Source organism: Melanotaenia boesemani, chromosome 15 (assembly GCF_017639745.1).
Source record: "Melanotaenia boesemani isolate fMelBoe1 chromosome 15, fMelBoe1.pri, whole genome shotgun sequence".
NCBI classification, from domain to species: Eukaryota; Metazoa; Chordata; class Actinopteri; order Atheriniformes; family Melanotaeniidae; genus Melanotaenia; species Melanotaenia boesemani.
The window spans coordinates 7,940-255,096 of record NC_055696.1 but is presented as its reverse complement, the minus strand read 5'-3'; the positions used below and the strand labels follow the sequence as shown (position 1 = coordinate 255,096).

General features: G+C 42.4%; 8 protein-coding genes and 1 pseudogene across 18 annotated transcripts; 2 read left to right on the top strand and 7 right to left on the bottom strand.

Annotated features, from left to right (window-relative positions):
- Window positions 1-8,564: 8,564 nt before the first annotated feature.
- On the bottom strand, window positions 8,565-11,646 carry zgc:153990 (uncharacterized protein LOC768125 homolog). Of its 2 annotated transcripts, none has more exons than XM_042009268.1 (5): window positions 11,509-11,646; window positions 10,652-10,842; window positions 10,083-10,520; window positions 9,878-9,931; window positions 8,565-9,787 (listed from the first exon to the last, which is right to left on the bottom strand). In XM_042009268.1, exons 2-5 carry the CDS (start codon window positions 10,776-10,778, stop codon window positions 9,345-9,347), a joined length of 1,062 nt encoding a protein of 353 aa, XP_041865202.1. In that variant the 5' UTR covers window positions 10,779-10,842; window positions 11,509-11,646; the 3' UTR covers window positions 8,565-9,344. The 2 variants fall into 2 exon arrangements, with proteins under 2 accessions (XP_041865202.1, XP_041865201.1); XM_042009267.1 differs by having other exon boundaries at window positions 11,493-11,645.
- Window positions 11,647-12,752: 1,106 nt separating this feature from the next.
- capns1a (calpain, small subunit 1 a) lies at window positions 12,753-17,304 on the bottom strand. Of its 2 annotated transcripts, none has more exons than XM_042007624.1 (11): window positions 17,155-17,304; window positions 16,178-16,232; window positions 16,048-16,084; window positions 15,852-15,944; window positions 15,664-15,721; window positions 15,447-15,511; window positions 15,200-15,268; window positions 14,798-14,876; window positions 14,425-14,541; window positions 14,271-14,329; window positions 12,753-14,169 (listed from the first exon to the last, which is right to left on the bottom strand). In XM_042007624.1, exons 2-11 carry the CDS (start codon window positions 16,222-16,224, stop codon window positions 14,143-14,145), a joined length of 651 nt encoding a protein of 216 aa, XP_041863558.1. In that variant the 5' UTR covers window positions 16,225-16,232; window positions 17,155-17,304; the 3' UTR covers window positions 12,753-14,142. The 2 variants fall into 2 exon arrangements, with proteins under 2 accessions (XP_041863558.1, XP_041863559.1); XM_042007625.1 differs by having other exon boundaries at window positions 17,128-17,241.
- An 8,315-nt stretch (window positions 17,305-25,619) lies between these two features.
- On the bottom strand, window positions 25,620-67,960 carry nova1 (NOVA alternative splicing regulator 1). Of its 2 annotated transcripts, none has more exons than XM_042007621.1 (4): window positions 66,747-67,960; window positions 59,786-59,929; window positions 34,623-34,789; window positions 25,620-33,479 (listed from the first exon to the last, which is right to left on the bottom strand). In XM_042007621.1, exons 1-4 carry the CDS (start codon window positions 66,922-66,924, stop codon window positions 32,460-32,462), a joined length of 1,509 nt encoding a protein of 502 aa, XP_041863555.1. In that variant the 5' UTR covers window positions 66,925-67,960; the 3' UTR covers window positions 25,620-32,459. The 2 variants fall into 2 exon arrangements, with proteins under 2 accessions (XP_041863555.1, XP_041863556.1); XM_042007622.1 differs by lacking the exon at window positions 66,747-67,960 and adding an exon at window positions 62,326-62,638.
- Window positions 67,961-68,085: 125 nt separating this feature from the next.
- kptn (kaptin (actin binding protein)) lies at window positions 68,086-75,093 on the bottom strand. The gene is made up of 12 exons (XM_042007623.1): window positions 74,612-75,093; window positions 74,454-74,536; window positions 74,295-74,379; window positions 74,155-74,209; window positions 73,332-73,410; window positions 71,934-72,007; window positions 71,655-71,761; window positions 69,848-69,952; window positions 69,701-69,764; window positions 69,492-69,627; window positions 68,828-69,001; window positions 68,086-68,446 (listed from the first exon to the last, which is right to left on the bottom strand). The coding sequence occupies exons 1-12, from the start codon at window positions 74,811-74,813 to the stop codon at window positions 68,288-68,290; spliced, it is 1,323 nt and encodes a 440-aa protein (XP_041863557.1). The 5' UTR covers window positions 74,814-75,093; the 3' UTR covers window positions 68,086-68,287.
- Window positions 75,094-81,841: 6,748 nt separating this feature from the next.
- crx (cone-rod homeobox) lies at window positions 81,842-84,885 on the top strand. Its single transcript, XM_042008488.1, has 3 exons — window positions 81,842-82,288; window positions 83,248-83,399; window positions 83,637-84,885. The coding sequence occupies exons 1-3, from the start codon at window positions 82,192-82,194 to the stop codon at window positions 84,270-84,272; spliced, it is 885 nt and encodes a 294-aa protein (XP_041864422.1). The 5' UTR covers window positions 81,842-82,191; the 3' UTR covers window positions 84,273-84,885.
- Window positions 84,886-89,687: 4,802 nt separating this feature from the next.
- h3f3c (H3 histone, family 3C) lies at window positions 89,688-94,948 on the bottom strand. 2 transcript variants are annotated; one of them, XM_042008211.1, is made up of 4 exons: window positions 94,835-94,948; window positions 91,808-91,951; window positions 90,991-91,144; window positions 89,688-90,901 (listed from the first exon to the last, which is right to left on the bottom strand). In XM_042008211.1, exons 2-4 carry the CDS (start codon window positions 91,933-91,935, stop codon window positions 90,773-90,775), a joined length of 411 nt encoding a protein of 136 aa, XP_041864145.1. In that variant the 5' UTR covers window positions 91,936-91,951; window positions 94,835-94,948; the 3' UTR covers window positions 89,688-90,772. The 2 variants fall into 2 exon arrangements, with proteins under 2 accessions (XP_041864145.1, XP_041864146.1); XM_042008212.1 differs by lacking the exon at window positions 94,835-94,948 and adding an exon at window positions 92,147-92,187.
- Window positions 94,949-98,929: 3,981 nt separating this feature from the next.
- arhgap32b (Rho GTPase activating protein 32b) lies at window positions 98,930-239,981 on the bottom strand. 7 transcript variants are annotated; one of them, XM_042007851.1, is made up of 26 exons: window positions 239,477-239,981; window positions 183,439-183,721; window positions 174,300-174,405; window positions 168,488-168,582; window positions 168,198-168,282; window positions 140,468-140,554; window positions 135,074-135,211; window positions 134,104-134,196; window positions 133,586-133,708; window positions 132,553-132,630; window positions 127,874-127,955; window positions 126,015-126,065; window positions 125,588-125,662; window positions 112,668-112,817; window positions 110,071-110,173; window positions 107,953-108,097; window positions 107,400-107,482; window positions 107,027-107,134; window positions 106,628-106,773; window positions 106,344-106,545; window positions 105,520-105,665; window positions 105,355-105,429; window positions 104,810-105,241; window positions 104,420-104,683; window positions 103,523-104,190; window positions 98,930-102,853 (listed from the first exon to the last, which is right to left on the bottom strand). In XM_042007851.1, exons 2-26 carry the CDS (start codon window positions 183,531-183,533, stop codon window positions 100,679-100,681), a joined length of 5,805 nt encoding a protein of 1,934 aa, XP_041863785.1. In that variant the 5' UTR covers window positions 183,534-183,721; window positions 239,477-239,981; the 3' UTR covers window positions 98,930-100,678. The 7 variants fall into 7 exon arrangements, with proteins under 7 accessions (XP_041863785.1, XP_041863782.1, XP_041863781.1 ...); XM_042007848.1 differs by having other exon boundaries at window positions 104,420-105,241; window positions 183,439-183,559; window positions 183,671-183,721; XM_042007847.1 differs by having other exon boundaries at window positions 104,420-105,241.
- LOC121654567 (zinc finger BED domain-containing protein 4-like) lies at window positions 186,649-190,145 on the top strand. The gene is made up of 3 exons (XM_042008772.1): window positions 186,649-187,701; window positions 187,888-188,191; window positions 189,901-190,145. The coding sequence occupies exons 1-3, from the start codon at window positions 186,649-186,651 to the stop codon at window positions 190,143-190,145; spliced, it is 1,602 nt and encodes a 533-aa protein (XP_041864706.1).
- Window positions 191,257-192,985, bottom strand: LOC121654566 (annotated as a pseudogene).
- Window positions 239,982-247,157: the final 7,176 nt, after the last annotated feature.

Below are 247,157 nucleotides of genomic sequence, written 5' to 3'. Positions count from 1 at the left end.
GTTGATTGGGTGAAGGTTTCTTCAAAACAAAGGAAAGCATTTTAATCATCATTTTTACTGGAAGAAAACTGGCTGGAAGGGTTTAGTTGCTGATTTTCTGATTCAAAACAAAGATGAGAAGAATTGCAGGCAGACTTTCTGTTACATCCAACACTTAATTGCTCTGACGCGTGTGAGGTGACAGAGACTGGGCAGGTCCCGGATAAGACCTATTGTGCGTCTAGCGGTTATTCGGGCCTCTTCTGTTGTGCTCCTCAGTCTGGAGAGGTGGGGGCTGAGGAGTGGGTTGCTTGTGTGCATGTGTGTGCGCGCTTCTGGAGGAGGGGGGTCCGTGAGGGTTTGGACTATCATGTTGCCTTTGTCTGGACCTCCTGCGAACAGCTGTATGGTAATCAACGGCACATGGTCGACCTTGCGGGGCTCCAAACCCGGCTATTGTCTCACTCGAAGCGTCTCCTCGTTGCACAAACACACACAAACTGCTGACCCCTTATTGATTTAGGAAGAGCTGTAGTCAATGTGGGGCGCAGCACCTGTCGCTGGCAGGGATGTGATGGAGGGCAAACACACCTAAACTGTTTGCTTACTCCTACAGTGGAGCTAATCCAACCAGTCCTCATCACCAGTATCCAGCAGCACCAGTTTAAAAAAACATCAGCCTCAAAGTTAATATTTGATAATAGAATAATCATTAACTGGCTACACTGTGTTATTATCTATGTTTCATCAAATTGTCTGACATTGACATGATGAAAAGCATTTAAACGTAAAGATTTAATATGATACTTTATACTAAACCAAGTAAAAGCTTTCAAAATGTCCTATTTATTCAAGCTGCACTAAAAAACATGTCAGTTTGTGCGTGTGGTGAGTGGAGCCTGGGATGGATTGGGGATCCATTGATATTAAAATTAGAAAAAGGGGACGCGTGCCTGAAGTGGCCCCCTGAATATCCCAGCACGCTTCTCTGCAGAACAATACGAGGAGGAAGCACAGCCTCCTTCAATGTGCACGTAAAGTAATTAGAGTAAAAACGGCTATGGTACAGGTGGCCCAGAGACATTTAACTCTGAATCAGGTGGAAATGCGTATGTTCTTCTTTTCTCTTTGATATTTGTTTTGCAGGTGGGATCAAATGTCAGAGGTGCTTTTAACTTTGTGTTAAAGGGCACTTTGTTAAAATAATCCAGAGGAGAATGTTAAATCTGGAAATATGTGTAAAAGAGGAGTAAATGTTGCATAAGAGAGATGTCATGTGAGTTTAATCATAGGCTTGGTGCTCTGTACACTTATCAGAGTTTATACAACTAAATCCTAAGACGTCCCTCCTGGATGACATCATTCATCTTCATTCATGTTCATTCACAGCTATACAGAAATATTTCATGCAACAGCTGGAAATTCTGTCTTTTTAAACAAACCATCAAAAAATGGAATTAAATTTCAGTCATTTTTGTTTTTATTCTCTTTGTTTTTATTGCACACCACAAATTTTTTGGACTAAGCAGCGTTAAAGGAAATTTTTTAAACTTTTGCTCAGGATAAAGGTGTCGGCTCACAGCCAGCCAGCAGACGGCCAAGATCTTAATGTGAGATCAGATTTATGAACCTGTTTAAAGTGAAGTTAAACGTCCATAATGAGGCTCCATCCTTCAGAGTTGAGAGCTGCTAAACTAGAAACCTGCAACCTCAATGATGAAGAATGACTGAAGTCCATGGCTTAACCAGGGTTCTTCAGCTGCGGCCACTGCCCTGCAGATTCTAGTTGTTTCCCTTCAACACCTGATTAAAATGAAGCAGATCTCCTTAATGAGCCCGGCCAGTGCAAGACGGAAAACAGCTAAAGCCTGCAGGGGCCAGCAGTTCCATGTCCCATAAAAGCTAGTTTTTGGTTTGTTTTGTTTTGTTTAGTTTTTGTCAGATTGTCGTTTTTTTCTTAATTATTCCACCATTTTTATTTAATTTATCTCAAAATAATTAGCTAAAAATGACAAACCAATGATCATTTTGATGCACATTTAATGAATTCAAAATGTTCAGCTGTCAAAATATGTATTTAGTTAGTTAGTTAGTTAGTTAGTTAGTTAGTTAGTTGCAAACAAAACACAACAGAAAAAACATCTTTCAAGAGTGATGATTTTGAGGGTTAGAGTAATTTTCTAACGATTCCCACAGAAAGAAAAGAAATAAAACCTTAAAATGTATGAAAAGAGAACAGATCCACCATCTTAAATATTCATCTCCACGTTGTTGCTTTTAGTAAAAAACAGGTGTAAACGTCTTTCTAAAAGCCACCGATAATAACAGTTTAACTATTTGATTTTTATTTTACAAACTGGTGTGTGCGGCTCATTTTGTCATATACCTCATGTCACACACGAAGCATCATCTGCCCCTTCCAGCCCGGAAGGAAGTCCAGCGTGTGCACTGACAGCATCTCTAATATCCGCTGCATCTCTCCACAGAGGAGGATGCGCGTGGCTTTGTGAGAGGAGCAGATGGACCCTGCGCCTTCTCTGCTGTTATCATCTGTATTAGTTGCAGTGTGACACAAGCGTGCCACGGGGCATGGGAACGTAAGACGAGTCGTGTCATCCCCCGCTCTCCAGACCTCCCATTACTTTGAGTGGCCAGCATCTGCCGCATCGCCAGCCCCACAGCAGCTTGCAGGTCCTTCTCCCTGAGGACGGAGGTAGAAAGAGACGGGGGATCTGCAGCACGCAGGCCCGCGGGGGAGAAGTCAGCCTGCCGTGGCCACTGCTGCAGCCTTGGCCTGCTGTCCGCCTGCAGGACAAAAGGAGGCGTGGGATGGGTGTCTGGTGGGCTGTGGTGTTCTATTTCTGTACGTGCACATGCAGCCTTAAATGTATGCATGTCATTTGGTTAATTGGTTGATCTCATTAAGATTCAGGATGCTGAAGCACACCCTGCTTTTACCTTTACAGTGAGAAAATTTGTGGTTTTAGTCAAAGTGGACTTTAGTTGACTGGACATTCATTATGAGGCCAATCACCGGCTAACACTTCTGGCAGACTTACAGCATCTTAAAGAGTTTTCTCGCTGTCCATAACCATAAAATCAGTGTTTTGAAATGTTTTTTTTGTTGTTGTTTGTTTCTTCTGGCCATCTGGCTTTCTTTCTGGAAAACAGTGACTTTAAGTTAATACAGGGAGCATTTTCCCCCTTCAGACAGTATTACAGCTGACTCACGGTGATGCAGACAGAAGTAATCTATCTCTAGTCAACACTGCCCTGTTCCCAAAAAACAATTGTGAATGAGTAGTCCATGTTTTTACTTCTTCCTCGTTTCTTTTTTTCAGGTTTGGGCATGTTTGTTGTGGTTTTAGGTCATTTATTTACTTTCTTGTCAGCATTAAATTAGTTTGCTATTTAAAACAATGTAGTGCTGCAACTTACAGAAAAAAACACACAAAGAAACAACCGGCCCCAGAAGCCGCTGCTCAGAACTTATGACTCAACATTTTGTAAAGGAAAAGTTTCTGGGGGAAAGGACAGAGCCATGTCACACCCTAAACAACAACATACTGATGTTTTGGTCCTATCAACAGACAAACATTTCATGATTGGAGAATGCATCTTCAAGCAGGAGCTAACGCAGCTTTGTGGTATCCTTCCAGTTTTAAACAATGTTTAACAGTTTTAGAAGTTTCAGCGTCTCCTTAGATGTTTTCTTTGCTTCATGTGAATGATTGACCCTGAAACAGATTAACACGTTTTCCACTTCTGACATGTTTGAGAAGCTGCTCACGACACCTGTTAGGGTTAAAGAACTGCTTGACAGCTGAACCATAACAGTCCAATGGGAGACTCCTACCTGTGTGCTTAGCTAAATCCAGGTGGTGACTTTGTTTTGGACGGGCAGTGCAAACACATGAAGCCCAACGTATCTCCCAAAGGAGCGAGTTTTGTTTTTGATGTGAACAAAGCTTCTCCTTCTGTTTATGTGGAAGCAATGAAAGTCTAACCCACTGACTCATAAGAGGAACACGTTTCAGTTTCTCCAGCTGCTCTCAAACTGGTTTCATCAGATTGCAGAACTGCAAAGTTTCTCCATGTTGTAGCAGAGCATGGTCATGGAGTTGTGTTTTTTAATCACGTAGTGACAAAACAGTCACTTTCTTTAGGGACTGCGTGTAAAATGTAAATACAACAGATGCAATCATTCGCTCATCTCATAACCCCATATTCTATTCACACTGGAATAAAGAAAGAAAATATGAAAAGTGATGCATTTTCCTGTTCTATGAAAATATTTGCACATTTAAAATTTGGTGGCAGCAACAGGTCTCCTTACATTTTTCCTTGAGATGTGGACAATAAAAGCCTGGAAAAGTTAGCAGCACTTAGAAGAAGCAGCTGGAGGAAGAAGCTGCAACTAATTAGGTATGATTGGGCTTAAAATCAGCACCTGAGAAGCCGAACTCAGGAATGAAGATGTGCTCGAGTTCAGCAATCTGCAAAAACACTGCGGCTGACCAATTTCAGAAAAATGTTCTACTGTTTGGAACTGCAAAGATTTTTAACTTTCCATTAAGAGAACATGACATCATCTAAAGATTTAGAGAGCGATGGACTGGCGGCCTGTCCAGGTGTACCTGTCTTTCACCTGTTCATTGCTGGGATAGGCTCCAGCTTCCCCGCGACCCTGAATTGGGCTAAGCGGGTTAGAGCATGGGTGCCTAAGTCCGGTCCTCGAGAGCCATGATCTGCAACTTTTAGATGCAGCTCTTCTCCAACATACCTGAATGAAATAAATGGCCCGTTAGCAGGTCGTTGCAGAGCTGGATGACATGCAGAATTCAGCCATTTGATTCAAGTGTGTTTTAAAACGTGGATGATTCTTTACTGGAAATCATAGCATCATCTCCGGAAATCTTCCAGAAATCCCTAAACACAGTTCACACTGAAATCCACAGAAACGGATTAAAGCTCTGTCATGCAAAGAAAAAGCCGGGCGAGAACATGAAACGCGGTTGTCTTCTTTAAGCCAAAGCAATTTTAAAATGAACTGAGGTAAAATGAAAAACTGTTTTGCGGTCAAATGAAATTATTTTAACAAATTTTGGGTCCTCTGGACAAAAGAGGAGAGCGACTATCCAGCGAGTTCCCATCCTGTATCTCTGGTGGTGAGATGATGCTGTACGGTGCCTCTGGAACCGGCAGCTTGCAGTCCTTCACTCAGATTCCCTGCAGACTGCGTCTTGTCCAGGGAAGGCCTTGCATATTTCAGCTAGATAATGCTAAACCGCATTCTGCAGCTATTACAGGATATGGCTTTCGTGATAGATGTAACACAGTCCAAGGGCTGAACTGACCTGTGGGCACTTCAGAACATTCACCATCTGAAAAGATTTTGCCACATCATCAAACACAAAGATGACAAAGATTTGGGATTGCTGAGTCATGTCAGATAAGAACCGGTCAACTTTCCTCTCCCAAGGAAATGCTCCCAGAGTTCAGAACAGTTCCCAGATGTCTTCAGACTGCTGTTAAAAGAAGATTTAATGCCACAGCAGCAAACATGGATCTGTTCCAACTATTTTTTTAAGCATGTTGCTGACATTAAATTTAAAATGAGCTATTTTTCATTGAACAGTAAAACCATTTGCTTATTAGATTTGCAAACCAATGCATTCCGTTTTATTTCCATTTTATACAATGTCCAAACTTTTTTGGCAGTGGGGTTGTTGCTTTCTGCTAAAGTTACACCATTTGTGCAAGATATTGTGATTTTCTAAAGAAAAAATATAGTTTAGATCTATGGAACAAAGAAATCTGTTTCTCTGAGTCTCTGATCTAGTCGCCAATCCTCTCTGAACCAATGCAAACGATGAAGTAAATAAAACTGAACTCTTTGTTCGTGGCAGCGGCTGCGTAATAAGTCTTTTGTCCTGCACAAAAGGGCTCATAATAATAGTTTAATCCACTCCAAGTCGATTTGCCTTCCTTCAAGCCTACCTTTCTTTAGGCTCGGCCCTCCAGCAGCCTCAGTGACAGATGGGAGATGAAAGGGGGAGCTGGGAGGAACGAGAGCAGGTGGGGGTGAAAACTGGAGAAAAAGAAAGGCCACCAGGGTCAATGGGGCAGCAGGAAGGGGGATGAAACTTACATAAAGACTTGTGGAGAGATAGATCGATGGAAAGATTTTTTCACTTTTTATTGTGTCCTTCTAAATCCACCTCCTCATGCCATATGTCCAGCAACTCTGTCAAAACAAGAATGCTCTTGTATGGTAAGATTTTTGAGAAACAGAAAGATTTGTGAAAGTAAAACTACTATGCAGGCTTTGTTTTGATGCTACATCCACATTTCTGTGGATGAACGGACCAGAGAAGTGCAGCCTATGAAGGTATTCCATAATTAAAAGCATTCACTCACAAAGTAAGGAAGAAAATGTTGCATCCTTTTCTGAACAGTGGACGGGTTTAAATAGAGCAGAATACAGTTTTACAGGCGCTCAATAAAGCCTTTTCAGGTGGGCTTAAGTCTCAGGTTGAAGGGGCTCCGTAAAGAATTAAAGGTAAAAGAGCTGCTCACAGTGTGAATACAGCTGCCCATAAAGAGCCCACACATTAACACCCCCTGAATTTCAGCTACACAGGAAACCAGCAGATTGTTGAACTTCTGCTGGATCCCCCCCCCCCCAGCCCAACCCCACCCCACCACCACCACCCCCCAGCCCAACCCCACCCCACCACCACCACCCCAGCCCAACCCCAGCAGCTGTTTAACTGAGTGAGGCAGAAGGGGCTGCAAGGGAACAATGCGATTCGATTCAACCATCCCGACTTGTGTGTGTGTGTGTGCACATGCATATTTTACAACGCTGTCATTAAGAAGGGAGCTGTACAGAAAAGGCCATCCCACCCCAACATCTTTCACTGCTGATCATTACAGTCATACCACACCACATATTTAGGTTCCCTCTTATCAATCAAATGGGACTTTTTCCTTTTTGCTCAGCAGAGAACAGAAAATAATAGAAGTCCAGCAGCAAAGCTGTAGCTCCATCTAGAAACCCAAAACAACACCGCTGGACATCATTATTTTATACTCAGAGACGCTCACGGAGACGAGAGCTTGATGCCGGATAGTGTTGAACTGGCAGCCACATTTCTTCAATACAATACGAAACAATATACAATAAGATGTTTATACAGTGACATATAGTTTTAGCTACAGGACATGACTGTTTCAGGACAATAATAATGATATAACATGATCAAGTCAGTTTAGTTGCAAAGCACATTAAAAATACAGATTTAAAAAATGACAAAGCAGCATAATACATAAAATAAAAGGTTAACTAATTACCATCTTTTAAAAATATATATTCAATCGTATATTTTAATCCCTGCAGACATAACGATAAAAATAATGAATGAAAACTTCTGTTAGAAGATGCTTCTGAGGAGGACACCCAGATTTTGATTTGGAAGCTGTTACAGAGTGCTGGAGCTACAACTAAAACGACACGGTCAACTGGGAAAATAATTTTATATTCAAACTTTAAAAGCTGCAGAGCCAAAGATCCAAAAGTACAACTTGGAGCAAAAGGTAGCAGCAGGTCAGACAAATAAGTTTGTAACAGACTGTTCATGCATTTACACAGGATGCAATCAGCAGGATTTTATTATTGATCCTGTAATTGACGGGTAGCTGGAATTTAATGAGGCAAAAGTAAATTAAATGTTTATGTTTCCGTGTCTCAGAGGGAAGATTGGCTGCAGCATCCTTCAGCTTCAGCTGGGATATAATCACCTGATCCATTCCATCATATTATTTGGTATAGATCCCATATATGTATATAACATAATTGATGAATTTACCTGTTTATGTTCTTTCCAATATCAGAATTTATTCCATAACTGACCAGATATTATTTCTCGTGCATTCAATCAGATTTTGGCCTTTTTTTCTTCAGTCTCCTTCCTTGTTGTAATAATTCCCTAAACTTCCAAAAGAGGGGAACTTAAAAAAAGACATAATGCATCATAATCAAGTGATATTCCACGTTAGTTATGCGACATTCCTCAAACTGCCTGTTTTTGGTGGATACAGTTTGCTGCATGTCTGCTTATTCAGCTCAGCTTCCCATCAGCCTGTGCAACTGCGCCCCCTGCTGTCAGTTCTATGACACTGCAATTTCTTCTACATCCAGCAAACCGCCATTGGATAAAATAAAACAACGAAAATGTTTCTTCAATGTGGAAGTACACCTTACAAATACATGGTTTTAATACTATATATATGGATTTTTGCACACCCTGGTTGATCTTCATGAGCGCATTAATGCACACCTGATTATTTTCTTTGAATCAGGTTCTATTTGCCAATTCTGTTCCGACGTAAACTTGTTAAAGAGGGCTAAAACGTGACTCATTTATACAGTTTGGGGTAAAAATATTAAACTGACAGCAGGGGTTGGAATGACGGATTTAATAGTAATACTTTGCTAGTGCTTCTTGATACCTAATCTACAATAACCCTTCTCCATGATGCCAGAGACAAACAATGCCAAACAACTTCTGTCTCATAAGTGCTGCTGTTGTTTTTATTGCGTTTAACCATCGCTGGTGTTTTAAGTTTCCCCACATTTTCTTGTAATTAAAACATTTAACCTATCAAGCAAAACATATTTAACATGTTTAAAATGCAGCATGTGCAGCCGCAGTGTGTCCACCAGGGCTCACAGCAGGAAAATGAGCTTCACTTCACTTCGCGATGGCTTATTCCACATTGAAAACTCAGTGAAACGTTTATATTCAAGTGTTCATATTTATCATATAAAAAACAAAGATCAGACACAACTTCTTCACATACAGTTATTTTCAATGGATCTGACACACCTTGTTCAGTTTAGACATAAGGACCATATGATGGTCAGGTGCAGACGTCCACTCAACCGTTACAGTACACGTGGTAATCTCCAGACACTGATGCAAGGGAAACAAAAACACATTTCAAGACATTCCCAAATTTAAAACTCATTCTTTACAATGTCAACATTAAAAGACTGTAAAGGCTTAAAAGATGTTTGCAAAAAAAGTAAGTGGTAGGAGTCCCACTTTCAGTAGCAAAGAAATTAAAAACACGCCACATTCTTTATGGCTAGCATTGTTATTTCTCCACCTCACTCTGATGTGACCACACAGACAGCAATTCCACCTAGCAATAAAGTTTTAAAAACACAACCACATTAAATTTGTTTAGTACTATCAAAAAGTACAGTAAGCAGAGGCGTTGTCCACCAGAACTGACGTGTTCCAGCTCGCAAGGACCATATACAAAGTCAGTGATGCAACTATCGGCGGGGCCTGCCGTTATAACGCCGGCCGGCCGTTCAGTTTGTCATGCATGAGCGCGATGGCTCCGCCTGTGAAGTCTCTGAGAACCTGCACTGTCTCACGCTGCAGCTGCAGCGACTCGCGCACGAACTCCTGCTGAGTCTCTGCCAGCTGCTGGACGGACTCGGACAGAAGCTCCAGGGAGCGGGAAACAGTCTCCAGCAGAATGTTGGTGGCGTGCTGCTCCTGGAGGCTCAGCGATGCGTTTTGCAGTAAGCCGTCTCTGGTGCTCTGCGGGGGCTGACCTGGCGCTGGAAGCACGGGGCTGGAAGCTGATGGTCCAGAAGACGTCTGACATTGTGCTTGTTTTGGGGGGCCGTTGTTAATTTGATGGTATTCTGTTGGCCTTGTTGTCTGAGTTGAAGAGAGGGCATCTTCTCTTTGTTCATCATCTGAATCTCCAAAAGCCGTTTCGGTATCTTGACACAGAAAAAATGTAAATGCAAGTTACTGTTTAAAACTGAAGTAACTAAACTTAGTTGAATTCTGTAAGAACATTATCAAATCACCTTCTGTCGTAGGTAGTTCATATTGCATATCGAAAGCAGGCTGTGACGAGTCCCCTGCAACATTAGATGTGGTGCATGTGCTCATGAAGCTCAAACAAAACCAAAAAAATGTCACATAAAAGAAAAAGAGGGAACAAAGATGCGCTGAGAGGAAGGCGGTGTGTTGCAGTAACTTCATATTTTGAGAACAAGACAGAAGTGTTACCTGACTGTGCAAGTCCGCTCACGCTGTAGGAAGTTGGGGGAGGCATCGATGCCAATACTATCCCACCATTGGGAGAACTTTGCATTCCAATCATCTCCTCCTCTTCCATTTCTTCTTCCTCTTCTGGGACATCATCATCATCCCCCAGCGGACTGAAATCGCCGGTGCTCTGGTCCTCGTCGTCCATCTCCAGAATCTGGAGTACTATTTTCTCTGTTGGATTAAGGTCTCGGGAAAGGCGCGAGTTAAGGCCTCTGTTGGGCACTGTCCCTGACCGCATCGCAGCCACTTTTCGCTTAGTGTCACACTTTAAATCGGACCATTTCTTGATGACCTCAATGATTTCGCGTTGGCATTCCCCGATCTCATTGACTCGTGCAGTAATTTCTGCCCATGTACGCTTCTTCGTGTCTGTTGGCACTCCACGGTTAAATTTGCCTTAGAGAGGAAAAAAAAGAAGAATTTATGCAACCTTTTATTAAATTCTCAGAGCCAAAAACGCAATATTTTCCTTTTAAGAAGAGTCACATTGCTGAAATGTCAGAAGCAACTGGTAAGCAAACACATACCCACAACAACCATTCTATGCTTCCTCACTTCATCCAGCAATATGTGGACTTCACTGAATGAAAATCGAGCCTTTCTTTTCTTGAAGCGGGTTACACTGTCCTGGTTGTAGTATAATGGTGACGACATCCTCCACACAAAAGATATCCAGCTGCTTTGTGTTTCTCCAGCTATGCGTCAGGAGGTCAACAGTCTGCTTGACAGCAAAATAACAGAAAATGCAAGCATGCATGCTAAGTGTTCTGGTCTGCCACTGATTTAGTGTTACATGAACTAAAAATTGCCTGATCTTTAGACTAATCTTATTGTCTAAGCTAATTCTGTTGAGTTGATAAATGTCCGAGTTGGCGACAATGGTACAGTGATGCGTTCAAGCACAACAGCTGAGTATGTCTGACTAGAAATTGGCCAAGATGAGAATACAATTAAATACTATTTTAATTCCAATATAACTACAAGTATGGCTCTCATAGTTAAACAGGAAAACGGAAAATTGTTGCTACGACAATACTGACAGCACTCACAAGAGTGAATGAACAATGGTCACTTTACACACGCTTTAGCGTACCTAGCAGGCTAATGCAGATTCCGCTCTTAACTATTTTCAGATGATGCCTCTACCTACACAGTTTTATTATTTGAACGAAATAAGGACGTTTTCGTTTTTTCTACTTAGAAGAACATAGTTGGTTAGCATTCGTCTGTTACACATCACTTATTAGTAAGCTAGCTTTCTATACCAAGGCTACAGTAGCTAACGCTATGTTGACAAATGGCTAATGAAGCGTTTCAGTCACGCAACCAAACTTGAAAAGGTGCACATGAATGACAAAAATAACTCACAAGACGGTAAACATACCCCTACTTTAAAAAAGCTACAGAAACGTAAAGAAAAACTTCTTCATCGAAAAGACAGCAACTGTATAGCCAGCCTATGTGATGCTAATACAGCACCATTTATATCCGGTTAAGGTTAGCTCGCTAAGAAAAGCAATAGCTTCACATAATTTACGTATACATTCGCATTATTATGACAATGCTACGCTGACTTTCAGTAATGGTTTACAAATAATCTATATTTTAATATGTAACCAATAGTTTTTATTGATATTCTTTTCTGTTTAATAATATAAAGAGTTCAGAAATATTTAAGCTTCAAAGTGACTTTATTTTGAAGGTGAACAACAACTTCCGGTGTAGAGTCGAGGCCGCGACATCCGTTTCTCCTCAGATGCCGAAGCTTTCCGAAGCCTCGTCCGACCTACGTGGGAAAGGAGTGCATTCTCGGAAAAATAAAAAATATAAATAAATAAAAAAGTAAAAACTGTCTTTATGTTTTTATTCTCAACAAACTTACGTTGCTAACAGTAACAAATACTATAAAGCACAAAAACCTGAAAATGATTTAAGAGGTGAATCGTTTTTTTTTAGTTAAAACTGATTGCTCCATAAATTACATGTTAATGTTAAAATAAAATGTGGCTAATATTTTGCTAACCTTTTAAGAAATAAATGCTGAACGCTCAATGAAGAGATGGACGCTAAATTAGCCTGGTTAGGGGTCCCTGCACAGGAAATCTGTCCAAGTTCAGACGTGTGGCTGCAAGTCAGTCTGGCAGGTTTAATTTCCAACAACTATTCATGTTTTTACGTGTTGCTTTAGTTCTTCTCAGTATTGCCTCTCACGGTGCTGGTTTTGTTTTCCTAAAGGCTATGGGATGTATTCTGTTAAGGTCCTTTAAAGTCTGGCAGCTGGTTGTCTCATTTCTGTCGTTTTCTATTTTCTCTCTTCTGCTTACTGTCTTTTCCTCCTGTCAGGTAAAGCATTAATTCGTTTGTGATACAGCAATAGACAAATTAATACAGAATAATAGTTTAATATCAAGGGGAGCCATTTGCCCTTTGGCAAAATAAACTTGCTCAGCACACCCAGCTGCAGGACCATCCTGCCATGATGCTGGACAGGAAAAGATAAAAAAAAGGAAGCTAAAATGAAAAACGTGCCAAATGTGAATGATCTAGGGCCTCAGAATAGCTTAAGTGAGAAATACTAAGTAAGCTCAAATGAATTCACAGTTAATCATAAATCAGACGGATACTAAATTTTCAATACATCACTTTTATTTCAAACATGGCACAAGAATTTATTTGACATCAGCATGTTCAGTAATGTGTTAACAGTTAAGTACGTGCGTTATTGGCATCCATATATATGATTCATTTACACGTGCCGACATGGTCTTGTTCAGAAAATTTACCTGCAGTAAATACAGAGACAAGTCATCATCACGAGTACTGAACATTAAACTGTATAACAATAAACGTTCTAAACTTGGGAAGTTAACATACTCTTGCATTCAGTATGGTAAACATATGCTGCGTATCTACATCAAAATATATGATAGTATGTCACTTTAGAGAAATTTTAGCATTTTTATGCCGTTTCGCCTTTTTGTGACAGCTAATAAGTACAGCTTTAATGCTAAATGTCATCATATATTAAAATGTGCTCTACTGTGTTCAGACTGTGCCTTACGTAATACATTTATCCTCATTTTCCTTTTAGCTTTAATCAAAATTGCTTGGCCAGATCACGTTTTATCGACGGGTTCACAAAGTCTCCAAATGAAACTGAAGTCTAAAAATACTGCAAACCAGACGGAGAAATTCTGCTCTAGAGGTTTGAAAGCTGAGGCTGGGCCAAAGTTTTCTAGGAATCTGCTGGTAAATAACGTTCAGAAAATAGGCTGTGCCGCCACAACAGGTCTAGCAACAAGAAATGGTGCTCTGGACACACCCACGCCATTCATGACATCTAAACATGGGAAACAGGTGTAGGTGTGCCAACCCTAACCCTCCACAACGCAACCAACCATGCTGTCATTTCACACCTGACTTCTGTTAACTCTGACAGATAGTATTTGCCTTATGGAAGATATTTTGGCAGTGACGTCTTAAAGGTGAGACCGAGTTGTCAGAAGCTCTGAATATTCCCTCAAGCTTCACTTTTAGGGTGACATGGGAATTTTTCTCTAACAGGACACGCCTTTGTGGAACCAGCCCCAGAGCCTGAAGCAAAGCTGCTTTCTTCAGGTTTTTCACAAATGCTCAGATGATGGGCAAACAGGTTGCTCTGTGTCCTCGTGCTATTTTTGACTTCAGGGTAAATGCCAAACTAGCTAACCAAATCACACCTGTTCAACACACAATGATATTTACACACCTCATTCATGTGGGCTTCATTCTTCTGACCTTTTAAGAAGCATTTATTTCTGACTTTTTAGTTTTGAGCAGCATTGCACATGCAAGTTTGGGATCTTTAATTTAAATTCTGACTTGCAGAGCCTCCCATCAACACTTCCATTGCACTGATTATCGATTATAAAATGGCACACACAAATGAAACAAAGAAAACTGTATGGATAAAATATTTTGTTCTATGTAGTCAAACAAAGTGGTTTAATAAAACAAGCAGGAAAGGCATCACAGGTACTCAAGAGTACATGGTTAGCTGAAGCCACTGCAAAGACAAGAGCAGAGATGACGCCATGAAATGCTGACCCACACAAATGATCCAAGCTCTAAATTCAAGGCAAAAATAAACTATTTCAACTACTTTACCTCTTGAACATTGACTTTGATTGTTCCATTGTTATCCTTATCCAGGGTTTTAAAGGCACCTGAATCAGATCAGATATTAAACCTTTAAGACAATTATTCTTGCTCTAAATCAATGGAGAGCCAGTTAAGTTCAAGACTGGTCTCTGAAACTCACGGCACATGGCATCAAGTCGCACAAGGCAGCCAATGTAGTTGTCAAAGTCCATGTTTCCGTTTTCGTCGCTGTACCTGCGAATGATCATCTGGAAGAGCTGATCATTTAGAGGGAACCCTGCAGAAGAGACATAAAGATGAAACCGATGTGTGCTACCATTAACCAGCACTTAGACACACAGAGGTTACATGCATGCTAAGTTCAGATTTAATTTTCAAGTTCAGAGTTAGCATGCCACAATAATCCAGCATCTTCAGTTTTACAAGCATGCAGAGCCACACAACGGCGGACAGTAAGCCAAGGCCTTTTTTTCTCAGCAACGGATGTAGCTTTACCTGTACAGATGTATATGGGAGATTAAATAAATCCTCACCAGCAGCTCTGAAAGCATTAGGCAGTTCATCAGCACCAATAACACCGGACCCATCTGCGTCGTAAGTCTTGTACACGCCCTAAACAGCAACAATACAGTTCATGTAAAGCAGGTATGCCACCTCAAACTGCCTGGTATCTCATTTACAAACTAGATACAAAACATTTCCTTTCACAACCTGGATAACGCCAAACACTTGAGAGGCAACAGCTTTAGGCTGTATGCCTATAAAAAAAGAGATAATAAGATAAAGCAGTAAACTTTGACATGCTACATATTTAAATGAGCTGAGACTGTACATGCGCTCAGGGACAATCGCGAATGTGTTCACTTTTTTATGTCATTAGCACTGAAATCACAGAAGTAGAAGCACGGGACAAAAGATAAACCTGCAGTACTTACCTGCCATCTTTTTATGTTGTTCCAGAGATGTTTGAATTCATGGAAGCCGAGTTTTCCAGTGCTGTCACTCTGAAACAGTATTAAGGACAACACCCAGAAAGTCCTTTTCTCCAGTTCAAGCTGGAGAACAGCTGCCCTACTCATACATACCTTGTATTTTCCAAAGGTGTGGCACATTTAGCTCAATATTCTACACTGTCACATGGGTTGCAGAACACACCAAGAAAACAAAAGACAGAAAGGATACGTCCATGACTGCCACCATGCTCCTGCAAGACTCAATGGAGAAACCATCTGTCTTCAGATCTCCGCCTACAACACAAGTCAGTCACTACGAATGCACATCTTCAAAGATGCACTGACAGCAGAAATACAGTTAAGACCCGAGTCAAAGCTGAAGGAAACAGAACAGGCTAAAGAATTATGCAGAGGTTGGTTAATGATCAAGTGCAAACAATTCTTACGTTTTGCAATGATTCTGTTCAGGATGTTCATCAGTTCAGAGGGGCTGACTTCCATGTCCTGTGTGACAAGTATAAATGAGAAAAGACTGAAAAAGCAGCACAGAAAGACATAAACGGTTTAAATTAAACACATTTAAGTGCCACCACTAAAACCCCAGAGTCAAAGATGAGTCCAGGTAGACACTCACATCTCCAGCTAGCTGCTGGAAGACTCGACGGAACTGTTTCTCCTCCTCGCTTTCATGCTGCTCTGCATATGCAACCGGCCTGCGTGGTGGAGGCTGTGGGACGGAGGCATGAGCATACATCAGAAACCCGGCCACCACGGCTACGTGACAACAACAACCAGCAGACACAGATGCTCGGGTAAAGTTCAGCACTTACAGGCTCAGAGGGCACAAACTGCTGGGGGTCGATGTTGCTACAAAGACAGAATCCGACATGAAACGGTGAGATTAAACCACAAAGCAGATTTATTTTGCCATATATTAGGATCATTTCTGCAGATTCTCACCTGACAACATCGATGATGCCGCTGATGAATTTTTTGGCAAAGAACATCCTCTCAACTGTGAATAAAATCAGTCAGTTCATGGATTTATTTTCATCACGATGAATGAGCTCATCTTTATGGGAACACTACAGTTTGTTTCTGGTTTAACGTATTGCTAAAAGAAAATCCACGTGAAAATATAACGATGGCTAAATTTCGGACAACCGCAAAAACAACCTTGTGGTCTGGTTTTCAGACGGTAAAAACGTAGACATGTAATGTTTTCTAATCTTTATTAATTTAATCTCAGTTAAAGTCGTTATTTAAAAAAAATAACTAAATAAATAAAGCTGGATCCGGACTTTTTTCGTGTGCACAATGTAATTAGAGAAAGGCACTCCCCTCTTAAATATTTCCTGTTGTGGATAACAACTCACACCACACCCAAATGCAAAAGATTTACCAGCTTTTTATTTAAAAAAAAAAGAAAAAAAGACATATAATCGGTTTGTATAGCCATCTCCGCACTAAATGAAGTTAAGTAACATCAACAAAGCTGTTAGACAAACTTAGAAATCTAAGCTTCGCGTCATGTTAGCTAGTTTTTGACAACTTTAGCATCATGTTAGCTTGTTTTTGACAACTTTAGCATCATGTTAGCTTATTTTTGACAACTTTAGCATCATGTTAGCTTGTTTTTGACAACTTTAGCATCATGTTAGCTAGTTTTTGACAACTTTAGCATCATGTTAGCTTGTGTTTTTGACAACTTGAGCTATTTAACAGCTTGAAAAGTCCTGTTCAACTCTTTAGTAGAAACCTTCAACTATGACAGACTGCGCTAGCACTAGCGTTAGCTAACCCGACGTTAACTTAGCTGTTATCTTTTAATTTAGCATAACTGGCCGAATACAACAACAATCAAATCTCGCTCCACTTCTGATATTAAAAAAAAACGACCCTCATCTTACAGTTATGGAAGCTGAAGCAGGAGTTACCGTGTGGCAGCAGCGCTTGTAGGGTTAGAAGCAGGATGTGTCCCAGCCTGCAGGAGCTCCACTGAACGCGGTCGGTGGGAGGGTCCGTGAACACACCCCAGCCCCCGCTGCGGCGGAGAGCAGGAGGAGGAGCGTTAACTCCGGTTTCCGTCTTTGCTTTGGTCACAAATAATGAACAGCACCGCTTAGTGAGCTGCGACACAGATGATTGTTTTTAATGTCCAGGTCTGCTGACAGTAAACTCCTCTAGAAAAGATAAATGTTGTGATGGGGGTTTGCTGTCGGTAGGGTCAGTGTGACCTCAACAAAAAACAAACATTTGGATTCCTAACTACTGAAGAATATTAAGTAGCTTATTAAGAACATAATAAACTAATGAATATTTAATACATCATACCAAATAACATTTCTTTTGCTATACAGCATTTAAAACATCCATCCAGCTTCCTGCTGGGACACTGAAAAGTTCCTTAAGGTTTTAGCTTTGTGATGGGAGATGTCCATGTCTGTGAACCACCACAGTGTGGCAAAAGCTTCCATTATTTTTGTTCCAAACCAATGTTAAAATGTCACATGCACGTGTAATTTTGGCAGCATTAATGGCCTCCAGCCTTTTAGTTTATCCTTGCACCTATCTGGTGGTCTGGTCTAATGCTGCGATTAACCTGTATTTAATTAGCAGGGGTCCTTTTTACAGATCTAATCAGACCTCAGTTCTCCTTAATGTTTTTCACTCAGGTCTAGTCTCAATGCCGGTAGTATAACCCATTCAGACTTTCAAACCTAGTGCAATGTGACCTTTGTCGAGCCTTTTTAGGTGACAAAACAATGATTTGACAAGAAAAAAAGCACAAGTGCAGTATTTATAAAAATGAAATAAATAAAAAAACATTCCACGTTGTTTCCTAAACACTTTTGTTTCACCTTAGTGTAAAAATTATGTAGGTATAGAGACATTAAACAAAAGAATCATGACTTGCACAGGAAAACGGAAACAGCTCTGCTTATGTCCTCTTCTGCTTGCTGCATTTCATAGTTATGTCCAATAACCAAACCAACTCAGTGACAATGATACTGTACGTTCTAATACTACCATTTAAAAACGTTTTCAATTTTTAATTAAAATGTTTTTGCATAAAATAATAAGCCAAAATCTCAACTAAAATGAACTTCCAAATATTTGGATGCAATGATTTTGTTGTAAAAGTAGAACATATATGTCTAGAGGGATTGCGGAGGATGGAAAGTATTCAGATCTTATAAGGTCAGTGATATCTTGGACCTGAACTAGAAAAAGAAAACCAGAGTCGAGCTCTTGAGCCGCTGACAGGCAAGTTTCCACTAACACTTTCCACAGGATTCCTCAATTCATTCAATTTCACCATTCCTTAATTTTACTTTGATTAATAAACAAAATATTTATTCTCAGACGTGTTTTTAGCATGCCTGTTAGATGAGGCTTGCCCGTGGACTTTAAAGATGCCAGAATGACAGCACCCAAACGGAATAATTAAACACAGCTTAACGAGAAGGGACACACTGGTGTTTTTTTTATTCACTTCAGCAAAACCCAATTTTGTGATAATTAGATCAAACAAGTAGCAATTTATCTATACTTGTAAAGAAGTTTTAACTTTTTTCTTTTGTTCTGCAAGACAATGTAAGATATTCTTCTTTTTTTTTTTTTTAACTTGTCCTGTTCAGCATCGTAGCAGCAAAATGATAATCTGGTTTCTGTATCGTGCTGAACAAATTTGCTCTGCCAAGGGGAGGCCATGGGTAAGGCTCCTCTTGATAATCTGATTCATTTATTTATTTACTTTGACTCATGGAATCTATGTAATCTTGCTGGACCTGACCGGAGGAGAGCCCCAGCAAGAGCCCCCCACGGTCTTGGGGCACATAACCCACCCACCATGCCCCGTGGGGGACACCCCAGGCGGACCAGAGGACAGCGAGGAAATGGACATCCAGATTGTTATCGGTAAAAAAGCTCGTTTTCTATTTGATATTTTTCACGTTGTTTATTTGTGATGTATGTTTTATGTGTCTATAGATAGTTGTTGCTTTTCTTGGCCATGACCCACCTGCTAAAGAGGTGGAAATGTCAGTGTGACTTTTCCCTGGTTAAATAAAGGTTGTAACACTGGCAAAGCTTGCATACATTACTGTGACAGCAGCTTCAATGCAGCCGAAACTAAACATCTGCTGCCTTCAGGACCATCCACACATTCTACATTCTGTACACATTACAGAGGAAGAGGGAACTTTTACCGGACTGGCCCACCGGCTCTGCCCAGAACAGAAAATGTGTGGAGGATAATAAAGTGAAAAATAAAACAACAACCCTGTGGAGAGGAATGATCAAATCTGAAAGAAGTAAAAGTTTTTCTTTCCCAACTTTTTTTTAATGCATTGCAAACCTGAAACAAAAATATAAATGTATATTTTAAAAAATACATGAAATTCCTTAAGTTCCTACTTTTAATTTAATTTAATTTAATTTAATTTAATTTAATTTAATTTAATTTAATTTAATTTAATTTAATTCCAACATTTTTTCTGGTTTGGGATGAATAAACTAGTGATAACCGGTGTGGTCTGTGTGTAATCTCTACAGCACTAAAAAGCTGTGCTTTGTCTTTCCATTTCACAAAAGTTATAAACGTCTCAACCAACCACTCAGGTTCAGCTCAACTTCACACTCTGAGTTTATGCCTTATCAGTGTTGTTTGTGCTGCCTTCAAAATTTCATAACAACTCCCCAAGAATGTCTGGTGTGCGCGTCCCACAGGATAAAACCAGTAGGTGGAGCCAGAGAGCATAAGGCTAACTTACTGCAAATATGTTTCCTCTGTATCCACCATACAAGTATTCTGGGTGCAAGCCATTTGTAGATCTGCCTCTAATTATCTAAATAACACCAGTTTTGCTCGGTTGAGATCACTCTTCTCACTTGCTGATATTAACATGAACCACAATATGCCATTTAGGCTCGTAAAACTCAGTATAAATCTTTCATAAGTGGATGTTTGGCTGCAGAATTTCAATTTAAATGACAACATGAGAAAAGGTTATGTTCTTTTTCATAATAAATGCATTAAAAAGAAGATTTCCTAAACATAATGGGTCAGCAAACTGCTAATTTTGTGCGGTGGCATTGCTTAAATGTCACTCCGAGCCTTTTGACGTACAGTATGAAAACATAGTGCCTTCTCCATTAGGATTAAATAAATGATCTTGGCTGCATTTATTTTATGTACATATGTAGAGAAGTGTCCTGACTTTCAGACTCACAGGTCTTGTAAAGAGCTCCAGTGTTTTACTGTAACTACTCCTCTTAACCACCCATCCAGCCTGTCGCAGACGCTTCGCCTGCTGCCTCCACAGCTGATCTGTCCGGGTCCTCCCATCCGCTGCACAAACACAACACAGAATCAAGGTTTTATCATACGGATGCAGTATGAGAAATCTTCCATTCACGACTGCTTAATCCCTTTTTTTGCTCCTCATAACCTCTTGCTGTGCAAAAATCTTTTCATTTAAAAAAAGGTGCAGAAATAGTTTCCAAATCTACCTGCTTGTTTCTCTCAGCTGCTCCTTACTTGTCACTAAATTATATATACATTATGGCAGGGTGTTGCATCACTGCCTCACTTTGGTTCCTGCAAACAAAACATCCCATATGTAAGTGTTTGTGCGCAACGTTGGGACTTATTATCACCTCACACTGTACAGTGCCAGAGCATTTGAAGATAGAACATTAACTGTGATACATTCATGGTGCATGCAAAGTGAATCCCGATATTTAAGATTTGATATGTGGAGTGCTGGAACAGTGATATGTTTCTTTCAGATCCCACTCCAGCTAAAATTACTCCATCCATGAAATAGAGGTATCCATGGTTACTTCAGGAGCCATGTTAAAGGGTGCCTCAGCGTACTCCACACTACAGCACTTTCCACCTTTTTCCCTCATTCATCACTTGAAAGAAATCACTGTGCCACCTCAAGGTTTCCGACAGCCACAATTTGGTTTTTGCAAATGAGATTTGTGGTGAATAATCTAAATTATACTGATGAGGACAGACTGGCTATTAAATATTTCTGAATTATGAATGCAAAGCACATTACATCTGCAGCTACCTGATGACTCTTCAAGAGTGAAATGCAGAGCTTACGTAGTTCAACGCTACAAAAACTGCAGGGTGACATATTGTATGGGAGCATCACTGGTACAGCATTCGCAGTCCTCAGAGCAACCTGTTACCTTGACAACACAATTTTATCATTCAAGTCCATTGCTACCTTCTCTCACAGCAGGAATCAAATGTGTCTTAAATGTATACGGCTGCAAGGTTTTATTCCTTATTTCAAGGTAGGAAGGAGACATCCGCTGCGTTGAGATGTGCAGAAAATCCTAAAATCTGATTTCATTCAATTTCTGCACAGTTGAACATACAGGATTATTTTCCTGCTTTTACAATGTTTAGAATCTGCTTTTCATTCAAAGTGATACAAAAAAACTAAAACAAAAGCAGCCTGGAATGTACAAGATTAAAGCTGGAGGATGAGGTGATTATTAAGACTGAAAATGTTGAAAACCACTGGATGAATATTATCAGTAAACAGCATATTTTTTCTTATTACATGACATCATGGGGGACAACCTGACGAGCATTAATATGAACAAACACTGACCACAATTTACTGTTTCTGACGACTTATTTGTGCAGGTTTATGCAAGTTTAAGGCCATATTTGCAATTTAATCAGGTGCTCTGATAATGTTTTTGTAGGCTGCATTCAAACTTTACGTGAGGCCCCGGGAGGAATTCTAAGATTTCCCAGATGCATAAAATAAAATAAAATAAAATAAAATAAAAACTTTAATCACTCTGGAAACTCAGAGCCGTTAGAAGAGAAGGGACATACAATAACATCTAATTAGAATTAGAGACGTTTCTTTATATGTTTAAATTTAGTTTGGTTTTATACAAACAGATTTATTCTGAACAAATTTAAACAATGAAAAGATTTTAAATGATTTTAACAAAACATTATAGCTGAATTTCAAATTCATATTTTTTAATGCCTTAGTTATAATTTATGTTCAATAGTCAATTTATTTTAATATCCTGCAAATAGCAAAGAATAACTTTCAACAGGAAAATAAAGTTTCATTACTTTGAAAATGGGACATTTTTAAAAAAGCTACTTAAAAAATTCAGCAGCCTGCAGCATGTTGCTTCATCTAGAGGAAAAAGACCACGGCCACCCTCTGTAAGCGCAGCGCTGCATGTAGACGTGTGCGATGCCGCTTCCAAAAGCATTTGCTTGATAATGAACAAGGTCAAACAGCGTAGGAGGAATAGCTGTGTTGGATGGCTCATGGCTGTCAGTACATAAAAATCATGAAGCAGAATTTGAACTGTACTCAAATCTGAGCTCAAACTTCCCACGTACAAGCATGCTCGTGTTAAAAACAAGCAGAAGAGGCTGCCAGCACGGTAAGTGGATTTTACTGGGTAGCGTAACAGGCTGTCATTATAGAACATAAAATCATGAAATGAGATCAAAAACAGTCATTTTAAGATGCTAAAAATAACTCCAATGGGGAGAAAATTGCCACATGCAAGACAAGTGACAGCTGACTCAAATTAAGTGAAGGAGCTCTAAATAATCAATTCCCACTAAAAACAAGCCTCTGTAGAATTTAAAATCTCAACATGAGACTTAGATCTGCTTGTGTGCCTTCATAGCTCTGCACAAGTGAGTATTTCAAACTTGTATGGACTTTGAAATATGAAACAGGAGTGCTTTACTTGAAAATACGTTCATTTATTTGTGCAACAATGAGCCTGCATAGTCCTGGTTATCATCCAGTTAGAGACAGTTGGCAAAGCTTACCCTCTGAATATTTTGTGATTGATTTACTGTATTTAGGGTTAGATTTAGGGTCAGTTTGCATCCACTGACTGCTTATTAGCTGCCTGACAGTGAGGGTTCCTCCTCGATCCGCTAGATTAAAGGAAAAAGGTCTATCGGTTCCAGAGTTGACGTTTTACTGTGTAACCCTGTCATAAAGAGCCTTTATCACTGGCAGGGTTCATTCCTCTGCAGGATGCCTGCTCAGAGGTTTCTGCATTGCAGAGGTAATTACTGGATGTCCCATGTTTGCACCGTGTCTGTGTGATGGCGTCATCGGTCTGTTCACCACTTTGGTCCAAACTGGAAATACTCATTCTGCTGCCCTCTGATGACGGAGTAGGAGCAGCTGGAGCAGCTGGAGCTCAGGAGCTCTTTTTCATCAAACATCACTGGTTGAGCCCCAACTTCATCAGTCAGTGCAAGTCTTTGGACAAGATATTCCACCTCAGTATTCCTCACTTGTAAGTTGCTTTGGGTAAAAACATCTGATAAATAAATGTTGTAGAGACTTCCACCCACCTTGGTGATACCTCACTGTTCCACTGAAGGTTGACATTTTATCTTTGTTCATTTTAGATGATGTCTTGACATTTATCTGCCGCAATGAGCTTGACATTTGTGGTTGAATGTGTTAGAATAAACTGTGGTTCAGACATTCCTGCAACCCTAATGTGAAAAATGTAATCATTCAGTTGATCCTCTGACCTATCACCTACTGCTTCCATCACAAAATGTCTCAAATATTTTGGTTTATGCCCAAGCATCCGCTAAACTAAGAACATTCCTGTCAGCCTTGGCAGTACTTATGGTTATGAAATGCTATCATGCTGAACTCAGATGATAAGGTGCATCCCATTTGATCAAGGAAATCAGATTTTCTGAGATTCTAAAGGAAAAAAATAGTAATGTCCTGATGTTCGACTGATTAAGTTGGAGCAGTCTAACCTGCCCCAACATGGCTACCCCTCCAGAATAAAGTGCCACATATCTTACTGTTCAGCATCTGTTGTTGAAGGCTATGCCATTTGTATTTTTACCAACATGTCTTCTAATGATGGCCAGCAAACAGTCCAACCTGGTGGGACATCATTCCCAGCTCAGAGTGTTGAGTCCCAAGGAAAACTGGGATGCAGATTGTCTTTGTCCCTGTTAGGACGGTTGTCTTATAGTTTACATCTGAGCGTTGTGGCCCATTTGAATCCCTACTCACACACCTAACCCCCCACCCTACCTAACCTCATCTGTGTCATTAGCATGACCTTAACCATCATATCTGAAAGCCTAACCCCAACATTTAACCCTCAGCCATATAGGAAGCTTTTCTGATTTCTCCCATAGCAGGTCCTGGAAACATATATACAGATTCAGAACAAAAGAAAAAACAAAAAGACCACATAGGTCATTTTTCCACACCGTTAAATATAACTAATGAACACCCTGTAAACACCTCCCCTACAAGCCTGGAAGGAAACACTACTCGTACGAGTGCTCCCACATCAGAGCAAGATTTCCCTTAACAGGCAACAAATGTAGAACAAAATGCTAAATCTGGCTTATGTTTGGATAATAACACAACGCTGTACTAAGACACTTTTGTCCCTTCCTGGTTAGGTTTAGGCTACAGCATCATTTGGTTGGAATTGAGCTCTGGTTGGGGTAAAAAATATAACAACTGGGCTTGAATACATTCTTTCTACAATGGCCACTGTTACCTTTATGGATACCTGCAGTTCTTCTCACCGCCACTAGAGGCTGCGAATTCTCCACATATACAGTAATTATTATTTATTATCATTTTGTCCTGCGTGTGCAAAGATATTTTACTTGAGATTATTATTTTCTATACATTTGTGAGGAATCAGTTGAAAATGCAATTGATGAGAAGAATCTGATTAGATCTGCTAATTTTCAAAGCATTCCCATTCCTAAAGGACGTCAACACATATTCACCCTAAATACAAACTTATATTAAGTTATGACATTGTGTTAAATTAAATAATATGTTAAATTATTAGATCTGTTTCCAGGATGAATATCTAAGTGGGGTGAGCATGTAGGTGTTAAAATAATTTAACACCCTTCACCAATAAAGTGCCAGTTTGTTTAGCGGAAACTGCTTGTGATTAAAAGAAAAAGTGTGATCACTGGTGAAGGAAACGTTAACGTTTGACTTTTAAATATGCAGATTGGCTATGGCTGCAGTTAAAACATGAATCAACAGCATAGTGAGGTACTGAACAGAGTATCTATTATCTTACACCCTGCCCTCAGCAAAGCCATCTACATCCACATAAACCTGGCATGGCATTAACGTCACCTTTTATTACATAATTGCTGCACCTTAATCTCATCCCCATTATGTGGACATTGTGTAGATATATAAACATTTCATCATTCACATTTAATATGAGCTCAGATCCAGCTATTCAGACACTGAATAGTTCATAACCGGTGTTGCTTGTGGATTAACACGTGACCTTTCGCTCACGTAAGACAGAACAGACGAGGCGGAGAATAAAAGCAACCAAAGACAAGTGGTGTTAAAATGAACATTTATAATGACTCTTTGTTGCCGTCGCAAAAATAATCTTTAAAAAACAATTCAATTATTAACACTGAAATGCTGACTTCACTGGTAGTCCACGAGTCATAAAACACAACTCACTGAATTTCTTTTACAAACACATTACTACATTTTACATTAAATAGTCATTACCGTTAAATCTATTAATGAATAATGTTCAAAGAAACTAATAAAAACAATGACACTTAAATTCCTCTCATTCCCTCACCACAGAGGCTGTTGTCTTTCTTTTTAAGTCAACAGTGTATCGTGTAGAAAATATACTGCTTCTGGGATGTTTCTGACAAAAGCAGAAAACAGACTGGCAGCATAACAAAGACGGCATGAGCTCAAACTTCGTACGGTTAGAGTGATGTGTTCCAGGGGGGTGGAAATGGGACGTGGCCATCCCAGCGATCTAACAGCGATGCAGGCTGGCTGCCTTTTGGCTCAGTATGGAATTATTTGGCACGCTTGCTGACAAATATTTGCCACAAAAAGCTTTCACACTTTTGTCTAGAATGGCACAAGAAGGCATTTTTCTTTCTAAATATCTCCAAATGACTTTTTTTCTGTTTTCCATTTTAAAAGACATAAATGCTCTCACAGAAAGCCCTTTAGCTAGTTTACACTGCGGACTTTCACAGATTCTCCCCACTTTTCACACAAGAAAGACAGAAACGCTGTCATAAATGTCAAAGAGAAATAGACCCAATCAACTAAACATCACTTGGATTAAGTTGGAAATATTTCATCTTATGCTGTCAGTCCATTTTTTCCTGAAATGGGACAAACAGAGGTTAAACAACATAAAACCAAACCAAGAACGAACACAACATGAAAATATTTGCAAGGTACTGGCATGCTTTCCTCAGTGTACACTTTAACGCAGGCGTTCAACCTTGCAGGATAGTCCAGAAAACCAGAAAACAAAAGAACAGTCTTCCAGAGTTTGACAGTAGAATCTCCAACACATGTATGAGTTCTCAGAGATGAAGAAGGTCAACAAAGTTCATGGGAGGTTCAGAGAGTCACAGACATAAAAAACAAGAAAATGGCCTCATGTGGTTGGCAAACAATCCCGTAATTTCCCAGACGAAAGGGGCCGAGAAAAACCTTAACCCGTTTAAAGGGAGGACACAGTAGCAGGCGCTCGCTGTAGTGAAACACAAACTGTGATATTGTGTAGGCTGAGAGAGTGAGACTCAGGTAGAATTGGTTTAAAAAGAGGAGCGAGCAGCCTCAGCCAGTTTGTAGCGTTTCAAACCAGTCCTTCAGGTGAAAGGGCTCCGTGGTGGTGGATGAATGTCCAGGAGTGAAAATCAAAACAAACATGACAACTTTTGGAATGATCCTCTGGCATTTGGGTGGGAGTAACTGCAAAGACAAGGGGTTTTAAACACATGGTGTAGGAAACCAAGCCGTCTTCGTTCAGAGGTTTCCTCGTGACGAGGTGGCTGAGGCATTCTTCAATTTGCTGGTGCCGATCACGTCTTTCATGTCCAATTGTAACATCAGCCAGACTTTACCCTTCATCCCTCAGTGCTTAAATCCCAGTTTGCTGGCAAAATACAAACAATTTACAATTTCTCATTTCAAAACAACATTGGCAAAGGGGTACAGATCCATCGCGGCTTCACAACAGACCACTCAGTGACTGACACAGACCTCTGCTGCAGGGAATGTGACGGAGAACCCTTTGAGAGGGGAAACAGATGCTACTTTTTCTTGTTTTATCTGAGACTCCAGCCCTTTCCACCATTCTTCAGACCCAACAGGTTCAGGGAATAAATAAATACAAGTAACATCAGAACAACAGTAAAGGATGGTAATAAAATCAGAAGAAATCAGCTGCGGAAAGCCAACACGGTTTGCTTCATTTCACACCCATTATGACCCACTGATCGGTAAAGTGCATTTATGCAACACCAAACAAACAAGATAATGTTGACAGCAAATCGGAAGTTGTGTTAACATATCTGGTTCATGACTCTGGCCGTGGGAGGCCTACCTGACTATAGCTGAAGTATGTTAGTGACATAGATATTAACTCTACATGTATTTGACATTCCTGCCCTGAATTTACATTAAAGACAGATAAACATTTGACAGAGAAAAAGAAAAAAGGGAAATGGGTACATTCATAGATTAGATCTGGGCTTTCAAGCTGCAACGTAGAAAATATTATGTGACAGGTTAGGTGAGGTTCAACCTGCCTATAAAAGAAATGCATGATATCCTAAAACACACAAGGAGCCAACGCACAACATTTTCACATTTACTTCGTTCACATTTGTTAAACTCCTCGCTGTAAAAACACTGCGAATCTTGTCTGATGGTGGCTCGAGAGATGAACTGTGCCGATGACAAATTTTGATCTCAGGTGTGTGTTCGTACGCGTCTGTGTCTTTTTTATGGTTTTTTTTTTTTTTTTTTTTTTTTCGGGCCAACATGACAATAATGAGCTTCCTCCCAACTCACAAAAAAAGAAAAAAAAACAAGAGAAAAAAACGCAAAGAATCCAACATTTTTAACATGAGGCGAGTAAACTTAGGAGCTTTACATCTGACCGCATGCAGTGTTATGTCCTTGAATGCTGCGAGACACCTCGCAAATTTTTATAACTTTTTTTCCTCCATAATTTACTTTGATACCATGCAATAGAAGACGTGCAAAAAGATAACACCTAACTCCACAAACACATTTTTGATTGTTAATGGCTATGTTATGAATGCTTATAACATGTTATGCTTAGTCCATGCTGGCCTATAGAGACATCTGTGAGAAAACAGCAGTACTTAAGCCACAGGTCAAACGAACACACAAGGGATGCATGGAGTGTAAAACAACAAGGATCCATAAAAATCACAATCATTAACTCTTACTCTATGTACCTATGGGATAAAACAATGCACAAAAAGTTCTTTGTCCTTTGTTTTCTTAAGTAATGTATTTGATTATCTTTTCTTAACTTAAAAGACAATGTTTGATTGGCACTTGATCAGCACTTCTAAACAAGTTATTGATATCTAACATTTGATCGCACATCTACAATTTCAGAAGCTGCGGAGGTCTAGTTTGGCACAGGTCGTACTATGGAGTCTATTATTACTTTTACTAGCTTACCAATACTGTATAGTATTCTATACACCTCGTTTTATGCTCCATCCTTTAAGAGCATGTCTCTAATCAACAGACCAGACATCTTTTCAACTAAAATATTTTGTATAGTTTACTTATCAAATAGCAGCATTTTCATAACTTACAAAAAGTACATGTAAACCTATTCATTCAAAATCTTAGTAATTTCAAAGGTTCATACAACAGACATAAAACACAAAACAGGACAACATGCTACTATATTGCTTCCAATATTCTTTACATTTTCTTACTGTCAAACTAAATTATCAATGACAGAAATATGGACACCACCGGCTGATGATGAGTCATCATAATGCACAAACAAATCGCGAAGCTAATCTTAATCAGGCTTAGTTGGCACTCTCATCATCCACACAAGTATAACATAGTTTCACATTGTATCGACAACGCTGGACTGCATTTGGACTACAAACTAGAATAGCTACAATAAAGTACATATAGATCATATGACATGACATATTGTATTCCACAGAAATGATTTCTAGTCATTTTCAGATAACAGGATATGCATAAAGGATGTCGTTGTTTCGGCTTGAGGTCACAAACAAGTTCCCACGTTTCTCTCTCGCAATCTTATGCAATCTGTCCGAGCCGTGCGTCATTTAGAGGCCGAAACTTGAGCTCAGCCATAATATGTATATTCTTTAAACCAAGATTTGCCCTCTTTTAAAAGAAGGAACCACAAAAAAAAAAAAAAAAAACAGACTTTCTCTTCATTTAAAAAGGCTAAACCAGTCTAAATCCTACTTGTTCTTTTTCTACTTGTTCTAGAGGGAAATTTTTGAGCTAACGTTGCTGGTTGGTCTTGGTGGGTGTCACAGTTTTGGAGGCAGGTGTTTTTCTGTGCATTTTAGCCTTTGTGACCTCTGCGGCCTGGGAAAATATTTTCGTACCCCTATGACCTATAGTGCATAACTCCCACCCACGGCACATCCAACACACCGCCCATGAGACAAGACAGGAGGAAGGAGAAAGAGGGGGAGAGCACAGTGTAAGAAGAAGCATGGACAGGGATTAGGACACAGAAGGAATCCCAGAACAGAGAGAGCATGCAGGGGAATAAAATGTTGAGAGAAAGAGGAAAGTTAATGAGGGGCAGAGAGAAACAGTATTTGGCACAACGAATCAACCAGAGAGCTTTGAAGGGAGAGCTCTCTGGAGTCAAGCAGTCCAGTTGCATTGATAAACATCCCTTTGTTTTGTGCTTGTATCTCATTATATGCTAAAATACTGGGCAGTAAAAGGTTATCTTACGCTATGATTTCACTGGTGGCCAGATTGGAAGTTATGGGTGATTGCGAAGCCTTCCAAACACATAGTGAGAGGAGAGATTTCAGCTCGGAGGAAAGGCTGATGGCTGCAGTCGCCAGCCGTAATGTTCAGACACAAGCAGCTGTTTGAACACTTTATATGAATTTTGAAACGTGAATCATGAAAATGAAAATGGCTGTTCGTTCAATTTCCCTTAAAAATCGTGAGTGTTTCTGATTCTGTTGGGCGCTGCTCAGCACCAACCCTCACAGCTTTGCTTTAACGAAGCTGATCATAGAGCTTGGGTTGATGGGGGACAACTAGAGATGTGACATGGGGCAAAGATGAGAACTGATCTGAAAAATATTCTCAAATTTCAGAGATTAAACATGAACATCACAAGATGCTGCAGTGTAAATGCTCTAGTGGAGATATCCCCTCTGTCAGTATTGATAGGTTCTGTGTATGCGACATGGATGGCACATTAAAGAATACTCATCCCCAACGGGACAGACAAGCTTTACATTGTGATCTAAATGTCTCACAGTGCAGTCTTAGAGACCCAGTGTACTCAGGATGAACGCTATGGATAGCAGCACAGAGGGGAGGCAAGCTAATCTTTGAGTGCTTGGAAATGCTCTAGACATTTATTCTGCCTGCATTAGACAATTACCTATAAAAAACAACATGCCAAAACATTTTATGCTTTATTACACGCTTTGAGCTTGAACGTGGTTTGGGGAAGAGTATCAACCTGCCTGGACGAGCTGCAGAATCGCCCTTTTTTATGCAAATTGGGAAGAACGGCTCACAGAAAAGTGACTCCAAACCTTCTTTTCAAGTGTCATTCTATTCCCCTTTCATCATTAGTATATGTCTCTTGACTATTTGGTAACCTTAATGTAAAGGCGATAGTTTCTTTATTCACAGATATTGGTTCATACAGCTTTTCTTATCAAAATGCTTTTGTAGTGCTTTGTGAACTGAACTATTTCGACACTGCTTCAAGGTAGGCTGAGCCTGAAGTTAAGCATTGGGAGTTCCAGATGTCTGGCTAATAAGGCAAAAATGATGTCAGGTGATGTTTATTACAGGATGTCCAGTTTTTATCAGGAAAAAACAAGAAATAAAATAAAAGGATCGCACTGGGAATGAAAATGGACTTGAATTCTGTGTGGATTGCTTTTCATCACGAAACGCTGAAATCATTTGTCATTAGGTGAGAGGCTGGGTCAGATCCAGCAGGCTAAGAAAGACCGGTTGACACGTCAGCTACTTTAAATCAAGTAAGAAGTGAAGTCGCTGGAGAGATTCTGATTTCATGTCAAAGGAGATATAAACCTAATCATATAGCACCAAGAAAGGGTTAGACAACGTATTTCTTTGTGTTTGTAGCTGTGACTGAATATGCAAATATGTCTCAGTGTTTGTGCGCTTATGGGAGCGTATCTATGTGTGTTCATGTAAAATATATTCATACATTCCTGTGTGTCTCCTCTATCCTCTCACATTGATTATTTAACCCCTGAACTGTACTTGCAGACAGCAACAGTGAAGTTCAGACTGGGTTTGAGTTCTACATTTCTTTCACTGCAACACAATATTTGATCCCTGTAAATAAAAAATAGCAATAGGCTAATATTGTTTTTACATTCAGATCAACCTGCATTCACAGGTTTAAATAATCTATTTGTGTTTGAATGAGACTGTGTCAATAAATAAAGGATGAAAGTATAAAATATCCAAATTTCGAAACTTCAATTATGATATGAGCCAGAATTTGACATACGTCAACATAGATATGCTTTTTTTTCTTCCCATTTTTTGTCTTTAAATGAAATTATACTCAGATTGCTTCCCGACCAACTGAGATGAGCTCAGGTGCTTGACGCAAAACCTCTCCCTTGTTAACAATGCCTGCTGCATTGTACGCAAAGAGCAAGGTTTGTAAAACAGCCCTGTTGGCTGGCTGGATCTTCACCTGACACCTCCAGCTCACCGGGAGCTGAGGCGTAAAACTGAAACTAAAACCAAGAAAACCAAAGAAAAAACAGAAGTGAAAGAAATCAGTAATGAGGTTTTGGAGGAGGGTGAAACCCTGCGGCCTCACTCTTGAATCTGCAACTTGGCAGTGGACCAGTTCAGCTTACTCTGATCACCATTGTCAAAAAGACTTGACACAAACTTTTAAAAAACATCAGGACATCAGTCCTAAAAACACACTCACATATCACACACACTTATCTTGACTGTCTCCCCCACCTCCTCCTTTGTTATTCTCTCATTTGATACTGAAATATTGAACAGATATTTGGACTTTTTTTTCTACTCATTAGGACTCTTTCAATTTCCTTCTATTTCTGTCTTCATCCTTTCCTTCTTTTCCCTTCTTTTTCGTTTTAGCCCACCTTTTGTGGGTTGGTAGCGCGCACGCCCTGCTCGTAAGTGATCCGCTGGCTGATCAGATACTGCGCTGCTTGTGTAGCGGCTGGCGACCCTGTTATGGTAACTTTACGGTTCCGAGTACCAGGAATGAATTCTCCTTTTTTGGAGATCTGGATGCGGGCTCCTGTCAGCTCCTGGTACTCTACCAGCGTTTTCCCTCCTTTCCCCAAAATGGCGCCCACCAGATTCTCGGGTACAGCAATTTCAACCACGTCCTTGGCCCCATCTGCCAGCTTCTCTGTTGCCAAGAGGGATGAGGCCATCAATGGAGATGAAGCATTTAGGTAACCATTGGAAGCCCCAGTAGCAGCTGCTAGTGAACCGAGGGAGAACCCACCGAGGCCTGTAGCAGGGTGGCCAGCACTGCTGGAGGCATCGTTAGCATAGGAGGCTAATAGGTTAGCTGCAGCAGCAGCAGCTGGGTTAGCACTAGCTGCAACTGCAGCGAGGACTCCGGAGGCAGCTGCAGGGTTGAGACCCAGGCCAAGGGTGTTAGTGTTGTAACCGTAGCTGGCCAGCGTATTTAGAGCTGAGGTGATGGCGAGCAGATCATTGCCAGAGAAACTGGACATGGCGGCAGGGAAGGCACCCATTCCTGTCAGTCCAGCCTGACCCAGAAGGCTGGAGGCAGTGGCAGCTGCTGCAGCCGCGTTGGGCAGCACCTCAGCTGTATTGGCGTAGGGTGAGCCCGTGGGGTTGGAGTTGGCCACTGGGCCAGAGACATTGGAATAGCTAATATTGAGGCAGCTGCTGCTCTGAGGGTCCTCCTGGATTTTCTGCACTATGATTTCCACAGCCTTACGGTTCTGTTCAGGTTCCCCGCTGATGGTTACCACTCGCTCCTGCAGGTTGATGCCTTCTGGCTTCTGGGAGAGCTGCACCCAAGCCCCTGACTGCTCCATCACTGCTTTCACTGTGGCTCCACCTTTGCCAATGATCAGCCCTGCTGTGCTATTGGGCACGATCAGTTTGGCCTGCAGAGAAAAAAGGAAGACTTTAGTAGCAAAAACAGGAAACATAACAAAAAAAAAAAATCTAACAGCATAAATGGTCAAGAGATGAGTCAGAGTACTATACCAGCCCCCACTTTACTCAGCGATTTGTTAATCCCAGGGGTTTAGGCTGCAGCTGCCACATGGCTCTGTCTAGCTATTAAAGACTGTAGGTAAAAATAACCTCATACACTCACATTTTCCTGAGCCTACCAGACTGCAGGTTGTGGCCCACAGAACAAGTGAGACTGGCAAGTAACAAACAAAGTGGAAGTAAACCGCACACTGAAACACTACAGTTTATCACACAACCATTCGGAAAGTCTTATTTAGAAGTCGGTTGGAAAGGTTTGGCAGTTGTTTTCAAGAAATACTCGTGTGATTGGATGAGCCATCTGTCCATCACTGTCTGTCACAGGCTACCTTCAGCCAATGAATAGAGTGACGCTTGCGGGCAAGAACTAAAGCATACTCTTCAACCATAAAGCTTTCAGTGTTACTCTTCATCCTTTCAATGAAGGAATAGTCTCTAGCTGTGGTAGAGGGTCACATACTCGAACATATTTACAAGTGCCAAGCTCCAAATGACATGCACACCGCCGCTGCCAACTTAGCAATGTTCTCACCATATTTAACGAATATTCAGACCCTCTAGCAACTCCTTCTCAAAGAAGCGACTAGTGACTTTTTTGGGTGTTTTTGGAGACTTTTGGAGACTGATGTGAAATGTCGTTAGCAGCAGTGCTAACCCCTGCTCATCAAGGCGCTCACCCCACCCTGGCTGGCAGTCGACATAAACATGTAGTTAAAATGTTCATGTTCACTGTGACATACTGATTAAAAAACCTGTACATGAAGCAACGCCGGCCCTGGCTTATGCGTTATGTCCTGGGTGAATCATAAATTGTGATTTCAATGTTGACCAAGAAGAACTGTGGTTATGATTTTTTCTATGATCGAGCAGCCCTACATGCTTGACTGTCCTCACACCTAAAACCTACTAATATCAGATTGGCCAGCTTTAACTTGCCACTGCCCCCACACTCATCAAAGTGGATTTATTGTGATTGTGAACTTGATATCTCACAGTTCTCCAGCTGCTCTGCCGGGACTGTGGAACCTCACCTGTTTGACGCGATCCGGGTTCACCGTGGTTTGTGGCTGCAGTATGCTGACTGGTTCTGGTTTCTGGGCGCTCTGGGGCATCTCGCGTACTTTCTCCGCGATGAAGTTGTGGACACCATTGAGGGCTTCGACAGTACCCTGTATCAGACAGACTCTTTCTGTTGTTCCTGTGACAAGAGAGGATAAGGGATGGGTTACTCTAATGAGCTCTGACTGGATACTTGGCAAACAGATTTGAGGGATTTGCTTGGGTCTGGGCTAAGATCTACATCTGCATTAAGGTATTTTGACAATGAAACTGCTCCATGACATTTGCCAAACTTACTCCTCACCTCCTCCAGAAAAGATAGAAACAGCTGAAAGAGTAAACACTGTTTAGTTAGTGAGCCACAGGGGGAGAAGGATTCCTCCTCGGTGATGTAACAGTTACAGTGCAGTAATGCTCAGCCTGTCCTTGCCTTGCAGCTCTAATAGACTAAACACACATTTGTTCTTCCTCTGGGCTTCTTTCTACGCCCACAGTGACAACCCAACTGGCATTACGTTGCCATGGCAAAAGGGTCGAACCATGGAAACAGGTGATGCAACAGTAAGCTCTTTATACTGGCTTGCATGATTTTTAAAACACTCTCCCATTTGTATCAACCTTCCTGCCTTGGTAGGAACATTTACTTTAACTTTGTTTGAATGTAAAAATGCTCTGTTTTTTTTTGTCAGCCTAAATCTCAGAGTTGACTGAAAGAAAAAAAAAGTCTGATTTCCTTCACTTATTGGATTAAATTTGTGAATGGGAAGACCACCTGATGAGAGGATCCTGAACGATTCTGGTTTGCACACCTGAAAATACCCCCAAGCAATTTAGCACCACTTAAGAAATGCTAAAATTAATTCAGTAAAAACAGTACTTGTCTGATTGGCACTGATATGTTGAATAATGGATTCAGATAGTTACTTTAGTTTAAACGTATCAGTAAAAGACACTGAGAAAATCAGAGATGCGGAGTCCTGACATAAAGTACTAAATCTTGCCATAAAACACATACACTGAAAACTGTTAATCGTTTCAGCATTTTCTTTCTTTTTATTGTCACGTTATTGCCTATAAATTGTACATGATCCAAAATAATGGAAAACATCTATATCCAAGTCTGTGAACCGAATCTTCTGGAACTTCTGAGAACATTTGGTGTCTTTTAGTGTGATTTAGTGATTTACTTTATCTGCCCCTACCTGGAGCACCCAATGTGACAAACTGAAAGACCAAAGCGTGCACGTACAAGTCTGTAATCTGTCAGATTTCACACATTCAGCCATCATACAAATTATTATATTTCAAACTGATAACAGGTAACAATATGCTCTAAAAAACATGCATAAAGCTCTAAGTATAGTTTCTCTACAAAAAAATATCCAAAATGTCCAGGGTCAGTCACTGGAAAATGATTCAGACAAGATAGTATGTATATTATTTTCTTTGAAGTCTAATCCCTGTTATTTTCTACCTTGCCAACTAATGGAGGAAAAAAGAAAGAGGAGGATTTTCGTATTTATGAACTTCTCCTTTATATCCAGCAAGGAAACAACACAAACCGAAGACAGAGTCATGGGAAAAAGACAAGAACTCTTTACAAACTAAAGTTTTACAAATCAGTTCATTGAGGTTTGCAGCGTTTGTTTCTGCACAGCATTTCAATCAGAGTGAAGTCTGACTTTAACTGGACAGTTTGAACACTGTCATTCGTTTCTTTTCCAGTTATTCTCTTGTAGATTTGCTGCTGTGTTTGGGATCATCGTCCGCTGTTATGGCCCCGTTTTAACCAAGCTTCAGCATGTTTGACTCTCAGGGCCTGGAAGGGGTCCAGGCCCTGTGGCTGCAGAACAAGCCCAAATCGTCAGTCCTCCATTGCAGTGCTCTACAGTTGAAATGAGGGGTTTGTGCTTTGGTTTTTCACCAAACAGCATGCTGTGCATTCTGACCAAACATCTCTTTTTTCACCTAATTTCTCTGCTTCAGAGAGGAGCTTGTAAACCTAAGCAGTGCTGCTATGTTCTTTTGCCATGGCTTTCCTACACCTTTCAAAACAAGTTATATTTTAGGTATGTATGTAACAACATTGTAGATATTTATTCATTTACTGTGATGAACTTTAACACTGTAGAGTCTGTACAGCAGGGGTGCCCAAGTTCGGCCCTCGTGATCAACCATCCTGCAACTTTTAGATGCAACCCTTCTCCAACACACTTGAATCAGATGTCATCTGCATGTCATTCAGCTCTGCAGAGGCCTGGTAACAAGCCAGTCATTTGATTCAGGTGTGTTAGAGAAGGGTTGCATCTAAAAGTTGCAGGATGGTTGATCACGAGGGCCGAACTTGGGCACCCCTGCTGTACAGTCTGAGATTTGGCTCTTTGGTTTCTTTGCCATGTCTAAGCATCGCTTGGTCTGACCTTGGGATGAACTTGCTGGGACATCTACATCTGTCTTCAGTATATCCCTCTTGTAAATAATGGTTCTCACGGTAGGGTGATGGACTCCACATTGTTTGGAAACAACCTGATAGCCCTTTCCAGACTGATGTCCAGCAAAAATTGCTTTTGTCAGACCACTGCAGCTAAATTTCCTCCTTGGCATCGTGTTAACACACCCGAATGCTCCAGACCAGCAAACTGCCAATGCTTCAGTTTTTATAGAGGCGCTGAAACTTGCTGATGATCAATTAATCAAGTGCACCTGATTAGCAGCACCTGGCTGCTAAATACCCCTGTTAATTCCTTTGTAAGCAGTTGTGATATACTTAGCTTTTAAATAAATATTTCTGCTTTTTTGTTTGGTTTAAGGTGTGATCGATCATGTGTTGTGATTTATTTGAGGTTATACTTGCCTAATTTGAAGAGCTGGTAAGAATCATATGAGATATTAACGTGTCCTGATTCGTACAAATTTAGAGTTGTTTCTTTTTTTTTTCTTTTTTTTTTTTTCTAGTAATCATGACAGTAAAATCTCTAAATGTTTTATTTCTTTTCACGTGACTGCATGCATTTTATAAATGAGAGAGAGGTTGGAACCAGCAGATGTATAAAGCCTGATGTCAGCACTGTACAGATTGTTTTAAAGTGACTTTCAGTCTCTTCAGCCGAGCAGTCTCTTTCACCACATATATGCAAAGCTAGAGACTAGGTAATTTCAAGTAACGCGACATGCACATAAATAAATCCTTTCCATTTAAACATCTAAACAACAAAAAATGTGTTCAAAGATTGACTTCATTACCCTCCTGACAGCATGACAGTTTACTCCAAAGTAAAAATCAGGACAAAAATCTCTGCTGTTGATGACGACACAAAGAGGACTTGAAACTGGCTGTTAGCCCTTACTTCCTGAAATGCCCACATCCATTTTGCCTTCCACATCTAATAGTAATGAATGTCAAAAATACAGATCCTTGCTCTGTGTAACAGTCAGACTTTGCACGTTCTCTCGTTGCCATGAGGGGAGAAAAATGTGTCAGTTCCCCAGAGAGCAGACGTCTCAGCCTCCAGCTTTCCCCAAAAGACCCCAGACATCTTCTATCTTGATCCCAAAGTACAGAAGTTTCCACACTTTCCTGCAGTTGACAGAGCTCTTCTGTGATGAAAATCAACCTCTGAATTAGCCTGTCCAAGTCTTATGTGTGATTTATTAAGACTGCAAGCGTTCCACACATGAAGCATCACCTATAATTACTGTCAACACATCAACAGCTTTGCAAAGATACAGTATTATCCACACGACAAACGGAGCTGGAGCCTGTTTGTTGGAAATCCTGAATGTATTTGTTATGTCATAATGTTTCCATATGGCACGCCTCTCTAAAAGGCAAATGCTAATTTTGTATGTGGGATCTGTCATAGAGCCACCTGCATCCAGAAAAATAGAAAACAATCCCATGGAGATCTTATATCACGGAAGTTTGCATAAATCCCTGTGGCTATCTGGAAAACGTAAACCCGTTAAACTTATAATAGTCAATATCATAGGCAATATTCCAAATCCATATTTCACAATTAAATTAAGTTAAATTAAATTAAATTGACTTCTCCCTGACCTGCCACCTTACCGTGGTGGAGGAGTTTGCATGTCCTGATGATCCTAGTAGCTATGTTGTCGGGTGTTTTATGCCCCTGGTAGCAGTGGTGTAGTCTAATTTATTCTCGTGGGTATATTCTGATTTTTTGCCTCTCACCCTCATACATCACGTCCTGGTGTAACATCTGTCCTGCAGCACTTTTCCCAAAGCAGCAACTGCTCTTAAATGTATACTAAATGTAAACAGAAGATGTATAACAATCATTCCTTTCCTTATGGGGAGGAGCTTTGCCTGCTTGGACTGGGGGTTGTTGCCGTGGTGATCGCCCTTGTCCCAGTAGCTGGGGGTCCTGCACTGCCGTCCTACAGCTGTGATGTGGACTCTGGTCTGCCCTGATCTGGGTGGTTGCTGTGCTGGCCTCTGTAGAAATGGGTGGGCTGGCTCTTGGTGTGATCGGATCCCCAAGGTATTGTTTCCTCACAGCGGCGTCAAGACAGATGTTTATTACTTTTATTATTTTTGTACTAAGAAACAAAAACTATGGAGTTCTTGTTTGTGTATAATGAAGGGAGGGGGGGACAGCTCTGTTTGTGTATATATGTGGACGTCTGTGTGACTGTGAGAGACAATGATGGGTGTGTTTTTAAACTGCTATGTCATATAGTGTGTGAAGGCTTGTTTTACTTTAATATGCATACATTTGTTTCATCATGTAAAGTACTTTGTGTTGCCTTTGGCAAGAAAAGCGCTTTATAAATAAGGTTTGATGTGCATTAACAGCTGCACTTTAATTAACCACTGAACAGCCACTGACAGAACAAGACAAATTCATTTTCAGTAAATAAAAATTCATGAAAAAATAAAGAGGCAAATATTCAAGTACACATAACACACACGTAAGTTATTTATTTGATGGTGTACAAGGTGTCCTTATTAATCGACATTTAAGATGACTATGGGTTTTCTTCATTTTTATTTAACTATAATAACATGCAAATACAGCATTAACTCTGTACATTTAAATAGTTTCTACCAGCTTTAAATGTTGTCCAACATTTACCTATAACTTTCCGTTTCTCCTCTCTAACCAAGAATGCCTGTTTTTAAATTCCTCCCCACCATCAGGAGAAGCTGCGGCAGCCTCTTTGCGGTCATCAGGCTCCTTTCTGAACTGTCAGCGGTAACTGTAAAGTCCCCCGAATCGACAGGAAACAGCACAAGTAGCAGCAGCTTACTGAAACACTGAAACTGTGTGATATGACTTTGTTTTCGTTTTCATGTATTTTTCTTCGCATTCTCTCTCCACTAATTACTCGTACCGCCAAAAAAATTCTTCTTTTTCTGCTGCTGCTGCTTCCTCTCATGCGCTACTCTTTGATTCACGGTTGTCTAGCAACCAGCCACCAGCTGATGGGAACACAGCTTAGGATCAGGACAGACGGCCAAGCTGCTTTCCCTCTGTGGCTCAACGTCACATTTGACGGAATTCCTCATGGTCTAAACGGGCCGGCTTCGGGGCTAATTTATAATCAGGAAAGTAAAAGTTGTGTCACAAAACCATGTTGATACGTATCGTATCATATTTTTGTGGCTATATGGAAATTTGGGATTTTTTCTAGTTGGTATACGGCGTATACCTGCGTATCACGTAGACTACACCACTGCCTGGTAGGGTCACCCATAGCAAACAGGTATCAAGGGGAGGGACCGGACAAAGCGTGGCTCAAATCACCCCTATGACGACGACAAATCATGGACCAAGGTTTCCCTTGCCTGGACATGGGTCACCGGGGCCCCCCTCTGGAGCCAGGCCCGGAGGTGGGGCACGGAGGTGAGCGCTTGGTGGCCGGTCCTTTGCCCATGGGGCTCGGTCTGGCTCAGCCCGAAAGGGTGACATAAGCCCCCCCTCCCGTGGGCTCACCACCTGCAGGAGGGGCCATAGGGGTCGGGTGCAGTGTGAGCTGGTCGGCTGCCAGAGGGGGGGACCCTGGCGGTATGATCCTCGGCTGCATTAGCTAGCTCTAGGTACGTGGAATGTCACCTCTCTGGCGGGGAAGGAGCCTGAGCTGGAGCACGAGGTTGAGCGTTCCTGCTAGATATAGTTGGATTCACCTCGACACACGGCTTGGGCTCTGGAACCACTGTCCTTGAGAGGGGCTGGACCCTCTTCCATTCTGGAGTTGCTCCCGGTGAGAGGCACCGAGCAGGTGTAGGCATGCTCATTGCCCCCCAACTTGGCGCCTGTACATTGGGGTTTACCCCGGTGGACGAAAGTGTAGTCTCCCTCCACCTTCGGGTGAGGGGATGGGTCCTGACTGTTGTTTGTGCTTATGCACCAAACAGCAACTCAGAGTACCCACCTTTTTTGGAGTCCTTGGAGGGAGTGTTGGTGAGCACTCATTCCGGGGACTCCCTTGTTCTGCTGGGGGACTTCAATGCTCATATGGGCAATGACAGCAAGACCTGGAGGGACTTGATTGGGAGGAACAGCCCCCCTGATCTGTAGTCGTGTCGTCGGACTTTCGGCCGCATATCCTGGACACTCGGGTGAAGAGAGGGGCGGAGCTGTCAACGGATCACCACCTGGTGGTGAGTTGGCTCAGATGGTGGTGGAGGATGCGGGTCAGGCCTGGCAGACCCAAGTGTGTTGTGAGGGTCTGCTGGGAACACCTTGGGATCCCCCCAGATGAGCTGGTGAATGTGGCCGGGGAGAAGGAAGTCTGGGTTTCCCTGCTCAGGCAGCTGCCCCCGCGACCCGACTCCAGATAAGCAGCAGACAATGGATGTATGAATGGATGGATAAATTTTAATGATTGATTTACTTTTTCTACCTACTTCAAAACAGTGTTGCATCTCAATGAAAAATTCTAACTGCATGGACAGACTGGAAATTTTTGAGAACTTTTAGGATGCAGGTGTTTTTCTAAAATAAACCAAGAATTACTCTGTTACACATTAAAGACGGTAAAATCCCGTCAATCAGGATGAGGATTTGCGAGATTTAAGAATGTGGCCTAAAACTGTAAATATAAGGTAAAAGAGCGATCCTAATTCTGCAGGTTGGGGATGTGTTGTGTTGCAAATCCTCGTGAAAATTAGTCAAAATTACAAAGTTACATTGAAAAAAATCTCCTTAAAACACAGTCTCAATTAAATGTTTTGAAAATAAATATTGAAATTTGGAGACGCACATAAGTTATGAAGTTATCAAGAAATTCTTTAAGGTGGTTTGTATCTGCATAAAACTATTACAATTTTAGAACTAACCACTAGGTGGCAGCAATTGTAGGTCTGATACACTGGGTTTTTTTTTTTTTTTTGTTTGTTTGGTTTTTTTTTAGCTAATCAAAGTCTGTTATGATCAGTATCCATAGCAACGGAAAAGCTGTTTACCAGCAGGACCCACTGATTTAACTGTCCAAACCTAACCTATGGGTGAAGTAACACACATTCCCACAGAGTTGAAGAGGAAATGAAGAGGATGTAGGGCAGGAACGAGGAAATTCAGAACATATTTCCCAACTGCCCTGATGGGAAATGTGATGCAATTACCTCACAAAATGGACAAGCTCTTAGCGCTAACAAGTACACAGAAGGAATACATAGGAAGAAGTACTATGTGTTTTAACGAGACAAGGCTGCAGGAACATCCTCTAACATGTTTATACCCTGCTTTAAAGATGCATTCTGTAACTTTCTGACTTTAAACTCAGCATTGTGAAGTTGTATGATGGCAGAGCAGCATCTATTATGAGCATTTGTGAAGTCATCACTCTCCAGCACCATCCCAAGGCTGAGAATCCACACCATACAATTTTTGCATCTGGGACCTCGCGTGACTTTGCAACCGAGTTTGGCTTTATGCACCATGTCACAAGCTAGCAAGCGGATAAAAACACACCGGCCGTTTTAAACTGCACCGCGGCTGAATCAGCAAAGAAACAAGAAGACGTTGGAAAAGAAGAGCAAAAGGAAGAGAGAAGGAGACAGAGCAAGAGATAAGACAAAACTTCTACTCGCTGGAGAGAGCCACAGTAGCTGTGGATAGAGGCCATGTCACAGGATAAATGGCAAAAGTTCTGTGTCTTTAAGACTGATTAGATCCAACAAAAAAGTTAGTGGAAAGCTAAAAGGACGATGTCCTGTGGTGCTTGTTAATTTGGACATGTCCCAGAAAAGAAAAAGAATCAAGCTCAAGAAGGCTCACTGGAGCTGCTGAGCATCATAGACTTCACCCCTATACACCAAGGTTTTCATCGCTTTCCTGCAGGTTTTTGTTGTTTCCACATCTGATTCATATAATCCAAATAGATCCAACAGGTTCTTGACAAGTTCTTAACAACGGTCCATTGATTTCAGTCAGGTGTGTTGGAGCAGGAAAAACATAAACCTGCAAGATAGCGACTGGAGTTTGATATCTGGGTTCTACACAACACAGTAAGGAAACAACAGTGTGTTCAGTCAGAGGCTTCTTCAGATAGCTGCAAGACAGAAAGCTACAAGATCATTCCTGCAAGAGTTATCATCCTCAGGAACAATGCAAACAGGTTTTTCTTTTTTAAAAAATGACCTGAAATGACTTTTCAACTTTCAGTGGATCTACTGTCAAGTTACACAACAATTACACAATCACCATGCAAAGGTTTACTCCACTGACGAGGAACAGCTTTCTTTTCTGGATTGTTATTTCTCTGAATGTCAAATGGGCCTCAGAAACTTTTCTGGGATATTTCTGTGTTTTGTTGTAGTCTGTTCCATCTTCCTGATTCCAGCGGTGGCAAACTGTCTTTGCTGGTTGATGTAAAATTCCCACCACTGAGCCAGGATAGACGAGTCATCACAGACAGCAGCCTGAAATCTCTGCTCGGCCCTGTGACTCAGCGAAGAAGTCGACACCTCTCAGTCTGCCATTTTCAAGCCTGAAGTCTTTTGTTGGCCATCGCTATCTTTTCAGGTTAAACGACCATAAAAAGAGACAAAAGTGGCTGAAATCTAATTTCACACAAATATTTAACTTTGCCTCTTTTTACTGGTTTGATATGGATTTATTTTCAAAATGAAAAACCAGTGGCCTTTTCTACAGAATTAAATCTGACTTACACCATGAAGACTTGTAGGATATATAAACTGATTCTGTATTTCATGAGAATTTTACATTTCTGTATAAAATGTAATAAAAATGCTTTAATTTATGTATTTATTTATTTTTTTAGGTACCAGCATCACGAAACTGTAGAATTGCACTATTACTAACTTCCTGTTATTTCTCAGGTGAGGCAGCCATGTTCATTTATTACACACCGCCTATGTCCCTGCACGCCAGTCTAACCACCAATCACAGCAGAGCAGGTGTGTTGATAATCCAGCATCAGCCATTTAAAATGAAGCAGACATGAAAATCGTTTATATGCCTCCTACATACTCCAACCTCTGGCATGAAGCAGACCACGATGTTTCAGCGGGCTGTGTCAGTGCGGTACAGCAGTCGCTCTGCACAGGCTGAATCAAAGCTGCTGCTTCTGGTGTGCCATGAAAGCGACGGGGAGGACTGAAACCCTCTCTGTGCTCAGACAGCCAGCCAGCTTTTTCAGAGCCGTCCTACATCCTCACCTCGAGTCATTACCTCCTAGGAGACGGTATAAAGCCTCAAAATGAAAACTGAACCATTTTGATGTTAATTTTAAATCATTTTGAATGATGTCTTTCATGGCTGCATGGATTCTGAATATCCCTCCTGGGGCATCGTGCTTTTTATTCTTTCTCATTTTTGAAGTTTTTTCTTTCTAAATGGGTATTGTCCAGTACACGTACGTATTCTGCTGTGAGGTTGGATGGTACTATTGCAGTGTAATGTCTGTTTTGTCTCCTTACTGACTTTGTAAAGGCAGCTAATATAACAGCACACAAGTCCAAAACAAATTAGGGAACAATACTGTGTATTGTATAGTATCATATTTAATCGTATCGTGCTGAATCGTATGGTATTGGAATCCTAACCACCTACTACAGCCGAGCATCACTGCTGATGATCCAATCCAGCATCACCCGCTTAACAAGCATCATTTAAAATGCATCAAAATTGACATGGCTTTGAGGTGGTTATGTCTATCTTTTCTATACAGCCTAGACTCCAGTCCCTGACAGTCTACCACAGGAGTGCATCCCCCCGATGATCCGACTGATGCTGCTATATTACAACATAATGCAAATCATGTAGAGAGCTTCCAGTCAGTTTTCAAAGGTTGTTTTCATCTCAAGAGACAACGTATGATTTCAGAGATGTCTGCAGATTTACTGTACCAAAGGCCAAGAAAGAAATTCAAGGGAGATGTTTATTTGTTGTAATATAAATTTAAGAACCTGTGGTTTTTTGGTTTTCAAAGGAATGGCTTACAAGGTGATTTTTGACGGATATTAAAGTCATAACTTATGAAGGATTTTGTTATTTATCTTATTCTGCTTCGTTATTCTTCTACTTCGACTGTCAGTTCATTAGCGACTTTTCTCTTCTGTTTTTTTTCCTTTTTTCTTCTTTATTTCTTCATATACATGCTGACAGGTAGCGTCAAAAGGACAGGTTTAAATATAAGCACTATGCTTTAGCTTTCAGTCACTTTTATGTTTGTACTGAACACATTTGTTGTTTATTATGGGACTGAATAAAACATGAACTAAATTGAATTGAATTGAATTGAATTGAATTGAATTGACTTGAATTGAAAACCACAATATAATCTGCAATACATCTAAATGTACCTGGCTCTATAGGCTTAGTCAGTATTGTGTAAATTTGTTTAACAGGGATTTAAAAGAAATTAACTTTTATTGCTTTTATGAATATTTTGCAAAAAAAAAAAAAAAAAGACAAATGAAAAATATCACATATTTGGCTAGAAGTCGCAGGACTGATCCTCATTGGCACAATTTTATTTTCTGCTTCAGCAAACTGGTATTGGAAATTCCTCTAAGTAAATGCCCTGTCAGCATTAGAGTCCATGTAAATTTGGTGGTAGCTGCAGTATAAAATGTGGATTTGCAATGCAGCTTGCTGTAATTAAAAGTCAATCAGCCATTTGGTTTCTTTGCAAAGAGGAAGCCAGTGTGAGCAGAAAAATTGGGTTTAAATTGAACTCTCATGCTAACTTTACTCAAATGACATTACCACAAAAAGATTAGAAGAAACTAGAATTATAACATGGTGACTGTTTATTCAGTGGATAACAGAAGAATTTAAATGCAAAATAAGCACTAATATTTTATGTAATTAGAAATCATTGAGGAATGCTGAATAAAATCTTTGTATTATTGCATGTATTTCAGTCTCTGGAGGTGTGACCACTAAAACTGACTAGCACTTGGGAGTGGGTGGTATGGCCACTAAAAGATCTCCTTCCAAGGGAGAATCATCATCCACAATCTGAGTCACAACTCCCTCTTCAAGTTTATTTGAAGTTATATGACCATGAGATTAGTTGTGCACCGTTGCTAAGATACAAATTCTCCAACTTCAGCTCACGGCTAAAAGCTTAACCCTGTGTTAGCTAATCGTAAAAGTCTGAGTGAACGGGGCCGAAGCATCTCTGATACGTCTTTGAGGATGTTGTTGAGCTCTTTGCTTTCATGCATCTAGTGAGTGTGGTCTAAATTGTTGAATGACAAATTAAGCTTATATGCAGCCTATGCAGAGCAATAAAGACTGGACAGTCATGTCATTTAAATAATTATTATTCAGAAATTATTGTTCAGAAAAGTCCAGAAAGCAGATCATATTCGGAACAGAATAAAACGAAAGCATCACAGTTTAGATGTTAAGGTGTAACAACACATCGATTTACACTGATTCATTGATTTGATGAAGCACAGGATAATTGCATCAATCCAAACTAAAAACATTGAGCAAACATTAATGCAGTGATCATTTTAGACAAGGCAGTTTATTTCCACAGCACATTTCATGTACAGGACAATACAAAGTGCTTTAAAACATTAAAAGCATCACAGATGGTGCAAAGAAAGCCTTCAGAAGTAGAAGCAACAAAGTAAAAATCACGATAAAATCACTAAAGTTACATTAACATGATTGAAAGAAAGATTAGTTAAAAGTTACCATGCAGATTTCATGCATAGACACACAAGAAAATAAATAAATTTAACCTTGATTTAAAAGCTTCATCTCCACTGGCAGTTTGTTCCATTTGTTTGCAGCATAACAGCTAAATGCTGCTTCTCCTCGTTTAGTCTGGACTCTGGTCTGGCTTCTGGTCTAGACTCTGGCTTGGCTTCTGGCTTGGACTATGGTCTGGACTCTGGCCTGGACCCCGGCCTGGCTTCTGGTCTGGACTCTGGTCTTGACTCTGGCCTGGATTCTGGCCTGGCTTCTGGCTTGGACTCTGGTCTGGACTCTGGCCTGTACTCTGCCCTGGACTCTGGCCTGGCTTTTGGCCTGGACTCTAGCCTGGCTTCTGGCCTGGACTCTGGGCTGGACCCTGGTCTGGCTTTTGGTCTGGACTCTAGCCTGGCTTCTGGCCTGGACCCTGGTCTGGCTTTTGGTCTGGACTCTAGCCTGGCTTCTGGCCTGGAATCTGGTCTGGCTTCTGGTCTGGATTCTGGTCTGGTTTCTAGTCTGGACTCTGGCCTGGCTTCTGGTCTGGACTCTGGTCTGGACTCTGGCCTAGCTTTTAGTCTGGAGTCTGGCCTGGCTTCTGGCCTGGAATCTGGTCTGGCTTCTGGTCTGGATTCTGGTCTGGAATCTGGTCTGGCTTCTGGTCTGGATTCTGGTCTGGACTCTGGCCTGGCTTCTGGTCTGGACTCTGGTCTGGACTCTGGCCTAGCTTTTAGTCTGGACTCTGGCCTGGCTTCTGGCCTGGACTCTGGTCTGGACTCTGGCCTGGCTCCTGGCTTGGACTCTGGCCTGTACTCTGGCCTGGACTCTGGTCTGGATTCTGGTCTGGACTCTGGCCTGGCTTCTGGTCTGGACTCTGGCCTGGCTTCTGGCTTGGACTATGGTCTGGACTCTGGCCTGGCTTTTGGGTCTGGACTCTGGTCTGGACTCTGGCCTGGACTCTGGCCTGGCTTTCGGTCTGGACTCTGGTCTGGACTCTGGCCTGGATTCTGGCCTGGCTTCTGGCTTGGACTCTGGTCTGGACTGTGGCCTGTACTCTGCCCTGGACTCTGGTCTGGACTCTGGCCTGGACTCTGGCCTGGCTTCTGGTCTGGAATCTGGTCTGGACTCTGGCCTAGCTTTTAGTCTGGACTCTGGCCTGGCTTCTGGCCTGGACTCTGGTCTGGACTCTGGCCTGGCTTCTGGCTTGGACTCTGGCCTGTACTCTGGCCTGGACTCTGGTCTGGATTCTGGTCTGGACTCTGGCCTGGCTTCTGGCTTGGACTATGGTCTGGACTCTGGCCTGGCTTTTGGGTCTGGACTCTGGTCTGGACTCTGGCCTGGACTCTGGCCTGGCTTTCGGTCTGGACTCTGGTCTGGACTCTGGCCTGTACTCTGCCCTGGACTCTGGCCTGGCTTCTGGCTTGGACTCTGGTCTGGACTCTGGCCTAGCTTTTAGTCTGGACTCTGGCCTGGCTTCTGGCTTGGACTCTGGCCTGTACTCTGGCCTGGACTCTGGTCTGGATTCTGGTCTGGACTCTGGCCTGGCTTCTGGCTTGGACTATGGTCTGGACTCTGGCCTGGCTTTTGGGTCTGGACTCTGGTCTGGACTCTGGCCTGGACTCGGGCCAGGCTTTCGGACTGGACTCTGGTCTGGACTCTGGCCTGGATTCTGGCCTGGCTTCTGGCTTGGACTCTGGTCTGGACTCTGGCCTGTACTCTGCCCTAGACTCTGGCCTGGCTTCTGGCTTGGACTCTGGCCTGGCTTTTGGTTTGGACTCTGGCCTGGCTTCTGGGCTGAACTCTGGTCTGGACTCTGGCCTGGACTCTGGCCTGGCTTTTGGTCTGGACTCTGGCCTGGATTCTGGTCTGGACTCTGGTCTGGACTCTGGCCTGGCTTTTGGTCTGGACTCTGGCCTGGACTCTGGCCTGGCTTTTGGTCTGGACTCTGGTCTGGACTCTGGCCTGGCTTTTGGTCTGGACTCTAGCCTGGCTTCTGGCCTGGACTCTAGTCTGCACTCTGGTCTGGCTTTTGGTCTGGACTCTAGCCTGGCTTCTGGCCTGGACTCTGGCCTGGACTCTGGTCTGGACTCTGGCCTGGCTTCTGGTCTGGATTCTGGTCTGGATTTTGGTCTGGACTCTGGCCTGGCTTCTGGTCTGGACTCTGGCCTAGCTTTTGGTCTGGACTCTGGCCTGGACTCTGGTCTAGACTCTGGTCTAGACCCTGTCTTGGCTTCTGGCTTGGACTCTGGTCTGGACTCTGGCCTGGCTTCTGGTGTGGATTCTGGTCTGGATTCTGGTCTGGACTCTGGCCTGGATTCTGGTTCTGGACTCTGGTCTGGACTCTGGACTGGGTTTTGGTCTGGACTCTGGCCTGGACTCTGGCTTGGACTCTGGCCTGGACTCTGGTCTGGACTCTGGTCTGGACTCTGGCTTGGCTTCTGGCTTAAACTATGGTCTGGACTCTGGCCTGGACTCTGGCCTGGACTCTGGCCTGGACTCTGGTCTGGACTCTGGCCTGGATTCTGGTCTGGACTCTGGCCTGGCTTCTGGTCTGGACTCTGGACTGGACTCTGGCCTGGACTCTGGTCTGGACTCTGGTCTAGACTCTGGCTTGGCTTCTGGCTTGGACTATGGTCTGGACTCTGGCCTGGACTCTGGTCTGGACTCTGGTCTGGACTCTGGCCTGGATTCTGGTCTGGACTCTGGCCTGGCTTTTGGTCTGGACTCTGGACTGGACTCTGGCCTGAACTCTGGCCTGGCTTCTGGCTTCAATGTCCAGATCGATATCTCAGTCGGTAGAACATCCGTCTGCCATACAGTAGATCGAAGTTCGATTCCCACAGGGGTGAATTGCTTTGGAGTAAAGCGTCTGCTAAATGGATGGATTTTAAAACATGGAGGTTTTGTTTCACAATGACAGAACATATTTTAGTGGTTGAGCTTCTTATCAATGTTGGGGTAGTTACTCTAAAAAGGTAATTAGTTACTAGTTACTCATTACTTCTGTAAATTGTAATAAAATTACTTTACTCGTTACTGCATTTGAAAAGCAACGCCACTACTTATTACTTTACCATTTCTTAATTCAGCGTGTAGACATGGACAAACATCATAGCCGGATCATCACTGCCTGTCTTTGTTACCCAAAAAAGTAATATCGTTTCTGTAAAGCGTTACTTTGTAACGCGTTGCTCCCAACAATAGTTCTTATTAATATCATCTCTCTTTTTCCTGGACATTCTGTTTTTCCCAGAGCATGGCTCTAGGAGAATTAATATGGAATGTGTCTTTATTCATTTCTGCAAACAGCTTTAATATCTAACATGTGGTGTCAAAGGTAATAGTGGATTGTGCACAAATGTCTCACATTTAACGTCATTTCCTTGATTTTATTCTGGACCATTGGTGTCGCCGTTTCCCATTTATCTAGATTTTGTGCGTACGCCTGGGTCAGAGTTGCCATGGAGGCAGGAACATTTTCCCGTCATGTTTGGTTTTCATAAATCCCAAAAGTTGACTATATTTGCCGTACCCCGGTTTTTGTTCCTATGCCAGCTTTAGAAATAGGGCTCCAGGTGTTTACCAATGCTGACCCTCTTCTCTTTGCTACCAAACAGAATAATCTCAGTTTTATCTTCATGTAATTGTAGAAAATTCTCCCTCATCCAAGTGTTTACTTGCTCCAGTCTCTGTCACAGTAAGTCTGCTGGGCTGCAGTCGTCTGGTAACAGAGACACATAAAGTTGTGTATCATCTGCATAATTGTGATAATTAATGCTATAGTTCTGTAATATTTGACCCAAAGGGAAAGCTACATTTGTTCAAATTCCCAAAGGAAACAATGGTTAGACAGAAATGGCTGGAGTTTGTTTTTGGGGACCAGACACAGAGTTGCACTAACATTTGTATCTGTGACCGGCACTTCACCGACGACTGCTGGATGAATAAGGGCCGGTACAACGAGGGATTTGCGACCAGGCTTTAGCTGAAAGGAGGGTCTGTTGCTACAATGAAGGACCACATTTCTGATCCTGAGCCACAAGCTGTAATTAAAACCGAATAAGTTGTCTGTTTAGTTTTGATAGTGTGTGAGCAACGGTCCAACTACAGGAATAAACCCAAACTTACTTTACCTGATCGCTACCAGCAGGTAACACATGATGACCAGAAAGTTAGCGATCAACACTGTAGATGGAAAAGCTGCAAACGTAGTAACCAGGCTAAAAACATCCAGCTGATTATCCATGTGGAAAAACAGATGTACATGGAGTGGCTAGAAATGCAGCTAGCTATAGTGTAACATGCATGAAAGTGTTAGCAAAGAGCATCATTAGCTTATCTATTTCTTGCTGGTTGTTTTGTGAATTGCCACGGGTTGCCGAGTCGCTGCTGGTTCCCAAAGCGCTGATACCTGTTGCCGAGTCGCTGCTGGTTCCCAAGGCGCTGATAGTTGCAGAGTCTCTGCAGGTTGCTGAGTCGCTGTGGGTTGCAGAGTCACTGCGGGTTGCACATGTGCTGCGGGTTGATGAGTCACCACTGCTTGCTGAGTCGCCGCAGGTTTGCCACAGGTTGATGAGTCACTGCGGGTTGATGAGTTGCTGCGGGTTGCAGAGTCACCACAAGTTGATGAGTTGCTGCGGGTTGCCGTGTCGCTGCGGGCTGATGAGTCACTGCAGGTTGATGAGTCGCCGCAGGTTGATGAGTCGCCACAGGTTGATGTGTCACTGCGGGTTGATGAGTTGCTGCGGGTTGCAGAGTCACCGCGGGTTGCCGTATCGCTGCGGGCTGATGAGTCGCTGCAGATTGATGAGTCACTGCAGGTTGATGAGTCGCTGCAGGTTGATGAGTTGTTTTCGGGGTCTGATTCAGGCTCAAACGTGTACAACTGTAGTTTTTTGTGTTAACATTGTTTACTGGATATTTATATTACTTTGGTTTGTTTACAAGTTCTGCCGGTGTTTCTATGATGAAAACAACCACATCAGCGGGAGGCGGGGCTCAGGGCTGAAGAGTCTCATTCTACTGGTTTCTGGCAGAGGCTGATCCGAAGGCCTACAGAGAGGATCCATATAAATAAATAAAGGGCTTTGTGAAAAATGCTGGACTGATTCCTGTCCTTTTGGACTCACATTAAAATAAGTTAGCCTGTACAAGCATAATAGAGCCCTTTTTAGTCCAATGCCAGCCACAAATTAGATATATGGTGTTAGTAAGTGGTTCTTTATTTTATATTATTATTTTTATATTCTAGTTGCTTCTAGTGTGTTTTCCTGATCCTTCCCTTCTTCCTTTATTTTTTACTTGAAAAGTCCAACCAGGAAGAAATGAGCAAATTAGCTTAATGCTATATACTTTATAATGAAAACTTCAGGGTTTCTATATGACCTCTATGTCTCTTTGCATTGTTATTGATAAATGAACTAAAAAAAAAAAAAAAAAAAACATAAAATAAAAAAAGAGAATAGATTGCTTTTCATGTAAATGACTGATTGAGCCCTGGAATAAAACATTATTTTTATATTCTAGTTGCCTTTTGTAATTTGATATAAATGGAAGTGATTGTGTTAAATCCGCATGTGATATTGTCTCATATCAATTCCTGGCTCTGAAATTGTATCATGGCGGAAGATGTGACAATTGCAAACATCTAATTATTATCTATTTAATCAATTTAATACAGTATCTTAAACAAACTTGTAATTTACACCCCTACTACATATCATTAGCATCACTGCATTGTCATATATTGGCTAAGTTGTGATATCTGTCTAACTGTACTCCCCTAATGTTGCTAACTGAATGTGCATTCATTCCCTATAAAACCTTAAAATATGACTTAAGCAGTTATGCTACAAGGTTAACAATATTCAAACTTTTAATGTGGACTGACAACTAACAGATATGATACAACAGAATACAATAAGATACAACATGGTAAATGGTCTGTATTTTATAAAGCACTTTACTGTACCTGAAACGATACCCAAAGCACTTTACATATACGTCACATTCACACACACATTCACACACTAATGGTGGAAGCTACCATGCAAGGCACTAACCACGACCCATCAGCAATTTGAGGTTCGGTGTCTTGCCCAAGGACACCTCGACATGAACTCGACTTGGTCGAGGGTTACAAGATGACCACTCTACCCACTGAGCCATGCTGCCCCTCTACTGTACTATAATACAGTAAGCTATGCTTGATTGTCTTGAAGTCAAATACTGTAAATATTAGAAGCTTTCATAGTCATAGTTAAATCAAATTAATCACGAGAAGAAACTGCATGTAGTTCCTAATGTCCATGCAATCTTGCATAGCCAATACAAATAAATGCATACTCCAAATGCTCACTGTTAAAACACAATCAAAATATTTCAGTCTGTTTAGCTTCACACATATTTGCTTAAATGTTTAATAGAAATAGGAAACAATGACAGGAAGCAAAAGCTTATAGTCTGCATAGAGGATATGTGGTGGGTCAGTCAATATCCTGAGCTTGTCTCGGAACAGACTGCTCATAAACTGACTGGAGGGGTCGAGCTCGCCAACTTTTTAGTTAAACAGTGAGATTGGCAAACCACACTGACATCCCTTATCTGACTAAGCTCTCTAACAAAGCCCATTTTACAGCCTAGTTAAACAAAATTATAATCCTTTGATCCACACCATACACCCACTATAGGCTCTTTCCGACTGTAGGAACCTTTTGTAGTTCCTATAACCTTTTCAGGAACCAGGCCGTTTTTTCTTGCATTCCGACATATAGGAACTAGGGACCAAACCCCCCAGTTCCTATAACCATTTTAGCTCCTGTTCCGAGGCAGGGTCTGAGCGGGGTTCTATAGGAACCCTCATGACGTAGGTGTTTGGTGACTGGTAGCTCCGCCCCTTGCCAGATTTCCGCATTTTGTGTCCCCGCCACATTTAAAAAACACAGTTGCACATACGGACAAAAACAACAACAGAGCAAGCGATAAATGGACCGACGAGGAGGTCAAAGCTCTTCTGACCGTCTACACCACAGAGGATTTTCAGAGAGGTTTTGAAGGTTCGCAGCGAAATATAAAAATATTCCTGACGATCAGCTCTCAGTCAGAGAACGCGGGATAACGTGAAGCAGCGCACGTAGAAAACTCACACAAGACTACAAATAAATTAAGGATCATGACAACCGGAGCGGGACGAACCGAAAAAACAGTAAATTGGACAGCTTGTACCACCGACATGTTTACTCGGGCAACGCCGCAGCAAATGACTCCTGCGTGCGGCAGGAAAAGCCAGTGTGATATGCAGCATACACACACATGTACATAGTTATTTTTGCTCTGCTGTATTCACTATAAAAAAATAAATGACTTTGTAAAGAGTCTGAAGTTTTCAGTTTGTGTCTGTTAGATGTGCTTTGGCCACATCTATAAAATATTAGCTAATAAAAATATTGAGTAGTTATTAACTTATCACAGCTATGAAATATTAAATAATCCATCTTTGGCCGCTACATTTTAAGTCTTATCCTGGGTGTAAATTACGTTAGTTTATCAACTTTATAATATGCTCCATGTCACAGAACGAAGTTTATCATGTTTAACCAAGATCTGACACAAATTACACACCTGTAAACATTTCACCACCCTTTTTATATTTTTACCTTCATCTACGCTAAATCTGTGTATGTCCTCATAATTCTAAACCATAAGTCAGTCACAACCAACCCTTCAGTGACGGATTACTCCTCCACCTTTCTACTAAAACACACAAATCTTAATAGCAGATGATGAGATCTTTATTTTGCACATAACACAAAAAAAATGAAAAAAAAAAAATGAAATGATGCATTTTCTATGGAACATTTTCTCTTTAAATGTGTACATCATGTATACATGTATGTTCTGTCTGTCAAACTTCCAGAACATGATGCTTATTATGAAGAGGTGTGTAGTGATTAGCTGGAAGGCAGGAGGTAAAGCATCCAGGCTGCTCTCCATCTCCTTCAGTATCTGCAGCAGGTGGTTGTGTCCATCCTCTCCAGTGCAGCTTCAGGCGGCCACAGATGTATTGAAATGTCTCCCTGGACATACAGAAATTCTCTATCCACTGCTCATCGGTAAAATTGAGAACAACCTTTTCCCACTAGTTATCAGCGTTGCTGCCGCTGGATTCTTCATCTTCTGACTTTCAGGAGCCTTCCAGCCTCGACCTTGAGAAGCCTGGTTGTATTGTCCATCAGTAACATCTCCATCAAGCAGAGCATGAACACGACGATCTCTTCGTTCTCCATATTAGCTTGCCGTGTTGTTTTGTTTTTAGCGGGTTACGTGACGTATGCGTCACATCGGTCCCGCTACCGCCCCCAACTAATGTGCGAATGCAACATGAAACAGTTCCCCTGGAGAAGGTAGTTCTTAGAACTAGGGCAGTTATTAGAACTGCGTTCTTAGAACTTCTCTGTCCAAATGCGCCTAATGTGAAAACGTTCCCTCTGTTGTAGGCAGGACCACAAACCTTTAACATGAACCCTCCAGCTGAAGGTGTCGAAATATCTCTGTATCTAAATGGGTACTGAAATATTTAGAACAATACACCTAATCGATGTATGCACCACTGATGTAGTATCTAAAACCATCTCCTTAGTTTAGTTTACAGTGAAGATGACATCACACTACTGCACAAAGTTTTCTATCAGAGAAATTAAGAAAGGTAGAGAAATTTTCTTTTGTTTTTTGTTTGTTTTTTTCTTTTGTTTTGTTTTTGTTTTTGTTTTTGTTTTTTTGCGGTAGGCTCAAGATAGCAATGTCAGCAGATAAATTAAAAACAAAATTCCTGGGAGACTGTGCACTGGTTCGTGTTTAGTGTCAGTTTAGTGTCGTACAGTGTTATAGAAACGAACTGGAGACCTGACAGAACCCTGTGAAGTGCCCATACTGACAGATCTGGATTCTGAGAAAGCAGAACTTACTCTAATGCGATCCCTTCAACTGGATCTTTCTGTCTAAAATTGGTGGCATATCCCTTTAATCAACTGACCTTTGCCAATCCCACACAAAGAAAAAGAAAACCTGCAGCAGCATTTTACTTGCACTGTATTCCAAGAAATGTGCCTGCAGATCAGGTCAGCAGAGTCTACCTACAACACATTAGCATGACAAAGCAGAGCGGTACAAGAGAACAACTCTGAAACAACTGTTTCTGATCAAAGTTGGACTATTCACTAGAGACACAGATGCAATGTGGGAAAGTAAAAGCTCTTGTTTCAGTCAGTTTGAAATCCCAGTCTATGATGTCATCCCAGGCAGAGGTGATCCAGAAGGGAGCAGCAGTGTCTGCTACATACGGCAGTTCAGTTTGAGTAGAGTTTTCCATTTGTCTTTAAAAGGATATACCTCACTACTGTGGATTGGTCGTGTTTGCTAACTTAACGTCATTGTTACGGTTGATATCTTATGAGCAGATCATGGAAAACTTACACCCTGTGTTTCTATGACATTGCAACAACTTCATCTGTTTGTGATGTACTTTGTAACCCAATACAAGTATCTGGCTGGTGGCAAGCTGCACAAAGCAAAGCATTTGAGGTTTTGTTTCTAAGTTTAAGTTGAAATCATGAAGTCTCGCGGCTCTCTTTGTAGCTGCTTAAGTATTCAGATGTGTGTAAGTAGGTGTATGTAGGCGTTATATGTGCTAAATGCACAGTGCAAGTGGGTGAATGCATAGTGTGCTGTGTTTGTAGGATCTCCAGTAACTTAGCAATACAAAGATTAAGACAGGCTCAAGCAAGATAATAAAACCAAATCAAAGGCAGCGGCTATGTGTAGGAAGCAAACTTGAAAAAATTTTTAGCGGTATGATGTCATAGTTTCTGGCTCTTACTCTCCTAACTACCAGGAATCAAATCTGAGCAAAACAGAGTGCAGAGAAGGAAAGAGGAAACTTGGCTTGTGCTAGAGCAGCTTGAGTACAGCTGGGAGAGGGGTCATGTCCACAGAGAGCGACTGAAACAGGCTATTTCTGGGCCTGCCCCCCTGTCCCCTCATTCTCATACAATCATGCATCATCCACACCCTTCACTATCACTCATCCATCTCAGTCACAGCAGGACTCAGTTGTGCAGTTCCCCCAATTAAATTCATGCTTTCATTTGTGCCCCTGTCAGATGGGTGACGGGAGGAGGGTGGAAGTCTCACACTGAGACGTCACAGAGAAGAAAATGGCTGCATTGGTTGTTGTTCCTTGATTTTTCTAGTGGGCATACCTGAGTGTGCTCAGCCAGCAGCAAGATGAGAAATGCAAGAATGATTTGTGTTGTGTTAGCATGTTAGCCCAAATTTCAGCTAATCCAGGACAAGCATTTTTTTCATAACTTGATTAACTTCCCCAAAAGCAGCACTCTTACATATTGTGTAACGTACGATGGCAGTTGTTTCCTTTAACTTGTGTGGGCCAGAACAACTGCCCAATCAAATTCTTGCCAGCACCCTTTCCCTGAACTACTCTTCTCACTCATCACAGTAATGGCTAGGGGGATGGGCAGAGCAGGTGGTAGCCCAGGAACACATCCACAGTCTAAAGTAAGAAATTAGGGTACATATTGTGCCTCTCCTTTACTCACTAGAAACAACTCATTTCCTGAAACATTGCAGGCCTCCTGTGTGCAAAATCTAGAGCTGAGCCCTTTGAATACGCTTCTCCTCATCAGGGTCAAAAGAAACATGGTGGAAGACAAAGTACAGGAAAAATATTTGCTTGCACATCCTTCTTCTCCTCTCCCTGTGCTCCTAGTAAATCTTTACCACGGTTCAGTCGCTCCAATATATCACACGTAGAGGCCAAATTTAAAATGCAAAGTGTGTTTTTCCTTGTAAGTAATATTCTTTTCTTTTACAGCAGATGCAGCAGAGATCACAGGACAGATTCACTATGCAAAGCTGCTGATTACAAAGGTAACTGATTTCTTGAGAACAATGTTTTTGGTCTTTGCAGCATTGTGGTATTAAGTACTAAAAACAATCATGAAACTCTGTCATTTGAAACCATCTGGAGTATATCTCACATTCATATCCAGCCCTTTTAATTACTCTTACCTAATTCTTATCTTTAGAGGCACTTTTCTAAAGTGTACAAAGTCTACCACACAGGGGTTATTTGCCAGCATCAGTTATCACAGCAAACATCTGGACATAATAATCAGCGAAACGTTCAGCACCTGTTATTTTCAGCAAGTTGGAGCTTCCTCTGAGGCATGAAGGACAAACAGCCAGGCTCCTCCACAACTCAGCCGGCTTGTGTTTTAAGGATAAGAGGGTTCAGCTAGGACCTCTATATGAGCCAGGTTTGAGCGACACTCTTGCGCAATTATTGCTTCGGATATATGCCTGTAAGTCCTCTGCATTATACAACTTGCATGAGGGTATAAAATGGCCACCCAGCACCTTTTATTCTCAGTAATGTGAAGTGAACGTGTGAAGTTTTTGTACTGGCATCCTGTATATACCTTGAAGTGAAAATGCTGGATGTCTTGGAAACCTGCTGATTGTCATATAGCAACATCCACAATGTCACATCTCTCTTATAGGCTGCAAATACCTTCTGTTTGTGTTTTGGTCGAATTACCAAGAGAGAAAAGGCAAACAAGAATCTTAAAGACTTGAATGCAACATCTGACAGCTGCAGCATCTAGCATATTAGGATGGTTAAGTACACAGTCTTCATGATTACTGTCTGATTAATATGGACTACCATTGTTTCTAAGCAGCAGAATTAGGACAAAATAAATGTCAAATGTCTTCTACTGAAGCACTGTTCCTTCAGCTGGCAAACTTACTTCTGTGATGTACAGTACTGGGGAATAGGCACTCCTCATTTCTTTCTACATTATCAAGGAAACAGGAAATAAGTGAAGCCATTAACTAAAATATGTGCAAACATGGATGAAAATACAGGACATAAGTACTACATAGTTTTGAGGAGTATTTGAGTCAGTATTTGGTCAGAGCAGCTTTATTGTTCAACACAGTCTGAACCCTCTTAGTCTACAAGAAAAGTTCTCCAGACTTCCTGATGGACTTTCCAAAGATCTTTTGTTGATGTCGGCTGCCTTTTTCTCTGTCAAGATAATCCCACACTGCTTTGGTAATATCAAGGACTCTGAGGAAGATTCATCCCTCCATCAGACCTGTTGCCACTAATTTTCAGTCCAGTTCTTTTGTCATTATGCATACCTCAGTCTTTTCTCCCTGTTTCCATTTCTTAAGAATGGTTTCTTGACAACCATCCTTCCATGGACACCATTTCTGATGAGGCTTCAGTCAAGAGTATGAACAAACTGAAGGGCCAGATCCTTCTCTTAGGTCATGTGTCAGGTAATTAGTGGATTTTCCCCAATTTCTAAGGACATCACTTTCACTTTGTCATTTATGTGTGACGCTTGTTTTGTCCTCCACTCGTCAGGTCTCTTCATTTATTTTAATGACTCACTGCCTATCATGCACATACATGCCAAGTTTTAAGCTAACAACTCTGGGAATCAGCTTGTTAAGCAAAAATACATTTATTCTGTCTGTAAACTATCTTATTTTTGGCATTTTTCTCAGATATGACTAAAGACATGGAGACAAAATATATTTACAAAAGGCTGCCAATAAAAAATTAATGAGGAATTTGAAATGCGTTCTTTGCTAAATTGTGTGTTATGTGTAGTTAAAATGATTTTCCCCTTGAGTTAGGTCCTTTTTTCGTGCTTGAATGGCTCATAATTCCTCTTAAAATGGGTCAAAAGCAACCAATTTCCAAGAATGTCAATAAAAAACTATGACCTATGCAAGACCTACAGAAGGCCTGGAGAACTGTCGCTCAAGATCATTTTAAAAGATCACAAGAAAGTCTGACTGCTTGAAAGGGACATAAAAATGAGGAGTGTCAACACTTTTATACAGTGCAGTTTTTACGTCTTTCAAACATTAAATTTAATTTACCAAGGGCTCATTCTTACCTGGGTAAAAGTCTTTGGATTTGGACAGCTTAATGGTGGCACCCGTCTCTTTCTGCAGTTGTACGATGGTCTGGCCACCCTTACCAATTATAGAGCCGGCTGCATAGCTGGGGATCAGCACCTTCAGGAAGTACTCACCCTCCTCTGGGGAAGAGACACACAAGGTGGGAAAAGGCCACATCATGTACAGCAGCTCCACACATTGTCATGTAGTTCATACAAGTACCCAACCCCCATTAACCTCAACAGGCAAAAAAAAAACAAAAAAAAAAAAAAACAAATGGAAATGCTTTGACATGCATCTATATTCCTCTGGTGAAGGGAAGGTGTTTGTTTGAGCTGGAGTTTGTGGAGCTCTCAGTGCATTCACATTCTGTGGCATGTTCTGTGTCCTGTCCCAGATTTCGCATGGAGTAAATGATGACCTCCTTTCCAGTTTGCTGAGGTCTAATTTTAACCATTTCAAGGAGTTTTGGCAACCTCTGAATAAAAACCCAGCCAAGCTCAACGTTAGTAATCCTCCTTTACTCATAAATCAAAGGAAAGTAAAATACATCCGAGTGTAAAAACTTATCCTGGTGAGCAAAGTTACACTTGGAGGACGAAACGCAAACACTTGAACTTACAATCCAAGCAGTTCATGAATGCTAATGCTGAATTATCCTTTGTAATTAACCAACATGTGGAGAACATATGTGAACCAATCCTGCAGATTTGCTCAAAGGGTATACTGCCAAAATGGTCTAATTTTGGAAGAGGCTTTCGTGGTTTAAAGTGGCTTGTTACAGTCAGTTATTGATGGGAGAGTTTGAAGAATTTGCAGCTCAACATTGTTCCTTCTCATACAATCTCAATTAGAAATTAGTCAACACCAAAGTGGGTAAAGAATCTGTCTGAGAAAACCCTGATCACGCTAAGTGCGTAGTCTAAGAAAAAGCAATCAACCACACACAGAGCTTGAACCAAGAAGTAATTAAATTACCCGTCAACAGCACATGAAAATCTTATATTTATGGATATGTGGCAGAAGGGGGTCACCCAATGAATCAATGAATTCCAAATATCATCTTGATGAAGTCGTGGTAAACGCTTCATACAGGTGTGTACTTGTACTGAAGCACTGGTACAAATAATGTCTGCATGCTGATTTGGATGCAATGACGTCATGTTCGATCCCTTTCAGCTGCCAAAAGGGTGACGTCAGTGGAGCGGGCCGAGATGTAACAAGCCACTGTCCACCTTTAGATGACGAGATTTCTTTCGCGGTTTCTCACTTGCAGCATGAAACTGATTTTTGATGTCAGGTGCTGCAGCTGCAGGGGTCTGTCACCTTGTCACCACGTTTTTATGCCTTGTAGAGGATGTCAAGTGCTTGACCGGTGCAATGGAGGGATGGAGGTGGGCTGAGACCAACCTGTTGCCTCCTCAGAAATTCACTCATTAGATTCAGATGTGAATGAACATGGCACTGTGACCTAAGGGAATTTCACAGCACACATGTTGGCTTATTTGCTTACTGCATTAATATGCCTCTCATGTTTCACTCAGACACAGGCATGTTTTTTTGTGCATATCACCCATAACCAATGGCTCTGATAAATACACACCTATTCAATGACATGACTGTTGATGCAATTTCACTTTGGAGATGGAATAACTTGCTGAGATAATCCTAAGTCCCAGAGAGTTTTATAATATAATATTTACAAGAATTCGTCTTATTTCCCGCTTTTGTCATTTGTAGATATTCAGGTTTTTGTTCAATGCTGCAGTCAGCTCTCTGCTTTTCTCACAATGTAAAAACATAAAATGACCTTGGTGGAAGAAGCAGCAATCATTCACGGTCGCAGAAAACGCTTTTGTGCCCTCACTTCTTTCGCCATGTATCTGATACCGTACACACACACACAATGAAATTCATTTGATGCAGATTACAGGATCCCAATAAGCCAACGACCTGTTGTTGGCAGACAAACCCACTGCGTAACTTTCTGCTCATCTTCAGCCAGAGTAAAGCCAGCAGGGGAGGAAGCCACTAAGATTCCCTCCGTTGCCCTCACAGCCACGTTTTCTGTCATTAGTCAATAATTAATTCCGTCCTAGTGTCTGAGATCACAGTAACAGGTTTTAATGGCGTCATGTGGTAGAGTAAACATGGCAATCTGTCGCCAGGGAACGAGAGCAGTGGGGCTCATTGGGAAGCTGAGCCAGTGGGGTGTTAGTTCAAACCCTTGCTTCCAATACTGGAAGGATGGCTTGGAGGAGAGACTTGGTCTCTGAGCCAAATGTGTTTAGTTAAGTCACTCGAGGGGGGTGGGTCAGGAGGAAATGCCTTGTGACCGTCCTCCCTCCTTCTCACAACCCTTCCAAGTACCCATTCTGCATTTCAATGGACTAACCTGCTCCTGTCAGGGAGCAAGGACGATGGAATGAAAATGAGCAATAATGAACCAACGGCCTTCAGCTGTATGAAACTATGCATAGGTCTAGCATGATGGATAAATTCAACAAGTCCAGACAAAAAGAGTTTTGAAGCTTACCCATTCTGAGATCTGCTGCTTCTCAAGTCCTCTGTCAGATCGCCATCAATGCCGGGGCGCAATCTCTAAAAGGGATCTTAACATTAGCCTAGGCATAGGTGCAATGGTAGTGTTGAGGAATGCGGCCAGTCGACCTTTTTCACCGAGGTCTTATTCATCAGTGAGTGCAGAAAAAGAGATTTCACCGCAGCATCCGAGCCATGCCTGCAGCTGGCCAGAGCCTCAATTGTCTGAGAAAATGCTAATGCAGGCTCTCAGTGTTTTCAGTGAAAGACGGCACGCATTGTTCAAGCCTGCATCGGTTTGAAGGGGGGGGGGGTCTTCCCTGCCGCATCACCCTTTTCACTGCTCTCATCCATATTCATCGAGTGGCCTGTCCGTCTGCAGCAGTGCGCAGGACTGACACCTCTCTGGGCCAATGGGTGGCCGCCTCTCTCCGGCACGTCATGTCCCCACCCCCTTGAAGCCGGTCCCAAAAAATTGAATTTTTTCCCCTACTCCGCCTCTTTTGACGCAGCACTATAAAGTACGGCAGGCCATTCACTCACTCTTTTTAGTGAAAAGTGACAAAGGTGAAGTGGTTGAGGGGAGCGGGCTCGGGCGTTGAATAAGAAAGCTTGTGGAATGACCTTCAACAGTGGCTGAAGAGGTGCACGGATAACACAAGCAGATGATGAAGGAGGTGGAGGAGGAGTGATCTGAGACAGCGTGCCTTACGCCACCCATCCTCCTTTCCTCCTCCTCTCCCCACACCCCCAGTCCCTTAGACGGCCATGTTTGAGAGGGTGGAGGGGCTCATCAACCATTGCAAATGGCAGTGCCGCAGAATGGTGGAGGGGGGTGATGAAGCCAATCACTACGCCTATAAATCTTACACCGAGAGGTATCTTAAGTGACTGAATGTGTGTAAAAACTGCAAAGTACTTGGACGTTAAGTGTGGACGCTGGAGGGGGAGCAGTGGGTCCAGATTTAATAGAGCTTTCCAGGAAACCTGTAAAAAAATAACTCCCTTTTTCCCAGATCCTGATTAGTTTCATCCACAAATCAAACCTTAACATCACGCCACCAATTTGGTTTTTGAAGCAACGCCTTCCAGAAAATTCTAACAGTCTGATTCAAGTGAGAAGTGCTCTACTATATAGACACAGCTTCCCTGTGGACTCTTCCTCTCTCTCTCTCTCAGGGTCTATCTATCGCTCCTTTCTCTTCGCTTTGCTCTGTCTTCATTTCTATCGCTCTCTCTTTCTCTCTTTCACTGCCACCTGGCAAATTCACAGTCCACTCACGTCACATAGCTCTGCAAGGGCACCTGTGTCCTTTCCACCAAAAATCGGAAAAAAAAATTAAAAAACACAGCTCACATTCCTGTGCCAGCTTTTCCATTAGCAACATAACAAGATCATAACTAATCCCTGAGAACACAACCTTTTTTGGAAGCAACATGCGCTCAGTGTATGGGTAACTAGAAAGAAAAAAGAAAGGAAATGAAAGATGTTCATTTTGTGGAGAGAAGGGCAGCGCTGATAAAAGAGGAATAATTTCCCTCATTCAGTGTCCGCGGCTCCTAATGCACATCGAGGGGCTCAGCTTCTGAAAGAGCACAGGCTTTCTTCTCTTTGTTGTAACTGCCAGTCATGTTAATGATCAGTTTGGTAGGAATAACGTGATCAATATCAGACGTAGTCAAGGGGCTGGTGATTACAGGGATGGCTGACGATTATCAGGCTGTCTAACACTACTGCCAGACAGGCTGTAGGCTAATGTGGCTGCATGAATTATAAGAAAACACTGGGACAAAATACTGTTTAATTAATTTGATATAGGCTATGGTGAATGGTATAACTGAGGTATGTATATTTTAATATATTATTTTAAACAAAAACCTAGACAATAAAAAGCCTTCAGGCAACTTTTACTGGTGTCAGTGACCGCGTCTGAATGCAACTCGGTTGTGCTGTTAAGATCCAGCTAAATGTTAAAGGCTCAAACACGTTTAACCCTCCTCACTGTAGGATTTCAATGTGTAAGGCCAGTACTTCAAGATTTCTCAGGGAGCCACTTTAAGTCAATTTGAACATTTTGAAATGCCTTAAACAGCTAAACACAAGATCTATCCATCTATTTTCTCTCTCCTGCCCCAGTGGTCACTGGGCAAGTGGTGGAATGCATCCCAGGCAAGCTGCTGGAAAAAGCAATATTTTTCATAGTAAATTAAGAGAGTGCATCTTCTTTTTCTTGAGAAGAAATCAGGGACTGTTCAGGGAAATATTAGCAATCATAACTAGATATTTTCTCATGGAAGGCAACATTGTCCCTGACTGATTGGTGCTGCTGTTTCTGGGTCAAACGTATTGGCTTTATGGAGCTGGCGTGTTCCTGCATGGGTCCCTGTATGCTCTGCTTTTCTTTCCACAATACAAAGACATGCATGCTCAGCTGAGGGACAATCCTAAATAGTAAGTGTGAACATGCATGGTGGCCTGTCTTCAGGTGTGTTTGCCCTGTGACTGACTAGAAGACAGTTCAGGGAGTACATGGCTCTCCGCTCATACCCCCCCAGGCTCAGGCAGACTTCTCTGAACATGATGAAGAGGTTAGAACTTAAAGGTCCATTAATCTCCTCGCTGTTTTCCTTGATTAAATAATTAGCTATTTGGTGGATAAGATTATGTTTAGGAAGCAATTTGCTGAAAACAAGGCATTCTCTTCAGAAATCAGCACTGTCAGTGTTGCAGCTGTATTTTGAAATTATGATCGAAATAAGATGCCGTCTGACAGAAAGTCAGAGTTTTCTGTTTGAATTTTGTTTTTCAGCATTTGTGAAGTTGCTCCAAATATAATCTCACACCATCTAAGATTAAATATCTCCCTGGATATTGGATGGGAAAATCCCAGTGATTCGTCTGTGTAACAGATAAGTGGTGAAAACTCTCCAATAGACAAGAACACCATGTGATCTTCCAGTTCTGTAGGGGTTTTAGAGGTGTTAATGGAAGACATATGGGGTTTGAGCATGTTCTAAAATACTGTCTGGTGGTACGAGGATCCCTTTGTGCCTTACAGAAAATTCATTTCTGAGGCGCAGTGAGGTGCAGCGGAGAATCACTCATGCTGTCAGAAACGGATATAACGCTGCTGTCACTGAATGGGTGGCTGTCTGAGACAGAGACAGAAATTTCAGCAACATCTGGTGAAGGAACTGCCTATTCTCTGCAGACGTCTAATTAACACTAAGTTGTTGAGAGACTGTTCCCCGTGAGCTGCAGACCATAACAGTCAAAGCTGAAATAAGACGTACAGGAGCTGGAATCAGCCATCATCCTGCTGCTGTCCGACATCTTACTGACAAATATTGAAGCTTTGATTCACGCAGCTGCTGCACGTCTTTTCTCTACTCATATGCACCTCCATTCTCACTCTTACTTCATGTTAAAAGAAGACATTTTCCTTCTGTAATTACACTTCTAAAAAAATCCAAACAGCACATTGAGTACATTTTAAAAACCTATAACAGCTCCACAGGTTTTTAACTGGGATTCTGGTGTTTCAGAATTGTAATTCTAGCATAACACTGAGGTGATGAGAAACATAACAGCCATGTAGAAAACACCAAACAGATGCTGAGATTTGCCTCACTATGCAACCTATAAATAACCTGAGTTGGATAAGGATCTAGGCTACAAGTGGAGATGATTGTGCACCCTTAAGGGTTGTGTGAATTTTTACCTGTTGGTTCTCCTGCTAAGCTTACCTTAGAACGTGTACTTTAAAGTTAACTGTGTAAGAATCTCAGCATCAGAATTATGCTGCAAACAACTCTTAGATTCTTCACACAAACATCTTTTACAATTATACATACAAGCTTCACTCCCACCCCAGCTTGAAAAATTCAAATATAAGCTTATTTTGAGATTAAATTGAATAAAGCTGAAGGATACTGTTTCAGTGGGGAATTTGAGCCTTGAAAGTGATATGATTCACACCTTGAGCAAGATGTTTTGATCCATATGACTCACTATAAGGTGATGGGGGAATGGTTAAAGACTCCCTGTTACTCAATCATGAATTTGGCCAAAGCGCAATCAAGGATGTGTCTGCACGAGTAAAAAACTCTGATTAACAATGCAAAGCACCACTTTCTCTTCTTCACAGCATCCCTTCAGCTCCAGATGTGGAGCAGAGAGGTAGTCGGGTTCAAATTCAAAGCTGACCTGAGGAGGCCGTTCGCTCCGGCTGCCTGCCCATCCTGCTGGGATGCAGCATGTGAAGTAACCAGCCATAAACACGCAGCCAAGCGGACAGGACTCGGTTTTATCTTCCTTCTGCTGCTTTGATTGAGGACACTGAGCGTCCACGCAGACTTTTGCGCTCATGTGGAGAAGACGCAGCGGATGAGCTGCTTCTTGTGTTGCACTCTTACCTCCAGTGTTGGTGCGTTTGGTACAGCCGGCCTCTTCTGCCGGAGTTTCCAGTGGTCTCTTGCGGGAGTCCGGGTTATCAGTCTCCATGTGGGCCTGCTGCAGGCTGTGGAGGTCAGGATTGGAGTACATCCCGTTAAGGTCCACGGCTGCTCCGCCACCACCACCGGCCATCATCATTTTTTCCGCCGGAGATAAATTTGCGCCTCTTCTCTGACACAGAAACCACCCGCAGCGCCTTCACCACCACATAGCCTGGAAACCAGTACCGCGAGTTCTGGGCTCTGAGGACGGTCTCAGGGATCAAATGGTTAGACAACACCGGGGAGCAGGGTCTCCTCTCTCCGCTGCTGCTGTCTCACGGAACTAAATATAAAAGCCCATTGAGAGAAAAGCGCTCTACCTCTCCAGCACCATGCGGCTGTTGTTGACGCGCAGAAACAAATAAAGAGGCAGCGCGCGGTGAGCAGATCTGCCTCGCAGGGGCAACACGCCGAGAACAGGCTTCCCTAACTTATCTTCACGCCATCTTTCCGCGTTAAGTCCGGTGCGATGAGTGCAGCTGTTATTATTGTCGCCTTTGTGTGCAGAAGGGGGTGAAAATAGTTTGGGGCTCCAGAGAGGACCACAGTGCCACTGACCGGCCAAACCACGGGACCAACAATAGAGAGGTCCTGATTCATTTGTTGCGTTTCTTCTTTTAACCATGCCTATAAATAGGCATTTTTGTGACCCCCCCCCCAAATTTTATTTCACATTTTCTGAAGTTAAATTATCGAAATATCAAATCTAATTTTTTTTGGTCGTTTTTGTTAAAATCTGGAGCCATTCTTTTACAAGATGTTCCAATAATTTCCTTTGCGGTCCACTTTGAAAGAAATGTTTTCTTTACTCCCTGCAGCGCCTGACAAACACGCAGAAGCCCGAATGGCTTTATTTTCTACAAATAACTACATATTTAACATTGTCTACATCATCAGCATATCGTTTAAATAAACTCATTATTAGGCTTTTTGTTTTTCCATGTTTATTTGAAATTAGATGAAAATGATTTACTGATGTTCTATGGGGGAATTACAATGATGGACCAGAAAATAACACGCCACCTTTTTAGATTTCTACCATCTGCTGAAGAATCAGCATATAAACAGTCCTGGATGTGTTCCTGCAGCCATGTCTCCATGAAACACAGAATACTGCATTCCTTCTGTGTCCTTCTCAGTGTTCAGTCCTGTCCATCACCGTATCCTGGACACTCATAATAAATCTGGAAAAATTAAAAAATATATATTTCTACTATAAACTAGCTTCAGTGAAGGAACTCAAAGCTGAGGAGTCAACTGAGTGGGAAAAAGTCAGTTTATTGATCTTTGTGAGGGCAACTAATGTCACATCTCCTGAGTCCAAACCAAAAATTGCCAAGGGGACAAAATATCACATGTTATCATATTTCTAATCAGAAAACTGTCTAACTTGGAGACAATCCTTCACAATGAACCTTTGTTTACACTTGACTAAAACATACAAACAAAATGAAATATCTTTAAGATGGTGTCGGAGTGACGTCTTCCTGGATCTGATTGGCTTTGCTCTCCTCCGTCTCTGAAGCTGTGGTTGGCTGTAGCTCAGGCCCTGCCGTCAACGCCGACACCCTCTGGCCGAGCCTCTCCAGGACTAAATCAGCAGTGCAGGTAAGACTATGCTGAAAACACAGAGGAGTAAAATGAGCCAATATTTCAGATGCAGAGTATGTAGAGCAGCAGGTGTGTAGAGTTATGCTGTGAGGGAGATAAAAGGAAAAATCTGCCAGAATAGGCTATTTGTTCAAGGTTGGATGCTTTTTTATTCAGGTGGAGGAAGCGGAGTTGCACAAGCACAGATTTAAATATTTTCCTCTCTTTTTGAAAAGATGCAGTAAAACCTGCAAAATCAGTTATGCTGCCATTTCTCCTAGTGGCCAGTAGAGGTCAGTAAGTTACCTGAGCTTAATTATTCACTTTTTCTGTTACATGAGTTTTAAAAGGAGTTATCACGCTAATTTGCAGACCAGCTGTGATACCTTCACAGATTTACTCCCACCCACCTGTAGAATGTGCAAACCCTTCAGTGTGAGCACTGCCAGCTCTCTTAAACCGTCCCCGGTCAAGTCTAAGTAGATGATGGACAGCAAAGGACTCTTGAAGCTCCGCCTCCACTGCAGCTGAAACTGTCCATCTTGCCCACAACCTTCAGGTTGAAATTTGTAGCAAAGAAGCTCCTGCATGACAGAAAGGTAAATAACCACCTCTTCGGATAACTACAGCAACATGAAGCATGCCCTGAGCTGCCTGCCCCGACTGTTGCTGTAATTTAATTCAGGAGAAGACTTGTTTTTTGTTTTATTCTGGTCTTATTGCCAAAAACAGTCACATTAATTCACCCACTGGTGCTGTGAATGTATTGTGTTGACAATGTTTGATTTATTCCTCAGTGCCTGAGGGCTCTGCTGTTGGCCAAGGTGAGCCAGTGTTTTAGTAGCTGATGTGGTCCTTCATTGTCATATGCACAATCATTTATTCTGATCCAATCGCACTTACAGTCCTGATGTACAGCCACAAACATGGATTTATCTGCATTATAAAAACTCCCCAACTACTGCACTATTTCTAAGCAGAGTTTGTCAAAAACTAACTCATTTAGCCTTTTTAACTGATTAAATCACAGGAAATAATGGGTTAGGGGCTGACATCAGTAACGGGGTGTCTAACCTGTCCATATGTTCCCAGCAGCACCTCCTTCTGCCCGTCGAAGTCCAGGTCAATGACCAGTGCGCAGAGCACTGCATCCCACTGATCACTTTCCGAGAGACACGTCGACCAGGACAACCCTCGCTCCTGGACGTCTCTGAGCAGACACAAACGTCACAGCACAACAACACAATCCCTTTAGAACCGCCACGAGGCTGTCCGATACGAACCTGTAAACAACCGCCATCTCTATAGTGCTGGTTATCAGGAGGCTGTAGCTCTCCACTTCCTCACCTGGGCAGGACAAAAGGTAGACAGCTGAGGTACTCTGTACATAATGACAGTACGAGTCAAACCTAAACCAGTCTGTGGCTTACTTGTCTCTCTCCTGGGCTGGCTGGACTTGGTTTGGCATCTCAAAGGAAACAGCAGCACTGCAGAGATCGGACTGTCGAACTGGACCCGCCAGCTCTGCAGAACCTCTAATCAAATCACACATAGAAACACGGCTACCGCACATTACTGATAACCCAACCCTGTAGCAGCACATGGAGAACATGAGGAAAACAAAGCACATTTTATGTTAAATGATCACACAGAGGAGATTCAGTCTGCCCTCTGATTCAAGCGGCACCGACGTATCAAAGTAAACAAATTCCTGCAGCTGAGCCATGAAGACATGAAGCCTGATCTTCATAATGAAGCCTGGCAGAAACACACACCACCACAGAACTGACGCTTCCTGAATGAGAATTAGTTATCTTAAAGGTCTTCACAACAACAAAATAATCACTAATATGATTTAAATGAGTCATTTAAAAAAGGAGGCACATCTTTTTATTCTATGGTTTTATATAACAGGCATAAAAAATCAGATCTATGTTTTAAAATGAAGTAAATACAGCTTCAAGTGAACATAATATATTACTCTCTCATTTAACCAAAACTAACCAAAACCCAGAGTGTGTGTGAAAACCAACTCCCACTCCACAACTCGGTAGCTTTTAGGAAACCGTTGGCAGAAATAACATGAAGTTATTTTCTGTCATCAGGCACATCATGGTGGAACAATTCTGGCTCATTTTCCTTCTCAAAGTTGCTTCGGTTCATTGAAGTTTGCAGAAATGTGTTCTGCACATTTGTCTTCAGTCCCAATGCAGCATTTCAGTCAGGTTGAGGTCTGGACTTGGACTCGATGCTGCACCTCCATTCTTTCCTTTTTCCGGCATTCTGCTGCTGTCCTGTTGCATGAGCCACTTCAGCCAAGCTTCAGCTGTCAGGCAGATGCCTCATGTTTGACTCTTAAATACTTTGGTATCTAGACGAGTTCATGGTCGACTCAATGATGGCAGCATGTCCAGGTCGTGTGGCTGCAGAACAAGCCCAGATCATCATCCCTCCACCACCGTGCCTGACAGTTTGTATGAAGTGTTTGTGCTGATATGATAGGTTTGGTTTTTTTGTGCATTCTTACCCAAAATCTTCACTTAGGTCTGGTCTGTCAAAGAACATTGTTCCAGAAGTTTTGTGGTTTCTTGAGATGCAGCTTTGCAGAGCTAAGCCCTGCTGCCATGTTCTGTTTTAGGAGAAGAAGCTTTCTTCTTCAGTCTTCTTCCTGCTTGCACTAAACATTTAACATGCTAACTGAGCATCTGAAATGCAGCTCCTGGGTTTGGGAATGAACTCGCTGGGACGGCCGCTCCTCAGGAGTTTGGCAGTGGTCTTGAATGTACTTGGAAATATGTTAGAGGAATATTGGTGTTAACATTCCAGTTGGGTCTAGAAATCTATTAATACAAACTCGAGTCTCGGGTCTCCCGAATGGGAGACGGATGCCTCGCCAACTGAGCTAACCAGCCCCTGTATCCCACGTTTTAAAAAACCCTCCTTCAGTGTAGAACAATGGGCTCCATTTTATTTGGAAATAGAGTTAAAACCCTGCCCAGACTGATGAGAAACAACAGCTGCTTCTCTGAGATCACTGCTGATGTCTTTCCCCCTTGGCATTGTGTTAACACACGCCTGAATGCTCAAGAACAACAAAATGCCAAAACGTCGGCTTCTATAGAGGCGCTTGCTGGTAGTTAATAAAGTATAAATGCATTATCCATCCCAAAAGCTCTGCTCATAGCGGAGACCCGGGATTTATTTTTATAAGGAGTTGATCCTATAAGGATCCCTTACCTGGTCCCTTCTCATTGACCAAAGCCAGTTCAACACAGCCGTTCTGACAACCGAATGCTGAGAGCCGCCGGCCTCCAGATATGCTGAGCGTATCCAACCATAACACACTGTATGAAGAGAGGGGGGGGGGATAACCATCACCAGCTGTTATGGACGATACACACATGTAAGTGAGGATGTGCTGACTAGGCCTTAATTACTGCCACTCAGACCCACTGCAGCACACACGGTCAAACTACCATAAACAGCTAAATGACTGAGAGGCTGTGAATAACTAACTTGCTGGGCAGCTGTTGTAGCTCAGGGAACAGTCTCTCCACTGGCTGCTCCTCAAACTGGTGCAGGGAGGCGTTCTGTTGGAGACCAGAGACCAGGCTGAACCAAGGACTGCCACAACTCATCCCATCATGTGAAAGTTAGTGTCGACATGGGTAACCTACTAAATTTTGAGCTGCTTTTCTAAGATATGGAAACTCAAAACATCTATATTTACACTGACATTGGGCCAGTTTTGACCTGCTGATGAAGATCAGACCCCTAATGTCAAGTACTAACCTTTAATGTATGTATATGCTACTGGATGCTTGAATTTCCCTCGGGATCAATAAAGTATCTATCTATCTATCTATCTATCTATCATGGGACATGAGGACAAGCTCCAAATGTTGTAAACATGTTTAGCACAAAAAGTACGGAATTTAGTGTTTGGATGATTATTTCCCCCCTTTGATAATACCAATGAGTATACGGCACTGGAAAGCCAAAATCAACTGCATTATCCTCCTGTTGGTGTCCTGGCTGCATGGGGGAGACTGTTTTCAATCTGGAGGATGGAATTAGATCCCAGATTCTGGAGATATATGCCACTGGCTCCAGAATCTCATTCTTATGTCTGCCTATCAGTTAGTAACCAGGTAAATCTCCAAAGGAGTAAATATCAACAGGAGAACAGTGCAGGAGGTTTTAGAACATTTCTGGGGGGCTCTGCCCACACATTCCACAGAAAGATGAACTTTAATACCTCGTTGTGAAAGTGGCTCATCAGGCCTTCGTGCCACACGTATGATGATGCTGTAATTTGCTCTTTGTCGGCTTCAGAGGCTCCAGGACATTCAGAACAGCGCTGCTGGCTCCCATGAAATGTGAGGATGGACATTAAAATCTGCATCATTAATTCTAATGCCAACGTGGCAATGCACCAGAATATTTACAGGAACTCCTCCAATCCTCCACAGCTCCTCACCATCTCATTCCCCCAGAACTAGGCTACACACTATGGGAGACAGCCTTTCAGGCAGCAGCTCCACAGCTTTTAAAACCTTTTTAAAACTTGTTCTATTTCCAAAAGCCTGCCAAGAGTTAAATATGTCTGTATTTTAATGTGTTATATGTCTGCCTGTTATTGTTTGGTTTATCTTTTTACTGCTTTTTTTCGTAAAATGCATTACTAAACTTATTCTGATTATTATTATTATACAACATCTAAATGGGTGTTATTAAAGGGGAGAAATAATTCTTCAAACACAATTTCCGCGCTTTTTGTGCAAAGTTTAGACAGAACTGAGAAAATAACCAACAGGATTCATTAAATAAAACAAAGGAATGACTTCACATAATTAACACGGTCATAAAGCGTTAAGGCAACATGTTCGTGGTCTGCTGGTGACCACACCTCACCTCCTTGTACAGGTGAATCCTCTGGTCATGGCCACTGAGCAGGAACACCGTCTCACTGCCTCCATCAGCACACTGCACTCTGACGGAGGGAGAGAAGCTCTCTGACATTTACCATCCACACACATCCGTCTGTACGCCGCACACACGGGACAAACAAGCCTGAAAGCTACCTGGAAAAACCACGCCTGCACATGCGTGTATAATCTGGTAGCTCTGTGCTTTGCAAAGGTCTCACACAGAATCCCTGTTATGTTATTGATGAATGATGCAGCGAATCCGAGACGTCCAGACTTACACACCGGCTTTCTGCATTTCACTTCCTTCACTTGAATTTAAATGTTTAAGTATAATTTGCCCTGTAGAGGAAGAAACGTGCTAATCTCTTCTGTTTTTCTTTCTGGTACACTGTCTAAATATCTGGGTGACCCTAACTCTGGACATCCTTCGCCCATCTTTGCTTCTAAAGGTCTACACCGTTGGCCTGAAATTACATTTCAATGAATTGTTTTTAATCTCATTACTAGCCCTAAACTTTTAATGGAATATTTTCAAGTCTTTTATGCTGAAATGGATGTAAATGAACAAATGAAATTAAGCTGATGAGAAAGAAAATCTTTAGAATCTTGTTATTACATGAAACTGCACTGAAAAGACACGTTCATTTTCCCAACCAGATCAGACTCCAATTAAAAGTCCGTCTTCTGTTAGTGAGGATGAGGTACTTTTATCTGCTTCATTGACTCAACCTCTTGCAATGTGACCTGTAAGGTTAGTTGCCATGGTAACCAAGCTCAGCATTTACTCAGGTAATGGCGTAACTTACTCTGTATGGTAGAGCTGAAAGGGGGTGAACTGCAGCTCCAGATTCAGACAGCTTTCTGTTCGGAAAAACATGATGCCCATCAGCAGGTTCATCACAGAGTTAAAAGTGATCACGTGCACGTTCCACGCTGCCTTACTCACGTGCAATAGACTCCAGGTTGAACTCGGAGCCGGGCTCATAGTCACAGTAGATATTCAGGAAAGGAGTGGCTTTGTCACCAGAGTCCTGCAGCAGATTAGCCATGAGCACCACTACATCCACCTTTATCCTATGGCTCATAAATGTTAGACGTGAATTACCTTTATGAAGGTGATTCCCACCACCAGACCTCTTTTGGGTGGAGACTTGTTGAAGGCATCAATTGATACAATCTCTGCATCAACTGGATAAAGTTTTCAGAGTTGAATTTTGCAGCATCAACCATACAGACATACCTAAAAGGACTCAAACTGAGTACCTGGTATGTATGTAAACTGAACCTCCTTGGCCACAGGTCGGACTTTCTGCTGCAGCTCCTGGTACCTAAAACACACCACTTTACCTTTGAGAGTGGCCGCTAACAGCTCCTGTTCCCCGGCCTGACACAGCCCATAAATGTTACTCTGAGATGGTAAACGGCTAAAGCTATCCTCCACAAAGGGATACGGCTCTCGAAGCATCCTCCACGACACAACTAAGCAGGCTAATTTCAAAAGAAATCTCACTAATTTTGCTTGTCTATGTTTCTTTAATAGCGCCTTGTTGTATCAACTCCATTCGGAATAATTTCAAATTATATTTGAGCTTCCTCATTTATTTCTAAATATAACACTGTTGTCAAATAACAGAGTGTGAAAAGTTTCGTTGAATAGAAACTGCTTGACATCAGTATTAAAAAAGAGAAAAGGAAAAAGAAGGAGAATAAGATAGATCGATGGAGAGAGAGAAACTTCCGGTTTGGAAGGAGATGCGTTCGAGTCTATTAACAAAAAAACATTCCTGCTTCTTAACTATGGCTTTCTAAAGAAATTGGCCTTTCGGATACAAACATTATTTTAATTAATAATTGATTGATATAAATTATTTTAAAACAGAAATACAGCAATGTAATGACAAACTGAAGGCAGATATTTAATTTTTGAGTTTAAAACAATCAGACATTCTCGCACTTCTGTAAATGTTATCAATTTACCCACCAAGCTTGTGTTTTTAAAGGCAACACAAGTCTTCTTCGCTAGATTAAGTAGTTGGTTTTGCTTTGCTGCTGCCACCTAGCGGCCATTCTTTGTAAAAATTGTAACGTTTAATTTCCTTCGTTCAGAGAAGTCTGGTTTTTCATCCAATTAACGAACACTATACCTTCTTTGATACAAGAGTTAACCATGTTTAGGCATTTTTAGAAGGAAATAATGTTGCAGACAATATGATTATTATATTTATTTACATTAATGCAAAATACAAATATGCATATCTGATTTATTTCCATTTTACCATGTTATCCACATACATAGGAAAATACAATTAAAATTATCTCTCTATTTATGTTGCCCATTAAGCAAAATGTAAAACCCCAGAAATAATTTAGTTTACACTTTTCCACCAGAGGTCAGTGAAAACTTATTGGTTAGACTGAACTGCCTGAAGGAGAGGCTTTACAGTGTGTCAGTCTTTTGTGGCAAGTTACCTGCATCCTGATGAAATATAAGAAACAGGAAACACTGATGAAAAGTCAATTTGCATAACCATTTTGAGAAATTGTATATTTACCCCCATTTGAATTAATAGCTAAGGTGATTCTCTGAAAACAGTAAGTTTTCAGAGAAGCGAAGCTCCCGAGGCCAGATATGAAGACATATCTGTATCCACATTTATAATGAGCATCATCTTGGCTCAGCCGAGACACGACCTGCTTATACCAGTCAACACTTGCATATTTCTCCCTCCACAGTGCAGCAAATGTTTCCTTAACATGTTTTCCACCACCTTGTCCTTAATGTAATACACTGGGAAAAAAGAAACACACACACACACACACACACACACACACACACACACAAAGTAAATTAGCCTTTGTGAAGTTGAGGTGAAATAAGGATTCACACTAATTTTTCAGTCTGTTGTCATTAACATTTGACCACATTATTGACAGCTAGTGGTGTGAAGAGTTGTGTTTTTGTCATGTAAATGGTTCTTATGAGCTATTCTATTTAAAATGTTCCTTAAACATGGAAAAACCATTATGTATTAGCAGAATGCATCCAGGGTCAGACAGTCATCATTTTAAAATAAGAAACACTAAAATATACGAGTGCATCAATGATACAAAAGTGATGGAATTAATCACATTTAAGGAACACGTTTGAAGAGAGACAACAAAAGCAGCTCTTCATCAGTGGACACGCATGTCTTTATCGCTACAGCAGCACCGGTTCAGTGGCCTTTGTCCTCATTGTCCCACAGTTCCACACGGTGTGTTTTAGTGTCCTGCATGTACATGTGTTGCTGGGGAGGCAGACGAGGACGAGGCCCCGCGAGCTGCTGCTCCATATTGTTACAGTTCAGAGGTGGTGGTGTGCTACACCCCCACTTCTCCTAACACCACCTGCTTATCCATCTGCAGGATTACTGTCCAGTGTAATCACTCATCCTCCATAGCGACACACCTCACCTCACGCTGCAACTCCTGAGTCATTACACACACACACACACACACACACACACACACCTTGCACAAGAAGTTTATTGTAGTTTTGTGCAGAATGTAAAGTAATTGAAGCAGCTTACAAACACCGTTATTGGTTGTTGGCCTCGTTGAGACGTTTCATTTTACCAGTGATGATTTGATTTGAGCTACAAGTACTTCACAAGAGAAAAAGGTCACCCTCATCTTCATCAGCTCTAACACCATACATGCAGCCCGCTGTGATGCTTTCATGTTCATTATAAAGCACTTTGAACTGTCTTGTACATGAAATGTGAGGGACAGACATGATGAGAGTGAAAATAATAATTGTTTATCAGTACCATGTACAACCCAAAATCCAAATAAAACGAGGTTGGATGTAAAATGGAGATAAAAACAGAATGCAATGTTTTGCTAATCTCATGGACCCATATTTTTCTCCAATAGAACATTTACGTTCTGTTTTAAATGCAGAGCAGCCTGAAAGCAAGCGTCCAGTTTTTATCTTCCACTTCTTCTTCTGAATCCTTCAATAATATTATACGTTGTGGATAGTGGGATTGTTTTTGTTCCATTCTTTTTTTTTATTTGCAGTTTACACAGCATCCCAACTTCTTTGGGATTGGGTGGTACAATACAATAATACAGTTTCTCTACTGCTAATCAGGCATCCGAAAGGAGTGTGTGGATTCCTGAGAATCAGCTGGAACTGTCTGGAGCATGAAGAACGAGCAGAGCATCGTTCCTCCAGTCAAACCCTGGCATACCAGATTACTCCGAGGAAGGATATCAAATTCTCCGGAACATGACTCGTCACAAAACAGCTAAAATCATTCATTTTTGTAGAAAATGTGCCAATGTGACTTAAGCTTAATTAAATATAATTTTAAAATTAAAAAGCTCAAAAGTGTTTTCATAAACTCATCAAATACGTATCTTTAAACTTTATATGTTGCATGTTGTTGTCAGCATCTGTTTTCACATGGAGACCTTCCGACTGTCTTTAGTGGTAAAATGTTTCCTGAACCCTTCCCGGGTTTTTCTAGCCTTGATTATAACCAGGTTCATTAGTTACTGCAGCCTACTCCATAACTGTCCATGCACATTGTCCCTTCTCATTGTTAGTTGTGAGGAAAAATAAAACATTCCCAACGGAGTAAGAAGTTTCCTCAGATGCAACAAAACATTAAAACTCACTTCAGTATCTGTATTCAGAAATAAGTAAGCACGTCTACAGTTTGTTACCAACAGTATACTGAAAAGAAGTTGAGGATGGAAGCATGTTTAACTGTGTGCTATCAGGTTTTTATTTAATACATCTGTTAATCATTCGGGAGATGAGGATACTAAGTGTTGTAGTTTTCAAAGAATCTTTGTTGTTCTTGCTGATTCCAGGGATTCAGCTGTTCAGCAGTCTGTGGCTGGAGTCTGAGTCTCCTCATCACGCACCACACATTTTCATTAGGAGATAGAGCTGAACTGCAGGCATGTCAGTCAAGCACACACACACACACTGTGTGTATGAAACCATGCTATAGGAAGTTCTGACATTGCTGAAACCACTTATTCCCCAGTGAAAGACGCCACCTTCATGGTAGCATAAGTCTCTCCAAAATGCCAATATCCACCTCTGTATCAGTGTTACCTGACAGACATGACTGGGTCAAAAACCAGAGCTTTAGATTCTTCTTTTATACCCAATCCTGACACCCGCACCTTAGCCTCATTCACAAGGGTGCAAAATGAGATAGATAACCCTAACCCTATAGATAGATAGATAGATAGATAGATAGATAGATAGATAGATAGATAGATAGATAGATAGATAGATAGATAGATAGATAGATAGATAGATAGATAGATAGATAGATAGATAGATAGATAGATAGATAGATAGATAGATAGATAGATAGATAGATAGATAGATAGATCAGAATGAGGAAGAATGGAGATTTAAGTGACTTTGAACATGGCCTGGTTTAACCAGCACAGCCTACCTGAGTATTGTTGCTGACCATGTCCATCCCTTTATGACCACAGTGGAGCATCTTCTGATGCTACTTCCAGCAGGATAATGCACCATGTCACAAAGCTCAGATCATCTCCACCTGCTTTCTAGAACATGACGATGAGTTCACTGGACTCCAACGGTCTCCACAGCCACCAGATCTCAGTCCAGTAGAGCAGCTTTGGGATGTGGTGGAACGGGAGATTCTCATCATGGATGCAGCCGACAAACCTGCAGCAACTGTGTGATGCTGTCATGTTAATATGGAGAAAACCTCTGAGGAAGGTTTCCACCACCTGCTTCATCTATCACACCAGGATTAAAGTAGTTCTGAAGCTAAAAGATGATTCAAACCAATACTAGCAAGGTTGACTTGATAAAGTGGCTGGAGAGGTCATGTTCTGAATATGTTTAAACGTCAAATAATAATTTGGTAATAATTCAGATAATTAGTCTTGTTCATAGCAACTTTGATCTATTTACTTTATCAATATTAAAAAATGAGGGCTCTATAATAACTACACTTTGTCTCGAAGAGAAGAAAAACTATTTTCATTTACAAAGATAAGAAGCAAAAAAAATGTTAAATTGTTTAAATATTTCTGACATATGAAGGGGGCGGCGTGGTTCAGTGGGTAGAGTGGTCGTCTTGTAGCCTGAGGGTTGCTGGTTCGATCCTCTGCCTGTCGAGCTCATGTCGAGGTGTCCCTGAGCAAGACACCGAACCCCTACTTGCTCCTGATGGGTCGTGGTTGAGCGCCTTGCATGGCAGCTTCCTCCATCAGTGTGTGAATGTGTGTGTGTGAATGGGTGAATGTGACGTATGATGTAAATCGCTTCGGGTAAAAGCGTTATATAAATACAGAGCATTTACCATGAAGTTAAACCTGTTAGCTCTTATTAACTAAGATAAGACATAATCAACCCGAGTTATGTTGGAGGTCGTGTTTTCATTTTGTGGTGGGATTCCATCCCACGTCAGTAGGTTGAAATGTGTGTGTGAGATACTGAACCACACACTGCCTCCGAGATATTGATTAGTGTGTAAACATTCATTAGTGTGTGGAAAATAATGCTGTTTCTACATCTGGTGGGTGTCAGAAGGTTAATTCAGGAGAGTCTGGGATCCCGACAACAATGGAAAGTGTTGCTGAGGCACCTTCTTCTCTCTGTGTCAGATTCGTTGACTCTACTGTCAATGAGCCTGCACATCATATTGAGATTTATGATGACTCAGCAGATTTATCCCATTACTGAGTCTGAGTCTCAGCAAGGATGTGACACCTATTAGCAGTTTCTGTTAAACACTGTGGGTGCTGTCATAGTCCATTTTGAGTGTGTGTGTTCTGGGTGATGGTCCGACTGGTGTGAGTCCTAACGAAGCTGGAAGGGGCAAAGGTTAATGGCGGTGTGAGCTGAGCTGCTGGTAGCACCTGGTTTGCATAGAGGAGATTATTGTGTGTGTGTGTGTGTGTGTGTGTACGTAAGTGCAGGGTGAGTGATTGGGGCTGACAGCAGCCTCTGTATTGCTGGCTGGCCTGCAGATTTAGCCGACCTGTTTTAGACACTCTAATCTGGATTAACTGCAGCAGTGTGTCAGTGGGGACGTGGACCGGAGCCTTCCCCCACCCATTACCCCTTCACCTGCTTTCCTCTCCATCCCCTCTCACTTCACCTCCCATCCCTTCCTGCCGCGTCTCTTCTATCTCTACCCTCCATCCTTTCATCCACCTTGCTGCCTGATCTTTTCCACACAGCCCACCTCTGTGTTTAGGCTTCAGCATGTCCATCATAATCTGTGTTCAGTCTTTAAAAAGAAAAAGAAAATGCTTGCTTGCATCATTCTGAACATGTTGTGCGTCCAGCTTCGGGAGGGGGGGAGGGTAGTTGGACAGGGATTAAACCAGCTCAGTCCTCTTGCCTATTTGCTGCTGCAGCTGTAAGATGTACTGTTGCACTATTGAGCCTTAAATTGCGCTGCTGCCATGAAGAGGACAGGGTTTAATTTAACATATGCCATCTTTTTGGTGGAGTAAAAGTCTCATCACAGCAGGACTGAAAGGCCTCATGTTACTAAATGGATAAACAGTGACCCAGTGTTCAAAGATCATTTCAACAAACCAAATAACTAAACAGTCCATGCACATGTACAGACTTCCCACCTGGTCACATACATCAAACTCACTTCTGAGCAATATTTTCTCATTTAGCGACACTCTGGTCCACAAAAACAACATGGGACATATGTCTTTCCTTCGTCATGTGTCCAGCCTCCCGCCAGGTGCAGCAGCTGTCTCCTGACTTTGACTCCTCTGTCCAGGTCCTTCTCCACAGCTTCTCCACCAACTCTTCCCTCATCTTCTGTCACTTTCTTGTCTTTTCTCTCTGCTTGGCCCAAACACCCACAGGTCTGTGTATCTCTGTTGGTGTGGCTGCTACGTCCCTTCAGCCTCTTTCCTGCTCCACTACTGAACGGATTGCTCTGCCTTTCCTCTCTTTATCTGGAGATAAGATACTTACTTTTCAGATAAAGCATATTATGACAAATCAAATGAGCTTTGTCGCTTTTGTGCATCTGGGTGTTTGTGTGCCTGTGAATTTAACACGTGTGTGTGCAGATGTTTTGGAGATGAATGTAATCTGTGCAGGATGTGCTGCAGGCTAATAGACCAGCATTTTAAAGGACATGTTTTTAGGGAGTTTAAAAGGTTTGTAAATGTAAAGCAATTATTTAAAATATTTTTTTAATTTTTTTTGTCACATCTCACTTTAAAGATATTGTTTGAATAACTTAACATTTTCTTTACATTTTTATAGGTGTTTGTCTCATTAATTCTTGTCTGAAAATATGTTATCATCCAAATGAGAACTTGTTAGTTGTATCAATAGAAAAACTCCAAAACTTTGCAAACATGAGAATAAGAAACAGTGGATAAACTCCATGGCAGCCTGTGCGCGTGTGCGCTTGTTTGAGTGTGGGAGGGGTTTACTGGAGTCACTTGCTCCTTCTAATTAGCAGCGTGTGCCGGTAAAGAAACTCAGTGGAGCGACTTTACCAAGGCGCAAAAGAATTCGGGGCCACTCCAGCTGCGTGTGATGACCGGCTGCGTGAATTCTGGCTGGGAGAAGTGGTCCGGATGCTGCTCTCTGCTCTGCCTCTAAGCTGACAGTCAGTTGAACCCGAAAGTGCGATTTTCACAAAAGAACAGTCATTGGCGTTTCTGCGAAGTCCGGTGCGTCCCGCTTCTGTGCGCAGCGGGTTGGATCGGACGGATCGACTTGTTGCCGCCACTGAGCTGCGAGGGCCCCACGGTTGCTGCGTTGCGTGTCCGACCTACAAGTCAGGACTTAAAAGCCTGCTGAAAGGATGATGTCCTACATTAAGCAACCCCATTACACCATGAACGGGTTAAATTTGCCTGGTCCTGGAATGGATGTTCTTCACACAACCGTTGCTTATCCACGTAAGTAACTGGCAAACACTTCTTTTCTCTTCCCTTTTTTCTTTTTTTTTTTAAATATGTGTTTTTATAAGTAAAATCTGTTCACGCATTTGTCTTCGTTTGTCATTGTAATTTATCGTATCGTGTTCTGTTGGATGCGTAAAGACGCACAAGCTGGTGCGTAAAGCTCCAGCCAAACGAAAATGGAATAAAAAATTAGACATTTTGTCCTCTTAAAGATAAGATCTTAAATAAAAGGTTAGGATGATTGTAGTGACATGGTAAATATTAAGAATTGTGACTGTTATATTGTTTTATGACGGAGGAAAGAATATTAAAGACTGCTTTAGCATTTTGGGACGATTTGATTAAGAGTTCGTGTTTTTTTCTACTTTGCTGTCGAACATAAGACATTTTTGTGAATTAGTTGTGCTTAATAGGTTAATAAACCTTTTTAAGGCCATGCGCGCTCAGCTCAGTGTCAATCAGAACTTAACTTTTTTCATCAAGTGTTTTCACATTATTAACCCTAATAAATATTGAAAAGTTTGGCTGAAGACACTCATTTTACTAAATGAAAACTCCCTGGAATAGTCTGCGTGAAACAGTCCCTCATCACTGCAGTTCTGATACAAACAGGCGTTTGGCTGAAAGTTCTATGGAAGACAGACAATCAACTTAAACGGGACTCAAACTGCAACCAGATGAATGAAATGTAACTTAATATATTATTCAATATTCCGTGTCTATAAATAGAAAGCATCATGCAGGGTGAGCAGCTATTTGTTGCTAATTTTATTCTAATATTTGTTTTATTTGTTTGTATTGAGAACAAACTTCACCACCAGTCATTTCTTTCTGTCCTATTCTTCAAAAAAAAAGAAAGAAAAGAAAAAAGAAGTTGTTCTCGCATGGGTATCATTCATGTCACCTCTCTGTCGCTGCCATCATGTTAATGTCTGTGTCTCCTGGGTTGGCAGCCACTCCCCGGAAGCAGCGCAGAGAGCGTACCACCTTCACTCGGACCCAACTGGACATCCTGGAAGCACTGTTCTCCAAGACCCGCTACCCAGACATCTTCATGAGGGAAGAGGTGGCCCTCAAGATCAACTTGCCTGAGTCCCGTGTGCAGGTACTGCAAAACAAGGCAACAGCCAAGATGGATGAGAGTCAGACTAGTCTGTGTGGGTTGGTCATAGGGAGATGAGACATCTGAAAAAGGCAGATGAAATACCAAAGGATATGTTGGGTCTCATGAGTTTATTGAATGTTATTAAGGAAGCAGTTGTCCTCTATAAACCACATACGTTCTAATCTGCACCTCATCACAGCTGTTTTATAACTTGCCTCTTTTCCTTTGAATCTTCAGGTGTGGTTTAAAAACCGTCGTGCCAAATGTCGCCAGCAGCAGCAGCAGAGCAGTGGCCAGTCCAAGCCTCGTCCCCCAAAGAAAAAGGCCTCACCAGTGCAAGAACCCAGCGCTCCGGATCCAGTCCCCAACCCACCAGGCTCTTACAGCCCATCCTCAGCCCAGTCAGGGCCCAGCCTAGCTCCGAGCTCCAGCACTGGAAACACTGCTGTGTCCATCTGGAGCCCGGCCATCTCACCCCTCCCCGACCCCCTGGCCTCCTCGGCACCCTGCATGCAGCGGCCGTCACCTTACCCAATGAGCTACGGCCAGCCATCAGCCTACACCCAGGGCTATGCCAGCACCACATCCTACTTCACTGGCCTGGACTGCAGTGCCTACCTGTCCCCCATGCACTCGCAGCTGTCAGGCACCGGCGGTGCTCTCAGCCCCATCACTGTACCTTCAATGGGGGGCTCACTGAGCCAGTCCCCAGCATCACTGTCTTCGCAGGGCTACAGCACTGCCTCCTCCCTGGGCTTCACCTCTGTTGACTGCCTGGACTACAAGGACCAGCAGGCCTGGAAACTGGGCTTCACTACGATGGACTGCCTGGACCACAAGGACCAAAACTCCTGGAAATTCCAGGTCCTCTAGGGAGTGATGAAAATGTGTTCATGTGTGTGTCAACATGTCACAGGTGTCAATCAGCCCAGCACGAGATAGTGTGAAGCAGTTTGCCAGAGGACCTGTTACCACTGATTCCGTTTCATGTTTGTAAGATGTTTTTGTTTGTTTGTTTGAGAGTGATCTCTGTAGAAAGGCATTATTTGGAGTGATTTTTTAAGTGGGAAGGACCAGAAGCTGTCATCAATCCTGCCTGAATGCAAAACAATTGCTGTCCTCATGCTATGTTCAGTCTGAGAACTAATGCCTTTGAGGAGTCTGTAGGAAACACTATCTATGGAAAATCACTAAACCCATCACACACACATTTACAGGCAGACACACACTTTAAATTTCTTAATTTTGTTTTAAACTTGCATGTCATAGAGTGGAAGGAGAGCCGCTCCCACATGAGGAAGCTTTAGGTCCAACCCTCCTCCAGGGTTACATTATTCTAAACTATTTATTATTATTATAAACTACGTTTAGTTTATCATTTGATTTCATTTAGATTTTTTGAAGTGTTTGTGTTATGTATAACAGTGTTAGCCTTTAGTCTTACCACCCTGACCTGTTCGATGGAATAAAAAGATTCTCTGTTTTAGCTGTGTGACATATTAAAGTGATCTGTTTATGTTTATGGGCTGATGGTCATTGAGATGAATCATAGTTTGGAGATTGTTATTTATTTATTTTTTTGTTTGTTGGGGATTTGTCTGGTCCACCGGGGGGGGGTCAGTGCCCTGATGAGGTGTGGATGTGGCCCTGCTGGGAGTCCGGTCTGGACCTGTCATGTTTGTCATATGGCCTGCAAGGCTCTCACTGGTCCATCTTGGTTATTTTAGCTTATCTGATTCTGGGAGTGTCCCAATCCTCTTAGCCTTCCTTCAGCAATGCCCTAAGTGAATTAGTTAGGATTATTGCCCTATCCCCCATCGTGTCTCACCCACCTCGGCCTCTTCTACCTCTTCCATCCTTGGTTCTCCCTCATCTTTGTCTCCTTCATTATTATGCCTCTTCAGCTCTGCAATATTACTTTTACCGTCATTATTTACGCTCCTGTTTGCCTGCCTTTTATTTTTTTATTTTTCTAATCAAATTATTTACATTTTAAATTTTTTGGCCACAGGTGAGGTGCATTTCTCTTAAAAATATGAGAATGACTGACAACAAAGCAGTTCAAGTCTTTTTACTGCACTGATTCCCCTCACCCCTCCACCGTTCTCCACAGCTCCTCTGACAACTTGGTAATCCCCCCCTGACCTGATTACTGCTACGTAAACTTAGCTATGACATCAAACGTGTGGAAAGAGTTTATACAAATGCATGCAATGTGTTTGCAGCCGTATCTGGCTGACGGTAGAGAGATGGACGTTATGGATTCATTCTGATTACTTAAAAAATGAAGCTCATCCAGAACTAGTCTTTTTTTATTGTTTGCGTTGCTATTTTGGCTTAACAATCAATAAACTTCATTTAAGGTCTTCACATGTTTAAGATTTGTTTACAGTTGCACCAGTGAAACACTTCCTGTAAACTAAATTAATGTGAAATGCTTGATAAAGCTGCACACCTGATATATAGATCACAAAAATAATAGGTTTTTGTTATGTAAATTCTATCTGATAACTGTCCTGAACCATTAAAAAAATCTACTGCAATGAGAGAAGAAAACGTTCAGCGACGGACATTTCAAAGCACTTTTCTACCTAATCCCACTCCGGGTTTAATCCCTCTGCCCTCCTCTCTGTGGAGCGATTGGTTAATCCCTGCGTCTGCCTGTTCTGATTGGTTAACCTCTCTCAGAGGGTGCAGCACACTAGTAATCTTCCCCTCTCAGCACTGTGTGTTACAGACGTTTGCAGTGTAATCCCAGGGAGGAGCAGATGTGATGGGGGATGGCGAGCCAGCGAGCAGACCTTGAGAAAGGTGAATGACGTGTGAAAGAAAAGCTTCAGCCAGCAAATAAAAAGACCTGTTTTTACAAACTCAAACAACTTTTATAGCTAAAGAAACAAAACAAAAACAACATGGACACACGTTTTGCATGTGCTTGGATGTGTGTGTGTGTATTATTTTTCCTATTAAAGTGTGTGAAAGTTATAAATCCAGTGAATTAAATCCCCTGTGATACTTGTAGTCTGAGTTTTAGAAGCACTGGATTTACAGTTCTGTGGCCTCCCAAACAGCCACAAAAGTTCAAATGCTTAATCTAAAAATAAAAACTACAAACACCAACATGTTCACCACCGGCGGGGAGGCTGGCTCGGGTCAGGCATTACGAGTTCCCTTTGAGACATATTGTTATCGGCCTTTACTTAAAATTAGCATAGCCGTAATGAAAAGGGTGTTTCTCTACAACCAGGTTAATATTAATACTTTGGAACCGTGTAGGAAAGGAAGGTTTGTTAAGATGTGTAAGTGACAGTATGTCTTACTGGTGCAGAATGAATCAAAACAGTTTCAGGCTTGCCTGAAAAAACACTTTTCTGAATGAATGTCTCTTTGGAACGATGCAAATATAGCTCTAAATCTAAATCATAGTACAATATATGAGCATCGTCTCTGCAAAGGCCAACTCTGGTAAGTGAAGCAGAACAAATTAGAGAGGATTTTACAAACAGTTAATCTAAAGGATGATATTTATGGAAAAGGGTTAAAAAATCTGGGATCTTACAAAAAGAAAGTGACTCAGTTTGCTCCAGGTGAGGAGTTTAAAATGACTCCACCGGACCACGAATCATTTAACAGTTCGTTTAATTAACCCAGAAGAGCCTGACGTGACATGTTTGTTACATACAGTTTCTGAGACATTTTTCTTCAATTTATGGTAAAAACTTTGCTTAAAATCCTGTTGAACACAATCCGATACTCGTCTTCTGTCCCCTAACAGATACCCAGAAGCAGAAAACCCCATTATATTTTTAAACTATCACATGGTGATAAATGGTAGTTTTCCCTCCAAAAACATGTTAATTTTTTTCTTACATTTTGTTAAAGGGCCAAAAAAAGACCTCATATTTAAAAAATTTGACTTTTCTTACCATTTTTTTATGGGTCGGGCCTTAACGGGTTAAATCAATTCAATCATTAATTTACACTTTTTAAGGAAAGCTTAAGACTTACCCTTTTTGTAAAGCTTAAAATTAATTATGTCTTTAGTATCTATAATTTATAAGAGAACAGCCGTTTATGGAAGTGTGTGTGTTCATGTCTCGTCTGATTGCAGGTGTGACTGATTAGTCGTCGGGGGATTGGCTGCAGCGATGCATGGCAGGTGTGTCCGTGGCAGGGCCTGGTGCGGGTGTTACACTTTACTTAGCGAACTTGCTGAGGAACCTACGGAAGCCGAGGGGGGCCATGTTTGAACATCAGCCTAATAACAACCTCGATATTTTGAGAAAAGGGAATAATTTGTGTCATTGTAAACTCAACACCAGGAAGCGGAGAAGAAACTGGACTAGGTTAGGATGTTTTAGATTTGTGAGTTTTAATGGAGAGGCTAGTTTAATGGCATGAATATAGTTTTATTTTGGATTTATTTGTTTATTAGGCCCTGGGATGCAGATGGCTAAATCTGCCATACATCTTTTTCTACGAGATGAATGCTTTGTGGATGGAACTCGAGAAATAAAACAGTTTAAAAAAAATAATAAAAAGATATTTGCCTCACCTTGCTATCACAGCTTCCACAACAATTAAATTAGGTGCTGCTTAATTCTTGACTTCAACTTGATTTCTGGAGACAAAGTGACTCATTTCACAGGAAAACAAGCTTCATTTTCTCCACATCAAGCAGCATTGTCAGCTTTATCTTCTTCATCCTGAATGATGCTCGCTGTGGAAAACCTCTGTTGCTGAATTACCCACTTACAGAACAGCATAGAGAAATCAGCGCTGTAAAGAGACAGGGCTCGCACAGACTTCTGAGATATAGCAGCATATTCATATAACTCTACAGATTAAATAAAGAAATAAGCAGGGCTTAGTTTAACTTCTTTCAGTTAAATAAAGACAAAACTGCACAAATGTTTCAGCTATAAAACAAAAGAAAGCTGCAGGTTCACTATGAGATGTATAAAGAGAGACTGAGGATGTCTGATCTGGAGCTGAGAAAAGACGACCATCTTTCCTCTGACATCGTTGCTAAGAACAGCCTGTTAACAGGCTAACTGATCCTCCTGGTCAGTAACCCCAGAACTTCTATCCAACCGGGCCTGGAATGAGTTTGCTTCTTTTTTTACTGACTACATCCAAAAACCAGGCAGCCAGTCAGTGCTTCCATGCCAGGGGAGGACATATGTCCCCATGTCCACTCAGAGACATGAACACCAGGACACACTTTTCTCCATCAGTCCTAAAAACCTGCATGAGATCATTGGCCATCTGAAAACCACCACTTGCTGTTTGACGCCCTGCAAACCAGGTTTTGTTTCAGTTAAAGTTAGATTTGCTTTATTTGGTAAATCTTGCTAGTAAACCCCATCTTCCCTTCAGAACCGCTTCATTGCTGGTGAGATGGATGGAAGCAGGTGGTGGAAACCTTCCTCAGAGGTTTTCTCCATATCGACATGACAACATCACACAGTTGCTGCAGGTTTGTCGGCTGCATCCATGATGAGAATCTCCCGTTCCACCACATCCCAAAGCTGCTCTACTGGACTGCGATCTGGTGGCTGTGGAGGCCGTTGGAGGGCCGTTAATGGGTCGTGGTCTAGAACTTGACGAGCTGTTGGATCCATATGGTTTTAAGCAGGTGTGTTGGTGCAGGGAACCATCTAAAACCTGTAAGATAATGGCTCTCAATGACCACAGTTTAAGATCCTTGCAAGGCAAGGCAGGATGGATCCATGTTTTCATGATGTTTCCAGCAGATTCTGAGCCGAGCATCTGAATGTGGAGCTGAAATGGAGACTCATCAGACCAGCAACGTTTCTCCATCTTCTATTGTCCAGTGTTGGTGAGTGTGTGTGAATGGTAGCCTCAGTTTCCTGTTCTTAGCTGCCAGGAGGCACCCGGTGTGTCTTCTGCTGCTGGAGCCCATCTGCTTCCAGGCTGGACATGTTGTGTTCAGAGATGCTGTCCTGCAGACTTTGGTAGGAACCAGTGCTGATTGGAATCCCTGTTGCCTTTCTATCATCTCCAACCAGTCTGCCCGTTCTCCTCTGACCTCAACAAAGCATTTTAGTCCAGACAGCTGCTCACTGGATGTTTTCTTTTTTGTCTGTAAACCTTGGAGATGGTTGTGTGTGAAAACTCCAGTAAATACTCAGACCAACAACCATGCCACGTTCAAAGTTCTTCCTCCTTCTGATGCTCAGTTTAAACTTTATCCGGTTTTTCCAGTTGAAATATTACATTGAGATGTTGCTTTCTAAGAAAAAATGCCACACAAACCAGCCTGAGTTTCTTTTAACATCTATTTATTACCACCATAATATGAGAAATTTGGAAAATACAAAGATCAGCTTATTTATATGTCTGAAAATCTCAAGGAATAAGAAAAATATAAAAGAAAACAAATATGAGGTTATATTCTGTATCACAAATTCTGAGAAAGGGACAGTTTATATGCTTTAACATGCAGAGTGTAACTTTCACAATGTCAATTTATCCTGTTGTGTAATGTTTATCAGTGGTGAAAGAACAAATGAAGCTTGGTGAACTAGCGCCCCCGTGTGGCCGCCATCTGAAACCACACGTTTCTACTGAAAATCAGATCCCTGTAAAGTAAAGCACCTGGTAACCGTGCAGGAAACAGATGTTTTTGTTGCTTTTATCTTGATCATTTGGGAAGTGTTAAAGGTAGAGAAGCTCCTCCGTGACTTATATGTTTAAAAAAAATAGACACCATATCCACAATATTTTTAAGCAACCAAGAGATTGTTGAGAACAACTGGTTGTGGAAGATCAGGGTTCACATGTCCACACCAACAGAGCAGCGGTCCACCCCCCCAAAGCAAAGTGGAGGAACTGGGGTGCAGGGGGACGGACTGGGTGGGAGGGGAGGAGGGTGTTCAGAGGGGGCCACAGGCCTCGGGACTAGTTTCAATAGCACCCTGCTGTGGAAGTTGCAGCTCCCCTTAAGCAGACTAGCCCCTCGGCCATGTCCCTCTGCTTTGGCTCTGTTTACCTTACAAACCGCATCAGCTGGCAGGAATGAGCTCCCTGGAGGGCTTCATGTTCTGAAAAACCGCTCAAACCCAGCGACGCATGTTTGACTATGTGAGCACATGCGCATCTGATCTGCAAAACCCTTTACATGCACGAAAAAGGTACCCTAAAAACATCTGATGAAGACAAAACAACCCTACGAGGGGCCAAACTTCCAGATATCGCTATTGGTTTATAATTAGGATTACACTAACGTCTACTGAGAAGCTGGGCAGGCAGGGACGGAGGGTGAGGGTCAGCTGGGAGGGGGAGACGAAGCAGTGAGGGGAGGGACGGGTGAAGAAAAACAGGTCTGAAGTGAAGCACCAGGAGGCGGTCTAAGCGCGCTCTCCACGGATGCGGCGTGCCAGCTGGATGTCTTTGGGCATGATGGTGACACGCTTGGCATGGATGGCACACAGGTTGGTGTCCTCGAACAGACCCACCAGATACGCCTCGCTGGCCTCCTGTAGTCACAAACAGGACAAACCTGTCAGAAGAACTGCTGTTTGAAGTAACACTGACGTAGCTTCATGAACGTTTTCTGCAGACACACCTGCAGCGCTCCAATGGCAGCACTCTGGAAACGCAGGTCGGTCTTGAAGTCCTGAGCGATCTCCCTCACGAGACGCTGGAAGGGCAGCTTACGAATCAGCAACTCAGTGGATTTCTGATACCGACGGATCTCTCTCAGAGCCACAGTACCGGGCCTACAACAGACAACCAAGTCCTGGTTCAATACACTGTTTTACTGTGAATGAGCTGCTAGAACCCCTGGAGAAAATACGGAGTCCCTACTCCGACAGATTAAAATATCAAATCTTGTTGCTTTCAAATGAAAAAAGAGCGTGGCTTAGTGAGCGCCTACACCGGACTGGCTGGCCCCAACAGGACAGCTGGCAGTGGAGAGAGCGGGAAGGACGGTTGGCTTCATACTGGCCACGTCCATATACTCCAGGACATCGTGGCTGACTCATTCGGATTGCAAAAAGCAAGAATACATTATAGATTATGTTGTACTGCAAACGTGAACAGCAGCTGGTGAGATAATATTCATGCAGGAGTATAAAATACCTCATACCTGGATAAGTACCAAGAGCAGAGCTGATAACGCTGTGGCTAATTTCTCTTTATAATTCATTCTTAGACCTAACTTTACTCACCTAAAAGTAAAATTCCGTCATGTGTTTGGTTGTCTGTGGCGTACATGATAAGCAGTTTCTTGCTGAATAACTAGAGACATGAAACAAACCATTTCTACACAGATTTCCCTTTACAGCTGAATCCCTCTTTAGTGCAGACTTTTTCACCTTCTTTGAGGAAGGCAAGATTTTGTCTTACATCTTCTAAGAAGAGAGCCAAATAAGCTGTACCTGTAGCGGTGGGGCTTCTTGACACCACCGGTGGAGGGGGCGCTCTTGCGGGCAGCTTTGGTAGCCAGCTGCTTACGAGGAGCTTTTCCTCCAGTGGACTTACGAGCTGTTTGCTTGGTACGAGCCATCACGACAAGGTATCACCTGAGGGGAACATTTAATCAAACCAACAATCGTACCATATAAAAGATGGAAGAGAATAGAACAATATCCCAAAGTGGAAAATATGGAGATTAGATTAAAAAATATTCACACAAATTCTCTGCTTTAATTTTAATTCATAAGAAATAAAACAGACCAAATGAGAGAAAAAGGGGGAACAAAAAGTATATTTCAAACCTTTCATTGGGTCATTTCATCTTTTGGCTAATCACGTTTCCATTTTGTTGGACTTGCCAGAACATTTCTTTAAAAAAAATAAAATAAATAATCTTGTAATTAGGGCTGGGCAAAATATCAAGATTTTCAAATATATCGAGACTTTAACAGACGCAGTATATAAGGAGGGAATATCGTTTATATCCAGATGGCTTGTTTTGAGTTAAAAGCATCTTTTCTTTTACATTTTGCACAGCTGTATTTTTGTTATGGTCTTTGAAATGTATTTTTAATTTATTTTGTTTTAGGAGCATTTCATTTAATATAAAGGTACTTTAATTTCAGTCAGCTGTTTTAATGCACATGTGCTACTGATCCTTAATAAAAGTGTATTTAACACTGAAGGCTGTAAATTAGAACTGTCTCTTTGTTACTTGACAAGACCGGTCGTTTTGTGTTCACCTTGAGGAGTTTGCCTCAGCTGCTGCCCCTCTCGGTTATGGGGTCCCACAGGGGTCCATTTTGGGTCCACTGCTTTTTTCCCTGTATATGCTGCCCTTGGGGTCTATTTTTCAGAAGCACAATATTGCCTACCATTGCTTTGCTGATGATGTTCAGATCTACATCCCCTTAAAACCACAGGGGGATTCTCTGACTAACCTTCTCAGCTGCTTGTATGATCTAAAAGCCTTGATGGATTTAAATTTCCTCCACTTAAATAAGGACAAAACTGATATTGTTGTTTTTGGAAATTCAGAGCTTCTAAATGGTGCAGTTAGTGTTCTCGGTCCGCTGACCTCCTTTTGTCGAACCCATGCCAAAAATCTGGGTGTTATTATTGACAACCCCTTTAACTTCCACCGGCAGGTTAACTCTGTAGTCAAAAGTGTGTTTTTCCATCTGAGGCTGCTCAGCAAGTTAAAGCCCTACCTGCCCAAGTATGACTTAGAAAAAGTTATTCACCTGCTCATTATGTCCCGTATAGATTACTGCAACTCCCTGAATTACGGCATTGACCAGTCATCTCTACATCGACTGCAGCTGCCCAAAATGCTGCTGCTCGGTTGCTTACAGGGACAAGACGACGTGATCACATCACCCCCGTGCTCGCCTCCTTGCATTGGCTTCCTGTTAGTTTTAGGACCCAGTACAAGATTTTATTGATTGTTTTTAAAGCTTTAAATGGTTTGGCTCCCTCATACTTGTCAAAGTTGCTACACCAGCATGCTCCAGCCAGGACTCTGAGGTCCTCTTCACAGCTCCTACTGAAGGTCCCGTCTGCTGGACTTAAATCCAGGGTGACAGAGCTTCTCTGTTGCCGCTCCTAAGCTGTGGAACAGCTTCCCCTTCACATTAGGAGAGGCTCAGTCTGAACAAAAATACATATATCGAGGTATATATTGTCTATCGTGATTCAGGTAAAAAAAATATCGAGATATAAGATTTGGTTCATATCGCCCAGCCCTACTTGTAATCTTTTAATAAAGGCTTCAGAAATAATAGTTTTTCTTTTGACACTGGCTGCCTTTTCACTCATTTTCAGTCCCTGACTGTTTTCAGAGGAATATGATTTCTTTGCTTTGTTACGCCACATATGAATGATTTCTTAAAAAGGCATGAGTAGCGAATCCTCGCCAGATCGCAGCATTATTAAAGCAGCGTGGGGTCATCTTGTCAGAAAGCAGAGCAAAAGGCAGCCAGCATCCAGAGAAGAGTTTGAAATGCCTTTCAGAAAGTCTGGAGAATTATTCCTGAAGACGACTTAGAGAAATTACTAAAAAGCTTGTCTAGAATAAAGCTGCCTTCAAAACTAGTTCAAACTGTACAAATTTCTCCTTTCCCCTATATATCGCATGTTACTTAAGCAAATTGCTGCACAGATTTCCTGTTTGGTTTCTTTTTTTCATAAATAGAAAAATTAAAGGTGGCTCAAACCTTGTTTAGAGTGTAAGTTTATCCTGAATGCAGGGTTTGCAAAAATAAAGATGAGATGTAACATTTAGCGAAATACACCGTTATTTGAAAAGTTTTCCGTGGATTTCAAGAAGCATTTTCTTCCCCTCAACCAGCTCACGGTCTCGTGGGAAAACTTTCTCTTTGGCTTTGCAGCTGCACAGACGGTTCACACCAAGCCAATGAGAACACTGCGAGCTACCAATCCCTCCAATCACAGTGTTAAACTGGCTAGCGCTCTGACATAAACCAATCCGCTGCGTCCCTGCTGAATTTTTAAGCCAATCAGGTTTAACGCCGGAGGGTTTGAGGGCGGGGCGGGCTAGCTTAGCCCCGCCTTGTACCGCAAGATTATGGCCGCCGACTGAAATTAACCTACCTACCAATGTGGAGGCACCGAGCAGGACGTAAACTTTGACATTTTGCTGTAAAACCTCAAAACGTGTACACACCAAACTACCAATAAATGATAATTGATAAACGTGGCTACCAAAAGACGGGCGACTCTGTGTGGATCGAAGCCATTTTCAAACCGAAAAGCGGGGTTGAAATCGCGGCAGAAAGGGAGCAGATATTTCGGCGGTGGAAGTACGGAGCCGTTTTTCTCTCAGCATCGAGGCAGCTGCTTTTTCTTCTCACCTCAACGTCGAATTTACACGCTATTTCAGCACTAAAATGACTTCCTGTCCTATTTTTTATTCCCAAATCGCGAATTATATACTAAAGTGTAAAAAGTATGTCAGAATCTTTACTTACCGGGGGTGAAATTGAGGGTTTTTCCCGCAGCGATTCAAGTGTGTTATGGTTGTCTGGCAGCCAGATATTTACTATCTTCACACAATGGAAGCAGCAAAATGGCGTCGGTGTCAATCATCCGGCTCCCATAATGCAATGCCAGTATTTGTAAACAATGCAACTTCTTCCCAGTTTTACTACTGTTTGTAAAAGAACTAATAACAAAAATATCATATATTAAATTCAAGTAATGTTAGAATTATTAATTCTTAAACGTTTAAAATCCACCCAAAACTAAGCATGAAGACAAACATCAGCCCACAAGTAAATAAATAAAAATGTATTAATTATTTCAAAACAGTAGTTTTAATCGCTCATGGGAAAATGACAGTTTAAATGACATTTTCTTAAACATAGATATTTGGCCAGTTGTACCTCTGTGACAATGCTTCTTGGTAATAAATCTTATCCTGTCAGAAAGCCTTTTTATTTTCCTTTTAAATGGAGCCTCATTTGTGAGGAAAATGCATTTGTGGGATGAGCAGCAGAGTTGAGTATTTGGGTTGTACCCATGAAAAACTTCCAAATCGTCTCTGCCAAGCCGCATTGTATTATTTAGCAGCACCTGCGAGCATGGACCACGGTCCTAATAACATCTATTACCAAAGCATTGTTAAAACAAAGAAATAATTCTCTAAACACTTTGCACACGCTTTGCATTTATAATGGTTTCTGCCAGAATAGGAAACTGCTCCATGCACAGCTCTTAATCTAATGTGGCAGCACTAGGGATTATTATTATTTTACTTTTTTTTTTTTTTTTACCCATTTTTTCTTTTAAATCACTGTCCTTTCAAATATAATTGCATTTGACAATAATGATTAAACAGCTTCTGCCTACACCTCGTCAAATATTTATGTATATTATAAGTTTGAACATTTAAATGAACAATTCTTATGAGGATTTCAGTGGTTTTAATTGTTGTTTTTAAATGTATGTTGGGTTTAAAAAGTCAGAAATAAGGGTTTAGCACTTTATTGTGCGTCTACACGACATCTTGTAAAAAGCGAGGGCTTTTCTTTTGACTCGAAGTGGCACTGTTAAACTTTGGCAGGTTTTTACAGTGGTCAGTGAAAACCTACAGTGTGTTGATTTCCAGTTGCTAGCACATGATGTGATGCCGCAAGTAACCCACAGCTGTCGCGTGGTGCTCTGGGCTGGAACAAAAAACCTGTGAAGTGTTTTGTTTGATTCCCAGTCCCGGAATGCTGCAGGGATGAGGGTTCTAGGAATGTACATATGAATGTCAGTGGCACATCAAAATAAGACAGAAATGAAGTTTTAAGGTCAGAAACTTATGTACATTGCATTTAACCTCAAGAATAAATAACTTAAACAAGTATAAATCTCCAGTATGGCCATGGACTAGCTTGTCCAAGGTGACGGATCAATGCAAAAGTTGAGGCTTAAAAAATGCAGCTTATAAACAAAATGCATACCTCACTGTGAGTCATTTTTATTTATAGTATACAGTCTCAGTATAACAGATCTGTCTGTTTAGATACCGCTTTTACAAAAAAATCAGGAGTGTTACAGAACATCTGGAAACCGTCATCTATGATTTTATCACCTGCTGGATTGACTTCTCTTATCAAAATGCAGGCGTTCATTTTCAACCAAAGCAAATAAACACCACACTACGCCCTTTTGGCCTTCTAGCTTAATTGACCTGCCAATGTCATGAGTTTCAAATTTAGCCTTTAAAGCCCTGAATGGATTATCTGCTTTATATATCACTGTGTGCTGGTTCTAGCAGGCCAGTGCTGGTCTTCTCCCTCCCAGCTCCCCAACTCTCATCTCAAAGCGGGTTCTTTGTGCTCTTGTGTACTTCGTGAATCCACTGGGATAATAAGCAAATCAATTTAACTCACTCAGTCTCGCTGTTCAGAGAACGAATCAGCGGCTGCTGCGTGGTCCTTGTAACGCATGAAATCTTTAAACCTTGTGTTCCTCCGGTGACTTTATTTCTACAGTCCTCTTGACGTGTAGGAGACTGAAGCCCTGTAATTATTCTCCGAGAAGGAAGGTTTCATCAGACTGAAACCTGAAGCAAAACCTACTTGGATTCACTTCCAAGCTTTATATTTTTCTGAATGTTTGGCTCTAAAGGAAATTTAAGTTTATTTGTTGGCCCGATTTATATTCAGATTTTTTTTAAATGCAGAATTTAGTCATATTACCTCATTTCAAATCATCACAGTGAGTAAGGACGACATGGGAGATGTTGGGTGTTGTGTCTTAACCCCCTGATTTATAAACCATTAATTTGAAGCTACCGATTATTATGTGCTACATATAGTCACGAATCGTGAAATTCAGATATTTCCAGTGTGTCTTAAACTGTGCATTTTCCTAACAGATTTAGAGGGTTGTATGTTTGTATTGATGTAGTTTGAGATTTCATTTGTCTTACTTATGTACTTTACTGTTCATCAAGTGTACATCACTTAAAAGTAATCAGACTTCCCAGAAGTCTCAATGTATTGGAAAAAAGCGCTCTCGCAACTTCCAGCCTAAGAGTCATGTATTCATTTAATAAAAATCCATCACAATGCATTTCAATGATCTGATTAACCCGTTGTTAGCCATAGACTTTTCTCTTTTGGATGTTTCTTCTACTAAGATTTCTCATGGAATTCCACATTTCTGTCCTTGGACCACTTCTGTTCATCTTGGCCCATTGATGCTCCCTTAAGCTCCATTTATAAATGGGCCTTACATGCTCCTTTAAGGCAGTGTAATCAGGAAACCGCATTATGTTTCCTTTATTGTACTGAAGACATTCGGCTGTATCGTTCTACGAAAAGCAGAAGCCATTGTAAATGGCTATACCACAGTCTAATATTTATTTTAATGTTGTTGATGGCAATCAAACACACGCGTGTTGGAAAGCATGTAGGTTTGGGGATAAGAGTACAGCTGCATGCTTGAGTGTAGCTACGGTTATAGGATGCCCAAGCTAACTGTATTGCCATTCATATCCCAGTATAAATAAATAGGAATCAAGTTATTCACTGGAATATGTCAGATGCTGCAGAGATACTGTCCAAGTTACTCTATGGTGACTTTGTTTATGATCCTGCAGTTATAAAAATCTGAATTCTTTGGAAATTTTTAGCAGCTTTTCAACCACAATTTGATGACTTTTGCCATCTGAATGAAGAAACTTCACTGGGAATTAACTGTATTAATCCTTTAACACCAAATGTGTCATAATTGATGTGTTGCTTGTATGACCTATTGCATCACTTTATGGTAGAAACCTTGCTCAAAACCCAGTTGTATACAATCTGATACGCATCTTCTGCCCCCCGGTGGTTACTTTTTGAACTACAATAATTCTGACATCACAGCTACATATATATATGTATATATATCTCCATGTGTATTAGTCTTGGTTTCAGGCCTTTAACTATGGTTGGAATAACACCTGACCCTAGAAATACTGGACAGAAAATCACATTTTTTTTAAAACAGATTTTATTTTGGCCCTTAAAAATAAATAATAAAAACTGTACAAATGTAATGTTTGTTAAAGTGGGACAGGTCAGAATTATTGTGTCCCAAATGATATCTGCTAGGAGGCAAGACACACATTTCAGACAGTTTACATCAGGGTTTTACCATAAAGTGATGCAATAGGTCTCTGAAACTGTATGTATCAAATATGATACGTTCTGGTCTGGTCATTCTGGTCAGATGATTTTTTTCTTCAGCATGACGTAAATGTGCTGGTTTTGTTATAAATCGAATCACACCTAACGTAGCATACGAGTAAATCCCATGCTGAAAATGCAGCTCATGTTTGAAGTCTGGAAACTGAGTAAATGTCACTGAGGTCTTTAGAGCTGCTGAACGCGAACCAGCAGTTTTTCCCGGTCTGACCTTTCCTCCAGACCTTTTAGCGGTGCTGCCAGAGACCACAGAGAGGGTCTCTAAAGGTCAAAATTGTTACAACAGTCATCTGGCTGTAACAGCGTGGTGAAGGGTGGCGTAGAATTCACCTGCTTGCTTTCCTGACTGGCTGATAAGAACATGCAGTCTGGGAGAGGAAGGATGTTTCAGCACTTTATTTTCTCAAAGCAGCAGTTTGGGACCACATCACCCCACAGTGATGTCAGAAAAGACTGGAGACACACTGGGAAAGAGATCTTTGATTCAAAGTATCTTCTAATGATCATCAAGACAAACACAGTTCTGTGTTTCCTTCTCGTGTTTCTATTTAACCAACGATCCCACCGAGCTAAAGCAGAGGTATATCAGAAACGTCATGCATATCAACATATCAAAAGTCAGGATTTTTTATGTATTCCTGAAGAGTTTTATTAATTTCATATCTGACTTTAGACACCTCTAGTTTGGGGAAAGTGTTTTCACATTCAAGTACACAGTGCCTTAGTTCAACACCCCATCTGAGAAGGTAGAGGCTTTAGATAAGGCAAAAGGAGCAAAACCTGCAAGCGATATAGAAATCAAAGTTACAGAGTACAACCTGGATTTAGACATGTTTTAATTAAACTGTAATCCATCCATTATGCTGAGCCCGAAGGGTCTGTAGTGTAATACTACATGAATGTACTATAATCTATTTCCAGCATGACAAACTGACCCCAGGTATCCTTTTAATAAAAAGAAAAATACCTTCATCGTTGTTGTAAATTATAAAAAACTAAAATAAACCCAAGCGAAAAAAAACGCCGCCATCAAACCAAAACTGTCAAAAATCCTTTAAGCCGATTTGTGCATGACAACGATGAGGACGACACATAACCATAAACAAGATGTGGTCTCCGGGAACAAAATTTAAGGCTCGTCACAGAGAAGTTGTGTTTTCCTCTTCCAACAAAGCAGCGGCAACATGTTCATCATGTTGTTTGAGAAGACATAACTTTCAGCTCCATTTAATTAGTCCAGTTTTTTAAAAGTACCACATCTTAAAAAAGGAAATAAACCTTTAGACTTCGGAAGCTACAACATTCACTCACCTTCACATCTTCATCCCATATGTGCAAGAGCTGTGCCAAGTCTTTGGTCCCTCTTCCAACGAAGAACAGACAAGTACCAAAACATTCCTTTACAAGTCACTGAAATCTGTTTTTAACAAATTTACCTAAAAATGGCACAGTCACAGAGAAAATAAGACATTGATAACCACTACATGAACTCAAAGAACCCATCGCAGCTTCAAATTAAATCTGCCATTCGTCAACGCAAACGACGACACACTGAACCGCCTCGTGTTAACGGGAGGGTCCCACGACTTAAATACGCCCTCCGTCTTTAACTTGTGCTCTAACACCCAGAAAGAATGCAACAGGATAAAGAAGTACACAGAACTGTTCTGTAGGAGAGAGCATGCATTTCTAAAATGCAAACCTTAGTCCCAAGTTGGTGTTCATGTTCAGCGCCACAGCTAAAAAAAAAAAAAAAAACACAAAAAATACAACTAAAAATCCCTTATTACTAGTGATTCTATCTGTATACACATATATATAGTATGTATATGTATATATATATTTTACATTTGTAGTTCCTGTGAAAAGTACCTCACGTCTTTCTCATCATATGCATTTATAATTGGCTACTGTCTCAATCAATCACATGGTCTCATGGACAATAATTTCAGGTACATTCAGGACTTTCTGTAAAAAGTTTTACAATATTCTTTACAATTCATTAAAAATACAGAAAAGCACAACTATGGATGTAACAGTCCACTGTCCTGCAGAGGCTGCTCAACCATAGCTCAGTTTCTTCTTCTACACAGCGAGAGATCATTTTTTGCCACTTCCTGCTCAAATGCTTCATTCTGTACAGATTTCTGCCTCTGGCCTCTGCAGCTCAGTCTGGATGAAAGCTCCCTGGCCCAGAGCTGTGGAGTACGCTCTGTTGCTGTGGCTCGCCGAGAAACCCGGAGCTGGGAAAGTCCCAGAGCCCCCGTGTTTTTGAACAGTGGCTTGAGGCTGAGGTACAGGGTGGTAATCATCCAAGTTGTCATAGTGGGACTGTACAGATTTAGTGCAGAGTTTCTGACAGGCGTAGTCTCTGTCCAGGTCTGGTTTGCTCTGGCTGTAGTGCTGCTCCTCTCGGATGCTGTGTGATCGCTCTGGTTTGGAGCGGCCAAGTTGCTCCCTGGGAGCTGAAGGCTGGTCGTCTGTATTGTGATAACTTGGTTTTACTTTCATCTGGAGGTGGTCCGAGTCGGGGCACTCGTAACGGGGTTGGATGTTCCTTTTGTTTGGATAATCCTGCCGGTGTTTGGACCTGCTGGCGTCCTCTCCAGACTCATACTTGGCCTCGTGTCGGCCACTCTCCTGCTGATGGGAGAGGCCGTGACTCAGAGTGGTAGGAAGCGAGTGGGAAGATTGGCATTTCTTAGAAATGCTCTGCTTGGAAAGCACATCCGACTTATCACCCATTCCACTGCCGTGGACATGCTTATCAGTCTCCATGTACATGAGGACGTCAGGGTCTGACACCTTGTGTCTGGGGAGGTAGCGCCCGTCCTTGCTCTCGGCTGCTAAAAGCACAGCTTTACCTGGGTCAGATTTACTCCGCAGGTGCAGCGTCTCATATCCTGATATATCTGCTGGTGTGAACAAGCCCACGTTGTCATACTGAGAGAGGACGGGGCCCCTAATCTTCAGTCGGGCCCTGCTCTCCCTGCGGATGGAGTGCATGCAGAGCTTTTCTGCTTCTTCTGGATCCCAGGCGAGGTAAGCAGCAGCTTCCTTACTCCCATGACTCAGGGGCACATCCCTGCTGACGAAGCTATGCTCCTTTCCAGGGGGAAGAATGTGGCGGGCGAGGTAGTGGTACCCAGTCGCCTTTCCACCCGGCCGCCCAGCAACAGCTGCAGCATCTCGGCCGCTGTAGGAGTGGAAGTGTCGGACCCGGATTGTCCCGTAAGGGTCTATGTCGTAGTACGGTGCTTCTAGAGGGCCTGAACCAGAGTATGGACTGTAGCGATACTGGACCCGTCCATTCTCAAAGTAAGGCTGCAGTTGAGTGACGTGGTAGTCGGTTTGTGAGGACTGCTGCGGGGGCTGCTGGTAGGATTTGCACTGATACACGGGTCGGTGGTAGAAGAACATGTCATCGTCTGGGGGAACTTCAGTCCTTTGAATGGGCACTGAGCGAATGGTGGAGGGAACATGGAGAGAGTGCACTCTGCGGATGGTGGGATAACCGTGGGGTCTGTCATGGCTGTAACTTGGATGCCCTGGTCCCGGAGACACATACACACGGGGGTTTCCTCTCAACTTCATGGAGTGGTGGTAGGACCTGTGGCCTAAAGTGCTGTATCTGTTATCAACTCGAGCACTGTAAGGTATCTGAGGCTCAGACTTGGACACGTAAGAGTGTGGGGTGATGCTTTCTGGTCTGTAATGGTGGGGAATGGTCTGCGGGCCCAGAGGACCAGGCCTCTGGTGGTAATAAGCTGCTCCTGGAGGTTCAATTAAAACTGGCTCTCCTTTAGCGTGGTAAAGGTAAGCTGGCTGGTGTGTGGAAGATTTACGAGGAGAAAGAGGTTGAGGAGAAAGAGCTTCCCCGAGATGGCCGGCTTCATCCAGGATGTGGTAGGAAGCTTCGCTTTGGCTAATCGCTGCTGCTGCCAGTTTGCTCTCCATGGTGCGGATGGGAGGCGCTGGAGGTTTGGGTCCGTAGGAGTCATGTTTTGCAGACTGTGTATAGGGCTGCACTGGCTTGATGGCCTCCCAAGGCTTCTCCACAGGCTCAGCAGAGGTGGGTGCTACTCTTGCGCTGGCCTTTGAGAGATGGGCCTGGGAATGGACATGTGTCTGGGGCTGCGTGGGAGGTGGCAACTGCTGGTGAGGCTGAATCTCGGCTTGGTTTTGCTGCTGAGTTTGGTGTTGGGGCAGCGAGACCGCCGGCTTTTTGGGTCTCTGAGTTGTCAGAGGAGGCTGCTCTGAGGGTTTTGGAAGGACTGGAGGTGGTGTGGTGGTATCAGCTTTGATCTGAGAAAATAAAGACATGTTACAGGTTAGCTAGGCTAATACACACCTCTGCTACATTCTGACCAGTCTAACCAGTCTGGTTTGGTTATTAAACTGGGGGGACTTGGAGGGAGGGGGACTATTCTACCAGGAGCTATAAAAGCTGTTTTTCAGCTTTGTATTATTTGTGGGATTGCTGCAAAGAGCAAACCTACTTACTTACTGTTTCTGCTACTGTATGCAAGTATAAAGTTATTCAAACCTCCAAACAACCAACTCAACTTAATGGTGGACAGGTTTGTTTATTTTTATTGAACAGCTTAAAATTTTTATCATTTTAAAAAAACAGATTAATTGGGATGAGGAGTTTTAGAGCACAGTTCATATATACATACGTACATAACACCCACATTTTCCACATCTAATTCTCATTGTAACTTTAAACTCAAAGAACTTGGAGCTCATCCTCTACATGACAGAACACCACCCTATCGCCCCATAGATTCCAGTACATACTTGGAGGAGATTTTTCAGAGAAAAGTAAAAGTCAAACATAAACGTAACCCTCGGCTGAGAACATCTGAGTACTTGTTAAAGGCTCTGTGGTCTGGAGCAACATTGAAGTGCATCTCTTTTCCTAGCTGTTACTGGATCGTTCTCACACATCATATTTGTCTTGATGACATTTACCTCTGGGAAAGGTTGCGGTAAGACTTGACTGTCTCTGCAGCTGCCGCTGTGGGTGGTGGCTGGAGTGGCACTGGATGAGCTGGTATGAACTGGGACCTGTCCTGGGACAGTCTTCTGCCTTTCTGGACTCTTCCTGGTTGGAGAAGTCAGGCTTGTTGAACTGGGAAGTGGGGTGCTCTTGTAAAGTGGAGAGCGTGGTGGGGTAGAATCCGTGTCTTGCCGAGCTCCAGACAGAGTTGTAGAGGAATTGGCTCCGTCTGATGGCTCTGTATTTGTGCTGGGTTTCTCTGGTAGCTGTGGTTTGCCTGGAGGACTGGGAGTGGATGGATAAGATGAGGCGGTGGTGACGGTGGCAGCAGTGCTGTTTGGAGGTGGAGATTTTCTCCCCACTCCCTCCTCAGTGACAGTCTGAAAATGTGGGACTGGCGGATGAACCGAGTCCTCAAAGTTAGAGGTCACCGGTTGCTGCAGAGGGGGGTACACCAGGGTTGGAGACTCGGAGGACTGAGACTGAACAGAGACTTGCTGGGCGGACTCAGCCAGGGCCAGGGCCAGCATGCGGGCAGCATTTTTAGGAGGTGGAGGGGGAGGAGGGGCAGAAGTAAGAGCTGTGGAGCTGAGGGAACGAGGGGGGAGGTCCTTTGAAGAGCCTGGAGTTAGATAGTTTCCTATTGGGAACAGAAAAACATGAGGGATGTGAGGTGAACAGTAAGACAGCAGTGGGTGAGGAGAGAGGCTGGATTTAAGGTGCTTCAGAGAAGGAGAGGTCAGCAGTTAAGCTCGGTGCTTTGGCAAGACAAGAAAAGAATTATTTAAGATTAAACTTGCCAAAAATATTCAATCACCTTGATATAATGAAACGGGTTGAGTTAAAGAAGTTTACTCTCTAGTTCTTACCTCGGCTGTCTTGGCTGCTGGCGGCTGCCGCCTGCTGTACGCCGTCCTCTCCGCTCAGGTCTTTACTGTCCACAGAGTCAAACGCTGCCAGCTTCAAGTTCAGCTCCATTTGAAAAGCTTCACTTAGTGACGGCTCGGCTGCCCTCAGCAGCACGCTGCCCATCAGGGGAGGCGAGTCTTTGGGTCTTAAAGGGGGAGACAGTGGCTGCGGAGAGGCAGCCTGTCTGGCTGTGTTCTTGTCAGGCATCTCCAGAGAGAGAAGCTCTGAAGTGGCAAACGGTGTCAAACTGGTGGCCTTTCCACATTTAATAGGTGAGACAGCCTGTGTGGGTTTATCAGTGTAAGAATAAGAAGTGGCCAGTTTTTTGCTTTCTGGCTTCTCTCTCTCACCCAGGCTGAAGTCTGCTGACAACAAGCTGCCGAGCAAGGCAGCAGAGATGAGGTCAGAGCTGTTGGGCTTGCCACGGATGCTGCCAGAGCTTCTCTTTAACGTGGAGCCCTCTGCCCCAGCTGGCGAGTCATCTACGGAGAAGGTGTAGGAGGTGTCTGGGACGCTGCACTGGAAAGACATGGGGTCAAAGTCTAAGGAAGCCATGCCGATGTCTGGCGGGCTGAGGTCAACGTCTTCGCCTGCCGAGCGGGGAGGTGAGATGAGAGCGGGCACACAGATGGGCCCGTCGTCTGCGTCGCTGTCCTCTGTGGCATCCAGGTTATCGTAGGAGTTGCAGTGCTGCCGGCTGTCCAGCAGCTCACCGTTGAAGGAGGCTGATAGGGCGTCGCTGCTGGAGCGCGGCCGCCGGGGACGGTACAGCTTGGACTCTCCTGAAGGAGCAAAACAACCCAATCAGAAATAACAGCTTTGGTGGAAGGGTACGAGAGGAAATGAATAACTGTGCTGACATAATAAACCAATACATGCAAATACAAATTATCACCTTCAACTTTGTGTAGGGAGCTCAGCGACTCTTCACTCTTGGCTGACCTTAATGTTGCTGTATCTCCTCGGCCTCCTGAAATACAACACAAACCAGTCACGTCCTCCTGATTAAGCTTCTGTAACTAAATGACTCGGCTGATTCGGTTATGAGGTGAGGACTCACCAGCCAGAGCCATGGCCTTCAGCTCACTGGGTTCACTGGGGTTACGCTGCAGCTTGCGTTTGGACAGGGAGGATGACTTTCCCAGATTGAAGAAAGAACGCCAACTACCCACAGGAGACTTCTTGGATTTAATTGGAGGTCTTTTCCTGTGATTAAAAATGATTATGGATAAGAAAATATTTAGAAAGTTTGTGTCATTAAGCTGAGAAATCCTCATTACAGAATAGGCCAAATAATGATTTAATCCACTTTGGAGTCGTTTATTTAAACAGCACAAAATCAGATAAACAGTGAAACTTTCAAGTGGTGGGAAAATGCGTCCAGCAGAGGGAGACAGAGCTCAAATCTTTATTCAGCAACATCAACACACTGTAAACATCTAAACAAGAATATATTTTAGGCCCTTTAAATATATTCTTGAAAAACATCTTCACTTCATTCCAGACATAGACCCTAACCCTCATTATTTTTCAGAGAGACATATAATTTTGTCACTTTTTGATCTTTGGCTGCTGCTGATTGGACATTAGCGTCAATTTAAGCTCTCTGATTGGTGGAAAGTTTGATAGAAATTAGCATCATCATAATTTCCAGGTCAGTACAGAGGTAACACCGTAGTGATAGCGTTCTTTTCTTATGGCAAAAATCTGATTATCATGTTATCATTGATCACTCGTTGTGGATTTACCATATAGCCTCAGAATAAACACCACCTTAAGGGTCAACTATCAACCCCACAGAGTTACTCACTACCCTTCCTGAGGCATTGCTGACGATGCTCGGGGTTGTTTTAAGGGTTAAATAACAAAGACAAGTGAACCAACCTTTCGGTGGGAAACTCGATGACAGTGTGAAACTTGCCCTGCAAGGCAGCCGGACCTTCGCCCACCTCGATGTACTTGCTGTCTTCAGTGACAGGAGAGTTGATCTGAGCCTGCGTTCTGGCCTGGGCTTCCTCCAGAGTCAGAAGTTTTGTGGAGGGTGAGGAAACCAGCAGGGACTTGGGCCGAGACAAAGAGTTGTGCCCTGGAGATGTGGCAGCAAGGCCGTTAATGGCAGAGAACACATTTATTTAGCTGGTGGTGTGTGTGCAGCCGTCTGGGCGTACCTGCGCCCTCTCTTATTAGGGAGCTGAGTTTGGAGCTGAAAAGCACATCGACATGGTTGAGGATGAACTCCACCACCACAGACTGGATTCGTACTTCCATGAAAGCTGCTGTACCGCTGAAACATGCAGATTCAATCTGTTTGGACCTGATGTGACAAGAGACAAAAGACAGGAATAGAATAAATGTTTAAATACTGAGAGCCAAATTATTCCCCAAATTTATTTAACAAAAAGCTGCATAAAGCCTTCAATAACTCATTTAAAACAGAAAAGAATTGAGATATCTGCTATAAAATTGTGGAGGTCCCTTTAAATCCACAGCCAGCTTAGAAAACCTTTGTATATTCTTACAATGTGAAACATATAAAGAACGTCCTACAGAGCAGGATGGCAGCTCACCTCAGCAGGTTTGGTGCCCAGACGATAGCCAGGTTCTTACTGTGCATGTTGGTGATGTAGCTGAACGCTGCCAGGCGGGAAAGGTGCCTCATGAGGAACTCCAGGGTCCTAGAATGAAATGAGATGCCTTTAGACATGTGCTGAGTAGAAATACTACTTCAAACTGTCTGTGTGTTACTTTGTGCTCACATCCCTCTGGAATAACTTGGAAATTTGCCATTATAAGTCTATACAAAGGATGAAAACTTCAGCTAGAAGCTGTTAAATGATTGCACTGAGTGCAGAGTAACATCACATGGGGCCTCAGCTGTAACACAAGCGAGCTGGCAGTTCCTCGCTCTGCCAGCGGGGGGCAGTGTCCCCACACACTGACCTGTAATGCGGCGGAGGAAGCTGCTGGATGACATCATGGATTTTGATAAGTCGTTCTTCGTCGGTTGCCGCTGATACGGCCTCCTTCAAAGTGAAACAAAGCCAGAAATTGGGGGTAAAATCAACAATGACTTAACATTAAACTCAGCGTAGTGACACTGTTGATGCTACATGGTGCATCGGTCTGACATCACCAAGCCCCCTCCTCTCCCCTGCTGCCATAACAACAAGAAAACATTCACTTCCCCCCAAGGCATGGCTTCGCTGAGGCTGGAGAAGGTTTCTATTCCAAGTCAAAGCGGTTTGCTGCATTTGTAATGACAGGGTGTGTCAAACACAATGCTTTTATTTTTGTGGTTTATAACAGCAAGATGAATTTTAGGAATTCCTATCAGATAAATCAGAAGAATTTTTATCATCAACTTATAAAAATCAGACTAAAAGTTAAAGAAGTGTCAGGCACGGCCAAACTCACTTAAAGAATGTTTAGTGTTACTGTTAAAACCCACAAAGCTGCCGTTATGATGCTGGGTGGTGGTGTGTGAGAGGCTTACAGAGAATTTCTCATAGAGCTGGTAGGTGAGCAGGGGGTTGGGCAGCTCCCTGAAGTAGAGCTTACAAAGCGAGCCAACACAGTGGATGTCCTGGATGTAAACATCTTTGGTCAGGTCGGGGATCTGCTCTGAGTCAAACTCGTGCCTGATGAAGGAGAAACCAGACGAACATGAACAGACCCAGAAAGGTCCAACGAGGCTTCTTTAACACTCTGATGCATGAATTGTTAAAAGAATAAATATTTTTCACATACATATATTACAGACATGTAAAATGATGATTTTCTTCCATTTTAATCTTGTTTGGCTTTTTATTTATTTTCAGCTGTTCTATGAAAACATTTTAAACTATTGTCATGTTTATATATCGACTCTGTTTTAACAGCTTTACCATTTTCTCTTCCTGTTACATATATGAAAATTTCAAATAGATTTATTTATTCTATACATGTCTGGAACATTCACTATACCCAATAATCATCCATCCTCAGCCGTGCATTTACTAGCAAACAGACTGTAGTTCGTGCATGAAAGGGTTAAACTGAAATGCCTCAAAAACACGCGATCTCAAAGTGGGAGATCTGTAAACACCAGAGGAATTCCTCGTGCTGTCAGTGGCTTTCTGTTTCAGAGAAAAGGAAAAGAAACGGATTCTTCCGGACACACAAGCAGAAAGGCATCAACTGGATCAAAGTTCATTTAAAAAAACATGTAAAAAAGGCAGGAAGCATTTCGCTCGGCTTGAACTGCAGGAATATTTCAGGCACATTTTAAGGCCCAGTCCTGAATCCGTCCTGTCCCAGGAGGAAGGGGGTAGAGTCAGGCTATGTTCACACTGCAGGGCTTAATGCTCACCTTCGGTTTTTTTCTGTGGTTCTTCACATTATAATTCAATGTTTATCAGACTCCAGTCTGAACAATCGACAGGCCTGAAGTTCTCGAACCGAAGACGTGACGTCACGTGCAGCATGTGAAGATGGATGCTACACATCAGCTTGTGGATCGATTTCAGCTTTCATATTATTAAATATTGCTTCCTCTGCTCACACGTGATCTTGCCACATCCCGCCTTCTCCGGCGAAGAGTCGGAGGAAATGTCACGTGACCTTTCCGACTGATGTCACTTTGAAAAACGTCACATTTGGTGACATGGAAGTGATCTGCAGACTTTTACCTGCAGTGTGAAAGTAGCCTCAATAAGCCTGACGCTTCAATGGGCGTACTCAAGTACCTGGACTTACTGCAATATTTAGGTGTAGTTAATCAGCGTATGTACTACAGAGAAAAATATAAAGTTTCTACAAGTCGTTCTGTTCTCTGAGATTTGGCAACACCCATCATGAGCCAGTCCATAGTTTTCCTTCCACACTTTCCTGTAACTTTTAAAGCAGCCTTAAGAAACGGCTCCTCCGGCTTTCTGAGGGCCTTCCTAAGATTCCCTTTGGACTTTGGCTGCATTTTTTTTTAAAGTCTAGCGGAAAGATGAACAGTCCACCGAGCCAGGACCTCAACATTACTGAAGCAGTGTGGAATCTTCTGGACAGAGAGCAGAACAACATGCAGCCACCGTTCAAAGAAGAGCTTCAGAAAGTCCTTCAAGAAGCCTGGAGAATTACTCCTGAAGAAAATGTGTCCAAATGGGTTCCAACTATTGAAGGATGAAGCTGTTCAGAATTTAAATACTTACCTTAAATACTGTATTTTCACTTATGTTTCCACAGATCTATTATTTTTATTTTTCTTGACAATATATAAAGAAATACAGGGTGGCTCAAGCTTCAGTAAAAAGCTGTAATAATCCAGTAATAGTACAATAATGTATAAAGATCAACCATCAGCGGCATCACAGCAGAATAAAAACGGATTCTTAATACAACACATACATTAGTTTATAAGAAATAGCTGCTGTAAAGCTTTGATTCTCACAGCCGGAGTATTAACCTGGTATGTCGGCATTCTGTGAAAACATCTGCTGTTCATCTTTCTTTCACAGATGCATCTGTCTGACAGCGTTCATGTTATCATGTTTTGGACGAGGGCCAGTTCGACATTAGATGTGTGAACTGGCACGAAGACCCTAAAACCGATCCTGTGCCAAGCTGGTGTGCATCTTCTTACCGCAGTTTCTGGATGTTTGAGGCGATCCCAGAGAGGCGGTAAATGCCGTCCACCACGCCGTGCTTCTCAATGAACTCTGTGCAGCTCTTGAGGACCTGGGGCACTGCAGAGAAAAAAACCCAAACAAAAACACTCTGTGAGACAGACTGCAGTTTTCCACGGACTGCATATTAAGATAACCTGCTAAGAGGAGTTGATCAAGTACGCTCTGCTTCCAATGCTGGCAAAGTACAGATAAAAAAAGAAAAGCCTTAAAAACACACGGCTCTTTATTTTGCTGCAGCAGCCATGGATCAGTGACTTTGTTTATATGATATGAGGTCAGAGAGTATGTGTGTTCGAGGTTCTCAGGCCTCCACCATCACTCATCATCTGCAGGGTGACAGCGGCTGCAGCTGCTCTGAGAAATTCCACACAAAGCCGGAGAGAAAAATGAGGAAACGTGTCCTCCAGCAGAGCAGAGCGCTGACGTAAGAAGGCATTACACCGATCAGCCGTACACTCGTCACGTCAGCAGGGTGGCGCTCGGCTTCCCAACCAGCCAGAAACACCTTAACGGCGTCCAGCCCCCAAAACTAAGAAAAAACTACAGCACAGTCAAACCAAGTAAGACTTTATTTATCCCAGAGGGAACATGAATGTTCCTTCTTTTTTCTTTTAGAAAAAGTAATAGTTAATTAGAAGATATTGCCTTGTTCAGAGGGCGATGACTGGAGGAATAATCTCCGGTGCCTTCAGAAGTTTTCACACTAGAAACCATCACAGGCCTCCAGGAAAAGTCATGGAAAGAACATTGTTGGGGAAGCTGTTTTATTTAGTTAAAAACAGACAAAAAATGACAATTTATTGTAAACTCTGGGATTTAAACATACTAGCCGTTTGCTTTAGATAAATATATAAAAATAAATAAATTTTATTAAATAAAATATCGGCCTTGTTTTCACGTCAAACTATGCAAGAAAAAAAATATAATCACCTTTTAATTTACATTTCTGAAACAAATATCCAAAAACATACATTAAAAACATGTAAATGTACAGAGAAAATAATAAAAATGAAGGTGAAGAGGATGTGTAATGTTGTAGTAAAACAGGTTAAATGTCACACAGCTGCTTTAGGCCTGTAATCCGTGATGAACCTGGAGCTTTTACAGCCATTTTCTTTCTGCGTCGCACGTTTCGAATCTGTTACGCTGTGAAACTGGAGTTCAGATTAAAAACCTCCGGCTGCACACTGGCATGAAATGGTCCATACACTGATACGCAAACGGCCCTCCGTTAATCATGAAGGTCATTAGCAACTCGTCTAATCAATTCAGCCGTCTTCCACAGATATTCAGATGTTGCACTTAATTAAAGAAGAGGAGGATCAGTGACATATATATACACAGGTATACAATGAAGGGCCAAAGATAGACCCTTGTGGGCCAGAGGACAGGGGTTACAAATTAGCCTGCTAGAAACGTGTATGCATGCCACTTACTTTCCATTATTTTATGAAGCAATGGTTTATGCATTTAAACTAGCAAGTAAAGAAAAACAAATACTCCCTCAATCCTAAAGAAATGAGACACAACTGGCTCTTCAGTTGAGACTAAAACCAAACTGCATTAAAAATGAACAAGTGTTCAAATTATAGCTGACCTGCTCAAAAAACGCTGGAACTTAAACGCTTGTGGTCATGCTGTCCTCTACGACCCTGCTCGGCTTCAATATTCAAATATAAAAGCACATTAGGCCATCTGATTCTTCCTCTCAAATGTAAGTCGCTTTGGATAAAAGCGTCGCTAAATGACTGTAGAATAGAATAGAATCTTATTTGTGCTTCTGAGCCGAGTTTCAGTGTTCATGAGTTTGATGATTCAACCCTGAACACCTTCAAGTCAAGGTAAAGAAACATTGACAGACGTCAGGGATCAGCTTCTTCCTCCATGAACAGTCATGCGACCACAGCTTATTAAATGAACCTGACTCACTGCGAGTGAAGGAAGATGAGCGGCTTCATGTCCACACATGATCCGTTATCATGGACAAATGGGAGCGTCACACTGGTGTCAACATGAAGTGGAATGAAGTTATTGATCGGGGCTTGCAGCATAGTAGCATCCCTCAGACGATCGGAGATGGAGTCAATGCCAAACAGCAGAAAAGACGTCTTTATCCTGCAGTTTAGTCACTGACTCCATCACAGCGCCTCACCTGCAACACACCCTGTCTGCAGAAGATCAGTGTTCATGTGGATTTCTGGAAAACCGTCACCTCATAGCAGCAGATCATCCTGTTTAATAGCATTATCTCCTAGCCTAAATGCTAAGCTAAAAGGCTACTGGCTGCAGGTTCGCAACAGTGAAATCAATATTCACATGTGACAGTAAGTCAATAATCGTGTAAACATAAATGTCAAGCTGTTTAGATAGCAGAAAGAATTTGTCATGATAAGAGATCTGCTATAAATAAAGTTATGGTAGGAAATTTTTATTAAAAAAGGGAAAAAAGCTGTGCACATGTCCGTTAATACAACCACTGCAGTTCACACTCGTGCTGTTAGCAGATTAATAAAAGAAGTGCACGTGTGAGAGGGAAAGCAGTGCTACTCACCATCATGTCCTGAGTTGAGGAGGTGCTCCCCCAGATCGCAGCCAAACACCCTCTCTCGGAGGATGCCCCTCTGCTTCAGCTTCTGCTTGGTGGGCCTGGACTTCATGAAGGAGCGCAAGAAGGTGATCAGTTTCCCGTGTTTCTTAGACACTGAGGAGGGAAGACAGGAAGCACACCTTACACCACAGTAAGTCCAGGCTGGACGCCGACTGGCTTCACACAGGATCAGTCCATGCAGCGGAGCGCAAGCCCAGCCCGCCAGCTTCATTCTAATGCAAACTCTCTTCATGCATGTGTAGCTTCCTTCATGTAAAGGCTTCGCTCTGAAATACCACTTCCCTGGCAACTACAAAGGAATCCTCCACATTCCCCACCAGCACCGTCTGCTCCCTTCAAAAACAACAATGGGAGCAGAAAACAGCAGCCAATGCTAAAGACGTGGAAGCTATCAGGGGAATCCAACCATACGCACATTTTTGAAGGTCTGAAAATCATGCAGTATTCCTCCGATGAAGCTGGGTCAGACGACTCGACCCGACAGTGCAGGTGGATCAACATGCCAGCATCTTTTTAAAGTACATCTACTGCATTTAAAGCTTTTTAAGCTGTCACAGCTCTGAGGACATTCGAGTGTCAGTTTCTCGTCTGCTCTAAACTGTGAACCCTTACATCATATTCAGGCTATTTATTAACTGCACAGTCCTCTTCTTTGATATTTGGAGACAAATAAGGAAAGCAGGAACACTTAGTGAAGATTTCTAAATGCAATACTAAAAGTCCCCATTACTTATTAACTGCAGAGCTCTTTCTCCTGAACCACCACTGCATCTTTCCATCAACTTCTCCCGCCTGAAGAAGAAAAGTGCTCTGTTGGATCCATTTTTCCCTCTTATGCTCTTGTTTGGCAGACTTTCACGTCATACTCATCATAAAAGGGGAGACCTAAACTAACTGTGAGATTCAGCTTCTCTCCTGCAGCTGAAAGTAGGCCACTGCTTCCAGACCTGCAGAATTCAAACAAGCTGAATGCGTTTGGAAGTTAATGCAAATAATAAAGGTTCCTGCAGAGTCTAATTCAGCCATTAGCCAGCTGTGATCATCAGGAAGATGCCATAACGCCTCTCGGCCTTACTGCTGCAGGATCTCGTCAGCCACGGTTTTACTTTGCTGGATAATTTACTTTAATTATGTTTGTTTTGAGAAAATATTTCTGTTCTTTCTGTTTCTTTTTTTTAGTTATTAGATCCATTTGAAGGGTCTAAATCTATAAACATGATGTCAGATATAGGACCATCATGCACCAGGGAGACAAGCAGCAGTCAAGGAAGACGGATCGATTTAGTATTTTACTTGCAATGGACGAATAAACTATCAAAACTTATTGATTTTGTTTAGACACTGGACTTCCTTCTGTTTTACGTGCATAAAGAACGGTCCATGTTGCATCGGTGGCTCTTGTGGATTATGTTTTATTAGAAGAAACGTCACCAGTGATGAGGCTGCTTGTACGAAATGCTAAATATACAGTATGTGTAACTGGCTGCTTGAGTGCTTTAATATCCACACCAGAGAAGAGCTAATGAGCTGATTTCAGAGGAAGGCTTTGCAGCTGAATTGATCTAACAAAACGCACATGATGCTGAGAGAAAAATGCTCCCATATTTCAAAATAAGCAAAAGCACAGAACTAAGGTAAGCTGTCATGAAGTTAGTAGTGATGTCACAATCGCTGTTAAATTAACTCATCAAATAAATGCAATTTAACCAAAGTTCAATTATTTGGTCTAGATGTTCAATTTCCTCCATATCCAAGACCAGATGTGCCATTCAAAGTTGACGGTGAACAGCACGATCAGCTCTTACTCCTCAACCATTCTCAGCACCGGTATCTACAAACAGAAGTCCTTGTTCCATCTGAAGGGAAAGTGGAGCTACAATTCTCCCTCAGGAAGAAATTCCTTTTGCGCTGCTGAAGCCGCAAACAAAACCGCTGAGGCAGCTTCGCTTACTTACTGTTGAGGCTTTGAAAGGGACCTTCAGTATCACAGAGGGAGGATGAGGAGGAGGAGGAGGAAGCTGACTGTGCAACTCATGCTGACACGTCGCAGACTGACTGGAAGCCATGAGGGAGACCAGTTCAGTCACCAACACGCCTCAGAAGATGAACCGAGAGTCCCGTCTGCTTACTGCCAGCCTGGAAACTGAGCATGCTCAGTCCTGATGCTGCTACGACGCCGGCCGATGGAGGCTGAACAACTTCCTGTGACTTTAATTATGTGGCAATTAACAAGGCTTTCCTGAAAATCTGCATTAGAAGAAGCAGATACATGTTCTCCCGTTTATGGTGAGCTTGATTCAGATTTAAGGTTGTAATGTTTTAACATTCCAGTTAAATGTCTAAAGCTCCACAACTGAGTCATAGACCAACAGGGCTGACCTTGAGAAAGCTGCCTACCACACACAAGCTGAACATGAACATAGAGGCGGAAGATAAACAGCTCCAACACAGCAGGAGCCCACAGCTCAGTGTTTTTAATGACCCGACCACAAAGAGTCACAGCTTAGATTTAACTGGGAAAAGCTCCCACTGGACGAATGTGTTTAGGCTGGAAATAACCGATGATGTGCACAGCTTCTCGTTCATTTAACAGCCAGTTAGACGACATTCCTGGAATCACAGAAAAGATCTTTTATTTCAGGAGGATCAGATTATCGGTCTGCATAAAGTACACTAAAAAATTAGCAACTCAAGTTTGGCTAAGAAATGTCCATTATTAAACCCTGAAAGGATCTTTAAAGGAGAAATCTGACGCTGCCGGGATCCAATCAGAGAAGTGACACATGAATCGAGCACCAGCGACCAGACATGAACCCAGTGAGAAATGTTGGGATGTGCTGGAGAAGAAATGATGCCACGGCAAACAGAAGCAATAACCAAATACCAAAAGTAGTCCAAGTAAATATTAGTGACTTTTTTTTGGATGTGGAGGTTGTTTTTTTTTCAGCTCTTATCAAGTCCTGTAAGGAGACCAAGTAGAATAAGTCATAGAATAACTCAAATATCTCTTTAATGCAAATTGGCAAAGAAAAATGGTTTCTGTTCAAGTCTGTTCTGCCAGGCGACACTCCATGACGGAGGGGGCACGCGTGTTGGCCTCTACATGCTTTAACAAAGAAACCCAGGATTTGAAAGACCAGAGTAAAAACAGAAAAGGACGATTATAATGTCTGAAGAGGATTAACAGGTTTCACTTGACGCGCTCAGCTGACTGCATCTAATGAAGCCTTTCCCCAGGAGACTCCGGAGAGGAGATACGATCATCAAGAGGTGAGCAGGAAGGAGGCCAAACATCACAGCAGGAACAATTACAGATGTGTGCCGATTAAAACCATGGCCTCGTTCCTTTCAGTTAGCGGAGAGCTTGTCAGACTTTTTTCCCCTTACAGGCCAGAGGAAAATTCCAGTTTTACTGCTAAACAGATTAGTGTCCCAGCTTCCTAAAGTAGAGCAGCAACAGCACACAGCGCCGTCCCCAGACTGCAACACTTGCTACAACAGTACTAGTGAGAGGCTGTAGCTGGAAGAGCCTCCACAGCCAGGGACACGCTCCCAAGTAGGAAATTCAAACAACCGCCTGCTTGGTGGTACAGTCACAAAATCACCCAGTCTATCAATTTCCTTGCTTTGTGATCTTTCAAATAAACCAGACATTCTCCACTGAGACATGACAGCTGCAGACTGTTTGCATTGCTTCTGCGAACAGAGGGAGGCTGTTTGTGCGTGGTGCGTTCAGGTGTCAACAACAGCTGTCTACTGTACTGTATATAGTTACTGTATAACTTATGGCTGCTCGATTATGGGAAAAATGATAATCACGATTATTTTGATTGAAATTGAGATCGCGATTATTTAACACAATTAGAGAAAGAGAGAGGGCGCGCAGGGTTGGGGGTGGGGTGTGTGTGTTGGTGTGTGTGTTGTTTGTCTCAGACCAGCAGCTACGTTCTACCCAGTGTGATCTGGTAAAACATTAGTCTGGAGACATTTCATTTTCACGTCGAAATCCGCGTCAATAAAATGTAGCGCAACATTAATATACGGCTCTATGGTGCGGCTTGACCACAGGTCTGCAGCGGTGGCGAAACATCGTACTGTAGCGACGTTCGTCACAACACCCTCCTCATCCAGGGCAGGGAGAGATACTCCACTAACATGGAGACGAGATGTGATGCTGTTTGTCCAAAGTGTTGATGAGTTTCTTAAAGGTCCCATATTATACACTTTATTCCCAATCTGAGACCATTCATTAATATCTAAATGAAATATTTCCGCCATGGTATGGACAAATCGACCCTCAGTTTGAGTGCAGCGGCTTCTCTTCACCTCCCTCTTTTTAGCAGCTTCAGAAATGTGCCGTTTATGGTGGGCGGAACCCTGGTGGAGCAGCTCAGCTGTTGGCTCCGCCCATCGCATCGCCCGTCATGAGGTGATTGACAGGTTAGGCCTTAGCGGTTACTAGACGCTGATTACAGCGTAGTGAAGGATAAACAAACGCCGGAACACCGGAACCCATTCCTGAAGAAGTTCGAGCAAGAAGACTAACAGTACTGCTCTTACCTCTCCAGCTGTGTCACGGACAGTTGGTATTGAACCTGGCTTCAGCTTCAAACAGTTGGCGAAGCCTGCTTTCCATGCACCCATGTTGTGGAAACAGTCCTCTTTGAAATGCTGGCCACAGACATGCAAAACCTTTGGAAGTTTTCCGGGTACATTTCCTCCAAAAATAAAATTAATCCACTCAGTCCTCGTGGGTTCAGTGGATGGAAGTAAAAAAACGTTTTCGTGTTCATTTATGCAGCCACAAACAGAACAGTGCTCCTGTCGCTTAGCCATGTCCGCTAACGAGGGTTGCCGAAGAGGGAAAAACACTGGGCGCTAGGTGATTTTTAGAGGGCGGGCTTTGAGAGCCGGTAGACGGGTCCATCGCTCTGTGGGGAGTGGTTATTGTCCCTTATGACGTCATAACGTACACGCTTTCAAACAAGCTCATTTCAGCGCTTACTTCCCTAGAGGTGGAGCATGGGGGAGAGAGAGCGCCTGAAAGAGTTTCACACTTACGGGTCTCCTACACATGCGGGGGGACCAGTATGACTGTTCCAAAACCATTAAAAAGTGAATTTTGCATAATATGGGACCTTTAAATTCTGCCTCATCACGCAAGTTCGATAGAAAATGAATGGAGAAGGAGCGACTTCGCCTCCCGTGTGTCCAGCCCATAACTGGTGAGGTGTTTGCAAGTGGCACTAAATAAAACTAAAGCAGACGGGGCTGTGGGAGGAGTCTGCAGCAGAGCGCTGCAATGTCTGCTGTGCTCGATTTGCAACTGAAAACAGCACAAGAGGAAACTGTGAAAGACAAAAATAATCAGATCCTTTCATTTTTATGATAGTTGAAAACCCAGATTGTAATCGCGATTAAAATTCAATTAATTGTCCAGCCCTAGTATAACTTGTATATGCTCCCTCTGGGTCAAATATTACAGAACTATAGCATTTATTATCAAAGTTATGCAGATGATACACAACTTTATGTGTCTCTGTCACCAGATGACTGCAGACCAGCAGACTTATTGTGTCAGTGTCTGGAGCAAATAAACACCTGGATGAAGGAGAATTTTCTTCAATTAAATGAAGATAAAACTGAGATTATTCTGTTTGGTAGCAAAGAGAAGAGGGTCAGCATTGGCAAACACCTGGAGACTCGGGCTCTTAAAACTACCGACCAAGTTGGTAACCTGGGAGTGTTGATAGACTCAGACCTGACTTTCAGCAGCCACATCAAAGCTTCACTAAGAAGCTTTTTACCATCAACAGGATTAAAAGTTTAGTCTCCCAGTAAGACCAGGAGAAACTCATCCATGCATTCATCTCCAGTAGGCTGGATTACTGTAATGGTCTTTTAACGGGACTTCCTAAAAAGAACATTAAACATCTGCAGCTCATCCAGAACGCTGCTGCTAGAGTTTTAACCAGGACTAAGAGATCTGAACACATCACACCAGTTTTAAAATCTTTACACTGGTTTCCAGTCAGTCACAGAATAGATTTTAAAACCCTTCTGATTGCTTATATCCCAGAATGGTTTAGGCCCAGAATACATCTGTGATATGTTCAGAGAATATAAACCTAGCAGAGCTCTTAGAGTCAAAGACTCTGGTCAACTAGTCCAGACCAGAGTCCAGACTAAACATGGAGAAGCAGCATTTAGCTGTTATGCTGCAAACAAATGGAACAAACTGCCAGTGGAGATTAAACTTTCACCAAATGTAGACATTTTTAAATCCAGGTTAAAAACATTTCTTTTCTCATGCGCCTATGCATAAAATCTGCACGGAAACTTTTTTAACTTATCTTGCTTTTAATCATTTTAATGTAATTTATTATTTTATTGTGATTATGGGTTGATGCCTTTTACTGTTTCTAAATATCCGTAATGTTTTTGTTTTATGTAAAGCACTTTGAATTGTCCTGTACATGAAATGTGTTGTACTAATAAACTGTCTTGCTGAAAAACAGTCATGAGTGATTTCGGCCTCTTGTTTCCACAAAAGAGTCAAAGCGACCGAGACAGAAGCAGCAAAGTCTCACTGTTTAATGTCTCTGGACTCACATGTTAGGTTTAGTCCTGTTTTCCCTGCACCTAAACTAATTATACACGATGTGGCAGCAAATAAAGTAACAGCGATGAGCGCAAGAGATTTTATCAACCCAAGCGGGCCTGACTTCACTTCCAGTTTTTTATAACTATGATGGCGGTAAAACCGATTTTAAAAAAGGAGGAAAAAGTAAATATTAAGAAGAATCATTAGATATCTGAAAGAAATTACAAAACTATAAAATAGTCTTAGATTTCATTGAGTTTCACTAACTCGTCTGGTTAAATATCTCCAACGTTTCACCAGACGACACCTGAGAAAGTTATTCATTAAAGAATTTTCCTTCGTGATATTTGCCGGAAATTTACGTCAGAAAATGGGAAGAAAATATCAAATTAGAAGTTATTGCTAAGAAGCATCAATTTTCCAGACGTACCCATAAACCCATCTGTCACTTTTTAGTCCTTATGGAAAAACGAAACGAGAAAGAGCAAGACAGCTACAAAAATGGACATTCATACAGAGTCAGAAGCTCTCAGACGTCCTACCTTTGCTCCATAACAATGGACGCTCCCTGAAGGCTTCAGGACGGTAGCTCAAAAAGTCCAAAAATGTCGCCTCTCTTTTCCGCAAACTTTACACCAGTTCAAAATAACAAGAGACACCTTTCAGAGGGCGACCAGGTGTCTTGAACAAAGACAATAAAAGTTTAAAGTTCATGCAGACCGACGAGGCGCGCGGACTCCGTCTCCTCACAGCGCCGCTTGCGCTGCCTTCAAGTGCTCCCGGAAATATGACGACTGCAGATGGAGCTCCCTGTATGTGAAAGCGCTGCTGGAGCTAAGAGCATAAAGTAAATACGATGGAGAGTAAGACTGAACAACATCTTTAAAACCAATAAAGTTGACAAGCTGCAACTTTATATACATAATTCATAACATAAGATTCTACAAACTTCTATCATAATTTAAGCACTTTTAAAGCATTTTCAAGAGGATTTTCTAATTCTGTAAACTGAAAAAGTATAAAACATGGTCAAAATGACAATTTATCATATGAAATCAGATGCTACTGTACTATCATTTTTATTTTACAAAAGGGTGACAAATAAAGAGGGAAAATGACCAAAGTTGAATTTTTCAAAAGTAAATTTTAAGCAAACTTGTCATCCAATACAACCTGAATGACAGACTGACAAATCAACTGATTTCAATAAATTCTAAAAGAAAAGGCCACATTTCCTGCAACGCTGAAGGCAACAGTAAATGGGAGGTTACAGTGTACAGGCTGTCTCAGCTGCATACCCACTTTTATTCTATTAAATGTTAAATGCTTAATCTGAAACACTTTTTGCTCACAGTTCTCTCCCTGACACCATGTTCCCCTGCCTGGTATAAGGAGCCCCTCTAAAAAGCCCCAGACCATCCAAACAGCTCCAGCTGGTCTGGTGTCAGTAAGGAAGACAGGCAGGCCAGATCTCACATAGGTTCTCCAGCTTTGCCTTTAAGTAAACTCTCCCTCCTAATGGGCCAAAAGGCCCCAGATAGCATCATCTTATCAACTCATTTGGAAGCTTTGACCATAAGAAGTCACATTAAGTTGAATAATAAACCAATTTGTTGCTGGTTTAGAATCATAAGACTTCTACAGTCTGGTTCTACAACCGTTTCTATGTACTTACATTTATGTACTTTGCTACAGTTTGGGAAATTTAATTCATGTGATAAAGTCATGATATCTTCAGTATTAGCATCGAAATCAACAACAGTTTTACCCCTTAACAACTAAAGGTTTTAATCTAAAAACCCAACTGGATCCAAACAAAAAGATTCACTCCAAAGCCAGAAAGATAAAGACGGAGGTTTATGACAGAACTTATTTAATCTCCTGACTGTTTATTTACCCTGTTATGCATTAAAACAACCAAAGTCCTGGTTAATTACGAATTACTTCACCAAACAGGATGTAAAGTAGCAAGCAGCTGTGTTTTATTCATCTACCAGAGTGCTTGAGCTGTTTCTTAAAAAGCCTCATATTTAACCCTGAACATATACTGCTTACTCCCTCTGCAAGCAGGAAGCAGCAAATTCCTGTCATGACATCTTATTCCACGTAGGAGCATAAAAGCTGTGTGCATTCAACCATGCAGCAGCTATTTTACATAGATACCAATAATCTATTTGACTTGCAGAGATGCTGAAAAAAGGAGGAATTGTGTCTCAGGAATTAATGCAAAGTTTATTGTACTGAAGTGGAACGCAAAGCTGACTAAAACAAATGAACATGGCAGTAAAAATGAATTCCTACCAGTTGGCTAAACGCCTGCGTGTGTTGCAACCGCAGAGGAAGTGTGAAAATTGAGTTTCTGTAATGAGGTGCTGATGCGACACAGCAATAAATAAACTGTTGTGGTGCTTCAGATAGTTTTGACAAACAAGCAACAGTGAGACAAAGTCTGAGTTAGAGTGAAATCAAAAACAGCCTCCTCCTCAGAAAAAAGGTGAAATGACAGTAACAGTCTTTCTGAAGCTTCAAGAGGCATTTTTTACTCAAGGCATCTTGCATAGTTTCACAGCACCAGGAAATGATCTGAAATCCTTGGGAAAGGGAGGACAAATCATACCCTGTCTCACATTCTCTCCACGTTTCCCTTCCTCTGCCTCACAAACCAGCTGTCTTGGCTCACGTATGCTCGCAGCTGCCCAGATCACGCGTCCCCGGACATGCAGAGGGGAGCAGGAGGAGAGTAGGCTCTGCATCTGGGTCAGGTCTACTGGGCTGTCTGCACAGGAAAGAGATCCGACTGTCACTACTTCACAGAAGTTCACAACTCTTAATTTTTCCAAATGTATGTCAACAAAAACAGTCAATTTTAACAGAACGGAGCAGCGTCTCCTGCACAAAACACCAGCGTGCTGGCTGAAGGATTAATAATCTCCCAGCTTGTACAGTCTCCATTTTAACTGGAGCAGTCCTGCATGTTGACAATTTCCATCCAGCAAAAGGTTAGTGGTGAGCAGAGCACGGATTTTCCAACGCTGCGTAGCTCCCTGCAGGAATGTGCTCTTTTAGTCGCCATGGAGAGGGAGACGGAGGTTCTAACTCTTGCGAGACAAAGCTTAACGCTCTATGGATGGCTTTACAGGCCCCTTCATTGTAAAAGGATTAAATAAATCAAGGCTGGTCGAGAACCTGCACCACAGCAGTCCTGCAGCGGGCTTTCAGCTTCAACCAAACAGATGCACATAAACACAGCTGGTCTTCGTCCACACGGCGTACGTTCAGCAGCTCAGAGTAATGTTGCAGTAACCCGGCTCACCCCTCAAGTCATTAGCATACACCTTGAGGGGCCACTGCAGAGAAAAGAACAAGGCTGGAGGGGTAACATTGCTCTCTTTTGAGACTGTGATTCGGTCTTACACCACCACCCACTTTTATGCACAAAGCCCTTTTTAAGACAGCTTTTTATCTTTGCAGACAGACGACATGCTAAATACACTCAGGGCACACTTGACTGGACAAATCTAAAATACATCTATCACATATGGAGATGGTTAACCGGATTTTAAATGAAAGAGAAAATAACAGATTTTATAACCAAAAGATTTGGGAGAAACGTGAGCTATCTGCTCTTCGCATAGGTAAAATTGATTCCAAGACTTTTTTTTCCACACTATGCCGTACACACTTGGCTGTTAATGTACAACCAGTGCAGCTAAAGGCTTATTAGGGCGTGTATCCAACATAGCTGTCATTTCTGGGGAGAGTCTATATGGCTGTATGAAACTGTGATAAAAAGTACTGCACCCAGCATCTTTTTATCACAAAGCTTCGTCTTTTGTCATCAGCTGCTCTCAGCACTTTCTTTGAAATTGAAAATCTAAAACCTTACTTTCAAAAAAGCTGATGTGCTGAACATACAACAACAATAAAAACAGAATTCAATGATGTGCAGACCTCACAAAGCCATATTTTATTCCGAACAGATCACAAACAACATACCAGATGTTGAAACTGACATTTCTCCAGTAGTTCATTTTATAGTTGATGGCAGCAACACTTCTATAAGAAGTTGGAACAGGAGCAACAAAAGCCTGGAAAAGTAACTGGAACAAGTCAAAAACAAATGAAGGAGCTAATCAGGTTAGCTGGCAGCAGGTCAGTAACATGGCTGGGTATAACCGGAGCATTTCAGAGAGGCAGAGTCTCTCAACTGTAAAAATTGGCACAATCTAAAAACTGTGGAATAATTTCAATAAAATGTTCCTCAATGTAAACTTGGAAAGACTTTAAAGACTTTGGTGATATTTTTCACAGCAGATGATGGGATCTTCAGATAATTAGGAGGAAACTGTGTGCATTAAACAGAGCTGAAGGTCAAAACTATACTGTTTTATCTGCAGGCCCTCGGGCAGCTCTACTTTATAAGCAAACCTGAATCTCTACTGGAAACCAGTGCATGAGCTCAGGACGACTTCCAGAAATCACTGTCAACACGAGCTCCCTGAAATCCATCAAATTACAACCAGTAACATAACCAAAAACCATCAACCACATCCTGCATCCATCACAGCAGCATGTTTCACAGGAGAAGAGCCCGGCTGCTGAACTGGCCTGCCTGCAGTCCAGACCTTTCACCAGTACACAACATCTGGAGCATCATGGAAGCAGAAATCCAACAACCAAGGTCCAGGGGCCTCATCTGTAAAGCTGGCGTAGGAACAAAAACTGGCATATGCTAAATATGGTCAACTTTTGGGATTTATGAAAACCTTGAACCTTGAAAAACTTGACAGGAGAATGTTCCTATTTTTTACACCATGCTGAACATCACCCTGGAACTACTTTTTACACCATGCTGAACACCACCCTGGAACTACTTTTTACACCATGCTGAACATCACCCTGGAACTACTTTTTACACCATGCCGAACATCACCCTGGAGCTAGTTTTTACACCATGCCGAACATCATCCTGGAACTACTTTTTACACCATGCTGAACATCACCCTGGAACTACTTTTTACACCATGCCGAACATCACCCTGGAACTACTTTTTACACCGTGCCGAACATCACCCTGGAACTAGTTTTTACACCATGCCGAACATCATCCTGGAACTACTTTTTACACCGTGCCAAACATCACCCTGGAACTACTTTTTACACCGTGCCGAACATCATCCTGGAACTACTTTTTACACCGTGCCGAACATCACCCTGGAACTAGTTTTTACACCGTGCCGAACGTCACCCTGGAACTACTTTTTACACCGTGCCGAACATCATCCTGGAACTACTTTTTACACTGTGCCGAACATCATCCTGGAACTACTTTTTACACCGTGCCGAACATCACCCTGGAACTACTTTTTACACTGCGTCGCCACCCTTTTCCACACATGTTGCTGCCATCAAATTTAAAATATAATCATATTTTCCATGTGAAATGAAATGTCTCAGTTTCCACATCTGATTTGTTATTTATGTTCTATTAGGAATAAAATGTGGATTAATGAGATCTGTAAATCAGTTAATTCTGTTTTATTTACGTCCTACCTGCATGCCGACTTTTTGGAATTGAGGTTGCATGTACTTCGTAGATGCCATCAAATTTATTTATTAATTAATTTCAGGAAAACAATGAAAAATAAACTTTCTCTTAAAATTTTTGTGTCGACTGTGTCGCCAACATCAGAGAGATGATCAGGATAAAGAAAAAAAATACATGCTGATATTTGTGTGATAATGGCAACCAGTTAGTCCACCAAATAACAGCAATACACACACAGATGCTATGAGGTTAATCATCTTCTCCCACTACCAAACTTCTGAAAGAAATCCAACATAAAACCACCCGTTTAACTCAAAACAGTCGGGGATTAAAGCTTCTTGGTACATCTGTCTCTATTGAATCCTCAGAGTCAGTAGTGGCAGTCTAATGGGATGTGTCTTCTGTTTGATGCTTATGGAGGAAAAACAACAATAAACAATCTGTTTATTAATCAAACACTGGAAAAGGAAGCATTTCCAAGCCTCACATTAGCATTTTTCTACCACAGAAAGGTGTATGTGGACCCAAGCCTTCTAAAAGTGCACAAGATTTTCACCAGAGTGAAGACTGAAACACCCAGTTTAAAATACTGCGGCAGGTATGCAGACATATCAGAGTCACACAGTGCAAACACATCACTCAGGAGGTGAGGAGTTAGTTCATTTTTGGTTAGAAGGTGGCGGCATAACACACTGAGGAGTTTTCGTCTACCTGAACTTAGGTTGTAGTGGTTTAACGGGTCGGCCACCCATGCACTGTCCTCTATTACACTCTCCATCTCCAAGTCTGCATGCATTCCCATGGACAGATGGACCAACACACATTTGAATGGATGGATGATGGAGGCATGAGAGAGTCAGAGGGAGAGAAGGACTTCAAGTTAGAGAACACAGCAACTGTGTACTTTTGGATTGTAAGTGTCAAACTAGGAAAAAAGTCTAATTATCAGATAAGTGTTCCTACATTTTAGCTTTAAAATTGAATTTCAACATATTTAAAAGTTGTTTTCCTAATTTTGGGGTAATGTCTCCCACTCGTATTAGTAAAACATGGAGTGCACATTGAGGATGAACAGCTGTGTGTTTGTGTGGGTGGATGGGTGTGCAGAGCGCAGACAGGCAGGTATACCAACACGCACAGGGAGGGAAGAGGCTCCAGGAAGCAGGCTGCAGCCCGGAGCAGGGGGAGGCTGAGGCAGAGGAGTCACAGTCAGATGCAACAATGGAGACACATGCTCACTTAGCACACAATCCTGAGCTGTCAGATAACAATGTGAGGGTTCACACATATGCAGGTGCTTTAAACTACAAGCTGTGTAATCGTTTATTTTGCAGGTGATTATTTAGAACGTGTGTGTTAATACGCATCTATAAAAATCTGAACAGGTAAATTAATCACATGACCTGCAGATATTCTGCAATGAAGCCAGTGTACAACTAAACAAACAAGGACACATGCATGACCACATGGACATGTTTTCAGGGTGATCCATTAACACGGCGTTAATGCATATAGCAGCGCTTTACGGTCGCCTGTCCCCCCGTCAGAGATCTGGAGTCACGGCGGGTTCAATCTGTTTCTTCTTGTTTTTCCACTGAAACTTACTTTTTACATCTTATATCCCATTTTTTTTACCAGGATATTTCTTTGTAAACTTGTACATAATACTTCTTTGGATTTGGATAGAAGTTGCTAAGTGTGTTTTGTTTACACAGCAGTGCAGTTATTGCAGAACAGCCAGACTATTGACAGGTACATCACCCCTATTTTATCAACATTGGCTTTCAGTCAAAATTTCGTATTGACTTTAAAACTTTAGTTTTGACTTTCCAGGCGGTACATGCTCAGGCCCCCCAGTTTTTTGCCGACTTGCTGTGTCCCTAATTCTCAGGGCGCACCCTTCGGTCTTCAGGCCAGAGCCTCCTAAAGGTCCCAAAGACCCAGTTTAAGCCCGGTGTACTGGTTTGGGATGGCCATCATCACACATCTTTACCATGATGAACATTTCAGGTCGACTTCACGTGAGCCGGTTTGTTCCTTCTTAGAATCTCTGTAACTTCCACACAGGGAAAGAATTTTATCGTAACATGAGATTAGTCGTAGAAAATCATGCAATTAATTACAATTAAAGACTTTTATTGCTGCCCAGCACTAATAAAAATCAAACAAAAAATCAACACACATCAAAACATTGAAAGCAGTGGGGTGGGAGAGCAGATACCGTCAGACCTCAGGCTGTTAAAGAAACCCTGAACTTACGACATCCCCCATCTCTTTGTGTCTGGAGGGATCGCTGCATGTTGTCTCTGCTCTGCATCATTTCCTCTCGGCTTGGAGTCACACTCACCCACCCTGAAGCCAGCAGCATGGCTGTGACACTGAGCCATAGCCACAGATTGAAGATATGACATGGATTTGTAAAACACATGGAAAGGTTTACTCATCAAATGGACTCGCCCACGATGCAAGCCACGGTTTTTGACGGCTGCTGCGAAGTGCGAGCGGCTGCTAAATGCTGTTAAATGATTCTGAGGGCTTTGTTGTACGGTTTTCCAGATGCCAAAGAGCATATCTGTTTGCTCTGGACACCAACAGATAGCAGTTACTTACAGTGGATTTCCATAGAGCTGAGTCTGTATAACATGATCAGTAACCTATTTAAGAGACGTGTCAGAATGACGGGTTTCCGTTCGCAGGAAAATGCTCATAAACAGTCATGTTTATAATGTTGACTGTGGTACACTAAAGGTGATAAAGACCTCAAACATGACTCTGCATTTTCCTCTTTAGGCTATAGCATTTCTAACGAATGTCAAGTCATAAGCACACCGACACATAACCTTTTACCTTTCCCAAATATCAAAAGTCTGCTAGCCTGCCACACATGAGCCATACCATCCGTCACAGAGCTCCCCTCAAACACAGCTATACGAGTCAGACTGCAGCAAACCTCCTCTAACACGTTCCTTGTGGATGGACTGATGAAGGGAGCAGTACCTGGTTTTGGCACCGAGTTGGTCATGGACTGTGGCACTTTATCATTTATGAGCTCCACACACTCGCTGGGAAAGAAGCCAACCTGGACAGAGCAGGGAGAGAAGTCAGGTGAGGGGAGCAGTTACAGTCAAACCTTAATGAAACGAGGATACTGCTGCATGGCTGCTGGCCTTTTAAAGCTCATCATTCTGAGAACAGTCCTTTGTTTTGCTAACAATTAAAGTGTATTCTTCCTCTCTGATCAGATGAATTGTAGGTTAGGGTTAGGTTGCAGATTTACACCAAAATGCAAACCTTTTTCCTGAATACATGAAGATAGTACACAGACTAATGGCGAGCGCGCTGGTACAGGCAGAGTTTTTATCACCTTCTTAATGCACAAGTTTGTTCCCAACAACATTCATTCATATCTTTAGCATAAATTTGTATTTGGTACATCAACGTCAGGTTTCAAATCAAGAGGAAACAGCCTCTGTGTGGTTTTATGTGATCAAAAGAATCAGAATCAGAATCAGAATCAGAATCAGATTTATTGCCAAGTAACTTTCATTACAAGGAATTTGTTGTGATTTGACGGTGCCTACATATAAATAGATAAATATGAACCATAAAGATATGAACAAGCCAACTGAACATATAACATTAAGACTGAAAAACTATATAAGAGTGGAAATAAAAATTATGTACATAAAAATAAATAAGAGTAAAGTAGTGTATTTACATTAAATGAAATGTGCAGTCTGTAGTATAAAAATAAAAATGTACAAATTGAAGTGACCAATGAAGGGGGAGTGTGTTAATGCGTTGTCAGTCAGGTAAGTCTTTAGGTGAGTTCCAAAGCCTGATGGCAGAGGGGAAGAAACTGTTTTTGTGGCGGGAGGTTCTGGTTCTGATAGACCGCAGCCTCTGGCCAGAGGGGAGAGGATCAAACAGATGGTGTCCAGGGTGGGAGGGGTCAGCTGCTATCCTCCCTGCTCTCCTCAGGGTTCTGGAGGAGTAGAGTTCTGGGAGAGAAGGAAGGCTGCAGCCAATCACCTTTTCTGCAGAACGTATGATACGCTGCAGTCTGCACCTGTCCTTGGCAGAGGAAGCAGCGTACCAGACGGTGATGGAGGAGGTGAGGATGGACTCCACGATGGCAGTGTAGAAGTGGACCAGCATTGTCCGTGGTAGATTGAACTTCTTCAGCTGCCTCAGGAAGTACATCCTCTGCTGAGCCTTCTTGATGAGGGAGCTGATGTTCAGCTCCCATCTGAGGTCCTGGGAGATGATGGTGCCCAGGAAGCGGAAGGACTCCACAGTGTCCACTGGGGAGCCACGCAGGATGACAGGGGAGGGGGGGGGCTGTGCTCTTCCTGAAGTCCGTAATCATCTCTACTGTTTTGGAAGCATTGAGCTCCAGGCTGTTCTCGCTGCACCAAGCCATCAGACGGTCAATCTCCCATCTATAAGCAGACTCATCCCCACCAGAGATGAGTCCAATGAGGGTGGTGTCATCTGCAAACTTCAGGAGCTTGACAGACTGGTGACTGGAGGTGCAACTGTTCGTGTACAGAGAGAAGAGCAGGGGAGAAAGAACACAGCCTTGCGGGGAGCCGGTGCTGATCGTCCTGGAGTCCGAAGTGTGGCTTCCCAGTCTCACGCGCTGCTTCCTGTCCGACAGGAAGTCTGTGATCCACCTGCAAGTGGTGTCGGGCACGTTGAGTTGTGAAAGCTTGTCCTGCAGACGAGCCGGGACGATCGTGTTAAATGCGGAGCTGAAATCCACAAACAGGATCCTGACGTAGGATCCTGCAGAGTCCAGGTGCTGGAGGATGAAGTGAGTGGCCAGATTTACAGCATCGTCTACAGACCTGTTGGCTCTGTAGGCAAACTGTAGGGGGTCCAGGAGTGAGTCCGTGATGGATTTGAGGTGGGACAGAACCAGGCGCTCAAAGGATTTCATGACCACAGAGGTCAGGGCGACGGGTCTGTAGTCATTCAGTCCTGTGGGTCCTGGTTTCTTGGGGACTGGGATGATAGTGGATGCCTTGAAACATGCTGGTACATGGCATGTCTCCAGTGAGATGTTGAAGATGTCCGTGAACAGAGGAGACAGCTGGTCTGCACAGTGCTTCAGGCAGGCTGGAGACACGGAGTCTGGCCCAGCAGCTTTGCGGGGGTTCTGTCTCTTGAAGAGCCTATTTACATCTCTTTCAAGGACAGAGAGAGGTGATGGTGGGGGGGATGTGGGGAGGGGGCACTGTAATGGTGAGAGGTGTACAGCCTCTATTGTGGTGGTGGGGGAGGGGCTGGTAGGCTGGAGCCGGTGTGAGGTGTGGTGGGGGGAGGTGTGAGAGCTGTCCAGGTGGTCTTCAAAGCGGCAGTAGAAGTCGTTGAGGTTGTTGGCAAGACGTAGATCGTTAGCAGCGGGGGGAGCTCTTGGCTTGTAGTTGGTGATCTGCCTGAGCCCCCTCCAGACAGAAGCAGAGTCGTTAGAGGAGAACTGATGTTGGAGCTTCTTTGAGTACAGCTGTTTAGCATTCCTCACCGCCCTGCTGAACCTGTACTTGGCCTCTATGTACTCTGCTCTGTTGCCACTTTTGAAAGCCTTTTCCTTTTCAGACCTCAACTGTCCCAGTCTGGATGTGAACCAGGGCTTGTCATTATTATAAGTCACCCAGGTGCGTGTTGGTACACAGCAGTCCTCACAGAAGCTGATGTATGAGGTTACAGCTTCTGTGTACTCATCCAGACTGGTGGAAGCAGCCCTGAAGACATCCCAGTCAGTGCAGTCCAGACACGCCTTTAAGTCTTCTGCAGCTTCACTACACCACTTCTTTGATGTCCTCACCACAGGTTTAGAAAGTTTAAGTTTCTGTCTGTAGGCAGGAATCAGGTGGACCATGTTGTGGTCGGAGTGTCCCAGTGCAGCGCGGCTGACGGCGTGATATGCGTTACTGACGGTAGTGTAACAGTGATCGAGAATGTTCCCCTCCCTGGTAGCACATTTAATAAACTGTTTGTATTTAGGCAATTCCTGACTGAGTTTGCCTTTGTTGAAGTCCCCGAGGACAATAACCAAAGAGTCCGGGTTGGTCCGCTCCACTTCCAGTATCTGGTCGGCGAGTGCGCGCTGTGCGTCCTGCACGTTGCACTCCGGCGAGAAGTAAACACCGACCAGAATGAAGGAAGCGAACTCACGTGGGGAGTAGAATGGTTTTGCAGTTGATAATAAAAGTTTCCAGGAGGGGAGAACAGTGCCGTTGTATCACTGTTACGTCGTTGCACCAGCCAGCATTGGTGTAGAAACAAATACCTCCACCCTTTGTTTTGCCAGAGAGCCGCGTATCACGGTCCGCTCGGTGAAGCTGGAATCCATCCAGCTGTAGCGCGGAGTCCGGGATGTTCCCACACAGCCATGACTCGGTGAAGCACAAAACAGAGGATGAACGAAAGTCCTTGTTTCTCCTCAGCAGAAGATGAAGCTCGTCCATTTTATTGCCCAGTGAGCGCACATTAGAGAGAAATATTCCAGGTAGCGGCGTGCGTCTTCCTCGCTGGCGAAGGCGCACGAGCGCGCCGGCTCGTTTCCCCCTGCGTCGGCGTAAAGTTAAGGTGAGGGCACCTTTGACTAAAAAGTCCACTAAAACTGCTGTAGGAGCCAGAAACTCGGGAAACAAACCCCGTGGAGTTCTTTCCCGAATGTTCAGGAGTTCTTCTGTAGTGAAAGAGAGCCGCGAACCGAAACAAAAAACGGTGTTGACAAACAAAACAAGACAAAACAGAGCGCACCAACAAATCGAGGCAGCCATCCGCGGCGCCATCTTACAGTTGCTTACAGAAGAACATCTTACAGAAGATTTGTTATCCAGGCTCCATGTCTGAAACAAGGAATCCGTGAGAATTCGGTGGTCAAGACGAGAGGACGGCTTCTATTTGGACCTGCTGAAGGCCAGCTGAAAGCATTTTTTATTTACTGTGTCCAAAGGAATCTTCATACAAACACCACTGCAGCTGTGAAGGATAATCCATGTCTACCCACGCAGATCTCAAACTTAAAATCAGTATCAGATACAGGAGCATCGGGGGCTCCTGCACACAGTGGCTTCATCCAGCTGTGCTGCAGCATCTGCTGAAGTCTGCTGCATGGCTTCGGACCACAGTGTGTTGAATCTGAACCTTTGGCTGAGTTCAGGTTGACTTTAACTGTTACATTAAACATTGAATGGAGCCGGTCAAACAATGCATTGAGGGTGACGACGATGGGGGAGACGTCAGGTGTAAGGGCATCGCAACATGAACCAACCAGAACCAACTGGTCAAAGACTTGAAGCTTAGAGCTGTATGATCACACCAGCAGGAAGCCAGGAGTGCTGCTACACTGGCAAAAGTCAGTTTGTTTGACATCTATGGACCACGTAAAACCCGAGATGGTTTGAATTTTATAGTACGAGCATATTAGTGTTAAAGTGGTGAGGCTCTGCATTTCTGTTAATATAGTTATCTGTTGTCAGAAAAAATCCAGATCTCCACAAACTCAGCTGCACCATCGCCACATATCTGCACATATTTTGATTACATCTCAATTTGACCTCATATATTTACATTTGGCTCTATTTGGGACTCTGAGAAGGACTGTGTGTGAATAAAAACCAGGATCTGTGTCTTACTTTGTTTCTGCATGAAAGATGAAGTACCTGAAAGCCGTGCTTGCCCCTCCACCATGTGGTGTCTTCTTTAGGGGGCATGTCAATCACAGACACAATGTCGCCAACCTGCAGGGAGCAACATTAAACATTAAACAAAATTAAACTTATGATCCTTCTTTTAGCTCTTCACAAAAGCTGTCAGCTGCCATGCTTGCTGTCATATTTATTCTGTCGATGCGTACAACACAATATTGGAAATAATAATCCTTTTTGACTCAACAAGCTGCTCAGCAGAACTGGATCTGTCCCAGGAGAGGAGCTGGAGTCTGTGGTGTCCGAGAGGAGGATGCTGAGGAAGCTCTTCAGTATCAGGGACAACGCCTACCCCCTGCATGGACGTCCTGTCAGAGCTCTTTCAGCCATAGACTGAGACCAGCGAGGAGATCTTCCCTACCTGAGGCTACCAGACTTTATAACCCCTCCCCCTTCAGCAACAGGGAAACTTAAAATCTTTAAAAACTTACTGTAAATAAGAACTACAGTATTTATCTGCATATACCTGTTCATACCCAGAACATGTACAATAGTCTTTTTGTTATATTTTTCCAGTACTCTGGCACAACAATTTCCTTTGAGACCAGTAAAGTTGTTGGTATTTGTATTGTGGTTTCTGCAGCAGCATCACTGTGTGGGTCCACTGGCAGATATCAAATCTGCCTTTAATAGTTCATCAATTAGAAAGATGTTTTTAATTTTTCTCTTTGAAGGTCAACATGTGGAACTCTTTAATCACACAACTCAAACAGATCATGGCCTGGATGGTTTCTGGAGGGGATCAGTCACGTGCTTCTGAAGTGGATCACAAGTACAACATGCAAAGTAAGCATAAAGAAAGCGCTTCAGTTGTTCCAGCTGGGCAGATTAAACTAAATCTGAATCTAGAGTCGGCTTGCAATGAGTCAGAGAAGAAGCAGGAACAGGGAGGACCCGTCTGTGACATGATGACGTCGGCTCTGTTTGCATACATGTGGAAATGCTTCACGCTGCAAAATTATTAAAAAAAAGCAGATTTTATGGCTACCTCAAATGACAGCTCGTCTGAGGCCTGGGCGATGTAACGCTTAATGACATGGGCAGCAGCGATGGCTGGCACGTTGATGGATGACTCTTCATGAACCAGCAGATGATTCCCCTTATTGTCAACCTGATGATCAGAAACACACAGGAGACCCGCTGTCATTAACGGTATCTTCTATCTCTACAGAACCGAATGATTCCTTTTTATGGAAGCTGTGAAACGCACAGACTGAACGTGTGAACAAACAGGAAAATATTATTTTTAAACAACTGTTACATTACACTACATTATATATTAAAGAAGATGACTTAATATTTGAAAAAATGGTCACACTATTGTACTTCATGTCTACAGACCTCGCATAGTTACCGATACTTGTATTAGTCTATATAGTGCAGCAATATTTACACATTTCCTCAGCGGCCATACAGCATGATTTATTGAGCAATGCAAAGGAAAACCACCAGCTGTTAGCAAAGAGCTCTTTTATGTGAACCTTGGAGATAGCAGAGCACAGTTACCTCCATCCACGTGAGGGCGGGCCCACAGTTAATCTTGTTGTCAGCAATCGCTGAAAGCCGTGAGAGGTAAGCCAACAGCATCTGGGAAACTGACTAACATGGAGAAAAACAGCAGTTAGGAATCATCACACTTGTACTATTTACTAACGCAACAAACTCTGCAGTTATCTCAGAACATTCAGTTAAACCACATTAAACGCTGCTTGAGAGTTCACTCACAACGAAAATAGAATTCAGATCCAGCTTGAATTTAAATAAAAACTAGTGTAATTAGTGTAAAAACTTTTACACAGCTGGTATGAGTTTCCTACATAAACTTATTCAGCTCAGTTTCTCTACATCATCTACAGTCTTCCCTGCAGTGGCTCTACGACCCCCCTGGGGGCCCGGCCCTCCTCTCAGTGAGCCACTGCAGAAAGTATGTTGCAAGGTAGTAAACCAGTTGAAATGACATTCCCGGCTCCATCTTCACAGTACAATAAAAACAGGTTTATGGTTTCTAGTGTTTCAGTGGAGAAGAGAATGATTTTCATAAGGAAGCCACACCACTGGTCCCCTTTCATTTTACCATCACAATGGCAGAAAAAGAGAAATCTTATGCATCAACTCTGTAATGCCATTCTTCTGGAAGTGTCCACATGACCATAACACATGCACAGGCATGTGGAAGGAAGAAGTGGTATGAAAACAAATCCATGTGGATCATACTGAATATGGAATAAGTGAGTTGAGTAAATCTAATTACTTGTTTTATACTCTAAGGTTTATTTAGTTTAGAGGCTAAGGAAAGGATGGGTGAGCAATATCATAAACAAACCTGAGTGAGATTTTAGCAGCTTAACTTCTCCAAACTTCTCAATGCTCCACATTTAGCCAGGGTTAAAATATGAAGAAAACTGGCTTCATATAAGGTCCAATCTTCCCTCGGCAAAACAGAAATACAGGTAAATTTATCTTTTTAAGCACTTGCCTCGGACTGATCTGTCAGACTGTCCAGTCGAGGCAGCTCCGGCAGCTGTGAGAAACGTCGGTCGTAGATGCAGAGATGCAAGTGCTTGTCCAGGACACGGAAATCCTCATAGCTGCGCTTCACAATCCAACTTCGGCCCTTCAGAACAGCAAAAATACGTGAGTGTGAGCGGAGAGACGTACACACAGAGGACAAGAGTCCCCTGAACTACAGCTCCAAGTAGACGCTGGGTTTACGCTGCAACAAGCTCATCCTGTGAGCATGCACGCTTCCCGCAAAAGAAGCAGGAAATTAAACATCATGATTTAACAAAAACAAACTTTCAGGAGGGAGTCAGTAATATGAATATATTCCAGTTTTTGGAAAAGCTGCTATATTGAAGGACCCTGCATATCGTTTGTACAACCACTGTTCAAATCGTTTCCCTAAAGCAACACCACCTACGTTTCTCACCTTGAAACTGAGCTTGTGGCTCATTTTGATGGCACACTGATAATAATGTTCATTTCTTGAGCCATTGTTGCCCTGCAGCATTCCAAGACAGAGAAACTGCACTTCCCAACATTTCCAGCCCCAAGCATCAAAAATCCAAAATGCATCCAAAAGAACATTATAGGAGGAGTTTAGGAAAAGAAAGCAACAGAGGAAGAGAGAAGACGCCACTGCTTCAATAATTCAGTCCTTCCTTCCCAAAATGTGTCCATGTGATGTAAATGCACGCAGGCAGATATCAGCTTAAATATGTTCAGAGTAAACAACTATGTCCATGAAGGTGAGGGTTATTGTGTAAGAAGCTGATCCATTTCTAACTGCTGCCCAAAGCCAACCAGGAAACGGCAGTTTGTGGTAATTATAAGTCATCATGCTGACTTATGCTGGCTGGAGAGAGCTCAGAGAAAAGAAAGGATGCAAAGCAGATGCTGAATTGGTCCTTATAAGGCGGCCACAGTGCATAAATCTGCCAAAGTTCAGTAGTTGTACTAAAAAGTTTGTTACGTACTCCACAGAAACAGAGAACACTGTTCCTGTTTTCGATGAACAAAAGACGTTGTTTTGTTCTCTCTGCCCAGGTTTGGAGGCTTCGTCATTTTTTTCTTGACATCATCTGGGCAGAAGTTTTTTCCCATGTTGTGAACTATTGTTTGATTGTTTGATTGTTCAGAAATTCGAAGGGGTGAGGTTAATGAGGAAAAGCAGAAAAATGCATAGTTTTAAAGAACAGCTGGGCAAGTTGTGGACTACATACGAATCTTTACAACACGTGTAAATCATGTAAAATACCACGAACGAAGCTTCTCATATGTATGAAAGAAGCAGCTGGTTGTTCTCGTCACCCCGAGGGAGCATTTCTTTGTGCTACACAACAAGCTTTAAGCACACAGTTAAAAACCAACGTTTACATTTTTCTACTGGTGCTGGCTACTACTTCCTACAATATACAATCATTTTAACAATAATACCATCAGCTGACCGGCTTTTATGGAAACTTCAGTAATGGGATGAATTTTTTTCAAGTTCAAAGTTGATCAAGTTTTAAGATTTTTGTGTTTTTTTTTATTTACAATTTGTTTTGCTTTAAAAATGTCAAGAATAAAGAAATATGAATATTTAAAGAATAAAACCTGCTATACTGCCTTTATGAACGAAGATGTTTGGCCAGCAGTTGTTCTTTGTGGAAAAAAATAACAGAAATAACCAGAAACCTTTGTCAACCCACATCGCTGAGTTTTCTTCCCTTTCACCCTCTGCAAATGTCCATGCTTCATGCTTTTCACAGATGTGGAAATATTGGAAATGGGATTCAAGTTGTACAAATGGAAATGTCTTCACAAACAGAGAATATTAAAGGCTGACTCAGCCCTTCCAAGAAGAACACAGATTAGATTCCAGTAGTGCAAACCTGGAGAATTTTTCCACCACATTAAATGTAACTTTTGTGTTTAAATCTTACAATTATTCCATGGATTTGTTGATTTTTTTATCCAATAAAAACCTCAAACCACGGAGAGAAACTGGTGGTGGAAAAGTCTTTTCTTCTGTTTTGATTTGCCCAAGAAAGATCCGTGTGAACCGAGGCCAGGGCTTGTGCGATGCAGCCCACTGATTCCAGGGCATTTTAAAGCGCTGGCAGGGCGAGACGCCGCTGGGAGGGTGTGATCCCGCTGGGAGGGTGAGATGCCGCTGGGAGGGTGAGATGCTGCTGGGAGGGTGAGATGCTGCTGACACAGCTGGGAGGGTGAGATGACGCTGGGAGGGCGAGACGCTGCTGGGAGGGTGAGATGCCGCTGGGAGGGTGAGATGCTGCTGGGAGGGTGAGATGCTGCTGACACAGCTGGGAGGGTGAGACGCCGCTGGGAGGGCGAGACGCCGTTGGGAGGGTGAGATGCTGCTGACACAGCTGGGAGGGTGAGACGCCGCTGATGCCGTTGGGAGGGTGAGACCCCGCTGGGAGGGTGAGATGCTGCTGACACAGCTGGGAGGGTGAGACGCCGCTGGGAGGGTGAGATGCTGCTGGGAGGGTGAGACGCCGTTGGGAGGGTGAGATGCTGCTGACACAGCTGGGAGGGTGAGACGCCGCTGGGAGGGTGAGATGCTGCTGGGAGGGTGAGATGCTGCTGACACAGCTGGGAGGGTGAGACGCCGCTGACGCTGCTGGGAGGGTGAGACGCCGCTGGGAGGGTGAGATGCTGCTGGGAGGGTGAGATCCCGCTGGGAGGGTGAGATCCCGCTGGGAGGGTGAGACCCCACTGGGAGGGTGAGACGCCGCTGGGAGGGTGAGATGCCGCTGGGAGGGTGAGATGCTGCTGACACAGCTGGGAGGGTGAGACGCCGCTGGGAGGGTGAGATGCTGCTGGGAGGGTGAGACGCCGTTTGGAGGGTGAGATGCTGCTGACACAGCTGGGAGGGTGAGACGCTGCTGACGCCCTGGGAGGGTGAGACGCCGCTGGGAGGGTGAGACGCCGCTGGGAGGGTGAGACGCCGCGCACGCCACTGGGAGGGTGAGACGCCGCTGACGCTGCTGGGAGGGTGAGACCCCGCTGGGAGGGTGAGATGCTGCTGACACAGCTGGGAGGGTGAGACGCCGCTGGGAGGGTGAGATGCTGCTGGGAGGGTGAGACGCCGTTGGGAGGGTGAGATGCTGCTGACACCCCTGGGAGGGTGAGACGCCGCTGACGCTGCTGGGAGGGTGAGACCCCGCTGGGAGGGTGAGACGCCGCTGGGAGGGTGAGACGCCGCTGGGAGGGTGAGATGCTGCTGGGAGGGTGAGACGCCGTTGGGAGGGTGAGATGCTGCTGACACAGCTGGGAAGGTGAGACGCCGCTGACGCTGCTGGGAGGGTGACACGCCGCTGGGAGGGTGAGATGCTGCTGGGAGGGTGAGACGCCGTTGGGAGGGTGAGATGCTGCTGGGAGGGTGAGATGCTGCTGACACAGCTGGGAGGGTGAGATGCTGCTGGGAGGGTGAGACGCCGTTGGGAGGGTGAGATGCTGCTGACACAGCTGGGAGGGTGAGACGCCGCTGATGCCGTTGGGAGGGTGAGACCCCGCTGGGAGGGTGAGACGCCGCTGACGCCACTGGGAGGGTGAGACCCCGCTGGGAGGGTGATATCCCGCTGCGAGGGTGAGATGCTGCTGGGAGGGTGAGATGCCGTTGGGAGGGTAAGATGCTGCTGACACAGCTGGGAGGGTGAGAAGCCGCTGACGCCACTGGGAGGGTGAGACGCCGCTGGGAGGGTGAGACCCCACTGGGAGGGTGAGACCCCGCTGGGAGGGTGAGATGCTGCTGACACAGCTGGGAGGGTGAGACGCCGCTGGGAGGGTGAGATGCTGCTGGGAGGGTGAGACGCCGTTTGGAGGGTGAGATGCTGCTGACACAGCTGGGAGGGTGAGACGCTGCTGACGCCCCTGGGAGGGTGAGACGCCGCTGGGAGGGTGAGACCCCGCTGGGAGGGTGAGACGCCGCGGACGCCACTGGGAGGGTGAGACGCCGCTGACGCTGCTGGGAGGGTGAGACCCCGCTGGGAGGGTGAGATGCTGCTGACACAGCTGGGAGGGTGAGACGCCGCTGGGAGGGTGAGATGCTGCTGGGAGGGTGAGACGCCGTTGGGAGGGTGAGATGCTGCTGACACAGCTGGGAGGTTGAGACGCTGCTGACGCCCCTGGGAGGGTGAGACGCCGCTGGGAGGGTGAGACCCCGCTGGGAGGGTGAGATGCCGCTGGGAGGGTGAGACGCCGCGGACGCCACTGGGAGGGTGAGACCCCGCTGGGAGGGTGAGACCCTGAACCCTGAAGTATTTTCAGCCAAGTACCTCCAAGCCCATGCAAAGCTTTTTTGGTTGGAAACACTGCCACAAGTGGCTGATTTATTAAAAATTTTAAACTAAAGAAACACTTCCAAATGTAAAATATTTTACCAGACTGTTTTGAACGTGCTGCATGTAACATTGTTTTGTTTTTAGCCACAAGAAAAGACACCACAGAAGAAGAGCCCAGGGCTTTCAGTGATGTGGTGGAGGCTTTTCACACCAAGTCTTGATGTGTTGACCTGAATTCAATTAATTTCCTCCTGAAAAGACTCAGGTGGTTTACGAACATTACGGGCATGCTGTCTGGTGAGATGCTGCTGGATTCATGCTGGTGTTGGTGAGTTTCCACCCACACAGGAAACATAATGTCTGGGGTGCTTCGTTTCACTGACAAACTCCAAACTGACATTTAATCCAGCTTTCATGCTACGCTTCAAACCATGAATCCATTGTTTCAGGTTTTTGCTTTGAAAAATGACTGACAGGTGGTCGTATTTGGGATGAGACAGAATGTGTCATTTATTATGTAGGTAACCTATTTTTTCTTTTTTAATGACAAACTGAATAATGAATATACATTTTAGTTTATTAAACTTATCTTTATATGCTGATATTACAAGATTATTAGGAATACTAAATTTAATTTATTGATGTTATTCTTCTCATGTACCCCCTGAAGTGTCTCCAGGTACCACAGGGGGTCCCGTAAACCCCCGTCTGAGAAACAGTGTTCTAGAGCAGGGGTTCCTAACCTATTTTCCCTGGGAAACCCCTTCATGCAAATACTAAAAGCCATGGACCCCCTGCCCACCCCATGCTGAAACCAAGCTGGTTTTATTCTTTCAGTCCGGTGTTCTGTCCTGAGTCCTGTTCTCTGGTAAAAAGCCAAAGTTAAATCAACAACAAACAGCCTTATTTCTTCTTAAATTGGGACAATGGGTGGACATTAATCACAATGGCTCTGAATGTTTAAAGCCTCGGGGTCCCGTGTGCTTTCTGGGGGACTCCACTGGAGTGTCCCGGACCCCAGGTTGGGAACCACTGTTCTAGAGGGATGTTAAGGAAGTATGTGGAATCAGCCGTCTCACCTGGCAGTAAATATGGACTAAGTACACCAGCTCTTTGGACTCGTAGCCATTCCGTGTCACTTCACACTGTTCATCTCCGAGGGACAACTGAAAGACAAAGAGAGGTCGGACCGTTACACAACTCCTTCTTTAAACAAGTGCTGGAAAATATCTAGAATAATGGCGAAGTTTGTTGTCAACTTTGAAGCTAAAATGCTGGCACGTGACCATTAAATTAGGGTAATGGGCAGCATGCCAGTAATTTGATGGGGATAAAAACAAAAAGAATCATCAGTGTTCTAAGGGTAAAAGATGGGAAAGTAACAAGAGTGAAACTACCAAGACTAAAAATCTCAGTGTCTGCAACATGAAGGCGCTTTATGTTAGAGACACACATCATGCTAAGTAATTGACTCTGGGAAGGAGCATTTGTGATACTTGTATGGTTTCTACTGTGCCCTGTCAGGGGACTGCAGATATAAATTAGCCCAAGGCTAACTCTGGTACAACACATTAATGGAAACAATGCTTGCAGGTGCACATTGTCCCTTGCAAAACCTTCACAATATAAATGCAAGTTAAAACTCTACCGTCCAAAGAGAAACAGAATCCAGAGATGTTTCTGCCATCTGTGTCCAAGACGGTATAAAGGGAAACCACAGGAAAACCCTCCTGTGGTCGGATGGACCAAAATTAGACATTGTTTTTTTGGAAATTATGGATGATATGTCCCCTGGCTTAAGGGAAGGTGGACCGTCCAGCTTTTTGTCATTTCAGAAGTCAAGCTTTTATACATGACTGCATGTGGCATGAATAGCTTGCACATCTATAAGACAATGTTAAAAGTTTTGGCAATTCAGCTGCCATCAGGCCATCTTTTCTAAACTGAAAGCATTAGTAGCTTTATGGAAACGCAGGCCCACAACAGGTCTAACCCATCAGAAAAGGTGGTCATTAAAGAGATAATGTCCTGGAAGTATGGTTTCAGACATTACTGCTACACAGAGGTTTAAATGCTTGACTTAGAGCATCTACAGTGTGTGCAAACAGTCCCGTTTTTAATCAAACCAGGAAGTCTTGCAAACACATTTACTCTACACTTAGAGCAACAATCAGTCGTGAACCAAACACCCGGCAGTGCAGGGACATGCTCCATGCACTTCGAAACAAGCAATAATTTCCTCTGCAGATGAAACCGCAGAGGTTGTATTTGTTCGGTGAACTGCCACCAGAGGTCATTATGAGGTTAATCATTTAACAGGCCACATGAGGAAGGAGAAGCTGAATGCTGCGACTCAGCTGACAATACAGTTAACTTTCAATAACACTGCTTACACTTATTTATTGTATTTTTATTGGTTTTATTCGTCTCACTGCCTCCTCATTACACTGTGTCTTTATTTTGGATTTTTGTATGACTGAAATTATTTTATATATATACATTTGATTTTATTATTTATTGTGTTTAAGGGTACCATCAGTGGCAGCTACCTACATTTTCATCATGCCTCCATGTATGATGACAACAAAGCTACCCTAGCCCCCTAAATGTCAATTATTGGCCTTTGTGAGTAAAAGCTACATTTCTCTCACTTCATGGGTTAGCTGACACACAAAAAAACAACATTCTTTTGCTCAAATACACTCTTCTTACACCACAGCCATCACCGTCATGGATGCCAGATTACAGGTTGCCATAGTTACATGCTAACATACTACAAACCTGTAATTTTCTGGTTGGTTATGAGATAGAAATGGATCATGGTTACAGCTTCTTATACAATGAAAATCATCATCACAGACATAGTTGCTTACTCTTTGAACATATTTAAAGTCCATACATATCTGCACCTACGCCACATGGACACATTCTGGGGAAGACGGAATCACTAAAACAGTCCCACAGAACCAAGACTACGTTCACACTGCAGGGCTTAATGCTCAATTCGGATTTTTTAAGTCTGTTCACATTTCCAGTTAAATGCGACTTGTATGTGATCTCCTGTATGAACCTGATGCGCACCAAAAGTGTCCCGCATGCGTAGAGGACTTGACGACGTGACAGCGAGCGTGCGACGTCTTGGTGTTTGCATAACAGGGGAGCGTATGTTGCAGTTTTACAGTTATTGTCCAACTGTCGCCAGCACATTTCCACTGGCTTCATTTTTGGGAGGAGATTATAAAAGACGAGATCCAGATTTGTGGCCATGGCATTTAGTGGAGCAGTGGCAGCAACGGCTGTACAGAGAAACATGGGTACGGAGTCGCAGCCAGGAGTGGTGGAGAGTCATGTGATCCTTAACAGGTAAGAGGTTATACACATTGTCATGTACGACCTGTCGGTCGGATTAATGCGACCTGGCCGTTCAGACTGAAGTCACATGGATAAAGATCAGATACGGATCTAGGACCACATATCCAGGTGGCCTGTGTTGCATTAGAAAAAATCAGATCTGTGTTGTTCAGACTGTTAAGAAAAGATTAGAACCAGGTCACATAGGGGGCAAAAAAAAAAACAGATTTGGGCCACTTCAGCCTGCAGTGTAAACCTAAGTGACATCTTTACTCTCTATTTTTAAGTTGTCTGTAGCTTAGAAAGAAAAGCAAGTTTCTGCTAATTGGAAGGTCAGTCGTTTGAATGTGAGAAAACGCATTGTGTACCTTTAAGACTGTGGAAAATAAGAAATGCTGTATGAGTGTATGAATGGTAAAAGAGCTTTGAATGGTCAACAATACCAGAAAAGTGCTATATAAATTCAAGCCCATTCATCATTTCCATTCCTGCCTTGTATAGATAAACTGCCTCCTTCAGGTGTCGGAGAAATATTTCCAGTGGAGTGCTGACAAAAAGTTTTAGACTGTAAAAGGAGCATCCAATTTCATTCAAGCTGGCCAAACAGTTATTTTTCAGCAGAGAAGGACGCACTGACTTGTAATAAAGCCAAAAGCCTGAGAGAGAGGTGTGCATGCTCAGCGTGATCACCTGGGCATCAATGCCAGCGGTGGGAAAAGACACTGAAGTGTTTCTGCTCCCATTTATTCAGGTTTTACTCTGAGATGTTTGTTTATGGTGGAGATCTAGTGAATAAACTCTTCACAGAGCAACACTAAGCTTTTTTGTGGTCATTTTTGCTGAAAAGCACAGAAAAGAAGAGCCAAACAAACTCTGGGCTCATTTGTTGTCAGCCTGTTCTGTATGATGCTTCTGTGCCGCTGTCCACGTACAAATAAAAGCTTTTCTGTTCATAGAGAAGTTGGAGAAAGCAATAAAAAAAATTCAAGGAAGGATCCAGTGGAGAAAGGCATTCCAACAAACCTCTTATTTCACAGGATGGATTTTTGGGTTTGATCCTTTACTTGAAAGACAGCTGCCCAATGACAAACAGAGGAGAAGAATGATTGTATCTTGATTCGAGTTGAAATGCAAACATGCAAAAACCAGACCAAGCAATTTTGTGTCAAAGTGGAATAAAGAAAAATCTTAAACCTGACTGAAAAGCACAATTATTATAATCTGTCTTCGTGGGGACATGAATGCATGAACCATCTGTATCTAGAAATGATCAAAATGTCACCACCCTGTTGTTCTGGCAGCCTCATCTCCAACCTGGATCTGCTTCCTGCCTGACCCACATGTGAGCAAACAACAAATGGATGCCACTTTGACACTTACAGCCCACAGAAGATCGCTAGAGACCCAGCACACCCCATGGCAACAGTCTCTGGACAAAATGTGCCCTTCTACACTAGAAAACTGCTCGGAAAGAACACAACAGAGATCTTGAGGTGTTGACACAGCCTTTAAAACTTCCCAGATGCTTATCTGATCATGCAAACCAACAATCCCCAGGACCAAAGGGCCTCCTGCCAACATCCCATGCATCCCAAATAAATTGCATATCTATCCGCATATGTGGGGAACACAACAGCGCATCTGCTGTTAATCTGTGCAAAATACATTCTGAATTTTGCAACCAAACTTAAACTGAAAATGTTTGTTTTGGTCACATTTTGTCAGTTGTGGAGCAAATTATTTCACAACACAAAAGGCTTAACAGCATTCAGGTTATTTTGTGGAAACCATTTTAATGAACACATAATTGGGGAATTTACTTGTTACACCAACTGCTTTGTTTGTGATGATTAGAAGCCTACCCCTACAGACTACAGCTCGTATATGTAATCAGAACTCCAGGTTTTAGTTTAACTCATCTACAGGAAGACCAGACAAACAACAGTCCCATTAGTGGCCTCTGCACGGCTGCTGACAGCATTTAGAAAATAAAGATATTTACAGAATAAAACAAGCCAGAGATGTTTGCTGGTTGTCTTCCAGCTGACTGACAGAACAACTGTCGCAAAGCTGCAGACATTTTCAGTAGCTAAATGAATGAATGAAATCTCAAATGATCGTTTTAAAAGCCACAAAAGAGAAAACAGAATAAAACAATTGTTTTGAGGATAGTAAATGGAACTGTAGCGCCACCAGAGAACAGCGCTGTTGTAGAAACAGAAATCAAACATCCACAACCAGAAAATGGAGAGCGCGCTCATTAGTCTTTGGGGTCCCAGACATGCAACATATTTATTAAACCACGCTCACTGATGTTGGCTGCGAGTTTGTTTTGCTAGATCAGACCTGATCAGTCACATGATGCTTAAATTCAACACGTCAGACACAGTTTACGAAATTGTTTCTCTTCCTTTTTGTCACATCATCTGAATGCAAATGCAAATATTACCTGGCAGGTAATACTGAAGCTGAACACAGACTTTCACCGTTCAGTAAGTGTTCAAATGTCATTCAAATGGCAAAATTTCAACAAGTCCCCAAATGAGAGTCAGGTTATGTTTCTTCTGTTCAACCACAAAGTTGCACATGTTCTGCAACGTGGAGGTTAAGCTAAGCAAAACACAACTGCTGCGCCAAACAAACGTTCAAACCACCTGAACTACAAGCACCTGCATATAAACTAGTTTTACTTCATCAAGTCCAAGCTGAACCACTGGAGTAAGAAATGATAACATCCTCACTTTTTAAACACCACTGAATGGTCTGTGCTGTCGTTACTGTTTACATTGTTGAAGGAACATGATCATAAATCCCAAACAAAAGCCCATTGGTGAGAGTAAATTTCAAAGAGGGCTGCTCAGCGGTTAAACAGAACCATCTTAAAGGTTTCTGCAGAGACATCTCATTAATAAGTCCGATGGGCACACAAGGATAAGACGGAAACTGCAGCAGACCTTTGTACACAAAGAACCAAGAAGAACCGTCAGACACAGAAACACTTGTCATACTTACAGTAGGTCAAGTGTGGTTTACGCTCCTCGCTACGCTTTCATTGCCTCCATGCCGAACAGCTCGGTTTGACCCTCCTTATCGAGCCAACACCTGTCCCATGTCTGGTTCTGATCTAGTCTTTCCCCAGTGAGAGAATAGACATTCAGTCCGGATCACAACTCCCCTCAGCAGGACATAAATGTCAGCTCTCGCTCGCTTGCAGCGAGTCTCCCAGTGTGGGATTCAGAGTGAATGTGGAAAAGCCAACAATATGTCCAGCAGTCAAGGCGAGAGGCAGTGGTGGTGGTTTGGTGAATTCCTCAATGGGACAGCTTTAATCTCCTCCATTTTACCCTCTCCCCCATCCTCATATTCTTGCCTACTTTCTCTGTCGACAGGCACCCAACACAACTTCTCCCAGTCTGACCAGCAGCTAGAATCAAGAGGCGAATGCAACCACAACAACAAAAAAAGTAATTTTCTTTTAGTCGTGTTGCTCTGCTGACCTCACCGTCTGCTTTCCGTGTCCTTTCGGCCACATGCTATTCACTCCTTTTTCCTCCTCAGCCTGACATGCTGGCTCACCCCTCCCCCCGCTTTCTCTCCTCCTCCCATCCCTCTCCGGTTGGTACATTCCCAGGACAAAGGGAAAGATAGAGGGAAAGAGATGACAAAAAGAAGCAGCGGAGAGAGATAAAGCAGGAGAGGGGGGGGGGGTGCACTTGCAGGAAAGCAATTTTCCTTCCACATGTGCTGTCCTCCAGCATCGTGGCATATTTCTTCCTCAAAGTGCTCTGCAGAGGAATCCTGCAGACATTCCAAGTACTCTGTTAAGCATATTACTAAGTGAGAAAAAAGAAAAGCACCGCAAACTGCACCGGGGGGCGGGGGGGGGGGGGGGGGGGGGCTACATAAAAAAGTTAACACCACAGAAAAGCAACATGAAAAAAAGAAATCTGGAATATGTCGGCGCTGCATCACCTCTGACGACTTTAAATGCACCATCTATATGAAATAGATGAGAAGGGATGTATCGCCGGAGAGCAGAGGAACCAGCAAACAGTCGGCTCATTGAAAAGCACATGTGGGTTCCAAGGAAGGCTGCAAATCTCTCCCTGTGCTGCCTTAAAAACCAAGCAAAGCCATTTGACAGCAACATGGTGATGCTCAGGCGTCTACACAGTCTATTTAAACCTGCTGTTAAAACATCCATAAATTTAAACAAAATTAACTTTTTTTTTTTTTTTGCTTTAACTCTCATTTCTGAAATGGCTCAAGGGTTAAAAGTCCACCACACCTCGCAAAAGAAAAAGGCACTGAGTTTTAATACAATACAGCCTGGGTGAAATGAACAAATTTATCTTTGTGATCCTGCTATTTTGGCTTCCCCATAATGAAAGAAGCTTTTCTGACATTCAGAGGTGTTGGATGATGACAAAAAGTCAAGGACGTATTTACTGGGATTTCCACCCACAACCATCTCTATGGTTTCCAAAGAAAAAGAAAAACTGTCCAGTGAGCAGCTGTCTGGGTGAAAATGTCTGGTTGATGTCAGAGGTCAGAGGAGAATGGGTGGACTGGTTGGAGATTATAGAAAGGCAACAGGAAGTCCAATCAGCATTGGTTCCAACCAAGGTCTGCAGAACAGCATCTCTGAACACAACACGTCCAGCCTTGAAGCAGATGGGCTGCAGCAGCACCAGGTACCACCTCTGCCAACTAAGAACAGGAAACTGAGGCTACAATTCACACAGACTCACAAACACTGGACAATAGAAGATGGAGAAACGTTGCTGGTCTGACCATAATTTAGTGGAAACAACACAAATGCATGAATCCATCCATCGTTGTATCAATAGTCCAGGTTGCTGGGGTCCAACCCGTGCTAGCAATGTGTACCAAGCAACATGGGCAGTGTATAACATCACTTACATACATGTAATAACATAGAGCAGGGCTATTCAACAAAAATTTAAAAAGGTCCAGTTAGAGAAAAACTTCTGTAGCCAATATATATATAGAGAGAGAGAGAGATCCCTCTCTCTCTATATATATATATATAGATATCTCTCTCTCGCGACAGGGGGACGGACGGACAGATAGACAGACAGATAGACAGATAGAAGCACTTGCCCATACCGTCGGGGCTGAAAAAGTGGCCTTTTTATCAGAATTATTTTTTATGTACTGTATGTTGACGCGATAATAAAAAATGATGCGTAATAATATGAAAAATCTTTCTTTTTTTTATTCCAAGCAGCAATATTCTAAGCAGTCTATAAAAAATTTGGCCTCGGCTTTTATCAGTTGCAGCCTGGAAAAAAAGAGATTAAGAAAGCAGACGTTAAAGGAGCTTCACCAGACAGCTCAGGGAAGCAGCTCTCTGCTGGCCTGGATGAAGCCATCAAGCAGAAAGGAGGATGAGGAGGAAGATGATGAAGGAGAAAGGTCAGAACCAAGACCAGAGTCATGTTAACTGTTTAAGGCATTTTAATAATTAAGAATAAATAATAATTCCTTACATTTCTATAGCGCTTTTCTAGACACTTCACAATGATTGGGGGACCTCGGCTTTTTAAAAATGAACTCTTCCACAAATTTTATTTAAGCCTGTAAAAGTGTCCACTATGTGGTTTGGCAGCCAGATATGGTACAAGCTTTATTAGCCCAGCCCATTATTCTGTAGCCCCACAAATAGTTGTTTCCATGTTAGGCCTTACAGCATTCACAGTTATCTTGTATTTACGATGTAGGCTAATAATGAAATGTTGACCATCATAAATACCCAATTAGAATTTGTCTAGAGAACACAGCTAGTGGTGAGGCCTTGAAGTCAGACTATAGCGGTTGCAGACTGGTCTTAGTCTTAGTGGTGTAATGCATTGACTCTTGTCACCAAGCAGTCTTAAACATGCATCACTCTATTCTCTCTACTGTCCCACAGTAGACCAGTATATATATATATATAATAAAGGAGAGGTTCTGCAGGTGGTGACCACAGACCACTTCTCAGTTCCTGCTTTCTGGCTGATGTTTTGGTGACTTTTGAATGCTGGCGGTGCTTTCACTCTAGTGGTAGCATGAGACGGAGGTTACAACCCACACAAGTGGCTCAGGTAGTGCAGCTCATCCAGGATGGCTCATCAATGCGAGCTGTGGCCAGAAGGTTTGCTGTGTCTGTCAGCGTCGTGTCCAGAGCATGGAGGTGCTACCAGGAGACAGGCCAGTCCATCAGGAGACGTGGAGGAGGCCGTAGGAGGCAACAACCCAGCAGCAGGACGCTACCTCCACCTTTGTACAAGGAGGAACAGGAGGAGCGCTGCCAGAGCCCTGCAACATGACCTCCAGCAGGCCACACATGTGCATGTGTAGCTCAAATGGTCAGAAACAGACTCCGTGAGGGAGGTATGAGGGCTGACGTCCACAGGTGGGGGTTGTGTTTACAGCCCAACACCGTGCAGGACGTTTGGCATTTACCAGAGAAAACACCAAGATTGGTAACTTTACCATTGGCGCCCTGTGTTCTTCACAGACGAAAGCAGGTTCACACTGAGCACATGTGGCAGACGTGTTAGAGTCTGGAGACGCCGTGGAGAACGTTCTGCTGCCTGTAACGTCCTCCAGCATGACCGGTTTGGCAGTGGGTCAGTAACGGTGGGGGGTGGCATTTCTTTGGGAGGCACACAGCCCTCCATGTGCTTGCCAGAGGTAGCCTGACTGCGATTAGGTACCGAGATGAGGGTCCCTCCTAATGCAAGACAATGCTGACCCTCATGTGGCTGGAGTGTGTCAGCAGTTCCTGCAAGACGAAGCATTGATGCTATGGACTGGCCGTCCATTCTCCAGACCTGAATCCAACTGAGCACATCTGGGACCTCATGTCTCCATTCACCAACGCCACGTTGCACCACAGACAGTCCAGAAGTCGGTGGATGCTTTAGTCCAGGTCTGGGAGGAGATCCCTCAGGAGACCATCTGCCACCTCATCAGGAGCATGCCCAGGTGTTGTAGGGAGGTCATAAGGCGCATTCGGACAGAGATTTTCTAAGAACTGTTCTAGTTCTAGGAACTACCTTCCCCAGGGGAACTGTTTCATGTTGTATTCGCACATGAGTTTAGGGGCGGTAGCAGGACCAATGTGACGCAACCGTCTGCGACAGTGACGTGTGACTTTTGCGCCACACAGCAACAGGCGGTTTTCTACTGGCGGTGAGCAGGTTACAATAAGTGAATATTTCAGGTGGCAGGTTCATTGTAACTCGTGTTCTGTTTCAGACGTTGCTGCGACTCATTGAGCAACACTCCTCACTGTCCGGCTGGTCCGGAGCAAAGCTGATGATGGTGGGAAAAGGTTGTTCCCAGTTTTACCGATGAGCAGTAGATAGAGCATTTCTGTATGTCCAGGGAGACATTTCAGTCCATCTGTCGTCGCCTGAAGCTGCACTGGAGAGGATGGACACAACCACCTGCTGCAGATACTGAAGGAGCTGGATGCTGCATCCTGGATGTTTTACCTCCTGCCTTCCAACAAATCACTACACACCTCTTCATAATAAGCATCATGTTGTGGAAGTTGGACAGACAGAACATACATGTATACATGATGTTCACATTTAAAGAGAAAATGTTCCATAGAAAATGCATCATGTGTTCAGAATAAAGATCTCATCAGCTGCTTTAAGCTTTGTGTGCATCATGGAATCATCAGTAGAAGGTGGAGGAATCCGTCACTGGAGGGCTGGTTCTGACTGACTTATGGTTTAGAATTATGAGGACATAGTCACACAGCATTATTAGTATATGAGGGTTAAAATGTAGTAAAGGGGTGGTGAAATGTTTACAGGTGTGTACTTTTCTAGTCATTTGGCAGATGCTTTTTTTATCCAAAGCGACTTTTATAAGTGTCCACAAGTATTTGATGCTGCACTTTCGTTAAACATGAACTTTATCCTGTGGTGCATTTTAAAAGTTAATAAACTGGAATGTAACTCACACCCCAGGATAAAGACATAAAATGTAGTGAGTGAAGATGGATTATTTATTATTTCATAGCTTATTAATGGTTAATAACTACTTAATGTTTTATTAGCTAACATTTCAGAGATGTGGCCAAACCACATCTGACAAAAACTGAAAACTTCAGACTCTTTACAAAGTTTATTTTTTTATAGTGAACACAGCTGTGCAGGAAGAACTATTTACATGTGTGTATATGAAGATCTTATCTGATACAGATACTTAACACACAGCAACTATATTAAAATATTTTGAATTGTAATATAAAAACTCAACAAGATGCCGGTACAATGCAATAGGATGTCTTTTTACCAGGTCCAGGATGGCAGAGGGTGCTGGCAGCTGGCTGATGCTGTTGATGGTGGTTGATGCTGGTTCTGGTTTAGTTGCTGAATAGATAAGCATTTTAGAATAAAAAAAAACAAGTTATAAACAAGAATGATGCTAATAAAGCCAACCTTTCATTATAATATATAGTGCAAAATTCTCAACTGTCCAGGAGTGCAGAAGTTAACAGCAGTCACTTCAAATGAAATTAAAAAAATAAGTTTAAGTTCCATTGAAATGACTGAGTCTGCTGTTGCAATCAGTTCTGTGTGGCTCCATCAGTTCACCCTTTTCCATTTAAACCACTATCTGTATATAAGCATACATGCCCTGTTTACATTTAACTTTGTTATCTCTATTAAATCAAGAACAGATATTTTTATGAGCATTAAATCTGTTTTATTTACCTGATCGATGCAGCTGCTGGAGGCAGCAGGAGCATCCAGGATGTAGTAAACATGGATCAGAACCGGATTATATACAAAAAAGATGGAAAACATGTGAAGTAGATCAGCTCAGCTATCTGGGTGGTACCTGAGAACAACTCTTAGGTCTATACAGAAGCTTTAATGCTTCTTGTCCTGTTTACTAACTTTACTAACTCCTCTGAGTTTGCTGTGTTTTCACTGCAGATGATCACCTCCAGAAGCCCCACGCAGGGGTCATCTGCTGCAGCGTTGCCTGAGCAGACATGTTGGTGGTCCAAAGTGTCGAATCATTTACTGGTTTTTTGGTTCGTCCCACTCCGGTTGTCGTGGTTCTTAACTTATTTGTCGTCTTGTGTGAGTTTTCTACGTGCGCTGCTTTGCGTTATGATAAATCCCCGCGTTCTCTGACTGAGAGCTGATCATCATGAAAATTTTTATATTCTGCTGCGAACCTTCAAAACCTCTGAAAATCCTCTGTGGCGTAGACGGTCAGAAGAGCTTTGGCCTCCTCGTTGGTCCTTTTATCACGTTCTGTTGTTGTTTTTCTCCGTATGTGCAACTGTGTTTTTTAAAACATGGCGGGGACACAAGATGCGGAAATCTGGCAAGGGGCGTAGCTACCTGTCACGAAACATCTACGTCATGAGGGTTCCTACAGAACCCCAAAAAGACCCTGCCTCGGAGCAGGAGCTAAAATGGTTCTAGGAACTGAGGGCTTTTGCCCCTAGTTCCTATCTGTCTGAACGTGCGAAAAAATGGCCTGGTTCCTGAAAAAGTTATAGGAACTGCAAAAGGTTCCTACAGTCGGAAAGGGGCTATACAGGCAGGTAGAGGCCAAACACAACCTCATTTTAACTTGTTTTAAGGACATTACATCAAAGTTGGATCAGCCTGTATTGTGTTTTTCCACTTTAATTTGGAGTGTGATTCCAAATCCAGACCTCCATGGGTTAAAAGTTGATTTCCATTGATAATTTTTGTGATTTTGTTGTCAGCACCTTCAACTATGTAAAGGACAAAGTGTTTAATAAGAAGATTTCATTCATTCAGATCTAGAATGTGTTATTTTAGTGTTCCCTTTATTTTTTGAGCAGCATATATGTTTTACACATCTCAGATGTATTCTGTTCTATAGTCATTTATCTTGGGCTGCTTAATTATGGCAAAAATAATAATCACGATTATTCTGATTGAAAGTGAGATCTTGATTATTTAACAAGATTATTTATTATTCATTTTAATGTTAATTTCCATCATCCATCCATTTATCCATCCATCCATCCAGGCCAGCATCTTTCCTCCGGGTCCCAGTAGCTCTAGTTAGTCTCAGACCAGCAGCTATGTTCTGCCCGGTGTGATCTGGGATAAAATGAGTTTGGAGACATTTCGGTTTCACATTGAAATCTGTGTCATATCCGGTTCTATGCTGCGGCTTGACCATAGTGGTGGCGAAACATTGGACTCACCCTCCTCATCCAGGGTAGGGAGAGACGCTCCACTAACATGGAGACCAGATGGCAGTGATGCTGTTTGTCCCAAGTGTTGATGAGTTTCTTAAATCCGGGTTGTTCACTGTGTTAACTGAGAGCTGGTCTCATGTTTATAAGGTATGTTGTCTCTTTGTGTCTCAGGGAGCTGGTGGATTATTTAGTTGCGACTCCTCAGCCCAACTTGGTGTTGGCAACTTGCGCTATATAAAAGCGAAGCGGTTGGGGCTGTGCACTGTTGCCAACTCTTCAATAAGAAAAGTAGCTATTGGCTGTCCTAAAACTCGCTAGAAGTCGCTAAATGATGGCATCATCTGATTTGCATAGTAGCCTAGTATATATAGTTGTAATGGATGCTACTGTGGAGACGGATGCTGTGAAAAAGGCAAAAACTGATGAAAAGACAACCTAAAATTGTTTAGAATAGCAAAAAATAACAAAATAAAAAATTTTCAGTCAATATTTTGATTATTTATTAAGTGTAATTTGTTTTTTAATACGGAGTCTGCAACTTGTCACAATACTTTTAACGTTTTAAATATTTTTGTCCATACTCTTCATTAATAGACATTACTATCTGACGGTAAGCCAGCGCAGGATCCTCCAGCAGCAGCTTTGAACGTTTCATTTCCAGCCTGGTCCTGAAACAGAGGCGATCATCTCCTGCTCTGAATGCTGCTGCGTGAGGACCAGGCCTCTTCTGAGTGCTTCTGGACTGGGGAGGGGTCTGCAGCACCCAGGAGGTGACAAGACTGTGAACGAGTATGGCGGCGGTGTGAGGGGGGAGGGAGGAGGGAGGGGCGGAGGCGGTTGATATTGCGAAGGTGAAAATGTGCTGACCGGGTTATGTTATTGATATGTGATGTGAAAGACAGAGTGCAGTCGAGGATGACACCCAGGCTCTTTACCTGAGGGGAGGGCGAAATGGAAGAATCATCAGTGGGAATGGAGAAACTTTCAGATGTGAAGAGAGCAGATTTAGTACCTACTAATAACATTTCTGTTTTGCTCCTGTTTAATTTAAAAAAGTTTGAGGTAAACCAGGACTTAATCTCTTGAAGACAATCTGTGAGGGAGGATGGTGGGAGGGTGGAGTTCTGCTTGGTGGAGAGGTAGAGCTGGGTGTCATCCGCATAGCAATGAAAATGTATGTGGTGTTTTCTAAAAATATAACCGAGAGGAAGGGGGTAGGTGATCAACACCAGGGACCCCAGGACAGAGCCCTGGGACACACCAGTGGTGACTGGGACTGACTGGGAGGTAAATGTTTTCAACTGGATGAACTGAGTGCGGCCAGAGAGGTATGATTTGAACCAGCTGAGGGGGGTGTGGATGATGCCGATGGAGGAGAGTCTAGCCAGGAGGATGGAGTGGAAATGGTGTCAAAGGCCGTACTCAGATCAAGGAGGATGAGGATGGATAACGGACCGGAGTCAGCTACCAGGAGGAGGTCATTTGTGATTTTAAGTAATGCGGATTCGGTGCTGTGGAATGGGCGGAACCCGGATTGAAAATTTTCAAACAGATTGTTGTGGGATAGATGGGCTTGGAGCTGAGAGGCAACTGCTTTTTCCAGGATTTTTTTAAATAAATGTGAGGTTGGAGATGGGATGGAGGTTGTTGAGATTGTTGGGATCCAAACCAGGTTTCTTAAGTGTGATGGTAGCTGTTTTTAACAATGATGGAACCAGTCCAGTGGTGAGGGAGGAGTGAATGATGTGGGTAATGAGAGGTGTCAGTGAGGATGCAGACGCTTTAACAAGGATGGTTGGGAGGGGTCTAATCGACAGCTACATGATTTGGATGATCTGGATGCGTGCTAGTGTTAAACTGGGCTCACACTGGAGTCATAGTGCACTCCCGTCATCTCGGTCGTTAGGTGTAAGCTGGTAATCTGTGCTGTTTAACGTCAATCTTTAGAAGACGAGTAAAGTCTTGAAAACTTGTATTTAAATCTGAGTTCATCATAATGCAGGTACACATTCTGATGGCGACCAGAAACTGACCTAGATCCTCCCTCTTAAAGTCTGGACTCTTCTAACATAAGATCCCATCTTGTGGACAGCTGTGAGAGAATCAGGGGGTTTAACAGGAGCAGGACCAGCCCAAATCAGCAGTTACACTCAGAAAAAAACAAGCACAAAAACCCACAACTGACCATATTTGTAAGAGACTTAACAGAAAAACCAGCCCAAAGGCACCGATAACAGGCAGATTTAGCAGATTTGCTGCTTTTCTCCAGCGCAGTCGTCTTTATTCCGGCTTCGTCTGATCCAGCGGGCAGTTTACCGCCGCGCCGGGAGCCTCACCCACTGATTGGCCGAGGGCATGGCTTATCTCACGTACAATTGGTCCGTGTGTTTCCTGAACGCTACCGTTAAGACTGTTAAGAAAGTTGCGCCAGTTAAAGTAAAAGTACCCCGTCAGATTTTATACTTTAACTCTGGGTCCATGTGGGACCGCTTGTTAGTGACTTCTAATGTAGAGCTTTACCATTATGAGATCTTATCAAAGATGTGGGATGCAAATTTGCAGAATATATGAGAAAACTGCATTTAAAAATAGCAGTTGGTCTCTTGTGGTGCTATTCTGACAATGTTGGACTGCAGAACCACGGTGGGCTTTGTGCAGGCTGCCTGAGGGGCTCTGCTGCAGTACTCCAGAGCTGCAGGACGTGTGAAGGAGCTACGCCTAAAATCATTAAGCTGCAAAAATGGATCAGGCATGGGACTGAGCCCTGCAATAAAATTTAGACAGAGGTTGATGCAAGGGGATGAGATCATGGCTAAGAGGAGGTTCACAAAAGCAATCCAATTACTGTAGTGTATACACACACCCACACACACACACCCAAGTATGAATGAAAGAGCTCAGTCTAATGTATTTAATGAATGACCCTCAACACAAAGGGTAGAATGGGCTATAATGGTTTTCCACCTTAGTGGGTGGAGTATAATGTCAATATGTGCATCCTGCTAATTCAGGCCATTCTGAACACTGCTGTTATCATACTCCAAGTTAGCAGCCACCCCATTACAATCACACACATCAGATAATCTACTCAGAGCACATCAGTCACAAACAGCTCTTGATGGGTGGAGCTAAATGGACTACATTGCCTACAGAGTCCCTTACTGTCAAAAGGATTTTGAAATTTAGTTGTCTTGATTCACACATTTCCATGAGGCCAGAGAGGGGTATGTGAGCGTTCAAAACAAGGTCTCAGTGCTCCTGTAGAAGTGCAGCAGGCAGCCACCTCAGCAGGTTGAATGTTCCCACATCGCAGGCATTTCCCCACAGGAGCATTCCACAGGTCAGGTAGGAAAGTGAAGCACAATTTGTCAAGTGTCAGGGAGGAAAGACAAATACAGACGTGGACAAAATTATTGGTACCCTTCGGTTAATAAAAGTAAAAACTCACAATGGTCACAGAAATAACTGAATCTGAAAAAGTAATAATAATAAAAAAAAAAAATTCAATGAAATTTAACCAATGAAAGTCAGACTGCTTTTCAACCATGTTTCAACAGAATTATTTAAAAAATAAACTAATGAAACAGGCCTGGACAAAAATGATGGTTCCCTTAACCTAATATTTTGTTGAACAACCTTTTGAGGCAACCGCTGCAATCCAACGATTCCCTCTCAGCAGGTATTGTGGCCACTCCTCATAAGCAAACTGCTCCAGTTGTCTCAGGTTTGAAGGAGCCTTTTCCAGACGCCATGTTTCAGGTCCTTCCAAAGACGCTCAATAGGATTTAGGTCAGGGTTCATAGAAGCCACTTTAGAATAGTCCATGTTTTCCTCTTAGCCAGGCACCTTTGTCCATGTCTGTAAATCAGTTTAGCCAAGCTGCAAATGCTATAATAAGACACATGGAACAGTCTGGGGTGGTAAAGGTAATGTCTGGCCCTGAACATGCATCACTCTGGGAATGTAAAGCGTTCCTACGTATGCAGACATGTTACCCTTTATCAAGGGTGTGAGATCTGATAATCTAATATTAATAGCAATATTAATCTGTAATATAATGTTTTTTAAATTTAAATAATTAAGTATTTAATCTTAAAGATTTTGTTGGTGCTAACCAGATAGGCTATCCTTCCTTGTGTGCCTCTACGTGTTGGCTGCTCCTGTAGCTGTTGTCTTTCATGCAAGTCACTTTCCTCTTCACCGAGCCTCATGACAGATGCACGACATGCCGGTGAAGTTCCCCTACATCTGCTGCAAAAGAAGATTAACTTCAGCCTCAACCTCCTGCAGGTGGAAAAGTGATTCTTAAAAAAAAGTTAATGCTGCATAATATTAAGAAAACAAGGAAGATCACAATCTGACGTGGGATTTATCGTAAAAACACATCAATATGCCAACCCCACCTCACCTTGTCAGATGAGTGGGAGTGTTCAGGATTCACTGCTAATCATTTACCTACATGAACCCAGTGGCAGCATTTATAAAGCAGAATATATAAAGATTCCCTACAGTGTGCATACCCTCCCTCTCTGCATCACTGCTTCCTAACTTGCAACAAGATGGTTTGTGTGACCATTAGATCACAAATGGTGGTATTTTGGTAAAATCTTGCTTTTTGTAAAGAAAAAGAAAAAAACATTTAGTTAAAAAAAAACACATGTAAAGCAAAAGCATCAGTGAGAAAACATGAGCTGATTAACACACACAAAGCAGCAGTTTTCAGCTGAGTTTGTGAAGTGCTTGTTGACAAAAACTGTCTGTATTTCCACCTGCTGTCCACAGACTCTGGTCATCATGTGGACCCCAACTGCTGTTTAGAACGTTTATAAACCTGACAGGTGATGTTGAGGAAGCGTTTTTAAGGAATAATTAAACAGTGATTTGTGGAGATCACTCAGGTCATGTGGAGAAACTATTGGAGAGACAAAGATGCAGGAAAACCACTTTGGCCAGAAACAGGTGTTTGTAATTTTCAGCTGCCTGGTTGTCGTAGGCTCCTTATTAGGATCACCCAGGATGCATCAAACGAGAACAGGCTCCAAGCTGCTTCTTACCTAGAAAACTTTGTGGCTGTACAACATCAACATATCATTTTCACCAAGTTGGAATAGTTCTGTCACTATTCTCCCTAAAATGTACATTTCTTTTACTTAACGTGCAAACAGTTGCTGGGTATGTTGGGTCAGTAACTTAACAGAAGATCCTACAAACCATGGACGTGTCTTTTCTCAGGATCAACAGAAATGTAATCTAAACATTTTCACTTCAGCAGCCTTTCACTGTGTGATCAAACCTCACTTATAAACCACTAAGATACTGGTTCTGAGTCTGAGTTTAAATGGAAGCCTCACTGACCCGATACCATCATTCAAGTTTTTACCCAAACTCTGCAGCAGCAGCATGAATGAATCAAAATAAAAAAACACTTTTATTCTTCATCAGTGTGTGGCACCATCACCGAGCAGTTTTTGTTGGAACCATCTTGTTGTCAAAACTTAATGTTCAGCTGTGTAAATGCAGCTTTCAGTGATGCTGACCTCCAAACGATGACGTGAGGCAGACAGAGTGAGTGTTTGTGCTCTGGCTGGTCTTTTGTTGTCACTAACAAAGGCAGAATAAGTCTAACAGTTACATCATCCTCAGCTTGGAGGCGGTGGAGAGCAGATCTCTGATGGAGGGTTTGACATCATCCCTCTGCAGGTCACGGCTCTCACAAACACGCCAAACTTCAACAGCATAAGAAATCAAAACTATCTAACTAACTTCATCCTTATTTTCCATCCTTGTGGTACGACTTGTGGTACGACTCATACGGATGTTTTAGGGCCAGAAGCCGATACGGGCTGCCGATTTTCTTGAGCCGATATTTGGAGCTTTTGTTCCCACAATTTACCAAATAAAAATGACAATAATAACAGTGTTATGAGCTTTTTTTTAAAGAAACATTTATTAAAAATAGAAGTTCTGAAAGTTCTTAATCCTCCCAGTTTAGGAGCTGCTGGTTATATGAGAAAGTAATATTTTTGCCTTCTCTGTGCATCGCAGTGGTTTCAACCACATGTACACTGCCATCGTACGTGAAGCAACACGTGCACGTGGAAAGAAGGCCAGAATATTTATACTGTCACAACAATCTACAGAATTCACTATGAGGCTAAAACAGCTATGTACATGTCTCGGATCACGTCTCTTCTCCTGCTGCTGGGGCTCTGCGCTGCAGCCAATTCTAGACTCAACAGAATAAAACAAGATGGAGTTTTTACTGAAACTCTTATCAGACTTTATAGATCAGTGGAAGGTAATTGTTGTCTATCAGCTGATCACTCTGATCGATCAGCTGCTGTGTGAAATCGTTCCACTATCAGACATCTGAAAATGTTGGTGTCCAAGATTATTTCACAACGAATATAATTTACTTTGGTGCACTAAGTCTAAAACTTACTGTTGTTTTGAAGCTGATGCAGCACGATTTCCACCAGCACCTGCTAGAGGGGAAGCAGTGATGCAGCGTCTCCAACAACACAGAGCTGTCCATGGATGTCTGTCGGAAATCAGTAAAAAATATATCGACCGGCCGATATATCGATGGACCCTTAGTCTGTAGCTGCTTTGGGAGGATAGGGCGGTCTGGAGCCAGTAGGGGCCTGGGGTGTACGGACGCTCGCAAGCTTTGCATGAAGAGATTGATAGAAAGGTGGATGGATGGAAAAGCAATCTCACAGACAAAATGACAATCACAGCCACCTCCTTCCCCGAGGACCGCCTCAGTCATGACTCTGGAGGGAGAAGCAGCTGAGACACGTCAGCTGTATGAAACCAGCTAAAAATGGGCTGAGGGGACACGTCAGTCTTCATTACACGGATGGCTGCTTGCATATCCAGCCTGCTGCTCTCATTCACCAGCTTCATGAAATCACACGCTCTGACACCGTTGTCACCATGAGGGGGCGCCCCTCCACAGCTGCTCAGTCTACTACTACTCAAAGAAGCAGTAGACTCTGCAAATAAGTTTTCATGAGTGACATTGGTGAAGTGCCAATTAAATTAGTGATGTGAGCAATCTTTGAAGCTGAAGGTAACAAAAAGCTGAAAAGGTTAATTTTGAAGCGCCGAATGCCAGATTTACTAAATCTCTGCTCTGAGTTAATTTGTTGTGGTGATGTACTATCGAGTCCTAAAGGTATGAACAGTGGTTTTTGCATCTGGTTCTGTTGCACGTCATTTATCCCAATTCCCTTTTTCTAGAAGTCAAAATTAAGGTAGGTTGGTATTTTAATAAATCTTGAACATCAGAGATAAGTACCACCAGGTATGTAGGGAGGTAGGTATGTAGGCAAGTAGGTAGGTAGGCAGGCAAGCAGGTAGGCAGGCAGGTAAGTAGGCAGGCAGGTAGCAGGTAGTTGGTAGGGTAAATAAATAAATAAGAACCGGTATGGTTGGATTGGTGTAGGGAGGCAGCACTAGTATTATGTAATATTAGGGGAGGTTAGAATATAAGAGGGGAAAGATTTTTTAAGCAAATGTACATATAATGCAAGATTAAGCTACCCTGGAAATAAGATAACTTTAACTTGAGTCATTAAATACCAGCAACATGTTTGTTTTGGTCCTCATTTCTTTATGTTGTGTTTTATTGATGCATCATAACTTGTGTTGCCTTTAAATGTTGATGCAGCTATGATACATCAGCACGTTTCTACTCTGGAATAACAGCTGCTTACAGATGTTAGTAAGACGCAGGGATGTGTGGCTCCTACGTCCACGTTTTCCTTATCTTTGCTATATTAAATGACTGAATCATGTTTGTGTTGGTAGATTGCTGCTGTCTTTACTGAAACGAGCTGGCTGCATCTCTGTTTACAGATCAGTGCAGTTTTAGGAACATCTTGTGCAGAGCTGGACGCGCCCTCTGCGCCGTTTGTGAATTGCAAACACACGAGTTTGCAGGGCTTAATAAATTGTCACGTCACGCAATGTGTAAAAAGTCAGTTGTCTTGCTGGGACCCTTAAAATGACCAAATATGTCTATGAAATAAACTGAAATTTAAGCTGATGACTGCTAAAATATCCTCGGGGTAAATGTCACGCTGACACTGTAGAGCAAACAATGGATGACATTTACGATTGTGGAAAACAGAAGCTCGTGTGGTTGCGTTCATTAACAGAATTGGTACATCTGAACCTCTTTGCGGTCTACGGAAATGTGGCAGAGAAAACATTTAGATCTTGGATATGCCATATGGAGGAGCACACTTTTGTACAAAGGACTGCAGGGCTGAGGGGCACAGAGAGAGACATCGAAGACAGAAAAAAACTTTCTTTTCTTTACTAGATTCACATGCTGATTCAGGCTAGCAGCATCTCCCAACAAGTTGCTGCAACTCTACATAAACTCGTGGTCGGAGTCAACAAGCCCAGTTCCCGTTCCAGTGGACAGTTCAACGTCTGACTTCAAAAACCTTGACTGACATATTGTTTGTTGACAGCTGGGCCATCATATCATTTTCTCTTTTACAATATTTATAAAACAGAGATCCAGCAAACTAAAAATGATTAATAAAACATGCAGTTCAAAACACACCCAGCATGCCAGGTCCACGAAGCAGGAGCTGTTTCATCTACATGACAGCAGCAAATGATGTCACTGGACCACACGTTTAGGTCGGTGTGATGTCAAAATACACATTTGTGTCCAGAGATGCATTCATTTTTAACAAGATCTTGTACTAATGGTGGGCGAGTTAGACCACGTCTTTAAGTCTACTCCAGCTCATCCCAAAGAATCTCAATAGGGGGGAGGGTGGTGAAGATCTGGACTCTGAGGTAGTGAATCCATGTGTAAAAAATGTGACACTGACAGTCTGAGCCTCACGAATCCTGGCAGCCATCTTGAAATAAACCTCATATTTTTTGGCGAATGACATAGTCGAACCTGACCAATGTTTGGTAAAAACATTTGGTGGGATTTTTTAGCACCAACTTTTCTTCATCTCACAATTTATAAATGAGACAAGAACCTGCAGGACATGGTCACGCTGGAGCAAAGTGTCCAATCATGAAGATTTTCAATCTCTTGTTGTAAAGCTCAGGGACTGAAGATTTTTAATTAATGTAATTAACAGTTTGGGGAGTTTGAAAGTATGAATTTAGACTACCATGTGGTTTAAAAAACATTTCAAATTCTTACAAGGGTGCGTTCACTCTTAACACAAGTCTCAAACAATGATGTGGAAGACGTGTAATAGTAAAGGCAGAGCTTACACGGTTATTGAAGACTGCTGGTTTCCATACGCTAAAGATTTAGTAGTCAAATAACCAGTGATGCAAAAGTGAATTCAGCACTTAAAGCATCTACTGTTGAGCAGCTGTGGCAGAGGGACCTGAAGTTGGAGCTCGAACAGCAGAGGTGGCTACAGAAAATATATAAAAGAAATAAGGAGGGAAGTTTATTCAGTACAAAATTATACACAAGTACTACGATACTATAGTAAAACCTCAAGATGAAACTGATGAGAGATGATTAGTTGGTAATGCAAAACTATGGAGGCTGCCTTCCTCCACAGTATCGCCCGGTTGTTGCACCTTTCTGGTGTAAAGCTGTTCAAGTTCCAAGAAGCTGGTTTGGTTCCCCGAGTCCTTTAACCCCAAAACTGAGCTGTTCACACGGGCAGGCAAACCCATATCTGAACTTTTTATTCACAGTCTTAACAACAAAAAGTCTGATTTTTTTCAAATCCAACCCAGGTCACTTTCACATGTAAGAGACACATATGTGATCTTTTCAAAGCGACCTCAGGCTGAGCAGTCGTGTCGCATTTAATCCCACTTTTATGTTACTGAACTGAGTCAGACCTCATAACTCTGCACCGGAGGAGAGGGGCAACAAGAAGAAATATAAACAATGGACAGAACAATATTTTATAATAATGTCTTACAGCTCTCACTGCACAACAGCTTTGAATATGATCCACACGCTAACGTGTAGCATCCATATTTACCTCCGTAACAGCCTCACGTCTTCCTCTGCGCAAAGGTCACTTCAGGGTTGCGTACACTTCACAATGAAGTATGATGATTCAAATGATTATGTAAACCACACAAATAAATAAATAAAATCAGATTTCTGAAAATAAAAAAAATAATCAGATTTGAACATTAAGACCTGCGGTGTGAACATAGTCTACGTTTGCTGTTAGGGTTGGTTTGTTAATGCATCTTCCTGGGGCTGATTGGACAAATGTACTTCGTATTCAATCTACTATATTCTATAGGTGAAGTATTTGCATTAGTCTGGCCATGTGACTCAAATCTGCAGGGATCCATCGCGTGAAGGGATTTAAGTCATTACACGAAACAAGTTCAGGGTTGACACAAAATTAATCAATACCAATTCATAAACTTTTTAAATTCAGTTTAACAGGGTTCTAACCGAATACGATCCTTATAGTGCACTGTGCCAAAATCAATACAAACTTTTTTAGTTCACAGGGAAGAGCAGTTTTTCAGTGTGTAACTTTTATAAAGCGACATCTGGCTTTGATGAGAAAAAGATACACAAAACATCTGGAGCTAATAAAGTTAAATAAACTGAACGAAAGAAATATAGTGTGGCAGCTACAGGTAGCTCGGTAGTAAAGTCAAAGACAGGCTCTTAAATTATTCATATTTAGAAATGCTACCTGATAAATAAAGACCAGATAATTAGTTAAAATGACTAGAAGAGCCTCATGCAGGATTTTGCTGTGCTTGATAATCCCAGAACACACAATGCACACATACAGGTATGTCACACACACACACACACACACATCACAGACACACAGGTGTGTGTATCTGTGACCAAAAGCCCTGAAGAAACTACTAATAAAAAGAGTAAAAGCTGCTCCATAAAGAGTCAACATAAAAGCCATGTTGGTACCGTCCCCGTCTGACTATATTCCATACGAACAACCACAGCTAACAGCGAGAGAGCACATTACCTCCACGTTACCTGCACAGGCAGGAAGGTTGTCCTTACAGGAGGTGTTCACAGGTACAGCCAGGTAAACTCAAACCTACCGTTCAGTCTGAATGTCCAGTAAAGGCCACAAAACTGTCTTCAATCTGCTGAAGTGTTTACAATTTACTCCTCTACAGAAACCAAATAAAAACACTTGACCAAGTTAAGGATTAATCTATTTTTAAAGAGCATTTGTGGAGTAGCAGAAATGCAAAAATATTACACCAATAAATAAAACACACAAATAAATAAAACTACAATAAAATAAATAAAAAGTAAACTTAAATAAACTAAAATAAAATAAAATAAAATTGTTACATAAATATAGTATTTCTCTATGTGCAGCTTCTGGAGGTTTTTCTGTTGTGAGTAAACTAACAGAATGTCCGAACGTCCCCCCACTCCCTACATAGCCCCCATACACGGCGTCCGAATATCCTGAGAGAAAAAAGTAGTGCGCTCACAATTACCCACAATGCATCTTGAAAAGTAGTGACCATCGATGGTCACTAGACGGGTCAATGTAGACCACAATGCACTGCAGGCAGAAGCTCAACATGGAGGAAGGAGGCGAAAAAACATTTTTATTGAATAGATATGCAGCAAAGAATAAAAAAAATCAGGAAAAAAAAACAAAAATATTTACACACAACTTTGGATTTTTTTTGGAACGACATCTTGACGCGTGTTGTGGTTGCTGTGGTGACGGCTGGTAGTCACATGGTTTGCGGCGATGATGCAGTGAAGGAGGGGTTGGGGAGCGGGGGGGCATTCGGACACAGACTAAAAGTTTGTTATACTGTCATTCCTGGAAAGGAGAAATGGGACAGCAGGTAATCTGGTACATGAAAGAAAAGAAAAACAAGGACTAGGTGGTGACAAGGCAGGGAAGCTTTTGTTTGTACAGAAAAACTGACAATGTCTAAAAGATTGCACTGGGCACACCTTTGTTTACAACCTAAAGCAACATTTAATCCTCAAAGTGCAAATACATTTTAGGACCTGAAACTTTGTGCATGAAGAGTGACATCTTGCAGTTCCTTGTCTGTTGGCTACAGAAAAAAAATCATGAAGGAAGTTGGAGCATTTTACCAAAATCAGCGGAGAAAACTGCTGGCGGTGCATCACAATGTGGGCTCACTTGAAAAAAGCCTGCTTGCTTTTCTTTAAAAAGACAAGAAAATGGTTGAGTTGTCACTTTGTTACTGACCCAAAATCTGAAATGAGCTGTTTCATTAAGATAAAGCAGATATGGACGAACAGAGAAACACTTCTGTCTTATTGCGAGAAAGACTGAAAAAGTATCCGCCTGCCAAAACAAGGAAGAAGCTGCTGCGTTCACCTTAAAATACAAGCTTCATGGAAAATAGCTGCCTGTTCTCCTTCATTATGGTAATGAAATAATATAGCTGATACTCAAGATGACCTCAGTCCAGCAAATTTTACTACTTTGGATATTTAGTTCTCTTCACTTGGCTCAACTCAAAAAACATCTTTATTTTAGTGATGCAGCTTTCAGAGAAAATATCCAAATATGTGGCATCGTGCAGCAGCAGAGGCTGTTGCTCCACTCATCATGTCAGATTCACTCAGGAACCAAGAAGCAGGATGCTTCTGATCAATTAACTACACAAGATTAAAGATAAAATAACTGACACAGCAGAGCTTTAATCTCTTAAAGTCATGAGTTACCGCCGGGGTTTTGTTCAGTCAGGAGAGGAGAGAGAAACCGTACAGCAGTAAACATAAAAACAAAGGCAGATATACTTGACAGCAATATGAAAACCACGAGGCTGTGCTGGACCGAGCAGCCAGCTGGGACAACATGAGAACCATCTACAAATTAAAGACTACTGAAATCAACTCCGTTGTGTTTGCACTGAGTGCAGCTCCAGTTCCATCAATAAATAACCTGCAGCTGAAGAAGGATAGATGAGCTTCAGAACTTTGTGTTTAGCTTTCAGGAAAGCAAGGAGCAATAAATCCAGCTGACTGCTGACCCCTACTGACTGGGACCAGTAAGGATCAGACTGCATTAACTGAGGAGAAAAACATATTTGGAAGAGTCTTTCCTTCACCTCTGTATTCTCACCATGTGCCAAAACGGGACGAATCCCAGCATGCATTTGGTGAAAGCTTAACAACACAGCTGACTAAAATAAAAACAGGAGAAAACCACAAATCTTTACCTTGAATGTAAATACAGCCAACAACATTAACGCAAAAACCATTTCTGTACCTTTGGAAAGTCCTTCAGGAATTTTAGCACTGTGCTTCCAAGCATCAACACATCCTTGTGGCGCCAAAAAGTCCTGGATCCCACAAGGTCACTCTTCAATAGAGAATACGTACATACGGCGCCATGCACAAACATCTGTGGGATTGATCCGCCATGTTGGGGGAGCAAGTTCTGTTTAAAGCAGCTAAGCTGTGGGTGTCATCTTCCGTTTCCCAGCTTGGAGGCAGCGCTGTGATTAGCATCACAGCGAACAGCAGCTGCTGCAGAAACCTGCCCAGGTGACGGGTTTTGGCTGACTGGTGTTAATACAGAGTGTGGGCTTTATGTATGCAGAAGTAAAGATCTGTACATTTACAAAGAACGGGGTGCTGAGCAACACAGAAATCAGGTGGAAAGGTTATAGGATCCATTTTATAGACATTTTAGGCTGCTATTGCCATTAGACCCATGTATTTCTTATTTATTTGTAATAAATAAATAAATCTACTTCCACATATTCCACACCTGCTGTTATTGCTTTCATGTTTTTACTGCTTCTTCTGCCCAAAGATGAACTAAGTAACTTTGGGACCTTAAAACTTCATGTTCTGGACTCGTTTGATGGCGCTGTGACATCTATCGAGGCTCTGCGAAGCTGCACTACGCAACATTTTCATCCCAGACGCAGCGTGACACTGAAACAGAGTTTGCGTTGCCCACAAGCTAGCAAACATATAAAAACACACCGTCAGCTTTAAACACGCAAACCATAGCGTAGGCAAAGAAATCATTGTCAGAGAAAAAGAGACAAAACAAGAGTCGGGATGAGACTTTTACTGGCTGCAGAGGTCTCACAGTGCAGGACGCAAGGTGGATGAGGGAGTAGTCGACGATGGGGGGGTTCTGCTGTGCGTCTATAAGTTAAATGTATTAAATACATTTTTAAACCAGCATATTTGCACACCAGCTTTTTCCTTTCATAATGACCAGAAAATATTTATTAGAAATGAATCCACACATGGACAGACAATATATTTAATAGAATCAAAATATCAGAATATTTACCATTTATGTTTCAGTACGATGGTGTAGCTGCAGCCCAACAGTGTGCAGACTTGCAGGTCTTCCAGCCTTTATTTAGTAAAATTTTTGAATGCATTTTTAATGATTTGTAGTTTTTAAACTCTTGGCAGGCGTACAAACTTAAAGCAAACACAACAAGAACTGGCGTCTGACACTGAAATGGTGGCAGTGCATCGTTGCAAATTTGTCAAATTATTGCATTGCAATGGTTCTTGCTTCTCTTGCGAGCTTACCATGGTAAGGCCTTTTTTTTAGACTGTTTTTAAACATGTTTTAGCAGAGCCCGAGTTAGAAATCTGAAGTGTAGACGTAAACAACAGCAGCACTCGGTCAACATGGAGGAGGCCCCAGTAACACCAGCTGCATTCTCTATTCATCAGGCCTCTAACATTCTCAGTTAAAGCAGAAGCTAATGTAAATACTACCTTGGATATACCACCATGGTTAAGTTTTCAGACTATTAAAAGCTTTCATTTTCTCCATAGTTGTTTATGTTTACAGTGTTTTCAGAAGAGAGCAGAAACACTGCAGCAACACTGAGTAGATTCAAGGATCTACAGTCCAGGCTCAACACACTAATAATGTCAGTTCTGACAACTTTATCCAAAGTCAGGCTTTTTTAAATTGCTAAGAAGCAATCCTGGTTTCAAACACGAAGAAAACAATTAAAATCAGGCTGTATTTTACAGGCAAACCCTGCAAACCCTTGCCTATTCTGTTAGGTCTATTACAGCAGAGGCCATTCCCTCAGTTTCTTCCCCAACACTGCAGGAAAAATGAAATATCAAGTTTTTTCCCAGCTATGACATGACAGAAAGCCCTCATGGTGGAAGCTGCTGTATCAAGGATGGTCAGTACCCATCACATTGGATGCGTGTGATTAGACTTGACATTAATGCAGTAAAGACACCTCCAAGAGATGGTTCAAGATGGTACCTGAATTGTGCCAAAATCCACGTTTTCGTAGTGGAAGTGAGCGCACTCTGCCAGCTTTGGGAAGTGGCCCTTGGTGAAGCAAAGTCTGGAAACGTAACACACACATGCACAGTTTGGTTAGCACATTGTCTGTCCATAGTAACGCCCTGGTGATGAGAAGACGGAGTGAAATGAGAGGGAGGACATGGGAAAAGACCCACGAGACAGAGGCGATAAAGATCCAGTTCTGGAAACAAATACGAAGACAGAAATGACAGAAGTGTGTCTGAATATGAGTTTTTTCTACTCACTTTTTAACATTTTTGACTTTCATGCTAGCCGTACTGCTGCTGCTGGAGCGCATTAGAGGCTCCGCCCTCAGCTCGGGGATCTCGGCACTTCTTGCCTGCAAATGACAAACACACATAAACAACAATAAAGTTGGTACAAACAAATAAATCTCAGGCCCAGTTTTACTGCAGCATACAATCAGATTGTACAGAATTTTAATGTCACGTTCACGTCGTGGACTTCAGGTAACGCAGCAGTCTTGGTGCTGTTTAGTGAAATGGTTGGATTTTAAAAAAACTCATTACACGCCTGCACCTGATTGGGTAGGAATGAGCAGGAGATCGGGTGTTGAGGTTGAGTAAAAAGCTGGAAAAGGACCAAACTTACAGACTTGTTAAGCAGCACTGAAGTGAATCCCATCATCTATTTTTGGATGATGCCACAGGAAACACATGGATGGTGCAGCTGTTTTCACCGGACAGCCACATGTCATGATGAGTATCAGTAACCATCTACTTTCAGCTCAGTCCTTGTTTTCAATCAGCTCTTTTCTTATTGTTTTATTACCCAACTTGGTTTGAGGCTGAACTTGTGACCACACAAGCACAGACGTGAACAGCAGGGTGGCTCCTTAAGTAGGTTTTATTCTCATAGAGGGAATTTCAGCTGTAAGCAAATACACCAATGCAAACGTCAACACTTTAATTGCAAACACCTGACGAATATCATGAAAAACCATGAGTAAAGGAGATGACCGATATCAGTCCTGTACAGGCCACTTCTCCTGAATAACAGCCACTAGCAGAGTAGACTTTTACCACCCACTGGTGACACAGCGCAGCCCAGTTTGTTTGGTTCAAACCAGTCAATAGAAAGTTTTTTTTCACATCAGTTATCTGATGGAAACTCTACTTGTGTGACCTTTCGGAAATGAAAAAGGTATGGATTTGGTCAGGAGGAGTGTTTTTTGCAGAAGAAATGAGCCAAAACTAAAATAAATATATGAATACACTTCAGAAGAAGCAAGATGATGCGTTTTAGTTGACAGTAAATCACTGAAGTCACGGAGCACAAACTTCAAAAAACATGCTAGTTTCTGATAAAACCTCTGCTTTACAAAGACGTTCAACAATCTGTTCACTCGGCTGAGGGCAGCTCTGTTTCATTAACAAACATCTGCTTTCGTTTAAATAAAAACAGGAAGATTGAAGAGCAAAAAGGATCCAACGGTACCGCAGGATGCACTGACTGAAAACTTGTTTTTAATCTGAAAGCAGCCTTTCAAATAAATACATTTTTAATTAAATTAAATTTAAAAAATGAGATCAAATTTTAAAAAAAGAGAAGAAAGAATAGAAATGAAAATGAAATAAAGACTATCTAGAAAAAAACAAACCAAAGACTGTAAACACATCTAATGAGGGGAATCCTTTTTGGTACATGCAGATTTAACTAGAAGACCCATTCTCCAGGGATTTCTTCATTTATACGTCAAATAGATGGAAAAAAATATTTATATTTTGTAGTGCTGGGCACGTTAACACATTAATCATGCGTTAATGCAACACTTTATTAACGCCATTAATTTTTTAATCGCGCGTTAAGGGTTTTTTTTTTTTGTTTTTGGTTTTTTTGCTGGCTGCTGGCTTTGATGACAGAAACATGGCGTCCACGTCTCCCTTCCCTGCTGGAGAGAGCAGGTTTATTAACATGAAGAGACATTTTCTGTCTGGAACTTAAGAAATAAGAAAAACTGACGTTTCTCTTTGTCTAAACCTGCAGATGGACAGACCATTGTGATTTTTGGACAGGAAACTGCTCCCAAAAGATAACAAGAAATTTTTATTTATTATTATTATTATTTTAATAAATGCGGTTTTAATTTATGCAAGACAGCAAAGACATGTTTTCTGACTTTCCAAGCGTGCAGCATAAATCGGGTCTTCTTCTGCCTCTGGTTCGGTGAATCTTGGTTAACCCATATTAAGATGAAACTTCCAGCTGTGGAATCTGTGAGATGTCAGCTTTCAGTAGAGGAGCCGTTTGTTCGTGTTCATGGGGAAACATCATCTGTGTTTACATATTTTTCGGACTTTGTGTACCTGGTCCTTGAATAATTTTTTGTCTTAACTGTGTTTGTTGGTGATAGAAATGGTTTTGCTGAGCTGGTAGCTGAGATTCTGGACTTTCTGTGGATACCACACATGTTTATAGTTACATCTACAGACCTGACGCTACACCCGGAAACGAGATGTTAACCCTTAACTCCCGGTAGTGGAGGCTGCAGGTGCAGAGGTGAAGCTAAACAGTCAAGCTAAGAATGAAAGTTTAGAGAATTTATATCCAGAAATGTGGATAATGAAGCAGTGAAGCTGCATGGATGGAAGTTATTGTGCATATTGTGAATATTTCTCTCTCCTCACCATCTAGAAGCTGTGAGATTCTCATCCTGCTTTCTGTCTGTTCACCTGATGCTGATATTCATCACATATTGTTCCTTCTGTGTTTAGAAGGAAGCAGCTTCACAGCTTTAAATCCATCCTGCTGACTTTTTACCTTTTAGTTAGTAAATCCTGAACATTTCATCCTTCTTTCTCATAAATATTTTATAAGTATATATGAAGAAATATTTGAACTTTTGCTGTTTAAAGAGAAAACTGCTGCTAAACCGGTTTGTGTGTTTAGTGCAGGGGTCTGCAGCCTTTCCAATCAAAAGAGACATTTTTCCCTCAGCCAGCTAAATAAAACTCCTTTAGAGACGCAGATGTTACCAGACTTTTCAAAAAGGAAACTTAATTTCTATTTTAATGAAAAGCCAAATAGGATATTTGTTATTATTGAAGAACCACATTTTTATTTCCATTTTTAGGTTTTAAAATAAATAAAAACATAAAACCTTTGTAAAAAGAAGATAAACAGACTTTCTTCTAAGGGATGTAGATATTTGTGGAAAATGATGTAAAAGAAAAAAAGGTCCATGGTTTCCAACCTAATGACAAGAAAGATAGATTTAAAAACATATTTTAGCCACATATTTAGAGGCATTGTGGAAGGTCCAGAGTCGCAGGTTGGAGACCCCTGATGTCATGTTTGTAAACCAGAATTTACTGTATTTATTTATTTATTTTATGTAGGCCGCCCTTTAAAGAAAAGAGACATTTTGCACTTAACGATGCGATAATCGCATCATGTCATACGATCATTGCTCAGCACTAATATTTTTTAAAAAATCTAATAAAAATAAACTAGAATATGTTTTTCAAAAGCTGCAAGACAAAACTAAAGATAAGGGGGAAAAAAAGCCTAGCTGAGAAACAAAGACCACGGTGCAACTCCGCGCGATTCGGCAGCCAGATGCCTTGGCGGTGAAGGTGGCGCCGTAGTGGTGAAGGTGGCATGTGGCAGTGAAGGTGGCGCCGTAGCGGTGAAGGTGGCGCCGTGGCAGTGAAGGTGGTGCCGTAGCGGTGAAGGTGGCGACGTGGCGGAGAAGATGACGCCGTGGCGGAGAAGATGACGCCGTGGCGGAGAAGATGACGCCGTGGCGGTGAAGGTGACGCCGTGGCGGTGAAGGTGACGCCGTGGCGGTGAAGGTGACGCCGTGGCGGAGAAGATGACGCCGTGGCGGTGAAGATGACGCCGTGGCGGTGAAGGTGACGCCGTGGCGGTGAAGGTGACGCCGTGGCGGTGAAGGTGACGCCGTGGCGGTGAAGGTGACGCCGTGGCGGTGAAGATGACGCCGTGGCGGTGAAGGTGACGCCGTGGCGGTGAAGGTGACGCCATGGCACCGTGACATCTATCAATGAAGGTGCCCTGTAGTCAAGGCCAGCCTGACTTTTGGTGTCTATCTGAGCTGCTAACTGCGCCAGGCTGGTAGAGATGAAAGCAGATATTGGTATTTATGGAAAACCTGCGAGGACTAACCCTTCCACCGATGGTTCTGGTTATCGACTCATCTTCTGACATTCGTGGCTTCCAGCTTCACACTTCAGTTTTTGCATTTTTCTAGTTTATGTTGGGACAAAGTGAACCACAGACTAAGAAATGAACCTACAGCTACAGGTGAACATTAAATTTCTGTACATTTCTAAATTAATGGAGAAATTATTGAACTTTGGAGCAGAAAAACAACACACCTGCTTATAAGTCGTAAAATACTCAGCTCAGCTCAGCGTCATGTTGCTGGCATTTCTGTACATTTTCTTTGTTCATTTCTCTGTTGTCAACACCAAATATAATCCATCCTGCACACTACAACAGGGCGTTGTGTGACAGCTCGCACTAAGTTGCGTAGAGCTTCCCTATTACCCCCTGGAAGCAGCAGAGGCATTCATAATGCACGCCACCCGGCGCAGAGTCCCTCGCATCATTTCAAAAGCTGAACAAAGAATATCAGATATACAGTATTAAAAACTCCACCTCTGTGATCAATATTCAGCAGCCCTGCTGAAATGGTTTTTCCTCCTTTACTCTGTTGCCCGATCGAAGGGAGCACTCGCATTAGGGCTCCAACCGCGGGTGGCTCTGCTCGTTACCATGGCAACGGCCTCATTTTTCACTGTGCTGTTGAAGCAGGATGTAATACCCGCACCAAAAATAAATAAATAAAATAAAAAGGGAGGAAAGAGATAATGATGTCTGGGATCAGCGCTGAAAGATGAGGCTGAAACGACACGGAGAGCGACAGCAGGAAGATTACTGATCTATGCAAACAGAGGTGGGAGCAGGCTAAGGACCAACCGTCACCTGCATTAATCATGACGGTCCGATCGTGTTTCAGCAGCAGAAGGGACAGTTTCCAGAGGAGAGAGAGAGTCACAAGTCAACAACCCCAGGCTTAAAAACAGAGCCTGTTAATAACGTGACAGACGGTAAACAGGCTGGTGGAAGCTGTTGTCGCTGGATCGGACTTCATCACCTGGAGTTGCTGCTGAAAGCTGATGACTGGCCTGGCTGACAAATACAGAGATGCAGTTACAAGAACTGGTTTGATCTCCTTGTGTAAAAGCAGTATTTTAAAGGTGAAATTGTGTGCTTGTTTCAGCACTTTCTTTAACCTCTTCATCACGAGGCCTATTTTTCTGTCTCCTGTATAAAATGACATACCCAAAATAAATGGAATATATCTTCACAACTACAAGGGCTGTATGTATAATCTTTGTCTCAAAAGAAAGCTGAGACATGAGAGATTACTACAATATTGTCAGAATAAACACATGTTTTACTTATACGTCTTCCTAAAAGAAAACCACATTACTCTCTATGACAACCAGAGGACAGCAGCCCATTTTTTGTTTGCTACTCTTTGGCTGCTAGCTCACCGTTTGTTTTCACGTTAATGAAACAGAGATCTTTGTAATCAGCAGAGCACCTGCTTTCATACGACACCTTGTTTGTGTGGTTTGTTTGTAGTTGAGAAATTAGCAGACAGTTCTCTTATAACGTTATAAAGCATATAACTGCTTGGGGTTTGAACGGTTTTATCTGGATGCTAATGCTTGGTAGTCTTTTAGCTGAGGGTCTCCCAGTGATTTTGGTATGTTTCAGGTTAGGATTTATGCTTTCCAGTATGTGTAAACATCTGTACTACACATACCTCATGCTGTTGCAGCCCTGATGCTTTCTAGGCACGTTCAGAGGCTGCAGAGGTTTTCAAGCCAGCTCCAAAATGAGAAATGGATTGCATGGATATTTTTTAATGCACTGTTACCCATACCCCCCGAGGGCTGCAGGGAAGTCGCTGAACAGGTGACTGTGCATGTGTTATGAGTTAACATGGATGTGACGTCTATGTCTGATGTATTAACGAGGTTTCTGATGATAGCTTCGCCTCACCATGGCACTGATGGTCTCCTCCCAGTCTGGTCTCTCTCTGGGATGGAGATGAGCTAGTTCAGGCACAAAGTCGTCGTCCTCCAGGTGACGTCCGGGCCTCAGGCTTCTGTAGGCAGCACAAACAGTAGAAATATTATTCATTCATTCATTACCATGACCGCTTATTCCATTATGGGTCACGGGTGAGCTGGAGCCTATCCCAGCATTTTAACAGGTGAGAGGTAGGTACACCATGGACAGGTCACCAATCTGTCGCAGGGCCAACACAGATAGACAACCATTCACACACACACTCTCTCATAGGGAGAATTTAGAATAACCAATTAACCTATCATGCATGTCTTTGGACGGTGGGAGGAAGCCGGAGAACCCGGAGAGAACCCACACATACACGGGGAGAACATGCAAACTCCAGAATATTATATAGAGACTATAAATGATATTGTATAGAGACAGTCTACAGTGTTTTTAAGCACATCTGTATCATGTGAATACTTTGCTTCTGTAAGAACCTCAAACGGTTAAAGGATAAGATATCTAGTGTTAAAACTTCATTATTTTAGTCTTTGAAATAAACAGAAAATGTCATTAAAACCTTTGAACCCGTGCCCCAAATGGCCTTACGCAGCACGTCTGGTCTTCAACCAGCCCAAAAGAGCTCATGTCACTCCGCTGCTAATTGCTCTCCACTGGCTTCCAGTTACAGCACATCAAATTCAAAGCTCTGCTTCTGGCTTACAAAACAATAATCCAAAAGGCTCCGGTCTACCTCCACTCCTTAATCCAGAGCTACACTCCCTCTCCACAGTTACGCTTTGCCAGTGAAAGACGCCTAGTGCTCCCACCACAAGGTGACGCCACATCAGTAGCTAGACTCTTCTCCTCTGTTGTTCCCCGGTGGTGGAACCATCTACCAAACTCCGTCCAAGCTGCAGAGTCCTTATCCACTTTTAAAAGCAAGCTAAAGACTCAGTTGTTTAAGGAGCATTTCCAGACTTAGCTTAACTCTTAACTCTACTCAGAATGAGGTAGAAAGATTTGTCCAGCTCTTTGGTTCAACCAAGTACTGAAGAAGCTGCTGCACTTATGCCCAAGGTGATGCTGTGTGATGAAATTGTAATGTTTGTATTTAAACAAAATGACTTAAAAAAACTACAAAAAACTTAAAAAGTTATGCACTGCCTCCAGCACGACATGACAGCACCTGGTCCACCTGGACTCAAAGCAGTCTGACTACCGCTTAATGATGACTTCCATCTTGTTTGAATTCATGCTTGTGTTGTTCTTACTCTCAAAGTCCCTTTGGATAAAAGTGTCTGCTAAATGACTGTAGAATAGAATAGAATAGAATTTCAGTTTTAAACTGAATAACTATGACTTGATTATCCATGAATTTCTTACTAATGCTGACACAAAAACATAATGCAGCTTTAAGAAACGATTTCCATTTTTCAGCATCACTGTTTCTAGTACCTGCAGCGTGTAGCTTGAGACCCCCCAAATATAACAGCAGGGGGTAGACTGATATATACTATATATATACTATATATAGACATATATAGTGTTAACATACAGTATACTATCCAAAAGCAGAAATGCAGTTAAAGGGTGCTATCAGCCCAAAGGGTGGCCCGTGGAGTCACAGCTACCCAACACTCGATTAGTTTTACCATTTAGGAAATTCAGCATGAGAATTTGAAGCAACTTTGAGCAAAAAGGTGAATCAGCATATTATTTATAAATGCAGTAGTTGTATATCAGTAACACCGAACACCATGTTGGAAGACAATCAACAGCCTGAGAAACTGAAAGCCCAGCTCAGACTACCACACACCAAACTAGCAAATTCTGCTTATTTACATTTCTCTTTTTGACCACTGATAGCCGGTACTGGTCTCACCTCTAGTTATAATACCAGTGCCAGTCGTGCTAAATTGGCCATGGCTGATGAAAGACTGCACCACATGTAGGTTTACACGCTACTCCATCACAAATCAGCTCCATAAACTCTGGGCTTCACTGCTGCTCCTTCCAGCTGTGCTTGAAGATTTTAGAGGCTCAATTTAAGCCGTCCTTTAAGGGTAGAGCCAGTCATGGAGCATTCAACAAATAGGAAAATCAGAATTCCCAACTTCTAAATGGAAAGGACAAAGTATATTTAGATAAATTGGAGACACCAAAAACAAATGCTCTTAAGAACTTCTTTTAAATAATTTGTCTGATTTAAGAACAGAGGTTCTTTCAGGAGAAAATTCCCTAAGTCCAGGGGTCCACAACCTTTCCAGTCCAAAGAGCCATTTTTCCCTCAGACCTAATAAACAAAACTGGTTTGGAGCTGCAAATGTTACGAGACCTTTTGGAAAAAAGACAACTTCTCAAGAATTCTATTTGTAGGTTTTAAAATAAAGAAACACAAACAGACTTTCTTCTATGGGATGTGGATAGAAAAGAAAAGCTCACAGATTTCAACCTAATGAAAAGGAAAAATAGATGAAAAAAATATTACTGGTACTTTCAGTGTTATGTTGTTGTTGAAATTCAGTGCAGGTGTTGCTAGCCACGTGTTAGAACCTTTGTTGAAGGTACAGAAAAACCCCTGCCTCAGTCCCTTAATGAGATGGAACAGTTGTTTTTACTGCTGGTATAAATCACATCTGTCAAATTCTGCAAGCAGCTCAGTCATCCAATGAGCTTCTTTTTGGTATCAAGTTATAAAACATAATCAGGCGTTTGAAGCAAAACTAGAAATGTTTTCACAACTCGGCAGATCTATCAGGAGGATTTCACCTCCCACCTTCTCCTCTTTTCTAGCCTTACACCCAAACTGGAGGCTGCATCAACTCTTTATCCACTGCTTCTCTCCTTACCTCCAGGCTAGCTGTGGGATAAATTGCTCAGTTTGGAGCCACTTAAAAAATTACTTGTTTTAAAGATTTATAATCAGCTCCAGTTCTGTGAAAATTTGACAATGTGCCATCTGAGAGAGGCTCAAGTTTCCTGGAAACATGAAATGGTGTCAGATCTGGTGGATAACCAGTGGAGAATCCAGCCATTACAATTTAAGGATATTCTGTAGAAAAATTATGTGCTGTGAGTGTCTTACGCCATTAAAGCAACCGAGTGAGGCACAGATGTAATTATACAGCTGTCTATAAGAAAGTCATCTTGTCATGTGGTAAATAATGAGAAACAGCTTATGAGGAGGCTTCCAGAGTTTCTGACATCCCACAGCCACTCTCACCCTAATGAATGCTTTAAGCACCACTTACCACAGGGGCTTGAGAACTACCGACCCAGCGTGAGGCGCTTTAAGCCAGTCACTCATCACCTCTGCTCCGAAGTGCAGGGCACTCCTGGAATTTCCTGCATTCCTTGTTTGGAGGCATGTTAGCAGACAGGAACACCTCTTTCCAGCAGCTGCTCCAAATACTCTCAACGCAGCACAGCTAGAAGTCTAGTGTCATCTTCAGCAGCCCTCTCCTCTGGTTCCCGTCTACCTTCAACACCACCAGCTTAAGGGCGAAGCTAACTGGAGACATTTACATCCAACTTTTTTGCCCTCCAACTGTATAAAAGGACAAAACAGACAGCCCCACATTTAAAAAGGTTTCAATCTTCACAATTTTGGTCAATAAAAGCCTAATTTTTGCTCTGGAATGAGAGCCGCGAATTTCCGCCTGCACTATGTAAGCAACCACCACAGCCACTGAAAGTCTGACTGAACATGGCTAATTGTTCGGGCTTCACATCACCCACCAATGTGGAAGCTGAGCACTGCTCATTTGAAAGGCCTGATGTAATGAACAAGTAAAAGCCTGAATTGGATGGACTTTCAGAGCCAGAGATCCAGATCTTGGGATCAGGATACTAGGGCCAGATCATCTGCTGGAGGGACTCTGTTTAGGCTTGTGGTATTGCTGGGTGAAACTGGGACGCCTTCATGACAGCTTTGAGTTATAGTGAAGACTCAGAGGCAGCTGCACTTCCTCTGTATTGACTTTTAAAAGGCCTATCTGCGTGAAAAATTTAAATACTTCAGGTTAGCAGCTTCAATCTGTGATCACCTCCCAGAACAATATATGAGACAGAATGCAGCAAGGAGATGAATCAGCACGGCAAAAGCACAGCAACAAGCATTGCCCGTTTGGAAGGCTGTGATCACCGTTGATGAGAGCAACTCTTTAGAGCATAGCTTGTTTTCTGTAGTGGACCGGACAAACATGGAGACACGCCACTTTTAGAGCTGCCAATAATACCCTCCAGAGAATATGGCGGCACTGGTCTGATGGCCAATGAGTGGTGACTGAAGGCTGCAGGGAGGCAGTGTCTCGTGTTCAGCTCTATAACAAATAAACCGCCTGTTTTTTAGTTTATATTTGTGGTTGATTCAACCACAAACATGAATAGATGAACTTGAACTGGCTTGAATTTTCAAAAGTGGCTAAATTAAAGTTTATGTGACGTGGCCAACAGTTTCTCTTCTGTGTTTTTAAAATGAGCAATAAAATAAACTGACATCATAAAAAAATGAGTGAAAGTTTAGAAAGCTCTCATAATTAATCAAGATTATAAAAGCTGCTTTTAGCTCAAGCTTTGGCAGGACAATAATTAAGGGATGAATGTGCTGCCTGTAAACAGTAAGTAACCGGAAATAAAATCACTTCTAAGTTATGTAGATTTTGTATTAGTGCACTTTATTATTATAAAAATTATTATTATCAAATTTTGATTCAATACCGAATTACTGATTGGTCGAAAGATGTGATTCAGAAATAAGAAGAAACAGCGTCATGTTTAAATGCCCGCCATTTTCACCCTTTGTTTCTGTTGCATTCTTCGTTACAATTCATGATAAACTCTGACGTCATAGTTCTGATGAGAGCTCTGAAGTCATCTGATTATGTGTTAAAGAAGAAGTTGAGGTGACTTTTTAAATTTATTTATCACTTTTACTTTAACAGAAGTCAAAGATTGTTCAAACATCCCAAAGTCTGACGTAGAAAAGTTCCTTACGGGGAAAGAGGATGTTGAGAGAAATACCGTTTGACATTTCCATGAGAAAAAACATCAAAAACTCAACTTACAGAAACATTTATTCTGTAAATTGTTTATCATTTATTTTTTAAGGATCTATTTAAATGCACTCAGTTGTACTGGCTTATTTTCCCTGAAAATAAACTAAACTGAATCTACCAGACACACTGGCTGGTGACCCAAACAAGGCATCAGATCCCCTCTGGTTTGGCTGGATGAACACCGCAGACTCGAATGTTCTTCAAGCCCTACCGAAGCAGGTTTCCAGCTGACACTGTAGAGAGTAAAGATGGCATTTTTGGGGGGGTGGCTGGTCTCAAATTGTTCAGGTAAGTGGGGATTGTTATGTATTAATGGGAATGTCGAAATAGCAGGTTGCAGATGTTCCCAGAAGAACTTTGCATAATAAAAGAAGTAGTATCAACCACTTTACCTGTCAGTGTAGTAAAATAAGTACACAGACTGTCATTAAGTCATGATTTACATGAAGCCCTACTAAAGGGAAGTTTTCAGTAGCCAGGAAAAAACCTCCAACAACATGAAATAGTGCTGCAGATTTTATCCTGGGTTGTCCAAACAGCTCATTCCATTGCATTTCCTGTGTTTGGTCAGCAGTGATGCCTCCAGTTGAAACACTATTTGTACTCATTTCACTTCAATTCTTCCTGCATAACTCTATAAACAGAACACACGTTAAAATGCATAGACATACTGTATATACAAAATATATGTTCTTCTCCGCACAACCTCTTCTAAATTAGAAACTAAAGAGTAAAGAAGCTTGTTTGTTAATGTATTTGCTGCATGTCAAAGGTTATTGTAGTTATACCCAGCATAAAATCACAGAAGCAATTGTCATGATCACAAGAGCTGCAGCTCTAATTATGAGTCGCACAATCAGCTGACTTAACAAGCTGCAGAGGACAAAGTTTCCGCCGAAGGCTGTTTTCACTATAATGACAAACTTGCATAGAAATTCACTGCAGCTATTTAACAGCAATTCTGTCCATTGACGAAATGAAAGAAAATCTGGGCTGAAGCCTGCTGATTATCCTCAGCTTTGTAAAAGGGTGTCTACCGTTTGCTTTGGGGAAAGGGAAATGAGACAGCTGATATTGTTTCCAGATACAAGAGTTGTCACAATCTCTCAGCTAAATTTAAATGGCCATGATTGTTTTGTTAGTACGCTCTAAATTTGCAGATTTATATTGTAAAAGTGTACTCCGTGAGATTGATTTAGAATCCAACAGCTTCAGGGCAGCTGACAACTTGAAGCCTTTTACATCATTTTCAGTCTAAAGATTATATCCAAATATGTTTAAGCCATCTCAAGTGAGACACACTTAATATTTTCATCAATCTGAGCTAAATTCTTCAGTTTTTTTCAGCAAGGTTAATGATGATGTCGTCCATGGCTTGAATCTTTCCATGAATGATTTGACCTCAATAATAAAAGTTAAGTGATAGAGAAGTCTCCAAATAAAATGTATTTTATAACCTGGGTGGTTGTTTGGACAGCTAAGAGCAGCAACAAATAGAGGGAAAACAGAAAAGCCATTAGCGGGAGCTGGATCTCATCCACAGAGCTGGAAAATCTCTCCAGTTGCCCAACAGTTTAGCTTGAATCCTACCAAGGCAGATTGTCCTGCATATGGCATCACGGACAAGACTTCCAAGAGGAAACTGTCCAAGTAGTCTGATCCGGCATGTTGTGACGCTTTAAGCTCAGACAGCCAACCACATTAAGCTGATGCACCATTTATACATCTGTAAATATCAAAGACTGGAGATTTCTGTGGACCTTCAGTTCAATCCTTTTATGTCCCTTTCCATTTAATAGAGGCTTGTAATACTGACCGCTGATTTAATGACAGCACAATGTTGTAGAGCCGTGACTCTTAAAACTAAGACATGAAAAAGCTGCATGGGTACAGATCTACGAGGGTGAATGCCAGCAAACAGGACGAGGCGATGCTAAGTTATTAACCCATTCAGACCTGAGCCTTGTAAAACTTAATGAGCCTCCTAAATTCTGAGTGGTTTCTATAGAACTCGACATAATTGTCAATATCACCTAAAAGCTTTCTTCCTCAGCCACAGAGGAGATGTTGAAAGTGAAAGTACCATGTTAGAGATTTAGTGTGTTTAAAAAAAAAAGAAAGCTGAAGGCCAACATGGAGTATCAGCCTAATTACAATCAGTTTTCTGTGACTGCGGTGGAAAAGAAAACCATGCAGATCACTATGAAGTATTTTACCTTGGTAAATAAATTGTGGGTGATAGAAATTTCTGGAAATGTTGGTGTAAAACTTCTTAAAGTCATGCTAAATTCTTATTGTCTAATATGGCAAAGAAATGCTTCAAGTTTAATGAAAGCTCACCTGTGGTGTAAAATTAAGCTTTAAATGAGTTCAAGAAGAAAACCAAAAGCTGAGAAAACACAAGACATTATATAATTAGCACCTTATTTAGTTACAGAATGTCCGTGTTTGAAGTTTACTGATCTATCTGATTAGAAAATCACTCAACAGCATTTTTACTCCATTTCTTTGAGTCACCTCGTGGGGCCTCCTGAGTCCTGGCTGCTGATCCTCTGATCCACCAGTCCAGCAGGATTCATCGGACAACTTTTCTAAATCACTACTCGCAGCTGAATGCCCTTCCCTGTTGATTCCCCCCCCTCTTCTTCATTCATACTCAGTCTCAGTAGTGATGTTGGACTGCTGTCTAATGTATGCTAAGCTGCTGCTGCCATGGTAACATCAGTGCAGGATTAGACCCAGTTCAGGACTGCAGGGATGCTGAACTAGGGGCAGGGGGCAGGTGGAGTGGCTGAGCGGCCTCAACTGTAATCCCCACCACTCCTCTTCAAAAAAAGAGGGAAAAATAAACAGCAGTACATTTTGCAGAAACAGAGACAGATGTAGGCGACGTGCCACTAATCCAGCAGAGAGAAGAACATCTGCAGGAGGAGAGGCGCCACTGGCTAGCTGGTTAGATGGCCCGGGATCGGGTTGGCATGTTGCAGGGTATTACTGTGTATTTCAACCATATCTGGTCCAAATGTAACCACACCACACATAATGTCTGGTGACTAACAGAGATAAAAATGGAAATGATGGCTAAATGAGTCACTGCCTTCATTCCTGTGTGTGTGTCAAAGGAGATCCCCTGGATGTGTTGGAGATTAGCTAAACCTCATTGGCAGAGAGTGTAGCAGCTATGATGTAGAGGAGATCAGTGCCGTCCCTGCAGCACCTGATAAGCGAGCTCGCTGCGTGGGGAAAGCATGCAGAGAATCCCGGGAACAACATGGGCTGAGGACTGTTTATGTGTCCATTTTACTGCCAGCGTGTTTGTAAAACATCCTCTTCAGTCGTGGTTTCTGGACATGAGAACGTGTTAGTGTGAATGCTAATGTGAGAGGAAGGGTGTGTGCGTGTCTGTGTGTGATGACACTGCACGAGCATGTTGGTGTGGGTGTACAGCTGTGGCGCTGACGTAACTGGCTGAAAGCCGATCCGCTCAGCACCCCTTGATGGGGGCAGTGGTCGCGGAGCTGACTGAATGAAATCTGAATGAGAGGGTTCCAGCAGTGACGACTGGAGATGGCTGTCGCCCAGTTGCTACGGGGGGGCTGATGGACTGTGTTTATGAAGGCGGTGGGGGGCAGAGTTACCCGGGGGGGTGACTGTGCAAACTCACCCTATCAGCTCAGCTATATCACTTAGACACATTGATACCTCAATGCCTCACCCGTCCTTCTCTGCATGCGCATAGCTCTGTCATTTCTCCTTGTGGCATAGAGGAAGCTAAGTAACACTCATCCACATGCACTTGCACATATGAGCATGCTCAAAAGCACAAACTGGATTCTCCAACTGGTAAACCAAGGCATGACTGAAAGGGAGGCACAAAGATAAAATCTAATAACACCCGCTCACTGTCCATGCACCTTCTCTAACTATAAACAAACTAGCATGCTCACTAAAGCCCTACCTTAGGTGTGGTCCTTGTCTCCTCACTAATACTCTTAACTCTGATGGAGAACATTTGGGACAGTCTCTTCCTAAGGATGTGCACAAGCTTCATATGTCTCTCTTACCTGTCCAAGATGTCATGGCTGGTGGTGGCTGTGGCTCCCAGCCGTCCCAGTGCTGCACTCCCCACCGCTGCGGCAGCCCCGCTGCCTGCCTCCATGATACTGACTCACCGCAACGAGCAGCCTGCCACAGAAGTGGAGAGGGAGGGACAAGGAAGAGGAGGAGGGGAGGGAGGAAGAGGATGTAAAGAGGTAGCTCAGGAAGGAGAAAGCCGAAAGAGATAAAAGAAATCACATGTAGAAGCAAGAGGGATGATGACGGGGAGTGTAGGGAGTAATGAGAGAGCTGTAAAAAAAGGATGTGGTGAAAGGAGTGCAGAGGAAGATGAGAAGGAAGATGGGAAGAGGGGAAAAAGATAATTAATTGTATGTGTCAGTCTGTGGATCCAGTGAGTCATGAGCAAGATTTCACTTCAGTGTCAACACATGGAGATTCTGGAGCACACCTTGGATCAGCCGTTAAACGGCAACATTAGCTGCCCCGACATCCTGTGCTGTCTCTTTGTGCCGTCCAAAATGTTACGGTAAATATAATCAAGCCCTTTCTTATCTCTCTAACAGTTATCTGATTTAAAGCTGTCACAGTTCAACAGTAGCATCAATCTTTTGCTTTTGTTTCCATAGTACCAATTTTATTTTCATCTTATTTTATAAAACTTTATCAATCCCAGCTGGGAAATTCCTTCTGTTTTTAACCCATCCTAGTTACACCAGGAGCAGTGGGCTTCCAGACCAGATTCCAGCACCCACAGAATAGTTGTGGTTAAAAACCTAGCTCAGGGGCCACAGTGGTTCACCTTTTTTGCCAATCCAAGAACTTGAACCTGGGTCCTCCTGCCCCCAGTCCACCTCTCTACCCACTAGGCCCCCAGTCGTAATCTTTAGGCACTTTACAGTGAATATAAACAACTTCTGTTGGAAGTCAGTACAATTCCATCTAATTTTATTGAAAATGTGGGCTACCATGTGCCATGACTGTTAAGAAGTTAGTATGGTGGAGACGCGATTGATTACGCACATCTTTAAAGTAACATTACATTACTTTCCAAACTTAAAACTCCATGTTTCTGACTCGTTTCGATGGCACACAAACACTTATTATGCACATTGTCCTGCAGAGAGTGTCCAAAATGAACTTTTTGACTCACCGGCCAAGTTGGCCGGTAGATAAAAAAAATCCACCGGCCAAACATATGTTTTACTGGCCAAATTAATAAATTATTGTACACACACATACCTCTACACATGTTATTTCTATAATACTATGTTGTGTTGTATCCAAACTGAAAGTGGAAGTCACAGCAACATTAAACAAAAGCAACAAGAAAGTGTTAATGTCTGAATTCATTAACTTAACTCTGATCAGACTCGTCCCTCTCTACTCTTCGTTCCTGCTCCTAACAGTCCTTGTGCCACAGCATTACAGCCATGGTGGGATCATACTCCTTGATTTTTGCTTTTTATTTTATTGTTTAAAAAATAAACTGAACAAAATTTGATAATAAATTTAAAGCTTATCAATCTGATTCATGACAAATAATATTGAATATAAATAGCTTATCAATAATCATAAAAGCTGATTTATAATAATAATGAACTTAATAACTGATCAATACAATAATAATAAGTATCATTATTTTTATATTGATAAGTTAATCGGTTGACAGCTCTTCGTAGTCTTGCAGAGTCATGTCATGTTATGCAGCTGTCATCACCCTTCAGGTTGAAAACAGCTAAGCTAAGCGGCTAACATCACGTCCAACAGAGTGCTGCTGAGCTGACAGCGCGGCACATGCAGGTGTGTTACCACCTACAGTCAGCACACGCAGGTGTGTTACCGCCTACAGTCAGCACACGCAGGTGTGTTACCGCCTACAGTTGGCACGTGCCGGCGTGTTACCGCCTACAGTCAGCACACGCAGGTGTGTTACCGCCTACAGTCGGCACACGCAGGTGTGTTACCGCCTACAGTCGGCACACGCAGGTGTGTTACCGCCTACAGTCGGCACGTGCATGTGTGTCACCGCTTACAAATGGCACGCACAGGTGTGTTACCGCCTACAGTCGGCCTGCATAGGTGTCACAGCCTACAGTCGGCACGTGCATGTGTGTCACCGCTTACAGTCGGCGTGTGAGAAGCGAGCGGAACCGGGCCGTGAAGCAGACAGAAGGCTGGGGTTGGGGCTGTAAGCCCTGCTGATTTATCCTCCAGTTCACCGTGCTTTCTTTTGGAAAGCTGGTCGGCTCCTGCTAAAAATCTCCACATATTTACCTACTTCATTAGCCTGAGCTAAAAGGTAAACCAGGGCTCCAGACTCCGACCAAACGGTCGCATTTTGAGACTAAAATGTGAGACAGTGTGAGTGAATTTTTCATCTACTCTACAACGGCGACGATACATTAGCCGGTCTTTGGTTGCTAACAAACTTCCTCTCCCCTCTTCAGCCCAGTACTACTACAGTAGCTCATAGTAACACACAAATTAGCTGCTGGTTTACCTCAAACTAACGTCAATACGAGAAAAAGAGACAAACACCAACGAAGAAGACGACAGCCAATGTGTGTGTAAGCAGGGACGAACGAGCACTGTGATTAGCTAATGTGTGGAAAGAGGCGGGTCTTGGGGGGATTTATTATTCCTCAGTGCTGCCAACTTAGCGACTTTGTCGCTATATTTAGTAGGGGTGTAAAAAAATAGTAACTAGAACCGAACCGTTTCGGTACGTTGGTCTCGGTCCGGTTCAGGGCTATGCACGAATAATTTTCCGGAAGTCGTGTTTGTTTATTCAATTTACGGCAGTCACACGCGCAGCACACAGCATGGCCACCTCTCAGCCACCTGAGCTTGAAGATCCGCCTGCGTCCTTAAGATCTCCTGTTTGGGAACATTTTGGTTTCCCAGTGGAATATTGTAATGGAGAAAGAAAAGTTGATAAGACGAAGGTAGTTTGCCGCTTTTGTCACACGACGATTAGGTACGTTTTATGCAACACATCGAACATGTTAGCTCACTTAAAACGGCACCATCCGACAGTTGACTTAACTGCTGCAAAGAGAAAAACTACCCTTGTTCAGACACAATTCCCCCCGGCACTAAAAGCACCTCTGCCCAGCCACTCAGACCGTGCAAAAGCCATCACAAATTCAATTGGCGTTTTCATTGCAATGGATTTAAGGCAATATTCAGTTGTGGAAAATGCTGGATTCCGACACATGCTGAAGGTCATTGAACCCCGCTATGAAGTTCCAACCCGGCCACACTTCAGCCAGAAAATTATACCCAGTCTTTATGAAAAAACTAAATCTGCCATCGTCCAAGAATTATCAAAGGCATGTGCGGTAGTGCTAACAACTGATGGGTGGACATCGAGAGCAAACGAGAGCTACTTAACTGTGACGGCGCATCACATTAACTCCGAGTGGAGCATGGTTAGCTACGTTCTGCAAACTCGTCCCATTTATGAGCAACATACAAGCGCAAACCTGGCAGAGATGCTAAAAGAAACTGTGCAGGAGTGGAAATTGGAGAGGCCAGGAACGAAAATTACAGTTACAACAGATAATGCCCGGAATATTGTCAGTGCAGTCAGCGAATCTGGTCTGGGTCCGCAGATCGGGTGTTTTGCGCACACAATTAATCTTGCTTCACAAAAAGCTACAGAACTCAACCAGATTTCGAGACTGCTTGGCAAAGTGAGACGCATCGTGACTTTCTTTCACCGAAGCCCCACAGCTGCGCACATTTTGGAGAACAAACAGGAGATGCTCAACATCGCAAAACACAAACTTATTCAGGACGTCACCACGAGATGGAACTCGAGTTATGACATGCTTGTCAGATACCTTGAGCAGCAGGCAGCGGTGTACTCAGCGCTGACCGAGAAGGCTCTGAAGAAGAAAGACATCAGCGTACTGTCTGACGTGGAGGTGAGGACGGCAGAGGAGATAATTGAGGTGCTAAAGCCACTAAAAACGATCACTGCTCTTGTATGCACTGAAGCTTCACCTTCAGCATCAATGATACTGCCCCTTAAAGCCACACTACTCCAATCCATGGAGCCAAATGAGGGAGATAGTGCAACAGTGACCCAGGTCAAGGCTGCCATCAGAGAAAACCTGCAGCAGAGGTACGCCACTTCTCAGGACTTTTTACACAGATGCACAGTGCTGGACCCAAGGTTTAAGACACTTGCTCATGTGGATGATGCCTGTCGGGAAAGGATCTACAACAGCCTCATCAACGAGATTGTGGCCATTCAAGAAGAGGTAATGCATTTTTTCTTTATTTCTTCTTTTAATAATAATTACTGAGAGCAACAATAATGATAATATTCACAATAAAAAGAATAATGTGTCTAAACTACTTTTTGCTCATACTTTTGAACAACTAAAGGCTTTAGTCTTTTAGACTCAATTACAAATATTTGCTTTTTAAATTTTTTTCATTTATAGAGCGAAGAATCCACAGGGGCAGCTGCTTCATCCTCAGAGACAGGACCCGCAGCGGCAAATGAATCCTCACCTCCAGTCAAAAAATCCGCAATGGCTGAACTGTTTGGTGATCTCTTCAAGACACAGGTGGGAAACAAGGATACCTTGCAGCTGGTGAATAAGGAGGTTATCAAATACAAGGCACTGCCTTGTATACCAGCGGACTCTGATCCACTTTTGTGGTGGAAGACCAGTGAGTACATGTACCCCCTGACTGCCAAGCTGGCAAAGCACTACCTCGCCATACCTGCTACCTCCGTCCCTAGTGAGAGGGTATTTTCAACTGCAGGAGACATCGTCACTGCCAGCAGATCTTCTCTTACCAGTGACAATGTGGACAAGTTAATCTTTCTGGCAAAAAATATGAAGCTTGAAAAAAAATAAACATTTCTCAATGCTGGAACTGATTGTGCTGCACTTTACATGTAGAGACATGTTGTTTACTTTGCCAAAATGCAAAAGGATTTTATTTTAGCCTATTAACAGTTATATAAAACTTTATTTGAGTATATCTCATTTGCCAAAAACCTTATTTGTGTTTTATTTATTTAAGACTAGGCTACTGTACATAGTTTAACCATGCAGCCCACACTGCCTTTTCTATTTCCAGTACTTTGCAATATAAGTTCCTTATAGTGTTTGCAGTTGGGGACACTGTTTTAATATATTTTTATTTTCAAGAGAAGTGGTTCCCACAGTAATTGTGTCTTTGTTGTTGGACTTTGGGCCTAGAAGCAACACTAAAAACAAGCATTTCTTTTAACAAGACTTGTCTTATGACATTTATCATTATGACAGTGTTATTCATTTTTTCCTCTGTCTATTGTAAGAAAAATTTTATTTAAATGTGTGAATGATTGATTTACAAAAATTCCAGAAAATTGTCATTTGCTTTTACATAGTTTGTACAGTACATAGTTTAACATTGATTCTGGATGTCACAAAGCCTAATTATTCTGTTTATTTAATTCCCCATCCTTTTTAGGACAATGTATAAGTGTTTTGTTTTAATAAGTTCTAAGTAAACAAAAAGCAAGTTTACATTTTGCATTTGTGTGCCCTTTCTGAACCGAACCGAGACTTTAAAACCGAAATTTATACCGAACCGAATTATTTGTGAACTGTTACACCCCTAATATTTAGTGAGTTTTCAGACCCTGTAGCGACTTTTTTTAAAAAAGCGACAAATCTAGCGGGTTTTTCTGGTTATTGGAGACTTTTGGAGACGGAGGTGAATGAAGGTAGTTTATCTTCCCAACGAGGAGCGGTGATGTGCAGACCCTCTCATACGAGGCTTGGTCTTCTCGCAGCAGCAGCTGCTGCATTCAGACGACGTTCATGACCAGGCTGAAAATGAAACGTAAAAGCTGATGCTGGAGGATCCTGCTGGTTTACCGTCACAGTAACGTCTGTTAATGAAGAGTGTGGACAAAATATTTAAAAAGTTAAAAGTGTTGTGAAATGTTCCAGACTCCTAAAAAAAATACACTTAAAAAAAACTTAACTAAAAAATAAAGAAAATATTGACATTGGCAATTATTTTATTTTATTTATTTTGTATTTTATTTAATTTTTTTATATTTTGCTGTCCTAAACATTTTTAGTTTGTCTTTTTATCCAGTTTTGTCTTTCCCACTACATTACAACTATATGTACAAGGCTGATTATGCTAATTAGCGCCTTCTAGGACAGCCAATAGCTGCTGTTTTTCCTGAGGAGTGGGAACAGCGGCTGGAGAGGAGCATCAGTCCCTGAAGCTGTTTATTACCAGGAACTACATGGACCAGTCATACCATGCCCTGTGGGGGATGATGGGGACAAAGATGCCGATCTGCTTCGACTACAAAGTGAAAATCAAATCTGATTTGATTTGACAAGTTCTATGTCTTCTCTTGTATCTTGGTGAACTAGATAGATGGCGACACAGTAACACGCCTCTCCGGAACCAAAAATGGTGCTATATCTTTGCTTTAGCTCGAACTACAAACACCATGGACACCGAAGACAGTGGTGTTCGTGTATACGACTGCCAGACGATACTGCAGCCAAGGAATCGTGCAGTTACTAACCTCCATGATGATGTTCTCAGTAAACTCCGTGACCTCGGCTTGCTGCGAAGACCAGGACTTCAGTCGTTGGTGGCCGGAAAAGAGGATGTCGCAAGCGGTGCTCGAGGAAGCGGAAGCGCGGGAAACGGGCAGGTGTTCATGCTAGGCTAAAAACAAACCCTAGCCGGCCGGTACTTTCCTCCATCATTTTGTCCAACGTCTGCTCACTGGACAATAAATTGGACTACATTCGACTGCAGCGAACTACACGGTGTGAGTACAGAGACTGCTGTGTCTTAGTTTTCACCGAGACATGGCGCAACAACAGAGTTCCGGACTCCTCCATTCAGCTAGCCGGGCTAACAGTGTTTCGTGCCGACAGGATTGCAGCTCTGTGCGGTAAGACTCGCGGTGGTGGCGTGTGTGTTTACATTAACACATAATGGTGTAAGGACTCTGTGCTTGTGTCTAACTTAGGTTCATCGGTAGTGGAGTTTGTGACTGTTAGGTGCAGACTGTTTTATTTACCCAGGGAATTCACCACCACTTTTATTATTGGAGTGTACATTCCACCCAGTGCTAATGCTAAAGAAGCTCTGTGCGAGCTCTACGGAGGTATTAGCGAGCTGCAGAATGCTCACCCCGACGGACTGTTTATCATCGCCAGAGACTTCTATCATGCAAATATCAAAACATCTATGTCCAAGCCGATATTCTATTTGCACTACCTCAACCGATGCTACTCTGTACATCATTTCATTTAATTTTAATTTTATTTAAATTTCTCATACTACATTTTTCGGCGCTAAGTGTCTCATTCTTGTGTTGTCTTTTCTTTTTCTACTGTTGTTGCACTATACTGTCTTTAACAGTCTTATTAGGGGGGTTAGGGTTAGGGTTAACCCTAACCCCCCCATTGATGCACACTTTGCACTTTATGTGACTAGGACAAAAACTGGTCCAAACTCTGTGTTGTTTTGTTTTTTACGAGTTTTTGTTTTGATCCTGGAGAAACGTTTCGTTTCACCATGTACTGTGTCAGCTATATGTGGTTGAAATGACAATAAAGCTTCTTGAACTTGAACTACTTGTTTTGTAATAATAATAATAATAATAATACATTTCATTTGTATAGCACTTTATATTGCAATAATCTCAAAGTGCTTAAAAATAATAAAAAAAAATATATATATATATATATATATATATATATTTAGCAGAAAGCTTTTTTAAAAAGGAAGGTTTTCAAGTTTTGCTTTAACTTCTAAAGACTGTAGACTTCTCAGGTCATCTGGTAGGGGTTCCACAGTCCTGGGGCAGCAGCTGAAAAGGCCCGGTCACCCATGCTACGAAGCTTGGTTCTGGGAACTTGGAGGGTGTTTATGGTTGTAGAATGGAGGGTTCGTGAGGAGGTGTGAGAGGAGTTCCTGTAGGTAATGAGGGGCATGTCCATAAATGCTCTGGTAGGTGAGGAGGGAGACCTTGTATTCTATTCTGAGTGGGACGGGGAGCCAGTGAAGAGTTTTTAGGATGGGGGTGATATGATCTTGCTTGTGCACCCTCATCAGGATCCTGGCAGCGCTGTTCTGGATGTATTGCTGTCTCTGAATGCTCTTGCCAAGGAACCCCATGAGGAGTGCATTACAGTAATCTAGCTTGGAGGAGACAAAGGCATGGACAAGCTTCTCTGCATCTGCCAGGGTGAGTGTTGGGCGAAGTTTGAAGATGTTCTTGAGGTGGAAGAATGAGGTCTTACAGAGATGTTTGCTGTGGGTGTCAAAAGTAAGGTGAGGGTCCATTTTAACACCCAAGTTAGACGCAGATGTGCAAAGGGGGATGTTTTGGCCAGAGGTGATGCTGGTGATGGTGGAGGAGCCGAGCTGATGTGCAGTGCCAAAAACAATGGCTTCTGTTTTTTAACTGTTCAGCTGGAGGAAATTTAGCTTCATCCATGCCTCTGTCTCCTCCAGGCAGGTGGTCAGTGTGGATGTTGGCAGCAGAGCAGAGGAGGTGGGGTTGTTTGGAGGTAGAGCTGTGTGTCATCAGCATAACAGTGGAAGGATATCCCATGTCTGCTGATGATATTGCTAAGGGGGAGCATGTAGATGGTGAAAAGGGTGGGGCCTGACACAGAACCCTGAGGGACACCACAGGTGACATTATGAGTGTGAGATTTTGAATTTCCCAGGGCAACATGCTCAGGAGGAGGATGTTGTGGTCGACTGTATCAAATGCAGCTGTTAGGTCCAGGAGGATGAGTAGGGTTGGGGAGCCATTATCTGCTGCCATCAAAGAGGTCACTGGTGACCCTGGCCAGTGCTGTTTCTGTGCTGAGGCCAGACTGAAACTTTTCAAACAGGTTATTGTGTTTGAGTTGAATAAGAAGTGTGCTGCAACCATTTTTTCCAGAACTTTTAACAGAAATGGAAGATTGGAGATAGGCCTGTAGTTGGAGAGAACATCTGGATGCAGGGTTGCTTTTTCAGTAGAGGTCTGATGACCGCAATTTTTAATGCTGATGGGATATGGCCAGCCAAGAGGGAGTGTTTTAGTTTGTTGAGTGGAGAAATAGCAGAAATGTTTGCCGTCAGCAAGGCTTAGGAGAACGAGGGCGGAGGTAGATGGCTTCATTTTCCTGATGATGTCCTTCACCTCATCCTGTGTGGCAGCAGAGAATGAGGAAAAAGCCTGTTGAGATGTTGGGATGGGATGTTGGGACAGCAGTATGGGGGGACAGAACAGCTGTGGTGGAGAGGTGTGAGCGGATGTTACTGACTTTGTTTGAAAAACTCTATGTGCATGTTGCACCGCTCCTCAGTGGCCCCAGAGTGAGAAGGAAGGGGTTTGAGGAGGTGATTCATTGTTGGAAAAAAAGTTGTTTAGAGTTATTGGGGTTGTTGATGATGGTGGAGTAAAACCTGGACCGTGCAATCCTCAAAGCTTCTGCATATACCCTCTGGTGTTCCCTGTGCACCTGTTTGTGCACAGTCGTTCCAGAGGTATTGAGCCATCGTTCAAGGACACGCCCAGCCATCTTCATTTCTCGCAGCTCGCAGGTGTACCAGGGTGCTGAGTGCGTAAATGAGATGGATTTGGATGTTAGAGGAGCATGACATTCCAGAAGACTGCTCAAGGACCTGTGGTAAAAATCCAGAGTCAGCGAGAGTTGACAGACACTGACATGCTCAGACACTGACAGAGAGAGAGTTGGTAGGGCCAAAGGAGAGAAGTTGAAGATCCAGGGCCAGCACATCTGAGTTCTTCAGATTTCTGAAATGGATTTGTCGCTTTGATTTGATATCGGGGGAAGGATAAGGCAGCTCCACTGCCACTACCCTGTGATCTGAAACACCAAGATCATAAACCTGTAGATTGCTGATGGGGGCGGAGTTAGAGATGACCAAATCGAGTGTGTGTCCCCTGGAATGTGTGGGGACATTGACATATTGCTTTAAGTTGAGGGATTCAAGCAGCTGAAGGAAATCAGCAGTGGGATAACAAGAGGGGGTATCAACGTGAATATTTATATCTCCTAGGATTATGATATTGGCAGAGGTAGTACAGAGTGTTGTGAGGAGATCAGAAATTTCTGGAATGAAAGCAGAATTGGGAAATGCTTTGCAGGATGTCAGAGGGAACAGGATCAAGAGGACAGGTTGTGGGTTTTGAGCTGACTAGAAGTTTAGAGACTTGGTCCTCATTTAGAGAGTGGAAGGAGCAGAGTGAGGCACCAGTAGCTGGTTTGGTAAGGCTGAGTTGGTCAGGCTCAGTGAATTGGTTACGACCTTTTCAGTGAAGTAGGAAGCAGACATTTCGGCAGTCAACACAGTGGGAGGCTGAGCAGGTGACACCTTCTCATTGACACACCCCCTATCAACAGCTGATCTGGCATCAGTCTAGCATCCTACGTATACTGTTAATGCTATCCAGCCAGTAAACATCATCTTGACTCCTGATTTTTCTCTTGTTGTGTCTCTCTCTCTTTTTTTCTTTACAGAACCAACTTCCAGGTTGTAGCTTGTTGCATCAAATCTCCCAATACAGTTCTGTATTTTGATGGATTTTTATCAGATTTCACCTTCTTTACAGATTTATTGTCTTTAAATGACTCCTTAACCTTTACAGGACCGTAAGCAGAATTTAATTTGGGGGACCCCAGATGACCACAGCATTGGTGCATGATCATTTCACACACTGTAAATTTAACACACTCATTCATGTGCACTATTTGTAGCTGGATTAAATTATACCAGTATGTTTTTTAACCATACTAGGTTAGCAAATTCAGAAAAATGGTCTGGTAATAATTAACATTTTCTGTTTTATATTTAGGGATATCTGACTGTGGTATGCAAAAGAAGACATCGACAGACAACACATTTAAGAGTAGACACGTAAACCAGCTTATAATATTATAACTTGTAGTTATAATAACTGAAAGCCTTTTCTCGGTTCCCCTATACAGTGCTGATGTCCACAATCCAATCAAAATTAGTGAACAAACCTTTGTTAGAATCATGATGATCCTAGGCAGCATACAGTGTGATGGCTACGCTCCATGTTGACACACCTGTCCTCTGGCAGCAGGTATACCAGACTGGTACTTTTTTTAGCCCACAGTATAGACAATAAACTCACTACCACACACAAAGGCAAAGGCTTGTTTTAGCAGGTGTTTCCACATTTTAAAAACATGCTTAAGCATGCTACTTTTAATTTAAAACGGTATAGCATGAAAAGCAGATTTTTTTTCCCTTTGTGCTGTAAATTACAGTAAAATGCAACAACTGAGGTCAAATGAAATGAGTGAAAAGAAATAACAAAAAAGTCAATTATACTTTTCCTAGAAATTAAATTACAAATTCACATAAATGAATTTAACCCTAACCCTATTCACATAAACCATTACTTTCATACTTTAAGCTCAGTTTAATGTTTTAGATGTAAATAATAATAAAATAAATCTCACTGCAGAATACACCCACAGGTATAATTGCTACCACCATGACATGACAACCTCCCAATCAGGTCTTAATATGGCTTTGTCAGCATTGAGTGGGCGACAGTGAAACAGCGGGAACGACCCAATTAAAACAAGTGCAGATTTCTGTGGCAGCTACTGGCTGCACTCTGATCTCAGGAGGATGACGCCGAGAGGAGCGAGGAAGGTGGGAGGGGAAAGCGTGGGAGAAGAGAAGGCCACACTGAAGCAGCTGGTTCTACATCTTTGACACTAACTTACTGAGCAAATATAACCCAAGAATTTGCTTTAGCCAAAAAGACCACTGTATGTAACACACACTCGGCAACCACATTATCAGGTCAACCTTGCTAGTATTGGTTTGAATCATCTTTTGTCTTCAGAACTGCTCTAATCCTGGTGTGATGGATGGAAGCAGGTGGTGGAAACCTTCCTCAGAGGTTTTCTCCATATTAACATGACAGCATCACACAGTTGCTGTCACACAGCATCACACAGAGAATCTCCCGTTCCACCACATCCCAAAGCTGCTCTACTGGACTGCGATCTGGTGGCTGTGGAGGCTGTTGGAGTCCAGTGAACTCATCGTCATGTTCTAGAAAGCAGGTGGAGATGATCTGAGCTTTGTGACATGGAGCATTATCCTGCTGGAAGTAGCATCAGAAGATGCTCCACTGTGGTCATAAAGGGATGGACATGGTCAGCAACAATACTCAGGTAGGCTGTGCTGGTTAAACCAGGCCACGTTGGTACTAAGGGGCCCAAAGTGGGACAAGAAAATCTCCCCCCACCATTACACCAGCAGCAGCCTGAAGCGTTGATCCAAGGCAGGATGGATCCATGTTTTCATGATGTTTCCAGCAGATTCTGAGCCGAGCATCTGAATGTGGAGCTGAAATGGAGACTCATCAGACCAGCAACGTTTCTCCATCTTCTATTGTCCAGTGTTGGTGAGTGTGTGTGAATTGTAGCCTCAGTTTCCTGTTCTTAGCTGGCAGGAGGCACCCGGTGTGTCTTCTGCTCAGTCCTGTATCAGTGTATCAGTCCTGGTTCTGTTGGATCTCAGTGCTGCATTTGATACTGTAGATCACAGAATCCTGTTGCACAGGCTGGAAAACTGGGTTGGACTTTCTGGAGCGGTCCTTAACTGGTTCAGGTCCTATTTAGAAGGCCGGAGTTATTTTGTTACGATCAGCAGCTATGAATCCGAGCGAGTGGCCACGACTTGTGGAGTCCCCCAGGGGTCAGTCCTTGGACCTCTTCTGTTCAACTTGTATATGCTCCCTTTGGGTCAAATATTACAGAACTACAGCATTAGTTATCAAAGTTATGCAGATGATACACAACTTTATGTGTCTCTGTCACCAGATGACTGCAGCCCAATAGACTTAATGTGTCAGTGTCTGGAGCAAATAAACACCTGGATGAGGGAGAATTTCCTACAATTAAATGAAGACAAAACTGAGATTATTCTGTTTGGTAGCAAAGAGAAGAGGGACAGCATTGGCAAACACCTGGAGACTCGGGCTTTTAAAATCACCGACCAAGTTCGTAACCTGGGAGTGTTGATAGACTCAGATCTGACTTTCAGCAGCCACATCAAAGCTGTCACTAAGACAGCTTTTTACCAGCTCAGAAACATCAACAGAATTAAAAGTTTAGTCTCCCAGAAAGACCAAGAGAAACTCATCCATGCGTTCATCTCCAGTAGACTGGATTACTGTAATGGTCTTTTAACAGGACTTCCTAAAAAGAGCATTAAACATCTGCAGCTCATCCAGAACGCTGCTGCTAGAGTTTTAACCAGGACTAAGAGATCTGAACACATCACACCAGTTTTGAAATCTTTACACTGGCTTCCAGTCAGTCACAGAATAGATTTTAAAACCCTTCTGCTTGTTTACAAATCCCAGAATGGTTTAGGCCCAGAATACATCTGTGATATGTTCAGAGAATATAAACCTAGCAGAGCTCTTAGGTCCAAAGACTCTGGTCAACTAGTCCAGACCAGAGTCCAGACCAGAGTCCAGACTAAACATGGAGAAGCAGCATTTAGCTGTTATGCTGCAAACAAACGGAACAAACTGCCAGTGGAGATTAAACTTTCCCCAAATGTAGACATTTTTAAATCCAGGTTAAAAACATTTCTTTTTTCATGTGCCTATGCATGAAATCTGCACGGTAACTTTTTTTTAAACTTATCTTGCTTTTAATCATTTTAATGTAATTTATTATTTTATTGTGATTATGTGTTGATTATGTGTTGATGCCTTTCACTATTCTAAATATCTGTAATATCTTTGTTTTATGTAAAGCACTTTGAATTGTCCTGTACATGAAATGTGCTATATAAATAAACTGCCTTGCCTTGCCTTCTGCTGCTGCAGCCCATCTATTCAAGGCTGGACGTGTTGTGTTCAGGGATGTTGTCCTGCAGACCTTGGTAGGAACCAGTGCTGATTGGACTCCCTGTTGCCTTCTTCCTTCCTGCCCGTTCTCCTCTGACTGACATTCAGCTAGGTTTTGTCTAGTGAGGTGGTTGTGTGTGAAAATCATAGTAAATCAGTAGTTACTGAAACACTCAGACCAACAAACATGCCACCTTCAAAGTTCCTGAAATCTCTGTTTTTCCTTCTTCTGATGCTCAGATTAAATTTTAGCAAGTCGTCTTCACCATGTCTTCATGACTAAATTGAGTTGGTACCTAATAAAGTGAATGCAAGTGAGTGTACTTCTTTTTTTAAAATAATAATAACGAATATCCTTTAAGATTGAAGGGGAGCCCCATATCCAAAGGCTCCTCTTCACAGAGTAAATTTATTCAGCATGAAACAGCAGCCAGACCAATCATCTGCTGTCACGATGCAGGACAGGACAGGTAATTAATTAATAAATAATCAGTTTAAAACAATTCCCGGTTTTAAAGTGTGGATATTTGATGGTACTATCAGCAAGTACAGAAGATGTAAGCCTATGTTGACATTCATGTCCTGTGATCTACTGGAAACTGCTGCTCTAAACACACACAGCTCAAATCACCTGACTTTTTTTCCATTGTGCGCAGAAAGAACGAGGTGTGTGTGAATTAGTGAAAGGAGAAAGTGAGTTTTGTGTATTCCAAGCAGGCAGTCAGGATGGTCAAAGTAAGCTAAGCTTCCCACCAACACCTGATGCAGCAGAAAACACAGAAAATGGCCGACCTTGTGAAAGGATGGAGCCTCAGCTCATCCCAACGGGAGATTTAAAGTCATGACTGAAAAGCCTGCACAGGAGAAATCCTAGCAGTCTGTTTAAAAGTGTCATTGTCTATGATAAAATTAAGTTTGTGCAAGTGTGTATGTTTCAATGATGATTTATTAAAGAGGGAAATACAGATGCAAAACTTTGGAAAATAAAAAAGAATCCATGTGCATATCTGCATACATGCAGTTTGACTAATAAAACTACAGTTTTACACATCTGGCCAAAGTGTTTAAACACCTTGCTTTAAATTTGGTTTATTTGCAAGAGTAAGAAAGAGTATCGCAGAGCAGATGACTCCTTCACAGTTAAGATGTTCATCACTATAAGGAACTGCAAGCGTAAACAGTTTGGTGTCTCAACAATCGGAGCTGTCAGGTGGTTTCCTGATGGGAGGCTTCGTTAAAAGCTACTACCAAGGGAGAGCTACCAGAAAAGGCTTTTGTTTTCTCTTCATTACCAAATACTTCAATTTCAACTATTTCATATTGGTTCAAGCAAACACTGTAATGTGGATTTTTTGTATTCTACAACACTACTGTAGGAAATTTATTACATTTTAGTTGCTTTAGATGGGAAAAATGCTCCTGAGTTTAAGCTGTAGCTTGACTGTCTGGAATCCATCTGATTCACTTAAAGCTTACACCAAACCATTTCCAAGTCGCAGACTAAAACCGAAAGTCTTGAGGAAATCTAGGAGTCTTACTGGAGTCGCAGCTCTCCCGTCTTCTCCATCGTTGGTTTTAGGCGGTAATCTGCGCTGCTTCATGTCAGTGTTTTCCTAGTTTTGGGTCTGCGCCAATATCAAATGTGTTTGATATTATCGCAAGTCACAGTGATGAAACACGATCACCAACCAATAGATGAGCAGGAACAGGAATCCCGACAGAACAAAAACAGACGGGAAAAGACGAAGCGATGATGAAACGTTGCAGGCGGAGCGTCCAGGAAGAGGAGCGGATTTATCAGAAGCAAACGTCTGCTGTGTATCATTTCTGTTACAGTATCATGATCTAAGAAATGAGAGAAGAACAGAAACTCGCCCCTCCTCCAGGTGGTGATGAGTCGGTGGAACACCTGGTGGAGATGCAGAGCCACTCTGATAACTGATCCTTGAGGGAAACTGTCCCTGTCTGCTTTGCTGTGGGTAGATCAGCCCTGTTTCACATCAGCTGTCCAACACAGAAAATGCTAAAAGAATCTGGTTGTAGTCTCGTAAACAGTGATTCGGTCTTTGTGAAATCTCAGTAAGAGACTCGCCTAAGACTAAACACTTCTTCCTGGAAAGCGCACAGCTGAACAAGCTGAATCTACCGCCACTGTTCTACATTGTATTACGACTTAAAATACATCTAATGTTCTTTGCAAGTTTCATTGATGTCAACACATTATCTGAGATCTGAAGTCTACTGAATGAAACCATCTTCATCAGGACGTGTTCTTTTTGGTTTTTTTTTAATCACTACCTTGTGGTTATGGGAAATCAACCCGTGACGAAGTTTGGAAATGCGACGTGACTTCACAGCTGAGTCTAGCTGTCACATAATGTTTAAATAAAGTCCTTTTGTCTTTATGAGGCGTCATACTCTCACTGTCATGCTGTGACTGGCAGGTTAGCTGTTACAGCTGCAGAGCTGAGTTTCAAGGTTGAGATTTACACCCTGTTCATTAAGCCTGTATTTAAGTTACACGTGCTGAACTAAAAGAGTCAAAATACAGTTACTGTTATTTGTTGATGGATGAAATGTGGGTTGGGTTGATTTCACAGGCAAAATGGTCTTAAAAGCAGAGGTGATGCAACGCAGTGATATACAAGTCAACATTTTTCTTTCTTTTATTTTATGTTCCAAACATCCGACTCAAAAGCATAAATTATAAATGATCATTTTCAAAACATGTGGGTATATTTCAAATTAAATATTGTGTTATGGGCTCTTTAAATTCCAGGTCTGTTGTTTAGAGTTTCCACTGAACAATGCCAGGCCTTTTGGCTGTATAAAATGAAAATTAAATAGTTTTTTTCCTCACAAGCTGCATTCATCTGCGACCCCAACTAATCTCTTTTCTTCACACTTTCTGCATTAAAAAGCTGAATCTCAAGTTAGAAATCTGCCAGTGGACTAAATTCATCTAAAGCCCTGAAAATCGGACAAGGGTCCAGTGTAGCCTTTCTGCTCCTGAAGGCACAAACTATTCAAACGTATTGATGTGCAAATTAGTAAATGACGTCAACCCAGCCACTTCTGAAACTGTTCCTGAAGGACCTAGCAACAGCATTCAGCCTTCTCCCTTTTCTGCATTGTTTCCGACAGCCTTGCTAAATGTGACGGTTTCCATGGACAGCAGAGTGGAGCTTTGTAAAACTGTCAAAAAACAAAACACCAGAGCTCCTCAAGAGTACAAAATATTATATAGTTATTTAATGTAATAATTCTTCACCGAAACAATGAAATTTTAATAACATTAAATCTTCTCAACACTTTCCTGCTTCATTTAATTAAAGAGGATTTGAACAAAAACTGTGTATTTTTAAATTCACAGTCCAGCGCTGACAGCTGTATTTCTACAGGTCAATGATTCAGAATGACACCAACATGTGACCCTGAGCTCAGCAGCATTCAGGGAACAGGAACATATTGCAGCATCTCTCAGAGGGTTAAAAACAGATGACCAGAAGCTGAGTCAGGGCTGGGCGATTTAGCTGAAAGACTAAGAGCTAGAGCAGGGGTGGCCAACGTCGGTCCTCAAGAGCCACCAATCCTGCAGGTTTTCCTTGCATCCCTGCAACAACACACTTGACTCAAATTAAATGGATCCAACAGCCTATAAGGATCTGCACAATGACTCATTAGTTTGAGTCAGGTGTGTCGGTGCAGGGATGCATAGAAAACCTGCAGGATTGTGGCTCTCAAGGACCGACATTGGCCACCCCTGAGCTAGAGGCTCAACTAGCAGACAGAAGTTGTGTTACAATAAGTTCAATTACTTTTTATAAACTTCAATCAATCAATCAATCAAGCAATCAAACTTTATTTATAAAGCACTTTTCATGCTGGGGCAACAAAAAGTGCTTTACATGAAAAATCAATTTATGCTTATTAAAACAAAAATAAACTACATAACAGGAAAAAAAAGTTACGGTTGCACGCAGGACCATGCATGTACACAATGCAGATACACACACCCCCATTCAGCACACGACTCCTTGATTTCTTTCTCTGTACTAAAAGTAGTATAAAACACTAAAAGTGATAACAATCTGGTTTGATGCTGCTGTGAGGAAACAATATCACGGGGATCCATCCACACCAGGAGCCAGTCCACCCATGTCGCCATCATGACAACCACCCCGATCAGGGCAGACTGGGGCCCACACCACAGCTATAAGACTGCAGTGCAGGGCCCCAGCCACCCAGACAAGGGCTATCACCACAGCAACAACCCCCAAACTGAGCAGGCAGAGCCCCCAAAATGGAGGATCCCCATGAGGAAAACACTGGAATTAAAACAAATATTAAATAACCTTAAGAAACAAGAAGCTAAGAGTAAGTAAATAAATAAATAAACATAAATAAAATAAATACAGTTGAGTAAAATGAAATGAAAATAAAATAAGATATAAAATAAAAAAAATAAGCTTAAGATCAAATAAAATTTAGTTAAAAGTTAAGCTAAAAAGGTCTTAAGCCTCTTTTTAAAAACATCAACGGTCTTCTGCAGCCCTGAGGCCCTCTGGCAGACTGTTCCACAGACGAGGGCCGTAACAACGGAAAGAGGCCTCACCGTATGTCTTGGTCCTCACCCTTGGAACAACTAATAGACCGCTACCAGAGGACCTCAGGGTCTGCGAGGGTTCATAATTTAAAAGCAAGTCGGATAAACAAGAGGGTCCAAGACCATTAAGACATTTATAAATTACTAAAAGAACCTTAAAATCAATCCTGAAACGCACGGGGAGCCAATGCAGTGATTTTAAAACCAGTGTAATGTGTTCCCGCCCTCTGGTCCTCATCAGAACTCGTGCCGCCGAGTTCATGTGACCAGTCGATTTCATGTAAAGAAGGCGAGGTATGAGTGAATGGAAATCTTTTTAGAAATAAAAAAAAAAAAAAAAAAAACACAACTCCCTTCACTGATAGCAAACAGTGAAATGCAGTTTTACAAAGAACTGGAAATCTCCTTCCTCCTCAGAGTGGAGTCTCACGGGATGAGATTTCAGAGTTGTGGATAATACGCTAAACACCGATCAACGGAAACACCTGCAAATCGTAATTGTACTTCGTCAACATTTTAGAAATTTTGCTTTTATTTTGTGAAAAACTGTAATGGAAATGCAGCGAGTGACTCCAGTCCGACACTTCATGCACAATGCAATAAGAACAGACCTCATACTCCTCCTTTCTTTTTCTGCTCAAAAATCACTTTGATGAACTACAAATGGACTTATGCATTTAAGCTGAAGTGAATCATCTTCAGTGTTGGACAATCACCTGGACTCATTTGTAACTCTGACGCCTGTATCAGACCTTGACATTTACACTGACGTCCTGTTTAATGAGGCTGGAGCCATCTGCAGTGCCGCCTCAACAGTGGAAACAACCTTGAACCTTCTGCTACTCAGTGATGCACAGGAGAAACAATGAAATGGTAAATGGTCTGTATATAAAGCGCTTTACTGCACCTGGAATGATACCTATAGCACTTCACATCATATTCACACATTCACACACTGATGGCGGAAGCCGCCATGCAAGGCGCTAACCACGACCCATCAGGAGCAGTTTGGGGTTTGGCGTCTTACTCAGGGACACCGCAACATGAGCTCGACAGGCGGAGGATCGAACCAGCAACCCTCAGGCTACAAGACGACCACTCTACCCACTAAGCCACGCCTGTCCATGAGGAGAAATATTCTCAAAGGTCTGAACAAGCAGAGTGATAATTACCTGATAATTAATGAGCCATAACTCATAGACTGTCTGCAAAACCATTGACTGCCTCCGAGTCCTTGTAGTCTACTGAAGTAGTAATAAAGCAAGTAGAAAAGCTGCCTGCTGACTGGAGTGCACTGCTCGGAAAGGTCACTTGGCAACAAGTGTGACCCTTGAGGCAGCCATGTTTTGTTGTTCCTGACCATAATGATAACTTAAACAGCAACATTTGAGGTTTCCAACAGACGAGCATGTTAAAAAACACAAATTTGTGCTTAATAATATATATAATATATACAATATAATGATACTTATTATTATTGTATTGATCAGTTATTAAGTTCATTATTATTATAAATAAGCTTTTATGATTATTGATAGTCTATTTATATTCAGTATTACTAATTTACTATGAATCAGATAAATTTATTATCAAATTTTGTTCAGTTTATTTTTTTAAACCATAAAAAAAGCAAAAATCAGGGAGTATGATCCCACCAAGGCTGTAATGCTGTGGCACAAGGACTGTTAGGAGCAGGAGGCCAGACGAAGAGCAGAGAGGGAGACGTCTGGTCAGCTTTTAGTTTATGAATTCAGACATTAACACTTTATCAAATAAATTTCTTGTTGACTTTGTTTAATGTTGCTGTGACTTCCACTTTCAGTTTGGATACAACACAACACAGTATTATAGAAAATAACGTGTGTAGAGGTATGTGTGTGTAAAATAATTTAATAATTTGGCCAGTAAAAAATATGTTTGGCTGGTGGATTTTTTTATCTACCGGCCAACTTGGCCGGTAAGTCAAAAAGTTCATTTTGGACACTGTCTGCTAACATCAGTGATGTCGAAGGCCATGGAGAAGCTGAGATTTAAATCCCCATGAAGGCTCTAAGTGAAAGCTTGCTGTTTATCCAAAGTGTGAATCATAGATGGGGTAGGTTAATTAAAACATAACTCTGGTTTCAGTCTGAGTCCGCTAACCCAAGCACAAAAGTATGAAGTGGAACAAATAAAAGGAGACTCCCTGTGCGTTTCACTTTATTTAATTTAATTTAATTTAATTATCATGACCTCGCAGGAGAGACGGTCCAAAGATTCAAGTCACTTTTAGAAGCTGCATCCACGTGAACAGAATTTAATGTACTAAACCAGAAAAGAGTAGAGATGAGACAACTGACCTTGAAGCTGATTTAGCAGCTGGAGTAGAGCTGAATAATAAACCCTGTTTTGATAATTACCAGGCAAAATCTGATAAGGCACCAACTCACAACAGCATTCACGAGGTGTGAAAAATGTGCAGACAGGAGAAGCAGAAATAGGTCAAATTATCTGTACTTAAAGGGTGGAATCATATCAGTACAGCAACACTGTCACTTTAACAGCTGAAGCAGATTTCTTGTCAAACTCTCGCTATGTATCCATCTCTCTCGAATTCCACTGTTTCAATTCTTCATTAGCTTTGAGTGACATGGACCCAAAGCAGTGTGTGAAAAAGGGATGGCTTTAGAAAGACAGTGGCATGAGTAAAGCACTGCTGACACTGAAAGCATTTAGTAGAAGCAGTGGGACTTGATTTCAGAGAACTGATCCATTAACACAACAAAAGGTCAGTTTCCCCATTTTATTAGCCATTACCATGTAGGAAACTATTTATTCCTTAACCTAGGCAACAGTTAAAGTGAACTGAAGTCACTAAAATTTAACAAGGAAATCCACAGATATCTGCCATTTATTTGTAAGTGAGCTGATAGGATGGGGCCTCTGTCTGATAGTAATCTATTAGCTGTCTCAGCGGTGACTAAGCAGAACGTGATCCTGTTTACTGTAAACAGTGCTTGCCCCTATTCATGGATTTTATACCTGAATTCTGTGTTTTACTTTGTAACCTGGTCAGGGCAAGCCTGATACTAAAGTCAGGCTGGGAGTCATATACTCACTCAGGCCACCCCAAATCATATAATGCATGTATATGCTCACACTTGTGCAAATGTACGTACACACACACACCAATGGATTAAGTAATCACCAAAGCTCATTACTTTAGACCAACTTTCACATAAAACTACAAACCTCCAGTCCAGTGTTTCTCTCGTCTCTACCCTCATCACAAGGTTCAACACAACAGTCAAAACAAGACTTTCATTAGTAAATGAAAAGGTCATCTCAACTTAGATAAGAGACTCCAACTTTAGGAGGGGTTCCCAAACTTTATCATGTAGCAACCTAACCTGTGAAGATATGTTTGGTCCAGCAGCACCCACCAAACAGTTCATGTGGTAAAATGTCCTGTCCACTTATAACCACTGAGCAGCTACAACTGAAGAAGCCATCCAAAAACCGCTCGCTTACTTACAGGTCTGGCATTTATACTACAGCATTTTCACTTGAATGGTGTGGACGCACACCTTTCTGATAAAAACTTCCCTTCACAATACTTGGGGTAAGTGAGTTTGATGGAGGCTACCTTTACTTTCTGATAAAGCTCCTCCTTCACCAAAACAGGAGATGTTTTTCACTTTTTCCAGAAACACTTAGGGTGGCATTTCTTAATTTTTAGACAACTTTGGTGTTTCTGTTCATCTCTTAGCCATCACTGACTTTCTGAGGAAGAGTCCCACCAGCTCAGGTGACATATCAGAATCAGAATATTTTTTGTCCCTCAATGAACCTCAATGATCCACAGAAATTCTGGAAAATGACTGAGTCTCTTTCTTGAGTAAAATTTCTCACACTCTTCCTACATTCGTTCTCAAAGATTCAGTCCCAGTTTCATGAGAGAACAGAAGTCTTGAATTGCTTTAATTAAAAATTTTTATTAGTGGGTTCCTTATTTGGTTCTGCAGGAACCCCTTCTACAAATCCTGGCCTAGAACCCAAAAGATCTTCCGGGGATCCTTTTAACTTTGCACCTTTTACTGTTCATGAAGTGCATAAAGCTCTAAAAACATTAGATCACAGAAAACTGCTGGGACCAGACTTGATTGAGCCTTGTTGTTTTAAGTTGGCAGTGAATTCAGTAGCAAAGCCACTTTCAATTCTTTTTAATCTTTCAATCAACACCATAGAAATTCCAGCAGTTTGGAAATCAGTGTTTGTTCAACCCTTACTAAAAGGTGGTGATCCAGAAGTTCTGAATAATGACAGACAGTTGCATGCTTCTCAAATTGCCTGATTTACAGGACTCAGCGCATTAAATATGAGGGTCTTTGCTCTTAATTTGTTGTTGTCTGAAAGGGGTGCCGCAGGGCTCAGTTTTGGGGCCCTCCTATTTATTTTGTACATCAATGACTTGGGTCAAAATATCTCTGATGCTAATATGCATTTTTATGCTGATGATAGTTATTTATTGTTATGGAACATCTACAAACTAGGCCATTGAAACCCTGCAGAAAGCTTTTGTTGCTGTCCAGCATTCACTTCTTCAGTTAACTTTAGTCCTCAATGCTGACAAGACTAAGCTAATGTTGTTTTCTAATAGGAAGGTGGCTGAAACTATTCCAGTAGTTTCCACTCTTGGAGGGAATGTCATAGAGGTGGTTCATGAATACAAGTACCTTGGAGTCTTGATTGATGACTCCCTCACTTTTAAAGCGCAGATAGAAAAACTTGTTGAGAAACTAAAACTCAAACTGGGTTTTTTCTTTTGAAGTAAAAAAAGTGTCTCGTCACTGCAACTTTTTTATCTGTATGAGATTATGGTGACCTCTTTTACATGAATGCTTAATCTTCTTGTCTTCAAATGGTGGACATGGTTTATCATGCTTCTCTGCAGTTTATAGCAGTTGGCAACTGCAGAGCTATGACGCATCACTGTGACTGGTACTCATGGGTGGCATTGCCCTCTCTGGCCACTAGGAGGCTGGCTCATTGGTACACATTTATTTACAAGGCTATGCTTGAACTACTGCCTCCCTACATTTGTACTTTAATCACACAGAGAAGTGTTGATTTGTACTCTTTATGATCAAATGAGCAGTTGTTCATTTCTGTTCCTTTTTGCCTGCACAGAGCTCGGAAAGAAAGCCTTTGTTTACGCAGCTCCTTTCGCTTGGAACATGTTGCAGAAAGGCTGGAAATAAAGGCTGGAAATTGACAGTTATTACCCTTAAATGCCTTCAAAACCAAGCTAAAAGCACCAGAGACTGTCTCAATAATGTGCAATTGTTTTTCATGACCAGTTTTATATTAATGTTTGCTTGAATGTTGTAACTGTGTGTTTTTACTGGCCTCCTGGCCAGGACTCCCTTGGAAAAGAGGTTTTTAATCTCAATGGAACTTTTGTGGTTAAATAAAGGTTAATAAAATAAAATAATCCGTTGGCTGCAGCTGTCAGAAAACATTCACTTGACTTTCTTTTCTTGTTCATTTGGCTCAAACCCCCATGAAAAACTTAGATTAGCAGGGAAGGGCACATAACACCCTCATGTGAGTGAATTTCACAATATTCTTCATTTCACAAACAATTCCATTTTTTATGTCAAATTCTGTGATTAGGCCTGCGTTTTCCACATCACGGAAATCATATGATCCCAAGTTTTTATTAAAGTCTAACTTGGGGATGGACTGAATCATGGATACATCTAAAATCTGCAGGCAAGTAAGAAAAGCGTATGAAGCAGCTCAATTAAACCATCTAATAAGTATAGAGGTAGAAGTTAAGCCTCTATAAAATCAGCATTCAGCCTGAGCTGTATAAATATTCAAAATATGGATAGATTGTCAATCAAGATCAATCAATTTAATCAGATTATTGTGGTGTGCTACATAATTTGTTTCTTCTGTAAAACTGCCAGAGCTCACCTCTCAGCTTTGCTGTATTTGCATCAGTGTGAAAATGGTTGACAGGAAAAGTAAAGACTTTAAAGTTGCTGAGCTATAAATTCAAAAGCTGAAAGAACCTGAAAATTATGTTTTATCATCCTGCCTGCTCACTGAAACTCAGATTAAAGGTGTGTTGTTGATATATTAATATGATGACACACAGATGCTTTCACTGTATTCTGCTAAGAACCATTTCCATGATGCTGAGCTCATACATGAGAAAAACGAGTCTCATGCACCCGTATTTTGTCAACATGGCAGACGTTATAAAACTCATCACATGCCATGCTCATTATGTGAAGCTGCCACTGATTTTCAGTCCAGTTCTTGGGTCATTTGGCACATTCCAGCCATTTTCCTCCCAGTTTCCTTTCATGGAGAATGCCTTCTTGACAGCCACCCTTACATGCAGACCATTTTTGATGAGGCTTCAGCCAACACAGGATGAATCAACCGAAGGTCCAGATCAGGGATACTTAGTTTTGTGCTACGAGAGCTGTAGTCCAGCAGATTTTCAGTGTGTCCCTGCTCCAACACACCTGACTCAAATTAAATGGATCCAGCAGCTTATAAAGTTCTGCACAGTGACTCATTCATTTGAGGCCAGGATACATTGAAAGCCTGCAGGACGACGGCACTCATAGGAATGAAAGGAATAGCCCGAGTCTACATGTATCTCCCATCTCCTGTCAGGTCTTTGCTGGATTTATTTTCCGTTTCGTAAGGACACCACTTTCAAATACTGTTCATCTGTTGCAGACTTTAGGGCTGCCACTTGTCTGCTTGTCCAGTTTTCTCACATGTTTAAGGACACACTACATACTACTATGCAGATACACCAAGTTTCCAGCTAATCACGCTTTGGGAAACACATTGTTGAAAAAAAAAACTATTTTCTGCCTGTCAAACTTGGAAAAAAACATTCCTTTGAAAGTAATCAGGCATAAGAACTGGAGTGAAAATGTGTAAAAAAGGAGTCGATATCCACAAAAACCTTTGAAAGACCTTTAGAAAATGTGGATGTTGCTTGAGAGCACTTTAAAGTATAAGAAAATGAACTTTTCCAATGTTCTGTATATAAAAATAAAGATATTTACTCTGATATTTTTAGTTCTGACTGCCAGGCAATAATCAATGACCACAACGCCACGTCTACAATTTAAATCTTAACAAATCATTCTGTCCTTCAAAATGACTGTTTAAGACTGAGTTTGTGAGCCACGGAATAAATGTGTCTAAATAAAACGTGTTGGCAACACTTCTGTGTCGCAAGGACAGGACTGCACATGGCCTCCATTCACAGTGCCAGACACCCATAAAAAAGTCATTTATCAGGGCATCTTTGACATAAATCTGAAAAGCTGAGCCAAAACTGCTGCTAGGTTCAGCTGAGACAAATCCTCTGTCCAAATGAGGCATCTCTCCTTTCAGTTTACTTTGACAGCATCTGCAAGAACTGAAGGAAATGCTGGAACAAACCATGGTTCACTGATGTACATCCTGGCTTCATTAGACATCCCCCTGCTCCGATTAATGAGGCAGTGGTGGCTTGCCAGAGCTCCGTTCTGTCAAGTGCAAACTAACCAGAGGAAGGAAATAGGTCATTTTCAAGATTGAATGTATTAGTCAAAAGGCAGTCCGCTTGTGTAGATTTCCATCATAACATAAATAAACACCAAAGCATGACTCAATTTCATGTGACTTCACAAAAAAATCAAAATGCTGTTACAAACATGCAAATTAAAGTGGGCCTGCTGCAACCCAGTTCACCCGAGGTCAACAGCAGCACCAGAAAAAGACCTTGTTATCTTACAGCTTGCAGCTTTCAGTAAGCATACACTCTGAGGAACCCTTCTTCCCAGTTTCCTGAGCATTTTCTGTGTCTGCAGGGCTCTCCCTAAATTTTCAAGGTTGCTTCAGCACTGCGAGTATTAAAAAGGCCTTTTTGACTGTCTCATCTACGCCAGCTGTATTTGTGCCAGCTCATTATTAATTGATCGCCTCTGACAGTGAAACACATTACACAAGTCTGCTCAACCTCCTGCAATTTAAACTGGGTTTCCATTAGAGACAGGAGACGTTAAAAACAAAGAATTGAGGTAACAGAATAATTCATGTTAACCAGGCAACACGAAACACACAATGTTAGCAACCATCAGGCGACATTTCACTCAAATTTAACTGAAAGGCCCTAGAAAAAGTAGCGATAGAGCATATTTCAAACTTAATGCTAGTAAGTAATGAATATTGTCATGTGTCAAATCATTTTCATCATAAAGAGAAATCCTGCATAAAAGTTATGGTATTTTATATATCATGAAAAATCACATCTCTTCATGTTTTACATTATAGTCACATAATAAACATTTGTGCCACATTTAATTCTTATTTTTTAATTAATTTGAGGATTTATGTTTCATTTGTCATTTCAGTTTCTGCTCCAGCTCAGCTCATCAGTTCCAGCTCTGACCGGTTTGATTAAAAAAAACTTGAGGACAATGCTTTAAGCAAGGCAAATTTATTTATATACCCAATTTAAACACAAGTCTACTCCAATGTGCTGTGCATCATCAAAAGAAACATTCACACAACATACAGTGAGTTGCACACTTCATACGGAGTGTACACATTTATTAACATGGATTTAAAAGGAAAAACTAGTTTAATCAAAAACAGTTGAAAACAAGTTTTAAGACTAGATTTAAAACTAAGGTGAGGTTAAGTACTCTGGTTAAGTACTTTCTGATGGTTTGTTCCAAATATTAGGAGCATAAAAACTAAATGCAGATTCTCATTATTTAGTCTCAACTTTCAGGATGAAAAGCAAATTTGACCCAGGTGATCTAGGAAGTCTCAGTGACTCACATGGTTTCTGCAGATCAGATATAGGGCCTATAGGGCAGCAATATTTTAAAAATCAAGTCTTTGGTAAACAGGAAGCCTGTGTAACGATCCGAGGACCAGAGTGATGTATTCACACTCATCTTTGAACACAATTTATTACTCACAATGACATTCACTAAGTTACGGGGGAGCTAAGGGGAGCTCAGCTCACCGAAAGGTAGAGCTCCCCAAAAGACATTCAACTGATACTTAAAAGGGAAGCCCTAAAATTTGTCCACTTTCAGGTTACATTAAAATTTTCAATAAGGTTCCTGATGTCTCTTGAAAAGAGTAGGATTGTGTTGTCAACATTGTGTTTAATTTTTTATTTTAGTTAATTAAAAATAATGCAGGCGACCCGTTTTTGGTTCCTTCAGCATCATGGACAGCGGTGGTGGTTTGTGGCACGCTGCGAGCGTCCACACAACAAACTCTTGATGTGCTTCCTTTTAAGGTTGTTAAAATAACTTTCAATCCCTGTTTCTGATTCGACAAGCTGCATACAGGAGTAGCAGAGCGGTTATTTTTGGTAGTGACAACTACGTGCATTAATTATTATGCTTGTGCAAGTGGCGTGCGAGTCGCGGCAATTCCCCTGAAGGCCCGGTGTAATTCGAGCCCTGCCCGTACGTGTCCCATGTCTGATCTTTTTATTAGTCTGAACGGCACAAATACAAATTTTTCAGATGCGACCCAAGCCCCTTTCTTATGTGGTACTAAATTGAATACATATCCTATCTTTTACAAAGCAACCTCAGTCTGAATGATCATGTCGGATTTAATCCAACTTTTATGTCACTGTAACAAGCATGCGTAGTTACTGTGTCGTCGTGTTTAATCACTAATAACTAGTGCGGTTTCATGGTGGTGTGTTATTCTCAGTTTTTTTATTGGCGGTGGCAGCCTGCCTAGTTTTCCTACAGTGGTCTTTTGATGTTTTCTATCACGTTTCTTTGCCGGTGTAGCAGCTGCTTGTCTGTTTTTTTCTGTTTGGCTTAGATTGTACAGTTGTTGCTGTCATTATTCATCTACTGAATCCTTGACTCCTTTCTTTTTCTTCCCTTTCTCATTCTCATTTCCCCATTAATTAAGCATTAATAGGTCATTCACCAATAACCAAATTAAAAAATAAAAAACCATTATAAGTGTCAAAGGGAGCCTTATATCCACCAAGCTTTTTTCCCGTTATATCAATTAAGCTCTCATTTCGTCATCAAGCTTGCTATGATGCTGGACAAGATAGAAAAACAGACTTGTAAAAACTCCATTACAGTAGTCAACTGTGTACTGAAAACAAATGCATGAAAAACCACCCACCAGCCACCCTTGTTTTCAAGTGGTACAAGGCTGATTTTGGTAGTGCTTTTATATGGCTTTAAAAATTTAGTCCTAAATGGAACAGAAGCTTTCAATGCTTTGCTTTTTCAGCAAAGCTTGCTCATCAATTAGATCTAATTTGCACTGTTGGAAGTGAAAAGGAAACACTCAAGCATGAATAACTCTTTAACTGAAATTACAAAACCAGCTCATTTTAATGCCAATTACACCAGAAGTTTTCAAAAAGTTGTTTTCAATCACTAACACTTAGTAAAAGTTTGCAGTCTTAATTCTTAACAGAAATAATGAAATGAATGCAAGGGACAAATGTACATTAAGGTTGGGTTGATGTAGTAATGCTGAGCAACTTGTTTCAACAGCAATGTCCATTCGTTGGTTATATTTCCTTTTTTATTTGCCTTTATGTTCAAATAAATTCTCCAATCAAAAGATCAAGTCAGTCGATGTTTCCAGAAACTGGATTAGTTAGTGTCTGTAAGGCCGAGGTTTCTCATGTTTTTTTAAAACTTGTATAAATTCCTTTAGGTCAGGGATCCCCAGCTTCCACGTGAGCTTCTGTACTGCAGCTTTTAGATGTGTCCCTGCTGCAATACACCTGACTCAAATCAATGGGCCATTAATGGACTTATATAGAACTTTTAATTTGAGATTGGGAAACATGTAAAACAGCAGCTCATGAGGACTGGGTTTGGAGATGCCTGAGTAAGAGTCTAAATTGTTATGGGTGTCTCGATCCGATATTAATACTGGAAATAGGTCTGATAAAACCAGTATCGGATTATATCGGCCTGCATCAAAAATCACAGATATAAGCACTCAGATATCCATTCTGCTCCAACAATTTTATCAGGCAGCACCCGGATCCAGCATGCAGAGCTCACGTGATCACAACAGAGTGTGCTAGCAAAGTACCAAGGAGCAGTAGCGATGTCGGCCATGTGGCAGAATTTTTCATTAAAGTCTAAAAAACACAGTGCCGCTGAGTGCAACACTTGTCTTTAAAAGTTTCCTGTCGTGGGACAGAACCGGGAAGTTTAAACCTCCAACCTCATCGCACATGTGAAGCAGCATCACCAATAACTATCAAGAGGCTCTTTAGTACAACATCAATTAACAGAGGAGCACAGGATCAGGTCGATGGCTCAGCATGCCCAAATGCTTATCTTCTTTAAAAAAAAATCTCCATATCATGCTCAGACTGCACAAAGCAGAGATGGGGGAGTAGGACTGCTTAACTGACTGGTTTTTATTTTTCTGTTCTTGTTATTAGGGTAATAAATTTTTTGTGTTTATACTATTTTTTGTGAAGGCTAATGGCCCATTTATGCTTGACACATAAGTCGGATAAGCACACGAAGGGACAGTTTCTTGAGGTTGGAGAGTAACACAAACAGTGTAAACTATCCTTTACTAAAGCAAATCCAAATTGTTTACTACAATGCATCTCAGAATAGCACTGAGTAGTAAACTGGTTCATACAAAAAAATGGGTTTTATTTTTGTTATAAAATAACTTTGTCTTGTACAGCAAACACTGCTTTATATAACCTGTTCATTGTTGGGAAAATAGTGCAGCAGGAAACCGTTTTTTCACTGCTGCACCACTAAAGATACATGCAGCAAAGCAGTTGTGTTATTGAAGATGTTGAGCAGTGAAAATAGAATAAGTTCAGAAAGTTGAACGTGGCAGGAGAAAAAAGGAGCCATATCTGCTGTCTGGTGATACTTTGGTTTTAAAAGGCTGGACGTTGACGAAACAACTACTTCAAAATCCTGTTGAGCCAAAGTTGGTGATGTTGATATTAATAGATTCAGGGCGATGATAAAGATGCAGCGAATGTTAAATTTTGCTTTGTTTTGTGTAAAATGTCCAATTCCTCCTCCTGTGGGCTCACCACCTGCAGGAGGGGCCATAGGGGTTGGGTGCAGTGTGGGTTGGGCGGCTGCCAGAGACGGGGACCCTGGCAGATGATCTTCGACTGCAGAAGCTGGATCTAGGAAAGTCGTATGTCACCTCTCTGGTGGAGAAGGAGCCTGAGCTGGTGTGCGAGGCTGAGCGGTTCCGGCTAGATATAGTTGGACTCACCTCGACACACAGCTTAGACTCTGGAACCACTGACCCTCTTCGATTCTGGAGTTGTTCACGGTGAGAGGCGCCGAGCAGGAGTGGGCATGCTCATTGCCCCCCGACTTGGCACCTGTACGTTGGGGTTTACCCTGGTGGACGAAAGGGTAGCCTCCCTCCGCCTTCAGGTGGAGGAATGGGTCCTGACTGTTGTTTGTGCTTATGCGCCAAGCAGCAGTTCAGAGTACCCACCACTTTGGGAGTCCTTGGAGGGAGTGTTGGAGAGCATTCCTTCCGGGGACTCCCTTGTTCTGCTGGGGGACTTCACTGCCCACGTGGGCAATGACGTTGAGACCTGGAGGGGCATGATTGGGAGGAATGCCCCCCTGATCTAAATCTGAGTGGTGTTTTGTTGTTGGACTTCTGTGTTTGTCATGGATTGTCCATAACGAGTGTCCACATGTGTACTTGGCACCAGGATGCTCTGGGCCGCAGTTCGATGATCGAGTTTGTAGTTGTATCGTCAGACTTGCGGCCGCATGTCTTGGACACTTGGGTGAAGAGGGGCAAAGTTGTCCACTGATCACCACCTGGTGGTGAGTTGGCTCAGATGGTGGGGGAGGATGCTGGTCAGGCCTGGCAGACCCAAGCGTGTTGTGAGGGTCTGCTGGCAACGTCTGGCGGAGTCCCCTGTCACAAAGAGTTTCAACTTGCATCTCCGGGAGAGCTTCAGCCATGTCCCGGGTGAGGCGGGGGACATTGAGTCCCAGTGGGCTATGCCTCTATTGTTGAGGTGGCCAGCCGCAGCTGTGGCAACAAGGTTCTCTGTGCCTGTCGTGGCGGTAACCCCCAAACTTGCTGGTGGACACCAGCAGTGAGGGATGCCGTCAAGCTGAAGAAGGAGTCCTATCTGGCCTTTTTGGCCTGTGGGACTCCAGAGGCAGCTGATGGGTATCGGTAGGCTAAGTGGAGCCCAGCTTCAGCTGTCGCTAAGGCAAAAACTTGGGCATGGGAGGAGTTTGGAGAGGCCATGGAGAATGACTTCTGGACGGCTTTGAGGAGATTCTGGTCCACCATCTGGCAGCTCAGGGGGGGAAAGCAGTGCTTCATCAACACTGTGTACAGTGGGGATGGGGAGCTGCTGACCTCGACTTGGGACGTTGTGAGGCGGTGGAGGGAATCCTTTGAAGACCTTCTCAATCCCACCGACACGTCTTCCAATGAGGAAGCAGAGTCTGGGGACCCTGGTGTTGGCTCTCCCATCCTTGAGGCTGAGGTTGCTGAGGTGGTTAAAAAGCTCCTCGGTGGCAGGGCCCCCTGGGGTGGATGAGGTCCACCCAGAGTTCCTTAAAGCTCTGGATGCTGTAGGGCTATCTTGGCTGACACGCCTCTGCAGCATTGCGTGGACATCAGGGGCGACTACAAGGGGGTTCACACTCCTCAGCCTCCCTGGTAAGGTATATTCAGGGGTCCTGGAGAGGAAGGTCCATGGATAGTCAAAGCTCAGATTGAGGAGGAGCAGTGTGGTTTTCATCCCGGGGACTCCTGTGGGGGGTACTCCGAGAGTATGGAGTGCTGGACTCGCTTGTACGAGCTGTCCGGTCCCTGTACGACTGTTGTCAGAGCTTTGTCCACATTGCCGGCAGTAAATCAGAATCGTTTCCGGTGAGGGTTGGACTCTGCCAAGGCTTTCCTTTGTCACCAATTCTGATCATAACTTTTATGGACAGAATTTCTAGGCGCAGCTGAGGTGTTTAGGGGATCCAGTTTGGTGGCCTCAGGATTGGGTCTCTGCTCTTTGCGGATGATGTAGTTCTGTTGGCTTCGTCGGGCCGTGATCTTCAGCTCTCACTGGAGCGATTCGCAGCCGAGTGTGAAGCAGCTGGGATGAGAATCAGCACCTCCAAATCCGAGATCATGGTCCTCAGCCGGAAAAGAGTGGAGTGTCTTCTCTGGGTTGGCAATTATGTCCTGCCCTTAGTGGAGGAGTTCACCTATCTCGAGGTCTTGTTCACGAGTGAGGGAAGGATGGAGAGGGAGATCGACAGACGGATCGGTGCGGCATATGCAGTGATGCAGACTCTGCATCGGTCCGTCGTGGTGAAGAAAGAGCTGAGGGAATGGCGGGTACAACGCAGGGCGTTGTGTGTTAACAGAACCCAAAACATGCGCTCATGTAGGACGCCAGGTGGGAGAAATTCTCGCAGTCAGACATGGAAGAACAAAGTTCTGATAGAAACATGGTCAACCCAAGATCACTAAGATTTGATGCAGCACCATGTTCTGTTTTTACGTGATGGGAAAAGAGTTGTTCTGCATTAACTAACAGATTAACAAGTTTTCTTATTTATTTTTTGTCTTGTCCTTTTTTGATGTAGAGCCGACAAAGACAGTAATACATTATTTTAAAGGTTCTTTCCGCTTGAATAAGTCCAGTGTGACAGCAAATGCAAACCAACAGAATGTTGCACCTTGTATCAAGTCTATTGGAATATTACGCTGGATTTATACAGGTGCGGTGTCTGCGTATGGTAGGGCCAGTGCACTCGAGCATAGGACTACTGCGTTGTGTTGGAGATTATCTGCTACGATTTCCACACAAATTCAGCAAGAAGCTCCACAAAACCTGCAAATGTAATCAAAAACTGACCAATAACAAGGGAATACTTGTGTGTAACCTTGATGCATGCAGGGGTGCACGACGGGTCTGGCGAGGTGTGTGTCAAACCTCCACGGACCTACACTGAGCATTCGGCGGCAACGCCATAACTGACCTGAAGCAGATGTCACTTAAGTATAAATCCAGCTGCCTGCCCAGACTAACTTTAGTCCAGAATGTATGAATGGGAAGTTGACAGGGAGTTAAAAGTCTCACGAAAAGGAAAATAAAGAGAAAATTTAATGTGATCATATGAGTTCCTTAGCTTGACAACTTTTCATAAATTGGCTTTATATAAACACAATGACAAAGAACTGGATTAACTTGGATCATAATTACATTTAATTGGATTACAGCATTTTGAATAGGATTAGAGTAGTTTTTGATACAACACTGAACTAAAACAAACTATTTTTTCTAAATCAATTAATAAATCAGCACCTACCACTAAAAACTCATATCAAAAGGCAGAGTCTCTCTATGGCTCTTAAATACCCTAAAAATGTCATTTCCATTTATTTCTAATACCCCACAGTGCTGTTACGAAGGTTTTCTATTGTTGGTCTGCAGCAACACAACCAGTAGGATACTGACCGTACTGACAGGAGCTGGCCCCATTTCCTCCAGCAGTAAATATTCATGGGGTAATTTGGAGCTTCACAGGAATTAGGCCATGACAAGACGGTCTGCTCTGCATTCTTCAGTGATATTACCCGTGTGGGTTCAAGTTTTAAATTCATCCAAACTAGGGCTGCAACGATTAGTCGACGTCAACAATAAAAAATAGTCAACAACGAATTTAGCCGTCGACTACTGTTGGCAGAAAAAACAATGTGTGCCTTTGCTTTTTTTTTCTCATTGAGTTTTTAGCAGCTCGTCATCTAATGCCCTCTCTTAAGCCTCGCGTCCTCAGTCCTAACAAGATTAATATAGCTGGGCTCAGAGACAGTGTTGGGTATCAGAAGCAGGCCCTTTGGACAACAGTGGTTCCACATATCAGCATGATTTCTCTTATTTAATATACACACACACACACACATATATATATATATATATATATATATATATATATATATATATATATATATATATATATATATATATATATATATATATATATATATATATAATTAAAGCAGTCTAAATTAGCTGAAGTACTGAACTTGTGATACAAACCTTTGAAAAGTCTCCCAGGAACACAACTTTCTTTTACAGCAGCTATGCCAGTCCCGCTTTGGGCCACTGGAAGCAACGCTCAGATTAAATGCATTCTGTGGAGGTGAAGTATTGCATGGCACCTACTTGGCACAAAATGCTTAAAGTACAAGAAGCAGGAGAAAGGCAAAGTGGTTTTTTAAGGTATCAGTTCAGTTTAACAGTAGACCCACTCATTGGTATTCATATCTAATTTTAAAGCAAGATGACATACGTTTCCAAGCTTAAAACTCTATGGTTGTGACTCGTTTTGATGGCCGGTGACATTTATAATTTACATTCCTGGAACTATCATTGCCCTGCAGCATCCAAAGGCTGAGAAATCACACTTCCCAACTTTTTTCCAGCCCAGAGCATCACATGACAGCTGCTTTGTTTTGCTTTACAGCACCGCGTTGCATATCAGCAAATGGATATCAAGACATTGGCTCTTTTGAACGAGCACCGCTGCCGATTCACCAAAGAACTGTTGGAGGACATTATTAAAGGACGTGAGGAAAAGAAAGAGAGAACATGGCAGCGCAAGAGATAAGGAAAGAGTCAATTTACTGACTGGAGAGGGCTTAGAGAAGAGACGGGGTGCAACACGGATGCTGATTCAGCAGTTTGTTAGTGTTAAAACCTGTCAAAGTTCTGTAGTGTTGCTTAAAAGCTGGGCAATCTTAACAGCCTTCCCCATTTGTGCTGGCTACACATAAAAACACATGACTTTTGACATGAAGTCAAGGTAATGCAATTGATTTTCTTTGTTTTTAGGCTTTAAACTTTATGCTACTAGACAAGCATTCCTGCACCCATAAAAAAGATAATACAACTTAATTTATATAGTAGGTTTCTAAACAAATGTTACAAACTGTTGAATATAGCAGCAGCCGAAAATTAAATTGAGTACAACCACTTGAAAACAATTACTGGATAATGCTCAGAACGAGATGGTCAGACAAAAAAGCACACCTGTTTTTAGATAAATATTAAATTGCTGCAAAATAAATGTCAACATGACATTTCAGCTCCCATCAACCTCCCCATCTTCTTACGGCAGCTTTGACCCCGAATCTGTACAATATTGTTTGATTTTTCATATGATGAAAAGCTGCTCATACACTCTCCAACTTCTTTCCTTCTGCTGTTGCCTAGCAACCAGCTTAGTTTATCTTCATTTCGTTGCTTCTCTGTCCCCTTTTTCCAGTTCCATTACCCTTCTTTAGTTCTTCTAACAAACTAATGTCAGAATTACCTCTATGTAGCACAACACAGTACCTCGGCTGTTTACTTTTAGTTTATCTTATCAAATTGGCCTCCAAGTCTGCCGTGAAAGTAAACTAAATCAGGTGGATTGAAAATATCTCCCATGACTGTCCCAGAAATGTGTCCTTAGATTTCTCCAGTTAAAATCTTAAGAGTTCCTTGGCTAAATGAACATATTTCTATCGAGCCTTGCCAATGTTTTTCTGTGTAGCTCAAATCATATAACTTCAAGGACGAGCATGCTTGGAATCCAAAACTGTCAGGACCTGAGTCTGCACTGACAGAAAAAACACCAAGTTTACTGAAGAGCCTCCAGGCAAGAGATTTAACAAGTATTAAGAGAAGCTGGGCTGGGAAACTATACGGATGCCTGAAAAATCCTGGTAGACTCTTCTTGAAGTCACCACTCTTGCATCTTGTCCTGATTTTTGGTTTTGTATATTGGGAAACTGGGGCTGGTTTTATTCTTGATGCTGACTTAAATTCAAAGCATGAAGTAAATTTACAAGCAGTTTTAAAACCTAAAAAAGAGAAGAAAAAGGGTTTTGCAGAACTTGCAGGGTAACTGAACGCTGTAACGCTTATCTGTTCACCACAAAGACACTCCAGGTTTGTCAAGTTACAGCTGTTAGAGACACGTTCAAATCAATGACTAACTCTAGAGTAATAAATTACTGCTGCTTATAAAGCAAACAGCTGCTTTTAGTTGCCATATTTTGGTCAATGAAGCATTTTACAGCCTTTGAAATGTACCAGGAAATTGCTCATCAACACAAATAGCTCGTCATACAAACACGTGCCAGCAAATCTATGGATTTAAACATGTGGGCATGGTCAAGAAGACTTAAAACTGAGCATCAGAATGGAGAAGAAAGAATTTAAATGACTTTGAATGGGGCAGAGAAGTCAGGATTATGGTTTTTTTTTGGTACGATTATTGTCAAAGAAATAATCACGATTTTATGACAATTGTGATTATTACATGATAAATGTGTAAAATCACAACACTCCTTATAGGTCTTTAAGTTTTTGTCATTTCTATCTTCTGATGCCAAAATAAAATAAAACAAAGTAAAATAACTAAAAAAGTCCCATTCTAACTAAATCCAATCCCAGCTTTGGAAACAATAAATAAATACTGCATATCACCGACTTTGGCTTTCTCTCTGAGAAAACAGGTGGAAATTCTAGAGGACCTCTACCTGGACCTGGGAGGCTTCTTTGTGTACATTATGTTATAAAAATGTTTTAACATTTCTTTTGAAACCAAGAAGAGATTTTACAAACAGAAAAAAATCTTGACTTCCAGCTGTTATTTAACAGAATAGCTGCTGTTTGAGACACACACACACACACATATATATATATATATATATATATATATATATCTATAAAGAAACCAGGTGTTTCTTCAGACCACTGCACAGGCATCAACCTCATGTCGAGTCGGTAAACAAAAGGCAGCTAGTTTTGGTTTCTTTTTTTTCAATCAGTCAGTCTTTATTTATAAAGACACTTTTCATACAATAATGCAGCACAAAGTGCTTTCCATGGTTAAAACAAGAGAGAGGCAGAGGAGCCACCCAACTAGACCGAAAGAACCCGCAGTACAGAGCCGCAGCAGCCACAGCCAATGAAAGCCCCCGGTGCAGAGAGCCCCCTCCGAGGAAACACTGGAGAAAAAACCTAAAAATAATATAAATAGAATACAAGCATAGAATAAATAAAAATGGGTTAACATAGAAAAATAAATAGGCTTGGGGAATAGAATAAATAAAAATAAAATGAATTAATATTAAGTAAAAGTTAAATTAAAAAGGTGGGTCTTGAGCCTGCTCTTAAAAACATTAACATTCTCTGCAGCCCTGAGCTCCTCCGGCAGGCTGTTCCACAGACGAGGACCATACCACTGGAAAGCTGCCTCTCCGTGAGTATGTGTCCTGACTTTAGGTACAGTCAGGAGGCCAGTACCGGAAGACCTCAGGGGCCGCGAGGGTTCATAAGGTAAAAGCAAATCTGAAAGATAAGAAGGCCCAAGACCATTAAGACATTTAAAAACCAGTAAGAGAACCTTAAAATCGATCCTGAAACACACGGGGAGCCAATGCAGTGATTCTAAAACCGGTGTAATGTGGGCCCACCCTCTGGTCTTTGTCAGCACATGAGCAGCTGAGTTCTGTAGAAGTTGTAGAGGTGCAATACTCTTTTTGGGAAGACCAGAGAGCAGGGCATTACAGTAGTTAATACGGCTGCTGATAAAAGCATTCATCAGCATCTCCGTGTTGGCCCGAGAGAGAATGGGGCGGACTCTGGCTATGTTTTTTAGGTGATAAAATCCTATTTTAGTAACATGTTTAATATGTGGAATAAAACCAAGCTCAGAGTCAAAAATAACACCCAGGTTTTTTATTTGTGATGATGGATTTAATGCAAATTCCTGTAAATTAGCTAAGAGTTTCTCTCTCTGAGCCTCAGGACCAATGATTAAAACTAGTCTTGTCCTGGTTAAGCTGTAAAAAGTTTTCTGCCATCCAGGATTTGATATCTAAAATACAGTTGAAAAGGGCGTCCATTGGTCTCATGTCATCAGAAGACATGGAGATGTACAGCTGAGTGTCATCAGCATAACTGTGGAAGTTTACTCCACTGATGACGCTGCCAAGAGGGAGCATATACAAATTAAAAAGAACAGGGCCTAAAACTGACCCTTGGGGCACACCACATGTCATTTTATGGATTTTAGAGGAGCATGTATCCAAACTTACCATATAAGTTCTGTCTGTGAGATAGGAAGTGAACCAGTTGTGAACAGCACCAGAGAGGCCCACCAGGTGTTTCAGTCTGTTTAAAAGAATAGTGTGGTCTACTGTGTCAAAGGCCGCGCTAAGATCCAGTAGCACCAAGACTAAGAGGTTCTGTGAGTCACAGTTAATCCTAAAATCATTTAAAACCTTCAGGAGAGCAGTCTCTGTGCTGTGGTTCACCCTAAATCCAGACTGATATATCTCAAGGATATTTCTACTATTTAAAAAATCATTAAGCTGAATAAAAACCAGTTTTTCTAAAATTTTACTTAAAAATGGTAAGTTGGATACAGGTCTATAGTTATTAAGGTCATTACAATCCAAATTGCTCTTCTTCAGAAGGGGCCTCACCACCGCCGTTTTAAAGGCCGCAGGAAAAACGCCCATCTGAAAAGAGCAATTTATCATGCATAAAAGCTCGTCTTTAAAAAATCCATGAAATGATTTAAAAAGTGAAGTGGGAATTGGGTCTAAAAGACATGTGGTGGGTTTTACTGTGGAGAAAACTTTATCAAGGATCTCAGCATTAACCAAGCCAAAACTGTCCAGTGTTTCCTCGGGTAAAACCAAGCACTCAGATGTGTTCGTGTTCTGGTTGGATAAAATGCCACATCGGATGGCACTGATTTTACCTCTGAAGTGGTCTGCAAACTGCTCACAGAGAGAGTCCGTGGGGGTTCGCTGGGAGCTGTTAAAATCAGGGTTACATAGGTGATCGATGGTGGAAAAAAGAACCTTGGGATTATTTTTATTGTTACTGATTATTTTTGCAAAGTATGTTTCTTGAGTTCCTTAGTGCGTTATTGTAAATTTTAAGTTGCTCACAAAATATCTGATAATTTATTGTCATTTTATTTTTCCTCCATCTCCTTTCTGCCGCCCTGCAATTTCTTTTGAGTTTTTTGACCTCCTCATTCCTCCAGGGAGATATAAGTTTTGGGTAAATCTTTTTTGTAGTGAGTGGAGCAACAGAGTCGAGGCTTGTCTTCAGTTTACTGTTAAAGTGTTCAACAATAAAATCACAGGGTGCAGGTAAAATCACAGGAGGACATTTATCTAAAACCTTGATAAAATTTGCAGCCACTTCAGAGGTTAGATAGCGCTTCCTCACAGTTCGCACCGAGGTCTCCCGCTGAATAAAACCAGTGATGTTAAAAAACACACAGTAGTGGTCAGAGAGAGCCGTGTCAACAACAGAGGACACAACGGCAGAAAGACCATAGGTAATGACCAAGTCCAGGGTGTGTCCTCTGTTGTGAGTCGGCTGCATGGCGTGTTGCTTAAAATCCATATAGTTAAGAATTTTTAAAAATTCTTTTGAAACTGGGTCTAAATGATTATTTATGTGCAGGTTAAAATCACCGGTTAAAATGATCATGTTATATGTTGTGTGTATGATTGATAAAAATTCTGAAAACTCATTAATAAAAGCAGCACATTTTTGGGGTTTGGTAGTGAGAGTGTTTGGTGTTGAGAGTGTTATTGGTTAAGGATGCTGTGCCACCACCTTTCCTACCAGTTCTTATAGAAAAAGAATAGTTAAAATTTGGCGGGGAGGCCTCAGCGAGAACAACAGGTGCATCCACACCCAACCATGTTTCAGTTAAAAACAAACAGTCTAGTTTGTGGTCTAAAATCAGGTCATTGACAATAAAAGACTTAAATATACGCTCTCTGTTAAATAAAAGTGCCATGTTGAGTGTGACTGGTGACACTTGAACTGAAGAGGCAGGTACTGGTTGACATTTTGGGAGAGGCCTGAGATTATTGATGTTTACGGTATGATATGGTTTGTGGTGGTGTGGTTGCTCTCTGAATGTGATGATGACATGAATTGATGAACTGTGTGAAGGAATGTTAGGTCCAAGTACAGTATTGCGAGCTTTGCTGTTAAAAGTGGAACTGAGTAAGTAGGAGCTGGGACCAGGAGGGCATCGTCGGGCATCGTCATGACGGACAGTCAGCAGGTGCAGTGGGCTTGGTGTAATGAGTGGGCTGGGTGCAGGAGTGCTGTACACCAAATGCCAAATTGGCAGACAGAAGAAGGCAGCCCCACGAGTTGAGGTGGAGCCCGTCAGTCCCAAAAAGATGCCTCCGCTCCCAGAAAGCATCAAAGTTGTTAATAAAAGTTGTTAATAAAACCCAGGTTGTGGGAACTACAGGGGGAGGAGAGCCAGGTGTTGAGGCTGAGCAGCCTGCTAAAGCAGCCTATCCCTCTGCCGCAAGTGGGGGTGGGGCCAGAGATAAAAACATTTACCTGACATTGTCCAAGCAACATGAAAAGATGGAGGAAATCCAGCTTTAACAGCTCGGACAGCTGTTTAAGGATATCGTTGGTGACGACGTGGATTATGATCCTGTTGGCCTGCGGCTGGGACCTCAGGGTGCCTGGGATTCTGTCGGCCATGTCCATAACAGTGGCTCCCGGGAACGACAGGGTGAGCGCCCCCCTCATCCGCACGTTCCTCACGATGGAATCCTCGATAATGAGCGTGGAGTGAGGAGGATCTGCCGGGGGTCGAGGGGGACCGGTGGTTCGCCCACCCATGACGTCCACATTATGGCGCCGGGGGTGTGATCTGGACGGCGATGAAACAGCCGAACTGTGGGGGCGGCTGCCCGGCAGGTGAGAGCTGGTCCGCGGCTGCTCCATGGGCCTGCTTCTCCGTGGAGCCGGAGTAAAGTGCAGCTCCCTACTGCGAGTTCTGACAGTAGCGTGGGACTGCCCGTCGCAGCTCCAGGAGCAGGATGGTAGCGACGTCACAGACCCCGGTGACACAGCGGGATGGCGAGGGCCAGCGGCCAGAGGAGGAAAATCCACAGAATCCAGGACGTTGATGTATGTTGATTCTAAACCATTCAGAGCTTTCTAGACCAGCAGCAGAACTTTAAAGTCTATCCTCTGACGGACCGGCAGCCAGTGTAAAGACCTCAGAGCTGGACTGATGTGGTCCACTTCCTTGGTCTTAGTGAGGACTGGAGCAGCAGAGTTCTGGATCAGCTGCAGGTGTCTGACTGATGTTTTAGGTAGAACCTGTAAAAACACTGTTACAATAATCAAGCCGACTAAAGGTGGAATCTGGACTAGTTTTTCCAGGTCCTGCTGACACATCACATCTTTTACCCTTGATATGTTCTTAAGCTGATAGTAGGCTGACTTTGTGGTTCCCTTCATGAGTTTCTCAGAGTTTAGGTCTGAGTCCATCAATACACCAAGATTTCTGGCCTGGTTGGTGGTTTTTAGGTGTATAGACTGAAGGTCTGTGTTGACCTTTAATTGTTTCTCTTGAAGTCAAGTCTAGTTCAGGGCTCCAGACTGCGACCAAATGGTCGCATTTTGATTGGCTAATGTGTGGAAAGAGGCGGGTCTTGGGCGAATTTATTATTCCTCAGAGTTGCCAGCTTAGCGACTTTGTGGCTGTATTTAGCGAGTTTTCAGACCGTCTAGCGAGTTTTTCTGGTTATTGGAGACTTTTGGAGACGGAGGTGAATGAAAGGAGTTTATCTTCCCAACGAGGAGCGGTGCTGTGCAGACCCTCTCATAAGAGGCTTGGTCTTCTCGCAGCAGCAGCAGCTGCATTCAGAGCACTACTACTACACTACACCCCTCTTTATGGCAGCATCCATTACAACTATATGTACCAGGCTGATTATGCTAATTAGCGCCTTCTAGCGACTTTTAGGACAGCCAATAGCTGCTGTTCTTACTGAGGAGTGGGAACAGCAGCTGGAGAGGAGCATCAGTCCCTGAAGCTGTTTATTACCAGGAACTACATGGACCAGTCATACCATGCCCTGTGGGGGATGATGGGAACAAAGATGCCGATCTGCTTAGACTACAAAGTGATAATCAAATCTGGTTTGATTTGATAAGTTCTATGTCTACTTGTTTTGTATTCATGCGGTCAGTAAGACATTTTTTAATGTCAACTGCAAAAAAATATGAATTGTAAACATTATAATTTGTGAATTTATTGTTCAAGTATTTATCAATATTACAGTGAAAATGAGAGGAAATGTGAATATTTGCTTTGCAAGGTGATTTCAGTGTGCACCCCTAAATTTTCTGCTTGTGCTCCTAAAAATTTAGGATTAGGGGCCCTTGTGCTCCTCGTAAAAAAATTAGTCTGGAGTCCTGGAGTTGGATGACTTTAATTATCTTTCTGAATGTAAGCGTATTCTGTGTTTATTCCCTCCTTACCTGAGCCCAAATAAAGTTAAGAGAAGGTGTGGGTCTTCGCCTCCTATTGGCTCTGATCCACAGCGACACAGACGAGAGTTGCTAAAGGTGTAATCGATTGTATAATGTGGAATATGGTGGAATTTGCTCATATGTGGCTATTATCCTCACTAATTTAAAAGTTTTTCACTGTGCCTGAGCAGCATGAGGCAGAAGAGCTGGATGGGACTTCAATGTGTTTTGACTGCTGCAGCTCTCGCCTGCATGCCATCCTGCAATGACCAGCTAAAGTTCAGAGATAAAAAATGGAAAAATCCAACGCAACACTTCTCTACAAGATAGAATATATGTTAATAAAAACCTACAAAGAAAATGGAATAATTTGAAGCCATTCCTACAGTAGAATCAGCTTGTTTAGCTGTGCGCGTTGTCGTGATGGACATGATGGCATTGGGACGGCAGTGCCTCAGGCGATGGAGCGGGTTGTCCAAAGATCAGATGGTCTGCAGTTTGATTTCCACTTGGGCAAGATACCCTCGTTGCCACCAGTGTTGGCATCGCTGGTGAATGAATGTGGATGAGTGTTCGTGGTGGTCGAAGAGGCCGTAGGAGCGGATTGGCTGACACGTTTCCGTCAGGCTGCCCCAGTGCAGCTGTGGCTACACAAGTAGTTTAGCATCACCTACACATGTAGCTTAGCATCTCCTACACATGTAGCTTAGCATCACCTACACAAGTAGCATAGCATCACCTACACAAGTGGCTTAGCATCACCTACGCATGTAGCTTAGCATCACTTACATAAGTAGCTTAACATCATGAGTGAATAATGGACACAATGTAAAACGCTTTGGGTACCTTGAAATGCGCTATATAAATCTAATCTCTTATTATTATGACCTTCTGGGTGTAACCCTGGGGCAGGAGACAGACTCCAGCTGCCCCTCGCTGGACCGGAAATGTTTTAATCTTCACCTCCCTGGGTGAGTTTAAAAAAAAATATTTTTGTGAGATTGTTAGCTGTTGGTGTGTTTTCCGACACGCTCTCTGTCTGCTGACGACGTGTGCTCACCTGTGTGGGCGCTTGCGATTAGCATCAGGTGGGACAGAGAGCAGCTACGACCTGCCGTCATGTAAATCAAATCAATGAAATCAGACTGTTTAGTTTCTAATAAGACAGTATAAAACCTGTTCTAGAGGCCGGAAGAAAATAAATTAACATGACCTTTTAGTGGGAAAGCCCCCTTAATATAATGTTAGTATAAGAGGCTGCCGTGTATTTAAAACAAAAAACTGACTAAAAAATCCCTGGATGTTTATGGCTGTTTGAGCAGCCAAAAACATGGTGTGTCATAAAGCCAAGTTCAAGTCCATGTAGATAATTCTGAAAAAGATTCAACATGAATCCAAAAGAAAAAAATTTGCCAGAAGCAGCAATTTCAAAGTTTCCATGTTTCGTTTCATTTAGCTCAGTGAAACTAGAACGTTTTTATTTTTTTACATTTAACCCGACTTAACATTCATGAATAAAGACTAAACATTTTCCTAAACCTCGTTATTGTTCACAATCATTTAAATGTGTAATGATCAAGCAACGAAAATTAAAATGTGTTAAAATGAGTTGCTGAAAGTAACAGTAAAAAATGAAAAAGTTAGGCGCAGCAGTGCTAAAGTTTCGTCTGGATCCCTGCAATTCCTGTTTGTTGTTTTCTTTCCTTTAGTACTTCATATAATACAAAAATCTAACCTAATAATACAAAAGACTGTTGAATACTTGTTCATCAGCACTATGTCTGATATGAATAACTTTTTTCTGTATCCATTTTAACGCGGCTACAAGATGTCTGCTCTGCAGTCTGGGAGAAGCTCATTCATGTGAAGCGTGAACTGGGAAATATCAAAACGTCACAATTTAAATGGGGCTGAATAATTGTTAAAAACTAGCAGGAGGTACAAACTGAGTCGTGGCTCAACAGTCAAAATAAAAACAACTGCTGTAGATTTCAACCATCACGAGAAGGTGGAGAGAACCAGGGTAACAAAATCAGGACTCAGAGGGTAAATTTTCACAAGTGTGAATTATGAACAAAAGGAAACCTCATTTTTAAATCAAGAACTCATTAATAATGGATGCCCTCTCTTAATTTCACTGCTTTGTTTTAACCTCAGAGCTAAATGCTGATGCTAAAAGGTAGCAAAGAAAAACACAGACTTCCTCCAAGTCGTTCACTCCGAAAGTGGACATTCGCTTCTTCCCACTCCTTCAGGGCAGGGCCATTTTTCTTTTAATGTTTTTTTTTTTTTTTTTTGGCCTTTCTGCTTAAAAATTAAAGTTAAATGCTCAACTTCTCAGTAGTCAAGTCTAAAAATATGTGATCATCCTCTGCTTTAAGAAACATGTTAAAACATGACAGGTGAATCTGAATTTAATGCACCCTGACAAAATGACACCCATCAAACTAATTCGTGGAATGGGGGGTTTGGAAAGTGGGTCTCCAATAAGCATACAATGTGACTCGTAAGACAACCCAGCTTCTGGAGGCTGAGCTTGCTTGCATCTCGGGGTCTTTGTGCTGTCTGGAGCCCCGAGGCTTTCCAGAGTCCCACAGCGTTTGAGGGTTGAAAACCAGGTTAACATGACCAACACAGAGCACTGCAGACAAATATTAATCCAACAAAAACTAACAAGAAATGTATGAGCTCTAAAAGTATAACAGACTGAGGAGGTGAGTTTATTTATTCTAATTATGTAATCTGAGCAATGACAGGACTTTCCGGCTAAATCTGACTTAATTTTCTGGGATGAGAAATGAAGCAGCTAGTTCCCTGCAAATATTCAACTGTCAAAGAATACCACCACTGGGAGCTGGAAAAAGATCCATTTCTCAACAAACACCCTAATCAACAATCACCTCGAACAATGACTGAAAACAGTGATTTGTTGAAGGTTCTTGTAATATTGTCAGGTTTTTCCAGCTTCGGCAGATTTGACTTCAAATTCTGTGGTTTTAATAAAAGACAGGAAGAGTCTTGATAACTCCAAAATGCACATTTCCTCACAGGAGCAAATGCTAAACTTTAAGGCTTTAAAGTTGAACTCAAACCCAACATTTATCTGACTGTAAAATCAAGAGTTGCTGCATGTTTTGAGACAGACGCAAACAGAGAGCGGTGTGGCGTAGATGAGCTGACGGTTTTTATGTCTTCCAACTACATTAAGGTGGCAAAGTATCTGGAAATCATAGCTGCACATGCTCATTTTACAAGTTATTATTGAGTGATGAAGCTGAAACTGCAACATGTTGCTGGGCCAGGAACATTTTACAGATTCAGTACATTATTCCCTTTAACCTGTTTTTACAAGAAATGCATGCTTCTTGTTTCTAACCCATCGGTGGGTTTTTGTTTGATAACTGGTCTGAAAATAAGTGTTTACTGAATTTACAGTTGTGACTGTAGCCTGAAATGGTATACCTCACTCACCTGTCCTGCGGCCGGTTGTTCAAACATAATCCGACTTGAAAATGGATTGTTCAAAAGGGAAATCCGGATTCTGAACTCGGCTTGCATCCCGTAGTCCAGTCCTGGTTGTTATCCGGATGAAACCCTCAGTTTGGGTTCAGAGCTTCTGAGTAGGATCCTGATAACCTGAAAACAGGATTACCCTGATCCCAGCAGAGAGCAGGATTACTAACCCTAACCCTTTCAGGAGGAAACTGTTGTAAAACCTCAGATTCGAACAAATAATAATAATAATAATAATCAGTTTAGTCGTGCATATGCTAATATTTCTATGTTGCACCTGACTTGTTTAACCGTTCCAGGGATGAAGGAGATAATGTAGAAGAGGCTCCTGTTAATCCTGTCAGCATCGCACAGCAAGAATAACAGAACATTAACTCGTCCCCATGAAATAAACCCAAAGCTGACAACAACAACAAAACAAATATAATAATCCATGTTCCTGTCAGTCATCGCTGCTAAATCAGGGAAGAACCTGCCTCGAATCATTTCTAACAGTTGCATCCCTACACGTCCAGTCCGTCCCTCATTCTGGCAGGAGGCCAGAGGTTGGGCCTCCACACGGGGCTCCGGTGCATCATTAACATCGTCACAGAGAGGGTTGCCGTGCTTTTTATTTAAGATATTCCCAAAATATCCACAATGTAGTTGTTAACGGATTAGTTTTATATTTGTTGAGAAGTCATTACATACATAGAACTAACCCCCTACCGGCTCTTCTACCTGCTGTTCTTCATGTAGCCGGAAGCCCACGTTGTTTTAAACGCTGGAAATCCGGATCTGGATCCTGAAAAACGGGAGTCTGGATCAGGTAGATCCAATCCAACGTGGCTTTGAACAACCGGGATAAAAGTAAACTGGAGTACGTGATCCTCCGTCCTGAAAAACGGGATTCCCAAATCCGGATAGTTTTTATCCGGATTAAAGCTTTTCAACAACTGGCCCTTGAATCTTAGCTTTCCAGTAGTATAACGTGTTTACATACTGGGAAGGTAGACTGAGTAAAATACAAATTTATTTGACAGGTCTGGTTTTATGAGAAGAAAGTTTTATAATCCAGCTCATCTTGATCAAAGTGTTAGGTTGTGGGAATTCAGAATTGCTACAGGTTAATAAATAAAGTGCATAAATAATTTCTATTAGTGGCCAAAAGAACAGACAAATCACCTCCTTGGTACTTGAAGAAGCTCATCAAGTCCCCGCCTACCAACCTTGGGAGAAAAATAGAAAAAAATTAAAAATCACTTTAATGCTAACCCTAACCCAGTGGTCCTTAAAAGCAAACATCCTGCAACTTTTAGACGCAGTCCTTATCCAATACACCTGAATCCTCTTGTCCACGTCATTCAGCTCTGCAGAGGCCTGGTAATGTGCCATTTAGGCGTTTTGGAGAAGAGATGCATCTAAAAGTTGCAGGATAGTAGATCTCGAGGACTAGATTTGGGCACACCTGCTTAAACGATTTCTCCTCTGTGCTTGTGTGAGGTTAGACAAGAACAGCAGGTCACCATCAACAGATCATTCATGTTGGAGTTGAGTATGCCCTCAAAGTGCACAAATAAAGACGGTAGGTTGTCAATGACGACATGCAAGATGAAAATTAATCAACGTGATTCACTTTGCTTCTACAAGAATTCCCACTTCGGTTCGGTTAAACTGGTGTGAACATGAACCAGTTCACAAGAAAGCAACATGTTCAGAGGGTCCAGAACAGAGAAGAACCAAAACAGTGTCTGTCAGAAAGCTCTACGAGTCTCCATCCACAAGCTGTTGCATCCATGACCCAAACAGGGATAAGCAGTGGGAGGGGAGGTAATGAGATGGATCATTTATTTATTTATCCAAAACCATGTCAATTATAGCTAAATTTTAACTAGCGCTGGGTAGGGCTGCAATGATTAGTCGATGTTGTCGACAATAAAAATAGTCGACAATGAATTTAGCCGTCGACTACTGTCAGCAAAAAAAAAACAATAAACAAAACAACAAAAAAAAAACAACTACAGAGTGAGACATCGCCTTCTAATCCTATCTCTGCTGAGAGTTGCACAATACACATATGCAAAGAGGGAAAAAAAACTACAGAGTGAGACATCGTCTTCTTTTTTTTTATCTCTGCTGAGAGTTGCAAATGAGTCGTAAAGTCCGCCAGGGAAAAAATATGGCAGCGGACTAGGGAGCAAAACGGCAGCAGAGGACGTCAAAAGTCTGGGATAACTTCACGCTAGACTTACAAAATAAATTAAATACATGTGAGATTTGTAAAGCGGACCTTGTGTACCACGGAAGTACGTCTGCAATGCTCGAACATTTAAAGAGGAGGCACGTCGGACTTACTTAACAACCTCATGCAAGATTTCAAGGCTGAAAATGAAATAAAGGCATTTATTTAATAGTAGGTGACTAATCGACCATCAGAATAGTCATTAGTTGCAGCCCTAGCGCTGGGCGATGAAACAATGACAAAATGTGACTGAGGACTGACAACGCGGCTAACGTTACCAAGGCTGTAGCACGGACTCGCCTCCGGTGTTATGGTCACCGGCTGCATCCAGCCATTGGTAAGTAAATGAGCATTGTAAACTTTAAAAATATCCTAACTGATTTTACAAAGCACATGTTTGTTATAGCAGGCTGACATGTATTTCCCTCCCCAGTATTGAGTATAATTAAATATGGCCAGCTAGCCAGCTGTGATTTAGGTGTTGCATTTGACCGAATACACGACTCGCCCCCCAGCTCACTGGCGGCTTCCAGCCTGGCTTGAAGCCAGATGCTGTGGACAGACTTGTTTTTCTGTCAAAGAATCTTTAAGGGTTCCCTAAATGATGTGCACTAGCTAAAACAAAGCACACATCTACGTTTTGCACTATTTACTGTAGTCTGACTGTTCTTTGACGAGTAATGTAAAAAAAATCTGACGTGCACCAGCAGTATAAAGACTGGTGAACATGTACATTTTGCACTCAAGCTTTTATTAAATGATTTCTACCTCCAACATTTTGAGATTTAAATCCAGTCCACCGTACAAAATTATTTTTATTCACTTTTATTTTACATTTGAGTATTTAAATGCCTCAGAGCCTTAACTGTGACCTGTTTATTTTTTAGTGTTGGGTTGTAGTAGCTACCTATACAAACATTTGTTTGCATGTTTACGGTGTTGTTCCTTATACTAAATACTTTTATGTTAATAAAAAAACGATATTCTAAGTTTAACTAGTGAATCCTTTGGATTCTTAATGTGACAGGCATTATCAGGATACTTTTCAAACTGGCATCATTACTGAATTATATATCATGATAAATATCAATCAATATGGGGAAAATCATCATTTTTTTGCCATATCGCCCAGACCTACTTTTAACTCTGTTACTGTTCTATCTTTTATCCTCGTTATTTTATGCAGCAGCTTCAGTGTCTGATATCTGGGTACTTGAAAACTTCTTCCTCGTGGCTGTTCTTAGCTGGTCCCTGATCCAATTTCCCTCTCAAGGATCAATGAAATTAATCGTTTCTATCCTGTTAACCAAAACAAGGGGATAAGCCTGAAAACCGCGGCATAATATATCTCTGCAGTACACCCCTTCCTCCAATCACTTTAGGGAAAGAGCCTTAAAACTGCTGACAAAAAACATGAGGAGCAAATCTCTAAACTCTGGTGCACCCAGATCTAACAGCTTCCAGTGCTTTCAGACGCTTGTCTGAACACACTGTTGAATTTTCACTCTTTTGCTAAGACAGCAACCTCAGCTTTCAGCAGCAGGGCTTGCCTAAAGTACACCAGAGCAGTTTCACACAACTCAGTGCCAGCAGAATCCTGAATGAGAGCTCCACTTTGCAGATCCAGTCTCATTATCCTCCACTGGGCCATTGTGGAAATACCCAGGCAACTCGCTAATCAGTGCCTGTGTCAATGCCAGGATTGTGTACGGGGGAGTGAAATCTCTTTTGGGAATGTCACGGCATCTTCAGAGGCCTGACTGCACAACGAGCTTGGAGCGAGATGCTTTTTCTCACACTGAATGGCAAAGTTTGTGGCTTGGTGTACATGTGGGAGAGGGCCTGAAGACAGCAGAGTATGCATCGAGCATAATTAACATACAGAATGGAGATAACAATGGATGCTCCACCCTGCATTATGCATCAGTATCTAAGGCTGGGGTCAGAGGTCACGTCTGGCTTTCTGCGTGGCTGTTGAGGACAGATGCAAACAAGGAAACCTTTGAGTGCACAAAGTTTCATGTATATAGGAAGAAAAAACAGACACTGGTTGAATAACAGGAGAACGAGCACAGTCTGTCTGCATGTTGCTTTTATATTTGATTTAAATGCATAATGCTGCATTAACATGGAGCTAGGAAAGGAAAATAAGGTTTGTAACTTGTATCTCCATATCTGAAACAGTAACAAGGACAGGTACAAATCAAATCAAAAGTACGGATTAATTCTGCTGGTCTGAAAATACAAGTCAGTTTTCCAAGTACAAAGATGTGCCACATATTTGACATGTCTCCTCAAGAACCAATCACACGTTTTTCATCCTTGGACAGTTACAGAGAGGGGAAGGCTTAGATTCTCTGTTTTTACTAACAGGAAAACGTACCGCTGCCAATCTGATCAAGCCCACTGTGACGCGTAGCTTTTTAAAGTAAGTTGGTTTATGGATACTCAAAGATCTAACATCTTTACTATTAGCCAATTCTGCCAAGTGTTCTTACCTGTTTCATTCATCCATAAACCGACTTACCTTTAGGGAGCTATGATGGTCAGCTCTGTCTGTGATTGGTTCTCAAGTGGGCGTGTAAAATGTGGCACAAATGGTTTTATACTTTTATACATGTATTTTTAGACTTGTAAAATGCACATTCATTTTCTGACATGTAATATTTACTTGCCTTTTACTTGTACACAACTTTGGCTTTTTGTATGTTAGAATGAGGGCTGCAGGATATCAGGAAAACATGCAATACTACCATTGCATGCTTCTACTATGATGCTCTACATTCAAGATACAACATCAGAGCAGCATAGACTTTTTACATTTTCTCTAAATTCCATCCATCTCCATGAATTAATGCAGTCCTGTTTATGGGATGAACTGTAATGAACTCAATGCCTCTAATCTACAGGTCTTTAATGTTTTTCAGGCAAAGAACACCTAAATGTTACTCTGAACTCTCAAACACACACTACTTGCCACTACATCAGATGCATACAAATGTCATTGTGATTGTTGTCTAGCCAGAGGTGCAACCCACTCAAAAAACGTTATAAGGTGGTTATCATAGCCTTCCTGGTCAAATGCTTTTTCACTGTAATATCAGATTTCACTGCAGGTACTTCAAAGAATCAAAATTTCTACCTGCTGGTTCCCAAGGCAAAGAACAGGCTATTCTTCTCGCATTCATTTTGCAAGTTGCTCCTGCAGAAATAAAAAGAAACTAGCTGCTCTGGACCATCAGAGAGAGACAGTTTTCAAAAATTAAACCAGAGACAAGCAGTGTTGTTTCTTCATGAAACAATTGTGAACTAAAGCAGAGGGTTGGATCAGAAAACACATCAAGCGCCGACATGCTGGGAATGTAGCTGAACAAATTCAAGGTACTGTTAGTTTTCCCAAATACACCCTCACACACACAGTTGCACACCAGTATGCTCTGAGCCGTGACCCTGATGGCAAAACACCTGATGAACCATGGCTTGTAAAGTGTTCCAGCCAATCATGCCAAAGCTAAAAGTGTGACAGATTTCAGAGGTGTGTTGCTCCAAATAATTACTCATACTGACTGAGAAATGTTGCACAAGGGAGATGATTAGAAACCCTTCAGCAAGGCACACCTCATAGAAATGCTGCTGAGGTGGTTAGTGCAACACCAGTTTGGACAAGAATGCTCTTTTTGTGTATATCTCAGTGCTGCGTTTGATACTGTAGATCACAGAATCCTGTTTTCAGGCTGAAAAACTGGGCTGGACTTTCTGGAGCGGTCCTTAACTGGTTCAGGTCCTATTTAGAAGGCCAGAGTTATTTTGTTACGATCGGAAGCTAACTCGCACATGAGTTGGGGGCGGTAGCGGGACCGATGTGATGCATACGTCTGCGACAGTGGCGTGTGACTTTAGCGCCACATAACAACAAAACAAAACCCGCTAAAAACAAAACAACACGGCAAGCTAATATGGAGAACGAAGAGATCGTAGTGTTCATGCTCCGCTTGATGGAGATGTTACTGATGGACTATAAAATCAGGCGTCTCACGTCGAGGCTGGAAGGCTCCTGAAAGTCAGAAGATGAAGAATCCAGCGGCAGGAGATACGCCGCAGACAAAGGAGACGACGTGTAAGTTTAACTTATTAAACATGCGCCGATTGTATACGTATCTTATGAGTAAACATGTCAGACGGCGGGTTTATTGTAACTCGTGTTCTGCGTTTCAGACGTTGCTGCAGCTCATTGAACCTCCTCACCGTCCGGCTGGTCCGGAGCAAAGCTGATAACTAGTGGGAAAAGGTTGTTCTCAATTTTACCGATGAGCAGTGGATAGAGAATTTCTGTATGTCCAGGGAGACATTTCAATACATCTGTGGCCGCCTGAAGCTGCACTGGAGAGGATGGACACAACCACCTGCTGCAGATACTGAAGGAGATGGAGAACAGCCTGGATGCTTTACCTCCTGCCTTCCAGCTAATCACTACACACCTCTTCATAATAAGCATCATGTTCTGGAAGTTCCACAGACAGAACATACATGTATACATGATGTAAACATTTAAAGAGAAAATGTTCCATAGAAAATGCATCATTTCATTTCATTTTTTTTCTTTTTTGTTATGTGCAAAATAAAGATCTCATCATCTGCTATTAAGCTTTGTGTGTTTTATGGACTCATCAGTAGAAAGGTGGAGGAGAAATCTGTCACTGAAGGGTTGGTTGTGACTGAGTTATGGTTTAGAATTATGAGGACATAGTCACACAGATTTAGCGTAGATGAAGGTAAAAATATAAAAAGGGTGGTGAAATGTTTACAGGTGTGTAATTTGTGTCAGATCTTGGTTAAACATGATAAACTTCGTTCTGTGATATGGAGAATATTATAAAGTTGATAACCTAATGTAATTTACACCCAGGATAAGACTTAAAATGTAGCGACCAAAGATGGATTATTTAATATTTCATAGCTGTGATAAGTTAATAACTACTCAATATTTTTATTAGCTAATATTTTATAGATGTGGCCAAAGCACATCTAACAGACACAAACAGAATACTTCAGACTCTTTACAAAGTCATTTATTTTTTTATAGTGAATACAGCAGAGCAAAAATAACGTATACATGTGTGTATATGCTCTGCGTATCACACTGGCTTTTCCTGCCGCACACAGGAGTCATTTGCTGCGGCGTTTCCCGAGTAAACATGTCAGTGGTACAAGCTGTCCAATTTACTGTTTGTTCGGTTCGTCCCGCTACAACCGTGTTTTTTAAATGTGGCGGGGACACAAAATGCGGAAATCTGGCAAGGGGCGTAGCTACCAGTCACCAAACACCTACGTCATGAGGGTTCCTATAGAACCCCGCTCAGACCCTGCCTCGGAGCAGGAGCTAAAATGGTTATAGGAACTGGGGGGTTTGGTCCCTAGTTCCTATATGTCGGAATGCGCGAAAAAACGGCCTGGTTCCTGAAAAGGTTATAGGAACTGCAAAAGGTTCCTACAGTCGGAAACAGCCTTTTGTGTCAGAGTCTGGAGCAAATAAACACCCGGATGAGGGAGAATTTCCTACAATTAAATGAAGATAAAACTGAGATTATTCTGTTTGGTAGCAAAGAGAAGAGGGTCAGCATTGGTAAACATCTGGAGACTCGGGCTCTTAAAATCACCGACCAAGTTCGTAACCTGGGAGTGTTGATAGACTCAGACCTGACTTTCAGCAGCCACATCAAAGCTTCACTAAGAAGCTTTTTACCAGCTCAGAAACATCAACAAGATTAAAAGTTTAGTCTCCCAGAAAGACCAAGAAAAACTCATCCATGCATCTATCTCCAGTAGGCTGGATTACTGTAATGGTCTTTTAACAGGACTTCCTAAAAAGAGCATTAAACCTCTGCAGCTCATCCAGAACGCTGCTGCTAGAGTTTTAACCAGGACTAAGAGATCTGAACACATCACACCAGTTTTAAAATCTTTACACTGGTTTCCAGTCAGTCATAGAATAGATTTTAAAACCCTTCTGCTTGTTTACAAATCCCAGAATGGTTTAGGCCCAGAATACATCTGTGATATGTTCAGAGAATATAAACCTAGCAAAGCTCTTAGATCCAAAGACTCTGGTCAACTAGTCCAGACCAGAGTCCAGACCAGAGTCCAGACTAAACATGGAGAAGCAGCATTTAGCTGTTATGCTACAAACAAGTGGAACAAACTGCCAGTGGAGATTAAACTTTCACCAAATGTAGACATTTTTAAATCCAGGTTAAAAACATTTCTTTTCTCATGCGCCTATGCATGAAATCTGCATTAACTTTTTTTTTTTAACTTATCTTGCTTTTAATCATTTTAATGTAATTTATTATTTTATTGTGATTATGTGTTGATGCCTTTTACTATTTCTAAATATCCGTAATGTTTTTGTTTTACGTAAAGCACTTTGAATTGTCCTGTACATGAAATGTGCTATACAAATAAAATGCTTTGCCTTGCCTATATTCCTCCCTGTTTGCAGCTGGTTTGCCTGGTTAAATAAGGATTAAAGTCTTCCACGCATGTCTTATTAAATTGTAATCTAATACAGGGAGTGTCGCTCCTGAGGACCATTGACACAGTGGATCAACTAACGAGAGAAGAGGGGAGCTTTACACACTCCTGTGTGGATGAAATCTAATTTAAGGTTTAACATTTCACATTCAATCATTGTTTTAAGGAGAATGCCAAATAGTTAACATGGGCAAACTCATTTCTTTCAACACGAAAAACTGAGGCTTTTCATTCGATTTCTGTGGCTGATACAATTCAGTGCACATAAACTCGGAGCTCGGAGACCCAGTCCTTGTTTAAAAAAAAAAAAAAAAGAACCCCACAAACCAGATTACCATCTTAAAAAAATTAAAGATTTAACGCTTTCTCCATCTGATAGTTACCGCAAACAACTAAAATATAGACATAATAACTCAAAGTCTTCAGGGTCCGCACGTGAATGCGGCATCACCTGGTCGGCTAATAAGTGTATTTGGACTAGATTGTAATACTGGTTAATACATTTAACGGGGCTTTTTTTTTAATCATATTTTGGTCAAATAACAAAGCCGAACGCGAGGGAAAAGATTAATTATCAATTCCATCAAATTTGACTAGTTTATTTGGAAGAGGGGTGCGCATTTCAGGGCAAGTAGTTAAATCAGTACTTTTCTGAACGAGAATCCGTGTACAACTCTCTTCGCGTCACTCGTCCACTCCACGAGAGCCATGACTAGCCGACCCTAGCCACACACAGAGACACACACGTGGGCCGTCCGGCTGATTAAATCAAAGCTTTACGTCTTATCTTGGCTAGTTATACAAAAAGAAGACGGTTCACAATTAAGGAGTTTATATAATGACCGTATGAAAATTACCTGGGTTCCTCCGGTCCGGGGCTGCGGACGTTGACTATCTTCGGCTGCAGAGTTTAGCTTTCGCTGTCTCCGTCTGGCGCTTCGCCGCTGTTTAATTCCCTCCTCATCACAGCTTAACACGGCGTACTACAGCACACCAGACACAGAGTATTTAAGGGTGTTGTTTCTGCCGTTACCTTCCAGCCTGGAGGAAAGCGCGCCACTGGTCGCATTCACGGTAAGTTCGGTTAACCCCAAACAAAAAGAAGCTCCCCAGAGACAACAAGGCGCACGAGCAGCGATTTCTGCCACTTCCAGTTACTCTTCTAAAGGAGTAAAAATCTCCTTCAAAGCATTTCTTCCCAATCGTCACAGAAGTATGTTAATATTCGTCTCTCCCTTGTGGCTCCTGACCGTATTCTCAGTTTAAAACTTGCCGGAAGGCTGTCCTTCGTGTTGGGACTGAGGGAGAGCACACCTCGGGGTGGACGCTGGATCAAAGGAGCTGCGCTATTGCTGCGCTGCCTTCACGGGCCGTCAGAAATGTTGGACATTAGCAAGATCAGAGTGAAGAGACTGTTCTGTCAGTTTAGCATACGCATCAGAGTAGCATATGTTAAATTGTCCCTGGTGTTCTGTTAACATTAAAGAAAAATGAAAAATGTTCTTCAGTAGAAATATCTTATATGGGACAACACAACCGAAATGGTGACCAAAAATTAAAGAAAAATTTACATGACAGGCCCCCCCCAAAAAAAAAAAGTCCTGAAAGACCTTCAAGAGTTAAATTGGAAACAAATCAGATTTAGACTATGTCCACACGGCACTGAAGCCGTTCAGGTGTGAAGACGGTGTGAAAACTAGGAGAAAGCCTTCAACATTCCCAAGAATGGCTGTGTGGGGCGCTACGATGATTAAAGAGTAACACTCCAGAGCCAGAACCAGACGTAGCGCGTGTGCAGATAATGATGTATCTGCCTGCTCCTGCTGGTGATGGTACAGCAGAACTGTGGTGCTAAAGCTGTACACAAGCCAGGACTGTCTGGAGCAGCACCACAACACATGGAGGCTCATCCCTGGCTTCGTGGGGATGAAAGGGCGGATTGCTGAAAAACTTTTGCGGTTTCACTGCAGTTCGGCGTCGTGGGGATGGCCTCTAAGCTAAAGGTAGCAAAGACAAAACAGATTGAACACAAGAGGTTACTTCTGTTGCAGATGACTGAGCTTTGACTTAAGTAAGGCTTGTGTCATAAACACAACACTTCCTTAAACTTTAAAGCCATGTGACATCAAGGAAAGGATCATTTAGATGTTGATTTCTCAAAAATTATGTTTGCAGGTCTTCATATTCCTTCCTGCTCAAATGCTACTCTTAGTTTTGAGACTTTCTCAATGTTAGCCAGTAGCGTTGCTGTTAAATGTTTCAGAAATGTAGATAACAAAAAGAAAAGTGTAATTTTAACCAAAAACAAGTGTTATGCTGTATGGAACAGTCACATATCTGAGAAGTGAGATGATTTTGAACTTCAGCCACTGACACAGTTAGGTCTTCAGAGAGGCATGTGCTTCTTTTTAGAAGAGGAAAGACAGTAGATCTGTGTGATCTTACAGAAAAAGTAAAGGTTAAAAAAGCACACATTTGACACAAGAAGACAGATTTACATGTCTTTTTATGTTTTAAAAATTAGAAGATCAATCTAGAAGACAGAGTGATTTCTGTTGAAACTAGTTAAGCAGACTTTTTGACAAAAACATTTATTATGTGAAGATAATCATTCTAAGGAGTTACCAAGAAAGAATCAAAAGAAAGAGGAGGAAATTTTAATCTAGACCACAAATCTTATCTCTCCTGCAAACACTTTTTGCAGATATACGATCCCAGCCCTGTGTTAGTTCACTTTCCACCTCACAGGCTTTGATGACAGACTGCTCAGCCTTCCTGTCAGTTCTGTCAGCCAGAGGCAACGTCCAGTGAGGGGAAATGACCTGAGGCCACCAGTCAAACACTGCCTGGCAGAGGATTCTTGCATCTCTTTGGCTGCTTCTCTTCTCTTGTAGAATATTTGCAGAATTTGCATCTATGAGTCATATGTTTTGTACATCATGTTGTCTTTTGAAATTAACCCTTTCGCACAAGCCTTACATGGCCATACAAATAATAAAAGGCATTTATTGATGCTCACACTATGAAATATCCTCTCTGAATGTGCTCTGTAGCCTTTGCTTTATGCAAACATGTATAAGCAGTGCCACCTGAAGTTGATGATAGACTGATAGCCTGACAAATAGGAGAATGTCAGCTCAGTTTATTTATTCTCTTCTACAAAGCATGAACTATTTGTCAGTTATCACCATGCCAGCAGAAAGTTTCTGACAAGGAACTAAGAGCTGTGTTTTACATGATGAATGTGACTCTGTTGACAAGCGAGTGACACACTTTATTTTTGGAGCATAAAAGCCTTGCTCACATGTGTCTGTGTGGAAACATATACACGACTTACCCTTTATTAGTTCAGATTAACATGGGGCTCTGCAGCATTTCTACATGAAATGTAGTAAGTGTAAAAAATGGAAAAGAAAACCAGAGAAGAGACAGAAACATATTAATATGAATAGACTTCTACTGTTTAACATTTTTGAGTAACAATAATTAATCTATTAACATGATCTCAAGCCAGATAAACAGGAAAAAAATGTTTTCAAACAATACAGAAATTAATTTGCTTTCTGGGCATAATGAATTAATTTGATATTATGTGAGATCATTTGCAAACCTGATCAAAACCTGCCCTCTAGTGGTGTGATTTTTACATGTTGGCTGTACATTGGATGTGGTGGACTGAATCCACTTACATCTTTGCAACAAATGCAATTTTAATTCACTAGTGTTGGATTTTTAATACAACGCTTGGGCAGAAATTTCTACTGTGAATGGCCAAGTGTTTCAAAGATGAGCTGATTTCTGGGAAGACAGTGTTGTCTTTTACAGGTTTAAAACAACCAAAGAGCAGAAAAGTCATCCTGCATGGTCAGTCGTGCTTTACTCACCCTTCCACACAGTTTAGGACTTTTTCAATCAAGCTAAGAGGTTGTTTGTTCTTGGATTTTTTTTTTTTTTTTTGTTTGTTTGTTTGTTTTTTGCTCATTCTTGCAGAAATTCTTGATTCTTGTTTGGTGCATATACACAACAGTCAGGACCCGTCCCCCCAGCTGAAGGCAGAGCAAGGCTACCCTCTCGTCCACTGGGGTAAACCTCAACGTACAGGCACCAAATTGGGGGCAATGAGTATGCCCAATACTGGGATGAACACCTTAAAAAATTTTCATGCAATAATTCTGCAAAACATTTTTCTCAATGTTACTGTGCTTTAAATTGTCAACAAACTGGTATTGTAAAGATGTTAACCAGTTTTTGTGCTTGTTTGATGAAGGTTTCAGCCACCGGAGACCCTCCTTGTGGTGACCAGCCCAAAGCATCACTTTCCATCAGTGAAGATGACCAGGTAACTAATTTTCTCCTGCTTTACTGGAACAATTACGGAACATAATAGTCTAGATGGTCTTAGTGAAGATTGTCGACAGTCCCCGTAGTGCTGGTTTTTGTTAGACACACACATTGCGAGGACTGTGTGGTTTTTTTTATCTGTAAATTTAGTGGGAGATCTTAGACCTACATGTCTGGTAATACCGTACATGACTTAGACTCCTTTCATAATTTATTCAAATTTTCATAAGCATGAAAGACAAATTATCTTTTTTTCCCCAGGTTTCTAAAGAAACTAGCTCAAGTGAGATGTCACGGGGAGAATATGTGCCGGATTCTTGCAGTGACTCGACAGCTCTGATGAGATTATTCTGGAGCCTCAAAAACTTTTAAAAAGTCTGAATGCCTGATTGCTTCAGCAGTGCAGACTGAAGGTGTATCTGTGAACACTTGCACAGGAACTGGCAGAATTCAAAGGGTCCAGTCTTCAAGCACATCCTCCTCAGGAAATCCAAAAAATGATTCTTTATCACTGGAAGAAAAGCACAAAGATAAGGAGCAATCCGATGCTCCTACCTGTCTGTAACTGTTACAAATACAGACAAGGAACGGGAAAATCCCTGCTGCATCCCACACGGATCCTATTTGTTTTTTTTAGATCTCCCCGGATATGGACCACTAAAAGATCCAAAAACCCAGATTTTACATCTGCGAGGTATCCTGAAGATGCGTGTTTCTTTGATCCCCCACAGATCCGACTTTAGCTCTCTCTGGCTACTGTTCGCATCTTTGGTGGATCATGTTCACAGATCAAAGGAAATACATCGAACATCCGTGACGGATGCCCGCCGGATATTCACAGAATTTTTCATTCATGCAATAGAACCCGATGTCTGATTTAATGCTTCTCTTCAATAATTACATAGTTTGGCATGTAGCCTTTCATGTAAAAGTACTAACCTAGTTCTTTTAAGATTTTAGCAGGCACGTTAAAATCACCCAGTCAGTTTCAAACATCACAATTATAGTTATGTGACAGTTTTTAATCTTGGTTTGTGTACCATCATCATGTTGCACTGGACGAAAAGTACCAAGATACGGAGTGATCCGATACCGCTATCTGTCCTTAACTGTCGCAAATACGGACAAGATATGGGGAAATCCCGCTGCATCCCTCACGGATCCTATTTTTAGATCCCTCTGGATCTGGACCACTAAAGATCCAAAAACCCGGATTTTCATCCGCGAGGTATCCACAAGATGCGGATCCAATTTTAGATCTCCTCGGATACTGACCGCATCATTGGCGGATCATGTTCACAGATGACGGGAAATACGTCGAACATCCATGACGGATGCCCGTGGGACATTCGCGGATTTTTCATTTATGCAATATGTCTGATTTAATGGTTCTCTTCATTAATTATATGGTTTGGCATGTAACTTTTCATGTAAAAGTACTAACCTAGTTCTTATCTTTTAAGATCTTAGCAGGCGTTAAAATCACCCAGTCAGTTTCAAACATCACAATAGTTATAATGTGACAGTCTTTAATCTTGGTTTGTGTACCATCATCATGTTGTACAAATCATTTGACCAAATTACACATTACTATTTCAGCAAGCATTTATAAAATGACATTGTCAGATTAAACTGTATAAAAAATATGAGCATTATTAACTGAACAGTGGGAACAGAATAGAATGAAGCAGTATAATAAATCAGGTGCATCTACATAACTGCATAGCTGAATGAAAACATGTCAGACATGAAAAACAGACCAATGTTTTTCTTTTTTTCTTAATTAAAGCACACAGTTTTATTTCAAATAAATGGATCTGATCCCTCTCAGCAGCTGCCTCTGGCTATTTACGCCACTGGGCACTCTCCGGTGCACCATCCAGGAGGACATCTTTTGTAGGTCAACGAGGTGGTGCTGACACCTTTCTAACATGTCCGTGAGTCTTGTTGCCCTCCATTCAGGTGGATATGCTTTCCACACGTCTTTGTCTTCAGTGTCCGTCTCCTCGTCGCTCATCATGCATGCAGGTGCCCGTTCCAGGTATCTGTACTCCTCATTGGTTAACCCTTGCGCTCTCTTGACTCGCAACTGGGTCAAAACGCCCCTGGTTTCTCTTCTCCGCCTGGGTCAAAACGTCCCACCACCACCACCACCAACCAAGCACCGGGTCAAAACGTCCCCACCACCACCACCACCACCAAGCACTACCATCATCCTCTTTCCCCCACCACCGGGGTCAAACACGTCCACCCACTACTACCGGGTCAAAACATCCCCACCACCACCACCACCAACCAAGCACTACCGGGTCAAAACGTCCCCACCAAGCACCGGGTCAAAACGTCCCCACCACCACCACCAACAACCACTGGGTCAAAACGTCCCAGCCACCACCAACAACCACCGGGTCAAAACATCCCCATGGGTCAAAACGTCCCCACCACCACCAACCAAGCACTACCGGGTCAAAACGTCCCCACCACCACCAACACCTATTTCATTTCAAAGTGTAATGTTATAATAATAATAATAATAATAATAATAATAATAATAATAATAATGCATGTCATTATAGAATGAGGACAAGTGAAAAATGTTACTTTTACAGTTGTCAAGGTAGATTTTTATTCGTCCCCACCACCACCAACAACTACCGGGTCAAAACGTCCCCACCACCAACCACTGGGTCAAAACGTCCCCACCACCACCAACAACCACCGGGTCAAAACGTCCCCATGGGTCAAAACGTCCCCACCACCAACCAACCAACCAACCAAGCACTGGGTCAAAACGTCCCCACCACCAACCAACCAAGCACTGGGTCAAAACGTCCCCACCACCACCACCAAGCACCGGGTCAAAACGTCCCCACCACCAAACAACCACCAAGCACTACCGGGTCAAAACGTCCCCACCACCAACCACCAAGCACTGGGTCAAAACGTCCCCATGGGTCAAAACGTCCCCACCACCAACCACTGGGTCAAAACGTCCCCACCACCACCAAACAACCACCAAGCTAGCACTACCGGGTCAAAACGTCCCCACCACCAACCAACCAAGCACTGGGTCAAAACGTCCCCATGGGTCAAAACGTCCCCACCACCAACCACTGGGTCAAAATGTCCCCACCACCAACCACCAAGCAAGCACTACCGGGTCAAAACGTCCCCACCACCAACCAACCAACCACTGGGTCAAAACGTCCCCACCACCAAACAACCACTACCGGGTCAAAACGTCCCCACCACCACCACCACCACCACCACCAACAACAACCACCTATTTCATTTCAAAGTGTAATGTTATTATAGAATGAGGACAAGTGAAAAAAATGCTACTTTTACAGTTTTCAAGGAAGGTAGATTTTTATTAATCTTTCCAGCACATACCTTCAATTTGGTGAGTACAGAGATCATTGTGCAGGACAGTTAGCTGAATAAGAAAAATGCATTGTACTATAAATTTAACCATCAAGCACTGGGTCAAAACGTCCCCACCACCAACCAACCACCGGGTCAAAACGTCCCCACCACCACCACCAACAACAACCACCGGGTCAAAACGTCCCCAATGGGTCAAAACATCCCCACCACCACCACCACCAACAACCACCGGGTCAAAACGTCCCCATGGGTCAAAACGTCCCCACCACCACCACCACCAACAACCAACCACTGGGTCAAAACGTCCCCACCAACAACCAACCACCGGGTCAAAATGTCCCCATGGGTCAAAACGTCCTCACCACCAAACAACCACCAAGCACTACCGGGTCAAAACGTCCCCACCACCAACCACCAAGCACTGGGTCAAAACGTCCCCATGGGTCAAAACGTCCCCACCACCAACCACTGGGTCAAAACGTCCCCACCACCAACAACCAACCACTGGGTCAAAACGTCCCCACCAACAAACAACCACCGGGTCAAAACGTCCCCATGGGTCAAAACGTCCCCACCACCAAACAACCACCAAGCACTACCGGGTCAAAACGTCCCCACCACCAACCACCAAGCACTGGGTCAAAACGTCCCCATGGGTCAAAACGTCCCCACCACCAACCACTGGGTCAAAACGTCCCCACCACCAACCAACCAACCAACCACTGGGTCAAAACGTCCCCACCACCAACAACCAACCACTGGGTCAAAACGTCCCCACCAACAAACAACCACCGGGTCAAAACGTCCCCA

Bases quoted from the DNA above. Each gene is read 5' to 3' on its own strand.
- zgc:153990 (XM_042009268.1), bottom strand. From the start codon at position 10,778: ATGTCGTCACCATTATACTACAACCAGGACAGTGTAACCCGCTTCAAG. The intron at 9,932-10,082 runs GTAACACTTCTG...CTAATGTTGCAG, and splicing joins GAGCGGACTTGCACAGTCAG to GGGACTCGTCACAGCCTGCT. The intron at 9,788-9,877 runs GTGATTTGATAA...TTCTGTGTCAAG, and splicing joins TGAACTACCTACGACAGAAG to ATACCGAAACGGCTTTTGGA.
- capns1a (XM_042007624.1), bottom strand. From the start codon at position 16,224: ATGTTCTTTGCCAAAAAATTCATCAGCGGCATCATCGATGTTGTCAG. The intron at 15,269-15,446 runs GTATCCTTTCTG...ATACTGTTTCAG, and splicing joins GCATGGTGGCAGTCATGGAC to AGTGACAGCACTGGAAAACT. The intron at 14,542-14,797 runs GTGAGGATTTAT...TCTCTTCTGCAG, and splicing joins TAATGCTTTCAGAGCTGCTG to GGTTCCCTCTAAATGATCAG.
- nova1 (XM_042007621.1), bottom strand. From the start codon at position 66,924: ATGATGATGGCCGGTGGTGGTGGCGGAGCAGCCGTGGACCTTAACGGG. The intron at 34,790-59,785 runs GTAAGAATGAGC...CTCTTGTCACAG, and splicing joins ATCCAAAGACTTTTACCCAG to GAACAACAGAAAGAGTCTGT. The intron at 33,480-34,622 runs GTGAGGTTCCAC...TTTTCTCTGCAG, and splicing joins ACCCGGATCGCGTCAAACAG to GCCAAACTGATCGTGCCCAA.
- kptn (XM_042007623.1), bottom strand. From the start codon at position 74,813: ATGCTTCGAGAGCCGTATCCCTTTGTGGAGGATAGCTTTAGCCGTTTA. The intron at 74,537-74,611 runs GTACTCAGTTTG...AACTTTATCCAG, and splicing joins TCAGTTTACATACATACCAG to TTGATGCAGAGATTGTATCA. The intron at 69,628-69,700 runs GTTCGTATCGGA...GTGTCTGCTCAG, and splicing joins GAGATGGCGGTTGTTTACAG to AGACGTCCAGGAGCGAGGGT.
- crx (XM_042008488.1), top strand. From the start codon at position 82,192: ATGATGTCCTACATTAAGCAACCCCATTACACCATGAACGGGTTAAAT. The intron at 82,289-83,247 runs GTAAGTAACTGG...CTGGGTTGGCAG, and splicing joins CACAACCGTTGCTTATCCAC to CCACTCCCCGGAAGCAGCGC. The intron at 83,400-83,636 runs GTACTGCAAAAC...TTGAATCTTCAG, and splicing joins TGCCTGAGTCCCGTGTGCAG to GTGTGGTTTAAAAACCGTCG.
- h3f3c (XM_042008211.1), bottom strand. From the start codon at position 91,935: ATGGCTCGTACCAAGCAAACAGCTCGTAAGTCCACTGGAGGAAAAGCT. The intron at 91,145-91,807 runs GTACAGCTTATT...TGTCTGTTGTAG, and splicing joins AAGAAGCCCCACCGCTACAG to GCCCGGTACTGTGGCTCTGA. The intron at 90,902-90,990 runs GTGTGTCTGCAG...TTGTGACTACAG, and splicing joins CTGCCATTGGAGCGCTGCAG to GAGGCCAGCGAGGCGTATCT.
- arhgap32b (XM_042007847.1), bottom strand. From the start codon at position 183,533: ATGGAGGCAGGCAGCGGGGCTGCCGCAGCGGTGGGGAGTGCAGCACTG. The intron at 174,406-183,438 runs GTAAGAGAGACA...TGCTGCCTACAG, and splicing joins AGCCATGACATCTTGGACAG to AAGCCTGAGGCCCGGACGTC. The intron at 107,135-107,399 runs GTCAGTGTGTGG...ATTTCATTCTAG, and splicing joins CTTCCTCCGCCGCATTACAG to GACCCTGGAGTTCCTCATGA.
- LOC121654567 (XM_042008772.1), top strand. From the start codon at position 186,649: ATGCTGAAGGTCATTGAACCCCGCTATGAAGTTCCAACCCGGCCACAC. The intron at 187,702-187,887 runs GTAATGCATTTT...TTTCATTTATAG, and splicing joins TTGTGGCCATTCAAGAAGAG to AGCGAAGAATCCACAGGGGC. The intron at 188,192-189,900 runs GTGAGAGGGTAT...TCTTTGCTTTAG, and splicing joins ACCTGCTACCTCCGTCCCTA to CTCGAACTACAAACACCATG.